This window comes from Podarcis muralis, chromosome 7, assembly GCF_964188315.1.
Source record: "Podarcis muralis chromosome 7, rPodMur119.hap1.1, whole genome shotgun sequence".
Lineage (NCBI taxonomy): Eukaryota > Metazoa > Chordata > Lepidosauria > Squamata > Lacertidae > Podarcis > Podarcis muralis.
Window position 1 is genome coordinate 84,518,262 of NC_135661.1, and position 283,031 is coordinate 84,801,292.

At 49.4% G+C, this 283,031-nt stretch overlaps 8 protein-coding genes across 15 annotated transcripts; 3 read left to right on the forward strand and 5 right to left on the reverse strand.

The window, feature by feature from the left end:
- Positions 1-503: 503 nt before the first annotated feature.
- MEIOSIN (meiosis initiator) lies at positions 504-19,067 on the forward strand. Of its 4 annotated transcripts, none has more exons than XM_028742127.2 (14): positions 504-629; positions 2,513-2,592; positions 3,692-3,782; positions 3,992-4,091; positions 5,174-5,302; positions 5,805-6,029; positions 6,513-6,636; positions 9,820-9,923; positions 10,210-10,356; positions 12,054-12,130; positions 13,284-13,403; positions 14,540-14,796; positions 16,828-16,917; positions 18,114-19,067. In XM_028742127.2, exons 2-14 carry the CDS (start codon positions 2,513-2,515, stop codon positions 18,283-18,285), a joined length of 1,716 nt encoding a protein of 571 aa, XP_028597960.2. In that variant the 5' UTR covers positions 504-629; the 3' UTR covers positions 18,286-19,067. The 4 variants fall into 4 exon arrangements, with proteins under 4 accessions (XP_028597960.2, XP_028597959.2, XP_077788413.1 ...); XM_028742126.2 differs by lacking the exon at positions 504-629 and adding an exon at positions 644-679; XM_077932287.1 differs by lacking the exon at positions 504-629 and adding an exon at positions 644-679 and having other exon boundaries at positions 10,213-10,356.
- Positions 19,068-20,741: 1,674 nt separating this feature from the next.
- On the reverse strand, positions 20,742-29,126 carry LOC114603261 (homeobox protein six1b-like). The gene is made up of 3 exons (XM_028742132.2): positions 27,071-29,126; positions 23,858-24,021; positions 20,742-22,072 (listed from the first exon to the last, which is right to left on the reverse strand). Exons 1-3 carry the CDS (start codon positions 27,452-27,454, stop codon positions 21,802-21,804), a joined length of 819 nt encoding a protein of 272 aa, XP_028597965.2. The 5' UTR covers positions 27,455-29,126; the 3' UTR covers positions 20,742-21,801.
- Positions 29,127-34,333: 5,207 nt separating this feature from the next.
- Positions 34,334-49,015, reverse strand: SIX5 (SIX homeobox 5). The gene is made up of 3 exons (XM_028742123.2): positions 47,947-49,015; positions 39,929-41,217; positions 34,334-38,079 (listed from the first exon to the last, which is right to left on the reverse strand). The coding sequence occupies exons 1-3, from the start codon at positions 48,822-48,824 to the stop codon at positions 37,457-37,459; spliced, it is 2,790 nt and encodes a 929-aa protein (XP_028597956.2). The 5' UTR covers positions 48,825-49,015; the 3' UTR covers positions 34,334-37,456.
- A 13,590-nt stretch (positions 49,016-62,605) lies between these two features.
- Positions 62,606-116,264, forward strand: DMPK (DM1 protein kinase). 5 transcript variants are annotated; one of them, XM_028742114.2, is made up of 15 exons: positions 62,606-63,536; positions 89,814-89,905; positions 91,324-91,407; positions 92,959-93,054; positions 96,656-96,804; positions 100,087-100,180; positions 101,166-101,366; positions 101,484-101,732; positions 105,183-105,271; positions 106,079-106,187; positions 106,303-106,445; positions 107,932-108,029; positions 111,807-111,883; positions 112,458-112,534; positions 114,662-116,264. In XM_028742114.2, the coding sequence occupies exons 1-15, from the start codon at positions 63,377-63,379 to the stop codon at positions 114,996-114,998; spliced, it is 2,055 nt and encodes a 684-aa protein (XP_028597947.2). In that variant the 5' UTR covers positions 62,606-63,376; the 3' UTR covers positions 114,999-116,264. The 5 variants fall into 5 exon arrangements, with proteins under 5 accessions (XP_028597947.2, XP_077788414.1, XP_077788415.1 ...); XM_077932288.1 differs by having other exon boundaries at positions 62,607-63,536; positions 101,484-101,747; XM_077932289.1 differs by having other exon boundaries at positions 62,607-63,536; positions 101,484-101,747; positions 112,454-112,534; positions 114,662-114,899.
- Positions 116,265-116,748: 484 nt separating this feature from the next.
- On the reverse strand, positions 116,749-127,403 carry DMWD (DM1 locus, WD repeat containing). Its single transcript, XM_028739844.2, has 4 exons — positions 126,921-127,403; positions 125,676-125,858; positions 123,825-125,078; positions 116,749-120,435 (listed from the first exon to the last, which is right to left on the reverse strand). Exons 1-4 carry the CDS (start codon positions 127,386-127,388, stop codon positions 120,388-120,390), a joined length of 1,953 nt encoding a protein of 650 aa, XP_028595677.2. The 5' UTR covers positions 127,389-127,403; the 3' UTR covers positions 116,749-120,387.
- A 1,627-nt stretch (positions 127,404-129,030) lies between these two features.
- On the reverse strand, positions 129,031-154,828 carry SYMPK (symplekin scaffold protein). The gene is made up of 27 exons (XM_028742111.2): positions 154,653-154,828; positions 151,685-151,842; positions 151,071-151,136; positions 150,095-150,148; positions 149,806-149,879; positions 148,843-148,969; positions 148,455-148,704; positions 147,022-147,192; positions 145,359-145,598; positions 145,066-145,220; positions 144,329-144,479; positions 143,428-143,638; positions 142,565-142,715; positions 142,241-142,476; positions 141,493-141,574; positions 140,650-140,763; positions 139,048-139,195; positions 138,313-138,473; positions 136,868-136,976; positions 136,579-136,679; positions 135,613-135,703; positions 135,329-135,430; positions 134,208-134,395; positions 132,913-133,089; positions 131,176-131,316; positions 129,738-130,043; positions 129,031-129,423 (listed from the first exon to the last, which is right to left on the reverse strand). The coding sequence occupies exons 2-27, from the start codon at positions 151,796-151,798 to the stop codon at positions 129,142-129,144; spliced, it is 4,002 nt and encodes a 1,333-aa protein (XP_028597944.2). The 5' UTR covers positions 151,799-151,842; positions 154,653-154,828; the 3' UTR covers positions 129,031-129,141.
- A 23,937-nt stretch (positions 154,829-178,765) lies between these two features.
- Positions 178,766-181,973, forward strand: LOC114603097 (homeobox protein MSX-1-like). Its single transcript, XM_077932621.1, has 2 exons — positions 178,766-179,159; positions 181,603-181,973. Exons 1-2 carry the CDS (start codon positions 178,844-178,846, stop codon positions 181,956-181,958), a joined length of 672 nt encoding a protein of 223 aa, XP_077788747.1. The 5' UTR covers positions 178,766-178,843; the 3' UTR covers positions 181,959-181,973.
- Positions 181,974-239,659: 57,686 nt separating this feature from the next.
- FOXA3 (forkhead box A3) lies at positions 239,660-274,916 on the reverse strand. The gene is made up of 2 exons (XM_028742110.2): positions 274,414-274,916; positions 239,660-242,801 (listed from the first exon to the last, which is right to left on the reverse strand). Exons 1-2 carry the CDS (start codon positions 274,483-274,485, stop codon positions 241,614-241,616), a joined length of 1,260 nt encoding a protein of 419 aa, XP_028597943.2. The 5' UTR covers positions 274,486-274,916; the 3' UTR covers positions 239,660-241,613.
- Between the last annotated feature and the right edge of the window lie 8,115 nt (positions 274,917-283,031).

Here is a 283,031-nt window from a genome sequence, read left to right on the forward strand (position 1 = left end):
GGGATTTGTATTTTCTTTCTTTCTTTCTTTCTTTCTTTCTTTCTTTCTTTCTTTCTTTCTTTCTTTCTTTCTTTCTTGGGGTTCGTGTGTGGAGACAAGCATATGAGGCAACATGTGCAGCTTTTCCCTAGCGATAAAAAGGGAGCAACAGGCTTCGGGTGCCACAAGGCACAGCAACAAGACCGGCGTCCTTTCAAAAAAGAAAGAAATAAGTTGGCAGCCTGGCTTGTTCTCACTTGCTCCAGCGAGTGAGGGCAAAGGGAAGAACTTCCGCTGCCTTCAGCGGAGGCAACTGGGCATGCGTCAGAGGGCGGCGCATGCTCTGTGGCGCTCACTGAGGGCGGGGGGGGGATTTTTGAAGGGAAGCTTCCCTCCCTCTCTTCCCTCCTCGATATGTAAAGCTTCCCCACGCGCTCCGCCTCCTCCCGTCGAGCTCGCCAATCAGAACGTCCGGCTTGCCGTTCCGCAGGCCCCGCCCCTTCCCTCTCGATGGCATTCGGGTCTGGTGCTCTTTCTCGCGCGTGCGCCCTCTCGCCTTTCCCTGCGCGGAATTTCACGGGCTGAGGCGAGCGCGCGCTTTCCCCTCCCCCTCCCAGCCCCGCCTTCCCTTTGCTTGGTTGTGAGCGAAGGTATCCCTGAGGGGACAGATTGGAGAGGGGGCTTTTTTTGTGGGATGGGGGTGGGTGGAATATTTTGCCCGCCCTTCACCTCAGTTTACGCCTTTTATCAATCCCACCATCACTGGAGAGATTTAGATTCTCCTCAGTAACTTCTCTTCTCCCTCAAACTCCCACCTTTCCTTCGCAATTCAATATAACCCGCTTTTTTTTTAGTTCCTAACCCCACCCCTCACATTACATTTTTGAAACACGGCCCCCAAGGCACACACCCCATAATTTCCCCCGCTCTGTGCCTCAGAATGGGTCTTGCTAATCCCATATAATTCTTCTTAATTTTTATTCAAAGGTCAAATGCGGATATCAAATACTGAAACGTCATCAACGCGCATGCAACCTCAGTTTCACCTCAGTTAATCCCCAGATCCCCTCTCTCCATTTGACCCAAAATCTTGAGGATTTCCTTGCCGCGTTAAAAACTTACAGGGACATCTCTGCCCCACATGGCACCCAATGGAAGTTGCTGCTACAGATGATATATCGAAGCCCTTCTAGACCTCTAGTCAGCTTTATCCATCTGAGTCTCGATCCATCTTTCACCCAAACGTGCTTTTGGGAACCCACTTCTTGTTTTGCTATACGTTTATATGGTGGTGGTGCTGCTGTCGTGAGCCACCTTAAATCAGGTCTTGATTCAATAAATAATTATAATTATAGACCCGCCAGCGGTTGACCATTGCTACCTCTGGCAGATCCCTTCCTATTGCCACCCAGTAGATGATGCCAACACAAACACTGTCAGAATTTACCTGCCCCCAAATTTCAGTTAAGTGACCCTTGATATCCCATTGTGACCCAGGGAGCCTCTCATCTCCCTCAAAAAAATGTCTCCTCCCTAAACAGGGCTGCCTTCAGATGTCTTCTAAAAATCCGAAGTTCATGAAAGTTCCTCTCTTATTGCTGTTCTTCTACTTTTGTCACCATGGAATTTTCATTTTTCTGTCTTTCCCTTTTATAATTTAGTTCCCCCCAGAATATATTACATTGTCAATTTTTCTTCCCCTGAACCTAAAATGGAAGCAAGGCAATAGCTTCCTTTTTGACCTGATATGAGAGTTTTGATGTAGTCTTCTCTCACTAGGATCTTTGCAAGGAAAACATTTTAGGTCAGGCTTGCCCAATTTATGACCTTCTGGGCCAGTTTTGGCACACCAGCTATATACTGTAACCCGCAAAATGGTCCTCTTATCATAGCCCCCAGGCCCCTAACACATTGCTTCTCAAAGATTTTGAAGTGGACCCCATCTGTAAACGTATTCAGACTTTCAGGACATGCTTGTAAAAGCTAACTCTCCCTTTCCTCCTCAACGACAGTAAATGGCAATACTGTTGCATCAGTAATTAACACTGAGCAAATTTATATTTTGCCTTTAATTATTAACGTTAGATTATAAAGGCTGTATATGTTTTGACAGGAGTTAAGCATTGTGCTTCGGAAAGGAGGGAGCAAGCCTGACTCTTAAGATGGCTGCCTGACAGTGATGTTATGTTGTTGGTCCAGTAAAAGAAATGAAAAACACTTTTTGCCACCCACAGTTCGAGGTTTTATCAGTTTTATCAGTTTTCTGGCTCACTAGTTGGGCAAGCCTGTTTTATATTGAGCAAGTGCTCTTTATAGTATTTGTTTGCCCTGCTGGAAAGGCGGCATTCTGGCTCCGGGGAATATACAGCAAATATAATTTGCTTCCCAGTTCCGTTTTTCCATTCCTTGTACCCCAACCCTTTCCCCTTTCCCTGTAGATTAATTCCCACCGCCCACTCTCTTCGCCTCCTTTTTTCTGCATCAGGAATTAACAGTATTTCTCTCTCACACCCCTCACCTTTCTCTGTTACAGATGTGGGACCAGATTGGATGTGTTTGCTCTGAGGAGTTGCAGCCAAACGGCAAGAATTCCCAACAGAATTCTGGTGACAGGTAAGGGGCGGGAGGAAGAAAACAGCTTGAAGCCCTACATCGGGGATGGGAGACCTGTGGCGCTCCGGGCTCTCAACTCCATCAGTCCCAGTCAGCATGTCCAATGGTCAGGAACAATGGGCATTGTAGTGCAACATCTGGAGGGCCATGGGAGTCAGAATTAAAGTGCTACCTATCAATCTACAGTGGTACCTCGGGTTAAGAACTTAATTCGTTCCGGAGGTCCGCTCTTAACCTGAAACTGTTCTTAATCTGAAGCACCACTTTAGCTAATGGGGCCTCCCGCTGCCACCATGCCGCTGGAGCACGATTTCTGTTCTCATCCTAAAGCAAAGTTCTTAACCCGAGGTACTATTTCTGGGTTAGCGGAGTCTGTAACCTGAAGTGTATGTAACCCGAGGTACCACTGTATTTATTTTCTTGCAGTTACATCCCACTCTTAATTCCATCCTGGAGCCCAAGGTGGCATTTACATGCAGGGGCAGACTTTAGACTTTAGAATTTCAACAAAGCTTTGTGCGAGCCCAAAAGTTGGCAGCCCGCCCACACCTCTCACCAGTGGCATGTGGTCAGGGGGACTAGGCTAGTCCCCTAAATGTTCCCTGTAAATTAGAGTATTAAAGCCTGGTGCCTCCTTCCCAAAGTCTAGGAAGCTTCTGCCTGGCTTAGGGAGGGAGGCACAGTGCTCCTACGGGTTCCAAGAGCCAAGGAGGCAGCTGCCTGGCGCCTCATTCCCAGAGCCCAGGAAGTTTATGCACTGAGCAGACCCACACCTGCTTGGCTTCAACAAAAGGGTGTTCTCGACACACTTCATTGGGAGTACGTCCAACTGAATACGGGGGTGAGAAGGTATTCTATGGAAACATATATCTAGGATAGGATTGCAGAGTTAATAATGTGTATCTGAAGGTTGCTTTGCTCCACAGCACTATATGCAGAACTGCCTATACATGAATAAATGAGATTTTGTTTTCTGCTTTGTTATCATTTTATTCTTAGCTATTAAAAGATAGCAAGCATCAGCATTTTAAAATAATATTAAAAATTACCAACTGACTTTTGAAGGAAGTGTCTGACTCCTTCCTTTAATTCTCAACAGAAGAAAATGCAGTAACTATACCAACACACTTAAAGAACTGGCTCAGATGTTGCCCATCCCTATGCGGACTAGCTGCAAGAGGCTGACAAAGGTACTGTACTGCAGAATTTACCGTGTGCATTCAAAGAAGCTTTCTGATTTGCACAGTTGGAAATTGGCCCTGGCTCTTCAGAGAGTTTAATATGTGTCGCACATGGGGCCTTGTGGCGTTGCTGCTCCCAAATTTTACACTGGTAGGAATTGCAAACATTCCTCTTTTTATTTCCTCTCATTTGCTTTGGATTGTCTGACTTGAAACAGAAAGAAATTCTCCTCCGGGTCCTCCACTACATTGAACATTTGCAGGCGAGCGTTGATACGGCCAGATCGGTTCTCCAGGTCCGTTGCGGAGAACAGAAAGGTAATACAGCACCAAAGGCAGGCAGAGAAGGCAGCAAAACTTAACAAGTTACCGTATTTTTTGCTCTATAAGACGCACCAGACCACAAGACGCACCTAGTTTTTGGAGGAGGAAAACAAGAAAAAAAATATTCTGAATCTCAGAAGCCAGAACAGCAAGAGGGATCGCTGTACAGCGAAAGCAGCGATCCCTCTTGCTGTTCTGGCTTCTGGGATAGCTGCGCAGCCTGCATTCGTTCCATAAGACGCACACATACTTCCCCTTACTTTTTAGGAGAGAAAAAGTGAGTCTTATAAAGCAAAAAATACAGTATGTTGCAAGTGTTGTGAATTAAGAACAAAGAAAGGTATGAGGCCACAAAAGGGTTAATTAATCGGACACAGATAACTGTCTGGGAAGGGTGGGGGAGTAATGTGAGAATGACTGCCCAAAAGGAGCTAAGGAGTGAATTGAGGCAGCCTGTAATGCAAGATTGCAAATAGTCTCTCTCCTGAACTCCTGTGGTGAGAACTGCCTCCTAGTGACCAAGCAGGAAATCTTGACAGAAGTTTGCTCTTTTCTTCTGGGTTACAAATGAGCATGTGTGAGTTTATGCCTTCAGCAGAGTGTGGGTTTTTCTGGTTCTAGAATTAACACAGTCCATTTTTTTATATTAAAGCACCTACATAACCTAGGAACTGTACGTAAATCAAAAAATAAAGAAAACAAGCCTTGCCTTCAGACTTGCAACCTATTCAGTGGTTGAGGACCAAAGAAAGGGGACTGTAATATAGAGATAGGAAGTCAGTTTAGGGAATGATGTGATGAAAAGATGAGGTTTTATTGGGTATTTAATGAGGAGCCAGGAAGTAAAAGATTCCAATGTAAGGGCAAAAGGGGGACACTTGAGGGATGGAAAGTGTGATTTTGGCTTTTTGGACAAAGAGTACCGGTGGAAAGATTAGAATAATGAGGGTGGAATGGGGGGAAAGGTAGAGAAATAAGTGGAAGCAAGGGAGTGAAGGCATGTTGGGGTCAGGTAATGTAGAGGATTGAAAAGTCTGAAAGACCTTAATGGACAATTATCTCATTTATGAAAACAGGAGGGTCTGAGCAGATGGCGGCATCTGCCCTGAAGAGAGGACAAAGAGAAGCCACACCACGAGCGAAGAAAACCAAGCCTCTGGGCGTCTGCAAGAAACCTAGGAAGAGGAGACGCACTCGCAAATCAGGTTGCAGAAAGGATCCTGCAAGTGCTGTGTTCCACAACCTCTTACGTTATGTGCTTCAATCTGTTAGGCCTTTCTTTTCTCCTACCTTCACAGGACCGGCTGCAGCAGACCCCTCCCCACCAACCCATGAGGCTGATGGCAGGGGCCAGAGTGGAGCTCGGATAGGCTGCGGATTGGGTGCAATGTGCCTTTTGCTTTTGGAGTGGGGGTGATGTGGAGAAGGAGTACCTGCACTGCACGGCTAAGAGGGGAAAGCAGGTTACTTGGTCTATGTGTCCAATCTCAGAGCAGGGCAGCATGTATTGGAGGGAGGGGGCTCTTGAACCAATGAAGTTTGAGGCTACAGATGGACCTGCAAGGCTTCTGAGGTTTCCTCATGTTTCTACTCCACATGGGCATAAGAGTCTCACCTTTACTTAGCAAATGTGCCTGATGCCACAGGGCAGGAGACTGCGATAGCTGAGACTCTGCTCAATAACCCTTGTGTCACTTGTTTCTGCAGAGCGGCGAGGGGCGAGCAAAAAAGCGTGCAAGTGCCTTGCTTTGGAGACTGGGAAGGGCTCTTCCCACTCTGACATGCGCAGAGAGGAGAGCATGTCTGCCGTGGAAGAGGTGTCTGCGCTCCTTTCGTCCTCCCAGAAGCAATCCCCTTTCTTTCCCAGCTTCCAAGTTCCAGTGTCAGAATATTACCGGCCTGCAAGCGCTCCCTTTCTGGACATCACCAAAGGTGGAGTCCCGTTCTGTCCTGCAGGGGTGGTTTCCTTGATGTTTTCTGGGCGGTTTTTGTGTAAAGATTTTAACAAAGAGCAAGGGCACAGTGGTAACCAAAGTGAGACTGCTATGTTGTTGTTGTTTAGTCGGGTCTGACTTTTCGTGACCCCATGGACCAGAGCACGCCAGCATTCCTGTCTTCCACAGCCTCCCACTGTGTCCAGTATATTAAAGATTAACCTATGGGGGGGGGATCTGCAGTCCAGTTTATATCAGTTGTTTCTAAAGGAAATTCAGGTTTGGACTTTTATCGGACCTTGAAATGGAGCCCTTAACCTTGGGGAGAGGTCACCAGGAGCTGTTCTCTGCGTGCTGTTCCTAGTCGTACTTGGCTGTAATAAAACTCTCTTTCTGTAGCTCACAGAGGATGGAGTGAATGGGCTCTGCAAAGTTTCTAACAACTCTCCCCTTCCCCTCCCATTGTCACTGTTACTGGCAGACTGGAACTTGGGTCGCAGCCAAGAGGAAAGCAAGGATGGAGATGTGTTTTCTGTGTGTGCAGCACAAGTAGCGTACGAAGAGCTGCGTCAGTATTCTGAAGGACCTGGACATTCACCAATGGGGTAGGAGCAGAGAGTGGATAATTGGCAGCTTGTAAAGTTGAGTTCCCACGAGGGAGTAGCTTGAAGCAGACCTCTGGCCTGGAACTCGTTTTTGACAAAGACCTTATGTTTCGAACTGGGCAGGGGTTGGAGAGCCAAAAGTATAGGCTTTATTGGATTTCTGTATCACCCTTCATCTGAGGATCACAAGGCAATACAAAAGCACAAAAAATGCATAACATAGAAACAAACAAACAACAATACCTGCCACAGATTGTTTAATTAGCCAAAGGCCTGGGAGGAGAAGAGGAATGTTTTGGCCTGTCACTTTGCCTCTGAAATCTCCAACTATCCACCTAAACTGCTCACTCCCATTTGGCTGTGCCTGGCCTCTTTCGCAAGTGTAGAGATGGGCGACTTCTGGTTTTCAAAATCACAATATGTCATCAGCTGAACATTGTGATATACCAATAATATCACTATGTCTGAAATAAGGATGGAACTATGCAGAGGCAAAAAGTAGGGCTGGGCGATATCTGGTTTTCAACATCATGATATATCACCAGCTAAACATTGCAATGGGACTTGGGTGGCGCTGTGGGTTAAACCACAGAGCCTAGGACTTGCCGATCAGGAGCTCGGCGGTTCAAATCCCTGCAATGGGGTGAGCTCCTATTGCTCGGTCCCAGCTCCTGCCAACCTAGCAGTTCGAAAGCACGTCAAAGTGCAAGTAGATAAATAGGTACCCCTCCAGCGGGAAGGTAAACAGCATTTCCGTGCACTGCTCTGGTTCACCAGAAGCGGCTTAGTCATGCTGGCCACATGACCCAGAAGCTGTATGCTGACTCCCTCGGCCAATAAAGCGAGATGAGCGCTGCAACCCCAGAGTCGTCCGTGACTGGACCTAACGGTCAGGGGTCCCTCTTTACCCTTACCTTTAAGCATTGCAATATATTGACATATCACCACGTCTGAAGTATGGAGCTATGTAGAAGCATCGGTTGGCTTCATGGTTTGTCACACATGTGTGATTTTTGCATCACACACATACGATTTGCAATACATTGCCAGGTCAATAATTATGAAACTGATATCACGATAATTGGACTTCAAACCAGTTTTGGATGATATATCAATATATTGCCCAGCCCTACGCAAGAGTCAGCAGGCGAGGTGCATAGAGGGTGGCAGGGGTATTATTTTATTATCATTTAATTATTTAATTCATATCCCACCTTTCCCTCCAAGGAGCTCAAAGTGGTGTTCATGTTCTCCCCCTACTCATTTAATTCTCACAACAAGCAAGGTAGGTTGGACTGAGAGGCAGGGCCTGGCCCACGGTCACCCAGGGAGCTTCATGGCCAAGTGGGGATTTGAACTCTGGTCTCGCAGGCACTAGTCAGACACTCTAACCATTATGCCACACTGGCTCTCACAAAGGGTAAAAGATCCCTTTGCCTATATCCCTCCTTGTGCAAGTCCAATTGCCTACATTACATAATATAATGGTAGAGGGGGCATTTAGGATTTGTTCGGCGGGAATGTTGGAAACGTAGGAAACCCAAGGGCAGGGCTTCAGATTGAGCCCCTGTGCCACCAGTTTCTTGTCCCTAATGTAAACCAGCAACAGGGAAGTTGTGCAGCACTGAAAGGTGCGCTCTGTGTGTTACTAGGACAAAAATGGAAAACAGATAAGGTACCAACGAAAGAAGAACGGCATCTCAAACTGTTAGAATATGCGGAGTTAGCAGGCATGACCACTAGAATAAGAAAATAAAATGATAAAAGATGTAAGGAGGACTGGATATTATTTATTGATTATATGAAAGTTTATTATAACCTGACAATTAGCCTAGCACAGGCGTCAGCAAACTTTTTCATCAGGGGTCGGTCCACTGTCCCTCAGACTTTGTGGAGGGCTGGACTATATTTGGGGGGGGAGGGGGATGAACGAATTCCTATGCTCCACAAATAATCCAGAGATGCATTTTAAATAAAAGCACAATTTCTACTCATGTAAAAACACGCTGATTCCCGGACCATCTGCGGGCCAGATTTAGAAGGCTATTGGGCTGGATCCGGCCCCCGGGCCTTAGGTTGCCTACCCATGGCCTAGCAGGATGGTAATATTTTCAGCAGCGTAAGTTAGAACTAGAGCTTAACAGGAGGAGCAGAGAAAGATGGGGGAAACTAAGAAAACGTGAGAGGAAGTGGAAGATAAAAGGAACCATGGAAGGAGAGGAAGGAAAGTCCATCAATGACTGGTGTAATGTAATATGTAATTTTCTTTTTCCTATTTCCTATTACTTTCAGGGGGGGTTGTCTTGTTTCTTGTGTTGAAATCTATCAGAAATGCAAATTTAAAAAAGGAAAGAAAGAAAGAAAGAAAGAAAGAAAGAAAGAAAGAAAGAAAGATGTTCAAAATATTCAGAACCAGAAACTCCAGCGGGTGTAGAATGCTGCAGCGAGGCTCCTCACAGGGTCTCTGCCATGGGAGCATATTCACCCAGTGCTTTTCAAACTGCACTGGCTCCCGGTGGAGTACAGGGTCAGATTTAAGGTGCTGCTTTTGACCTTTAAAGCCCTTCACGGCCTAGGAACCTCGTACCTATGAGACCGCCTCTCCCGGTATGCCCCACGGAGAGCCCCAAGGTCCATAAATAGCAACACCCTAGTGGTCCCGGGCCCTAAGGAAGTTGGATTAGCCTCAACCAGAGCCAGGGCCTTTTCAACACTGGCTCCGGCCTGGTGGAACTCTCTGCCTCATGAGACCAGGGCCCTGCAGGATCTGATTTCTTTCCGCAGGGCCTGTAAGATAGAGTTGTTCCGCCTGGCCTTTGGCTTGGAGCCAATTTGATTCCCTCACTTTCTTTTTTCCTTTCCTTCTCCTCCTACGATGAGGCTATACTTTAATATTTTAATGTTGTATTTTAATTTTGTTTTTAAGTTGTAATCATTCAACTTGTTTTTATTATTGCTTGTAAGCCGCTCTGAGCCCGGCCTTGGCTGGGGAGGGCGGGGTATAAATAAAAAATTATTATTATTATTATTATTCTGTAGGCCCAACTCAGGACCTTGTATCTCTTGAGTCCCCTCTCCACACACCCCCACATCCCCAATATGCTCTTCTTTTTCACTGCTGGCATCCTTAAATTTTGCTATAGCACCCCTTGACTGCCTTGGCGACCCTCTCTATTCTTTCAGGCAAGAGCTTGTGCATTATTATTCCTCTTGTGAGGAAGAAGAGGAGGAAGCATCCAGAGACAGCCCTTGGCTCTCTACTCAGTCCCCAGTGAACAGTTCCCATGGTAAGCTGCAAGCAAAGCTGTGGAAAGGCCCAGGAAAAGGCATTGCTGGAGGGCAGGGTGCTGGGGCTTTGATGCAGGGAAGCTGCAGGGCTGCAAAATGCCGTGTGCTCCTGAGCGTGTCTGCTTGGAACCAGCCCCACTAAATCCAATGGGATTTACTTCCCCAGTGAGCATGTTTAGGATTGCAACTGAAATGCCACTGACATGCTTTGCACTGTGGTTGCCGTCTTCCAATATTCAGCAGTCTTCCAGAAATGGGGCACAAAATCTCGCTCTCTTTTCTTAGCAGGAAGCATGCAGCTATGTTCCCCTCGGATTGAGGCCCAAAGCAACACTTGCTCGGATTTGGGGCTGAGCCCTTCCCTTTTCACCTCTCCTGCTCGGCTGCTTCCTAGGCATATCCTCCACGGCAGCCAGGATGAGCTTTCCCCAGGTAAAGTTGCAGGAAGGAGTGGCCCAGTTGTGCCTCTTGCTCCAAGTGTCTCCTCTTCCTGTCCCTGCAAGGAGGGGTTAGTAGGCACATCACCTTCCCTGTGAAATCAGTTTTATACACAGTATTTTTCAAATGCAGAAATGCAAGAAAATGCTTCATGTTATTTACAAAAAATAAATGAGGCAGGGGAGAATCCAAAGTATGTGCTAATGTTGTTGTTGTTGTTTAGTCGTTTAGTCGTGTCCGACTCTTCGTGACCCCATGGACCAGAGCACGCCAGGCACTCCTGTCTTCCACTGCCTTCCACAGCTTGGTCAAACTCATGTCTGTGCTAATGAAAAACTATTTAAACAAGCAGAATATATTATTCAAGTACTTTGCTCATATATTTTGCATGACAGTGTTTCTTGAGCAATGGAGAACCCTTAATCCTATCCCACCCCCCACCCCCCGCTCTCTGGAAGTCTTAATCATTCCTCTCCCCCTTTTCTAGTTTCCAATATATATACAGTATTTTTAAACGTACTACTTTTCATTTTATAAGCTTATCTCTGCAGCTATAAGGGCTGAACATTTTACTGGGGGGAAACTGGGATTTTCAGGCCACTAAGGCAGCCATCCACTATCAACTTATTTTAGAAGAGAGTGCACAGTTATAATCCTCCGATGAAACCTATGTGTAACACAAAGCATCTTTCTCTTCTCCATTAAATATTAAATATATGCATGGATAGAAGGCAAATCCCTGACTGCAAATTACAACCATAGCGTACAAAATAAACTATTCCATCTGGTTCCTCCAAATAAATATCTCTGTGTGCTTTAGGATTGGCCCAATCTCTTCCTCTGCCTCTTATACTCTGGAGGAGCAACAGAGAAATCTGTTTTTGTGTAATTAAATGACATGTGGCGTTTGCTACGTTCTCCCCTAGATGTGTTGCTTCACAAATAAGAAGGCATTATGTTGATTGGTGAGAGATGGTTCTGTCTTCTCCTGAAACAATTGTGCTGAGCTACAAGGTTGTTTAAGGGAGGCAGGTGGCACTGTGGGTTAAACCACAGAGACTAGGACTTGCCAATCAGGTGGTTGGCGGTTCGAATCCCCGCGACGGGGTGAGCTCCTGTTGCTCGGTCCCTGCTCCTGCCAACCTAGCAGTTCGAAAGCACGTCAAAGTGCAAGTAGATAAATAGGTACCGCTCAGGCGGGAAGGTAAATGCCGGCTCCCTTGGCCAATAAAGCGAGATGAGCGCCGCAACCCCAGAGTCGGTTGGTCACTACTGGACCTAATGGTCAGGGGTCCCTTTACCTTTACCTTACAAGGTTGTTTTGCATTGGCGGTTAATGAAATGCAGAGCTGCACCTCCACAGAATTATATGGGCATAGTGTATGTAATTCTACTACTGAGCATTTCTCAGAATGCAGCTCATCGGTGTCTTGGATACTTCATAGTCCTCTACAGTAGATTTCATTCCTTCAACAGTCACAATATTACCCTTTGGGGTGGGATTTACATTTGGGTAAATTGTGACACGCTGAGAGACAGGCAGAGGGAAACCTGAGAGCAAATCAAAAAACTGGAACTTGATGGGTTCCGCACCTGCTTTGATTTTGGGATAAAGTTCATCTGAGATGTGGATAACCTTCTTTGAAAGTGCTTGCTTGAGATTTAGTGGAACCTTGTTTGTTATCCTGCAGTGTTATTTGAAGATGTGTATCTGTCCCCTCAGTCTAGCAGTTTTTCTCAAGCCCTTTCAGGAACCCTCTTGAGAAAGGTAAGTGCATTGCCCCTCAGCTTTATGTATATTAATCCATCTCCTCCATTTTTCATTCCAAGTTGAGCCATCAATACACCTTGTGAGAGTGAGTTCCAAAATTTAACCACGCTCTGTGCGAAGAAATACCGTATTTTTTACTGTATAAGACTCACTTTTTCCCTCCTAAAAATAAGGGGAAATGTGTGTGCATCTTATGGAGCGAATGCAGGCTGTGCAGCTATCCCAGAAGCCAGAACAGCAAGAGGGATCGCTGCTTTCACTGCGCAGCGATCCCTCTTGCTGTTCTGGCTTCTGAGATTCAGAATATTTTTTTTCTTGTTTTCCTCCTCCAAAAACTAGGAGCGTCTTGTGGTCTGGTGCGTCTTATAGAGCAAAAAATACGGTACTTCCTTTGGTCTGTTTAGAATCTTGCAACATGCAGCTTCACTGGATGTTCCCAGTTCTAGCCTTATGAGAGAGGGAGAAAAACTCTTCTCTCTCATCCTGTGGTCATTATGGCTTCTTTTCAGGGTGCAGTTCCTGGAAAAGGTGATGATGGGGCCTCTTGTGACATCCCCTGGGGATGGGCACTTAGGTGCCTATCCAAAAACAGTGGCCCAGTTAAGTAATCATTCCCTTTGTCTTCACCTGTCATGGGAGGCTCATTCGCTTATGTCCATGGAGGGGTGGCTTTGGTTGTCTTCTTTATAGCTAAATCTCAGAGTCTCTTCCTCCCAACTTTCTTGGGCATGGGCAATAGATCAGCAACCTGCCTCTTCATGACTTGTTGTGAAAGCTCTCTGCAGACACTTGCAAACTGGCCTGCCTAGAAATGACGTATGTGTAGTAATCTAAATATTTGTTTTATTTCTGTCCGAATACACTCATCTCTCTGATTTATGTGGTTTGTGATACAGTCTCTGTAGTTGTCCAATGTGTTTGCACCCCATGTGCAGTTACATTGCTCTGGGCCAAACTGTGCAGTTTAATTTCAAGGAATTAAGGGCTGGTGGAATCTAGGCTAGGATCATATTGCAGCGATAGAAAACACATCTCTGTTTTCAAAGAAAAACTGTTTTAATTATAATCTGTTTTTCTGTGCACCACCTCCCCTTTTAAGATTCTGTCTGCTAAGGTCCCCACCTCTAATTTCTTCCTTCGCCTCTTGCAGTCGGCATTCACGCTGGATCACTGCTACCTTTCCTACAACGAAACAGGTAAAAGCAATTCCAGCCCCGTGTCACGAATGAATGGGAGAACATCTTTATGGAACAAACAGCATCTTCAAGAGGTGAGAAGAAGGTTGTAGAGATGGGGGTGTTAACTTTGTGTGTGTAGGGGAACCTCCTCTTCCATTACTGGAAGCGTGATTGACTGGTTCAATGATTCTCCTATACATTTGGGGGTCATATAGTTAATCCACACACACACACCCCACCTGCAAGGCATCAACTTCTATTTATTCATCCCAAATAAGGAACTTGGTTGTTCTCTGTTGTTTCGACCTTGTATTCTTCTTTCAATTTGAGGCTCCACTGAAAGGTCATTTGGGTCAGTGAAGTCCTAATTACACGCACTCCTCTTTCCTCCAGGCAAACAAAAAGCTTTATCAAAGTTCAAGGGCACATTCCAACCAGGTAAAAACAGTCAAGGAAGGTACAGAGCAGGGCTTGAGAGGGGCATGACTGTGGGTGAGTTGTAACCTAGGGAAAGTCCCAAGGTCCATAGAGAGAAACCTTGAGTGGTCCCCAGACCTAAGGTTCCCACCTCCTGTTACAGAAATTTAGACTGGGGATTGTTACAAACACCACATATTAGCCCTGTATAATTTTGCACTTCTGTACCATTTCATACTGTTTACAGGAAACTGAAGTCAGTTGTCAAATACAGTTCATTGTGTTTTTAGGGTTTTCTTAAAACTGCGACATAATTGGGTAGGGGAACTCTATTTGTGTTTGATGTCAGATTAGCAAAGTGATTTATTTTTTTTTACAAGAACACTGGGGTTTAATTCATTTAGTACGATTTTTCTTACCCAGAAAAAAGACTCTGTTTTTATTTACAGTCGTACCTCAGCTCCCGAACACCTTGGGAGTCAAACATTTTGACTCCTGAATGATCGAAAACCAGAAGTGAGTGTTCCGGTTTTCGAATGTTCTTTTGGAAAATGAATGTCCGACGGGGCTTCTGATTGGCTGCAGGGGCTTCCTGTAGCCAATCAGAGGCCGCACTTTGGAAGTCAAACGAGCTTCCAGAAAGGATTCTGTTCGACTTCCGAGGTATGACTGTATTTAACAAAATTTACACATTGTTAGATTGTAGTAAAACCTCTCAGCGGTGTGCAGATCATTTGGACCAGATGGCGCAATTCCACACGCCTCTTCCTGCCCTGAGTAGCCTGACTCCCCTTCCGCCTTCTCCTGTCAGGAAACAGCCACCGCCAGGCCTGAATTCCCAGCATCTTCCAGTGATGAGAACAGCGACAGCACCTGGACGCCACCATCCAAGAGGGTGAGGCCATCTCAGGTCAGCTGCCAGAAGAAGATGAAGAAGGTGGTCAGGAGGCAAAGGCGCCGGCCAGCAGCCTGTGAGAAGCGTAGCAACTCATCTCCTCTGCAGCTGAAAAAGAAGTGCGTGAACGGCTTCATCATGTTTTGTCGCCTGAACCGCAAGCACTACATCCGGTGAGAACTGGAGGGCAGCAAACTCTTAAGGAGAGGCTGAAATCTAGGCCGGTCTGGATGGAACCAGGGCATGAATCCCTGTAGCGAAATTCACCATATCCAGTTAGGATTGCATCTGGTTTTTCAGTTTAAGATCGTAAAAGGCACCCCTTGCCACCACCTGTACTTCCACAGATAATGTAGTATCCAGGAGGAAGCCCAGAATGCAAACTTGGTCTATTAGGGGAAGTGCAGTCCCATCCAGTTTCACATGATATCCATCTTGAACTGGTAGCTTTCTCCACACTCCCCCACACCCCGGCTTGTCTGGATTAAGTTTAAGTTGGTTCACCCTCATTCATCTCAAAACTGCCTCCTGCCTTCTGCAGCCACTTGAAAGCCATAGAAGTCCCATCAGACATTCGGCTTCCGAAACGATGTTCGAAAACCGGTACACTCACTTCCGGTTTTCAATCGTTCAGGAGCCAAAACATTCGACTCCCAAGGCATTTGGGAGCCGAGGTACGACTGTATTTAGATAAAATGCCTCCCCCGCCCCGTGTGCTAGATTTGATTATTATTATTTTTTCTGTGTTCCAAAATCTCATTAATTTCCATTACACACAGGTCATAATAATAATCCCTTATACAACAACTGCAATATTAATGACTTCTATTTGTGTTGACTCATTAAATGATTTTTAAAACTACAAGTGAGGAGCTCAAACTACTGGTATATCCTTGTTCTTCCTGTGTGTGGCAATTATTCTGTCCGTGGTTTTTCTTGCTGACCTTGTAAGATGTTGTGTCTTTCTTTCCCCTGGTTGTTGCTGTCATCTGTCATGTCTTGGGAGGAGCTGATATCCCATTGTTGTTCCAGTTTTAGATTTTTTTGCCTGCCCCATTCTGAACACCCAGTGCAGATTCTGTCCTTCCCGACAGAGCAGAATAATATTTAATCAAGTGGTGCTGTGGGTTAAACCACAGAGCCTGGGACATGCCGATCAGAAGGTCGGCGGTTCGAATCCCCAAGACGGGGTAAGCTCCCGTTGCTCGGCCCCTGCTCCTGCCAACCTAGCAGTTCGAAAGCACGTCAAAGTGCAAGTAGATAAATAGGTACCGCTCCGGCGGGAAGGTAAGCGGCATTTCCGTGCGCTGCTCTGGTTCTCCAGAAGCGGCTTAGTCATGCTGGCCACATGACCCGGAAGCTGTACACTGGCTCCCTCGGCCAGTAAAGCGAGATGAGTGCCGCAACTCCAGAGTCGGTCACGACTGGACCTAATGGTCAGGGGTCCCTTTACCTTTACATTTTAATGTCAATTTTCCCAGCCTAACCCTGAACAAATAGGTAAACTGTTCAAAGCTTCCAAAGAGTGTTCTGTGCAGTGGGAGGGATTCCCATAATTGGGTTGGGGCGACTACTGGGAACACTTTTTCCTACCCCAATCACCCTTGCATCTGTCAACTGCACAACTCTCTGTTGCAATTACAAATCTGTCCCCTAGTCAAGAATTTGAGACTTGTATTAAAGGCCCAACTTCTAGGACTCAGCACCTGCACAGGCTGTGCTTGTGTGTTTCTCAGCCACCCTGAATACATTTATTTTTAAATCCCCCCTATATGAAAGTTGAGATGCCAATGATTTTATCAAGACCTGTAACCAGGGAGAAGAACATTGCAACATCACAAGCTGTCTCTGGGAACGGGCCTAGATTGGGTTGCACTTCTGTTGCCTGCTAGCTGATTTAATGATAAAATTCTAGGTACTTCAAGGGAAGAATATCTTCTGCACAAGCTCCTTGCAGCCATGGGCTGGCAAGGTGTGTGTTTGGGCGGGGGTGGGGAGGGAGGGGTTAGGTTTCATTCAGGTGTGTGCGCATGCTAGTTTTTAAACACTGGTCTCTATGGAGAGCAAAAGCCTAGCTTGGCAGGGGGTTGCCAAGGCAACCTGCTTCTCTTGAAACCTCAAGGGAACATGGGGACATTGGCAAAGCCTCACGTGCGCCCGCCTCTTGTGAATCTGGATGACCAAACCGTCTTTTCTCTTGGCAGTGCTTGCCCAGGCATGGCCTCCACAGTTGCTACGAGAGAGCTGGCCCAGCTGTGGCGTATGATGACGAAGCAAGAGCGGAAGCCATATTGGTATGTCTGGCGCTGATCAAAACACGCTGTGGCATGAGGCTGTTCCTTGGGTAGTCACCCAGCAGGCCAGTTTCTAGGTCAGCACTGTGGTTCAAGGACACAGATGTGATAGAGCTCCTGTTTTGCAGGCCAAATGTCCAGGATAAATCTCCAGCACCTGCAGTTTAAAAAGGACCTGTTGTTGTTGTTTCCTTACCAGCCTGTCACCATGAGGTCCCAGGGCAGCTCACAAAGATTTGGAAATAACAGTATTAAAAATAGTTAAAACAGATTGCAGTCAAGAGAATAGGCTGGGTCCTAAAATGTTTATCTCAGGCATCAAATGCCAGGGTGAACAGGCGAGTCTTTAGAAAGTCCTCCTAATGGTGCAGCGATAAAACTGGAATTACATTTGCAGAAGTTAAGCAGGTTCTGGTATGGTTTCAAATTGGATGGGGGACCGTGTGTTGAGATTCCTGCATATTGAGGGGAGGCGGGTTTGGACTGAATGACCCTCCGGCTCCCTTCCAACTCTACAATTTTATGATTCAGCATCCAGTAAAAACTGCACGGGTGAATCCCTGTGGAGAGGGAATCCTCCAGTTTAAGGGGCTGCCACAGAGAATTCTCCCTGAGAATGGGAAAGACCATGGAGAGCTGCTGCCAGTCAGAGTAGACAGTACTGAGCTAGATAGACAAATTGTGAGGGTTGGTCTAAGGCAGCTTCCTATGTATATCTCAGGGTGTTGGATCCTTTTGGTAGGAAGCTTTGCCTTTCTATCTCCCTGTGAACTTAACCATGAAAAGAAAGAGATTCCAATTCCAAGTGCTTCTGTCATTTGGTAACTTGAGCGCATACAACAGTTATATGAGCTGTTATCATGTTATGATCCACTGTGCAGCATCCTCTCCATCACGCAGGGAGGTTAACGAGTGTTTGTTTATATTTGATTTTTCTAAAATCAGGCACTCATTAATCGGCAAGGGGGGGGGGGGTCGTGTTATGATTATCACCCCCTGTCGCTTCATGGCATAAGTGAAGTTCCCTTGCGTTCCAATTCACATCGCCTTGTTTTTGTCACCTCGTAATGGCAGCCATCACATGGTGGCTTCGTTATGTGCCGCGTTCACTGCAATCTGGCGATTACAGATGAATTGTCGGCCGGAAATAAGCACTTGAGTGATAAGCTTATCATTTTATGTTGCATCTCTTCCAGCATGAAAGCTCGGCGGTTCAGCCGCCTGAATAATCGCATCGTGAGGGACGACTTCTCCAGTGGGGAGGAGGACCCAGAGCCGCCCAAACCTTTCCACATGCTGCTCGCTGAAAAATCCCTCCATGGCTCCCAGACCTTTGGTGACCTCTCTTTACTCAAGCTTATCCCCTGACTCTTCGCACTGTAACGGTAATGGCGTATCCATTCATGGGAAAGATGGCCCTTTACTCCGGTCTGTTATCAATGGTTACAGAATTTTCCAGCTGATGGGTTTGCAATGAAGTGTGTGCTCCCTCCCCCTTTTCAGCAACATGCCAGACAACAGGGGCTCCATGGACCCCATTGGCTGGGACAGTAATGTAGGGGGTGTAGAAAAAAAGGGAGGAGACAGGAGTCCCTTTGTTGCCACCTGTAGCACATAAACACTCCCCTATTTTCTGCTCCTTTCTGCTGCTTGCACCCCACATCAGCTGCTGTGCCTCTGGCTTTCCAGAAGGTGGTTCCTGAGAAGGAAAAGCACAGGTGGACTTTTCCCAGTAACCACATGCATTTTATGTTATACTCCACCAGAGACCCACAGTGGCTTCCACTGTGTTTAAGGCTACCAAAGCTGGCCTCTGGTGGTCTGCAACATAATGTTAGCGACATTGGCAAGGGGAAGGGAAATCCCTGGGCCTGGGTGGTAGGACCATGCTTGGCCAACTGAAGTTTTGGCAGTTTACATGGGACTTAACCTTTGTTTTAGGACAGGGGTGGGGAACCGGTGGCCCTCCTCCTGTTGTTGGGTCCTGTAACCCCCATTAGTCCTAGCCAAATGTCTAAATGGTCAGGAATAATGGAAGTTACACTCCAGCAAAATCTGGAGGGCCACAAGTTCCCTGCCCCTAGCCAAGGAGCACTACTCCATTTGAAATGAATGTCTTTGATTTTGAAAAAAGGATCCGCGTGGCTTTTTTTAAAAAGTTTTTTTTAACCCTGACTAGCACCATGTCTAGCACAATGGAAAGTTGGGTGCCTGTTTTTCAAAACCCCAGGTCCATATTTATTGCCAAAGATTTTAACTCGTCATCCCCTTCACCAGAGTTTAGCTCAGGGAGTAAATTTTATCCTGCCCAGTCAGTTTAGTTCCTAGTACCTTAAGTTCATAGGAAAATTTTGCTGCAGCATTAAATGCAATTTCTGAAGTCCACATGGACTCGTTTGCTCCACAGCAGATTTGATGCTTTGTTACATAGTGAGTTGCTTCATGTGCTCTTTTGCTGTTTACCTGGAGCAAATGAATGAGTTTGAAGTTTGTTCTGGGTAGCATTGTGTCCCCACTGACACAATGGGCCTGTACAGCAGAAATCTTGAGGAAGGAACAATTCTATATCTTTGGTCTGTGGTTGAAAGGGAGTCAGAAAGACTCACTTGATACTGAGCTAACAAGGGTGGGTGCTTCACATTGAGAAAGTAGGGCGTCAGGAAGATTGTACTTATGAAGTGAGTGTCTATACAACATTTGTAGTTGGTTTACATCCTGCCTGGGGGAAACCTTCTCAGTCACCCATCCTTTTACCCACCTCTTAAATTATCCCTCCCCCTGTTCACAATCAGTTTGTGTTTGAAATTCTGTTTCAGGCTTGAATGGGCTTTTACCACAGTTGTATTTATGTATTTATATATTTATTGGCAGGTTTTGTCCTCATCTCTATTTATATTTAAAAATAAAAGCTAGCTTTAAACTAAGATAACCATTTTGGTGCCTCTGTGCCTCTTCTACCTGTGGTCCTTTCAGAACTGGTCCCAGAATATTTCTTGTTCGGGCCCAGGAATTAATTGGCCCAATCAATTTTTGTGCAGCAGCAACTGGTGTGCATGAAGCAGCCACCTGTGATTTTCAAACAGTTGCTTTTGGGCAATTGAAAACATGCTGTAGGCTCATGTCACAAGCTGCTTTCCTCTAGCCAAGTCTTTGCTTTACATTTATGGACACTTCCTATAGTTGCTTCCAATGGTATCTCTGTAATCTTCAAGTAGCTTAGGTAGTATTATTATTCCCATCTGAAACAATAGTGGTTTGCCAAGTGAGTTCATGGCAGCAGTGATAATTGTTCTGGGGACTTCCTGATTTTCAGGTCACTCTTATAGGGTCATGTCTATTCAGAAATAAAACCCCATTGAGTTAAATGGACCTTAGTCCCAAGTAAGTGTGTATAGAATGTCAGCATTTTTAACTACCCTCCAAAAACCCACAGTAGAGCATTGCTGTGCATGTACTAAATCACCATTGGGCACAAAACACTCAGGCTAGCAGGATGGTGTCCTTGTAAAGTTGAGTCTTCCCTACTATGGGATGCTGGTAGAGCCTTTGGAGAGGGAAGGAAGTGACACCTGCCACGAGGTTTGTGCAGGAAGGCAAGTCGGCAGTGGATTCTTATTTTGAGTGCCAGACAGTCCCTAGAAAAGCCTTTGTAGAATCATAAAGTTGGAAAGGATCTTAAGGGTCATCTACCCCAAGCCCCTGCAATGCAGGAATATGCAGCTGCCCCATATGGGAATTGAACCTGCAAGCTTGGCGTAATCAGCACCATACTCTAACCAGCTGAGCTAGCCAGCTTTGTGTCAGTATGCAAGAGGACGCCACCCTTTTCGGTTTTTAATTTATTAGAAAATTGGCAATACAGAGTAACATGGCTCAGTGGGGTAGAAAAAGAGGGTCTAGCAGAAGCAAGCAGCCCGCAGCAGGCCTTGATCCCATCCCACCCTCTCCAAGAATCACATTCAAGAATTGTCTCCCAACTCCAGAGATCGATTCTTGCTGAACCTTCTTACAAAAGAGCTTCTGTCTCTTAACATTCCTCTCCCAGAATGGCTGTAAGTATAATGTAGGCTCAGTAGGCCATTATTTCCCATACGGATGCCCACAAAATTATCAAGTGCTTCATTACAGTCCTCTGTCAAAGTCATTAAGCTTGCTGGAACCTCTGCAAGGCGCTTTAATTGCTCTTGCTGTCTCCAGAGGGTAAGTGTTTGCATGTGCTCAGCTGTCTAGGCTAAAGCCCTAATTAACCTTCTTAATTGGGTGCTCCTGCGCTTCCCAGTTTAAGCTGCTGCATGCACTTGTACTCTGCTTCGTACCAATTTTGTTGCTTTGCTAACTGCTTCACCTTTGCTTGGTTCCATGGGGACAGAGCTCCCCTTGCTTTGCCATCAGGTGCATTACATGCCGCTCTTTTATAAGGTAGGAAGGCTGGGCCCTCATGATCAACTAGTGTATGGGGGGAGCAAGATTTGGGAGTTTTTCCAGGGGGTGTGGGATCAGGAAATGTGTTGAGAGCAGAAATCCCATCTGCTCAAAATCCCCCCTTCCCGCAGAAGTGGTTTCTGATTTTAGCAGAAATGTGTTCTTTTCTATAACAACACAAAGTTTTGCTGCTTTTTTTTTTAACAATGCAGAAAGTGGAGATCTGGTGGGATTCTGGAGTGGTTTGTTTGTCAAAATCTGAATTTTGAATTGTGGGGGCAATAGCATGGCCTTGCAGGTGCCCATAGGCCTCCTCCTCTTATGACTGCCCCCTAAAGGTCAGGAGGAGATGAGATGCTTTGTGAGTTCCTGTGCTGGCTGGGCAGGAGAGTGCTTAGAAGTACAGAAGGAGAACAAAGGAATAGTCCATTGGGGATGAAGTGGGTGCTCCACTGTTCAGTTTCAGGAGCCCAGATCTACAAGGGTAGAAGTGAGGGGCCCCAGGAGACTATTGTGGAGCGGCTGGTGCTGCAGAAAATCTACCCTCTGGACGTTGTGAATGGAGTTTCCCGCTGGAGCCGAAAGTGGCAAACCAGAGTAGAGCAGTGAGGGGCTGGATGCATGAGCTGCAGGGCTGTCAATGGGAGAGCTCTCATCATCGGAGCTGGAGAGTAGGTGTCTTTCTCGTGGAAGGCCCCTTCCTTCCTTCAGTGCACCACCGTCGCTGTTCTCCCTGCAAGAAGTAGAAGAGGAAGAGGAGAATATTGTCTCTGGGGGCCAGATTGTTAAGGAATCAGTCCTGCTGGGTGCTTACTAAGATAATAGGCATTGGGGAAGCAGGGATTAGATGGTAACTTTCAGTCTTTGCAGGTATGGCTTTGTATTTCTGACTGTCCACCCCAACCTTCCTGCTGTTTTCTTTATGCCAAATAAGAGGAGATCTGTGCTTTTGGCTGTAGGGCAAAAAAAAGCTTTGGAGATGCCATTTTGATCAGGGAAACAGTACAGGAATAGGCTAGCCCATCTCTCCAGTACTGCTGCTCCAGTAAAATTCAAATGAGCCACCTACACAGTGCCTTTTAGGTAAAAATGTTTTTTGTTTACCCTCACTATCCCCCTCTTCTTTTATTCACTCTTTCTTTCTCTTTCCACTCTTTCCTTCCAGTTAATGATGTATTTAAAATTACTTGAATGGAATCACTTCTGGTGAAACCCGCCTTAGCCTGAGCTGTGGTCATGCCCCAGTTACAGGTTGCATCTCACCAGTGTTCTGTACTTACAAACCAGAACACTTTGAAAAAGCACATTCCCTTTCTGGAGGCTCATGATCTAAGAACATGGGGCATTTCAAAAGTGAAGAGAAAGGAGAGAGCTTGGAAGAAAGAAGCAGCCACTTGCAAAAAATTGCAATGGAACAAGCGTGGCTACTACTGTGGTCCAAGAAAGGGTTTGCAGAAAACTTTAGGAGGAATATGGAGTTGATAGAGAACACAGTTTGTGAAGGCAGGGTGATTAGTGCCCACTTGGAGTGGAGGATGGGAGGCCAAGAGTAGGTGGAGTCAGAACGAACGCCAGGCAGATACCAATGGATTCCAGTTTTGTCGCTATTCTCCTGCTCTCTGAGTTGTACAAGAACAGCACTTGAGGTTCATTCAGACTTCCTTTTGTGCTGTGCTTTCTAGGTACTGGTCTGCACTTAAAATGCTGCATCTGAGTGTCTTTTTGGGGGGACTTTGTCGCAAAACCCACTCTTTACTGCTGAATAAGAGCAAAGAGTAATCCACGGAAAACCCAAATAACTGTTTGTTCCGATTCAGCAGTAAAGATCAGGTTTACATGGGAAAAGAGCTGCGGCAAAACAAAAACCCCGACACAGTGCTTTAAAGTGTGGGCCTGTGTCTCGAAAGGGCAGGGCAAAAGCTAATTATGGGTGAGCTTTCTGACTAAGGAGGAGGAAGGTGACAGCTGGTATCACCCCTGGCTGACTTAGGTCAGACTGAGGTTGGTGGGGAAGTGCCCCTATTTGCTCTGCTGGACCAGCCTCCGATGATGCAAGGAGGTTGTTCTAGACAGAGAGAAGGACATGGCAGAGTTGGATTTGGAAAAAGGAGACCCGAAGGACTGACAGCAGATGGCTGTGTGTCAAACGAGAGGGAGGGAGGCCAAGGCAGGCTGGCAGCACAATTGCCTGGGGTATGTTCTGTACCTTAAATGTAAGGGCAAAGAAACTCAAAAATGGACAGCGAGCAGAGATCAAGTGCAGAGAGGAAACTTTTTGGAAAGTGAGAAAGGAGGCAGAGAAAGTGAGAAAGGAGGCAGAGAAAGTAAGCAAGATATTTCTCAATGGTTTGTGCTCCCGCCCCTCTCGTAGTCCCAAGGGTTCTGGTTCCCCCTGTCCCTTTTTCTGTGATTTCTAGTATCAGGGCTTCCTCCCTCCCTTCATCCCCTGCTGTGTCGGTAGGCAGCAGGCGGCTCTGCACCTTCTTTCGTTGAACCCACAAAACCCACAAAGCCTCACCTCTCCTTGGTCTCAGCCGCACGGTCCCTCTGGCGCCGGTTCTTGAACCAGTTGCTGACCTGGGTGGTGGTCAGCCCTGTGGCTTCTGCCAGCTCCCTCTTCTCACGAGGGGATGGGTAGGGGTTGTGGATGTACCATTCCCGTAACACGCTCCGAGATTTCTCCTGTATGAGAGCAGAGGGTGTTAGTTTTGCTTTGTCCAGGGAACTTGTCATTTTCATTTTTCCCCTCAAGGGGTATATATCCGGAATTTGTTTCACCTGTTGCAGCACTCCCAAGTTGACATTTTCAGTGAGCCCATGAGCTTTCCCCCCTCAATTGCCATGGCCTTCTATGAATCCTTTCTTCTCATCTATGTTTATTTGTTTAGATTATTATTCTTAATCTGAATGTGCATTGTTGTACACTTGCAGCTACTAAAGGTGCTATGGTATAACATGAACGGCAGGGGGCAATAACATCATTCTCTCTTCATAGCTGTGCTCTTGACAGTGAACAGTTCTTTTTTTCGTAATCTTAGATATCATTTTGGGAAGTTTTATGGGTTGGTTGGATTTTTAAACCTCTAGGCAGTGAAACCTTGGGCAAGGGCAGAATTTGTGTTCATTTAAAAACCAGGGAGAAATATATTTGAAGGATGAGGGGGCACAACAAGCACCAAGCTTCTCTGTGAAAGTTAACTTCCTAGAGTTGCCACCTTCTTTCTTCCCACATTTCCTGGCAGGTTTCTGAGGGGCAGAATTTCAGCTGGCCAATTTCCCCTTAGCACACAGATGGGGAAAGCTGCATAAGTTGAACTCCTTCCTCTCACACAACTGTTAAAGCCACAGGAGACCTGTCCAGGGGCAGGAAAATTACGGCATCTCTAAAGTTTGCCTTCCTTTTCTTTCTCTCCCTACCCCAAACCTGTTTCCCCTTTTCGCTCCCTCCCTTATCACCATTACTCAAAGTCCACAAATGCTGTTTTTAATGCCAGTGAATACTATTCTATTATGATGGCAGATTAGGTAGCTCTCAGCAATATGTTGGCACTGTACTCAGTGCATAAGTGGCACCCCTCCCCAGGTGATGGGGTGGGATCCAAAGACAGGGCTTGAGAAGTGAAAAGCAAGGTGGGGGGGGGGAGCAATGGGGGGGATGGCACAGGAGTACTGTACCAGGTGGCAGGAAAGCAAAGAGAAAGTGAAACCTTGGTGCCCCAAGAAAAGCACAGAGGAAGAAGTATTTTTTTATTTATGATGTACATATTGCTTTTCCAATCTTAAAGATCCTTACATTAAAGAAAGAGATTTAAAATAATTTACAATAATGAATAGCAATGAAATTCAACTCCACCTCATCCCCCCCACTCAAAAATAAATCCACAGCTTTACCCACTAAAGCTGTATCCCTTGGCCAATTGTGTTCATCTTAGCTGCAAAAAGGCCACGCCAAATAAACGGCTTTTGCACGACTGTCACCCAAAGGCCCTCACGGCTGCTGCATCTTGCTTGGGAGTTCATTCCAGAACTTTGCGGGGACGAGAGATGCTATTGGCACGGAAGACAAGAGTGGGAGGCTGCTGTGTAGCTTTATCATGTAACATGGCCAATACAGAGAAAGACCGAGCCCTGCCCCAAGGAGTGTACAATTGAAGCTTTGCATACGCTCCAGCGTTCCTCAGAAAATAGGGACAGCACAATGCAGACAACAGGGAGAAGAGGGAGGCAGCAGGATGAATAGGACAGGACATGTGGGACCTTCTCACCTGGGAATGAGGACTAAGGGGAATGGCTGCAGCAGAGGGTTAGAGCATTTGCTTTGCATGCATAGGATCCCAGTTCAACTCCCAGCATCTCCAGGCAGGGCTGGGACAGGCCCTGGAGAGCTGCTGCCAGTCAGTGTAGTTGATGCTGAGCTACATGGACCAATGTTCTGACTTGGTATAAGGTTAATTCCTACAAGAAGGAGGTGACAGCAGCCATGAAATTAAAAGACACCTGCTCCTTGGGAGAAAAGCAATGACAAACCTAGACAGCATCTTAAAAAGTAGAGACATCACCTTGCCAACAAAGGTCCGTATAGTTAAAGCTATGGTTTTCCCAGTAGTGATGTATGGGAGTGAAAGCTGGACCATAAAGAAGGCTGATCGCCGAAGAATTGATGCTTTTGAATTCTGGTGCTGGAGGAGACTCGTGAGAGACCCATGGACTGCAAGAAGATCAAACACATCCATTCTTAAGGAAATCAGACCTGAGTGCTCACTGGAAGGACAGATCCTGAAGCTGAGGCTCCAATACTTTGGCCACCTCATGAGAAGAGAAGACTCCCTGAAAAAGACCCTGATGTTGGGAAAGACTTGAGGGCACAAGGAGAAGGGGATGACGGAGGACGAGATGGTTGGACAGTGTTCTCGAAGCTACCAGCATGAGTTTGACTAAACTGTGGGAGGCAGTGGAAGACAGGAGTGCCTGGCGTGCTCTGGTCCATGTGGTCACGAAGAGTTGGACACGACTAAATGACTGAACAACAACAACAACACAAGAAGGAGGAGGATTTGAGGAGGGATTGGAAAGGGAGGAAGAGGAGAATCCTAGAGTTGGATAGGACCCTGAGGATCATATAGTTCAACCTCCTGCAATGCAGGAATATGCAGCTGTCCTATATGGGGATTGAACCTGCAACCTTGGTGTTATCAGCATGATGCTCTAACCAAGTAAACCACCTAAGTGGTCTTGAATGGGGTTCCAGGGCAAGGAGGTTGCATCAGAGTGGGGGAAAGAGGCAAAGAGATGAGGGAGCACTTGGGGTCATTCACGTAGGGGGAAAGAGCATGCGATGTAATGACCTGCCCAATGCACAGTCCCATCACCAGTGGGGCTGTTCTGAGCTGACTGAAGTGGACAAGTACTATAGTAAGGAGAAGGAAGTTGCCGTAGACTTAGGCAGTGCTTTTCTTCTAGAAAAAAGGTGCTGGTACTGTGTACCCTTGAGTACCCCCCGGGGGAAAAGGCAGATGGCGCTTGCAATAATCCAAAGCAGGGGGAGTTCAGCTGAACGGCTACTTTGCCAAGCCAAGCCCTGAAAGTTTTCAAGGAACAATGTGCAGATTTTGTGCCTGCCGAAAAATGGAGTGTTTGGTGGCAGTTGTTTCTTTGTTTCCTGCATCTCCCTGACTGCCTTTTCAGTGCGATGCCTACCACGGAAAAGGTCTCTTCAGGGAGCCTTCCTTACCTTGAAACAATAACTGGTTTCCTCTCCGTCCCAGATGGTCCGAGGCAGGGGGAATTTGCGCCGCACCCTGTACTTGCCCACGGCTCCCAGCGGCCTCCCGCGCAGCTTCTCTGCCTCGATGTAATGAGCCTTGAGCCATAGTTGCTGCAGCTTGGGGTGGTTGTGCAGAGAGAACTGGTAGCTCTCCAGGATCTTATAGAGCTCCCGGAAGTTTCCCCGATGAAAGGCCACCACTGCTTTGGCCTTCAGGACGCTCTCGTTCTTGTGCAGGTGGTCGCAGGCCGGCAGCGACCAAAGGAAGCGCCCCAGGCGCTCGATGTTTCCCCCTTGCTGCAGGACCTCGCACACGCAGGCCACTTGCTCCTGGGTGAAACCAAAATTCATGGCGGAGGAGGGAGGGCTCCGCGGCTTAGCAGGCTCCACAAACCCAGTACACCTCCAACAAGGAGTCCCGCATGTGGAGGACAATGCTGTCCTTTTGCAAAGCTCTGTGCGGCAGAGAACAGGAAGTGATCCTGCCTCTTTCGAAGAGGGAACCAGATATGTCCCATTAAAGCTGGGGAGGGCAAGCCGAGCGGGAGGCAAGTCTGCCGCCCTCCGAGTTTCTCTCTGGGATGGCCATGTCAGCTTTCTCCTCTTGCCCCCTTCTATGTGCCGTCGGGGCTCCCCTCTCCCTGCCTGCCTTCTGGCTCTAGAGACAGTCGCCCAGGGTAGATGTCTTGGGGGGTATCGGTTACAGGCTCAGCCCACACAGGCTGCAGCTGTGGCCAGCCATTGGCCAACTCCGCAAGGAGAGCGAGAGAAAGGGAGACCACCGTCACCCTTGGATGGGAAGCCTTTCTGCAGAGGGGTTGGCGGGATCTGGTAATGTGAGATGCCCCCTACAGAGGGGGGCATGAGGGGGCAAGCCAGAGAGGAAAGTCCCTGCTTTCTGCCCCTGTCCGCCTCTCCCTTTGTTTCCCCATGTCTGCTCCAGCCGGCCTGCTTGCCCAAACCTTTTAGGATCGCACCTTGTGCAAGGCTTCCTTGGAATGTGATCTGTTGCTCCCATCCTGTTAAGCGAGTGAAAGGGACAAAAGAGCTAAGCAAGACCTGAAGTCAACTGCAACTGCGGGTTGGCAGCTTCTGAGACTTCGCGCTAAAATCATCTGCACACTTCCAAGCTTATTTTATTATAAGCGAAAGGCTACTTATCCTCAATGCAGCAGTTTTTGAACTAAGATTAATCCCTCTTATTTCTCCAGATGTTAAGCTAGCTCCTTTTTTTTTAATATCCCTGCTTGTGAAACAAATTTGTTTTCAACTTCTTTCCACGGGTTGCAGTGAGTCTGCAGGAGAAAATTCTTTGTCTCTCCCTTTGTTCTTGGCTCTGCCAGGTGACAGATCGGGCCCCCAAGCCAGAGCTCCTGCCGTCAGTGTTTCCTTTCCTTGCCCCCTTGCTCTTCCCATGTGGAGATCATGTTTCGCACCAAGCTGGCAGCCCTTTGCAAGACAAATAACCTGTTGCAAGACAAATAACAAGAGGCCTTGTGTCCCTGCTGGGTGAAAGCGTCATCCCCTATAACTAGGGAAGGCTGCTGAGAAAGAGAGAGACGTTCTGCTGCGGAAAGCTCCCTGGAACTAGATGGGCCATTAGCCTGATCCAGCAGCTCATGCGGCACAAAGTTAAACGTTGGAACTCGCTTCCACAAGAAGCAGTGAGGACAGTCAACCTGGATGGCTTTAAAAGACAAATGAATGGATGAGAGGGCTATCGATGGCTACTGGCTACAGCTGGACACAGCAATCCTTCTGGTTGCCTGTTCCTGGAAACCATAGAAGGGGAGAGGGCTCTTGTGTTTCAGTCCTGCCTGCATGCTTTCCCCATCATGGCATCTGGTGAGAGCAGGATGGGTTTTTTTATTTTATTTCTACAGCCAGCTTTAGATCTACCATCCTCTCTAGAGCCATTTTACCATGGAGGCAGGATCAAGCTCCTTCTGGGGCAGACATCCCCAGTTGGCGAGTGGTCTGCACAGCCCAGGGGGTCCGCAAAACCCACCCAGGGGGTCCGTGGTGCCACATGACAAAAACTACCATAGAGGGATCAAAAATCTCAAAATGAGGCGGGTCCGTGGCTTGGCGGGCTTGGGGACTGCAGTACTTTGCTAATTGGGAACCACTGCTCTAGGGGTCTTACAAAGGGTTAACCTTGCCTGAGAGCGGGTCTCCTTTTCCCAACCTCCCCTCCCCTTCCCACCTAATTCAGGAGACAAGAAAAGCCCCCTAAATACTCCCACCCCAGACAGTCTTGCTTACACAGCCATCTGAGTAATACTATCCAACCTGGATCACCTTACTACTACTTCCCAGCAATATGGGGAGGTGGGGGGAAGCTTTGTTTTGGAGCTGAGAAAGCAGCTAGAGCACAAAGCCTGCTCTCTGCAGAAAGCTAGTCAGAGAAGCCAGTGGCTCTGTTCCCACAGCCTCTTTTTTTTGCCCCCAGAGAACCCATCAGCCTCTTGTCTCTCACCACTGGGCACCAACTTGGATGGCTTTGAAAGAGGATTGGGCAAATTCATGGTGGGTATGGGGGTGGCGCTGTGGTGTAAACCACTGAGCCTTGGGCTTGTCGATCGGCGGTTTGAATCCCCGTGACGGGGTGAACTCCCATTGTTCAGTCCCAGTTCCTGCCAACCTAGCAGTTTGAAAGCACCTCAAAGTGCAAGTAGATAAATAGGTACTGCTCCGGCGGGAAGGTAAACGGCGTTTCCGTGCGCTGCTCTGGTTCGCCAGAAGCGGCTTAGTCATGCTGGCCACATGACCCGGAAGCTGTACGCTGGCTCCCTCGGCCAATGGAGCAAGATGAGCGCTGCAACCCCAGAGTCGGCCACAACTGGATATAATGGTCAGGGGTCCCTTTACCTTTACCTTTTTAAGGCTACCAGCCATGATGGTTGTGTAATGTTCTGCCTCCACAGTGACATCTGGTTAGCTGCTGGCCTGGGTGGGTCATTGGCTTGGTCCAGTATTCTTATCTTCTTAGGTTCAGGTCCTTCTTGTGGGCATCTGTTTGGCCACTATGAGAACAGGGTGGAGGCAGCCACAGGGCTCATCTTAGTTATTTCATGCTCCGGAGTCTCTGTTGCTCCAGGCGGCCACCTAAACATTTGTCCCAAATAACCTGTTTCCTCGTGCTCATGTACTGCAAGAAATTACACATTCATGGAGGCTGACATGTATTAGGCCAGCCTTTGCCAACCTGGTGCTCTCCAGATACTTACTAAGTTCAGTTGGTTAGAGTACTTGCTAAGTTTAGTTGGTTAGAGCGTGGTGCTGGTAATACCAAGGTTGTAGGTTTGATCCCCTATGGGACAGTTGCATTGCAGGGAGTTGGACTAGATGATCCTCAGGATCTCTTCCAACTTTACAATTCCATGAAAGGCTGGCTGGTTGGGACTGATGCGAGTTGAGGTCCCAAACATCTGAAGAGTACCAGGTTGCCAAATGCTGTGTAAGGGAGTGGAATGGCATTTCCGCATTGCAACCAGGAAAATAGCTTTTGCCACAGATTTGGCCACGGTGACAGAGTGTTTGGATTACTGCGACACACTCTACGTGGGGCTGCCTTTGGAAAGTGCTTTGAGACTTCAGCTGGCTCAAAGAGCTGCGGCCAGATTGCTGGATAAGGAGCCTTACAACTACTAGAACAGCTTCTCTGGTTGCCAGTCTGTTTCCTGGCGCGATTCAGAATACTGGTGATTACCTATAAAGCCCAGCACAGCTTAGGTCCAAGCTATCCGAAAGACCATATTCCCTCATATGAACCTGCCTGGGTTCTGAGATCTTCAGGGGACACCCTCCTCTGGGTCTCGCCACCCTCACAGGAAGGTTTGGTGGGGGCGTGGAAGATGGCCTCAGTGGCTGCTCCCAGACCTTGGAACTCCCTCCCTAGAGAAGTTTAGACTGGCTCCCTCCTCGTTGTCCTTCTGGCAGCAGGTGAAGACTTTCTCATTCCAACAGAATTTTGGGAACTGGCTGCTTTTAAAGAAAGGGCTGACGCCGTGCTGGTTTTACTGTAATTATTGGTATGGTTTTCATAGATTAGATAATTTAATTCTATTGATGTTTGATTGTTTTTAAATTATTGTCGTCGTCGACGTCCCCTCAAATGCTTTTAAAGGTAAAGGGACCCCTGACCATTAGGTCCAGTCATGACCGACTCTGGGGTTGCGGCGCTCATCTCGCTTTACTGGCCGAGGGAGCCGACGTACAGCTTCCAGGTCATGTGGCCAGCAGGACTAAGCCGCTTCTGGCGAACCAGAGCAGCGCATGGAAACGCAGTTTACCTTCCCGCCGGAGCGGTACCTATTTATCTACTTGCACTTTGACGTGCTTTCGATCTGCTAGGTTGGCAGGAGCAGGGACCAAGCAACGGGAGCTCACCCCGCCGCAGGGATTCGAACCGCCGACCTTCTGATCAGCAAGTCCTAGGCTCTGTGGTTTAACCCACAGCACCGCCCGCTGTGCTTATTTTTACCTGTAAGCTGCCTCAAGTCCCTGTCAAAGCAAGCCAAGCTCTTAAGCTCTTGCAAGTGTGGAACTTAAGCTTTGGCGAAGCAGGAGCTGCAGTGGACAGATCGTAATGGATAGCCACCTCTGTGTGGAGCATATATAGGGGCTGCTGTGGGTATTAGTCGCAGTGTTGTCTTTAAGCTCAGTTGTTGGTTCTGCCATTCAAATGCGGGGGAATCTTCTTCAGCCAGAGGGCCACATCCATCCCTCTAGGCATAGAATCATAGAATTGTAGAGTTGGAAGGGACCCCGAGGGTCATCTAGTCCAACCCCCTGCAATGCAGGAATCTCCACTAAAGCACCCATGACTGATGGCCCTCCAACCTCTGCCTGAAAACCTCCAGGGAAGGAGAGTCCACCGCCTCCCGAGGGAGTCGAACTGCTATTACTGTCAGAAAGTTCTTCCTGACGTTTAGTTGGAATCTCCTTTCTTGTAACGTGCAGCCATTGGTTTGGGTCCTACTCTCCACAGCAAGAGAAAACTCACTTGCTCCCTCTTCTGTGTGAAAGCCCTTGAGATATTTGAAGATGGCTATCACATCTCCTCTCAGTCTCCTCTTTTTCCAGGCTAAACATACCAAACCCCCTCAACTGTTCCTCATAAGGCCTGGCTTCCAGACCCTTAATCATCCTGGGTCACCCTCCTTTGTACACTGGCCTTTGAGAGCCAGTGTGGTGTAGTGGTCAAGAGTGGTAGTCACGTAATCTGGTGAACTGGGTTCACGTCTCTGCTCCTCCACCTGCAGCTGCTGGGTGACCTTGGGCCAGTCACACTTCTCTGAAGTCTCTCAGCCCCACTCACCTCACAGAGTGTTTGTTGTGGGGGAGGAAAGGAAATGAGATTGTTAGCTGCTTTGAGACTCCTTTGGGTAGTGATATCAAATCCAAACTCCTCTTCTTTTACACGTTCCAGCTTGACAAGATCCGTGCCTAGAAATGAACACAGATCAGCTGTTGTCTGACTGTTACGGAAGGGGGGGCATGTCTTCTTCACCTTCTTCTTCGCTATAATATATCCATTCCCAATTGTCAAAGGGACTAAAATCTATAAAATCCATAGAAAATCAACGTGCCAATTTGCTCAATTTCTCTAGGACTCCATCACCCCTCCCCTGTCCTCCATAATCCCTCAAGCAAGGTGTCCAGACCTTACATGGACCATTGTCTTCTCATCAGGATGTGCTTATCTGCGCATATCTCCAGCTCTGCATATTCCCCCCTCCCTCCTCCATATGTTAATCCGGTGTAACCCAACCTCTCCTTAATGTATTCATGATGTAATCTGTGTAACCCAACCTTTCCTTAATGTATTCATGATGTAACTGGGATGTATTTTGCACTGTATTCTGGGACATGGAGGGAAGTTTCAAAAGTTCATGTCACCCCTTTCTCGCTGTTCAATCTGGTCTTGAACCTGTTGCGCAATAAACTTGGATCTTCTGCAGTTTGCTCCTGTCCGGCTGAGCTCATTTTCTTCCGCAGGGACCTGCGGACTTACTTAGTCCGACGAGCTGGGTGGCAGGGTAGCCCTACACCCAGATTAAGCTGTAACACTGACCAAGGCAGAATAGAGTGGTCCTATTCACCTCCTGAAAACCACTTATCTGTGGTGGGTGGGGCACGAAATGGAAGCCACAACAGTGAGAATGTAAATGTTATCTCTGTATAGGTGGCTAGTTGACCCTTCTCTAGCCTTCTCCTGGGCAAGCCAAGAGACATTAGGAGTGTTCAAGGACACATTCCAGCGGGGGGAAAACATTCAAGGAGGATGCAAAGCAGAGCCAGCGAGTGGTGTAGCTGGGGAGAGTTCCGAGGGCCAGATAAGACGCATGGAGAGCCACATATTGCCCCTGAACCTATTGCTCCTCACTGCTACCACCCTATGATTATAGCTAAGCAGCCTGTTCTTACCTATGGCAGTGTCATGGAATAGGTATTTCTTATCGATGCAGCTTTATGGATAGCTCAGTTGGCGGAGCATGAGACTCTTAATTTCAGGGCTGTGGGTTCAAGTTCCATGTTGGGCAATAGATTCCTGCACTGCTGGCGGTTGAACTAGATGATCCTCATGGTCCTGGCCAACTCTACAATTCTATGGAGTAGTTTCTGCAGACAGCACAGACAGCTGCCAGGGATGATGGGAGTTGTAGTCCAATAATATATGGACAGCAGCAGTTTCCCCATCCCTATTATAGAAAACTAGGGACATGGGTGGCGCTGTGGGTTAAACCACAGAGCCTAGGACTTGCCGATCAGAAGGTCAGCAGTTCGGATCCCTGCGACGGGGTGAGCTCCCGTTGCTCGGTCCCTGCTCCTGCCAACCTAGCAGTTCGAAAGCACGTCAAAGTGCAAGTAGATAAATAGGTACCGCTCCGGCGGGAAGGTGAACAGCGTTTCTGTGCGCTGTTCCGGTTTAGTCATGCTGGCCACATGACCTGGAAGCTGTACGCCGGCTCCCTTGGCCAGTAAAGCGAGATGAGCGCCGCAACCCCAGAGTCGGCCACGACTAGATCTAACGGTCAGGGGTCCCTTTACCTTTATTATAGAAAACAAGGCACAATCCTGAAAATGCTCCTTAAATACTGGAACAGTCCTTGAAATGGAAATGTTTTGAGACCCCTGTGGGGGAAAACCCCGCCACCTCTCGCAAGTGGCTTATGATGGGAATTCCCAACAGAGCTCAATGAAGGATGAGTACATGCACAGAGAGAGCTTTAGGATAAAATATATTTATATATATATAAAATATATATAAAAGACACACGTACACGTAAAAAAGGATATAAAAATATCTTGCCGAAATGATTGTTTCTCACAAACTGTGGAAAATAGGTGTGTAGCTGTAGTACCTGTTTGGGAAGTGTTGGGTTAGGAGACATTCAGATGGACAATCGAAACCCTCTGCTCAGATCCCATCGCAGCAGTGGGGGGGGGGGGAAGAGTGAGCCCATCCTTTTGCAGTAGGGAGGGGTATGATCCATGAGGTGCATCCCCCTCCCATTTCTTCGCAGCAAAACATGTTGATTGACACAGGCCGGGCAGCCCCAGCAGACAGCTGTTTTCAAAGAGTGTACCATCCACACTCAGCAAAAAGCTTTGTGGGTACTGAGTGGCCCTGAAGCAGGATCCAGTTAGCATGGCCCCATTAAAAAAAGAGAGAGGGAAAGAAAACAAAAGCCAGAAATTTCTGCCCCAGAATTTATGTCCTGTATAACTCCCTGCAGGGACGCGGGTGGCGCTGTGGGTAAAACCTCAGCGCCTAGGACTTGCCGATCGTATGGTCGGCGGTTCGAATCTCCGCAGCAGGGTGAGCTCCCGTCGTTCGGCCCCAGCTCCTGCCCACCTAGCAGTTCGAAAGCACCCCTAAGTGCAAGTAGATAAATAGGTACCGCTTTATAGCGGGAAGGTAAACAGCGTTCCGTGCGCTGCGCTGGTGCTGGCTCGCCAGAGCAGCTTCGTCACGCTGGCCACGTGACCTGGAAGTGTCTTCGGACAGCGCGGGCTCCCGGCCTCTTAAGCGAGATGAGCACCAACCCCAGAGTCAGTCACGACTGGCCCGTACGGGCAGGGGTACCTTTACCTTTACCTTTATAACTCCCTGCACTGTTATCTAATGCTAAAAAGCCAGGGAGCTGCCTTAGGCTAATTCTGACCAAGAACAGCCTTCCAGGTCTTACTGGACTACAACTGCCCATCATCTCTGACCACTGGCTGTACTGGCAGGGGCTGATGGGAGTTGTAGTCCAAAAGCATTTGTTTGCAAAGGCTGGTCTCCACTGACTGGCTCTCCAGGGCTTCAGACAGAGGTTTCCCCTAGCCTTGCCTGGGAACTGGATGTGGGGCTATTTGCAATGCATTCTGCTACAGACCCCACCCTGACATAGTATGGGTATCTGGAAGGAACACAGTTGTGTCCTGTCCCCCCCACCTCACTCCAAAGCAGCTCTATGGATGGAGGCCTTTTCACTTATGGAAGATTCCCCAATCCCCGCACAAGAGTCTTGGATCTCGTACTTTGCTCACGGTCTTAAAGTTCGCCACCAGCAACCTGGGTGCAGTGTGAGAAAAGGTTTTGGAAAACGTCAGCGAAAAGAAAAAAAATAATTCTTCTCCCCTCAAGATGGCAAGGAAACTGTTAAATATATCGGAAGGAGGGATGCCACCGGCTTATAGAAAAATAAGGGGAAAGAATTGATTTTTAAATGACTTTTCTTCTAAAAAATACATTATTAAATATATTTATATATAATTTCTTCTCTGTCTAAAAATAAAAAAGGGAGACCACTTGCTGATTTTAGCATTCGGAGGAAACAGCCCCAGGGAAAGTTTGGGAGGAAACTCGAGTTTTCAAAGCAAATGGTATTTTAAGGGGGTAATGCTCAGTCTGGCCCCATTGCATGACATTTCTATCTTTCAAAATGGATTGACCCCCAACCTTGAGCATCCCAGATTAATGTGTGGCTTCTGCTCCCAACCCCCCAACACAGGGGATCTCAAGGTGCAGCTAAAGCTAATTTTTACAGTGGCTTAAGAGACTGTATATCCACACCTGACACCTGCTCCCATGTGCCTTTAATGGCAGGACTAACTGCTGCAGGATCCAATCCCACAATTAACAAATGTGCTTCTTACGCTGTTCCCGCCCAGAGCAGCGGAGATCAGCCCAGAGTTAAAACGCCGGAAAGCTATTCCATAGACAAAAGATGGGTCCAGGGGAGACATTCTAGCCAGGCTTCTCTCTGCCCTGGAGGACTGGAACAATGTCTGCATTGTTTTCTAGCGCCAAAGCGTTTGACTTTGGAATAGGACAGTTCACCTCTCTAGGACAGCGCTGCAAGACTAAAAGCCAGCGAGAAGCCAAGCTCAAATGGTGTTTCCTGCTTGGCAGGGGGTTGGACTCGATGGCCCTTGTGGTCTAGTCCAACTCTATGATTCAAATGACAATAGCCTCCCCACCCTGGGAAAGAGTACAAGCCTAACTGGAACAGGAGACCAGCACTGGGACCTTGGATGTCCTTCCTGCCCCTCCGAAATGGGACTTGGGCTCAGACTAGCAGCTGGACCCGTTCCCTAGCACCATAGATGAGGGGAGAGGAAGGCTCTCCTTGTGGTGTAAGTCAGTTGACCTGTTTTGGACTACAACTCCCATCAGCCCCCTCTCAGGGATGCCAGGTGGACAAAGGGCAGTCTGTATCAGGCATCCCCAAACTCGGCCCTCCAGCTGTTTTGGGACTACAACTCCCATCATCCCTAGCTAACAGGACCAGTGGTCAGCGCTGATGGGGATTGTAGTCCCAAAACAGCCGGAGGGCCAAGTTTGGGGGTGCCTGGTCTATATGATGTGCTCCCTGCCCCAGTATCAACGAAAATCTCTAGCTTTCCAAGCAACTTGCTAGATGTAAGGTAGGTTTCTTAAAAAAAGGCAGGAAGGCCATGAAGGTAGAAAACGCCCTCAACTCTGTGCCTGAGTTTTAGGAGGGCTGGGGAAGGAGGAAAGAAACAAAGTGAATGGGCAACACCTCCAAGGGGAAGTTAGTGCTTGCTGTTCGACTGGCGGCCACAAGGTGGCACTGGGGTTGCTGAACAGGCAGTTGTACACACCGGATAACGGGGTCAGCGGTGTCCCAGTGCTGTGTTTTTTCCTTCTGTAGTGTTTGCAAAAAAAAAAGAAAAAAGTGCTGCAGCAGCAGCACAGACTGCAGGGGCTCACCCAGGTTTCCCTTTTCAAGGCACTTGTAGCATCCTGTCTGGACCAGGTGGGGACCAAGGATAGCAGGTTTAAAATATCGTTCCGTGGGCAGGCGAGGACTCTGCGAAACAGCTCGCGGGTGCTTACAAATCCAGAGGCTCCTCCACCGGCACAGACTGCAGCTGGGTTAGCACCTTCTCGTCCGAGTCCAGAGCCTCGGGGCCCATCGGATCTCCCCCAGAAGCGTCCAGCAAGAGGCCCTCTCCCTCTGGGAGACGCAGAAGGCCGCCCTGCACCTCCATAGAGTTCTTGTCCATCTCAAACAGCCCCTCGGCGCCGGTCCCTTGGAGGTCCATGCCCACCGAGCTGGGCCAAACCACCTGCTGCTGAGACATGGCCAGGCCGTCCGGCTGGGAGAAGTTTGAAAGGAGGCCGGCTTGGCCGGAGTCCGTGCCGAAAGCCAAGTCAGCTGGCCCGGTGCTGTCGGCCGCCGAGAGCGGGGAGACTCCAGGAGGGAGCACGGAAGCACCCCCCGAGAGCAACACGCTGCCGCCTTCGCCGCTCCCCAGAGTTGCCGGCGCCATCACGGCCGCCACTTCCTGCTTGATGGGCAGGGCCAGAGTCGGGGCGGCCTGGGCTGAGAGGATGGGCGTCATCAGCATGCCAGCCGGGAAGGTGGCCGTCAGGATCAGTTTGCCCTGTTGCAGAGCCATTCCGGTGACGATGGTGCTGCTCCCTGTTGCTGGGTTGGTCAGGAGGATGTTGCCTAAGTTGGAGAGGAAACGGGGAAATCTTAATAATAATAATTTATTATTTATACCCCGCCCATCTGGCTGAGTTTCCCCAGCCACTCTGGGCAGCTTCCAATCAAGTGTTAAAAACAATACAGCACTAAATATTAAAAACTTCCCTAAACAGGGCTGCCTTCAGATGTCTTTTAAAAAGAAGATAGCTGCTTATTTCCTTCACATCTGAAGGGAGGGCGTTCCACAGGGTGGGCGCCACCACCGAGAAGGCCCTCTGGTTCCCTGTCACCTCACTTCTCGCAATGAGGGAACCGCCAGAAGGCCCTCGGTGCTGGATCTCAGTGTCCGGGCTGAACGATGGGGGTGGAGACGCTCCTTAAGCAAAGGAAGGGACACAGAGCCCCCATTTCCTCTCCCCACCCCGCCCACCCAAATCAGCAAACATCTCCAAGGTGGTCCCTACTCTCCAAGAGAGCCAATGAGGTGGAGTGGTAGGACTAGAGCCTGACAGAGACCAGGGTTCAAATCCCAATGCTGATAGGAAGCTCATTGGGTGACCCTGTCTCTGTCTCTTCGCCTAGCCTACACCAGAGGGTTGTTGTGAGGATAAAAAGAGAGGGAAAACCATGTGCACCACCTTGATCTCCTGGGAGGAAAAGTGGGAAAGAAACAAATACATAAACAAACTAGACAAAAATATTTCTCTGCAACGTTGGAGAAATTGTGGGAATGAAGGAACATTTATACACATGTAGTGGAAATGCCCATTGATTAAAAACTTCTGATTAAAAATATTTCAGGAAATGGAACAAATTACCGTATTTTTCGCAGTATAGGACGCACTTTCCCCCCTCCAAAAATGAAGGGGAAATGTGTGTGCGTCCTATGGGGCGAATGCAGGCTTTCGCTGAAGCCTGGAGAGCGAGAGGGGTCGGTGCGCACCGACCCCTCTCGCTCTCCAGGCTTCGCGCAGCTCTCCGCAAGCCGTGGGAGCCCAGCGCTGGGCTCCTGCGGCTTGTGGAGAGTTTCCTGCATGCTGAAGCCTGGGCCCGCTGAGCTCAGCGTGCCCAGACTTCGCGCAGCTCTCCGCAAGGCGCGGGGCCCGGTGCTGGGCTCCCACGGCTTGCAGAGAGTTGCCTGTTCTGGGGTCGGGGGAAGCTCGGGCTTCCCCAGCCCCGCGCCTGGGGGGGAAATAATATTTTTTTCCTTTATTTCCCCCCCAAAAAACTAGGTGCGCCTTATGGGACGGTGCATCCTATAGGGCGAAAAATACAGTACATCTCAATCGATCAATTTAGATCCCCAAATAGCATTTCTTTCTATTTTTGCAGATGAAGCACAAAATCTTAGAGACAGAGACTTAATTGTGCATCTTATAACTGCAACACATCTTGCTGTTGCTAGACACTGGAGGACATTAAACGTGAACCTATATGAAGTTTGGTTTGCTTATGTCTGGGAATTAATTTTGATGGAAAAGTTAACAGAAAGGGTACATGAAAGAAAACAACGTGAGAAACTACATAACTTTTACATAACGTAGTCCTCCTTTATTACATATGCATCAAAGAAAGAACATGCATATAAGCCACGTACATGCATTTAAACCACATTTAAGCCTACGTACTTCTCTTCCTCTCCCATTTTATCACTCACAACAATTCTGCGAGATAGGTTAGGCTGAGAGATCACCAAGTTTCTTGGCTGAGTGGGGATTCGAACCCTGGCCTCCCAGGTCCTAGTCCAGCACCACTCTAAATGTATGGCGCAAACGGCGCCCCAGAGTCCTTGATTCAGCCCTGCCAGTTTCCTGAATCCCTTGAATTGTTTTTGAAACCTCCCCAGCCACCCTCTGCCCAGAGCACGTACCTGGCGCGGTGCCCGGGATCTGCAGTGTGGTCATGCCCACGTTGGCGTTGATGAGGTGCACGTTGCTCTGGCCAAGGCTTCCTCCCGCCGACACGGCCACCTGTGGTGCCCCTGCCATGGCCCCCACTTTGATGGGCGTGCCGCCGGTGGTCAGGATTTGGATGGGGCTGCCCATGCCCTGCTGCAGGGTGACCACCTGGGAAGTGGGCACAACTTGGGGCAGAGAGATAATCTGGGAGCCCTGGGCCACTTGGGGGAGTGAGACGAGCTGGGGGGCAGATGCCCCCTGCGGGACGGCGTAGATCTGCGTCGGGGACATGGGCACCATTTGGGACGGGGAGAGCACCTGGGTCCCAGAGACGGGCTGGGAGAGTGGCACCACCTGGGAAGGGGGTGAGACTTGAGTGATGGGGACCAGGGATGGGGCAGGGACGTGGAGAACAGCGGCCTGGGGCGGCGAGGGGCCTGGCATGGAAAGCAGCGGCGTGGCTGTGGTAGTCTGGGAAGACTGGGCCACCTGCCCACCGACTGTGGCTGCGGTCACCTGGGGAGCTGGCAGGGCTTGGGCACCGGGGGCCAACTTGGCTAGAGGAACCATCTGAGGACTAGATGTGGCTGATGGCTGAGGCGCTGAGGGCAGCTGCTGCGCAGCCGTGGGGGTCTCATCGTTTGATGGGACCACTTGAGACATGGCAACAGCCGCCAGCAGGGGCCCCTTGTGGTTGGAGAGGAGCGTGGCGGCGTCGGGGACGGGCAACAGGGGTGGGGCGGACACCTGCCCCTCTTCCAGCTTGACCTCGACACCAAACGCCAGGGCCTCTGCCGCTTCCGACTTCACTTCCCCCTGAAGCGTGGCAGCCGGGCTGAGAATGACGGTGGCTGGGGCAAGGTGCTCCTGGAGAGCCTTGGAGGCCTCCTGGCCGCCGGGTGGGCCTGGGGGTTTGCCGCCCAGCAGGGGGCTGGATCCGTTGAGGAGGATGGGTGGGCTGGGCGCTGCCACCGGGCTGAGAGTGATGGTCTGGTTGTCGCCCAGAGCCAAGCCGTTCAGGATGACGCCTCCGCCGGGGGTCTGGATGACGGAGCCGCCATTCAGCAGCATGGTCGGGGAGCTAGCGGTGATAAAGTTGCCGTTGAGGAGAATGGAAGAGGCGCTGGAGCAAGCGGCTGGCAGGAACAGGCTGTTGGGGGTGGGCATCCCTTCGGGGGTCGCGGAAATCCCCATGGACGTTTCGGTTTCTTCGGTGCCGTGGCTGGACTCGTCCTCCGTGCTGGGGTTCCCGTCAGACTCACTGTAAAGGAGAAGAGGTTGAGGATGTAGTAGTAGTAGTAATAATAATAATTAATAATAAATTTTATTTATACCCCGCCCTGCCTGGCCAGAGTCGGGATCAGGGCGGCTAACACCAGTAAAATGACAGTAAAAACATAATTGGGGGGGGGGGGGCAATTTAAAATACTGGTTAAAATGCAATTTAAAATGCAGCCTCATTTTCAAAGTCAAAACCATAAGGGGAGGGAAACATAAGGGTCAGACTGAGTCCAAACCAAAGGCCAGGCGGAACAGCTCCATCTTGCAGGCCCTGCGGAAAGATGTCAAGTCCCGCAGGGCCCTGGTCTCTTGTGACAGAGCGTTCCACCAAGTCGGGGCCAGTACTGAAAAGGCCCTGGCCCTAGTTGAGACCAATCTAACCACCTTGCAACCTCCAAAATGTTGTCATTTGTGGACCTTAAGATCCTCCGCGGGGCATACCAGGAGAGGCGGTCCCGTAGGTACATGGGTCCTTGGCCGTGGTTGCCACAGTGCACTGTCTCTGAATAACAGTTGTTGGGAATCTCAGGGATGTGGGGAGAAGTGCTCTTGCGCTCAAATTCCGCGCATGGTCACCTGATCAGCCACCGTTAGAACAGGATGTTGGCCTAGATGGGCCACTGAGTTTCTCCTCTATAAACTGGTCTAATCCACAACAACTGTTTATTACTTATGCCCTGCCCAACTGACCAGGTTGCCCCAGCCACTCTGTTCAAACAGAATATAAAAAAAACTCACAACAAAACACCACACAATAAAAACTTTCTCTTTTACAGGGCTGCCTTCAGATGTCTTCTAAAATTTGTATGGTTCTTTATCTCTTTGACATCTGATTGGAGGGCATTCCACAGGGCGGGCGCCACCACCGAGAAGGCCCTCTGCCTGATTCCCTGTAATTTCACTTCTCGCAGTGAGGGAACCACCAGAAGGCCCTCGGATCTGGACCTCAGGGTGGAGATGCTCCTTCAGGTATACACGGTCAAAGCCATTTAGGGCTTTAAAGGCCAGCACCAACACTTTGAATTGTACTCGGAAACCTACCGGGAGCAGTCATCGTTATAGCCTGTGGCAGGGAATCCCGCAGGTTATTTAAGCATTGCATGAAATACTTCCTTGTATCTGCCCTGAATCTCTGAAAACCTCCAGTGGTGCAGATTCCCTGCACAAAAATGCTGGTATTGTCTGGAGGCAGTGTTAGAAATTAGCCGGGTGCCGGGTGCATTTTGCACCCGGCTATTGGTCGCTAGTGACCAAGTGAAGATACCTGGGTACCAGGATGGCATCTGGCGTCTCCGCCATCTGGAGGTACATGCCGAAGGATCATTGGATCTGGACTGTTTTCGCACACTAGCAACACATCCTGTAGAATTCTATCAGTTATATTTTTATCTGCACAATCGGAATGAATTTCAGGAACCAAAATGCGTTCTCCGTGCAGCTTGACCAGGAGCAGGGAACAACCTTCTAGTTACTGTATTTTTCGCTCTATAAGACGCACCAGACCACAAGACGCACCTAGTTTTTGGAGGAGGAAAACAAGGGAAAAAAATATTCTGAATCTCAGAAGCCAGAACAGCAAGAGGGATCGCTGCACAGTGAAATCAGCAATCCCTCTTGCTGTTCTGGCTTCTGGGATAGCTGCGCAGCCTGCATTCGCTCCATAAGACGTGCACACATTTCCCCTTTCTTTTTTTTGGGGGGGGGGGAGGAGTGAGTCTTATAGAGTAAAAAATACGGTAATTGTCGTCACCTGTCTTAACTTACCCCACTCCATGGCCCTGCTTATGGTTGTGCAAAATATTCCTGCGTTATGAATGGTCCGTGTCGTCATTAAGAAAAAGAGGTTGGAATAGGCCAGTATATATGTGGACTATCTCTGGATCAAGTGACTTTTCTTATTTAAGTTCTCCCAAGTTCTTAATCTAGCTCAAGGCGGTCATCTGAACTAGTAAAATGCAGTCACATGTTGAACATACAACATAAAAACAAGATTATGAGGAATCTCTTGGACTTCCCTCCTCTCCTTTGTAGGTCCTATTTTTAATCATTTCCTCCTCCATCTTTTTAGAATAATCCAAATCTTTTCTCTCTCCACTGTATCCAAAATTCCCCATTAAACTAAAAGTGATATTCCAATCCTCCTAATGATTTTAACTGTTTACAGTGGTCTTTAAGATAATTTATAAATTTCTCCCATTCCTTATTAAAATTTTGGTCTTCCTGATTTCTGATTCTTCCGGTCATTTTAGCCATTTCGGCATAATCCATCAACTTGACCCTGCCATTCTTCTCTAGCAAAATGTTTAACTGAGAATCAATCACAGTCCATCATTTGAAAAAGAAAACTTTGGAGATGCCCGGCCCCCAAATGGCAGCTAGGCGTTCCGTTTTGAAAACTGGTTTAAAAAGCAATTTGGCGCCTAGCTTATATGTCTGAGTTTCTAACCCTGGCCAGGGGGGAAGCCTCTTTGAATTATTTCCTTTGAACGGATTGTGGGAGCCCCCACCTGCAGCGTAACAAGCCCCAACCCCCGATTTACTGTGGGGAAGGGTTGTAGCTCAGTGCTAGAGCACTTCTCTTGCAAGCAGAAGGTCGCAGGTTCAAATCCAGTTAAAAAGACCAGGAAAGTCCCTGGAGAGCCGGTGGTATTCAGTGTACAGTATATGTTTCAACAACCTCAGATATGCAGATGACACAACCTTGATGGCAGAAAGTGAGGAGGAATTAAAGAACCTTTTAATGAGGGTGAAAGAGGAGAGCACAAAATATGGTCTGAAGCTCAACATCAAAAAAACGAAGATCATGGCCACTGGGCCCATCACCTCCTGGCAAATAGAAGGGGAAGAAATGGAGGCAGTGAGAGATTTTACTTTCTTGGGCTCAATGATCACTGCAGATGGTGACAGCAGCCACGAAATTAAAAGACGCCTGCTTCTTGGGAGAAGGGCAATGACAGGCCTAGACAGCATCTTGAGAAGTAGAGACGTCACCTTGCCAACAAAGGTCCGTATAGTTCAAGCTATGGTTTTCCCAGTAGTGATGTATGGAAGTGAGAGCTGGACCATAAAGAAGGCTGATCGCCGAAGAATTGATGCTTTTGAATTACGGTGCTGGAGGAGACTCTTGAGAGTCCCATGGACTGCAAGAAGATCAAACACATCCATTGTTAAGGAAATTAGCCCTGAGTGCTCACTGGAAGGACAGATCTTGAAGCTGAGGCTCCAGTACTTTGGCCACCTCATGAGAAGAGAAGACTCCCTGGAGAAGACACTGATGCTGGGAAAGATGGAGGGCACAAGGAGAAGGGGTCGACAGAGGACGAGATGGTTGGATAGTGTTTTTGAGGTTGCCAGCATGAGTTTGACCAAACTGCGGGAGGTAGTGGAGGACAGAGGTGCCTGGCGTGCTCTGGTCCAGGGGGTCACGAAGAGTCGGACACGACTAAACAACAACAACAACATATGTTTCTGTGGTAGAAAGGACTGAGAAATAGACCTTTAGTTGGAGAGTGAAGGCAGGAGTCTGGGCTCCTTGGGCAAGGTAATTTCCACCCTCAGCCGCAGGAAATTCAAAGCCAAGGGATTAACATTTCACAACAAAGGGGATGAGCTTGGCGCCTTCCACGTTGCTGCACTTTGCAGCTAACTGGAGGCAAAGTTTTTCTCCCAGGAGGGAAGGGGGGGAGAGGAGAGTGAGCGCCAGCTGCAGGAACATCTGGAGTAGCCAGCTTGGCTGTTCCCCACCCCCTGAACAGTCTGCAGTAGAAGAATGAACTAGAACTTTCTCAAACTCAAGTGGTTTCTCCCTTTTGTTTGCAGAGGGGAAGGCAAAGGCAGACACACAAAAAATCCTCCGTGCCCAGGAACAGCTAGAAGGGAAAAGCCCTCTTCACTCTACTGGGTGCACCCTGCTCTGGAAGCACCCAAAACGTGGTTGCGGGGGGAGGAAGGAGAGAGAAACCAGGGAGGGGAAAAGCTCTGTCTGCAGGGTTCAGGTCTCCCACCTCCTCATTCCTTCCTTACAGCCCCATCCAATGCAAATTTATTCGAAAGTATGGTAGCCAAAGCAGGGAGGGGGATTATCTAGGGGGCAGTAAGAGGCCAGGGGGTGGCAGGGGGGCACTGGAGGTGTAAATGGCTATCAGACTCTTAATGACTGTTTGGAATTTTATTGCATTATTATCTTCCCTTTTCTGGGTCATGCAAATCACTATTCTGAATAATGCTTTTTACAGGGAATGATTATCATCATCATCACCACCACCACCATCACTATTTATTTATTTATTTATTTATTTCCCGTCCATCTAGCTGGGTTTCTCCTAAATATACATTAAAACATCAGTCATAAAAAACTTCGCTAGGGCTTGCCCATCAGAAGGTCAGCGGTTCGAATCCCCGCGATGGGGTGAGCTCCCATTGCTGGGTCCCTGCTCCTGCCAATCCAGCAGTTCAAAAGCATGTCAAAGTGCAAGTAGATAAATAGGTACCGCTCCGGTGGGAAGGTAAACGGTGTTTCTGTGCGCTGCTCTGGTTTGCCAGAAGCGGCTTAGCCATGCTGGCCACATGACCCGGAAGCTGTACGCCGGCTCCCTCAGCCAATAAAGCGAGATGAGCGGCACAACCCCAGAGTCGTCCGCGACTGGACCTAATGGTCAGCGGTCCCTTTACCTTTATGGAAGTGAGAGCTGGACCACAAAGAACGGTCAGGGGTCCCTTTACCTTTTAAGCAGGGGTAGCGGGCAGGATTAAGCCCTCCGTAGCCCACTTTGTGGACTCTGCAAATACAAGGCTGTGCCTGTGTGTCTGAGGCAGCCTGTCTCAGCACTCTCTCACAAAAGAAAAGTGTTGAAATTTAGGGTAGCTTGTGGGTTTTGCAAAGCCTTGGCCATACCTCGCTCTTCTTGGTTTGGCTAGAAATGGAGAGGATGTAACTGATGTTACCCCTCTTTCTTAGTACCCAGAGTTTAGGAATTCTTTACAATATGCCCCAGTACATTTATATCCCAGCCTCTGTAAAAATGGTTGTTCCTTTTGCTGGAAGTTACTTTTGAAAAACTTTTTTTCCAGGCAGTGGGAAAGGAGTTTGTAATGTGTGTGACAGAAATTGGGTGTCTCCCAATCTGCCAATGGTCAGGCATGATGGGTATTGTAGTCCAGTATCTGGAAAGCCCTATGACAATACCCATCATGCTGGCTGAGACGGATTGAAGCCAGAATCCCAAAACATATGGAAGGCACCAGCCTGGCTACCCCTGCCCTAGAAGGACAAGAACTTTGTAAAGGGTCCATTAGAGACCTATAAAACTTAGAGAGGGGTTTCCCCGCAGGCTCATTCTCTCTTCCTAGGAGTGCTTACTATAAACTGAGAAGCACATGTAATTCAGGAATTTCTCCATCACCCTAGACTTTTTCTGAAACTTGGGAGGACCTTGAACTACGAATAGGTGGCATCAATGTCCCCCAAAACCCATCCAGAGGAAATAGGTATTCTATGGTGGGTTGGAGTCAAGTGTCGCTAGGATGCTGGGTTTTCTATGAAGACCCCAAAGTCCCCTTCAGAACTTCAAGATCTCTTTCAGGAGAGTTGGGGGTCTGCCCCCTAATGATCAGTACGAGGTCTTTAAGAATATTAGAAAAGCCCATCTGGTTCTGACCCACATCCAGGTCCAATCCTAAACCCATTTCATCAAGAGTAAGCTCCGCCAACTTTAATGGGACTTACTTGGGGTCTGCTGCAGTCCTAGTTGGGCTGCATCCTGCTTCCCAACAGACTGCGGAGAGAATAACTGAGTGCACTCTTCCCACCTTGGATCAAATCTATGCTTCCAGGTGCCATAAGAAAACTGCAGTTAGTGCAGGATAGCACACACCCCAGAAATGATCTCTTTCAGCTTCTGCCTTCTGGAAGAAGGTACAGGGTTATAAAGACTAGGACTAGCCACCTGAGAAACAGTTTCCATCCAAATGCGATGTTGGTTTTAAACGCAGTGTAAGGTAGTCTCTGAATGGGTAGTGCTGTGGTCTAAACCACTGAGCCTAGAGCTTGCCGATCAGAAGGTCGGCGGTTTGAATCCCCGCGACGGGGTGAGCTCCCGTTGCTCGGTCCCTGCTCCTGCCCACCTAGCAGTTCGAAAGCACGTCAAAGTGCAAGTGGATAAATAGGTACCGCTGTGGCGGGAAGGTAAACGGCATTTCCATGCGCTGCTCTGGTTTGCCAGAAGCGGCTTAGTCCTGCTGGCCACATGACCCGGAAGCTGTACACCGGCTCCCTTGGCCAGTAAAGCGAGATGAGCGCCGCAACCCCAGAGTCGGCCACGACTGGACCTAATGGTCAGGGGTCCCTTTACCTTTACCCTAAGGTAGTCTCTGTGGGAGTATATTGTATTTAATTATGGGGTATCAGAGTTTTTAGGGGGCCAACCAGGCTGGGATAGCAGGCTTGTTGGTTTTTGAATTTCTGATGTAGATTTTTTCAATTTCGTTGTTCTGTGTGGGACAACGACAATAAAGATTATCGTATGGTATCTGGCAAGGCTAAGACTCAGGCCAGAGAGACAGCAGTCACCCCACTCCCTCCCCGCAACCGGTAGGCTGCTCTTGCCCATGCAGGTTCCACTCCGCTCTCTTTCCTGCGCAGCAGTGCGCGCGCGATTGCGCCCCGAGAGAGTGTGGCGCTGCGCTCTGCCCATGCCCCGGGGCCGCTCACCTCTTGCTGGGCGTGCCGGCGCCTCCTCCCCCGGCTCCGCCTCCTCCTCCGCTGCGGTCGCGCTGCCGTCGGTTCTTGAACCAGTTGCTGACCTGGGTGAGCGACAGGCCGGTGTCCTGGGCCAGGCGCCGCTTCTGCTCGGGGCTCGGGTAGCGGCTGCGCCCGTACGAGTCGCGCAGGGCTGCCCGCGAGCGCCGCTTGAAGCAGTACACCGTCTCCTCGCCGTCCCAGATGGTGCTGGGCAGCGGGAACTTCTTGCGCAGCCGGTACTTGTCGACGGCGCCCAGAGCCCGGCCCCGGGCAGCTTCGGCCTCCCGGTAGCGGGCGCGCAGGTACAGGTCCTGCAGGAACGGGTGGTGCGGCGCGCCGAAGGGCCGGCTCTGCACCAGGCGGTACAGCTCGGCGAAGTCGCCGCGCTGGAAGGCCAGCAGCGCGCGCGCCTTGGCCAGGCTCTCGCCCGCCTGCGCCTCCAGGCACGGCGCCTCGGCGTCGGGCGGCAGCGAGCCCAGGAAGCGGCCCAGCCGGCCGGGGTCGCCCGCCTGCAGCAGCGCCTCGCACACGCACGAGACCTGCTCCGCCGAGAAGCGCGGCGAGCGCGGAGGATCGGGCGCGGCGGAGGCCAGCCTCGCGCTTGGAGAGGACGCAGCAGCAGCCGTCTCCAAACCCGATCCTCCTCCTCCTCCTGCTGCTCCGCCGCCGTCCTCTGGCTCTCGGCCGGGAGGAGCCTGCGGCGGCGGCGGGGCGGGCGCCGAAGTTGGCAGAAGTTGGCGCGCCTCCTCGGCGGCGCCCTCCTCCTCCTCCTCCTGCCTCTGCTCTCCTCCGGCGGCGGGGGCGCGTCGGCCGGGGGGCTCGGCGGGGCCCGCGGGGAAGGAGGCCATGTTCGCGGCGCGCGGGATCGCGGCCCCCCTCGCCCGCCTCCGGCCCGCTCCCCTCCCCCTGCGCGCTGCCCTAGCCGTGCGGGTCTCCTCCCCCTGCGCCGCCGTCCCCTTTCCACATCCTAGGAGCCGCGGTCCGCCTCCCGCCCCCGGGCCGCGGCGCGGCTCCCAGCCCGGGCTGGCCTCCGCCTCCTGGGACGCGCGCCCACCCCCCGCGGCCCCCCAAACTTCGGAGCAACTCTCCAGGCGCTTCTCCCCCGCCTCGCTCTCCCTCCTTTCCACTTTTCTTCCCCCCCCTTCCTTCCCTCTTTCTTTCTCTTTCTCTCCCACCCGCCTTTCCCTCTATTAACTTTCCTTTCCCCTCCCTTCGTCCTTCCTACTTTTACTCCTGGGCTCCTCCTCCCTCTGCGCAGCCACAAATCAATCTCTCTCTCTTTTTCCCCCCCTCTCTCTTCCTCGCTCAGACGCAAAATGCGCCGCTTTTTGGAAATCCGGGCTGCCGTCCCCGCAGAAACAAAACTTTGAAAAAGGAAGGAGAACCCACCGGCACTCATTTCTGTTCATAGCAGTAGATCCCGAACTCTTTTGGCCCGCTGCCCCCTTGGTTCCACAAACACACCCCCCAGTGTCCCCTATGCTTACTCTGCAGAAAGCATTACAGGGGTTAACGCGGCTCGCTAAGGAAGATATTAATAGAATTGTGCAGTTGGGAGGGAGCCTAACGGTCATCTAGTCTAACCCCATGCAATGCAGGAATTTCAACTATACAGTGGTACCTCGGGTTAAGAACTTAATTCGTTCCAGAGGTTTGTTCTTAATCTGAAACTGTTCTTAACCCGAAGCACCACTTTAGCTGATGGGGCCTCCCGCTGCTGCCGCGCCACTGGAGCACAATTTCTGTTCTCATCCTGAAGCAAAGTTCTTAACCCGAGGTAATATTTCTGGGTTAGCGGAGTCTGTAACCTGAAGCGTATGTAACCAGAGGTACCACTGTAAAGCATCGGGGACAGTTGCAACAATAAAATTCCAAACTGTAGCGATTAGTTGCACATTCATTCAAAATCCGTGTAAAACTACTCAGTTTAATTCAGGGGTTGGTAAACCATGGTCCGGGGGCCAGATGCGGCCCCCCAGGCTCGTAGATCCGGCCCGCGGACCCTGCCGCCTGCTTGGTCAGTCCCCGCAATCTATGGACACCTCGCTGCGTGGGAACTGACTTCCACGATGCTGGCATGGCTTCTGGGTGGGTGGCGAAGCTGGCGTGGCTTCATATTGGCTGCAGGAATTTCCTGCAGCCAATCCGAAGCCTCACTGCCCACGCACTGAGGTAAACCTGGCGTGGCCATGGATGGAGAGGGTGGGTGGTGGGTCTGGGCCGTGCCACGGGCATCGTGACGGCTGCATTGCGGGGCTTCAGCCAGAGCTTGGCAGGCCTGCTGGCCCCGCGCCTGGTGCCCGACGCAGCGCTGCTACTGGTGGCGCGCTTGGTGGCATAGCTGTCAATGTTTCCCTTTTTAAAAGGGAAATTCCCTTATTCCGAATAGGATTCCTCGCAAGAAAAGGGAAAAGTTGACAGCTATCCGTGGCTACACTGCAGCAGTTGGAGGGCCAGCTGCGCACCGCCAGCACAGTGCTCTGCCTGCGCGGCCTACCCGCCGACCTTGGCACCAAATGACGGGCCATAGCGAGTGGTGCACACTGCCTGGAAGCTCTGCAGGGACAGGCCGGTGGAGTGGCTGCTGCCCATCAACAACGCCGGTGAGCAGGCAGCGCCAAGATGTGCTCCTGAACGCGTGCAGAGTGCGTTCCTCCTGCAGGTCTGGAGGCAGCTGTGGGACTGGCTTGCAGGGTACAGTGGTACCTCGGGTTACAGACGCTTCAGGTTACAGACTCCGCTAACCCAGAAATAGTACCTCGGGTTAAGAACTTTGCTTCAGGATGGGAACAGAAATCGCGCGGCGGCGGTGCAGCGGCACCGTGAGGCCCCATGAGCTAAAGTGGTACCTCAGGTTAAGAACAGTTTCAGGTTAAGAACGGACCTCCAGAACGATTATGTTCTTAACCCGAGGTACCGCTGTATTTATATATTTTTCAAAATATACTCCGGCCCCCCACAAGGTCTGAGGGACAGTGGACCGGCCCCCTGATGAAAAAGTTTGCTGACACCTGGTTTAATTCAACAAAACTAATGAACTTGAGCTTGGGCTGCCCGGGACCTCCATACACACTGCCCAGACTAGAGTCCTGGGGATGTCACTTTGGCCAACAACCAAGAAGATACCAGCTTTTCAAAGTCTGAAAGTCATTTCCATTTTTAGCAGTCCCCTGATGCCCCAAGCATGCTCACCTGAGGTTTGGAATTGCCCAAGAAAGATGTTAAATTATTTTTGTATGCCACTACGGCGGCTCGAAACTTACTAGCTAAGAATTGGAAAACACAAGAAATACCAACAGTGGAAGATTGGCAGATGAAGATGAATGACTTTTCGGACTAGCTGACCTGACTGGAAGAATCCGCGACCAGAAAGAAGAGGAATATCAAAAAGGCTGGAAGAAATTCAAGGACTATTTGAATAAATAGTGCAATATAAAAAATTAGAAACTACTTGAAAGGACCAAATAGGCCTAGGATTAAATTAAGATTTAATAAAATAAATGGGATTTAGAACTGTAAGAAAAGTGAATAAGTTAGATTATAATTGGAAATATTTTTGTCTAATAATGATATTGGAAAGCTGTTACATCCAGATACAAGGAAGCTCAGAAGGGAGGGACTAGATGAAGGTCAACTAATATGTACATAAGTTTGGATATTTAAAGAATTAAGTTTGTTTTATTTTTTTATTGTTTATTGTTTTCTTCTTTGATGTTTCTTTTTTTCGTTTGTTATTCTGTTATGTGATATTTGTTATAATTGTGGAAAACCATATATATATATATATATATATATATATATATATATATATATAGTATGCTCACTTGAGTGGTCCTCCCCACTTTTGGAACCACTGGGAAAGAGATTGCTTGTTTCCAAGTGGATAGCTCAATTGGTGAGAGGGTGGTGCTGGTAACGCCAAGGTTGCAGGTTCAATCCCTGTATGGGGCAGCTGCCTATTCCTGCGTGGCAGGGGGTTGGGCTAGATGACCCTTAGGGTCCCTTCTGACTCTACGATTCTGTGAATCTGGCAGAGAGAATCCACTGCTGCCGTTTATAGACCCTCTTGTGTTGCTGCCTCCTTGTGATGATGTGGATGAAAAATGTGGGGGGTGGGGGGTGGGTGGAAACGGCATACACAAGACACCTCCTCTGCTACTTCGCACTGTTAAACTATGGAACTCACTGCCACTGGAGGCAGCGATGACCACCCACTTGGATAGGGCTCTGAGAGAGGGTTGGACAAGTTCGTGGAAGATAAAGCTAGCAATGGTTACTAGCCAGGATGCCTAAGCTCTGCCTCCATGCTCAGAGGCAGCAATGAATCCCAGTTAGTTGCTGGAAACCCCAGGAGAGCAGATTAGCTCTTGAACTCGGGTCCTGTTTGCAAGTTTCCCACAGGCATCTGGTTGGTCCCTGTGAGGACATGATGCTGGACTAGGTGGGACGCAGGCCTTTAGCACCAAGCTATTGTTTGGTTCTCATCATTTGGATGGATGGCGGATAATGGATTGAGGTTGAATCCTGACAAGACAGAAGTACTCTTTTTGGGGGATGGGGTGGGTGGGTGTGGAGGACTCCCTGATCCTGAATGAAGAAGAAGAAGAAGAGTTTGGATTTGATATCCCGCCTTTCACTCCCCTTCAGGAGTCTCAAAGCGGCGAACATTCTCCTTTCCCTTCCTCCCCCACAACAAACACTCTGTGGGGTGAGTGGGGCTGAGAGACTTCAAAGAAGTGTGACTGGCCCAAGGTCACCCAGCAGCTGCAGGTGGAGGAGCGGGGAAGCGAACCCAGTTCCCCAGATTACGAGACTACCGCTCTTAACCACTACACTACCCTGGGGTAACTGTGCCCCTGAAGGACCAGGTGCGCAGCCTGGGAGTCATTTTGGACTCACAGCTGTCCATGGAGGCACAGGTCAATTCTGTATCCAGGGCAGCTGTTTACCAGCTCCATCTGGTACGCAGTCTAAGACCCTCCCTGCTCGCAGACTGCCTGGCCAGAGTGGTACATGCTCTGGTTATCTCCCACTTGGACTACTGCAATGCGCTCTACGTGGGCCTACCTTTGAAGGTGACCCAGAAACTGCAACCAATCCAGAATACGGCAGCTAGACTGGTGACTGGGGGCTGCCGCCGAGACCTACATTGGCTCCCAGTACATTTCCAAGCACAATTCAAAGTGTTGGTGTTGACCTTTAAAGCCCTAAATGGCCTCGGTCCAGTAGACCTGAAGGAGCATCTCCACCCCCATCGTTCTGCCCGGATGCTGAGGTCCAGCTCTGAGGGCCTTCTGGCGGTTCCCTTATTGCGAGAAGTGAGGTTACAGGGAACCAGACAGAGGGCCTTCTCGGTAGTGGCTCCCGCCCTGTGGAAAGCCCTCCCATCAGATGTCAAAGAGATCAACAACTACCTGACATTCAGAAGACATCTTAAGACAGCCCTGTTCAGGGAAGTTTTTAATGTGTGACATTTTAGTGTGACATTTTGTCGGAAGCCGCCCAGAGTGGCTGGGGAAACCAAGCCAGATGGGCGGGGTACAAATAATAAATTATTATTATTATTATCCACCCTGCCTTTGCCTGACTTTAGGAGTTCCCAAACGCCTCCCCACCCAGGAAAATTGCTGGACCGCTTAATGCTCTCCCCCTTTTTTTTTTTTGCCCACTGTTTCAATGGTAATGCTCTTTACTAATGTTAATATATGTTGAATTTTTATTAACACTGGAAAGAACAAAGATAAGAACAGCATACAGAAATAAACATCAAATATCAAGCATTTTTAAAACAAAAAAATGAAGAGAAAGAGAAGGACCACAGCAATCCACTGAGGCAGGCATCTCTTGAAAGTGCTGCGGTGGAATCGTGGCCCCACTTTGGGAATCCCTGATCCTTGGCCATATTAAGGTAAAGGTAAAGGTACCCCTGCCCGTACGGGCCAGTCCTGACAGACTCTAGGGTTGTGCGCTCATCTCACTCTAGAGGCCGGGAGCCAGCGCTGTCCGCAGACACTTCCGCGTCACGTGGCCAGCGTGACAAGCTGCATCTGGCGAGCCAGAGCCGCACACGGAAACGCCATTTACCTTCCCGCCTGAGCGGTCCCTATTTATCTACTTGCACCCGGGGGTGCTTTCGAACTGCTAGGTTGGCAGGCGCTGGGACCGAGCAGCGGGAGCACACCCCGCTGCGGGGATTTGAACCGCCGACCTGACAAGTCCTAGGCGCTGAGGTTTTACCCACAGCACCACCCGCGTCCCTTTGGCCATATTACAGAGGACTAGAAACCGTGGCCTCCCTGGTTCCTGTCACCCTTCCCTATGTCAGGCATTGTCAACCGTTCTGGGGCCTGCGAGTGCCTTTGCAAAATGGAGAAACTCGTGGGCATCACACAAGCCCTGCAGCCAGCCACATACCAAACCTGGTGCAGGGGTCAGCAAACTTTTTCAGCAGGGGGCTGGTCCACTGTCCCTCAGACCTTGTAGGGGGCCGGAGTATATTTTTTTTGGAGGCGGGGAATGAACGAATTCCTATACCCCACAAATAACCCAGAGATGCATTTTAAATAAAAACCACACATTCTACTCATGTAAAAACACCATGTTGTTCTTGTTTAGTTGTGTCCGCCTCTTCGTGACCCCCCCTGGACCAGAGCATGCCAGGCACTCCTGTCTTCCACTGCCTCCCGCAGTTTGGTCAAACTCATGCTGGTAGCTTCAAGAACACTGTCCCACCATCTCGTCCTCTGTCGTCCCCTTCTCCTTGTGCCCTCCATCTTTCCCAACATCAGGGTCTTTTCCAGGGAGCCTTCTCTTCTCATGAGGTGGCCAAAGTATTGGAGCCTCAGCTTCACGATCTGTCGTTCCAGTGAGCACTCAGAGCTGATTTCCTTAAGAATGGAGAGGTTTGATCTTCTTGCAGTCCATGGGACTCTCCAGAGTCTCCTCCAGCATCATAATTCAAAAGCATCCATTCTTCGGCGATCAGCCTTCTTTATGGTCCAGCTCTCACTTCCATACACTATGTAGGCCCCACAAATAACCCAGAGATGCATTTTAAATAAAAGGACGCAGTCTACTCATGTAAAAACACGCTGATTCCCGGACCATCTGCGGGCCGGATTTAGAAGGCGATTGGGCCGGATCCGGCCCCCGGGCCTTAGTTTGCCTACCCACAACCTAGTCTGTTAGCTACAATAGAACGCTTTTTTTAAGCCTAATTTCAGTGGGGCAGGGCTGCCGAGAGCAGGTTGGGGCCCAGTGAGAAAAAATATTTGAGCCCTTCCCCGCAGTAAGGGCAAACCAGCTAAAGATCTTCGCACGGGAAATAAAATATGTAAATGCATTGTCTCATTTTTATGTTGACGATAAATAGGCGCTCGCTTTGGCAGCACATATACTAAAATTGAAACGATACAGAGAAGATTAGCGATAAATAGGGATAATCTTTGAACCTGTTGCAAGTATTAATCTCCTAATGACTAATATCAATAAGCACCCACACAATCATCCCTGAGCTAAGCGTAGACTGCAAATGTCAAGCTTGCATGTGCATCACGACACAAATGTGTATCAGACAACGGTCTCAAAGTTTTTAATGTTTGATGTTTTATTGTGTTTTTAATATTCTGTTATGGGACGCGGGTGACGTTGTGGGTTAAACCACAGAGCCTAGGACTTGCCGATCATAAGGTCGGCGGTTCGAATCCTGTGATGGGGTGAGCTCCCGTTGCTCGGTCCCTGCTCCTGCCAATGTAGCAGTTCGAAAGCACATCAAAGTGCAAATAGATAAATAGGTACCGCTCCGGTGGGAAGGTAAACGATGTTTCCGTGCGCTGCTCTGGTTCGCCAGAAGCGGCATAGTCATGCTGGCCACATGACCCAGAAGCTGTACGCCGGCTCCCTCAGCCAATAAAGCGAGATGAGCGCCGCAACCCCAGAGTCGGTCACGACTGGACCTAATGGTCAGGGGTCCCTTTACCTTTACCTTTACCTTTAATATTCTGTTGGGATCCACCCAGAGTGGCTGGGGAAACCCAGCCAGATGGGCAGGATATAAAATTATTATTATTATTATTATTATTATTATTATTATTATTATTATTATTATTATCATCCACATCAAACATCAACATCATCACAAAAACAGGGAATGGAGACTGCACAGAATAAGATGTGTTGCCTTGCCTTCAAAGTACAAGAGTGAATGTTCGAATAGAGTAGCACAATGCTTGGTTCACAGCACAAGTCCGCGAGCTGTTTCTTTCAGAATTGTGTGTGCATTGAACACGATACCTATACGGTTAAGAACGGACCTCCGGAACAAATTAAGCTTGCAACTAGAGGTACCACTGTATATTGTTAAGAATTAAATAAAGCATGTGCAAAATAGTCAGGGCCCCTTCTAGACTGCTGGGCGCAGAAATTTGTACCGGCTTCCCTTTCCCCTTTGCCATCTGCCTGGAGGGAGGCAGTTGCGAGTGCCAGCCAAGACCTCTATGGGCATGAGTACACAGGTGCCACGTTGGCGATGGCCTGGCCTACGTCCTTGCGCGCTTTCCAGCTCCTGAATCGGTCTTGCGATGGAGCGCCAGAAAAAGCTAACAGGTCCACTCTGGAGAGAAACGGGGGGTTTAGCTTCCAGGAAAATGTGCGGCGGGTGGGTAGCTTAAGTGATGCAACTCAGTAATTTTAGACTCTGGGCTTTAATGCTCTCGCAGGGAGGGGAGGCGGCCTCTGCAGTTGTGTGTGTTCACTTACAAAATGTGGAGAACTAGTCCTGCTGTTGTCTTTGTCCATGGAGTTTTCTTGGCAGGGATACTGGAGTGGCTTGCCGGTTCCTCCTCCAGGTGGATCACGTTTGGTCAAAACTCTCCACTATGACCTCTTCATCTTGGGTGCCCTGTTCGGTAGTTCATAGCTTCTCTGAGTTATTCAAGCCCCTTCGCCACAGCAAGGCAGTGATTGAATTCTGGTGCTGGAGGAGACTCTTGAGAGTCCCATGGACTGCAAGAAGATCAAACCTCTCCATTCTTAAGGAAATCAGCCCTGAGTGCTCACTGGAAGGACAGATCCTGAAGCTGAGGCTCCAATACTTTGGCCACCTCATGAGAAGAGAAGACTCTCTGATGTTGGGAAAGATGGAGGGCACAAGGAGAAGGGGACGATAGAGGACGAGATGGTTGGATAGTGTTCTCGAAGCTACCAGCATGAGTCTGACCAAACTGCAGAAGCAGTGGAAGACAGGAGTGCCTGGCATGCTCTGGTTCATGGGGTCACAAAGAGTCGGACACGACTAAACGACTTAACAACAAGTCCTGCTGCGTCTGTGAGGAGGGGAACTTGCTCGTTCTGCAGAGTGGGGCTCTGGACGTCTGCCTTAAAGTCCTGGCTAAGCGTTGCTGTTGTTAATTACCCCATTTCTTCCTTGCTACCTGGGCCCACCCTCTACCCGCTTTGCGATCACTCTGTGGACTAATTTGCAGGCTAGGCACAAGAGGTCACTGTTGTACATGGAAACTGGACCGGTTAACCAAGGGCTCAAACCTCTCCTGGCTTACTTACAGAATGAAGTGGGGCTACTCCCCAAGAGTTGTTACCCCAGGGTAACAAACCCATGTTCACTCAAATAAGAGTGTTTTGGTCACCCCCACCAAGCCACTGCTACTGGGATAATTTGCAGAGTGCTGAGTTTCTTTAGGGAGGGAATGACGATCAGCCCCATATGTACACACACTGGAGGTTGGGAAAACCACAACTTTTCTTACAATGAAACGAAAGTGAAATAGAGGCCTCTGATCTTGCCTTGCACATGTCAACTCCATGTGGACCAGTGCCGGATTTACGTATAAGCTAAACAAGCTATAGCTTAGGGCCCCGCTCTGTTGGGGGCCCCCCAAAAAATCTAAAGGGAAAAAACCCCAGGATGTACATTTCCAAAACATAAGATAAAAAACAAATAAAAGAAAACTGACATAAAGGTAAAGGTACCCCTGCCCGTACGGGCCAGTCTTGCCAGACTCTAGGGTTGTGCACCCATCTCACTCTATAGGCCGAGGGCCAGCGCTGTCCGCAGACACTTCCGGGTCACGTGGCCAGCGTGACAAGCTGCATCTGGCGAGCCAGCGCAGCACACGGAACGCCGTTTACCTTCCCGCTAGTAAGCGGTCCCTATTTATCTACTTGCACCCGGGGGTGCTTTCGAACTGCTAGGTTGGCAGGCGCTGGGACCGAGCAACGGGAGCGCACCCCGCCGCGGGGATTCGAACCACCGACCTTTCGATCGGTAAGTCCTAGGCGCTGAGGCTTTAACCCACAGCGCCACCCGCTGTGCATACAGCAACAGTATTTTGTGTTGCAGAGACATCACCTTGCCAACAAAGGTCCATATAGTAAAAGCTATGTTTTTCCCAGTAGTGATGTATGGAAGTGAGAGCTGGACCATAAAGAAGGCTGATCGCCGAAGAATTGATGCTTTTGAATTATGGTGCGGGAGGAGACTCTTGAGAGTCCCATGGACTGCAAGAAGATCAAACGTATCCATTCTGAAGGAAATCAGCCCTGAGGGCTCACTGGAAGGACAGATCCTGAAGCTGAGGCTCCAGGACTTTGTCCACCTCATGAGAAGAGAAGACTCCCTGGAAAAGACCCTGATGTTGGGAAAGATGGAGGGCACAAGGAGAAGGGGACGACAGAGGACGAGATGGTTGGACAGTGTTCTCGAAGCTACCAGCATGAGTTTGACCAAACTGCGGGAGGCAGTGGAAGGCAGGAGGGCCTGGCATGCTCTGGTCCAGGGGGTCACGAAGAGTCGGACACGACTAAACAACAACAACATATATTCAACACAAAAAAGCAGTGCCAATTTGTTGTGGACAAAGGACAGCTGGACATGTAAAGGGCCCCATTACCTTCAGTAGCTGAGGGCCTCATCAAACCTAAATCTGGCCCTGATGTGGACTCTGATGCACACCTCCCCACCTGACACAAAAGTAAGCCAGCTGGAATAGCTCATTTGGTAGAGCATGAGACTTAAATCTTGAGATCGTGGGTTTGAGCCCCACATTGGGAGAAAGGGGGTGCATTGAAGGGGGTTGGACTAGATGACCCTCGTGGTCCCTTCCAATTCTACGATTCTAACCCTGCTCTTCCTCATCCCTACTGCTGCCTCCAGAAAGAAGAAGAAGAAGAAGAGTTTGGATTTGATATCCCGCCTTTCACTCCCTTTAAGGAGTCTCAAAGCGGCCAACATTCTCCTTTCCCTTCCTCCCCCACAACAAACACTCTGTGAGGTGAGTGGGGCTGAGAGACTTCAGAGAAGTGTGACTGGCCCAAGGCCACCCAGCAGCTGCATGTGGAGGAGTGGAGCCGTGAACCCGGTTCCCCAGATTACGAGACTACCGCTCTTAACCACTACACCACACTGGCTCTCAATGGAAAGCCAGGCCACTGCTGGGAAGGGATTGCTGCCTCTTGTCTTTGCTTCTGACAAGAGCACCTTCCATTCTTCTAGAACATGGGTAGGCAAACTAAGACCTGGGGGCCGGATCTGGCCCAATCACCTTCTACGGGACCGCCTCTCCTGGTAGGAGAGGAACTTATGATCTTCAAACAAAAACATCCTGGAGGTCCCAGGCCACAGGGAGGTTAGGCTGGCCTCAACCAGAGGCAGGGCTTTTTCGGCTGTGGCTCCGATCTGGTGGAATGCGCTGTCACAAAAGACTAGGGCCCTGCGGGACTTGATATCTTTCCGCAGGGCCTGCAAGACAGAGCTGTTCCGCCAAGCCTTTGGCCAGGGCACAGCCTGACTCCCTCCTTTGGCAATCTTCACAGAACTCTACCCAATGGTTGCCATCAATTTGATTTGAAGTAATTTTTTAATGAAATGATTTTAAAATGTTGTCTTATTTTATTGTTGTTAGCCGCCCTGAGCCCGGCTTCGGCTGGGGAGGGCGGGATATAAATATAAATTTATTATTATTATTATTATTAAATCCAGTCCAATGATGGTCCGGGAATCAGCATGTTTTTACATGAGTAGAATGTGTCCTTTTATTTAAAATGCATCCCTGGGTTATTTGTGGGGCCTGCCTGGTGTTTTTACATGAGTAGAATGTGTGCTTTTATTTGTGGGGCACAGGAATTTGTTCATTTCCCCACCCCCAATATAGTCCGGCTCCCCACAAGGTCTGAGGAACAGTGGACCGGCCCCCTGCTGAAAAAGTTTGCTGGCCGCTGTTCTAGAACTACAAATCCTCTGTAAGATGGCCTTTAGGGGAAGGGTTGCAGACGGACCCTGGTTTGATTCCCAACATCTCCAGTTAGTCTGCCACTGGTCCTTTGCAGGCTCTCCTCTCCCAACTCCCTCCAAGGCATGCAAAGTTTTTTGGAAAGGGGACCCCTCGGGAGAAAGAGGGTTTGCAAAGGACTGGGTTGGAGCGAGTCTCTGTGGGCCTGGCCCAATATCATCCCGAAAGGGAGGGCGCCAGCTGCCTTCATGCAGCCAAAAGTCCGGCTTGCTCCGTCCCTCGTCCCTCGATTTAGGCTCCAGGAATGTCTCTGTTGTTCTAAACTTAGCTCGGTGGAGACTGGCCAGTGAAACGGGGGGGCGCTTCGGGCAGCAGAGCCTGTGGCCCCGATCCCAGCATACCGCTCCTACTATATACATTTATATTATTTGTTTTTTAACATAATTTTCAACAGTAATTAAACATACTTTTACATATTACTCAATTTTTTTGACTTCCATCTGTCCTGTCTGAAAATTTCCCAATCTAATCTCTTGGTATGCATTTCTTATTTTCCCTATTACATTTCAAACTCGTAACCAATATCTCTATCTTTTCCTACTTTGTAACACTTCGTATATTTCTCCTTACAAAACTGGCAGAGGCTGCCAGGCAGATAAGACCATGGTGCCAATGGCAAGTGCTATATGGCTAAGTTTACTGTATGCAGGCTGAGACCCTATCTAACAGATAGAAGTTGAATCCTGACAAGACAGAAGTACTGTTTTTGGGGGACAGGAGGCGAGCAGGTGTGGAGGATTCCCTGGTCCTGAATGGGATAACTGTGCCCCTGAAGGACCAGGTGCGCAGCCTGGGAGTCATTTTGGACTCACAGCTGCCCATGGAGGCACAGGTCAAATCTGTATCCAGGGCAGCTGTTTACCAGCTCCATCTGGTACGCAGGCTAAGACCCTCCCTGCCCGCAGACTGTCTTGCCAGAGTGGTGCATGCTCTGGTTATCTCCCGCTTGGACTACTGCAATGTGCTCTATATGGGGCTACCTTTGAAGGTGTCCCGGAAACTACAACTAATCCAGAATGCGGCAGCTAGACTGGTGACTGGGAGCGGCCGCCGAGACCACATAACACCGGTCTTGAAAGACCTACATTGGCTCCCAGTACGTTTCCGAGCACAATTCAAAGTGTTGGTGCTGACCTTTAAAGCCCTAAACGGCCTCAAATGCCCAGTATACCTGAAGGAGCGTCTCCACCTCCATCGTTCTGACAGGACACTGAGGTCCAGCGCCGAGGGCCTTCTGGTGGTTCCCTCACTGCAAGAAGCCAAGTTACAGGGAACCAGGCAGAGGGACTTCTCGGTGGTGGCACCCATCCTGTTGAACGCCCTCCCACCAGATGTCAAAGAGAACACCAACTACCAGACTTTTAGAAGACATCTGAAGGCAGCCCTGTTTAGGGAAGCTTTTAATGTTTGATGCATTACTGTATTTTAATATTTTGTTGAAAGCCGCCCAGAGTGGCTGGGGAAGCCCAGCCAGATGGGTGGGGTATAAGTAATAAATTATTATTATTATTATTATTATTATTATTATTATTATTATTATTATTTGCACCTCTAAACCCGCTCAGTGGCTCTATGGGTAGCTGATGTGGGGTCATCTGGAGGACTCCAGTTCCCATCATTCCCAGCCAGCATGCTCAGTGGTGAGAGTGTTGGGTACCCCTGCCCTAGATGTTTAGCACAATTGTAGTGTCGTCAGAACTTGCGGCATTTGGGAGCTATGGGGGCATTTGGGAGCTATGTTTCGTATCTGACATGTTCATTACATTTAAATGCTGTAAACCGCCTGTGGTCTTTTGAAGAAGGGCAGTATCTAAATTTAAGAATAATCTCCCCACAAATTTAGGTGAAACAAATCAGAACAAGTGCTCCAGGCATCGGAAGTCGTTTTAACAGGAATGCCCAGTTCTGAGCCTACTCGGTTTGGAAGAAAGTTCTGTTCCCAGTTTGTGGGGAGGGAACAGTCAAAAGAACTGGGGGTGCCTGTCACAAAAAACGGAGCTTTCCTTGCCCTTTCAGGGTCCAGGGTGGGGAATCAGGTGGAGTAAAGAGGTTATTAAAAGGGCCAAGCTGTGTAATCCTGCTTGCCTGACACCATCAGCTGTCACGTTATAATGGAGCCTGGGTTCTAGGGAGACTGTAGTGGAGCTCTGTGGCTGAGAAAAGGGAGAGAGGGAGAGAGAGCAGGAGAGAGAGAGAGCTGAGAAGGGGTTAAAGAGGAGTCCAGCCTCTTGGCCTCGAACTCCATTCCTGGGGCCTTTAAATGGGCATGGGGTTGTTTGTGCCTGCGGCTGCTGCTGCAAGTCCCTGGCACACAGGCATCCCAGGCTGGGCTGGGCTGGGCAGGAAGGGCAGGGTGTGGTCAGGAGACGGGGGTAGGGGGCTTTTTCTGGGGTAAACTGAGCCAGGGGAGGCGGAGGGAGAGACAGGACTTTGCAAGTTGGCTCAGGAGAGCCACTGCCAAAATTTGCGCAAGGTTTCTTTTTGCAGTGCGCAAAAGCGAAGGGAGAAGGGAGACCCGGGTCTCGCACGTTTGTGGGGCCTGGACGCTAGGGGGGAAAGGTTGGGTGTGCTTGTGTGATTCAAGGGGAGAGCTGCTAGTGAGAGGGAGGGGCGAGGGGTGTTTGTCCATGTGAGAGAGAGAGTGGGGGCAGGGGAGGAGCGTGGGTGTGTTTTCGGACCACAGAAAAGGAGGGACAACCGTGCGCAAGGCAGCATAAAGGACGGGGACAGTGGCGTGCGCGAGGGACGAGAGCGCACAAGTCCGTGTGTGCCCGGCGAGGAAGACTGGCAGTTCGGACAGCCTGAGAGAGGAGAAAGTCTGGGAAAGTTTGTGCGGGGAGAAGGCTGAATGTGAGACAGAGAGAAAGAGTCACGCGCATCTCCAGCAGCTGCCAGAAAGCTGCTCTCTCCATTCTGGACCACCCTGTGGACTTCTAGAAGCCGGGTTGATCGCCCAGGAAGGAGAAGACTGTGCCCCCCATGGGGCAGGGGGGTGCCCGCCTGGCATAGAGGACCCAAGCCAGGGCGGCTCCTGCCAGCCGTCCCTGGATGTGGCTGGAGGCACGGCAGCTGCTGGGGTGCCTCCCGCCCCCGCCATGGCTGCCGAGGTGCGACTGAAGAAACTGGAGGAGCTGGTCCTGGACCGGAGCGCTGTGGGTCTGGAGACCTTGGTGGACCTTCTGCTCTGCGTGCACCACGAGCTGAGCACGTCGCCCCTCGCCCAGGAGAAATACATAATGGAGTTTTTACAGTGGGGTGAGTCTGCCAGATCATTGCTGGAACCCTTCCTAGCCAGGCTTGCAAATAGCCACTGGCCCGGTAGCCAGACAGGGAAGCCTTTTCAAAGTAAAAGAAAAAAAGAGGGAGATATTCTCCTTCTTTTTTCTGTTGTTGTGCCACAGCCAACCTCCTTAGAGCTAGTAAAAATGGGCTTGTGGCTTTTTTGGGGGACATAGTAGCCCAGCTTTCTTTACCTGTGCCCAGATCCCACAAGCTGCCCTTTAATACTGGAATCTGAGGCCCCCTTCTCTCTCCCAGTGACTATTTTACATTGTGCTTCCTGAATGTTCTCCTAAAGTTGCCTTGTCGGTCTTTAGCAATGATCTTATAAGGTAGGCTTTTCCCCTGTTGCTTGTCTCCAGCTAGAGTGATAGACTGCCTCTGTTCCTGGATGTTCCACTTAGCTATTATTATCAATAGCAGTGGCGTAGCGTGGGTTGTCAGCACCCGGGGCAAGGCAAGTAATTTGCGCCCCCTAACCTGTGGATTTGCGCCCCCTAACCCGTGGATTTGCGCCCCCTAACCTGTGGATTTGTCCTAACCCCAGATGTTGCGCCCGGTGCGGCCGGCCCCCCCTGCACCCCCCACGCTACGCCACTGATCAATAGCCATCGATCAATGGGTTTGTTAAACCCCATAAAGTCATTCCACCTTAGTGTTCCGGTTTTGCAAAATGGGGGAAACCGAGGCCCTGGAATCACGCGATTTGCAGATTGGGCTGCAAAACCAGTGTCTCCTATATTCTCGGCAGTGACACACCCACCCATGTCCATCTAAACTTGATTTGTTCTCTTGCCGCCCTGCCCGATTTAGAAACCTGTTTAACTCTTGCACACTCTGTGCTGCTTCCTTTCCCCGCCTCCCCCAAACAGAGCTTTCCTCTGTGCCTTGGTTTCCCTCTTGTCCCTACAGCTTCCCTCCTTCTTTGTAGAATCATAGAATCATAGAGTTGGAATAGACCACAAGGGCCATCGAGTCCAACCCCCTGCCAAGCAGGAAACACCATCAGAGCACTCCTGACATATGGTTGTCAAGCCTCTGCTTAAAGACCTCCAAAGAAGGAGACTCCACCACACTCCTTGCCAGCAAATTCCACTGTTGAACAGCTCTTACTGTCAGGAAGTTCTTCCTAATGTTTAGGTGGAATCTTCTTTCTTGTAGTTTGGATCCATTGCTCCGTGTCCGCTTCTCTGGAGCAGCAGAAAACAACCTTTCTCTCTCCTCTATATGACATCCTTTTATATATTTGAACATGGCTATCATATCACCCCTTAACCTCCTCTTCTCCAGGCTAAACATGCCCAGCTCCCTTAGCCGTTCCTCATAAGGCATCGTTTCCAGGCCTTTGACCATTTTGTGATGATCTCATCTTTGCTCCGCTGGGTTTGCCAGTGATTAGAGCCGCAGCTCATACTTTTAAGAACCTCCTGCAAGGAGTGGCCTCTGTATAGACCTGTTATTGATACTAGTAACCCTTGCCTGGCCCCTCACATCCCACCCTAGGCTGGTGGTCGTCCTGCCGTCCAGGACCTCAAAACCTTGTGAATCAGGTCCAACAGGATAGCTCAGCTGGTTAGAGCGTGGTGCTGATAATCCCAAGGTTGCAGTTTCGATCCCCTGTTGGGACAGCCGCAAATTCCTGTATTGCAGGGGGTTGGACTAGATGACCCCCTGGGTCCCTTCCAACTCTGTTATTCTATGAAAACAGGCTAGCCCCTACCCCTGCTAGCGTAAATTAAAAAGAGTTGGACTAGGATTTGGGAATCAAGGGTTCACATCTCAACTTGGCCCAAGAAGCTTGTTGGGAAATATTGGCTAGTGTCTCTCTCTGGATGGATCTACACACAGGAAGAAAAACCCGCTATAAATAAGTCATAAATTAAATCGTTACAACGAAAGGAAAAAAACCCCTATGTAAAAGCTCATTAAAAAGTTTTGTGCTCTACAGCACCATCTGGTGTAGAATGTTTATAATGCATTTAAAACACTGTTGTTGTAGCTGATGGTTTTTTTTTTACTATTGTAGCTGAGTCCTCTCAGCCTAGCCTACCTCACAAGGTTGTTTTTGAGGATAAATTGAGAGCTATGTAAGCCAGTTTAAATTCCTTGGACGAAAGGCAGGATATAAATTTAAGAATACTGCCCCAGGCTCTTTCGGGAGGAATATCAATTGAATGAGTAATATAAAAGAAATCCTGTAATAAATGAAATAGCATGTTGAAGACTCCAAAAGGAAAGAAATTCTTTTGCGGTTGACAAGCTTTTCCTGGCTGGTTGCTTGCAGTTCCTCTCGTTGGTGGTGTTGGTGGGGTTGAGGAGTGGGGAGCCCCACGTTGATAAAAGAAAGATCAACAAATTGCACCCAGAAAGTTTGGTTCCATTGCTGGGGGTTGGGCTAGTTGACCGTTTGGGTCCCTTCCAGCTGTACAGATTCTGTGATGGGAATCTCCTTTACACCAAACGGGGCATGTTCCCCCTGGGTGCCATCTATGCAGGGGCCTTTTTTAGAAAATAAAAAGAGAAAGAGAGAAAAGGGTTTGGTGTGACTGAGAGGCTGGGGACAGGCGTTTGTGCAAAGTGGTAGCCTCTTTGCCTTCAGTTCACAAGGAGATCTTCTTCTTTGGTGATCGCTTGTAGCCAAGTAAGATTGTCTTCCATAAACACGGTTTTAACAATGAGTCCGTAGGTGACTGTGGAGGCCAATTCTGGATCCATACATCCTTCCACAGTGGGAACATTGGTTTCTGGGCGGGAGTTGATCACGGTGTGGATTTGCCAAGCATGCCTTCCTCTTAGCACGTTTCTCCCTTGCGTCCTGAGTTCGAGTGTCTTCAAAGTCCATGACACCTTTGGTAAAGGCTGTTCTCCTATGGAGCGCTCACAGGCCAGTGTTTCCCAGTTGTCAGTGTTTATACTACATTTTTTAAGATTTGCCTTGAGACTCATCGTGTCCCTTGATTCTCATCAGCCTCGCTGTGGCCAAAGATTAGTCCAGGAGGCAGGATCTCTAAGAATCACAGATTTGGAATTGGAAGGGACCTCCGATGATCATCTAGTCACTTTGAACTTCCCAGGTTTTTCAGGCAGTGGATGCTTGCATCTCATGTTTCTTGGCGCTTGGTTGGCTTGCTAGTTGCATTTTAGAGAACGGGCAAATTCCCTGCTTGTTTCCCACCCCACATTTGGTGTTTCATTTAAGGCGCTTTAACCCCATTGCCAACTGCTTAGAGTTGCGTTTCAGCAGGAGCGGCAGAGAAGCTGCCCGCAGAAATAAATAAATATAGAAATAGAAGCATTCGAGAGGACAGGGAATGCAAGGCGCTGAGCTCGCAGCCGAACACACAAAAAGCCCACACCGTAATCCTGCCTACAGTTCGCCTGCTGGGGAGAAACCAAGATATTCCAGCTCCCTTTGCTCAGATCTGTTTGTTGTTTGAGTGCCGGCCGGCAGCCCTTGAACAGCTGCGAATAACGTACAGTAATGGGATTTTCGCCTTTCTTTCCTTTGAAGTGTACAGAAGCTGGGGATAGGATGCTGTCGTCGTCTTCATCTTCTTTAAATAGAAGCAGGTTTAATACCAGTCTTATTCAGGGTGACGTCCCTTTTTAGAGTTTAGTTCTGGAAATCGGGTCAGTTCTTGGTGGATATCAGCACCCTGCAAACTGTTGCAGCTGGATGTTGTGGGGAACGCATTTGTGCGCCAAGAAGAAACCATGAACTGCCCCCACCCCTTCCTGTGGCCACTTCTGCCATGTGCGAATAAATTTGAAAGCGGTTAGCCAGTGCGGTGTAGCAGTTTGGGTGTCAGACTAGGACCTGGGCCAGTCTTCTCTCAGACCGGCCTACCTCGCAAGGCTGCAGTGGGGGTTACTTGAGGAGGGGGAGATTCGTGTACATCACGCTTTGAGCTCCTGGGAGAAAAAAATGTGGGATATAATGGCAAATAATGAATCTTCAGGGCTCAGTCTAAAAGTTATTGCAGTTCAAGCATGCCTGGAATTTAAGTGTTTTGATCCAGGCACCCCCCCCCCTTTCTGCTGAACTCAGGCAGGTAGAACTTAAGTGCGAAGGAGGTTCTAATTACTGAATAGCGAGAGAGGCACTTTGCACATGTCTAGGAGTCATCTTGCTCCTGTTTGGACAATTCCAGAGCTGAGTCCTGGCACTGAAGCACGTCTGCGTGCGTGGAACAGAGCCCTCAAATTCCTTGCTTTCATTTTACGAACGTATAAAAAGCCCTTTCAATAGCACGTGCCAGCGATCAGGAGTTCCCGGCTACATGTTTGTGTGTGTTTTGTGTTTTAAAATAAGGGACTCTAGCCTTTGGGACTGCAAAGGGAACTTCCTGGAAAACGGCGAGCCGCCTTTGCAAAGAGGACCTCTGGGCACCACGGTGGCCGTATTATTTGTTGTCCCTGTTCCGTTCTCTCGCAGTCTCTCGCAAGCTTTGTGTTAGCTTCAGCAGAAAGGGAGAGAGCGGACAAGGGAGGGTTGTGCAGACTGTTCTGGCAGCTTCCTTTTCAACACCGCCGCCACAGCAAAGCACGCACGCCATCCCACCCCCTTGGCGGTGCACAGACTGCCTTTTGTGGACAAGATGGCATAGCCCTACCCCCTTTACCAGGGAGATCCGGCCGTGCGTGTTCCTGTGACGGCCGGGGCTTGTGTGAGATGTTGCTTGGGCCGCGGAGACTTTGCAAAACGCCATAAAAGGTTGCCTGCTATGGACACGCACTCTCCATGTGCCCGTTTGGCTCCCTCGCGTCGTCTTCCTCGCCCCCTCCTCCTTCTCTCCCCCCCCTCTCCCTGCTCCCCCCTCCAACACCATGCTATTGGTGGGGGGCGCTCAGTTCCAGGCCTAACACATGCTTGCAATCTCTGCTCATTTCTGTGCCATTAATTTCCTATCGTCGAGAGAATGGCACCAAACGGAGAGGGGTAGCTCATGCTGCAGAAGACAGAATCGGGATTCAAAATGACCTTAAGGGATTGGAGAACTGGGCTCACCCGAGCTAATAAAATGAATTTCAGTAGAAACAAATGTAAGGTTCTGCACTTGGGCAGGAAGAACCAGATGCACAAATATAAGACACGGGACATTTGGCTTACTAGCAGTTCATGTGAAAAGGATCTAGGGGTCTTGGTGGATATGAGTCAACAGCATGATGCAGCAGCAAAAAAAGCTAATGCTATTCTAGGCTGTGGCATCAACAGAAGTCTAGTGTCTAGAGATCAAGGGAAGTAATAAAGGTAAAGGTAAAGGACTCCTGACAGTTAAGTCTAGTCGCGAACAACTCTGGGGTTGTGGCGCTCATCTCGCTTTATTGGCCAAGGGAGCCGGCGTACATGTGGCTAGCATGACTAAGCTGCTTCTGGCAAACCAGAGCAGCACACGGAAATGCCGTTACCTTCCCGCCAGAGCGTTACCTATTTATCTACTTGCACTGGTGTGCTTTCGAATTGCTAGGTTGGCAGGAGCATGGACTGAGCAACGAGAGCTCACCCTATAGTGGGGATTCGAACCGCCAATCTTCTGATTGGCAAGCCCTAGGCTCTGTGGTTTAGACCACAGCGCCACCCGCGTCCCACAAGGGAAGTAATAGTGCCACTCTATTCTGCCATGGTCAGACCACACCTGGAATACTGTGTCCAATTCTGGGCACCACAGTTTAAGAAGGATGTTGACAAGCTGGAAGGTGGCCAGAGGAGGGCAACCAAGATGATCAGGAGTCTGGAAACCAAGCCTGATGAGGAATGGTTGAGGGAGTTGGGCATGCTTAGCCTGGAAAAGAGGAGACTGAGAGGAGATATGAGAGCCATCTTCACATACAGTGGTACCTCGAGTTAAGTACTTAATTCGTTCCGGAGGTCCGTTCTTAACCTGAAACTGTTCTTAACCTGAGGTACCACTTTAGCTCATGGGGCCTCCCGCTGCTGCCACCATCGTGCGATTTCTGTTCTCATCCTGAAGCAAAGTTCTCAACCCGAGGTACTATTTCTGGGTTAGTGGAGTCTGTAACCTGAAGCGTCTGTAACCTGAAGCGCCTGTAAGCCGAGGTACCACTGTATAGCGAGTGCTTTTAAAGCCCAGCGGGGCCTCCCGCTGCCGCCGCCATGCGATTTCTGTTCTCATCCTGAAGCAAAGTTCTCAACCCGAGGTACTATTTCTGGGTTAACAGAGTCTGTAACCTGAAGCGTCTGTAGCCCGAGGTACTACTGTATCTCAAGGACTGTCATATGGAAGAGGGAACAAGTTTGTTTTCTCCGGGTCTGGAGGGTAGGACTTGAACAAGATTCTGGCTAAACATCAGGAAGAACTTTCTGACAGTAAGAGCTGTTTGATAGTAGGTCTCTGTCGAGAGGCGGTGGACCTTCCTTGGTGGTTTTTAAGCAGAGGTTAGATAGATTAGGCAGGACAGTCTCTTACGCAGAGTTATCAGCCCTCTGGAACACAGGGAGCTTCCCTATACAGTGGTACCTCGGGTTACAGACGCTTCAGGTTACAGACGCTTCAGGTTACAGACTCCGCTAACCAAGAAATAGTGCTTCAGGTTAAGAACTTTGCTTCAGGATGAGAACAGAAATCGTGGTGTGGCGGCAGCAGGAGGCCCCATTAGCTAAAGTGATGCTTCAGGTTAAGAACAGTTTCAGGTTAAGAATGAACCTCCAGAATGAATTAAGTACTTAACCCGAGGTACCACTGTAGCATGGGACGCGGGTGGCGCTGTGGGTAAAAGCCTCAGCGCCTAGGGCTTGCTGATTGAAAGGTTGGCGGTTCGAATCCCCGTGGCGGGGTGAGCTCCCGTTGCTCGGTCCCAGCGCCTGCCAACCTAGCAGTTCGAAAGCACCCCCGGGTGCAAGTAGATAAATAGGGACCGCTTACAAGCGGGAAGGTAAACGGTGTTTCCGTGTGCGGCTCTGGCTCGCCAGATGCAGCTTTGTCACGCTGGCTACGTGACCCGGAAGTGTCTTCAGACAGCGCTGGCCCCCGGCCTCTTGAGTGAGATGGGCGCACAACCCTAGAGTTGGACACGACTGGCCCATACGGGCAGGGGTACCTTTACCTTTACCACTGTAGCATAATCCCAGTGCTTTTTTTCTTAAAAAAATGTTTAGGGGTACTCTCATTTTAAAAAAATGTTTAGGGGTACTTTTTTTTTCTTTAAACGGTTTCTGAGTGCAAGCCCCACCTTTGGGCTTCGGCAGGCTTGCGTCCTGGAAAAGTTTCCATGCACAGGAATTCCACACACACACACACACACACACACCCTCTGTTCTCCCGCGCTAGTATGCAAGAGAGTCTCCGAGGGCCCTGCTTGGAATCTGAGAATTGCTGCAAGCCCAGATTCCCAACCCATCATCTCCTGCCCGAAATAGGAAGCCACCGAAAGGGGGGCAAGGCAGCTGGTTTTGGACAGAATCTGACAAATGCCCCAGGGCAGCTTGGAAGGAAGCCCCTCTCTCTTTCTCACCCCCCCCCCCACCGCCCTCCTAAATGGAGGATTGGGGTTTGTTTTGGAGGGGGGCTCTTTTTTTAAGTACCCAAAAATATCAAGCCATCGGATCTGTTGTGTGTGCAGCTTTCCACTGTAGGAGACTGAGCGAGGCCTTTGTAGGTCGCAGCTAACAGATTCACTGACACTGCATCCACCCATCCAATACTCTGGGGGCTGCTCAGCTGTTTGTGTGAAACCATTCTTCCAGTTTCCAGTTGGAACTCCTTGCCTCTTGATTTCAGGTCGGGCTCTTTCGCCGTTCTCTTTTTGGGGCACCTGCGAGAAACACTTTGGTTTGGACTTCCCAGATGTTTAGAAAGTCAATGCGAGTTTTCATCTTTTTTTGTTGTTGTTTAGTCATTTAGTCGTGTCCGACTCTTCGTGACCCCCTGGACCAGAGCACGCCAGGCACTCCTGTCTTCCACTGCCTCCCGCAGTTTGGTCAAACTCATGTTCGTAGCTTCGAGAACACTGTCCCACCATCTCGTCCTCTGTCGCCCCCTTCTCCTTGTGCCCTCCATCTTTCCCAGCATCAGGGTCTTTTCCAGGGAGTCTTCTCTTCTCATGAGGTGGCCCAAGTCTTGGAGCCTCAGCTTCACGATCTGTCCTTCCAGTGAGCACTCAGGGCTGATTTCCTTCAGAATGGATACGTTTGATCTTCTTGCAGTCCGTGGGACTCTCAAGAGTCTCCTCCAGCACCAACTGTTTTTAGTCCCTTGTTATTTTGGCTTTTCGAACATCTCATGCTATTGCTGCTAGTTCTTCCGAATGATAAATTTTATCGTTTTTGTAAACCTGCCTTGAGGTTTTTTTGGTTTTCTTTTGGTTTTACAGCCAAGCAGCGTATAATAATAATAATAATAATAATAATAATAATAATAATAATTTATACCCCGCCCATCTGGCTGAGTTTCCCCAGCCACTCTGGGCAGCTCCCAATCAAGTGTTAAAAACAGTACAGCGTTAAATATTAAAAACTTCCCTGAACAGGGCTGCCTTCAGATGTCTTTTAAAGAGAAGATAGCTGCTTATTTCTTTCACATCTGGTGGGAGGGCGTTCCACAAGGCGGGCGCCACTACCGAGAAGGCCCTCTGTCTGGATCCCTGTAACCTCACTTCTCGCAATGAGGGAACCGCCAGAAGGCCCTCGGCGGTATACATTTTATGGAAGAAAATACAAATAAACATAGCACCCCAGGCTCAGTCTGGGCCTGAGATAAGAATCCCTGTCTGGAAACTTGGAGAGCAGCTGCCAATCAGTGCTGGCAATGCTGAACCAAATGGACCAATGGTCTGATTTCTCTCCCCCCCCCCCACGAGCCATTGCCAACCTGGTGCCCTCCAGGTTCTCAAAGCTGGTCATGGCTCAGTTCCAGGGTGCGATTCCTGGCACCCATAGCCATAAAGGATCTCAGGTAACAGGCAACACGAAAGACCTGTACAAGGGACTGCGTGGAAAGCTGCCGGCCAGAGTCCGTAATCCTGGCTAGATGAATAATAGACTCATAGAACTGCAATGTTGGAAGAGACCACTAGGGTCATTTGGCCAAACACACAGCAGTGCAGGAATCACAGGTAATTGTTGTCATTTAGTCGTGTCCGACTTTTCGTGACCCCCTGGGCCAGAGCACGCCAGGCACTCCTGTCTTCCACTGCCTCCCGCAGTTTGGTCAAACTCATGCTGGTAGCTTCGAGAACACTGTCAACCATCTCGTCCTCTGTCGTCCCCTTCTCCTTGTGCCCTCCATCTTTCCCAACATCAGGGTCTTCTCCAGGGAGTCTTCTCTTCTCATGAGGTGGCCAAAGTACTGGAGCCTCAGCTTCACGATCTGTCCTTCCAATTGAGCACTCAGGGCTGATTTCCTTCAGAATGGAGAGGTTTGATCTTCTTGCAGTCCATGGGACTCTCAAGAGTCTCCTCCAGCACCAGAATTCAAAAGCATCAATTCTGAGGACTGCAAACTTTCATTTGTTGATCAGTACAATAAAGCTGATTGGCTTTTTTAAACTGCCTAGAAAGACCTGGTTCCTCGGGTCATTAATTTCAACATCAACAGAAGTATAGTGTCCAGATCAAGGGAAGTAATAGTGCCACTGTATTCTGTCTTGGTCAGACCACACATGGAAGACTGTGTCCAGTTTGGGGCGCCACAATCTAAGAAGGATATTGACAAGCTGAAAGGTGTGCAGAGGAGGGCGACCAAGATGAACAAGGGTCTGGAAACCAAACCTTATGAAAAACAGTTGAGGAACTTGGGTCCTTTTAGCCTGGGAAAAAGGAGACCGGGAGGAAATATGACAGCCGTCTCCAAATATCTTGAGGGCTGTCACATGGGAAATGGAACAAGTTTGCTTGTATGTGGTGTATAGCCAGTGTGGTGTAGTGGTTAAGAGCGGTAGTCTCGTAATCTGGGGGACCGGGTTCGCTTCCCCGCTCCTCCACATGCAGCTGCTGGGTGACCTTGGGCCAGTCACACATCTTTGAAGTCTCTCAGCCCCACTCACCTCACAGAGTGTTTGTTGTGGGGGAGGAAGGGAAAGGAGAATGTTAGCCGCTTTGGGGCTCCTTAGGGTAGTGATAAAGCAGGATATCAAATCCAAACTCCCTCCTCCTCCTCCTCCTCCTCCTCCTCCTCTTCTTCTTCTTCTTCTTCTTCTTCTTCTTCTTCTTCTTTCTCCTGCTTGGGAGGGTAGGACTTGAACCAAAGGTTTCAGGCTACAAGAAAGGAGATTCTGACTAAACATCAGGCATAACTTTCTGAAAACAAGAGCCGTTAGACAGGGAAACGGACTCCCTTGGGAGGTCCCCTTCCTTGGTGGTTACGTGTGTGTGTGTGTGTGTGTAATTAGTTTTTTAGCATACCATTTTCAACAATTATTAAACATACTTTTATATCTTATACAATTTTTTTTGACTTCCATCAATCACATCTGAAAATTTTCCAAACTTATCACTTAATTGACATTTCTTACTTTCACTATAGGGACGCGGGTGGCACTGTGGGTTAAACCACAGAGCTTGCCGATCAGAAGGTCAGTGGTTCGAATCCCTGCCACGGGGTGAGCTCCCGTTGCTCGGTCCCTGCTCCTGCCAACCTAGCAGTTCGAAAGCACCTCAAAGTGCAAGTAGATAAATAGGTACCACTCCGGCGGGAAGGTAAACGGCGTTTCCGTGCGCTGCTCTGGTTTGGCAGAAGCGGCTTAGTCATGCTGGCCACGACCTGGAAGCTGTACGCCGGCTCCCTCGGCCAATAAAGCGAGATGAGCGCCGCAACCCCAGAGTCGGTCACGACTGGACCTAATGGTCAGGGGTCCCTTTACCTTTTTACTTTCACTATTACATATATCATAACTAATATCTCTCTTCTTTCTCTTCTTTGCAATATTTCATATATTTCTCCTTACAAAACTTCTAGCGTAATTTGTTCATTACAGTTGCTCTTCAAGTAATTTGTATATTTCTTCCAATCTTCTGTAAATCTCTGGTCCAGCAGGTTTCGAATCCTTCCTGTCGTTTTATCCAATTCTGCGTAGCCCATTAATTTTGTCTGCCATTCTTCTTTCGTCGGTATTCCTTGGAGGTTTCTAAGCAGAGTTTGGACAGCCATCTGTCATGGATGCTTTAGCTGAGATTCCCGCATTGCAGGGGGTTGGACTAGATGACCCTCGGGGTCCCTTCCATGAATCTATGATTTTTTGAAGTAGATTAATCCTGGGCCATTTGTTCTCAAAGGGGGTTGTCCATCCCACCCCCAACGTCACTGGGCAAGGTTGGCTTGGCAGGAGGATATGCCAGTTGGGCCCTTGGCCTGGTGCCACGAGGCAGTTGGCCATGCCTGGAATTTGACAGTGCTTCTCCTCACAGAGCATGGAAAGGAAAAAGTGGCGGTCGATGCTTCAGCATGACAGGGATGTAAAACATCCTAACAAATTTTAGAAGCCTGAATTTGTTTTCAAGCTGACAGCATCCAAGAGAACCTTACAGTAAAACGAATCAAGCCGTTAATAATAGATTGAAAGTTGACATCGTTCGTTGTAAAGAATGAATGGAAACAGTCGTCTAAAAAGCCCTTTACATTCAGAATGCTATTTTGTTCATTCCGTCTACTTTCTAACGTTATCTCAGGGCTCACTTCTGTTGGGTCCAGGATTTGTTCTGTTTGCCCCACGTTTGCTAGGCATGGGTCTGAGAGGTTTTTCTTCCATCCTGCCTCTCCCCCCAGGAAAACCTGCTCTTTACCGCTGAATCAGAACAAACATCAATCCCTGATTGACATGTCTTCCATCATCAGTGGGTTTTCCCATTGAAAGTGGCAGGATGAAAGAAAAAACCTCTACAACCCGCGCCTAGGACAAATGGAAATGTGGATGATCCCTAAGTCAAGTTTTGTTTTTGTTTTTTTAAAGAAGAAGATACAACTAAAAAACTTCAAAACTATTTTGAGATTGCAAGAGGTAGTAATTCTCTGGACAACATTGTATAGGGACCCTAGTGTTCACAGAAAGTGTTCCTATAATAAGTTGGTGCTTTTGCTCTGAAATAAGACGTTATTTTTGCCATTTCAGTGGTACCTCGGTTTAATCTATTCCGGAAGCCCGTTCTTAAACCGAAACCGTTCTTAAACTGAGGCACGTTTTTCCTAATGAGGCCTCCTGCCACCGGTAAAGTTCGCAAACTTCCGGTTTTGCAGAGTTCGTAAACCGAATAGTTCATAAACAGGGCTGTACTTAAACCGAGGTACCACTATATAGCAAAAAAAACAACAACCTTTTATTTTTCACTTGTTGGATTTCCCCCTGAAAGGGACAAGGCCAGATGAAATTGAGCTGGGATGTAGAAACCGGCATTTTTACATCAGGTCTGCAAAACAAAACTGTGCTGGGCCCGGGGCTAACCCGAGTAGCGTGGTCCAGGTCCAGTCCCACATCCAGAGGCGAGGAGTCAGTCTGACAGGGCCAAGACAGGACACGAGGCAGAAAACCAGGCAAGGTCAGGCTGGATCACAAGCAGGTTCTGGCAAACAGAAATGTTGCTCCCGCAACCTGGGGCGGGGTCCGACAGCCTTTTCTCTTTGTCGGGGTAATGGCCAGTCTTGATCCCCTGACGACTCACCTCCCTGTTTCGCCCGAAGGCGAGCACTCCTCCTGCGAGTACTCGGGTCTCTCCTTCTCTCAGACCTCAGTCTTTGCAGCTCGGGAGACGTCGGTGGGTTACTAGACCCAGAGGCCGCCTCAGCCTCCCCTGACCCAACCGGTAGTGGAGCAGCTGTAAGTAATGGCCCAGCTGAAGGCAATGAGGTAATCCCCGCATCTGGAGCCAGGGCAGGCTCAGGCCCCTGACTCGGCCCAGCTGGTGCTTGTTGCAGGGGAACCTGTGCAGACTGGGGCTCTTCAGAATCAGGCGCCAGACTTGGTTCAGATAGAATCATAGAATCATAGAGTTGGAATAGACCACAAGGGCCATCGAGTCCAACCCCCTGCCAAGCAGGAAACACCATCAGAGCACTCCTGACATATGGTTGTCAAGCCTCTGCTTAAAGACCTCCAAAGAAGGAGACTCCACCACACTCCTTGGCAGCAAATTCCACTGTCAAACAGCTCTCACTGTCAGGAAGTTCTTCCTAATGTTTAGGTGGAATCTTCTTTCTTGTAGTTTGGATCCATTGCTCCGTGTCCGCTTCTCTGGAGCAGCAAAAAACAACCTTTCTCCCTCCTCTATGTGATATCCTTTTATATATTTGAACATGGCTATCATATCACCCCTTAACCTCCTCTTCTCCAGGCTAAACATGCCCAGCTCCCTTAGCCGTTCCTCATAAGGCATCGTTTCCAGGCCTTTGACCATTTTGGTTGCCCTCCTCTGGACACGTTCCAGTTTGTCAGTGTCCTTCTTGAACTGTGGTGCCCAGAACTGGACACAGTACTCCAGGTGAGGTCTGACCAGAGCAGAATACAGTGGCACCTGAGGCAAAGGATCCGCTGTGGACTGAGACTCCTCTGGTTCCGAGTCTGAGCCCGAGTCCCAGGCCATCACACAAAACAGAAAACCTTGCATGCTTGAGAAGTCCCCCTCTCGCAATAAGCACCTGCCTGGGCGATGCTTCCTAACAGGCTGCCAGGCAGGTAAGACTGGGGTGAAGGGAGAGTTTGCTTCTTTTCTGGGGAACTCTTGAAATATCCTGGTCCAAGAAAGGCCCCTTCCGGCATATGGGGCACTGGGGGCAGAAGTGAGGGCAGAGTCAGTGACGGAAGCGACGAAGGTGGATTCACAAAAGGGGGTTTCTCAGAATAGCTGTCAACTTACAGATTTGAAAATAAGGGACCGGCAGCCTCGAAAATAAGGGATCAACAGCCAAAATAAGGGATTTTGCTTAGCTTATGCATAAATCCGGCACTGATGGAGCCATGCTGCTTTTACTGCGACTGACCGTGTTTTGCAGGGGGTTGGACTAGATGATCCTAAGGGTCTACAACTCCCACCAAAGAAGAGGGGCAGACAAAACCGATGAACGACGTCAAGATGGCAAAGCTTACAGGCAGAATTAGAAACCAGGAAGAGGACCTCTTTAATAAAGAAGGGGGAAAGTTTATAATTTAGTTGAAAAGCTATTGTCAAGAGTTACATACATTGGTAGGATTGACAGAAAACTTGTAGTAAAAATTTGAACTATGGATGGACAAATGATTTATAAAAATAGAGTTATGAAAGGGATGCAGAAGGAGAAATCATTACATTAAGATGCTGCACTGGTTCGAAGGGATGCTAAGCAGCACGTCGGCGCTGCCGTCGTCCTGGCGCGAGGAGTTCCATCGGCCCTTCCCCGCCCAAGGGCGGGGGGAGAGAGAGATTCACCTACGCCGCCCCGAGCCCGGCATGAGGCGGCTGCGGCGCCGCTGAAGCGCCGCCCTTCTGCGTCCCTCCCCATCCCCTCCTCTTCCTCTCTTCCTCCTCCCTCAGGCCACCTCCTCAGCCGCCACCGCTGCTGCCGCCTCCGGCTTCCCCTGGCAGCGCGACAGAAGTCTCGCAAGAGAGGGGCTGCCTGCCGACCCGCTGCCACCTGTCTCCTCACAATGCGCCCCTGGGGGGGGGGGGAAGGGAGAGACGGAGACGCGGCAGCTCATGCGCGCTCTCTCTCGAGGTAGAGGACCCCGAGCCGCTGCTTCCCTCCCGAGCCGGGCGAGCATGAAACCCGGGAAATTTAAGGGACATCATCAATAAGGGACAGCAGCGGGACACGGCGCTGGGATAAGGGAGTTTCCCGCCAAATAAGGGACGGTTGACAGTTATGGTTTCTCAGACACCCCAGACTGTAGGGTTTGCACCGCCCAGATGCAAAGGACGCTGAACAACAGCTGAGAGGGGGCTGCTGGTTCTTTCTTGGCAGACCCCCGAACAGGGCCAGGTGTCCCAGCCATCGCTCTGCTCTGCCAACTTCTGGTACCAGACACAAAAGTCAAAAGCAGGTTGCTGAAAGACAGCCGAAGCGCGTTGGAAGTGGGGTAAGACCGGGACTTTTGTGGTGGCAGTTCCTGGGGTCTGTCTCTCTCTCTCGGCTCCTGAAAGGCAGAGAGGATAAACAGGTGGTGCTTGTTCACCAGCATATAAATCTGCGCCCTTTTTTAAAAGCTTGCCCGCAAACTCTAACAAATGCAACCAGCCTCGCCATCTTGCTGCTGCCGTTTGCAGGCTTGAAAAGAAGTCAAGCTTTTGCAAGAGCTGGCAAATGTGCTGCAGCAACTCAGCTGACAGGTTGTCCTCAGGAGACACGGCTGGCTCTGGTGGATTTTTCCATGAGGCTTTTAAGAAAAAAAACCACCCAAAAAACAACATTGTTGCTTTCTTGCGCTGTGTGCAGGAGGGAACTCGGGAAATGTACTAATATTAAGCCTTGGCCTCGCTGGCTTGCCTTGTGTGGCGTGTTCTCTTGAAGAAGAAAGCCTGCCCTGTTCTCCATCAGCAGCGTCTGAAAGCAGACGGGATTGCGAGGAAGCACAGAAAGATGGAGAAAGATACCCCGCCACACACACACAGTGCAGGCTCTTATTTTCATAGTAGAATCATATAATGATAGAGATGGACGGGACCCCCAAGGGCCATCTAGCCTGACCCCCTGAAATCAGAGGCGTAGGAAGGGGGGCAGGGGGGCGGACCGCCCCGGGTGTCATCACTAAGGGGGTGACATTTGATGTGCCACCTGCCCGCGACTCCCAAGCCTATCCTGAGCCGTCAATGGGGGGGGGGGAGGTTGACAAAATAAATTCGCACCCGGTACCACCTGACCTTGCTACGCCTCTGCCTGCAATGCAGGAATCTCAGCTGAAGCCTCCCTGACAGATGGCCACCCAACCTCTGCAAGGAAGGAGAGTCCACAACCTCCAGTGGGGGACAGTTCCACCGTCAAGCAGCTCTTACTGTCTGAAAATTCCACCTTTTTATTCGGAATCTCCTTTCTTGAATCTCTTGGTCCGATTCTCCCCTTTGGAGCAGCTTGTTCCACTTCCATGTGGCAGCAATTGGAAGATGGCTCTGAGCCTCCTCTTCTCCAGGCTAAACATGCCCAGCTCCTTCAACCGTTCCTCATCAGGCTTTGTTTCCAGACTCTTGGTTGTTGTCCTCTGCACAGCTTCCGGCTTGTTAATAATAATAATAGAAGAAGAAGAAGAAGAAGAGTTTGGATTTGATATCCCGCTTTATCACTACCCGAAGGAGTCTCAAAGTGGCAAACATTCTCCTTTCCCTTCCTCCCCCACAACAAACACTCTGTGAGGTGAGTGGGGCTGAGAGACTTCAAAGAAGTGTGACTGGCCCAAGGTCGCCCAGCAGCTGCATGTGGAGGAGCGGGGAAGCGAACCCGGTTCACCAGATTACGAGACTACCGCTCTTAACCACTACACCACACTGGCGCTAATTATAATAATTTATTATTTGTACCCCGCCCATCTGGCTGGGTTTCCCCAGCCACTCTGGGCGGCGTCCAACAAAGATTAAAAATACATCAAAATGTCACACATTAAAAACTTCCCTAAACAGGGCTGCTTTCAGATGTCTTCTAAAAGTTTGGTATTTGTTTTTGACATCTGGTGGGAGGGCATTCCACAGGGCGGGTGCCACTACTGAGAAGGCCCTCTGCCTGGTTCCCTGTAGCTTTGCTTCTCGCAATGAGGGAACCGCCAGAAGGCCCTCGGCGCTGGACCTCAGTGTCCGGGCAGAATGATGGGAGTGGAGATGCTCCTTCAGGTATCCTGGGCCAAGGCCGTTTAGGGCTTTAAAGGTCAGCACCAACACTTTGAATTGTGCTCAGAAACGTACTGGGAGCCAATGTAGGTTTTTCAAGACTGGTGTTATGTGGTCTCATCGGCCACTCCCAGTCACCAGTCTAGCTGCTGCATTCTGGATTAATTGCAGTTTCCGGGTTACCTTCAAAGGTAGCCCTACGTAGAGCGCATTGCAGTAGTCCAAGCGGGAGATAACTAGAGCATGCGCCACTCTGAAGTGCTCAGAACTGGACACAGGACTTCCAACCAACCCACCCCTCCCGCTTTTTATTTTAACCTTCTCATATCTTACTTCTTTTGTTGTTGTGGAGGTCGGATGATCGGCAGCTGTCAGCTATTTCTTGTCCGAGCAAAGCATTTTGCAAGAGATCCGCTGTTTAAGATGCCAGTTAAAGCCTCTTCAAATGCCCTTTTATTGTGCGTTCGCAGTTATTTGTACTATCAGGGCAATCATACTATGACTCCTTTTTCAATGTCGTGTGCACCCTGCAGAAATTTTGGGGTGCCCCCACTACTTCATTTCCGACCAGTGTGTAACTTCCTGCTGAAATATTTCTCATTCCACAAATGTGGGTTTTTTTGCAGGGGAACGGTGTGGGGTTTGACCCACTTTTGTTGGGCTATTAGTAATTTGTAGACCTCTTATCCTTTGTGAATTCCCCTGCTCTGTGTGTTTTTCTTTAAAGCCTTCTAAGCCCTTGCCTATGAATACATCTTGTGGCAGGGAGTTCCAGAAGGTAACTGTGCATTGTGCAAAGTAGTCCTTTCTTTTTTCTGGCTTGAACCTATTGCCCGCCTAATATGATGCGAGAGGGAGAAAAACTATGCTCTCTACTTTCTCCTCACCAGATATCATCTTATAAGCTTCTTCTTCTTCTGTTCTTTCTTTTTTCGATATTCTATTCTATTTATTTATTTATTTATACTTTTCAAGTTTATGCATTTCACTAATTTTATACATTTCACTAATTGTACATTCATTTTATAATAATAATTTATTATTTATACCCCGCCCATCTGGCTGGGCCTCCCCAGCCACTCTGGGCAGCTTCCAACAAAGTATTAAAATACAATCGTCTGTTAAACATTAAAAGCTTCCCTCAACAGGGCTGCCTTCAGATGTCTTCTAAAAGTCTGGTAGTTGTTCTTCTCTTTCACATCTGGTGGGAGGGCGTTCCACAGGGCGGGTGCCACTACCGAGAAGGCCCTCAGCCTTTGACATTTCCAAACTTGACTTCCACCCCTCTCTTTCTGCGGTTCCTTAAATTTGTTTTTTAATATCTTCTGCATATCCACATTAACTTAATTTGCTCATTTATTTCATCTTCTTTAAGTATATACTCTTCTGAAACTGCAGGTTGTTACAAAAATCCTGAAAATGTTTTTACCTGTTTGTAATTTACCTGTAAATATTCAATAAACCATTTCCATTCATTCATATATATATATATAATTCATCTTATAAGCTTCTATCATGTCCCACCCCACCTTGCACACTGAAACATCGTGGGCACACGAACCTCTTTCCTGGTTCAATATCTTGCAAGTCTAGCAGCTGCCAGAGAGCAAATTAACCTCTCCACCCCACGCCACCTGCAACCTGGCTCCAGTCCTGCTCCTTAAACAATGCCTCAAAGGCAAATAAATATATTTACCCAAGCAAATATATTTAACTCCCTCTCGAAAATCCGCTGGAACAGGGCCAGTCTCGGACGGAGAGGGCCGAGGCGTTAAAAGGCAGCCGCTCTCCCCCCCCATTGCAACCAAGGTCAAGGCCCCCTGCGCCTTTCGAGAGTCCATCTCGTGCAATATTTCGGCAGGTCCAGAGGGAAGAGAGGAGGAACAGCTGCTCAGGGTGTGAGCCTGACCTTCTTCTCTGCCTCGGCGGCGCAGGGACTGCGAAATCCCCTCTGCTGCTGAATGGCTAAAGATCCACAAATCCCTTTGAGCTGGAAGCAGCCCACCAGGCAGGCAGCAGAACACCGCAAACCACAAGGCTCAATGCGCCTCTGATGGGCCACCATGCGCGGCTGGGGGAGGTCCATGCGCCACAACATCTGCAGGTTCAAGAGATGGTGACAGGTTGAGCTAGCTCGGGTGGGCTTTAAAAGCGCTCGCTATACAGTGGTACCTCGGCTTACAGGCGCTTCAGGTTACAGACGCTTCAGGTTACAGACTCCGCTAACCCAGAAATTAGAACTTTGCTTCAGGATGAGAACAGAAATCGCGCGACGGTGGCAGCAGGAGGCCCCATTAGCTAAAGTGGTACCTCAGGTTAAGAACGGACAGTTTCAGGTTAAGAACGGACCTCTGGAATGAATTAAGTTCTTAACCCGAGGTACCACTGTACAGGGCCTGCAAGGCAGAGCTGTTCCACCTGGCCTTTGGTTTGGCCTCAGTTCCTCCCTTTATGGTTTTGATCTATGGGCTACTTTTAAAATGAGGCTGCATTTTAAACTGCATCTTAACCTGTATTTTAAATTGTTTTTTTGTTTTTTTCCTATTATGTTTTTACTGTAATTTTACTGGTGTTAGCCGCCCTGAGCCCAGCACCACCCGCGTCCCTATCCATCAATAGCTACGAGTCACGAAAACTCCAAAGTGGAACCTTCAGCTTTTGAATCCTGGATTCTGGGGAGCGAGGAACACATTCAGGTGGTTCTTGCCTTCCTGCTCTGGTTCTGCGCCTACCCCAGAGGTATTTTATGGAGGGCAGGATCTTAGATTAGATGGGACTCTCTGGTCTGATCCACTAAGGCTCCTTTGCCCCCGATTCCTGCCCTTCTGGCTGCCTTGGTAGAGTTGCCAATGTCACACACACACACTCTCTCCTTTTCTGCCCTGGCAGTAGTAGGAGGTACACAGAAAATCTGCTGGTGATTATGCCTTCCCCATCATTCCTCCCAGCTGAAAACAAACAGCCCCGGCTTGTCTGCATGTTGGGTCATTGTCAAAGCCGATGGAGCATTAATTCATTTTTTTTTTTAATGTGGCAAACACAGGGATCAAAGATGCCCTTTGTGCTTGCATGAGAGTGGCGGAAAATCTTCCCTGTGTGACAGAGAGCCTCTCCACAGTGGTTTTTTTTTTTTTTTTTTAATTGTGGGTGTAATTCTGAAGCATGTTTTTAATGCAGTTACTGCTGCAATCATGGTAGACATTATGGATTGTTGTTATTATTATTTACAGTGGTACCTCGGGTTACATACGCTTCAGGTTGCAGACTCTGTTAACCCAGAAATAGTGCTTCAGGTTAAGCACTTTGCTTCAGGATGAGAACAGAAATCGTGCTCCGGTGGCGTGTCAGCAGCGGGAGGCCCCATTAGCTAAAGTGGTGCTTCAGGTTAAGAACAGTTTCAGGTTAAGTACAAATCTCCGGAATGAATTAAGTACTTAACCTGAGGTACCACTGTATTGCATTTATATGCTGCCCTATACCCCGTGGTCTCAGCATATGTTGTTCTGCTGTTCTACCCCAGTGCTGCCACACATTTAGCAGAAGACCCCTAAGGTAAAGGACCCCTGGACGGTTAAGTCCACTCAAAGGCGACTATGGGGTTGCGGCGCTCATCTCGCATTCAGGCCGACGGAGCCGGCGTTTGTCCGCAGACATCTTTCCAGGTCATGTGTTCAACATGACTAAACCGCTTCTGGCCCAATGGGACACAGTGATGGAAACCAGAGCGCACGGAAACACAGTTTACCTTCCCGCCAGAGTGGTACCTATTTATCTACTTGCACTGGTGTGCTTTCGAGCTGCTAGGTTGGCAGGAGCTGGGACAGAGCAACGGGAGCTCGTCCTGTTGCCGGGATTCGAACCGCCAACCTTCCAATCGGAAAGCCCAAGAGCAGGGGTCAGCAACCCGGAGCCGCATGTGGCTCTTTTACACATTTGCCACTGTTACCGGAAAAATCCGAGGGCTCCCTTGGACAAAACAAAGACACCAACCAGAGCAAATTGGAAGCAAATCAGCAGCCTGTAGGCCTGGTCTTTATTGAAGAAAAGACAGTCGCGACAGGGTGCTCCCCTCACTAGCAGGTGAGAGGAAGGACCCAGAAAAATAGTGTGCCAGGTCTTATAAAAACTTTTGAAATTCCCCTCCTCTAGGTCAAGCCCACCCCCAGAAACATCATGCATACATTACAGAAAGGAGGGGTTGAGGGAGGAGTTGGTGGTAACCTGAGTGTCTTGTCACCTGGCTGGTTCCTCCTTTCCCCCCTACCCCTTGAGTCACTTCCAGGAGACAAAGGGGAGTTTGCAGTTTCCTGCCCCCTGAGGGAAGATCTGATTATTGTCCTTTGTTTCAGTCCATGCTGAATCCACTCCCATATGCAAGTTCTTTGTGATCTTGATTGTCTTCTGTCTGGGATCATCAGGGTCGGCACAGCCACTGGGCAGAGCTCCTGCAGATGTGCTGAGACAGTGAAGGGATTATGGCTGACCAGGGCCAAGCCACCCCCCTTTGTTAGTTCTTGTCATATGGAGTAAAATAAAATGGAACAGTGCAAATCCAATGTATGGTTGATTTTCTATGAATTTATAACAGAAATGTGGCGTATGTAGTGTGTGAGTGTGTGTGTGTGAAGTTTGTACAAACAGAATGATTGGGGTGGGGGGTTCCTGCTACACCACGGCTCCGGGGCGGATACTAGCGAGGGGAGGAGGCGCATTGTACACCCCGACACTCCCCACTGTGGCAGGTGCTGTACTGGCTGTGACGTCGCATGTTAAGTCACGCACCGTCCCGACATCACCTTCCCGCCCGCTGTCAGATCGCGGCTCCGGAGATATATTTTTTTTAAATGTCGCAATGGTTTTGCGGCTCCCAGTTGTTGTTTTCTTCGGAAACAGGTCCAAGTGGCTCTTTTTGTCTTAAAGGTTGCAGACCCCTGCCCAAGAGGCTCGGTGGTTAAGACCACAGCGCCACCCGCGTCTCTGTGGAGGACTGCTATTCTTCCAGAGCTACGATTCCCAAAGCCCCTGGGAAGAGGAATGGTTTGTTAAACCGCTCTTCGAATAGGGGTGTCTCTCAGCACCCTTAACACACTACAGCTCCCAGTATATTTTTGGGGGGGAATCCATCGCTGTTTAAAGTGGCATCGCAGCACCCTAAGAAGGATGAAAAGGCGCCATTTTGGCTGGATCCTTTACCTTTAGGAACACGGGTGGTGCTGTGGGTTAAACCACAGAGCCTAGGACTTGCCGATCAGAAGGTTGGCGGTTCGAATCCCCGTGACGAGGTGAGCTCCCATTGCTCGGTCCCTACTCCTGCCAACCTAGCAGTTCGAAAGCACACCAGTGCAAGTAGATAAATAGATACTGCTCTGGCGGGAAGGTAAACGGCGTTTCCGTGCGCTGCTCTGGTTCGCCAGAAGCGGCTTAGTCATGCTGGCCACATGACCCGGAAGCTGTACACCGGCTCTCTTGGCCAATAAAGCAAGATGAGCGCTGCAACCCCAGAGTCGGCCACGACTGGACCTAACGGTCAGGGGGCCCTTTACCTTTAGGAAGGCTCTTTTTAGCGCGTGTGACAATCGGGAGAGCCAAGCAAGCCATGCTTTCCCTCCTGCCTCTCCCCCTAAGTCTTTTGCAATCTCCTCCCCAAACAAACCCCATTCCATCCTCCTGGGTCACATCCTTGAGCTATTTATAAGCTCCTTCTCTCTCTCTCTCTCTCCCTGCCTCGAGACTTCCAGCTGTCGCTCTGCCAAGGCGGCGGCGATTGCATCTCTCCCTGAGCATCTCTTTGCTTCATCTTTCCGCCGCCATGTGAGGAAATCGCTTTCGAGATCCTCGGAGGCTATCTGTTTCCCCAAACACCAAATCTCTGAGACGTCGCCGTTGCCGCCGGTTGAGTCACCCGGTTGACGCCAAGTGCTGAGGTCACCTGACCCCCCTCGCTGGGTCACGTGACCTCCACACCCCACCAGTTGGCTGCACAGTTTATTTTAAGCCATGCGCTCAGGCCTCTGGTGGTGCACAGGGCCTTCTCTGAGAAACCTCTGAGTCATGCTACCCCTGCCCAGAGTTGGCGTTGCTGTATAAGGGAAGCTCTGGCCCGCTATTAATATGACCGAGGCCAACGCCTAGGCGGTCCAGAGGCCATAGCAGGTGGGCTCGAAAATGCCACATTATTTCCCCGCTTCTTGCTCATCCGAAGGACCATCTGCCAGAGGGTAGCTAAGGCATGGAAATAAACGTGAGCGCATCTGCCTGCGTTATGTGGGGTTGATGAGCCTCTGCCAACCTGGTGCCCTCCATATTTTAGTTTATTTTTGGACGGCAATGCCCACAGAACCAGACTTTCCTAAAGGAACGGAAGACGTTTTCGACTGGAAAACAGTTGCAAACCATTGACATCGCTCGTAAGGTTAAAATAAGTTTCGTGAGGAGTAATTTATAAATTATCGCGAGGAGAATTAAGAATAGATGTGTCGGAAATGAGAGTTTATAGCCGTAACTATAGTAACAAAACGCATAATTAGAAAGGCTTTAGAAAACCGTCAGTCGAGGTTTAAGGAAGTCTCAGGCGGTGAGAGCGAAAAAATTCGAAATGATGCTTAAAAGGATGTTATTTTGGAAAATATGTGTAAAAATGAATAAAAATTATTTATTAGATAATGCCCATCTGACCTCGGCCAGGGCACTGGGTTTATTTTATTTTTGTTTATTGTGTTTATATCTCACCTTTTTCTCCAAGGACCTCAAGGTGGTGGTGGGGGGCGTGTTTCTCCCCCTCCTCATTTTCTCCCCACAACAACCCTGTGACGTAGGTTAGGCGAAGAGATGCAAGGTCCAAAGTCTCCCCCAGTGAGCTTCACGACCAAGTGGGGGGATTCGAACCCTGGTCTCCCAGGTTGTAGTGTGACGCTCCAGCCACTACACCCCATGGGCTCTCTTTCCCCCCAATTATTATTATTATTATTATTTTGCATTTTCAAATAGCTGTTGATCTAGATTCTCTGGCTTTTCAGCAGCTGTGCCACACAGAGCCGGCCCTATCGTTAGGCAAAGTGAGGCAGGGGAGAGGCAGAAGGAAGGAGAGGGGTGGCAAAGTGCGGATGTGAGCCTTTATTTATTGTATTTATTTATTTATTTAGTACAAATTAGAAAACATACATATTTACAACAAAAGAAAATACAAAAGAAAAAGAAAACACATATAACCAAGGGAAAAAAATAGAGAATACTTTGTCTCTTTTCCTATTTACAGTTATTTATACCTCTATAAAATGCTATTCACAATAAAGGAGTGAAATGAAAGGTACGATATCAGAAAAAAGAACAAAGAAAAAATAAAGAAGTAGAAGAAAAAGATCATAGGTGAAATTTTTTTAAAGTAGATAAGTATTCACTATACATAGCCGTTTCCCATCTATATTTATATTCAATTGTATAATTTCATCTTGTCCTTATCTACCTTAAATAAAGTGTTGTTGTTTTTTTAAAGACTTCCACCATTTACCTCACGCGTTTTTAATAATCCGTTCGTCAGGTCCTCTGTTCTTCATATTTTCCCTTTGGCTTTCCTTAATGTCTCCACTTTGTGTTTTTTATATTACGCACAAGATTATTCTAAACACAACTATTATTATTATTAATTAGATTTATATGCTGCCCTTCATCAAAAGATCTCAGGGTGTTTCACAAGATAAAAACACAAGATAAAAGCACACATAAATAGTTAAAACAGAAACGATGAAACAATAACCTCCCTCGCCCCCCAAAAAAACAAATTTTAAAGGCTGTAGAATATTAATCAGCCAAAGGTCTTGTTGGAGAGGAATGTTTTTGCCTGGCGCCTAAAGAAATGTAATGAAGATTTGAAATTTTGAAATGTAGATTTGAAATGTACAGACTGTTCTCTTTTGAAAGAAAACACTATGAAAATGATGTACAGATGGTAAAAATGTATAAAACCGGGTCAAACAAATGTTGGAAATGTAAAGAAAAAGAAGGGACTTTTTATCATATGTGGTGGGAATGCAGAGAAGTTTAAAAAAAATGGGAAATGATATACAATGAATTGAAAAAAATGTTTAAAATGACATTTGTTAAAAAGACAGAAGCAGTTTTGTTAGGGATTGTAGGACAAGACCTGCTAAGAAAAACAAATAATCTACTTATTTATGCTACAAAAGTGGCAAGAGTCTTGATAGCACAAGGATGGAAGAATGAGGAAATCCCAACGAAAGAAGAGGCGCAAGAAAAATTGATGAGCCACGCAGAGTTGGCTAAAAACTATGTGATAAGGACAACTGTGACTTTAAGGAAGATTGGGAACTTTTTCAAATTATCTAAAAACAACAACAACAAAATGAACTGGACTCCTTGGCAGGTTTTGAACAAACATCCACAAATTTATTGGTTGATTATATGATAGATAAGGCAAGGATATGTATAATTTTATAACATGCAGAGAATAATATGTGCAGAGAAATCAGAGAGAGGAGCTGAGGGAAGTCCCTTTTTTTGGGAGAAGGGAGGTATGGAAGGGGGGGAAAGGGGAAAAAATAATGTGTGTGATTATATGGTCTGATAATTTGTAGTAGTAGTAATAATAATAATAATAATAATAATAATAATAATAATAATAATTTATTATTTGTACCCCGCCCATCTGGCTGCGTTTCCCCAGCCACTCTGGGCGGCTTCCATAGAAACAAAAAATACACTAAAATATCACACATTAAAAACCAGGGACGCGGACTTATAAAAAATATTGGGGGGGCCCGGGAAAGCTCATGAATAATAAATAAGCTCATGAATATGCAAATAAAGTGGCGCCGCCTCCTCGTGAGCGAATAGGGGAGAGCGTGCTGCGCCTATTAATCAGCTCCAAAGGAAATTGGGTGGAGCTTTTGCTCGGGAGGGAGGGCAGGAGGCATGCAGCCCGCCCCTCCCTGTGCATTTTGGGCTGGGGGAGGGGCGGCGATGGCGCTCTGCTGGAGGGGCGCCGGAGATTATTGGGGGGGCGGAGCCCCCCCAAACGAATTTTTGAGGGGGCTCGGGCCCCCTCAAGCCCCATGGAGTCGGCGCCTATGTTAAAAACTTCCCTGAACAGGGCTGCCTTAAGAAGTCTTCTGAATGTCAGGTAGTTGTTTATTGTTATGTTGAAATTGCTTAATAAAAATATATTTTTTTAAAAAATTAAATGTAATGAAGGCACCAGGCGAGACTCCTTGGGGAGAGCATTCCACAGACAGGGAGCCACTGCAGAAAAGGCCCTGTTCTTGTTTTGCCACCCTGTGGACCTCACACAGAGGAGGCACACAGAGACGGGCCTCAGATCATAGAATTGTAGACTTGGCAGGTATCCCAAAGTCATCTAGTCCAACCCGCTGCAATGCAGGTGTCTTGGCTAAAGCAGGTGGCCACCCAGTCTCTCCTTTAAAACCCTCCAAGCTGCCCTTCTGGACGTCACTTCTTTCCCCTCCCTGCCCCCCCCCCCCAAATAATTTGCTTTTCTGTCCCACCAGCGGAGCCAGTCACCTCCAGGCTGAAAGCGCTGCGGCTGCAACGGGACGATTTCGAGATCCTCAAAGTGATTGGACGGGGAGCCTTCAGCGAGGTGAGAAGGGCTGGGGGTTTTTTGGGGGGGGGGCTCTCTCTGCTACCAGGTGCCCTCGGTACCAGATGGCCAGTGGGGCAAACTTTGCAATAGTCCAGGCGAAAACAACGCTGAAATATCGGGGCCTTCCTGGTGACCCTAGGGCAGCCTCGGCCAACCTGGTGCCCTCAGATATAATAACAATATAATAATAATTTATTATTTATACCCCGCCCATCTGGCTGAGTTTCCCCAGCCACTCTGGGCAGCTCCCAATCAAGTGTTAAAAACAGTGCGGCATTAAATATTAAAAACTTCCCTGAACCTTCAGGGTTCTTTTAAAGATAGGATAGCTGCTTATTTCCTTCACATCTGAAGGGAGGGTGTTCCACAGGGCGGGCGCCACTACCGAGAAGGCCCTCTGCCTGGTTCCCTGTAACCTCACTTCTCGCAATGAGGGAACCGCCAGAAGGCCCTCAGCGCTGGATCTCAGTGTCTGGGCAGAACGATGGAGGTGGAGATGCTCCTTCAAGTATACAGGACCGATGCCGTTTAGGGCTTTAAAGGTCAGCACCAACACTTTGAATTGTGCTCAGAAACGTACTGGGAGCCAATGCAGATCTCTCAGGACCAGTGTTATGTGGTCCTGGCGGCCACTCCCAGTCACCAGTCTAGCTGCCGCATTCTGGATTAGTTGCAGTTTCTGGGTCACCTTCAAAGGTAGCCCCACATAGAGCGCATTGCAGTAGTCCAAGCGGGAGATAACTAGAGCATGCACCACTCTGGCGAGACAGTCTGCGGGCAGGGAGGGTCTTAGCCTGAGTACTATAACTCCCATCAGCCAGCCTGGGTAAGGCTGGCTTGGGGCAAAGTTCTGGCAGAGACGGCTCCTCACAGCGCTACAATTCCCAGAGCGGTTTAACAATCCGTCCCTCTTCATGGGTCGCCCTGGGAACTATAGCTCTGCAAAGGGAATAGAGGCCCCTTGACAGCGCTCTGCACCCTCAGCAAACTAAAGCTCCCATAATTCTTTGGGGGAAGCCATGACTGTTTTTGAGTGGCTCCCCCAGATGGGCTGCCTATAAATAAAATAATATTACAGTGGTACCTCAGGTTACATACGCTTCAGGTTACAGACTCCGCTAACCCAGAAATAGTGCTTCAGGTTAAGAACTTTGCTTCAGGATGAGAACATAAATCGTGCTGCGGCGGGGCGGCAGCAGCAGGAGGCCCCATTAGCTAAAGTGGTGCTTCAGGTTAAGAACAGTTTCAGGTTAAGAACGGACCTCCGAAACGAATTAAGTACTTAACCCGAGGTACCACTGTAATAATGATGATGATGATGATGATGATGATGTATGGTGCAACTGTGGCCCAGGTATGTCAGTCCAGCCCCTTCTTTAACACACAGACTCCCACCTCCTATTTTACCTGCACAGGTAGCAGTCGTGAAGCTGAAGAGGACATCCCAGGTGTACGCCATGAAGATAATGAATAAATGGGACATGCTGAAGCGGGTTGAGGTGGGTATGGCAAGGTGCACCCTTCAGGCCCTGTGGGTGGTTTGGCTTTTATAGGTCAACACCAGCTCTTTGGATGGTACCCGAAAAGAGTGGGATTCTCAGGTGACTTGTCATGGACTGGTTGGACACAAAGGAATGGTGAGACAAACCAGTTGAGGAACCCCCAAGGGAAGAAGGCTCAGAGCCAGGGGATTGGTGGTGGGGCGACAATGAGCAGTCAGAGAGAGAAGAGGGAGCAGACTGGGAGGAGAAGGTGTCGGAAGCTGAAGAGAGGACAGGGCTTAGTGAGCAGGGAGAGTCTGGGGCAGAGAGCAGTTCAGCATCAGAGGCAGAAGCAGAGGCCAAGAGGCAGAGATGAGTCTGGCTGGGGAAAAGTCATGGGTGTCTCCCTCTCTTGCTGCAACCAGCTCCCCCCCTTTACTCACAGAACCAGAAGAGAGATGAAAAGGGTGGAGGGGAGGTTGGCTGCATGCAGACACAGTCTCCCATTGCTTGGGAAAACCCTGGAGAGGAGGCGATTTACGCTGGTAGCCAAAATTGTGGAAGCCTTTTAGGGAAAGTATTTCCAAGGTTTGATGAGCCATCAAACACCTGGTTGCCTCTCTAAACACTCACTCTCATTGGCTACATTCAGATGAAAGGAAGTACTGCACATCAACCTAATCAAGTTGTGCTTCCTTTTTGTTGTTATTTGGCTAAAACTTTTGATTGAATACAGTGGTGCCTCGCAAGACAAAATTAATCCGTTCCGCGTCTTGCGGTTTTTTCGTCTTGCGAAGCACGGCTATTAGCGGCTTAGCGGCTATTAACGGCTTAGCGGCTATTAGCGGCTTAGCGGCTATTAGTGGCTTAGCGGCTATTAACGGCTTAGCGGCTTTAAGAAAAAGGAAACAAACTTGCAAGAACTCGCAAGACGTTTTGTCTTGCGAAGCAAGCCCATAGGGAAATTTGTCCTGCGGAACGACTAAAAAAACGGAAAACCCTTTCGTCTAGCGAGTTTTTCGTCTTGCGAGGCATTCGTCTTGCGGGGCACCACTGTACAGATAATTGAACAGACTTTGTTGCATCACATTCTTCATTAAATCATCCTTCTATTGATGTATAATTTTATGGTATTACTCCAATAAAAAAATGGTGTTATGAGCCATCAAACCGCAGAAAGACACTTTTCCCCAAAGGTTTCCACTATTTTGGCCGCTGTGGGGAGGCAGGACTTTCAGTGTTGGACACTGATCCATAGGGCGAGACCTACCGTGAATGAACCACTATGTTCTGTAGGCCTGACCCCCCGAACAAGTCAGTGCAGATCATGTTCTTGCCAATAAGGAGTTAACTCCGCCTGGCACAGTGTGATTTAAAGCTGGTTCGCTCCTGGCCTGACCCACAGATGTGCAGCACTTTCACAGCAGGGATTATTTCATTTCACATTGGGGTGTCATTTTATACTGCTCTATGCTTAGCTACCCAGAGAAGATCTGAAATTAGATGGTATAACAAATAATTGTGAACTGAATTGAGAAAATAAATTGATTTCGATGCTACACCCATCAGGTTTCCTGCTTCCGAGAGGAGCGGGACGTGTTGGTCAACGGAGACAAGCGCTGGATTACGCAGCTGCACTTTGCTTTCCAAGACGAGAATTACCTGGTGAGTGATCATCATCGTTTATCTGTAGGCCGCCTTTCCATGGATAAAGCCACACTCAGGGCTGCTTACAACACGAAAAGACTTACAAAAATACATCATAAGCAGTATGTAAAAATGATTTGAAACATGCACGAACAAAACTAAGTGCCGCATTTTTCGCTCTATAAGACATACCCGACCATAAAGCGCACCTAGTTTTAGAGGAGCAGAACAAGAGAGAAAAAATCTCTCCCTCTCTGCTCAGCGCCTCTCCAGCAAAGCAGGAGGAGAAACGGAAGGGACTGGACTCCGTTTCTCCTCCCGCTTCGCTGAAGGGGCGCTGCGCAGAGAGGGAAAGCTGTGCAGTGCCTCTCCAGCGAAGCGACGCCAGGAGAGCAAGAGGGATCGGTGTGCACCGACCCCTCTCGCTCTCCAGGCTTCAGCAAAAGGAACGCGAAGCCTCCTGGAACTAATGGTCAGGGGTCCCTCTACCTTTACATTGATTATTGCCTTCATTTTATGGATCAATGGTCTCGTTAGACAGTAAAATCTGTGTTAAATTGCTGTTTTAGGGGGTGTTTTTCACCGTCTGGAACGGATCAATCCATTTTGCATTACTTTCAATGGGAAAGTCCGCTTCAGGTTAAGAACGCTTCAGGTTAAGAACGGACTTCCGGAACCAATTAAGTACTTAACCTGAGGTACCATTGTATTGGCGAAACAAATAACCCAAAGCAATACCCAACCCCAATAACCTGTAGGCATCCTGAGCCCCAAACTGGCAAACGATTCTTCCATTGCAGAGTTGGTCTAGATGATCCCTTTTGTCCCCTCCAAGTCTACGTTTCTGTGACACAACCAAAACAGTCCCTTGCGCAGCCTCAGCTTTTGTAGCTGGAGTCAGTCCGCTGGTCTGCCAGTCAGCCAGTGAGGGCTCCGCCCTCTCCAGTCAGGTGGGAAGAGGCTAGCAAATCAGGGAGCGGGTCTTGCACGACTCACAGCCAATATGGGGCTGCTGAGTATGACCTATTCATAAGAACTGAAGGAGATCCATTTGGCCCAGTGCTCTGTCTCTGACAGTGGGCAGCCGGGACTCCGGCGGAAGATCACTGGCAGGACACGGGAGCCCGGGCTCAGTTCCGGAATCCAGTTTCTCAACGAGAAAGTCAGAACAGAAGCAACAAAAGGAAAGGGAGATCTGGACATGGGTGCCTTTCCTTCCTCGCTGGATTATGTCCAGCCCACACAGGTCTGGAATTAAGAGCCTCTACATCAAAAGGCAAGCCGTCCTCCGGTTTCGAAACAAAGCGCTGACGTTTGCCATCCCTTCTAGTTTGCCAGCTGACCACCGGTATTCTGCCCCCAAATGACCACCACCGACAAATTTGTTCTCTCTGGAGTTTAGCCTTTTAGGGTGTTGGTGGGCATGCAAGTTAGCAGGGAGTCGTCGCTTTGTGGTTTAGGGATGACCTGGATTTTGGAGTGAGTCAAGACATTTTGTTTTTTAATTCGGAGGGGAAAGGGAGGAGTGGTGATAGACGGCCCCTGTGGCGGCTACATCGCTTTCGCCGAGAGCTGTGAGGCAAAGAAGCTTTTCGCAGACCGAAGGCTTATCAAATGCCTCACCTTATCCTCATGATGGCTAACCTGATACCCCATATAGGAAACCCACAAGGAATAATAATAATAATAATTTATTATTTATACCCGCCCACCTGGCTGGGCTTCCCCAGCCACTCTGGGCAGCTTTCAACAAAATATTAAAATGCAGTAATGCATCAAACATTAAAAGCTTCCCTAAACAGGGCTGCCTTCAGATGTCTTCTAAAAGTAAGATAGTTGTTTATATCCTTGACATCTGAAGGGAGGGCGTTCCACAGGGCGGGTGCCACTACCGAGAAGGCCCTCTGCCTGCTTCCCTGTAACTTGGCTTCTCGCAGTGAGGGAACCGCCAGAAGGAAAACCTGAGCACAACAGCCCTCTCCTCGGAAAATTGTATTCAGAGGCATATTTTGCCCCCCTCGGTGGAGGCAGTACATAGTTTCAGTTTAGTAAAACTGTAGCCTGCCCTGAGCTTTCAGGTAACAAAGGCTAAACAGAGAACGGCGTATTCTACAAATGAAGAACGGAGCCCTTCAAATTCGCACGCCAGCCTTCACTAAGTCGGTATAGTTAGCATTTACCTCAGCTTCTCCATCTGCAGTATGGGGATAATAATAATAATAATACTATCTTGCCTCGTAGGGTTGTTTAAAGACAGCTGGGGAAAATAGTAGTATATAAAATAAAATAAAAATAATAACTAGGGTCGGACAGAACTTCTTTACTGACTCCAGGTGTGGGCATCAGTCTGACACAGAGTGTAAGCACCAGCCCACTCGCCAGAGTTTTTTCGGGCTTCATAGAATTATATAGCTGGAAGGGACCTTAAGGCTCATCTAGCCCACCCCCTGCAATGCAGGAATATGCAGGGGCCCCATACTGGGGGATCGAACCTGCAACCTTGGTGTTATCAGCACCACGCTCTAACCAACTGAGCTATCCTGAGATTCAAAACCCTGGACTCAGCTACATTAATAATAATAATAATAATAATAATAATAATAATAATAATAATAATTTTATTTATATCCCGCCCTCCACAGCCGAAGACAGGTTCAGGGCGGCTAACAACAATAAAATAATTTTGTTGTTGTTTAGTCGTGTCCGACTCTTCATGACCCCATGGACCAGAGCACGCCAGGCACCTCTGTCCTCCACTACCTCCCGCAGTTTGGTCAAATTCATGCTGGTAACCTCGAAAACAATAAAACAAAATAATACAACATTCTAAAATCATTTCATTATAAAATTATTAAAATCAAATTGATGGCAACCATTGGGCTAGAGTTCTGTGAAGATTGCCAAAGGAGGGAGTCAGGCTGTGCCCTGGCCAAAGGCCAGGCGGAACAGCTCTGTCTTGCAGGCCCTGCGGAAAGATGTCAAGTCCCGCAGGGCCCTAATCTCTTGTGACAGAGCGTTCCACCAGATCGGGGCCATGGCCGAAAAAGCCCTGGCTCTGGTTGAGGCCAGCCTAACCTCCCTGGGGCCCGGGATCTCCGAGATGTTTTTGTTTGAAGACCGTAAGTTCCTTTGTGGGACATACCAGGAGAGGCGGTCCCGTAGGTACGAGGGTCCTAGGCCGTATAGTAAAAAATAAAACGTTATAAATGCGTTATAATACCGTGACACCAGATGGCGCTATAGAGCTAAAATCGGAACTCTATGAAATTTTCCATTGTGGGCTTAAAAATGTGTTTTTCCCCCCAGAGCATTTTTTTTAATAACTTTGTAGATGCAGCCCCTGTCTCTGGTTGTGGCAGCCTGTGAGGGGAAATGTTGTGGGTTGAAGGACGCAAGGAGGCAGAACACTTTGAGTTTTCGGGGTTCCAAACAGCAGTTGGCGTTGCGACAAATGATACCCCAGTCTTTGCCAAACTGGTGCCCTCTGGCTGTTTTGGACTACAATTCCCATCAGCCAGAGGTTGTCTGGTTGGAAAACACTGGCCTATGAGAACACGGTTGCCTAAAAAGGAGGATTTGGTGCTGTTTCTTAACCTTTCTCAACTCCATCCATCTGTAGTATCTGGTGATGGACTACTATGTTGGGGGAGACCTCTTGACGCTGCTGAGCAAATTTGGGGACCGCATCCCGATGGAGATGGCTCGCTTCTACCTGGCCGAGATGGTGATGGCCATAGACTCAATACACCGGATAGGTTATGTACACAGGTAGGTGGAGCAGGCGGGCGGGGGTCTCGTGGGGGGAAGGGCCAAGAAAGAGCACTCTAGGCTAGGCCCGGGGAAACTCTGGCCCGGGGTCTGATTGTGGCCCTCTAGCCCTCTTTATGTGGCCCTCAGGACTCTCCCTAGGCCTCACCGTAACCAGCTCAGCTTTGCACCCAGAAAGCTTTTGACTGTCTAGACTGGTGTTTGCCAAAATGGGTGATACCGTCCCCTGGGGGGCGCTGGAACGACCCAGGGGGCAGTCGTCGTCTCAGGTGCAATTGGGGGAGGGGCATTAAACAAAAATAAGTGGAAACACAAAGGAAGAAAAGGAGAGAGGAAAAAATTGAAAACCCATTTAATCTATTGTGTAATGACACTTCTTCTTTTCCTTTGGCGATCATTCGTAGCCTATTAATATTGTCTTCCAAAAACACGGTTTTAACAGTGAGTCCGTAAGTGACTGTGGAGGCCTATTCTGGATCCACACGTCCTTCCACAGTGGGGACATTGGTTTCCGGGCTGGAGTTGATCACAGTGTGGATTTGCCAAGCGTGCCTTCCTCCTAGCACGTTTCTCCCTTGCGTCCTGAGTTCGAGTGTCTTCAAAGTCCATGACACCTTTGGTAAAGGCTGTTCTCCAACTGGAGCTCTCTCAGGCCAGTGTTTCCCAGTTGTCAGTGTTTATACTACATTTTTTTAGCTTTGCCTTGAGAGAGTCTTTAAACCTCTTTTGTTGAGGTTTTTTCCTGGGCTCGGGGAAACCCTTTTTGGCTTCAGCCTGGCCTGGGAAATGGATCACAGCTTGCCTGCCTCTTTGGCCAATGGCAGGCGGACTATGGCGACCACCCAGGCCCTGGGGCAGACCGGACTATGCGTAGGATTAAGCTACTTGTCAACTTATTTTTCAAGACGTCGTAGGTAGAAATATAGATAAGTAAAAGAAGGTAGATTTGTCATGGCTCAAAGAAGGTAGATTTCCAAGAGATTTTGGGGAACCTCTGGGCTAGAATATGCCCTCGATCTCTGCTCATGCATCTTACTTGCCTAGATAGAGGATAGAGCAGGGGTCTCCAAACTAAGGCCCGCGGGCAGGATAAGGCCCAAGGGACTCGTTTATCGGGCCTGCGATGACCTCCGCTGCCCGCTCTTACCGGTGCTATGCGGCTGCCCACTTCTGGGTCGGAGAAGCACCGGAAATAGCTTGTGCGCATGTGTTATTTCCGGTGCACATCCGGGTCAGAGGAGGCCCGTGCACATGCGCACAAGCTATTTCCGGTGCTCCTCCGACCCGGAAGTGCACCAGAAATAGCGTTTGCACACACGTATGGCCACGCGCTCCCATGCCCTTCAGCCCGACGCGCGATCGGTGCTGGAGACACCGGTCCGAGGCGCGGTAAGTTTGCTGACCCCTGGGATAGAGGGTTCGAGTCTACATCCTATTGCCCGCTCCCTGCACCCATCCACTCACCTCCCCCCCCCCGCCCAATCAGTCACCCTAAATCCCAGCTCTGCGTTCCAGAATGGGCAGAACTCGAACCCGGCACTGGGGCTTTCTCCTTGGAGTTCCACGCCGATTTGCCGCCAGCTCCTCAAACCCCCAAATCCCTTCTCCTTTGCCCATCGCAGTGTTCGAAGAAGCAGAATATTGGAGGCAGAGTGTGTGGGGTGTGTGTTGGGGGGAGAGATCAACCCCCTCCCACTTTCTTGCTTTTCCCTCTGGAATCTCTGGGCTATAATCCCCTTGCAAAGCAAACTCTCCCCCCCCCCTTCCTGACTCTGCAGCCTGCTCCAGAGGGGGCAGAGGAACGTCTATGGGGTCAGGAGGGGTTGTGGGGGGTGGGGAGGACCAGGCGAGAATTCCAGAGTCTTTGTGACTCGCCCGCCTCCCCGCCCCCAGCTGCTGGGTCCATGAGGCCGGCCGGCGCCCCCCTCGCACACAGAGCTCCTCCACGAGCCAAAACAGCCATAAATGTTGTCCTAGATTCATAATCGCCTAATTCATCTCAGGCTGTGCAAGACAAGCTGGGCTTCTCTCCAAACCACATGAGCGGCCGAGGCTTGGGAATGCAGAGGGGCCTGCCAGTGGGGTGGGGGCAGAGCAAGGGAGGGGCGCTGGGGGGGTGTTGAAAGCGGAGTGGCTTTCAAAGGAGGAATCCCCCAAGCAACGGAAACCCCGACAGAGGCTTCTAAGGACCCAGTTAGATCCTGGGACCCCAACGGAGAATGCCCCACATTGTAGACAGGGTCTTTCCAGTGGTGACCTCCGGAACTCCCTCCCCAGGAAGTTCCTGTGCCTCCACTTTGTCCGTTTTGGGGAGAAATCTTGAGATGCTTTTCTTCTTTGGAATCCCAATCTTTGTTTTATTCATTGCGACAGGGAACTGACTGCCACTGCTCATGTTTTTGGGGAGAGGAGGTGGTCAGGAAAGACCCCCAAAGAACCACCTCCTGTGTGCCTTTCCTCTCACCTAAATAGCCCCAAATGCTGCTGATGAAACAAAGCAGGAGGTCTTAATTTGGGCCCCATAAATGCCCTGTGGTGCGTCGGATGGCACTGCCTCTGAGCATGTGCAGAGCTTGCTTCCTTTGCTGTTCAGTAACCATGAGCAGTTCCGTATAGTTAAACCCATAGCTGTCAACTTTTCCCTTTTCTTGCGAGGAATCCTATTCAGAATAAGAGAATTTCCCTTTAAAAAAGGGAAATGTTGACAGCTATGGTTAAAGCTATGGCTTTCCCAGTAGTGATGTATGGAAGTGAGAGCTGGACCATAAAGAAGGCTGGTCGCCGAAGAACTGATGCTTTTGAATTATGGTGCTGGAGGAGACTCTTGAGAGTCCCATGGACTGCAAGAAGATCAAACCTCTCCATTCCGAAGGAAATCAGCCCTGAGTGCTCACTGGAAGGACAGATCCTGAAGCTGAGGCTCCAAGACTTTGGCCACCTCATGAGAAGAGAAGACTCCCTGGAGAAGACCCTGATGTTGGGAAAGATGGAGGGCACAAGGAGAAGGGGACGACAGAGGACGAGATGGTTGGACAGTGTTCTCGAAGCTACCAGCATGAGTTTGACCAAAATGCGGGAGGCAGTGGAGGACAGGAGTGCCTGGCGTGCTCTGGTCCAGGGGGTCACGAAGAGTCAGACACGACTAAACAACAACAGCAAACCATGAGCAGCTATCTTGCTGCCTTGCCAGAGGGGTCAGCCCCTCTCTACTTCCCCAGGACTGCTTGTTTCAGTTTCCCAGTCTCCAGACTTTCTCACTTATCTCTTTCCACTCCCCAACAGAGACATCAAACCAGACAACATCCTCCTGGACCGATGTGGACATATCCGGCTGGGGGACTTTGGCTCCTGCCTCAAGCTCCGCAAAGACGGGACGGTAAGACTTGAATTGGGGGTAGGGGTGATTAGGGACAGGAAACCAGGCACAGGGCCTTTTTGGTAGTGGCACCCGCCCTGTGGAACACCCACCTGTCAGATGTCAAACAGATGAATAGCTACACAACTTTTTGAAGACATCTGAAGGCAGCCCTGTATAAGGAAGTTGTTTGATGTGTTTTCATTATATTGAAAGCTGCTCAGTGTGGCTGAGGCAACCCGACCAGATGGGCGGTGTGTTGTTGCTGTTGCTGTTGCTGTTGTTGTTGTTGTTGTTGTTGTTGTTGTTGTTGTTGTTGTTGTTGTTGTTGTTGTCTTCTGCTTCTTCTTCTTCAGCCTGCCTTTAGAGGCAAACTGACATAATTAATTTGCCCTTTCTGAAACAATACGAACACTGAAACACGGACATCCTCCGAAATTCGCACTTCGAATTTTTCACAGCAGTTCTCCAGCCAATAATAATAATAATAATAATAATAATAATAATAATAATTTATTATTCATACCCCACCCATCTGGCTGGGTTTCCCCAGCCACTCTGGGCGGCTTCCAACAAAATATTATAAACACAATAAAACATCAAACATTAAAACTTTCCGAAACAGGGCTGCCTTCAGATGTAGTTGTTTATTTCCTTGACATCTGATGGGATGGCGTTCCACAGGGCGGGTGCCACAACCGAGAAGGCCCTCTGTCTGGTTCCCTGTAAGCTCACTTCTCGCAGTGAGGGAACCGCCAGAAGGCCCTTGGCGCTGGACCTCAGTGTCTGGGCTGAATGATGGGGGGTGGAGACACTCCTTCAGGTATACTGGGCCTTTGAGGCCGTTTAGGGCTTTAACAAGTCAGCACCAACACTTTGAATTGTGCTTGGAAACATGTGCCAAAATGTACATAGCTAGGGCAAAGTGTGTATGGGAAAACATCTACTCCAGCAAAAAAAAACCCACACAAATCCAGCAAACAAATACGTGTTCTGTGTGTGGCAGGTCTGCTCAACGATAGCCGTCGGCACCCCAGATTACCTCTCCCCCGAGATTTTGCAAGCGGTGGAAGACGGCGCTCACTCCTACGGCACAGAGTGCGACTGGTGGTCCCTCGGCGTCTTCGCCTACGAGATGTTCTTTGGCCACACTCCTTTCTTTGCCGACTCCGTGGTGGAGACGTACGGAAAGATAATCCATTTCAAAGTAAGCGAGGGGCGGAGGTCTGCGGGTCTGTGTGGGTTTGCCTCTCCCGATGGAGAATCGGGGTCCAGATCTCTCCCTGGGCGCCCTTTCCGATTGTCAAAACTCTCCCTTCCGAAGGAGCACTTCCGGTTCCCTCCGTCGGTTCCCGACGTCCCTCCCGAAGCTCTGGCCTTGATCGAAGGGCTCATCTGCCCCCGGGAGATGCGACTGGGGCGCAACGGAGTCCGGGACTTCCAGGAGCACCCCTTCTTTGTGGGCGTGGACTGGGACTCGCTGCGGGACTGCGTGCCGTCCTTCGTGCCCGAATTTGCTAACGCCACGGACACCTGCAACTTCGACGTGGTGGATGACTGTCTCACTGACATGGTGAGCGGGGGAGGGGTACGTGACTTTTTATTTGTCCCCCTCCACTCCCAATTCCTCTCCCCCCAGTGCCAGTTCATCTGAGAAACACCGTTTGGGTAACTGTGGACTCCATGGGTGAGATAGTTTTACAGAGGTGTCCCTTCCTTGTCCTGCTCTTTGGACAATAATTCCTATTGCTTCGCTCGTTTCAAAATGTGGCGAGCCAGCCCTACTGGCTATGGGGCAGTGGGGGGTGGGTTCATGTTCATTCTCCTAGGTGGGGCCCCAGGGAACCACCTCAGAGTCCTGCCCTGAACTTGGCAGTTTACGACAGCTAAAACACAATCTTCACACACTTGGCTGAGTTTCAGACCTAATGACTACAGCAGCTCATCCCCAGTAGGTCTTAGAAAAGTTTGGATTTTTTTCTTACCCCTTGAATCAGTTGCCGAAACTAAAATTAGGGTTGCCATATGTCTGGAAAAATCTGTACGTAGGGCAACCCATGTTGGCAGTGTCGTTTTTGCCGTTTTCCCTGAAAAATCGCTCAAAAACGTCATTTTTTTGTGTGATTTCCGCCAGAAAAGTTCAACAACTTTGTCCCCCTGCCACAAAGCTTTTGTGTCCAGATATTTTTGAAATATGGCAACCCTACTCAAAGTTCCTATCTCACCACTGCTATCTAAATCACCTCCTCTCCAGAGCTTTCCCCAAGCAATCAGAGACTGTGCCTCCGCGAAGCCAACCTCTCCTCTGCTCTTTTCGTGCCTCTCCTGGTTCTGGGAGACAAGTGGGGAGAGGAGCTTGACGCCGGAGGGGCGGGAAACACCTGCGATACTTCGCCAGCCGGTCTCATCTCTGCCTCTTGACCCCCTTCCTCTCCTGCCTCCGATTCTGGACTGCTCTCTGCCACAGACTCACCCCGCTCACTGAGCCCTGTTCCCTCTTCCACTTTCAACACCTCCTCTTCCCCATCTTCTCCCTCTGACTACTCTTTTTATTATTATTATTATTATTATTGGTTTTCACATATTACATTACAATATAGATGTACCAAAGCCGTGAACACCATTTCCTCCCCATACATTTACATTTCTATTTCCCCAATCAATCATATTATTCTTTTCTCCTTCCTCTCACTTCCCTCCGCCCCCACTCGATTTCCTCCGCATTATACCATTTACAATAATCTTTGCATTCCACAATCTTCTCAGATCATCTATATATTCTTAATATCTTTCCTTACTAATTTTTCTTCCATCCAGTACATCATATTAGCACATATATATATCTACGGGGTGAGCATCAAAAGTGCAAGTAGATAAATAGGTACCACTCCGGCGGGAAGGTAAACAGCGTTTCCGTGCGCTGCTCTGGTTCTCCGGAAGCGGCTTAGTCCTGCTGGCCACATGACCCGGAAGCTGTACGCCGGCTCCCTCGGCCAATAAAGCGAGATGAGCGCCGCAACCCCAGACTTGTCCACAACTGGACCTAATGGTCAGGGGTCCCCTTTACCTTTACCTTTAATAGGTATCTAAAACTATTTGCACATAACAAAATATGTATTTTATCAAAGTAATGGTTGAACTGAAATACAATTTTAGGTAGCAGGCTAGCAGACGGGGCCCATGACTTATATCATAGGAGCCTACACAACACAAAACACTGTTGCTGTATGTAGGTTTTATTTTATTTGTTTTTTATCTTATATTTTGGAAATATACATCCAGTTTTTTCCCCTTTAAATTTATTGGGGGGCCCCAAGAGAGGGATGAAAATGTCAAATCTTCACGAAGGCCAGAAGGTCCTACATGGGCCAGAAAAAAAGCCAAGGAAGTCTCCAAATAGGAGATCCATCACAGAAGGAGAAAGGAAAAAGGAAGAGGGAGAGGGAGAGGGGATGAAGTTGATTCCAAGCCAAAGGCCAGGCGGAACAACTCTGTCTTACAGGCCCTGCGGAAAGAAATCAGATCCTGCAGGGCCCTGGTCTCATGAGGCAGAGCGTTCCACCAGGCCGGGGCCAGTGTTGAAAAGGCCCTGGCTCTGGTTGAAGCTACCGTATTTTTCGCTCTATAACATGCACCTGACCATAACACGCACATCGTTTTTAGAGGAGGAAAACAAGGGAAAAAACATTCTGAATGAAACAGTGGATGTATCATTTTTGTGCTTCATGCTGTGGCCACAGACATGTGATCTGATGGTGAATTTGGGGTGACCCAATGCAAAAATCCTGAGGATCCATGTGGATCCATGCTTTTTAACCACGTGTTTGCACCATTGCAGCCCCAGGCAACAGTGGGTGCGTGATTTTTTGGGTGCAGGCTGTAGCCATGGACATGCTATGTGATCTGATGGTGAATTTGGGGTGACCCAATGCAAAGATCCTGAGGATACATGTGGATCCATGCTTTTTAACCACATTTTTGCACCATTGCAGCCCCAGGCAACAGTGGGTGCGTGATTTTTTTTGGTGCAGGCTGTAGCCATGGACATGCTATGTGATCTGATGGTGAATTTGGGGTGACCCAATGCAAAGATCCTGAGGATCCATGTTGATCTATGCTTTGTAACCACATTTTAAGTGGGGAGCGAAGGAAAAACAAAGAAGGGACATGAGAGGGGTGTGCAGAGAAGCAGCTGGCTAAGAATGCAGGAGAGGGATTTAACGGGTGGGAGGCAAAAGTTCCCCCCCAAGCCAGCCATCTCTCTCTCTCTCTCTCTCTCTCTCTCTCTCTCTCCCTCCCCCCCCTCTCCCTCTCCCTCCCCCACTCTCTCTTCCTCTCCCCCAGCAGTACCGGAGCACAGAGACGACACTTTCCCCTCTGCTTGCCTGGAGGGGAGGGGCTTTCCCTGCTCTTTGTTCCGTTTCAGCAATCACAGCAACGAAACAGAGGAGGGTGGGCAGTAAGACCCTGAGGCAGAATACAGGAAAGCTGCCACTTCCTCTTTTCAGGTTTCCCTTCTCCGTGAAGAGCGATTTGACTTTTGCTTGATTTTTTGGCTCCAGGGACCACACATTCGCTCCATAACACGCACAGACATTTCCCCTTCCTTTTTAGGAGAAAAAATCTGCGTGTTATAGAGGGAAAAATACGGTAATCTGACTTCCTTAGGGCCTGGGACCACTAGGGTGTTATTATTTATGGACCTTAAGGTCCTCCGTGGGGCATACCGGGAGAGGCGGTCTGTAGGTACGAGGGTCCTAGGCCGTGAAGGGCTTTAAAGGTAAAAACCAGCACCTTAAATCTGACCCCGTACTCCACTGGGAGCCAGTGCAGCTGGAAAAGAACTGGGTGAATATGCCAGGTCGGGGCGGGAAAGGTAACCACTGTATGTAAATCTGGCACTGCCAGTAGGGGGCGCTATGCCCAGCCTGCTGCTGCTGCTGCTGCTGCTGCTCTGGTTAGAACTGACCCCCCCCCCAAACACCCACCCACCCTCTGTGTGCTTGTGTCTCCCTTTTCCTAGGAAACCTTGTCGGATGTGATGGAGAGCTCTCCGCTCGGGGTGCACCTGCCCTTCGTGGGGTATTCGTACACCTACACGGCAGCAGCAAAGTAAGACGCCTTTGGGGGTGTGGGGGGCGCTTGGGTTGGGAACCCCAAGGCTGGTGTCAGAAGCCAGTTGCAGGCCCTGGAATTGTGCAGGTTAAACCACAGAGCCAGTTGCAGGCCCCGGACTCCAGGAAAGGAGAGGGGTCCTGTTACCTGTGCAGAAGGTAGTAGGTGTACACATAGGCTGAATCTAGACCTGTATAGAAAAAAATGCTTTTAAAAAAAAACCACCGTTTTAAAATATATATTGAATTTTGCATTAGCTCACCATCGCCATCTGGTGTCATGTTTGTGTAATGCGCTTAAAACACACTTAAGACGTTACATTTGCACCTGCGTAGCTGAGTCCCTGAGGGACACAGGTGGCGCTGTGGGTTAAACCACAGAGCCTAGGACTTGCTGATCAGAAGGTCGGCGGTTCGAATCCCTGCAATGACGGGGTGAGCTCCCGTTGCTCGGTCCCTGCTCCTGCCCACCTAGCAGTTCAAAAGCATACAGTGCAAGTAGATAAATAGGTACCGCTTCAGCGGGAAGGTAAATGGCGTTTCTGTGCGCTGCTCTGGTTTGCCAGAAGCGGCTTAGTCATGCTGGCCACATGACCCGAAAGCTGTACGCCGGCTCCCTCAGCCAATAAAGTGAGATGAGTGCCGCAACCCCAGATTCGGTCACGACTGGACCTAATGGTCAGGGGTCCCTTTACCTTTACCTAGCTGAGTCCCTGGTCCCAAGTTGACCCCTGGGCAAAACCGTCTTGTGGCAACGCAGAGACCCTGCCAGGATCGGGTCCGTGAGGCTCTCCCTTTCTCTCAGACAGAATGAGGCGGAGGAAAGAGGCCGCGGGGACGTCAGCATGGAGGTCGATGGCAGCCAGAGGACTTTGCCCCCAGAGCAGACCCCCAAGCAAACCCCGGAGGAGCTGGTAGGTTGGGGGACCAATTGGAGCCAAGATGGGGCGGTGGAGAGCCTGACCTGGTACCCGAGAGGCACCTCAGTGTCCGAGGTTTCACAGACACCTCCGTCTTGCTCCCTACCAGGCATGCAAACTCCCAGATGGACAGAAACTCGACGTGGCCACTTTCCTAGAGTTGCAGTCGGCGCTCGAGGAGGAGCTGAGGAGCCGGGAGATGCTGTGTCAAGAGCTCAGCATGGTCAAGGTGGCCAACCAGACGTTTGCCAGGTGAAGGTTATGGATGTTAGGATATTGATGTTCCGTTTCACCTTAAGAATGGGCATGTGTAGCATAGTTGTCAACCGTCCCTTATTTGGTGGGAAAGTTCCTTATCCCAGCGCCGTGTCAAGCTGCTGCCCCTTATTGATGATGTCCTTTAAATTTCCCGGGTTTCAAGGAAGCAGCTCCTCTCCCTCCCTCCCTGCTGGCCAGGGAAGAGGGAGGCTCCAACTGTGTTGCTTGGCTGCGTTGCTCACCCAATAAGGAGTCTAAGAACGACTGGGGGGTGGAGCTTGCATGCCTTGTGCCGATCAAATCGGCCGCCTTGCCTGGGGACTCGCCTTTGCTCAGCGCTTCCCAGCGGAGAGGTGACGGTGGTTTTCCTTGCTGCATCCCCTTTGCTGGGTTTCTGCGCTGTGGGAACCACCGCTTGAGGCTTCGTTTGGCTGCTGGCTGGGCTTTCTGCCTTTGGCTCGGAGGGCTCAGAAGTTGAATATAGCTGTGCTCTGAAAATCCCTTATTTTGGCTGCTCATCCCTTATTTTTGAGGCTGCTGGTCCCTTATTTTCAAATCTGTAAGTTGACAGCTATGATGTGGAGTTGTTGCGTGAACGATGGGGGTGGGAAGGCAGGAATTTGGAGGAGAACCTCCTATGATCAACGAAGAATGAATGGAGTTCGAGGAAGCTGGACTTTCCACGTTAGATGGCAGACAGGGTGAATGGGCCCAATCCCCTCAGGCACTTGAAGGCTGAAAGTCATTGAAATGATTAGCTACAAGGCCATGAAAAACAAACCTAGTTTAGTTGTTATTAACCGTTTTTCAGTGGGATTTCTTTCTTTTTAATTGTACTGTTTTACTGCTTTGTGTTTGCCGCTCCTGGGCTCTGTTGGCAGGAAGAACGGCTTGGAGCTTTAATAAAGTTAAATAACACGAGTCGCTTCAGGGTAAGAACAGCAGCTAAACTTAGATCTGAAAACAGTGTGGAGAAGATCAGGTACGGAATAACTAGAATATGCAGCATTCATTGGGAAACTGGGGAAAGCAAGGAGGGGTGGGATCCCAAAGTTACTGGATTATTTGATAGGAATTTCGAACGTGTTGTAAATTCTGTGGAAAATATATACCGTATACAGTGGTACCTCTGGTTGCGAATGGGATCCGTTCTGGAGGCCCGTTCGCGACATGAAAAGAGCGCAACCCACAGCGGCATGTCTGCGCACACGCAGGTTGCAATTCGCTGCTTCTGCGCATGCGCGTGACGTCATTTTGCGCTTCTGCGCATGCGCGAGCGGCGAAACCCGGAAGTAACCCTTTCCGGTACTTCCGGGTCGCCGCAGGACGTAACCTGAAAGAACGTAACATGAAGCGGACGTAACATGAGGTATGACTGTATATAAAATAATAATATTAAATAACGAGTAGATCAGTCCTTCTCCCTGGCTTCCCACTTTCCTCGCATCAAACACTGATTGTCTCGCCTTTTCCTGCCCAGCCAACTCAAGGAAGCCGAGAGCCGCAATTTGGAACTGGAAGCTCAGATCAAACGCCTAGAGGAGCAGATCGAAGGGATGAGGCCGATGGCCGAGGAAGGCAAGTTTCACCGGAGGCCCTTCCCTCCTGCTGCCTGCAGCCCCTCGCCCAGCTTGCGTTCCTGGCAGACTCCGCCCTGCGCTGCGACCCCTTCAGCTTGCTGACCACTCCCTTCGGTTCCAGCTCTTTCACCCCCTTCCCTTCCACGGTTTGGAAGAAGCACGTGCCTCAATGCCAGCGCTGCGCCCAGAAGCAAGCCAGGGAGCTCGGCCCCAGCCGCACGCACGGACTGAGTGCTTTGGACTACAACTCCCATCATCCGCAGCCAGCATGGCCAACAGTCGGGATGGTGGGAGTCGCAGTTTGAAACGTCTGGAGGGAACCGGATTGGTAAAGGCTGGCAGTTGAAAGGAAGTGTGTGCGCGAAGAATTACTTTTTTCACACCACACGTCCAAAGCACTGTGGTACCACTTTAAAACGTCATGGCTTCCCCCAGAGGATTCTGGGAGCTGTGGCTTGTTCAGGCTGCTGCTAGACCTGTCGTCGTTTTTATTTTGATTACGTATTTTGTGGTTTTTATATTTTTATTTTGTTATGTGAACTGCCTTGAGACCTCTGGGCTATAGGGCGGTAAATAATTTCAAATAATAATAATAATAATAATAGACCTACATTGAATGCTCGGGTTGCGAACATGATCCATGCGGGATGCATGTTCGCAACCCGCAGCGTTTGCAACCCACAGTGGCACGTCTGTGCATGCATGGGTTGCGATTCAGCGCTTCTGCGCATGCACAAAGCGTTTCTGCGCATGCGTGACCTCCAAAACCCAGAGGTAACCCATTCCGTTACTTCCGGGTTTCGGCATGTCTGTAACCTGAGAAAACGCAACCTGAAGCCTCTGTAACCCGAGGTATAACTGTATTTTCCTCCAAGAGCTACGATTTCCAGAGTAGTTTATCCATCTATCCCTCTTCACAGGGAACCCTGAGAACTGTAGTTTAGGGGGGGGGGGATAGTGAGGTTTCCGAACAACACTCTGCAACCTGAACCATCTACAGGATTCCTTTGGAGGAAGCCGTGACTTTATAAAGTGGTCTCTTGGCTCTTTGGGTTTATGGTGCGTACTCAGAGCAGACAGACTCCTTGGCCAACTTGAGTCCACTGATTCTGAGGCTATGTGCACATGAGTTGCTTAAAACTCAGTGGGGCCACCCCCCGCCTCCTGCCTTTCCAGGGAGGAGCCGCATTTCCAGAGAGACGACTGGGCTGTCTTTGCCCGATGTTCATCGCCAGATTCACCAGCAGGCTGAATGCTTGAATCTATAGGCCCAGCACCCCGCTGACTGGGTTTGCGGTGAGGAGGGAGCCTCCACCTGCCCTCCGGCCCCGTCTAGCAGTAGCCTAGAATGGAAGGGCATAACCTGGAAAGCTGTAGGAGAACCATTGCCTTCCCTGAAGGTTCTCTATCGTTGACGCACTGAGCCCTGTTCCTTTCGCTTCCCCTTCTGGGTGCTGGGCAGGTGCTTTAACTCTTGAAAATTCTCCTTCACGGACTCCCGCTCCACCCTGCCTCTTGCCCATCAGAAGGGCGGGTGCACGACTGGTCAGTTTGAGCTCTGTCAATGGCTACCAGCATAATAATAATAATAATTTATTATTTATCCCCCGCCCATCTGGCTGGGTTTACCCAGCCACTCTGGGCAGCTTCCAACAGAATATTAAAATACAATAACTTATTAAACATTAAAAGCTTCCCTAAACAGGGCTGCCTTCAGATGTCTTCTAAAAGTCTGGTAGTTGTTTATCTCTTTGACATCTGGTGGGAGGGCGTTTCACACGGTAGGCGCTAACACCGAGAAGGCCCTCTGTTTGGTTCCCTGTAACTTGGCTCCTCGCAGTGAGGGAACCGTCAGAAGGCCCTGGACCTCAGTGTCCAGGCAGAACAAAGGGGGTGGAGACGCTCCTTCAGGTATCCAGGCATGCCCTCCGAGTCTCAAAACCAGGACACACACCTTTCCGTCTGTGTTGCCTGCACAAGTGACATGCAAGATCACGGAGCCCCAAATACACTATTTTTCTCAGAGCTGTGCTCTTGCACAATGGCACGGCACCCCAAAATATGTTTGGGGGGCGCACCATGCGAGATTGCGGCCCTGAGAAAAGCACAAGGGCTGGGCGCAAATTCACGTGAGGTCACGGCACCAGAAATGGCCCCTGTGCTCTTGCTGGGGCAGGGAATGAAATGTGCCGGTTTTTCTGGGGCACTTGCAGGGTCTGTTCTATGCTCTGCCTCGGCTGTTGTGTCTCAAGTGGGGAAGAGTTGTTCATGCACTCAAGTCCTGCTTGGGGCAACTGGTTGGCCAATTTAAGAACAGGGTGTTGAACCAAATGGAGACTTCGTTGTCCTGGTGCATCATGCCTCTTCCTAGGTTCTTAGATGTGCTTCAGGTCCGTACACAGAGCTGTCTTAGGCATATCCGGCGCCGTGGTGCAAAGATCCCTCCAGCGCTCCACCCCGTTTCCCAGAGTTGTCAACCTTTCCCCAAGCCTCTGCAAGGATTGCTCTCCTACCGCAGAGGCTTGGGAGGCAAGCTGCATGCCCGTCAGCCATATAGTTGACGGGGCGCAGCTGGCGGGCATGCAAGAATCATAGAATCATAGAATCATAGAGTTGGAAGGGCCACCGAGTCCAACCCCCTGCCAAGCAGGAAACACCATCAGAGCACTCCTGACATATGGTTGTCAAGCCTCTGCTTAAAGACCTCCAAAGAAGGAGACTCCACCACACCACAGAGGCAAAGGGGAGGCCGCCGGCAAAGCCGCGCAGCTCCCCCACTTGCTGGGGTGCCCCAAGAGGCCTGGGCCCTGACGCAACACACCACTAAGCCCTATGGGAAAGACGGCTCTGTCGGTACGTGAGTGTGCTGGTCCCGTGGGTTACCCGAGAGGCGAGGTCCAAGTCCGGTCCGTGGTCAAAGGTGCAATGTGGAGGCAGTCCGTAGTAGCTGAAGCTGGGTGCAGGGCAGGGAGCCGGGTGAAGTCAGGGACAGGCTTGCAAGCAGGGAGCCAGGGCAGGTCAGGCAGAAAAGCAGAACAGGGTTCAGGCAGGAACTAGCAACCAACAATGTTGCTCCCGCAACCTGGGACTGGGCTGGCTGGCTTTTATCTGCCCCGAGGAATAGGGCAGCCCTGATCCTCTGGTGCCTCGCCTCTCCTGGCCTGGAGGCAAGCACTCCTCCTGCGGGAACTTAGTTCCCTCCGCCTCTCTGCCCTGAGCCTCTGCAGCTCAGGAGAGGCTGGAGGGTTACCAGACCCAGAGGCAACCTCAGCTTCCCCTGACGGGGCTGAGAGTGGAGCACCTGCAGGCAATGGGTCCTCCATCACCTCAGGAGCCAGAGCAGACTCAGCTGGTGCCTGCACCTGAGGATCCAGCACAGGTGAGGACCCTTCAGGCTCAAGCCCCAGCCCTGGCTCAGCTGGTTCTGGAGGCGGGGAATCCTGTGCAGGCTGGGATCCCTCCGGTTCAGCATCCGAGTCCGAATCCCAGGCCATCACAGTGAGCCACAACAGCACATGAGAGCTGTCAGTCGCCAAGGGTCGAGTGAGAAGCCTGCTGGCCTTTGTGCACCAAGGGAAGCATAGCATGCGATGTGCGGCGCATGGCAACGGGCCGCTTCTTTTGCCCAGCACGCCTGCCGGCTTGTTCCCGCATGCCTTGTAGGCTAGTCTCTTTCTCTCTACATTGCCCTCCCCTTCCCCACCCGTTCACCATCAACACCCCGCCCCCCCCCCCACAAAGGAAACTCGCCCCCACGTTTCTCTTTTCCTTCCAGCTGCTCTGGGCTGGAGCCCCCGCTGGCCCCCCAACCACACCCACCCTTTCTTGTGTCGCGTGGAGCGCCTGGCAAATGTAAGCCTGACTCTGCAGGTTGCCGTACCTCATGGAGGAGGTGGGGGAGGGAAAGGGATGTGTGTGTCCCCCCCTCGCCCCACAAGCTTAGGCTACCTTCTGGGTTAGGAGGGGAGATGACGCTTTCTAGTCTGCCCAGTATTGGGGTCCTCTGACTCTGGGGCGCTGTGGGTCCTGCATCAACCTTCCACGCACCCCAAGTTCTGCATGCAGAATGTATTTTGCATTTTATTTTCGGAAGGCGGGTGGGTGCAGCTTATTCACATTCTCTTATGCAACTTTTGTGCTTCAAATATTAGACTTCCTGGTTCGTTGCGTTTTTTCTTGAAAAGGCGAAAGATGGGAAAGGTTTCATTCCAAGAGGACTAGGAACTTGGTTCCATAAAGACAAGGGGCAGTGGCTGTCACAACCCACAGCCCAAATGGCAGCCGGGGGGTGTGGGGGTTTCTGGCTGGGTGTGCAAGCAGCTGTGCTTTGATCTGGTCTCTCCCCCCCAACCCACCCACTCGCCGCCGCCCCTCCCAATTGCCTGGCACTCTGCCTCGCTGACTTCTGCTTTCTCTTTCCAGCAAGGCGGCACCATGGCATCTCGGCTTTGTGAATACCCGCTTGTGGTACCCCTGTACCGGCACTTGCTGCTCTTTTCTAGGGTACGTCGGCTGCCATCATCGCGCATGTGCGAACACACCGACCTCTCTCTCTCTCTCTCCCCCTCTTCTCTGCTTACCTGAAGCCAGTGCTTGCTTGGCCTGAGAGCGGCCTTCCGCTCCCAGCTCTTCTGGTATCGTGTTCTTTTACACACACACCCCGACTGACGGAAAGCCATCGAGGGCAAAAAACAGGCCCTGTGTAGAGACGGGGCAACACAGCCCGATTGGAAGGTGGTTGGGGCAGAGCACTGATTGCAGAAGAGGGATTAAAATACCCCCAAAACTACCTCCTTCCCTACAGGTCTTCTTGGGCTCTGCGCTTGGTTGTCCCTATGCCCTCAGAGGCTTGGGGGTGGGGTGGGCCTTCTCTGTGGTGGCCCCTAAAGTGTGGAACTCCCCCCTCCATTATGCAGCTTAGGGATGATGCTCTTGCACCTTGGCCTTTGACAGCTGAAGTGTATATTTTTAGGGCCTACTTAATTTTGGGGACTGGAAGTCGTTTTGAACTGTTTTTAATGCAGCGTTTTAATCGGGTAACCCCCCCCCCCCTGCCCGGGACCTCGGGGTGAAATAAATAAATAAATAAATAAATATAACGGCAATAAAAACTGCCATTTATTTAATAGCCTTTCTTGTGGCACACGGTTTTGGAATAATATGGCGCCAACGGGCCTGTCCGCTTAGGCTGAAGAGTTTCCCTGTTTTCTTACGCCTAAAAGTCAGGCCGAAGGCCCAGCTTGCCAAGAACCAGAGCACACCGTCTCGTTTTGCCGCCCCCAACAAACCCTCCCTTCCTGGAGTCACACAGCCTTGGCTTCTGGCGGTATCGTGCAAGAGGTGCCAGAAGTCTCCGTACAATTTCGCGGGGCTCTCGCAAGATCTTGCCAGAAGCCAGGAGCCGCTGCAACCACTTCTCTGGCGGTAGGAGACACGCCTGGAGAGTGCTCCTTGGATTCTGTCGCCTGTGGCAGCTGCCTCGGCCTGCCTCACGGACGGGCCGGCCCAGAACTGTCTGCTCCAGTTCTCTCCAGCCATTTTGTCCTCTTGAGCCCATTGTAGGCAACCTCGTGGGAGCCTGGCTGCTCCGTCTCTCCGTGAGTGCCAGTTCTTCACAGTTTGTTCTCCGCCAGCCTCTGCTGAGCACCACCAAGGACCAATCCATTCCTGAAGAAATCTAGTGTGCCAGGGAGAAAGGCAGTAGCCTACTTCAACATGCTAGCTTCTCATGGCCAGGAACCTTTTAATTTTATGGCAGAATACTCAGTTGTGAGGACACCCGGCTTTCAGTGGTATACCCAGGCATGGCTTGTGTGAGAGTAGGAGTGATTGAGCACAGAGAAAGCAGGATCCCTCGTACCTACGGGACCACCTCTCCCGGTATGCCCCGCAGAGGACCTTAAGGTCCATAAATAGCAACACCCTAGTGGTCCCGGGCCCTAAGGAGGTTAGATTAGCTTCAACCAGAGCCAGGGCCTTTTCAACACTGGCCCCGGCCTGGTGGAACGCTCTGCCTCAAGAGACCAGGGTCCTGTGGGATCTGATTTCTTTCCGCAGGGCCTGTAAGACAGAGTTGTTCCGCCTGGCCTTTGGCTTGGAGCCAATTTGATTCCCTCCCCTCCCCCTTTCTTTTTTCTTTTCCTTCTCCTGCTGCGATGAGGCTACATTTTAATATTTTAATGTTTCAATATTTTAATGTTGTTTTTAAGTTGTATTCATTCAACTTGTTTTTGTTATTGCTTGTAAGCTGCCCTGAGCCCGGCCTTGGCTGGGGAGGGTGGGGTATAAATAAAAATTATTACTACTATTATTATACCTGAAAGCAAACCTTCCCAGGGGTTTAGGGCACCTCCCAAGTTTTATTTCAAACAAGTGTCCTTCGGCTGAGGTTTCTGGGAAGGCAGGGCCTTTTTGGAGTGGCCCCGTCTGCCCAGAAGCTCAGCCCATTATTACTGTTACTTGCACGGGACGCGGCAAGCCAGGGACTCTCGCAACAAGCGGGATGACTTATGGTCCCTTGTGGTTTCAGCAGCAGGGATCCGCTGGGTCTCAAACCCACTGGCTCCCCCTCCTCCCCCAAACCCAAGGGCTTCCTTCTTCTGTCTTGACCAGCCTGTTTTCCCTTCCCAGGTACATAGGCCCTGCATCGTCAAGGTGGGATACCTGCTCTTATGCACTGGCAGATTTGCCCTGGACGCCTCTCCTCGGAGCCTGGTGGAGGTGGCATGAAGGCCATCGGCGAGGGGGGAGACCCTTGTGCCCAACAGCTGCTGCTCAGCCCTTGCCAGGTGCCTGGGAAAACCTCCTTTATCACTTGCCAGCTGCCCCCAGAAGGGAGATTAGGGCCCAGAGGGCTGAAAGCCCCCTTCTCCTTCTGCCCTGGCAAGGAAGAGGACCCTTTGCGATCCAGATGCTGCCTGAACCAACTGCCGAGCCCACGCCACTCCCTGGGGCCTCGCTTCCCTAAACTCTTGAGCCCTGCCTCTGAACTTGCCTCGCTTTGCGAAGACAGCACTGGTCTCCCCAGCTCACATCACTGTTAGCAGCCGGGGAGGAATTTCCTAAAGGGCCACAAGCGGCCGAAGAGAACCCTGCAGAGATCCCCAAGACCTCTCGACTCCCAGCTCCTTCCCACTTTTTATGCTCCGGCTGCTCCGCCTCGAACGCGAGGGGCAAAATTTGGGAGCTGCTGTAGGATCCAGCAACCCCAGCATCCTCAGTTGAACCCCTTAAATTCCTATAGGGGAAGGAGCCCAGGAGTCCTGTCTCCCAGCCCTTCTAGTCAGCCCCCCATCTCTGACTCCCCGGTCACTGATTCCGACATGGCTGTTTCCAAGAGGTGAAGGCTGGGGGGGAATTCCTTTGTGGCAAGTGTCTTCCTGGGGACGCAGCTTCCGCTTACCCCTTGCCGACGCTCCCCCCTCGGATCACGACTGCCGCCCCAATGACCCATGGCTGCTTTGCACCAGCTCCCACCCACCCCCTTGGGAGTTTGGCGCAAGGGAAGTCGGCGGAGGGGCGGCTGATGGAAGAGGACTGGACTTGGATTCCGGTTTTGCTTGGAGAACGCTCTGTTATCGGCGGAATCTGCGCAAGCAGATGTTGTACACGGTGCTTCCGAGTCACGCTTTGCACTTGGGATTTGCTGGGCTAAGACTAGGACGGTCCTCTGGGTAGCTGCCCCAAGGCCCAGGCGGGACCTTGGAGAAGACTGCAGAGCTAGGCATGTCTCAAGTTCGCTTGATGGGAAGCGGCAACAGAAAAATGACTTATACCTGCACTTCTACACTTCTGGCACCTGGGGGCAGCACCAAGCCTTTCTTGCTCCACAATGCCGCACATACACAAGGTTGTTGGTAATTCATTTGGGATTGTGGTGTTTAGCTGTAAATCTTATTTCCCCCTCCAGCAGGTGGCGGACCTCTGCTCCCTGCCTCTTCCAAAAGGTGTGCGCGCACTCGTCTCTAACGAAGGGAAGCGCACAGGAGAACGTTTAGCTTGAAGTGGGGGGGGGGGGAACTGTGCTAGTTTTAAGGTTTTGCACTATGCTCTCCTCTTGGTCGCTGGTCACCTTCCTTTCTCCCCATATTTATTATTCCGTCTCCCCTCCTTTGTGTAATAATATGGCACACGGGGGGCTGGATGCATGAGAACACTGTACATTTGTGACAATGTGTGTTAAGGATGTTGCTGCTCCCTCTTCAGAGATGAAATAAAATTGGATTCTTCCGTAGCCTTTTGCTGCACTGCAATGTAGGGATTTTGCAACTAAGGGCCAAGACAAAACAGGGGAGGGGAAGGAACTGGGGCAGGTGGCAAGACACACTCACGGAACTACCACAAGCAACTCCACGCTTTCACACGTGACAAGGAAAACGACTGTCTCACGCACTGATTTTTGCAGAACAGAGCTCTCTCTGTTTCCTTAGAGCAGTGTTTCCCAACCTTGGGCCTCCAGCTGTTTTTGGACTACAACTCCCATCATCCCTAGCTAGCAAGACCAGTGGTCAGGGATGATGGGAATTGTAGTTCAAAAACAGCTGGAGGCCCAAGGTTGGGAAACACTGCCTTAGAGCACCCGCCGTGGTGGGTTTTTTTTACTGGCACCAGAATTTATGCTCCACAAGCTTCCGTTCCTCCTCCTCCTCCTCCTCCTCCCCCCTCGAGCCCCCCACCCCACCCCCAAAACCACCAACATTTAGCAGGGGAGGCTGTGGTGTGAAAACTGTCTCTTTAGTATAAATAGGAGTTCACGATTCTATAATTTAAACACTCTTCAGACACAACAGTAACAAACGTTTAGAGAGCAGGTAGTAAAGTGACGAAGGCACAGGGGGGGCGTCATCGTCGCAGCTTCCGGGCGTGTTCTTCTGCGGACTTTGGGGGGGGGGAGTTTGGGGGTCTCAGCTGCCAGACACCAGCTGGCAGGCAAAGGCCGCAGGACCGGGAGGGGAGGGAGGCAGACAAGAGTGCGAGGGCAACATGCATTTGGGAGGCCGGGGGGGAGGGGGGGGGAGAGCAAAAGTAATACTGTCCGCCAAGGTCTCTGCGAAGGATCCAAGCAGACCCCCGGGGGGGGGGGGCAAGGCAGAGTCCCTCCTCTGCTCCCCACGTTCCTCTGACCAGGCTGGGATGAAGCGGGTGTGAAGATTGTGTGAAGTGGCTCGGCACCCAGTATGGCTTTTTTTCCTGGGGGAGGGGAGCCAGTCCCGTGGTGGTCAGTCCTCTGAGAGAGGGGGTTTTTTCACCCACCCACCCGTCCCAGTTGGTTTCTCTGGCAGCTGGGCCGCGTTTTGCAAAGATGCAGAGCTGACGATGGGTTCACAGTGAGCATAGCGTGACGTACAAGACGGGTCCTCTTGCCAGGCTGGCGTCCATCCGCCCACCTTTGAGCCTTTGCCGGGCAGCTGATAGGCGGTCCCCAAGGTGAAGACTTGTGGCGAACGCGGGTGGTTGGGCTCGAGGCGGGCAGAGTCTCCTGGATGCGTCTCGAATGCTAAGGGCCCAACCCCAGGATGTGTGCAGGTATTACCAACAAGAGCGTGGGTGCCTCTGGGCATGCGCAGGTGGCCACCGTAAAATGACAGCCGGCTCCCCTGGGAAGTTCCTAATGCCCTCTTGTGTTAGAAACCAGGCATGGCAGGCAGGCAGCCCTGCCCTTAGAGCAACTCAGCCAAGCCCTGCTCCTGCCCAGGTTTGGCTCCGCTGGAAACGCTATGAAACAAGAGCTGCTTTTGAATCCACTGGGCAGCGCCAGTCCTCAATCAATTCTACTGGTGAGTTTGGAGACTGTTACAGGCACAAATCCTGGCCCCCACGATACACTCGGGGAAACAGGCAAACTGGTAGGACATGGGATGCTTCTGCAGAAACCAGCATCCTTTATCCTGACTCTTGCTGGAAGCTCAGATGTGCAGGGCGAGGAGCTGCAAACGGAATACTACTCCCCACAGAGAAAACTGCTCCTAGTGCATGAAGCCCAGGGGTTCCCTCTAAGCCTGTCGGTGCTAAAGCAAAAGCAGCGAGAGGGAGAAGTCCAGGGATCCTCTTGGAAGTTTGCGGGAAGTTTTTAAGCCCAGGTTAATGGGGATTTTTTGCCCAGCACCCCCTCCCCAAACTGCACCCTCCCAGGTGCTTTGGGCTTCAACTCCCCACGGCTGCGCAGGCTGGGCCTCGTGGGAGTTGTAGTCCCAAACGCCCGGAGGGCACCGGGTTGGCGAAGGCTGCTCTGCCCGTACTCCAGGGTGTAAGATGAACCGCACAAGCGTGGCACTGTGTACATAAATGCAGGTGTGGTAACGAGAGGCTCAAAGCTGCCCCAAATTATACTTTTAACGCTTATGAAGCAATAAATAAAATAGAACACACTTACAGAAAACTCTGCGTGTGTCTCTTAAGACTGCCCTCAATCGCCAAAGGATGTTAGGAATATTTTAAATGGCCACATACTGCATGAAACACGTGTATCTCTTTGAATCCGTTTTGGAGCAGCTGTTTTCCGCGACAGGAGGGGTTGTAGCTGGCGCTAAGCCCTACTTCGAGTAGACCCACTTAAATTACCCAGCCTAACTTAGGCCCACTTATTCCAATGGGTCTACTCTGCGTAGGGTCTAGCATCAGGTGCAACCCAGAATCCTCAAGCAGATCAAAGCCTGGCCCAGAATAGACACATATTCCTGTAATTTTTTCTGTGGACAGAATACAGATAGGCAGTTGAAATGTCTAGAGATCAGCTCTACTGGGATCCAGGCCATGCCCCAACAAAGACCTACTATGGCATCCCCAAGGCTCTCTTAAGGCTCTGCGCAAGGTTATGCACCAGAACGGCTGCCCAGCCTGAATTTCTGCCCATGCTGCTCTTTACTCCAGCCCTCGACTCTTGTCTCTGGCCAAGGGGCTTGGGGAGAAAGGAAAGCAGACGGTTTTCTCTGCCGCCGGCAGCAGCCGACGACATCACAAGAATTGGCTCCACCTAAAATATTTGCCCTCTCCTCCTAAGCCACATCCACAGTAGGAAAACCGCCGAGCCCAAGCAACCATCTACGGAGACAGATGAACTTCCAGTTACTGCACGGATAATCCCGCTTCAGTATCCTGTTCTCTTAAACATCTTCCACTAGTGCCCAGATTTATTCTTTTGAAAACAAGATGGCAGCTGCTCTTCCTGTAAATGCAACCCTTCAAAGTCGAGGGTTTGAGACTCTGGGCTTCCGAGCGGCTGAAACATCCCATCGATTTCCTTGCACCTGCCTGAGGTTGGCAGCCCGTGCTCGACATTAGGAGGGCTGGCTATTTAAAATGTGCATTGACAGACTGGGCGCACATATGGCGATCAAACTAGGGTGGGGAAAGCCATGTGGTACAAACAGGCCCGAGCAGTTGAGGGCAGAGAGCATTTCGCTGGCCCAGAGACGAGATCGAATCCAGAGGAAGATCCGTGGAGAAGAGAAAGAGCTGAGAAACCGAGCCACCTGTCAGCTCAGTTCAGAGGAAAAGGTCCGTTTTGCTTCTGAAAGGACCACAGAGAAGGTCGTGAGGATGGGCAGCTGTCTAGGCCCCAAGGCTGGGAGACGGGACGTTGGCAAGAGGACCCGGGCAGTATCTCGCTGGATCTCAAACACCTGGCAACGTGTGTCTGTGGACCAGTTGGTTACACTGGGAGGAGGAGAAGGAGGGAGAGTTGGGGAGATAGACCTGCTGTTAAAGACTGAAAAGACCCTGATGGCGGAGGGGAGGGTCGTGGGTCCCGCAAGAAACCGGGACGCATTGTGCAAAACACACGTAAATTTAAAACAAAGAGATGAAGAGGAGGGGAGGTGTTCTTCCTTCGGGGCTGGGTCGTCCTCCCCCTGTGCAAAAGGGATTCCTTCCGCTTTCTCCGAGGAGCTGGGTTAGGGCGGGTGAAGATCGCAGACGGGTCCTATCCAGTCCAGAGCAGCAGGGCAGCTGGAAGGCAGTGAGGAATCCCCGCCTGGGAGACGAGGGGCAAGGAAGCAAGGTGGGGTGGAGGCAGCTCAGTTCACCCTTGTGCAAAATCTGCCCCGGCAGCAGCCTGTGCTAAGATCTTAGCTTTAAATATGGTTCATATTAATACTTTTTTTTTCTTTAAATAGCTGAGAAGGAGTGCAAAGGGTCCTGTGCTACATAGGTCTCAATATATTAACTCTGTTAGTCTCTCTCTTTTTCCATACAGTTAAGTGTCACAGGCGAAGGAGGAAGGGAATAACCTGTACATACTCAGAAGCTGCTGGAGAGGCGGAGAGCTTCGCCATCTTGGCCAAGGGGCCTCGGCAGGGCAAAGAGTCACAGACACCTGTGAGGAGGAGGTCAGCCAAAGGAGGGGGGGCGCCGCCCGGTTATACCACCGTGCCACTGGGAGAGCCGCCGTTCTGGGAGTTCAGGGTCTGAAAAGGAAACAGGGTGGGGGAGAGAAGAGTTTTAAGCGCCGAGAAGAAAAATAGCAGGTCAGGAAGGGCTGCTGGGCTCCTTCTCCCTGAGATGCTACTTTTCTAAGTACAGGGCGGTTTGGAACTTTTATCTATACAGTTTATATACTGCTTAGTAAAAATAAAAATAAATCTCCAAGAGGTTTATTTAAAATAACATGGGATTAAAACTAAAGCCATCTAATACATGCCTTCTGAAAGGTAAGTAAGGTAAAGGTAAAGGGACTCCTGACCACTAGGTCCAGTCGTGGCCGACTCTGAGGTTGCGGCGCTCATCTCGCTTTATTGGCTGAGGGAGCCAGCGTACACCTTCCAGGTCACGTGGCCAGCAGGACTAAGCCGCTTCTGGCGAACCAGAGCAGCGCATTGAAACGCCGTTTACCTTCCTGCCAGAGCGGTGCCTATTTATCTACTTGCACTTTGATGTGCTTTTGAACTGCTAGGTCGGCAGGAGCTGGGACTGAACAATGGGAGCTCACCCCGTCGCGGGGATTCGAACCGCCAACCTTCCGATCGGCAAGTCCTAGGCTCTGGGGTTAATATATATATTTTATATATTATATGTATATAACATAATATATTATATATATAAAGGTGAATAAATATATATATTTAATTATTATAGAAAAAAATGAGCAAAGAAAAGGAAAAGAAGGTTTAAGATTTAAGTATCAGGCTCCTGAAAGCTTGGGTAAGAATGCATGTCTTTAAGACAGGGGCCATCCAAATACTCCCAACATGCAGCATGGCCAGGGATCAGGGATGATGGGAGTTGTAGTCCAACAACGTCTGCAGAGCTGCAGGTTCCCCACACCTGCTTCCAGTGGAATTTAAATCAGGTTGCAGAGGCTTGACAACCATATGTCAGGAGTGCTCTGATGGTGTTTCCTGCTTGGCAGGGGGTTGGACTCGGCGGCCCTTGTGGTCTCTTCCAACTCTATGATTCTATGAGTCTATGTTACTGTCCCTGCCTCTCGGGCCACCTGGGGAGGGTGTTTCAAAGGGCCACCACTGACAGAGCCCCCATGAAGCAAGCCAGGTCTCCTCAGAAACTGTTAAGCTTTGCTGGTGGCTTATGCCCTGACTGGTACTTTGCTTTCCCAGCTGGAGAAACCAGGCATCTGCCTGTCTGCCCACTCAGAATTAAAGTCAGGAGGGAAAGAAGGAGAGGCAGGCAAGCAGGCAGGTATCAGCCGCTGCCCTGAAGGCCCAGCGCTGGGTTTTCTCCAACTAGACTGGAGCAAACAGTACTGGGAAATGGTAGCATCTGTTGGGAGGGTGGCGGTGAGGAGTTGTGCGGTAGGCCGGAAACACTGAGAGAATTGCTACAGGAAGCTGTTTAATGGCCGGCTGGGATTGGCTCCCCAGTGAAATCGGGGGAGAAGAGACCCTCTCACTTGCCCTCCCGGATCTTGCCCTCTTAACTCCACCCAAAGCCATTTCACAGCAGTGCCGCTCCTCTTTTTGTGTGTAGCAGTGCTTAAAAGAGTGTCTGGCCAGGACCCAAATCCCAACTCAGGCAGGGACTTCACACTGGGCAACCCCAGGGGCCGGCCACTATTTCTTAAGCCCAGCCCACCTCACAGGGTTGTTGTGAGGACGAGAAGAGGCAGGGTGGGGAAGAGAGCCACGTACGCCGCCTTCTGCTCCTTGGAGGAAAAGGTGGAATATAAAAGTAATAGACAAAAAAAGGAGACCACCTCGTCTCTCTCGATGGCGTTCTGAGAGCATGCAATGCAGCTCCCGCCTTGCTTGTTCTCCTGGGCCTCCGCTAAGCTGATCTTCCGTATTTGTGCCTGGGCTTCAACAAGGAATGAAGCATTCAGCCGGTTTGGTGGATAGATTTTGCTTCATCACTGATGGAAGCATTTCACCACTGCAGTGTTTGGGGCCAGGGCTGGGCAGGGCTCCCCCAACCCACTCTCTTTCCTCCTAGCCTGTGGTTTCGCTTAATGGCCTGCGCCATCGGAGGCGCCACGCCGCACGAGCAGCAACGCCCTGCTCCCGTTCTGGACTTGCAGCTCTGGGGGATAAACCAGGGCGGATTCGCGGGATACCGCCTGGGTTGCTGGACTCAGGGACTTCCTTTGCAACTGAAGTGAAAGGAAGGATGAAGGAACCAAGAGGAAACTGGCACAGGGAAGAACAACACTGGGATGAAGAGTCCTGCGAGCTTGCGAGATCCCCGCTGATCAAGCTAATGGAAGCCAAGCCGACATTCTGCTGGGAACAGTTCATTATTCCAGGGCGGTTTCACATGCAGCCTTCCGGAATCCGAGTAACTGAAGCTCTGGGCTTTGGGAAGGCGGCATGAGGGCTCTGACAGGGTCCTAGAGCCCTCCATCCTGCTTCCCAAAGCCTAGTTCAGCGGTTCTCAACCTGTGGGTCCCCAGATGAGTCTACAACTCCCATCATCCCTGAGCTCTGGCCTTGCTAGCTAGGGGTGATGGGAGTTGTAGTTCAACATCATCTGGGGACCCACAGGTTGAGAAAGGATGGCCTAGATGGTGCTTTTCCAGCTTTGGGAAGGAAGTGGGAGGGCTCTAGGACCCTGCCACAGCCTCGTCCCTCTTTCCCAAAGCCCAGGGCCATGCTTAGCAGGCGCTGGGAAGGCAGCACGAAGGCTGTGGGTCCCCGTCTCTACCCACCCCCAAATTTTGGCCTCTCCTCCACATGCGACAAAGCAGTGAGCAGCCCACAGGTTCCATGTTGAAGTACTCTTGTGGCCCACTTGGTGTGAAAAGTTGGCCTGCCCTGCTCTAGATCTGTCCCACTCACTGTTACCTCCTCCTGGTTGGTGACCAGCAGTTCTCCAGGGTCCCAGGCCAGAGCCTTTCCCAGCAGATGCTGCCAGGACTGAACCAACGCTAAATAAGTTGGAGTTCTTGTTATTAAATATATCAAGAAAAAAGCACACCAAGAACTCTGGGTCAATATAAATTTCAATATTGGGAGTGGTCAATCTGACTATGGACTAACATGAACTAATCTCGACTCATAAACTTTTATCTTTAACACTGTAACGGATTATTGTGTTACACATATCCTTATGAGTTTGAGTTTGTAATCCTTGTCAGAATACATACTTTTGAATGGATTAGTTTTTGTTATAATTGACTATTGATTTGCAAAGAGGGACCACTCCCACTACTGAAATTTATACTGGCCAGAGTTCTTGGTGTGCTTTTTTTCTTTGCCAGGACTGAACCAGCCTGCTGGTCGCATGCCCTACCGTGAGCCACGCCCCTTTCCCAGGACTGCTTCCCCCTAGATCAGAAGCGGCCACTTCCTAGGGCAACCCAAGCTCTGAAGCCCCCCTGCCAGCGACAAGGGGCTGCCCCACTCACCGCCTTCCCCGGCCTGGCCCACGTGCAGATGAGGCCCTCCTGGCAGGCGGTGATGATGCAGTCCTCCAGGAAGAGCAGCACCGTCAGCCGCTCGTGGGCAATCTTCTTGCAGACGAGGGGCTCCAGGAGGGGCACTTCGTTGATGCGGGGGCACAGCGCCGTGCCCAGGACCTTGGCCGTGTCCAGCTTGCTCCGGGGCACCACGTTGAGCTTGTCATTGCTTTTGCTGATGTTGCCTAGGCTGTGGTAGCGCTTGTGCTCCTTTTCGGCGTTCTTGTCCTTCCGCTCCTGCAGGGTGAGCGTGGCGAACTTCCCGATGCTGAAGGGCACTGCGCCGTCCGCCACGTGGCTCTTGGCGGCGCTGGTGACGGCTGGGTGCGGCAGGCTGTTGGAGCGGGACAGCGAGCGCGGCAGGGCCCCCCCGCCGGCCTCGGCCGCCAGGTTGCTCCCGCCGCTTCCCGAGGGGGGGATGCCGGCGCTGAAGGTGTTGGTGAGCGTTCTGGCCCGGGAGAGCGGGTGGTGGGGGTACAGGACGTCCTCCGTCAGGTCCCAAAGGCAGAACTGGGTGTCCTGGCCGGCAGACCCAAACCGGTAAGTCACCGTCGGGGTGCTTTTGGTGCTGTGCTTAGAGAGGTGGGACAGCGTGCTGCTGGTCCGCACCCTGCAGAAATTGGCAGAGTCCTGGATGTCCTCGTCGCTGCCGCTGAACTCGCCGCTCTCGTCGTCCTCCGTGCTGGTGGTGAAGGGGTCAAAGGCCACCGCGTTGACCCACGACTTGTGGCCGTGGCCCCTGGCGATGACCCGGCCCTCGGCGAAGGACCAGACCGTCACCAGGTCGTCCTCGCCGCCCGTCACGATGTACCGCCCGTCAGGGCTCCAGCACACGCACAGCAGCCCCCCAAAATAGCTCTTCATCATCCCCTGCAGGAGCATGGAGTCGAAGTGGAAGACGCGGAGGCAGCCGTCTTGGCTGACGCAGGCCAGGTAGCGGCCGTCGGGCGAGAAGGCAAACTCGTTCAGCGCTCCTTCGCCCACCGCCCACTTCAGCAGCGGGTTGCGGGCGCTCTTGCTCTTGCAGGCGTAGACCGTGAAGCCCTCGCCCTGCTTGAGGAGGGTGTACTGGGGCGAGGCGGAGCCGCAGGGGTGCTCCACGTTGTACAGGTACAGGTGGCCGCTGGCGTGGGAAGCCAGGAAGAGGCTCTCCGTCTCGGGGATCCACTTCACAAAGGTGACCTTTGTCTTGTCAATCAGCCTCTGTCGGGTGGGAGGCAAGGAGAAAGGTGAGGAGGGCCCATGGAGTTCCACCAGCCATTCAGTGCAGCCCTCCCTGCTTGAACTTGATGGGAACAGGCCCACAAATGTGCACCACACTCTCACTATAAAATATTTAACAGGAACGAGTCTCTTAACTGCCCTTACTGATCTCTAGGCAGAGATCATCAGCGCAGGCCAGGGAGAGTCAACGAGAGGTTATGCAGAACTAGCCTTGGGCCAAACTCCTGTGCCAACTTTGGCTTGAAGTACTTCTTCTTCCAAGGCATCGTTTCTGGGGCACAGCTCTGTGGCTACGAACTGGCAACATTTCCCAGCTGCCGTTCTGAAAAATCTCTCAGGGCGACTTAAGAATACAATCGACAAGCAGTCACATTAAACCACCCTTTGATTGTTTAAGCCAACTGAAACTTGTAGCCCTACACGTTATAAGCAATTAACAGCAGCAATTAAGGGAAGAGCGACATTTAAACAGAGGCTCTAACCCAAGCCCATTGACCTGGGAGGAATGAAATAAGAGCCTCCAATTGATCTGTATCGACTCTGAGTCACTGCTTCTGCAGAACACTTTGGACTCACCTCCTCGTTGAAGAGCTTACTAGTATCCTTCTTGATGAGATCCAGGTACTGCACTTGCCCAGCCGAGAAGCCAACCAGCAGCGAGATGCTCTCGGAAGCAGCTGTGAACTGGTTGAAGTCGTGGCAAGTGGGCTGCGTCCCCTTATAGATCCGCTTATCAATGGGCTTCTTCAGGTCGATAGACTGGAAAGCCAACAAGAACAGAGCGGGTGGGAAGTTAGACTGCAGGAATTAAGCACTGGAACGGAATCTGACATGGAAGGAAGAGACGGCAAAGCCACCTGCCGACACTTCCCTCACTTTGCATAAGAGAAACACAGGGAGTGCCTACAGCTGTGTGTGGAGCACAGAAATGGCCTCGGAGCACACAGAGCCCTCTCTGGAGACACATTTCTTGGCCTTTCAGCAACTGCTGTTCTCCACCCATTTCGTATCGGCTACCTGCATCAGCATTGCAAGCAAGGCTATGAAAGTCACTCGCTTCACACCGACCTAAAAGCTGCTGGTGGGAAAGAGCCTTTATTAAGCTCTCCTGCCTGGTTACGCTGAAGCGATTCTCAGTTGCCACAGGAGACCACAGCTCCAAGTTAAGCAACAGCATCCTTTTGTCATTTTGCATTCCTGCTTTCCTTGGCCATCAGGACCGGCAATTGCCTCTGCAAGCAACCGATTCTCCCTCTTGCGAAGAAGTGAATCCACACTCCTCCGGCTTCTGGGATTAGCCACCGACCAGCCCGTTTCCTTACCAACCCCTGGCCATTTCGGAGCCCTGTTCTCCTGCCACCGTAGCCTCCTCTTCCACATCACCCCAACGCCTTTCCACCTGCTTCTGCCCATCTCCCGGCAACGTGACTGCTCCTTCCCTCCCCGCACCCTCAGTTGCCCTTTCAGCATCCTCCTCCTTGCACGCCCTTCCTCGGCTTGGCTACAAAACACACGCACAGAACACCCCGATACTGGGACAGCTCTGCCGGTAGAGGCTCTCAATCCCAGGGCTGTGGGTTCGAGTCCCGAAAGATCCTTGGTCGGACTAAAAGACCCTCCTGGTAGCTACAACAACTCTCAAACTGTCTCCTTATTTTCTGGTCCTACCCCCCCCCCACCAACCACACCCTAAACCTCCCTCTTCTGCATACCTGCGCACCCCCACTCCCTCCCGCTCCTCACCTGGGCCAGCCCCACCCCACCCATCGCCCCCTCCCTCTGACCTCCCCCCACCCCACCCCAAGCTCGGCGGGCGCTCACCCTGCGTCCCCGCCCCGGCGCGCCCCCGGAGCCCGAGTAGAAGTACAGCTCTCGGCCCAGGTTGAAGCAGACGCGGCTGCGCTCGGCGGCCAGGCCCCCCGGGTCCCCCTCCCCGCACGGGTCTCCTCCTCCGCCGCCTCCTCCTCCCCCTGCGCCCCCCGAGGCCGGGCTGAGGCGCACCAGCGAGAGGCGCACGGGGGGCAGCGAGGGGGCGGGCGGCGCGGGGGCTCCGACGGGGACCCCGGAGGGCGGCGGGGGTTGCGGCGGGGCGGCGTTGGCCGAGGCGGAGGCGGCGGCGGGCGGGGCGGGCCTGGCGCGGGGCTCGGGGGCCCCCAGCAGCCGGTAGGAGCCCTCTCGGGTGCGGAACTGGCTCTTGATCTCGTGCGGCGGCTGCGGCGGGGACGGGCCTCCGTCGGGGACCGGCGCCGCCGCCGCGGCTGGGGCCGGGGGAGCCAGCGCCGCCGCCATCTTCCCGCCGGGCCGCGGCCGCCGCCTCCTCCTCCTGCCTGCCTGCCTGCCGGAAGTCGCGACCCGCGGCTCACCTCGCCGCGCCCGGAAGCTGCGCCGCGGCGCCTTGGCAACGCCGGAGGGGGGGCGGCCGGAAGGGAGGTTGCTGGGCGACGGGGGAGCCCCGCCTCGCTGGAACGGCGGCCGCCTGGAGCGGGGGCGGGGCTTGGGGGAGAGGGCGAGGCCCTTAGCAACCGAGGGAGGATGCGGGCCTTGGCAACGGGGCCTGCGCTTAACAGGCCTGCCTGGGGAGCGGAGAGGATGGAGGGCCTTTGGAAGCGGGGAGCCTCAGGGTGGCAACACAAGGGCCTTCTCTGCAGTGGCTCCCTGTCTGTGCAATGCTCTCCCCAGGGAGGTTCACCTGGCGCCTTCCAATACAGGGGTACCTCGGGTTACAGACGCTTCAGGTTACAGACGCTTCAGGTTACAGACTCCGCTAACCCAGGAATAGTACCTCGGGTTAAGAACTTTGCTTCAGGATGAGAACAGAAATCATGCTGCGGCGGTGCAGTGGCAGCAGGAGGCCCCATTAGCTAAAGTGGTGCTTCAGGTTAAGAACAGTTTCAGGTTAAGAACGGACCTCCGGAATGAATTAAGTACTTACCCCGAAGTACCACTGTATACAGTTTTAGGCGCCAGGCAAAAACATTCCTTTTTAACCAGGCGTTTGATCTGATTTACATACAATGCCCTTTTAAAATGTGGGTTTTTTAGGGTGGGGTGGGGTTATTGGGATGTTTCTTTTATTTTGATTATATAATTTGTGGTTTTGTGTTTTGTGAACCACCCTGAGACCTCCGGGTATAGGGCAGTATATAAATTCAATTTTTAAAAGTCCTTCCAGTAGCACCTTAAAAAGGTAAAGGTACCCCTGCCCGTACGGGCCAGTCTTGACAGACTCTAGGGTTGTGCGCCCATCTCACTTAAGAGGCCGGGGCCAGCGCTGTCCGGAGACACTTCCGGGTCACGTGGCCAGAGTGACATCGCTGCTCTGGCGAGCCAGAGCCGCACACGGAAACGCCGTTTACCTTCCCGCTTGTAAGCGGTCCCTATTTATCTACTTGCACCCGGGGGTGCTTTGGAACTGCTAGGTTGGCAGGCGCTGGGACCGAACGACGGGAGTGCACCCCGCCGCGGGGATTCGAACCGCCGACCTTTCGATCGGCAAGCCCTAGGCGCTGAGGCTTTTACCCACAGCGCCACCCGTGTCCCAGTAGCACCTTAGAGACCAACTAAGTTTGTTACTGGTATGAGACAAATTCAGTTGGTCTCTAAGGTGCTACTGGAAGGAATTTTTTTATTTTGTTTCGACTACGGCAGACCAACACGGCTACCTACCTGTCAATAAAAAAATGTTTGACAGCACCAGGCTTTTCTAAGCCATCTCCTTCCTCCTCCTCCTCCTCCTCCTCCTCCTCTCAGCCCCACCCAAAAAACCAACCATATTAACTACCTCCAAGGCACATGAAGTTCAAGGCAATTTACATATAGCATCAGCTGTATTTACCCAACTAACAGATTATCTCTTTTTTATAATTAAGAACTACGGCACCCCACTTTACGCCAGCAGGATAAAAAACAACAACTCCAGTACAGACAGAAAAGCAGTTGAGACCCGAGATTCTTTATTTAGAAATCTAATCCACTTTATTCTTATTTTCCTGGTTCCTTTCCCAGTTAACCCCTTTCCCCCCAATCTTCTTTTCCTGAATCATCAGCTGTCCGCTTTCTCATCTTGCTCCACAACGGGGTCCGGCAGCTCCTCTGCTGGGCTGGGAGAGTTTGCAGCCAGAGCAGCGGAAGGGGCAGGAGGTGGTGCCCCACCGTCTGCGGCCGGCTCCTCTTCCTCGAGGGAGAGGGTGGCTTGCTTGGCTGTGGGTGGCTTGCTTGAGGATCCCTCATCCGAGCTGCCGCTGCTGCTGCTACTACTGCTGCTACTGCTGCTGCTGCTGCTACTACTGCTGCTGCTGGCTGCTCCTTCCTTGCTCTGCAGCTCCTGGAGAAGAGACCAAGAAACCACCATCAGTGTGCAGAAGAGCCAAGCTCTGCCTGGCTCATCTCAGAACTCGAAAGGCAGAGAAGCTCAACATCACTTGTGTCAAAGGCTGCTGTCTTCGGAAATTAATCCGGCTTTCAAGTGGATGCCTGCCTGAACCAGATACGGTTTCGGCGGCTTGCGCCGCGTCTATAATCCTCTCGGCAGGGAATGTCAGAAATCCAAGACACAGCCGAGGTGCTTTCATAGGTGGAACTACAGGAGGTTTGATGGCCACTTCACTGACAAGCAAGCAAAAAAGAAAGTTGCGGTACCTTGGGTGGCCAGGGGCCCTCTAAACTGGAATCCAGCTGGGAGCTGTCTCCTCCAAAGCTCTCGTCTTCCTCCTGCATGCTGATGAAGATGGTGGGAGTCTCCGCTTCAGGCACCTCCTCCTGCAAGTCCGCAGATTCCTCGGAAGGGAGTGGGGTCTGGGGGGCTGCCGGGCGGGGAGGCTGCTGCTGCTGCTTCAGTTTCTGCTCCTCTTCCAGCTGGCGCTTGAGGGCCTTCTCCTGCGCCAAGCGCAGGGCAATCATATCCTGGGACACGCGAGGCAGGAGGGGCTGAGGCTCCATTTCTTCCTAGGATTGGCAATGAGCTGTGTTAGGCCCTGCAAAGTGTCCACTCCTTTTTCAAACCCTTTTCTAGTTGGGGGGGGGGGGGGAATGAGCGCACCACGCTCCTGGCACTGGGTCCAAATTCCCAACACTGTTCTGTGGTGAATCCCTCCCTCCCCACGCTGGGCCTCTATTTCTATGTCTAATACAGGGAAGCAAGGTAGCCTGGCTTCCCTTCTGTGAAAGTGTTCCCAAACATGCAGAAATAAAAGAACACTACGCAAAACTTAGGGACGCAGGTGGCGCTGTGGGTTGAACCACAAAGCCTAGGACTTGCCAATCAGAAGGTCGGCGGTTCGAATCCCCGCCACGGGGTGAGCTCCTGTTGCTGGGTCCCTGCTCCTGCCAACCTAGCAGTTTGAAAGCAGGTAGAGCAAGTAGATAAATAGGTACCGCTCCGGCGGGAAGGTAAACTGCGTTTCCGTGCGCTGCTCTGGTTCGCCAGAAGCGGCTTAGTCCTGCTGGCCACATGACCCGAAAGCTGGATGCCGGCTCCCTCGGCCAGTAAAGCGAGATGAGCGCCGCAACCCCAGAGTTGGTCATGACTGGACCTAATGGTCAGGGGCCCCTTTACCTTTACGCAAAACTTGTTTGCATCAAGGTCTCCAAGTTCGGGCTAAGCTGCGCTGTCTCCAAACATTGCGATCACGTATCTGCAGTGCTGCAGGCTTGCAAAAATAAAAACCATTGCACTTCTGCTCCCATTTGCAAACTCTGACTTGCTCCCATTTGCAAACTCTGACTGGACATCACTGAAATGGTTCTCTCTACCCTCCAAGGCCCTTTTGAGTCTCTCCACAGTGCTTTGCTCCTTCTACCATCAACCACTCAAGCTGCGCTCCTATGTATGCTCACACAGGAGCATAAGCTCCACTGAACACAGTGGGACCAACTGCCAAGGTTCACTGTGAAGGTCACAGAAACAGAAATCCAAAGACAGATGAATTGTCCTTCACAGTTCCCTTCTCCCCACCCTCCGTTTCTGGCAATCCCAACACACTGAATGCTCACTATGCATGTTACTGTAACCTGGCAAAACCCGCATTTGTTCAACGCTATGAACGCCGCCCCCTCCCTGCCCACCGTGTGCTCTGACCTCTTTCTCTCTTCTCAGCTCCTTGGTCCTGGGCGGGGCTGAGCCCCTCGCCTCCTCCAGAGGCTGCAACTCCTTCCCTTCAATGTCTTGCTTGTTGCTGGCTTCTAGGATGGCCATGGTGGAATTGGGAACATGAGCTTGCTGGTGGAGAAAAAACAGAAGGGGTTGCCTCATCCAGATGTGTGCCAATCATTGCATTTGAAAGTATTCTCTCAAACAGTATTCTCTCCGATACTTTCACACATACCCTGTCTTGGTTAAAATCCTACTGGGCTGGTTGAACAGAAGTTCATTAGTACGCTTTGCAAGAAAACCTGTTTTAGACTTTGTGGTCTTATTTAAAATGACTGTTCTGGACTGGAGATGCGTGCATGTGAGTATTACTGATGTAGTACTGGGTTTTCTTGTGTCTTCTGACCTATCCCAACCTGTAAGGACTGAGTTTCAAGTAGGACTTCTAGGTCTGCCATGCCCCACTCTTTAGACCAGGGCTGGGGAGCCCCTCCCTTTCTGACGCCAGCTCCCTTCATCTCCAGCCAGGGTGCCCAATGGTCTGGGGTGATGGGAGTTGTAGTCCAACAACATCTGGAGGGCCACAGGCTCCCCAGCCCTGATTTAGATAGGAAAGGTCTGCATGTGTGGGATCTTTGTCTTCAGCAGTGCCTGTCCAGGGGAGAGCCCAGCACAGACAAGGAGCAGGAACCAAAAGACTGTAATAAATGTCTGTGTATCTTAATATATCATGGCTTTCAGTGGGTTTTTAATCGTGGGCTGCTTTGGGAGCCAATCCTAGCTAAAAATGGGATATGAATATAATACAGTAAAATGAACCAACAAGTTACCTCTTAGGATTCTTTAAATCAGAGCTTTCCAAACTGTGTGTCGTGACACATTAATGCGTTGGCTGCAGTGTGTCATGCGAACGCTCCCCATGCTCCTCCTGGGGCTGGAAAGGGGTTAGTTTAACCTCCGATTTGCTACCAGCAGCACCTTAGAGATCAACTAAGTTTGTTATTGGTACAGTGGTGCCCCGGAAGACGAAATTAATTTGTTCCGCGAGTTTTGTCGTCTTGCGATTTTTTTCGTCTTGCGAAGCACGGTGTCGGGAAAGTTTTGGAAAAGCTTCAAAAATCACCAAAGTCTTTAAAAACCTCAAAAAAGGCTACCACACCGCGTTCTATGAGTTGCTCCTCGAAGTCAAGTCGCAACTGTATTAACGGTGTTAAGAAAAAGGAAACAAACTTGCAAGACGTTTCCGTCTTGCAAAGCAAGCCCATAGGGAAAATCGTCTTGCGAAGCAGCTCAAAAAACAAAAAACCCTTTCATCTAGCGAGTTTTTTGTCTTGCGAGGCATTCGTCTTGCGAGGTACCACTGTATGAACTTTTGCGTGCATGCACACGAAAGCTCATACCAATAACCAACTTAGTTGTTCTCTAAGGTGCTACTGGGGGGGGGGGGATTTAATTTTGTTTTGACTACAGCAGACCAACATGGCTACCTACCTGTAACTCCGATTTGCTAGTAAAACTGAATTAATATGTCACAAAATGAGGCGAGTCTAAAAAGTGTGTCAGCAACTTGATAAGTTTGGAAAGCTGCACTTTAAACAATGCCCTTCAAACTTCGAACCTTGATTTAAAAAGGCACCCTGGATTTTGTTTTGACTCGAATAACCTCTCCCCCAGCTCACTGCAGGACCATCTGCTCTGCAGCTGCAGCTTTGTTTGGGGCAGTACCTGATGCGGGGTGAAGGAGCGGACATGGGCCAGCAGAGGCTCCCGCAGCTCTGGGCACTTCTCGAAGACAGCGGTGAGCTGCTGAGGAGGCAACTGGAGGATGACTTGGAAGGACTGGGGCTTGGTCCGCTGGCAGCACTTGATGAAGCCCTCCCAGACCTTGGGGTACTTCCACACCTGGGGGAGGAAGGGGAAGAGTTAAAATGCGGCACCAGCAGCCAGAGCCTGCTCTGTGTCTCACCCCAGTGGCCTACGGTTCATCAGGCTGAATGGCCTGTTTCCAGCAGTGGCCGCCAGCCAGATGCCTCTGGACAGGTCACAAGCCAGGCATGAAAGCACTGGATTTCCCCTATAGGCCAACCAGTATGCAGAGGTATAGGAGGCACCTGTACACAGAGGTTGCATTTCTCTATCGTGCCATCATCGTGGGCACCCACAGGCCTACGCTGCATGAGTCTGTCCAATCTTTTTAAAAAGCCATCTATAGCAGTGTCCTTTGCTACTCAAGTTTTTCTCCCTCTTATAACACTAGAACTCATGGACATGCTATGAAGCTGAACGGTGGAAGATTCAGGACTGACAAAAGAAAGCTCTTAGTTTAGGGAAGTTTTTAATGTTTATTGCTGTATTGTGTGTGTATTGTTTGGTTGGAAGCCACCCAGATGGGTGGAGTATAAATAATAAATTATTACTACTACTACTACTATTACTATTATTATTCATAAAAAGGTAAAGGGACCCCTGACCGTTAGGTCCAGTCGTGGCCGACTCTGGGGTTGTGGCGCTCATCTCGCTTTACTGGCCGAGGGAGCCGGCGTACAGCTTCCGGGTCATGTGGCCAGCATGACTAAGCCGCTTCTGGCAAACCAGAGCAGCACACGGAATCGCTGTTTACCTTCCCGCCGGAGCGGTACCTATTTATCTACTTGCACTTTGACGTGCTTTGGAACTGCTAGGCTGGCAGGAGCAGGGACCGAGCAACGGGAGCTCACCCCATCGCGGGGATTCGAACCGCCGACCTTCTGATCGGCAAGTCCTAGGCTCTGTGGTTTAACTATTATGTAAATAGATTAGCCAAAATGCTGAGTTGCTGAGGTCTGTTAAGCGAGATGCGCAAACTCTGCAGATCCCCAAGTGTGCCAGTGTCGGTTGGCATCGGTCGCTGTGATGTTTGGGCAGAAGAAAGCTTTTGAAGCTCCCGAACGATCGACCAGGAGGGAGGGAACATGCCAGTCGGGCATGTGTCTCTGCCAGGGTCCTACTCGAGTGTAGACTGAGCTCCTGACACTTCTCACCTGCTTCAAGATGAGTCGGGAGAGGATGTTCATGACGAAGCCGCCCAGGCGTGGGTACATCGTCAGTGACTGGATCACGGTCCGCATAAGGAGCATGGGCAGCGGGTTTTGCTCCATGAGCTGCTGCATCACCACGGCCAGCACCTCGGACGTGTACACGTTGCGCTCAGCAAAGCACATGTTGGTGGCTGCAAGCAGGGAAGTGGAAAAGATCAGCTGCTGCTGCTGCAAACTCAGAGCAGCTGCCACAAGGTAACAGGGCAGGGGAACACCAGAGGTCAGAAGCTGCCCGTTCTTTTACGGCTGGAGTGGGGAAGCCTTTGGCTCTGCAGGTGTTGCTGAACTACAGTTCCCATGAGCCCCAGCAAGCAAGAAATGGGAGTTATAGTTCAGCAACATCTAGAGGGCCAAAGGTTCGCCACATCTGCTTAAGGGGAGAAGCAGGGCTCCATACTTCCAAATAGATGTACAGTGGTACCTCTAGATACGCACACGTCTGGTTGCATATCTTTCAGGGTGTGAATGCGGCAAACCAGGAAGTATTTTTCCGGGTTTCGCCACATGCGCAGAAGCAGCACCTCCGGTTGTGAATTCCTCGGGATGTGGCCGGACTTCTGAAACGGATCCCATTCGCAACCGGAGATACCACTGTACAGGATTGGGATACTAAATAAACTCCAGCACTCGCAGCCAGTTCAAGTGTATGAATTTCCTCTATGGATGCACAGTCATACTTCATGTTACAATTGCTTTAGGTTGTGCATTTTCAGGTTGTGTCCCGCGGCGACCCAGAAGTACGGAAAGGGTTACTTCCGGGGTTTCGCTGCTCGCGCAGATGCGCAAAATGATGTCACGCACATGCGCAGAAGCAGCGACCCGCGCGTGCGCAGATGCGGGTTACGTTCTTTTCAGGTTGCGAACGGGCCTCCGGAACGGATCCCGTTCGCAACCAGAGGTACCACTGTAATTTCACGAATGGAAAAATGTAATGGGGAAATTTAACCTATGTGTCTTGAAAGGGTGGGGTGTTTTTTTGCAGCTATGGCAGCCCAAAATAGTGAACACAGAGAACGGGAGAAATACTAGGAGGATTCTAAACAAGCAACTGAATTCTCCCTTACCTTTGATGATGGACTTCATGTCGCACTTGGTGGAGTCGATGTTGTGGAGGGCAATCAACAACTCCCCAGGATTCAGAGGAGAAACTGCCGAGTTGCCTTCACCTGTCGGAATCGATGCCAATGAAGAGATCAGCCACTGACGGAGCAGACAGTAAAGCCAGCCAGTCCACTGATCCCTTCCAAACCAAGCAAACCTCTCTCCCCACAGCCTCGGGAGACCCTTTTGAGCAGACCCGCCGGAAGCCACAGAAAACTCAAGGTTCCCATGTGGCCAAGATCCTTACCGTGTTGCGTTCCCAACAGGCGGTTGAAAACCTCCTTCACAACAATGGGATTCAGCTTGATGAGCTTCGGCAGGGCCTGGATCACCTCTTTCTGGAAAGGAAATGCAAGAATGCACATCATACTTGACCACACCCCCAGAGGAGAGAGCCCCCCCCAAAAAAAATGGGTATGAGGCACCACAAACAGAAGGGGCATACTCAGGGATACTTAATGGAAGCGGCGGGGACATGGAATCCTTCCTGCAAATCGCTAGAGAGCACACAGAATCTGTCTCCTCCATTGCTAATCTCCGGGGTCCTCTTCCCTCACTCCCATCCTTGTGCCATCTTCCCCACTGCTCCCCTCATCTCTGTCACTCAAGCAGGGCTCCCTCTCGTCCTTTAAGCCTCTTCTCAATCCCCACGTCTTATGAAGTTTCCCCCTGGATTAACTCCTCCACATCAGCACCCAAGGGAGAGGAGACTTAACCGTAAACCTCTAAGCTCTCTCATTTGCACAATCCTTGCTTCCCCAACTTCTGTTCCACCAACTTTTAAGTCTGCACTGGATTCACCTAAAGTGCACACATCGGTAAGAAGGAAGAGCGGTTTTAAATCCCGACATGTGTTGGCTGTCCCTCCTTCATCTACCGTACTTTTAGGGAAGTTGTTTGCTATGTGCTTGGACACCTCTTGAGATATAGTGCCCCATTTCCCATGGCGGCTCCCAAAATCAAGAAGCAGATTTTCTTCTGTGTCTGGATACAATGGCAGGCCATTTTGAATCCAGACGGCAGGCTAGGCTTTTCAAAACTGCTTTTAATTGGGAGGTTTCTTTGAATTCCTGAGCCAAGTTCCAAATAACCTGCTTATTGAAAATGTCAACTAAAAAGGCTCAAGACCAAGATAATATTGGCAGGGAAAGGGGGCAGGGGGGAGGAGTATTGCAGATCATCAGCAAGCCCCCAAGTGAGCCTCAGAAAATACCTTCTCCAAACCGTTGAGGACAGGGATAAGGAACCGGACATCCGGGAGCCTCTTGTTGTACAGATCTCGAACTCGCTTCACAAGCTCTGGAGAGGGGGGAACTAAGAGGAGAAAATCACATTAGATTGTGTGACTGAACAGCAGCTCTCAAGCTTGGACTGCTTTGCATAGCCCATATCCCAGTTCCACAGCATTTATCAGAAGCAACTACTTGTGTGACGTTGCCATGAGCCACCGTGAGGCCTTTGTATCGGACAGCACCTAAATATAAACGCTGAAGTAACTGTACCTTTGTCCGTCAGGCTGTGCAGGCAGCGGGTCACCAGGGTCTCTGCACCTTTGGGGCAGTTTTTAACCAGCTTGAGCAGCTCCCGGGAATTCATCCCCATCCCACGGATCTGGAAGCGATAGGAAAAGATCAACAAAAGGATGGTTTTTAGGGAGGGGTGGGGGATGAGAAGGTGAGGAAAGGAGAGCCATCTACTGTATTGGCCCGAATATAAGCCACACTTTCTTTTTCCAAATTCCATTCGTGAAAAGTTAAATTGCGGTTTATATTCGTGACCTTATGCCGCCAGCAAAGCGGTGCGGCTCCCCCCTCCCAGGAAGCAGCCCAGGAGCGTGGGGAGGGAAGGAGCATGGGGCAATGGCACCCAGCCTGCCTGCCGCTCCCAAGCCTCCCCTGAGCTGTCGGAATGAAGGGGGGAAGGCCGCCGGCACAGTGGCGCGGCTCCCCCTCCCCTGAGAGCAGCCCGGAGTGTGGGACAACGGCACCCGTCCTGTGCGCAGTTCCCAAGCTGCCAAATTTTAAACGTACAGCATATTTGTGGGTGTGGCTCATATTCAGGCCAATACAGTACAGTGGTGCCTCGCAAGACGAAATTAATTCGTTCCGCAAGTTTTTTCTTCTTGCGAGTTTTTCGTCTTGCGAAGCACGATTTCCCATAGGAATGCATTGAAAATCAATTAATGCGTTCCTATAGAAACCGCTTGCCAGGCTGGCGGTGCGGAGAAGGGCTTTTCTCCCCACCGCAAGCCTTCAGGACAGGTACGGGAACAGAGGGGAAGGCGCGCAGCGCTTCTCTGTTCCCGGGCTTGCGGTGGGAGGAGGGTTTTTCCTCCCCACTGCCAACATTCAGAACAGCCTTCCGAAGCCTGGCGGCGGGGCGGAGAGACCTCCTCCCCGCCGCAGGCTTCGGAGCCCCGCTGCCAGCCTTCGGAGGAGGTCCGAGGACAGTGGGGAAGACGTGCTGCACTTCCCCGCTGTCCCGGAGATTTCCCTATGGGCTTTTGTCTTGCGAAGGAAGCCCATAGAGAAATTCGTTTTGCGAAGCGCCTCCAAAACGGAAAACCCTTTCGTCTAGCGGGTTTTCCGTCTTGCGAGGCACCACTGTATAAAGAACGATGGTGGACCAGTGGCGTCGCAACGGGGGGGGGGCAGGTGCCATGTCTGGGGGGTGACAAGAAAGCACCCTGTGGCGGCTCGCAGTGGCGTGAGCAGCCATTGTGCAGTTGCACGTGGAGCATCCTCTGTTCGTGGCTGCAGCCGCGAGCAGAGGACCCCGGCGCCGGTGACAAACCGCTATGTACAGCGCATGTGTGGCATCACATTCATGCGCTGTACGTAATAACGACACACATGTGCCGTACATAGCGGTTTGCCGCCCCAGGTGTCACGACGCCTTCGTTCGCCCCTGTGGTGGACCACCCAGTACCCCTCTCTAGCCGACTCACAGGCTGCTCAATAACCCTGAGGACAGTGCGCTTGATGTCGGCAATGGCCTCCGTGTATACAGACGCCAGTTCATGGATCAGTTTGTGGTTCTGGGGAAGGAGGGCCAAGTAGAGATAGAGGCATTGCTTGATGGTCTCTTCTGTCCAGGGAGCAGCCACCTCTGCAAGGCAAAAAGAGGGTTGGGAAGAAAGAGACCGGGTGCCAAGGATTATGCAGAGTGCCAGATGCCACAGGAACAGGCTCCTTGCCATTCACAACTAGGGAAACAGAGCTGTGAAACGGGAAAGATCTCCTTGTGGAGATCTTGTTGTATAGGTTTAACTTAAAAGGGGGAAAGCCATAAACCTAGAAAAGCTTCTTTTACATGGGACGCCATTTGAGCACGGGGGAAAGCGAACGCCATCACCCGTCACGTATATAACCAGAGAACTGTAGAGTTGGAAGGAAACACCAGGGTCATCTAGTCCAAACACCTACAACCAGGAATCTTTGCCCAACGCGGGACTCGAACCCACAACCCTGAGATCAAGGGTCTCGTGCTCTGCGGACTGAACTATCCCAGAGGTTCACAACACATGCACTGTTTTGCCTCACAGTGAAGGCTCCATGCAGGAAGCAGTTTAACACGAGTGAGCAGTTTCTAAGTGGTGATGGGGATTTTTTCACCTCTACCATTATTTTTTGGCCAAGCCACCTGCTCACGGACACAACTGGACATGGTGCGGTCCAGTTACCTGTATCTTTGTCTGCGCCAAAGAGAACAGAGGGTGGATTGGGGTGGACCAGGAGCTGCAAGTAATTCAGTGCAAACTTCTCCACATATTCCCGCAGCTGGTCCTTCTCGTACATCCGCTTGATGAATAGCAGCGCTTGCTGGCGAACCTGAGATGGGTGGCAAAAGATGGGTCGTTTGCCAGCGCATTAGAAAGCTTCAGGAATCCCGAGGATTTTTTAAAAACCATCTCCAAATTTGAGATTATTTTTAAGGGCTCTTCCACACCTACTTTCTGCCCCGCCTCCAGGGACTTTCCCTGCAAAAAGCTACTCTTTCGTGCTGAACAGGAACAAAGAGCAACTTGGGTTTTCTGCAGATTGCCTTTTGCTCTGATTCAATGGTAAAGAGCAGGTTTTTGCAGAGAAAGGGTGCGGCGGAGAGCACTCTGACATGATGCTTTAAAGTATGGACTGGTGCCTAGAAATGCAGCAAAAAAAGGAAGCCTGGATGAGCCCTAGTGTTCTTTGGTTCTTGTTCCCACTGTGAGGAAGTTCCAGAGCAGACATTTCCCCAAAAGGAGAGCAAAGGCAAGAATTTGAAGAGGGTTGGAGACAGAAAATGTACAGGCATCACCAAGGCTCTCAGTCTCCTTGATCAGCTAGGGATGTAGCCTTTTTCTAAGGGCACGATGCCCCCAAAGCGGTTCAAAGTACCACCAAGTCCACTCTCTGTTGCCCAGCACTGGTCCACTCCCAGATGACCATAACACCATTGTAAAATCCATTCAGCAAATCACAGCAAGCAGTTACAAAAAGCGTGCAACAAAATTTAAAAGGCCTGTTGCACTGGTGTCCTGCCTGCATGCTTCCCAGGTGCATCTCAGTGGTCACTGAGGACTGTCGACATGCAGAGGCCTGGGAGGCCAGCTGGCTAGCCCTGGCTGGGTCGTCTCCTTCCAGCCGCCCAGCTGCGAAGGCCCATCGGCCTCTGCTCCGATGTAAATCAGCGACCCAGGCTTGAGAGCCAAGGCACACTATCAGCAGATCGAACTGCACACACAGAATAGGTGTGAGGCTTGTGGAAGCATACTACAACTACAGATTTATTAATCATAAATCAGGACAAAAACATGTCGTCTCTCTCTCATGTTGTCTCAGAGACAGCAGCTAAAAGCAAAAGCTATACACAACGGAAGTTCCCAGCATACTGTGCTGGAATGTAAACAGACATGTGACACGTAACAATCCCATGTCTGTTCCTTAAGGTGGAATGGAAATGTCAACAAGGACGTGATGCTGGGCTAGATTAACCTCTTACCCCACCCCACCCCAGTCTCTTCTTTCGGCAGGAACCCAAGTGAATAAAGATGGCACCAGGCCATCTCTTCAAGAGGTTCCAAAGTCAAGGTGCCACAGCTGAAAAGGCCCTCCAGTCACCACCCAGCTTACTTCGTATAAGCAGGAGGACACAGAGCCATGCCTCTGAGGGTGGTCTTAGTAGCTAGGCAGGTTCGTGTAAGAGCAGGCAGTCCTGCAGGCACCCTGGTCAGTTAGGAGCGACTTGCAAGCTTATTTCAGCTGCATTGCTCGGACCACACCAGAGAGACAGGCTCCAGGCTCACCTTGTCCTTCTCGTGGGAGCTGAGATCCAAGAGAACATGCAGATACTGGAACTGCCTCGACGGGCGCTTGAAGATCAGGTCCCGAAGCGTCGACATGCCCAGGTACGTCCGGCTCTGTAAGAGAGTTGCAAAAGAAGCTCAGAGCATGTGCAGTTAATGTTTTGGGCGGTGTCTGTGTGTGTGTGTGTGTGTGTGTGTGTACAGTGGTACCTTGGTTGTCGAATGGCTTGGCTCCCAAACAAATCGGCTCCCGGACGCCGCAAACCCGGAAGTGTTCCGGTTTGTGAATGTTTTTTGGAAGTCTAACGTACAACACAGCTCCCGCAGCTTCTGATTGAGTGCAGGAAGCTCCTGCAGCCAGTAGGAAGCCGTGCCTTGGTTTTCAAACAGTTCTGGGAGTCAAACAAACACCCAGAACACATTCCCAGGGAGGCTGTCAGTTTGGGGGAAGAGTAACAGTGTAAAATGTTTAAACTTTTAAACTGTGCCCGGGGGGTGGGGAACCCACACGCTGTTTCCAACAAGCCATAACTATGCACCAACCTTCAGACAACTTTGCAGGGATGCTTTTGTGAAACAGGAGCGAGTTGGAAGGAGGAGGCAAGGTCAGAATAGCCAATCCAGCAGCCTATTTTTGTAGGTCCCAGAAGATTTCATTGCATTTCTTCTAGTTTGGGGTAGGATTACTGATAGGAATGCCTTTTATAATTGCCCTAAAACGTGTCAAGCATACTTTGCTGGCCAGACCCCGGTGTATAAGCAGAGTTTCCTTCCCTGCAATCTTGTAAGGCTATGGAGGGAGCTCTAAGATGAACCCCAGCTGGTATCTGATTAGGGACGCACCTCATCTTCGCAGTACTTCCGAATCACTTCCAGGGCACTCTCGGTGATCAGTGGGGCCTCAAGTACCACCTTGGTAAAGATCCTGTGTAAGGAAAACAACAACAGAAAAAGCTTTGGTCACAGCCAGGAGCTTAGAAAAAAATAATCAGAAATAACTTTATTATTTTATAACCAGGGATGCAACATTTTAAGTTGGTGGCCTTTACAGTCCTGTGCCATGCCAACGTGCTCCATCTCAGAACAAAGTATGCATGCTTTTCTCCCTTCTTTAGCCTTAATCTTATTCCTCTGCATATTAGAAATTGATTAAAACTTGTACGGGAGAATTCGTTCTTTGAACAAACCCCGATTTAAAAGAGCAGATTTTGATGTTTCAGATTCTTCTGTGTTTCACTGGCTCCACCAGAATAATCCGCAACCGTAAGGAATTTCTGTCCACAGGCCTGTCTTGTAGGAGCTGTGGGGCAAGGACTGAGCCAATGAGGAAAGGAGGGGTGGGAAGTTAAGAAGAAAATTTGTATGTTTAAAAAATGTTTATGATGATAAATGCTTGAAATATTCTTGTGGGGGGGGACTTTACCTTGGGTCACCATAGCTTATATTGGGGTGCGTTTAGTAGCTTACCCCTCTTGCTCTCAAAATGTCTGGCAGACGTGGGGTTAAAGGGGAGACCAAATAATCAAAGGGGAGGTTTTGTGTCCCTGAACCTCACCCCGCCACACACCTCTACAAGGCCCCAAGTACCCACCCATCTTTTTGGTCCGGCTTCTCCTGCAGACCGGAGAGCAGGCCGATGAGACACTCGTCGTAGTTGTCGAGCGAGCCAGAGGGGTATTGGCTCAGGTAGGCATTGTACTCCTGGTACAACCAGGCGAAGGCGAGGTCCAGGCGGTTGCGGATGTCGTCCAGGATGAAGGTCAGGACTTCGCTCTTGAGAGGGACCTCGAACTGGGTCACCAGAGAAGAGAGGATCTTCACCCGGGCCTGCGAAAGAAGGAAGCTGGCGAAGGTGAGGTGGAGTTGCTGGACCCAACCAGGATCCCACCACGACAAGGCTGTGGGAGACACTTACGTGGGCGGCCCCGCTGCAGGCCACGGCCTTCTCGGAGCGCAGGATCCGCTTCACGGCCGCCAGCTTCAGCTTGTCCATCTGCACGTCCGTGAGTGGCTTGATCACGTCGCTCAGGCGGAAAATTTTCTTGCGGCCGGTGGCACCAGCCAACCTGGGAGAAAGGAAAACACATCAGCCTCTGAAGGGCAGGCAGAGAAGAAGCTCAAGCGAAGAGGGTGCTTTATCCAACCAATGCCCCATGTCTTCTTTGCAAGGATTTGGGGAAACCCTTTGCAATTATGCAGGGGAATTGGAAATAGGGTAAGGACACAAGTTCACGAAAGCGGGGGATCTTCCAGCAGCTGAGCGGCCACTCGGGAAGGGATTTGCAAAAAAGGAGACTGTTCCTGCAAGAGCTGGTTGCTCCAAGCACATGCCTTCTTGCGTACAACCAGCCCAGGAGAGCAGCAGGGAGACCACAGTGGCCACCAGTCAGAGAGGTTACGTTAGTTTTCTATGTAGCTCCATCCACATACAGGGTGCTTTTAAATAGAGACAAAGCGAGAGGCCAGTTCCTGGTCCCCACAGGGCTTACAATCTAGATAGACGAGGAAGGATATGACAGCCGAGGTGAATGGGAAGAAATCATCCCAACTTTTTCTGACAGGTCTCCCGTTTTCGTAGACTTATCTATAACTAGATAGTCTCATAACTTTAGGACCATGCTGCAGCCTTGATAAACTCATATACATTTATTTTATGTTCTGTGTTTGGCCCTTTTCCAAATGGTGTTTATCATTTGTCTCACGAGCTGCCTGTTAATTGTTCTTTAACTGAACTCCCTCCCCCCCCAACCTTAAAGGACAAAGAGGTGTTGCTCTCACCTGGGCTGAGTGGAAGGGATGATTGGTTCTGGGCGCCGCTTGGTCTGCGGCACCCCAGGCTCAGTAGAGGGGACAGAGCCCTGGGATCCCAACACAGAAATGGCCTGGCCTGTACTGAGAGCAGAGAAGCGCCGCTTGATCAGCACGCTTTCCGGTTTGAGCATTTTCTCTTCTTTCAGCGACTCCTTGACCTGCTTGGTTTGCTCCACACCTGCAGGAGAGAGGGAGAGGGAATTAATCATCTGGCAAAACCCACTTCATCCTCTGCCCCTAACTTGTGACTTTTTAAACTTCTCTTCTGTCTTATAGGTAGAGAGAGACCGCTCCCAGACCCCTTAAATAAATAAATAGCAAGAACTGAAATACAGTGCTGCAAATGTGTATACCCGATACCTCAGTATGTGGCTCAGCTTTACTGTTTGGGCTTGGTAATCATGTATGACAGTTAGCCTCAATAACAAGCATTCTGAGGATCGGAATCAGGGATCAGGAACCTCAGTCCCATGGTCAAAAGCAGCCCTCTTTGGGATGTCTGAAAACTGCCGTTTGTGTGGATGGAGTGAAGCCTGCTATAGAACAGTCACACCCATTATTCTGCCTGCTTTGGGCTCTGGTCCCACTCACTGACTGGCATGCGACCCCTGAAAGGGTGCCTACGAGGGAAAGGAAGACTCCCCTACCCCTAAATTAAACCCATTCAGCTGTGTCTATGAAACAGTTGGCAAAATCACACCCACAAAACATCGCATCGCAGTTAGTTTTTCTTTATGGGCCCGTGCAAAAACAAAGCAAAACCTTTGCAAATACAAAGACCACTGTATTGCTCAAACACCCAGAGGTTGGGACAATCTGTGCTAGAGGTTCATAGCAACTCCCCCCAAAGTTCCTCTTAGGGGCATACCTGGCCCTAGCCCAGCTGCCGTCATCTGGGTGGCCATGAGGCGGGCAAGGTGCTTGATCTGGACCTCAGTGCCGGCAGATTCCACCGGGGTATAGGTGGCTTGGAAGGAAGCAGGCATGTTTTCAGGCAGGTACACCATGCTGATGAGCACCTGGGGGGCAGAAAGATGGTGAGAGGGCCTGGTGTGCCACAGACAAGCAGGAAAACACTTCTGTTCCTAAGAAAAAGCCCGTCTTGCCCTACAAGATTGTAGGGCAGAGAGCCAGTGTGGTGTAGTGGTTAAGAGCGGTAGTCTTGTAATCTGGTGAACCGGGTTCGCTTCCCCGCTCCTCCACATGCAGCTGCTGGGTGACCTTGGGCCAGTCACACTTCTCTGAAGTCTCTCAGCCCCACTCACCTCACAGAGTGTTTGTTGTGGGGGAGGAAGGGAAAGGACAATGTTAGCTGCTTTGAGACTCCTTAAAGGGAGTGAAAGGCGGGCTATCAAGTCCAAACTCTTCTTCTTCTTCTTCTACACCTCCACTCATCCAGCTTTCACAATGACGAGGCGCGCCAGGCTAACTTTATGCAAAGGGACATGTGCCTCTCCGGCTTTTCCAGAAAGATCACCCTTCGGTCAAGCTGAGGTTGTGTCTCCTGCCATCCCGTCTGCTTTCTAGACCCCTTGGCAAAAGGTTCTCCCCTCCCGGCACTCAAGCGAGGAGCAGCCAAGGGCCACTTTCATCAGCTAAACCTACCAGGTTGGCCACGTTATCTGGAGTCAGAAGGGGCTGTAGAAACTCAGCGGTGATGTCCGTGTCCGACTGCGTGCTGACTTGGATGGAGGGCTTGGGGACTGGGGCTGCCACCTGCTCCAGGTCTTTATCCTCATCATCCTCCCCAAGATTTGGCTCTGCAGCAGAGAAAGAGAAAGTCTTTGTGTGTTTTATGTGGTGGGGCAGGTGCTGCACGGTTGGTGGATCATCACAGCGTTTGGAGAAGAGCCTGTCCCTCCCCACGGACCACTCCTGCCCCTCCTTTGCCCGCTCACCCATCTTCATCTTCTTCATGGCAGGGTCGCTATCATCCCGCGGGCGCTTGCGGAGCTCCTTCAGGTTAGGCATGTTGCGGGTGATCTCGGCCTGCTGCGTGCCCAGGTCCATCAGCAGGGTGGTGATCTGGGCCTGGAACTCCACGGAGGCCGGGTGCTTGAGGACGCTCAACAGGTGCAGCTTGAGGTTCTTCCGCACGCTGCTCACCTGGGACTTGGCCAGCGTCGGGGGGAGGTTGGCTGTCGGCAGGAGGGCAGAGGAAACGAATCAAGCAAGCGACAACATTAGAGTGGAACCCAGATCCCGGGCCCAAGGAGGAACATCCTGTGGAACACCCTCCCTTCAGATGTCAAGGAAATAAGCAGCTATCCTATTTTTAAAAGACATCTGAAGGCAGCCCTGTTCAGGGAAGTTTTTAATATTTAACGCTGTATTGTTTTTAACACTTGATTGGGAGCTGCCCAGAGTGGCTGGGGAAACTCAGCCAGATGGGCGGGGTATAAATAATAAATTTATGATGATGATGATGAAATTGAGTGGAAATATGAAATATGCAGCCTCCCTCTGTTCTCACTTCCACAGCACCTCACCATTGGGCCCGCTTAATTTAGCTGATTAAGCCTATATAGTGGTACCTCGGATTAAGAACTTAATTAGTTCTGGAGGTCTGTTCTTAACCTGAAACTGTTCTTAACCTGAAGCACCACTTTTGCTCATGGGGCCTCCTGCTGCCGCTGCACCGCTGGAGCACAATTTCTGTTCTCATCCTGAAGCAAAGTTCTTAACCCGAGGTAATATTTCTGGGTTAGCGGAGTCTGTAACCTGAAGTGTCTGTAACCTGAGGTTCCACTGTATGTCCAAACAGCTCAGGACCTCAATACCTTAAGGATCACCTGTTGTGGTTCTGGACAGCCAAGAGTTAACACTCCAGGAAGCGTTCTGATTCACTGGGTGCATCGCCCGCATGACTCGGGCATTTTCCTTTGATCTGTGCTCTGTGGGGGCTGAGCTCTCTCTGGAGAGCAGTCTGTTTGAGAACGTGAGCAAGGTAGTTTCGTTTTTGTTAGAGACAGAAAGCTGCAAGCATGCAGCTAGATTCTGTAGGTTTTTCTTTTCTGTTGTGAATGCTTCTAAATAAAGAGGGTTAGAATAGAAGCACTGGTGTCGAGCTGAGTTATTGAAGACACCACATTGACACAGACAAGCCATTTTACGCTGCGTGTGAACTCTGCTATTATCCGGCAACTGAGAAGCGTGGCAGGGCGTGAGTGGAAGCGTGTGGGCGCCACTGGAGTTTGTCGGAGTGGCAATAAATCAAATTTACTGCAGGGCTGTTGCAGCAGACTCACATGGGTCAAAGGATTTACGACCCACAAACCTGTAACATCACCTCTCCCCGTATGAACTGACCCAGACCCGGCGCTTGTCACCTGAGGCCCTTCTCTATGTCCCGCACTCCAGAGAGGTGGCTCCCTGTTTGTGGAATGTTCTCCCCAGAGAGGCACACCTGGCGCCATCACTACATGTCTTTAGGGAACACCTCAAGGTGATAGGAAGATTTCTGATTTTTTAAAAAGACTGGGGCAGCCCCAATAATGAAGGCCAGATCGATCTTAATAGGTATACGCGGGGTCCCAGATACTGTGAGCTTGGCAGGCTTACCATGCAGTGTCTCATAGGCCTGGATCACCTCTGACATGAACATGGGCCGCTGGCGGGCGATGGAGGCCAAGGAGCCCAGCGCGGCGGTCAGGTTGATGCTGGAGATGGCTGGGTGGACCATGAACTTCAACAGCTGGTCCAGCGCTGTCTTCCCTTCTTCCCACAGAACGTCTGAGAGGGAGAGGCAAAAAGCAGCTGTGAGGAAAGGCTGGTGGAGATCTCTATGCATTCTGCAGCCGCCGCCACCTTTGCAAGCACCTTGCCATGTTGCACCTGCAGCAGGTGACCCAGGCGAGACAGGAGGGGGCTCGGAGCAGACATTTGTGATCAAAGGGTTGGAGCAGGCAATGTTTGGTCCCTTCCCAGGATGACCAAGACACCTGATACCCCTTCCTGGGCTCTGCACTTATCCATCCTTATCCAGACCAGGACTGTTTTCAAAGGAGCCCTGCCGCCTCCCTTGGCTTCACCAGCTTACTGTATATATATATTTTTTTAATTAAAGATTTTCTTGACTTACAAAAGTGTGTGCAATGTCTCTCTCTCATATTATTTTTCCCCGTGTAACATTTTTACAAATCAGTTTCATTTGTTGAGATATTAGGAAGAAAAGGGGGAAAGAGGTGGGGGGTGGGAAAGATGGGTGGGGTCAGGTGGCGATGTTTCTATTATACTTAACATACGTGGGGGTTTTTGTCAGCATCACTTGTGCAGGTTCTCTGCTATTCACTTGTGTTCCTTTGGTGGTGAGAGAGGTTGGGGTTGACCTAGGGTGTGGCTGTTCATTTGTGGTGGTCTATGTTTTCATGTTTTAAAAAGTAGAGACATCACCTTGCCAACAAAGGTCCGTATAGTAAAAGCTATGGTTTTCCCAGCAGTGATGTATGGAAGTGAGAGCTGAGGCTGATCGCCGAAGAATTGATGCTTTTGAATTCTGGTGCTGGAGGAGACTCTTGAGAGTCCCATGGACTGCAAGAAGATCAAACCTCTCCATTCTGAAGGAAATCAGCCCTGAGTGCTCACTGGAAGGACAGATCCTGAAGCTGAGGCTCCAAGACTTTGGCCACCTCATGAGAAGAGAAGACTCCCTGGAAAAGACCCTGATGTTGGGAAAGATGGAGGGCACAAGGAGAAGGGGACGACAGAGGATGAGATGGTTGGACAGTGTTCTCGAAGTTACGAACATGAGTTTGACCAAACTGCGGGAGGCAGTGGAAGACAGGAGTGCCTGGCGTGCTCTGGTCCATGGGGTCACGAAGAGTCGGACACGACTAAACGGCTAAACAACAACAACAAAAAGTTTCCATGTGTGAGTGGGGTGGGTGAATGTTTTGGATCAGGTTAGCCATACTGATTCGTATGCTGTTGGTGGATTTTTGTGGTTGTCTTGTTGGGCTGTGTGTGTGATAAAGGGGAGCCATATACCCGCTTACTGTATTTGATGTAGGGGTGGTCCTCAGGGACCCGGTCGAGGCTGATGTCGTTCTCGTGGCGCTTGGGCACCTCCGACTCCGGCATCCGGGGAGAGAGGGTGATGATCAGCGCCTCCACGAACTTGATGGCGTGGGTGCGTATGCCGTCGTTGTCCGAGTCCAGCAGCTGGATGATTTCACTGGCCATGGCAGACACCATCTCCCAGCAGGCCTCCTGCATGTCGTTGATCACTCTGGATTTCACCATCCACTGTTGGCGGGGAGCATTATTAGCAGCCTCAGGTTTGAGAGAGAGAGGCAGAAAACAAGAGGCAGGGACCAGGCAGGCAAAGCGGCCCCAAAGAGGAAGCTCAGCTGCCCCCAAACCCACCCTGGGGGAGCAGCTCACCTGCAGCGCCACCTTATACAACTGAGTCATGGCAAGGATGGCTTTCTTCACCACATTGACGTTCTCATCCCTCAACAGCATGTTGAGGTTGGCAATAAGCTTGAGCAGCAGCTCGGTGTCCCGTTTGCTGGAGGCGAGAGGCAGCAGTTTGGGAGAAAAAGGAAGCAATGAAAGAAATGGGACCACGCAGGGGTCTATTAGTCAGCCGTGGTACAAACCCTCTCTCTCTAGATATATACGCTGCCCATCTGACTGGGTTGCCCCAGCCATTCTGGGCAGCTCCCAACAAAAAATAGGAAAAGCACAATACCACATCATTGTGGCGTTTGCCCTCCTAGCTGTGTGACATCATACTGGGTTCATAAGGAAAGGGTTAACTAATTGTAAAATGACTAACCAATGGGAACCCAAGGGGCAGAGTTAACGGTGTATAAGGTTTAAGCACAGAGGGTTTTTTAGAGGAGTTAGGATGGTTGAGAAGACAGTCTGGAGTTAGAAGAGACAGAGAAGATAAGTCTGTGGTTTGGGCTAGTCTGGTGTGAGAGAGTGAGAGACTTTGTTAAGAGGAGTCAGTCAAACAGTTGAGATAATCAGTCAAAAGGTATTAGGAAGGTATAGGCCGGTAAAGAAACGAAAGTTAAGATACTGACAGGAATATTATCTGAGAAACCATAAACTTGTTAATGTTTGTAAAATAACTTGGGGTTTTTTTGGTTCACTTTTAACAACTGTCTGGACTCAGTGTTTTACCAGAGAGTAACGGGTTGGTGGCAGCGGGGAAGCGAGCACAGTGGTGGCACAGGGATCAATAGACCATTAAATGTCCGGGGACCCTGTGTGATCACCACAATCACACACTAAAAACTTCCCTGGGATGGGCAGTATACACACATACCCCAAAGACCCACAGAAACAGCTAAGGGGATGCCGATTGCTAGGATGGCATAACAACATCTGACTTACCAGGCTTCCTCTATGAACCCGATGACAAACTTCCGAACCTCAACAGATTTGTCTGCCTGGAAAGCAATGATCTCCTGTGGTGCAAGGATAAGGAGAAGGTCAGAGGCGGCCACCTGTCTCTCAGGCCTGCCAACAACAGGCCAAAAAGCCCCACCCACTTTTGAGCTGGGCCAAGCCAGAACAGAACACACATGGAACAGAACCAAGCAAGACCAGCAGTGGCTGTTCCAAGTCCATGGACAGCAGAGGTGGTGGAGGGAAGGTTGTTTCTAGCACAAGCAATACTCACATCCAGGAAATTATCCAACAGCGTGGGATCTTTGTTTATTATCAATTCCTGGACCTAGGAAACAAAAAGAATAGGTAACATAGCCAAGTAGAGAAGGTAAACCAGAAGAAAGCTTATGGTGTATCATCAGGCGATCAGACGACTCCCTACTTGCCGGTCACTAAATCAGGTATTGGCAAACCCCACCCTCCAGATGTTTTGAGACTACAATTCCCATCATCCCTGACCACTGGTCCTGTTAGCTAGGGATGATGGGAGTTGTAGTCCCAAAACATCTGGAGGGCCGAGTTTGTCTACGCCTGCACTAAATCTTACCAGCCAGACCCACACAACTCCTCTTCCCAACAGTCATCTTGGAAGAGAGGTGGGGAACGTTACATGATACAGAGCCCCTAATGAGGCAGAGGCAGATTAACTCATCAGATCCTGAATTCAGAAACACTTCCTTCCCACGCCCAGCACAAACCCTGTTCCAAAGTGTTCAGTATGCAACTGCACATAAAACACATATACTTGAGGATAACATCCGTTTAAGGCCGCCTTGCACACAACATCGTCATTTTTACAAGATGGTGAGTTTAATGGAAAGTAACGTCAGTTGTGGGGCTCCTGATCTTAAGATGTTTCAAGGGAGGAGGAGCTGACTCACTTGGCTACAACTGTAGAAGGACATGAGCGGATCACACAGAAATTTCGTCCCACCTAACTCCACCCCCAGCCCCCACTGGACAGGATAGGGACTATTTTCTGAGAATCATTACTGCCAGTCATTCCCAGACCAAGGTTAGGTCATGCAGGTCCTGGAACTGGGAAGTATATTTCAATACTCTTTCTAATTCGTTAGCCTCACGTGAACCTACAGGTCTTAAGGCAGCCCAGGTACACGTGGCCCTGTGGAAACAAGACCGTTTAACCACAAAGCGTTCCCAGTTTACACCTAAGATCTTATCAATGCAAAGGCAGCGATGCCACTCACCTGTTTGAGGATTGTGATTTTGGAATCGTTGCTGATTAAGGCGGCTTGATTTAGCAAATCCACCACCTGTTTTTTGAAAAGGAAGGGAAAGAAGGCTTTTCAGAAAATGTTCTCGGAAACTGCTTATCACAACCTATCCACATTTACCGTATTTTTCGCTCTATAGGACACACTTTTCCCCCTCCAAAAATGAAGGGGAAATGTTGGTGCGTCCTATGGAGCGAATGCAGGCTCCTTGGCTTCAGCGAAAGCAATGCGAAGCCTCCAAAGCGCAGAGGGAGCGCTCCCTCCACGCTCCGGAGGCTAGGAGTTGCTTTCGCTGGAGCCTGGAGAGCGAGAGGGGTCGGTGCGCACCCCGCTGCCCTGCGGAGGCTTGAAAGGCTGTCCCCGAAGCCAGAACAGTGAGACGGAGCGCTGCGCAGCGTCTCGCTGTTCTAGCTTGGGGATGCCGGGGCTTTATGGGCAAACCCCAGGCTTCCCCCTTCAGCCCCGACACTGATTTGATTCAGAATATTTTTTACTTGTTTTCCTCCTCTAAAAACTAGGTGCGTCCTTTGCTCGGGTGCGTCCTATAGAGCGAAAAATATGGTAGACCCAGATCCTGGGAATCTTACCCTCTCCGAGGTAGTCATGGTGTCTATGCCAGACGTCTCCTCCCCGGCAAAGAACTGGGAGGCGATGCTCATGCGGGACAGGCCAGAGTCGCCCATGTTGCTTACGCCAGCCATGGCTGTCCACGCTGTTCAGTGGGCAAAATCAGTCAGGGTGAGGTCTAGAAAGGAAGCATGCAGGGAGACATTAGGAACCTCAGGATGGAGAGCAAAATGTGGTCCTCTCTAGCCGGCCCTCAAGATTCTCCAGAGGCTGTTCGTTCTATTCATTTTTGATAATCTATCTGGAGCCAAATACCATCTGTGGCGGATCTTCACGTAGTTCATGTAGAACAAACAGTAACAAATGTTGGAGATGCAATAGGATGAAGGGTACCCTATACCCTTTTTGGGATATGATTCATGAAGAGTTTAAAAAATTGATAAAGGTTTCACACAGCAAAAGGGCAGAAGCATACTTATTAGGAATCTTAAGTAAAGATATCCCTAAAGACAAAATCAATATATTTTTATATGCAACAATAGCAGTGAGAATATTGATAGCCAGCCATTGGAAAGGAAATAATATTCCAACAAAAGAGACTATGTGAGTACCTGGAGTTAGCTAAATTGGCGGACTTAATAAGGCAAAAACCCAAAACTATGGTACAGAAACAGTGGAATTGTTTAAATGAATATTTACATAAACAGGGCTCAAATACGAACATTTGTGTTTAGATCAACCTTGTGAAGAATATAAAGAATACAAAGATTTAATGGATTAGGAAAGAACTTAAGGGAAGGAAGTGAAGAACAGAGGTAAAGGCGAACTAGATAATAAAAGACATGTGGTGAAGGCGGTGGAAGTCTTTTAAAATATTTTAACTAAGATTTTTATTCTGTAATGTGTGTAAGTATAAATTTGGTATTATGGTTTATGGAAAGTATTTTATGTGGACATGTTTGAAATTTGTTTTGATATTCTTGTATTATTCAATAAAATTTAATAATAATAATAATAAAGATTCTCCAGAGGCCATTCCCTCTCCCCAGCCCTGCTTTGCATCCTCAAGTGTTTTTTGCCCGGCTGGAATGTGTCATTGAACAAGGCTTCCTGTTTTCCTACTCTACAAAGGTACACCAAGAAAAAATTTCCCTCCTATTTTTGTCCAGTTTCTGAAAATACTTACCGCAAACCATCTCTATACACCCCCAAAGACCTTGAATCTAATGAACCCAAAGACCACCTTGAATCTGTGTGCGAGAGGCTTTACTCAATATACTGGAAATGGCAATGTAGTCTCCCCACTACCGGTTACCAGTGTTGCTTTCAACATGTAGTTTTAACACAGGAGGCTAAGCTCCCAGCCAGGAAATCCGTGGAACAGATCACTTTGGCTGGGGAAAGCAAGGGTCATCCACTCTTTGAAAACAGGTCTAAATGGACCATTGGCTTGAACCAGCCGGAGGGCTCTCTTGCCAGGTCCACCTTGCCGTTCTGCCCCCACACCAGCAGTTCCACCCTTGCCATAGCAGAAAGCGGTGGGCTCTCTCCTTTGTTGGGGTTATTTTACACAAGAGGTTGAGTGGCCACCCTTCCTGCAGTATTATAATTATTATTTTATTTGCACCGCACTCATCTGACTGGGTCGCCCCAGTCACTCTGGGTGGCTTCCAGCGTAGTACCTCGGGTTAAGTACTTAATTCGTTCTGGAGGTCCGTATTTAACCTGAAGCACCACTTTAGCTAATGGGGCCTCCTGCTGCCGCCACGCCGCCGGAACACGATTTCTGTTCTCATCCTGAAGCAAAGTTCTTAACCTGAAGCACAATTTCTGGGTTAGCAGAGTCTGTAACCTGAAGCGTATTTAACCTGAAGCGTATGTAACCTGAGGTACCACTGTATCCTCATCATCCATCTTTCAGTTGTAAGTTCTGCAGGGCAGGAGCCTGTGCTTTCTGGTTGCTATGGGCTCTTCGTTTCAGTACAGCTGAGATACCTCAGTAATAGTGCGCTTTTATGCCACAGATTCATGATGACAGCCCTATAGAAATTGCAGGTTGCGCCCAACCAAATTCTTCTCTAGACCCCCTGAAATTAATCAGTGGGTCAACCTGGAATACAACTAGCATTGGAAACAGCCCTATATAGAAAATTTAACAGGAAGTATATAAAGGGCAGAGCTTGAACGACCGTTTAATATATATATATGGCATGATTTTATTTCTTATACAAATATTGAGGCACATGGTCATTCCATGTCACTGGTATATGCAAATGTCTGGCTCATTGAAGAACCTTTCCTCTCAAGAAGGATGAACTCACAGGTGGAGAATGCTTGTATTTGAATCAATTTTTATTACAGTGGTACCTCAGGTTAAGTACTTAATTCGTTCTGGAGGTCCGTTCTTAACCTGAAACGGTTCTTGACCTGAAGCACCACTTTAGCTAATGGGGCCTCCTGCTGCTGCCGCTGCGCCACCGGAGCACGATTTCTGTTCTCATCCTGAAGCAAAGTTCTTAACCTGAAGCACAATTTCTGGGTTAGCGGAGTCTGTAACCTGAAGCGTATGTAACCCGAGGTACCACTGTATATAAAAACATACTGCCGCAGGGGGTTGGGCTAGATGACCCCTGGGGGTCCCTCCCAACCCCATCAGCTCCCCCAGCGGCCAGGCTTCAACCCCCCCCCCCCCCGCTGCACAATTCACTTGGGCGCCCTGGGCGGGGGGAGTGGCCAGCCTCCCTCCCTCTCAGCCCGGCCTACCTCGCAGGGCTGCTGCGAGGATAAAACGGGGAGGGGGGGGGGGGATAACTGCGCCTTCTGGAACTCCCCGGAGAAAACCGTGGCGCATAAATATAACTCAATTAATAAAAACGACTAAATCCCCATCTTTGCGCGGGGGGGGGGGCCTTCCGCACTCCAACGGCCCTTTCCGTTGTCATGACAACGCCTAGGCCCCAAAGCCTGCCTCTCCGTTTCAAACCGTACCGGCCTCCGAGCCGCACCGAGCGAAGGGAACCAGGCGGCTTTCCTTTTCTTTTTTTTAGCCGGCCCTCTTCAAAGCCTCCATGTTCGCGGAACCAGATTTCTCTCGAGAGATAAATAGGTATTAAATTATTAACTAGTGCGCTTGCGCGTGGAGCAAAGCCTCTTGGGTAGCGTAGTCTGCTTCCTTCAAAAAGGCGCTCTCTGCTCGGTCCCCACCCCGCCCCTTTTAATAGGAGGACGCGGACGCGGACCGTGCTGCATTCTGGGTACGTGGCTCCCGGGGGAGGGCACATCCCGCTTTCAACCTATCAAAGAAGAAGAGGGGCTGTTTGCAGGGGTTTATGGGTAATGTAGTTTTCTCTCGCTCAAAGTGAGGGTGTTTTATTGTTAGTCACTGCGGAATTGTGCTACTCCAGAGGTCCGCGAGGAATTCTGGGAAATAGAGTCCAATAGGCCCCTCCCATCCAATGGGGGTTCCTAAAATGTGGGTGGGGTCACCCGCATTTGTTCAACCCACACTTGATAATTAGGATGAGAATTGAATATACTGGGTCTCACATTCTGAGAAGACCTGCCTGTGTGCTCCATATTCATAGGTGTAGAAGAGGCCTCACAGCCACATGGCATTTTGCTTCCTTCGAAAAAAGGCTTCGTCTTTTTGTAATCAGCCCTTTTTTATTTAAAGTGTCTTAACCTTCTCGATAGTTGACCATTGTGAGAACAGGATGCTGTACTAGAAGGGCCACTGGCTAAATCCAGCAGCAAGGTTCCTCCATGTCCTTATGACCTTACAAAAAAAAATATGGAATTTACATTTACGTTTAAGGTCCGTATAGTTCATGCTCTGGTTTTCCCAGTAGTGATGTATGGAAGTGAGAGCTGGACCATAAAGAAGGCTGATCGCCAAAGAATTGATGCTTTTGAATTCTGGTGCTGGAGGAGACTCTTGAGAGTCCCATGGACTGCAAGAAGATCAAACCGATCCATTCTGAAGGAAATCAGCCCTGAGTGCTCACTGGAAGGAGAGATCCTGAAGCTGAGGCCCCAAGACTTTGGCCACCTCATGAGAAGAAAAGACTCCCTGGAAAAGATGGAGGGCACAAGAAGAAGGGACGACAGAGGACAAGATGGTTGGACAGTGTTCTCGAAGCTACCAGCATGAGTTTGACCAAACTGCGGGAGGCAGTGGAAGACAGGAGTGCCTGGCGTGCTCTGGTCCGTGGGGTCACGAAGAATCGGACATGACTAGACAACAACAACATATGAGGAAGGAAAAGGGATGTGGGTGGCACTGTGGGTTAAACCACAGAGCCTATGTCTTGCCTATCAGAAGGTCGGCGGTTCAAGTCCCCGTGACGTTGTGAGCTCCCATTGCTCAGTCCCTGCTCCTGCCAACCTAGCAGTTCGAAAGCACGTCAAATTGCAAGTAGAAAAATAGGTACCGCTCTGGCGGGAAGGTAAACGGCGTTTCCGTGCGCTGCTCTGGTTTTGCCAGAAGCGGTTAATCATGCTGGCCACATGACCCGGAAAAACTGTCTGCGGTGTCATAAGAGAATCAGGGTCAGAGAGGGGAATAAAGGAAAAATGATCCTAATGATATCATCCTACCCAAAAGTCCCACAACAATAATAAACTGTGCCTTAAATAACGCATTGTTGGGAATATGCCATCTTACTGTGTCTTTTCACATATCATTGAATTTAATATAATGTGTGCCTTTTAATGCATCATCTTAATGTAACGTGCCTGTTGCCATTCCTGTGTACCTCTTTCTCCATGAAGATATCCTTTTAAAATGTATTCGTGGATGTATCTTTAATGAAATGCCGTAATATGCTGTAGTTTTGTGGGCTATTGGATAGCTGTTGGACTGGAGCCTGGCACACTTCCGCTGCGCCGCTCTGCTCTCCGTCAGCTACTTGTAGCAGAGTAAACGCAGCAGTAGAAACTGAAGCCCACCTGAGCACAACTTTTCTGAATGTATCCAAAATGTAGTTTTAAAGAATGTAACAATCTAAATATTTCAAAATGTATATACTTGACTCAATACTGTATCCAAAAGGCTGTCAAAACTCAATCCACCACACTGCCTCCTACTGGGTCTGCAAACCATACCATGAATACACACAGATATGAGCTCAGAATAAAGCAGTCTTATTTTCCAAAAAGTATGCAAACATCAGGCTATCACACCCGAATTGATGGCAGTGCAGAATAGGATTTCACATTAACATTTAAGTCATTTCCTGAACATCTTCTCAAACATCCAGCCTCACATCTGCATGCTGATCGACACATATCACCTGAGCCCTTCAGGTGTCACCGGAAATCACCCCCCCCCCCTTGTACACTCGTGTCGCATAAGCACCACACTCACACCTACACGCACCCCCCCTTTACTCAACCAGGGATGACCCTTTAGAGGGCTGTCTCCTAAAAGCCTTCCGTAGATAAGGAAGCGCTAACCTGTCATTTTCCCTTCGACTCTCCGTGCCGCCCTATCTTTATTATGGGTAGACCGGACGACTGAACTCCACGTCAACCAGCAACCGCGTTAACCAATCAGCGTTACCGAACAGCGCCCCTTGCGGCGGCTACGCTGGTACTGCAGGCTGCAAGCGTCTGCTCCCTCACCTTTTGACAGCTCTCAATCGATTGTTTCCGAGTTCACTGAACCGTGACTGACCTGATCAAAATGTTACAAGTTGTTTCCGAAAAGGAAAAGGGCTTTGAACTTCAGTGACTGTGTTCTTTATAAATTCACCAAAAATCAGCCGTACTATGGATTCTCACCGGACCACTTTTATTACGCTCCATATGACAAGGACTATCAAAGGGGGGTGGACTGGGGTTGGCCGGCCATAATCCCTGAACCGTGCAGTCACGTACCAAGCTGCCCTTCTCCGGATGGCGGGGCAGCCTTGATGGCCCTCGGGAGGGCCCAGACGGTATGCCATCAGAAACACAATAAACTGCTTATGGGAGTGTATTCCACCCGACTCCTAATAAAGGACCCTGGCCGGATCCCCCCTCAGGGGGTAGGAAGACTTCGCCCTTTCCTTTGTTTCTGTAAATGACTTGTGAGGAGGGGGCAGAGGAGGTCACTGCCAGGTGACCGGCTGCTCAGATTACCTAGGAAACTCCTCCTCGACTCCTCCTGTTCATTAATAAAATTATGATGTAGATATGATGTAATTCTGTGGGTGTGGTCAAGGGGATTAGTGGTTAATAAAAGTTAGGGTCTTCCATTGTTCGGGGCTTCCATCTTGCTTCACTTCGTGGACGGTGGGAGCCCTGTCGCGACAGTTTTTCCTTAATAAAGACCAAGCCTACTGGCTGCTGTTTTGCTCTAACTTGCTCTGGTCGGTGTCTTCGTTTGTCCAAGAGAGCCCTCGGATTGTCCGGTAACAGTTTTTGGCGACCACGAAGGGACGCTTGGTTCTCCTACAGAGGTGAGGGGGGAGATAGAGGGGATCGGGCGCCACCGGGTAACCTTAGCCCGGGGATCCCTTTCTTCCTCTCCCTGCCTCCTCTTTGTGGGCGGTAATCAACTGTCACCAAAAGCCCAACCAGAGAGAGCAAAGGCGAGGTAAAGCCGGCTAAAGAAAGGATCCCGGGATCTACGAGGGACATCTTCGAGCGTGAGTATGGTTTGAAGACAAATACATTGGGAGGGGGGTGGGAAAGTAACGTCCTCACGACAGCCAGACTTTCCTTCTGTCTTTTCCGACGTTCCCCGCGGGGTCGTCCAGGAACGTCCTTCTACTATCCTTTTCTCCCAATCCTCCCCTTTCGGAAAGTGGCCAGGGAGATTGCAGAACTATACTGTCTGACGTTCCCCCTCGGGGTCGTCCAGGAACGTCGAAACCTTTCCCTTTCTCTTCCCCAAGTTCTTACGCGGTCTGTGACCGGGGAAATTGTGGTGCTTTACTGTTTTCCGACGTTCCCCCTCGGGGTCGTCCAGGAACGTCTTAATCTCTCTATCCCTTTTCTCCCCCGTTTTCCGTCTTGGAAATAGGTCCGGGAAAGCGTGACTCTTTACTGTCTTTCTCTGACGCCCATCCCTCGGAGTCGTCTGGAGGCGTCCCTCAAAGCTCTCTCTCTTCTTCCCTGTCCTTCTATCCGCTAATTATGCAAACGAAGCCGCCCCTCCTGCCCGGCGACCTTTGTTAGGGATGACCCGGGTACGTGAGAAAGCAAGGTCGTTTGTTTCCTTTCCATACTTGACTTTTCTCGGATCCCGATCTGGCATTGCACTGCGCAAGCGTCCAGTAGGAGATTTCGAACTTAGTCCCAAAGGCTAGGCAGGAGGCTGTCGTGAAGGGAGAAGGGGCGGAACCCGGGTTGGGGCCCCACACTAGGGACAGTTGTGTAAACTGTGGTGTAAGGATCCGCTGTTGTGTGACGGGTGGAGTGAGAGACCCGTGGAATAAGGTTTGGTGTCTAAGGTTGCAAAGGTCTAAGTTGAGAAATCCAGCCAAAGGATAGGCAGGTCTAAGTTCAAGTAGAGATAATAGAGATACCTCATTTACTGAAAGAATATTATTTTCTCCTTTTTTTTCCCCCCTTGTGTATGTGTGTGTGTGTATTGTAGTCTTGTCCTCGCCCTTCCCCTGTTTGTGCTCTTTCCCTAACTATAGTAAGCAGTAGAGCGATGGGTGCCCACGCATCCCAGCACTCTGACTGGGCTCCTCCCGGTGACCAGGCATCTATGAAGCCTTGCCGCCCTGGAGAGGACTCCGATACCCCTCTACAATTTGTTCTCCTTAGTTGGAAGGAATTAAGAGGGAGAAAGGGACTCTCAAAGTCGAAACTGAGGGATCTCTGTAACATCTCGTGGGTCGCATTCACCCACCATTTAGAACCGACCTCAAGGTGGCCCCCCCACGGGTCCTTTAACATCGAGAGGATACGAGCACTTAAGACGTACTTGGCTGATGAAAAACCCCGCCAACTCTATTACCTAAATGCTTTCGTCGAAGCCCGGGATTTGTTTCAACAAAAGCAGGCTCAAGTCGTCCGACAAATGGCCGTCCTTAAGACGACCAGACCCCCCCCTTATGATGAGATTAGAGCCCAGGAGGAGCAATTGGACAGAAGTCTCATCCCCTTCTACTACTCTGGGCCACGTGCTCCCCAACCATCGGGATCAGGGACAGGAGCAGGCGGAGGAAGTGGAAGGCAAAGGGAAAGCGCAGCCAATAATACCACTGCCCCGTCCCAAGCCTTGCCAAATGCACAACCACCTAACCCCAACAACAGCCCGCCAAGCTCCAGGGGAGACGAACCGGACCTAGATCTAGGGCCCTTACTCAATGGCCAATTACTGAACGAAGGTAGAGAGGGTCCCGTCTCCAGCAGGACCCGAAACCGAGACGTTCCGTTAAACGGAGAGGTGGAAGGTGCCTACCCCTTGCGAGCTCTGCCCATACCGCCAGTCAGAGCTGGAGACCCACCCCGCATGGTCTTCACCCATCAACCTTTCCTCACTTCGGATTTGATGAATTGGTCGGACAAAATGCCCTCCTTAAGAGACGACCCCGATAAATGTCACCGCCAGATAGCCACCATTTTCTCGACTCATAATCCTACGTGGGCGGATGTGCACATGCTACTTGGGGCCCTCTTTAACGAGGCAGAAAAAAGGGAGATACTGGCAAAGGCGGGGGAAGCCCTGACCCGGGAAGGTTACCAACCAAATCGTCCCGCCACCATGACCCCACTGACTGCTCAAACTATACTTAATGACCCGGACTGGGACTATAACACAGATAATGGAATATGGGGTCTAAAGATCTTCAAAAAGGCCATCCTAGATGGAATCAAAGCTGCTGGTCAGCGAACTGTAAACTGGACTAAAGTCCAGACCGTCCTTCAAGGACCAGAGGAACACCCGTCTGACTATTACACCCGACTAGTTTCGGCAATCAAAACCTGGGGTGGGATAGACCCAGAAAATACCCAACATGAAGTTATAGTCAAGGGCTTTTTCAAGGATCAGGCTACAGCGGATATACGGAAAGCCTTGAATTCCCACCTGGGGTACGATGGGAAAACTATAACTGAAATACTCTCCATCGCCAAATCAGTGTTCAATTCTAGGGACGAACGAAGGAAAAGGGATCAAAAACCTGACTCACCACGAGTACTGGCTTATGCGGGAGGGGTTCCCCCTTACAAGGATAAACAATGGGGACCCGACCCAAGGGAAACTCGTATTTGCTACAAATGCGAACGAAAGGGACATATCAGGAAGTTTTGCCCCTACCTTACTGGCGCGGCAGAACCAGAGTTCGGCGATAGAAAACTATCCAGAACAGACCCACCTTATGGACATAATTCAACAGTGACCCAACCACAACACCGCACCGGTCCTCCCCCTCCTCAACCTAGACCCAGGAACCACCCTCAAGACCCGACAAACCCCTTTAAACCAGCCAATCGCACTACAAATCCGGCTCACGAAATGGTAATGGACGAGTATCAATCGTACTGACAACTAAAAGCAGGTCCCGACCCTTTCCCATATCTCTGCCCCGTCTTGCAACTCTCGTCCTCTGACCCAATATGTACCCTGCAAATCGATGGACAAACCTACAATTGCCTTTTGGACACTGGGGCCACCTACTCCACCCTTACTGGTAGCCACCTAACCCCAGGGGAAGATACCCGAACCGTAATGGGACTGGACGGAATTCCCCGAAACTGCCCTCTTTCTAAACCTGCGAACGTTTCGGTTGGACCCCTATCTGTAAACCATACTTTCCTACTAACCTCTAGCCCGGTAAACCTCTTGGGAAGGGACCTGCTCTGCAAACTGAATGCCACTATACAGTGTGGCCAGGAAGGCATTTACTTACACATGCCGGATGAATCGATCTTTAATTTCCAGGGAGTCCTGCAAGAAGCCCAGACTCAAATTATTGACCTCCCGCCTGAACTTCTGAATAATGTCTCTCCAACCCTATGGGGAACAGAGTCAACCTCCGTAGGGCTCCTAAAATCTGCAACTCCAGTGATAGTCAACTACAGGCAAGATCTACCCTTTCCTTGCACTAAACAATACCCTCTCCCTCCCGAAGCGATACAGGGATTAACTCCGATGATTGAAGAATTTTTAAAAATGGGAGTTCTGGTCCCATGTGCATCCCCTTGCAATACCCCTCTCCTCCCCGTCAAAAAGCCCAATACAAGCCCGGTCAAATGGCGTTTAGTACAAGACCTTAGGCTCGTGAACTCTTTCGTCATTCCCCGACATGCCGTAGTCGCTAATCCACACCATCTCTTAAGCACCATACCGGAGGGAACTGTAGTTTACTCGGTCATAGATCTATGCTCTGCCTTTTTCAGTATCCCAGTAGATCCTAAGAGCCAATTTCTTTTTGCCTTCACGTGGCAGACCGGGCAACTAACTTGGACTCGGCTGCCCCAAGGGTATGTGGAATCCCCAGCAATTTTTTCATCAATCCTGCACCAAGATTTAGCAGATGTGACCCTACCGGGAGGCTCTGCTCTGAGGCTTTACGTCGACGACATCTTGCTCTGCGGGCGGGACTTAGACTCGTGCAAAAATGATACCATTGCCCTCCTGAACATATTAGCAGATAAGGGGCATAAGGTGTCCCCGAAAAAGATACAGTATTGTAAAGAGGAAGTCAAGTATCTAGGTCACATCTTGGGGAAAGGCACCCGCGCCCTGACCGCAGATCGGATCGAAACAATCACAAAACTCCCGTTACCAAAGACAAAGAGACAACTTAGAGGGTTTATTGGGATGAGTGGATTCTGCCGAGCCTGGATTCCCCGCTACGGAGAATTCACCCGTCCCCTTACAGCAATGACACATGAAGACGCCCCAGACCAATTGCAATGGTCTGCAGAGGCACTTGAAGCGTTTGAATCTATAAAGAGGGAGCTGAGATCGGCACCCGCCCTTGGACTCCCAGACTACAGATTACCCTTTACTTTATACGTGCATGAGAACAGGGGAGTAGCTTCTGGAGTTCTTACACAACCATTCCAAGGGAAAAACAGACCCGTTGCTTACTATAGCCTCCAACTTGACACTACAGTCCTAGGGAATGTGGGATGCCTCAGAGCCGTAGCAGCGGCAGCCCTGCTCCTTGAAAAGGCACAAGAAACAGTTTTAGGACACGACCTCACCGTAAACGTTCCCCATGCGGTCGCTACCCTACTCAGCCTGCAAGGATGCCAGCGATTCACTATCCAACGCCTAAACAAATACGAAGCTATTCTCCTCAGCCCATCCAACGTTACTATAAAACGAGTAAACTCCCTAAACCCTGCTACCCTCCTTCCCCTCCCCGACGACGGGACCCCACATCATGACTGCTCCCAAATAGTCCGGCACCTAGAGAAACCCAGAGAGGACCTTGATTACCTCCCCCTTACCGACCCTGACCTCGTTCTGTACACAGACGGGAGCTCCAAAGTTGTGGGAGGGGAACGCAAAAGCGGATATGCCGTGGTCACTGACGAAGGAACCCTTGAGGCACGGCCCGTTAACGCGCGATACAGCGCACAGGCTGCTGAACTCATTGCACTAATTAGAGCCTGTGAGTTAGGAGCAGGACAGAAGATCACCATATACACAGACTCAAAATATTGCTTTGGACTGGTACATGCAACTGGCCAGATCTGGTTACAGAGGGGTTTCTTGACTTCAGCAGGCACCCAAATTGCACATGCCCCCTTAGTACAACGCCTCATGGACTCTATCCATCTCCCCGAAGCTATCGCAGTAGTCCATTGTAAAGCGCATACCAAAGGGAAGGACCCCATCTCGATAGGAAATAGATGTGCTGACCGCGCGGCACAAGAAGCCGCCCTTCAACCTCTCTCCACCGACAATGAATTCCAGGGACCCCAAATTCCATCAGATGTAAACTTCAATGAGATGTATCAAACCGCCACCAAAGAGGAGATTAAGGGGTGGGAAGAACAAGGCGCTCATTTTGACAAAGGGATCTGGTATTTCCCAGATAAAAGACTTATTATGCCAAGACTGTGGGTACCTAAACATTTAAGAGTTCTCCACCAACTCACCCACTGGGGAAGAGAGAAACTTATAGACACTATGCAACGCTGCTGGTATGCCCCGGGCTTGGCTCTTGCTGCCAAAACTGTTGTGAAAAACTGTCACACATGTCAGAGCTTTAATCCGAAGCATACCGCCAGGTGTCCCTCAGGAGCAAGACCATGGGCTTTCGTCCCATTCGAAAGCCTCCAGATAGATTTCATAGACCTACCCCCGTGTCAAGGCTATAGGCATGCTCTGGTAATCATTGATCAATTGACCGGGTGGATAGAATGCTTCCCTACCCGCAGGGCCACGGCACACGCCGTCGCAAAAAACCTCATCCAAGAAATCATACCCCGATTCGGAGTGCCTAGGCACATAGACAGCGACAGGGGTTCACATTTTACTTCAGACATAATCCGACAAGTTGCCGGTGCCTTAGGGATCAAATGGAAATTACATACCCCATACCACCCTCCCTCCTCGGGGCAAGTCGAACGGATGAACCAGCAGCTTAAAATGCAGCTAGGAAAACTTTGCAAGGACTCTGGCATGAAATGGGTTAATGCCCTTCCATTAGTTTTGCATAATCTAAGAGCCTGCCCACGCGAGAACCTAAAACTATCTCCCTATGAATTGCTATTCGGCCGACCCTCCCCTGTGTATAATACCCAATTTCCAACCTCAGAACTAGAGGTGGGCGAGTCAGAATTAACCAAATACGTAATACAACTCCAAAAACAACTCGTAACCCTCCACAAATACGCAGCCTCAGGCCAAAACATTCCCCTAGATGAAAACATCCACCCATACAAACCAGGCGACTGGATACTAGCAAAAACTTACCATAAGGTACCCCTACAGCCCACGTGGGAAGGCCCTTATCAAGTACTTTTAACCACTCCAACTTCCGTTAAGGTAGCAGAAAAAACAGCCTGGTTGCACCACACCCGCTGCAAACCTGCTCTACCACCTGAACCAGACACAGAGGAAACACCATACTGCACCCCGCCTCGCCCGCCACACCTCGACCACGTTGCAGAGGACGCCCAACAGACCGGACCAGATCGGGGCACGAATCGAGCCCAACAGACCGGACCAGATCGGGGCACGAATCGAGCCCAACAGACCGGACCAGATCGGGGCACGAATCGAGCCCAACAGACCGGACCAGATCGGGGCACGAATCGGGCCCAACAGACCGGACCAGCTCAACCACTTGCACCAACCCACTGGACCTCCGAACTTGTTCCGCCAACCGACCAGACCGACCAACCCCCGATTCGTCTAAGACTCCGTAAAACAACTCCGCTTTTGACAGCTCGGCAGTTTGACAGCTCCGCTTTTGACAGCTCGGCAGTTTGACAGCTCCGCTTTTGACAGCCCGGCAGTTTGACAGCTCCGCTTTTGACAGCCCGGCAGTTTGACAGCTCCGCTTTTGACAGCCTCACAGTTTGACAGCACCGCTTTAGACTACGTTGAAACCTCATCACGATGACAACCGCCATACTCATTTTCTCCATCCTGACCACAACCTCAGCCCTTTCTCGACACGCCATAACCACTCATGCCTCCTGCCCAGGATTACAAATGGAATACAAATACCTTGACTATGGGATTGTGGATATGGTAAAAAAGGGTACTCCAGACCGCATCGGAGATTTCGACTTCTGCTTACCCGAGACCCGCGTTCTCCTTCGCCATTGCATACTACCAACCCTTACCAATCACCAAACCTGGGAACTTTTTATCCGCTCACCCTCTTACACACCACTAGGCAAATTCGTCCTCACCAAAGATGACGCGTGGAACCGTGCCCATTGCTTCAATGGTTCATATGTGCTCTTCTCTGATGGCACCCCTCAAAGGACCCTAAACTGGACATTCCTAGACAATGGTGGCGCTGAGTCCGTTTACACGGACAAGAATCACGCCACAAACCAAATAATACACGGATTCTACTGCCAACGAGTGGACTCTGCTCCTCGTCAGACCATCCTGCAAGGAATTTGCCTCCGAAGGTACTGCTGCGTCTGGGACATCGGACTCGCTTCCGATTGGGACGGGAAAGCGTACCTTGAAGGCTGGCACCACTCAGTTCCTCCACCGACAGAATGGGACACTACCGGACCCCAAAGGTGCGGAGGACTCACCACAAACCTCACCTATCTGATGCGACAAGATCCGCTTCACCCCGCTGGCACGGCACCACGGCAAAGGGGGGAACTGTCAGTATCCGAAAACCCCCAGAATAATGACCTTTTATCTACCTGGCACTCAAACACCTACGTTAAATTAATTTCTCAAATCGCACAACAAACAACAACCAACGAATGCTGGATCTGCGCCAATGCTCCCGCACATCTTCACAGTGGCATACCATTTCTGGGAGTGCCCCTCACCCTACAACAACATCTCTCTGCGGACGTGCGATCCTGGAACCTCACCGCCGTGAACCTGACCCACCAGTACATCTACCTGACTGGACCCACTACAGGTGATCTCTGCCGAAGGTTCAGCGGAAGCGACAAAGTCATTGGCGAAAGCACCTGTAAGTACACCATTGACATTGCTTTAAATGGCAGGATCACCCTGTGGCACCAAGGCAACCCCTCCATCCACCCCAGTTTGGTAGCTGCTTGGAGGCGCGTTATGACTTTACCCACCTCCTGGACCCCCTCCCCGGTCTCCCAATGCTTTTTCCGCACCTTCCTTACCGGTCGCATTGACTCATGTTTACAAGGGTTGTTCTGGGTTTGTGGCCACCGTGGCTACGTCTGGGCTAGCCCCCACTCCCGTGGCGCTTGTTACCTCGGCCTCATCCTCCCAGGAATCCGGGTCACCCAAGAACTGCCCCTCGGGAGAAGGCGAAATAAGAGGGCAAAGGACTTGTCACAGCTCTCCGATGTAGCTGCCAATAGCGAAACATACGGCCGGGCTCTTTTTCCCGCATACGGAGCCGGCTCTAACCATGTCGATATACTCAAATTAACGGACATCTTGTTAAATTTCATGGAGGAGTCTAACGCAGCTACTCAGTCTATCCTGACGGAACTTACGGAGGTCCGTCAGACTGCGATACAGAACCGCCTTGCTTTGGACTATGTTCTCGCCTCGACTGGAGGCGTATGTGCCCTCGTCGGAACCGAGTGTTGCACACACGTATCCGACCAAACCCTTAACATCACCGGACACTTAAACAATATCCATAAACTGGCCGACGGACTCAAGGACATTCAGCACGAAGGGCTTTCAGACATACAGCTGTGGAACTGGCTGCCTGGGTCAGGCTGGATAAAACAACTCCTAGGGAACGGACTCCTGATCCTCATCACTGTAACCATCTGCATCGCTGTTTTCTGCTGCGCAATCCACTGCTTCCCAGTGTGCTGTCAGACCTGCGGACCTTGCCTTCCCACCCCTCGTCAGCGGTCGGCTACCACTTATGGATTACCAACACCAGGAACTCGGCCACCCCTCGTTGAACTGACACCCCTGGAAAACCACTGCAATCTGGACACTAGGTATGACATGTCGAACTTTTATTGACTTATGCGGAGAGAAGGATTGCGCGGTCTGCCTACCTTCGCAATCTTATCTCCGAAGGGGGGAACTGTCACCGGAAATCACCCCCCCCCCCTTGTACACTCGTGTCGCATAAGCACCACACTCACACCTACACGCACCCCCCCTTTACTCAACCAGGGATGACCCTTTAGAGGGCTGTCTCCTAAAAGCCTTCCGTAGATAAGGAAGCGCTAACCTGTCATTTTCCCTTCGACTCTCCGTGCCGCCCTATCTTTATTATGGGTAGACCGGACGACTGAACTCCACGTCAACCAGCAACCGCGTTAACCAATCAGCGTTACCGAACAGCGCCCCTTGCGGCGGCTACGCTGGTACTGCAGGCTGCAAGCGTCTGCTCCCTCACCTTTTGACAGCTCTCAATCGATTGTTTCCGAGTTCACTGAACCGTGACTGACCTGATCAAAATGTTACAAGTTGTTTCCGAAAAGGAAAAGGGCTTTGAACTTCAGTGACTGTGTTCTTTATAAATTCACCAAAAATCAGCCGTACTATGGATTCTCACCGGACCACTTTTATTACGCTCCATATGACAAGGACTATCAAAGGGGGGTGGACTGGGGTTGGCCGGCCATAATCCCTGAACCGTGCAGTCACGTACCAAGCTGCCCTTCTCCGGATGGCGGGGCAGCCTTGATGGCCCTCGGGAGGGCCCAGACGGTATGCCATCAGAAACACAATAAACTGCTTATGGGAGTGTATTCCACCCGACTCCTAATAAAGGACCCTGGCCGGATCCCCCCTCAGGGGGTAGGAAGACTTCGCCCTTTCCTTTGTTTCTGTAAATGACTTGTGAGGAGGGGGCAGAGGAGGTCACTGCCAGGTGACCGGCTGCTCAGATTACCTAGGAAACTCCTCCTCGACTCCTCCTGTTCATTAATAAAATTATGATGTAGATATGATGTAATTCTGTGGGTGTGGTCAAGGGGATTAGTGGTTAATAAAAGTTAGGGTCTTCCATTGTTCGGGGCTTCCATCTTGCTTCACTTCGTGGACGGTGGGAGCCCTGTCGCGACAGTTTTTCCTTAATAAAGACCAAGCCTACTGGCTGCTGTTTTGCTCTAACTTGCTCTGGTCGGTGTCTTCGTTTGTCCAAGAGAGCCCTCGGATTGTCCGGTAACACAGGAAATTGACACCTCCAGAAAGTCTTTCAACATCCTGCTCACCTTATGCTAATCCACTCTTCACACCCCTCATATTGCTTCCCCCCATCTCCTGCTATTGATCTGAATGAAAATCAAAAGGTATAAGAATCAAGGCGCTCCTTTTGTTCGGGGTCTCTGACTCTGTTTCATTGCGCGAGCAGGGACCCTGTTGCAACAGTTTTTTTGTGTTGTTTTTTTCTGTTCTTTCAATAAAGATCAGGCTTTGCTTTTTCCAAATCCTGGTGTGGTCTCTGTCTTTTCCCGACCGGTACAGAGCCTTCATTTGCGCTCCTTCCAAGGTCCTGGTCCTCCTTCTGAGGCAGGGGCCCCTTGGGGAGGCAATTAAATATTTATTTCAGCGGACAAACGTCAGCTCCCTTGGCCAATAAAGTGAGATGAGCACCGCAACCCCAGAGTCATCTACGACTGGACTTAACTGTCAGGGGTCCTTTACCTTTACTGTATATGAGGAGGGAGGGACCTTTGGCACTTCAACAGCTGTTGGGGTACAAGCCCTGCCAGCCTTGTCTGTCTCGAGGGAGAATGGAGTGTGCCTGGGGTGGGGGGTGAAGTCAAACCGCAAGCCTGGGCAGTGTGTCTGGAGGTCCTGGGCTTTCCAGACGACAAAAAAACCCACAACCCTCTTGGCCTTGCTGGTCCAAGGGAAAGCAGAGCAATGTGTTTGGCACCAGCTTGGCTGCAGGAGTTGCCGGAAGGAGGCGTACAAGGCGCCGTCCAACCGTGTTAGGGACTCTACTCTGGATTTGTGTAGGGTCTCCCAAAGATATCTTACAAGGAGGTTTTGCTCCTCTTAGAGGGGCTCCCTTCTCAGCAAATCTTAAAAAATGTAATATAAACACCGACCACTGAGAAACACTGGCCTGTGAGTGCTCCAGTTGGAGAACCTTTACCAAAGGTGTCATGGGCTTTGAAGACGCTAGAACTCAGGACGCAAGGGAGAAACGCGCTAAGAGGAAGTCACACTTGGCAAACCCCTCACCGTGATCAACTCCCGCCCAGAAACCAATGTCCCCACTGTGGAAGGACGTGTGGATCCAGAATTGGCCTCCACAGTCATGGACTCACTGTTAAGGCTGTGTTCATGAAAGACAATCTTACTTGGCTACAAGTGATCGCCAATGAAGACTCCTCAACCTTCTCCCCCCCCCCCCCAATATATCTCACAATGAGGTTTAGCTTCCTAGAGCAGGGGTCAGCAAACTTTTTCAGCAGGGGGGCCAGTCCACTGTCCCTCAGACCTTGTGGGGGCCGGACTATATTTTTTTTTGGGGGGGGGGAATGAACGAATTCCTGTGCCCCACAAATAACCCAGAGATGCATCTTAAATAAAAGCACACATTCTACTCATGTAAAAACATGCTGATTCCCGGACCGTCCGCGGACCAGATTGAGAAGGTGATTGGGCCGGATCTGACCCCCAGGCCTTAGTTTGCCTACCCATGTCCAGAGGGTCTCGCTTCCCAGATGGGTGAGTCCCATCTGCCCCTCACTTCAACAGCACGTGCAGAAGCTGCCTTCTTGATCGCTGGACCCACTCTCGATCTCGACTCTTTGCAACGTGGCTCTCCCTCTAAAACGTAGTATGGAAATGCACATGCTGTTTTTCAGTCTGCGGTTTTTACTGTTTTGCATAAATTAATCTTCTATTAGTCACACAGTGCGAGGTGAGGTCAGAGCTACGAAGGATATGAAACCCATCATTTTAAAAACTGCCGATCTCATTCAGCCTTTCTTTATGTCTTCTAGGACTCGGTTGGCCTGCTTCCAATAATATCTGCAACTACAAGGCCTAGAAACACCCTCTGTGTTTTTTTAAGTGAAAGCTAAGATACTCAGGGAAGCTCAATTATGTAGCCAATGTTGCGTTCTGCAGCTTTCCCCCCATAATTCCATGATGTGATGAGTTCAGACCGAGAGAGGAAAAACTTGCAGAAGAAAGGGGATTTTCTTCAGAAAAGAAAATGTCTTCCACGTGGTCGAATTGGGGGTTAATTCAATCACTTAAATTCAAGTCTGCCTTCTCCCTCTGCTTCTTATTCTCAAATTTCTGAAATTTCCATTTTGTTGTGTGCCAGCGTTCAGCTGGGGTTTCCCCCCTTCTGCCAGTCTTTTTCTGCCCATTTTTCTGCCAGTCAGATGGACTTCTAACACAGATGTTTACCTGGTTTTAGCTGGTTTCCCGGGAGCTTAATTGTGTAACCAGGGTGCAACTAAGATTGGGTTACCCGCCGCTCCTTAACTAGGGATTAGGAGGAGGGGAGGTAATTAGTTAATTGTGCTCTTTTCCTGGTTTCCTTTTGTTTCCCTTCTGGATCCTTAATCCTAGAACCGGAGGCTGGATCAGGCTTTCTCCTGACAACGCCTTGGGAACCAGGGAACCGGCGGAGGTAACGGGAGCCTCTTTGGAAATATGATTCAGGGTGACAAGGACACTATGGGTAAGGGAGGAGGGAAGCACTGAGAAGAGGGAGTAAGAGATACGGGGTCAAAGAAGAACAGCTATAACCCCCTGGGCTCTTACAAAGGCGACATTTTTTCATCTCCGCCAAGCTAAGCAGTTGGCTCCTTACCCCTCTCGCCCTGACCTAGCCACTGTGATCCACGCGACGGTCACCTCCAGGCTTGATTATTGTAACTCGCTCTACGTGGGGCTGCCCTTGAAGCTGACCCAGAAACTCCAGCAGGTGCAGAATGCCACGGCGAGGCTCTTTACGGAGTCTTTGCCACGGGATCACATTCATCCAGTGCTATACCAGCTGCAGGGACGCGGGTGGCGCTGTGGGTAAAAGCCTCAGTGCCTAGGGCTTGCCGATCGAAAGGTCGGCGGTTCGAATCCCCGCGGCGGGGTGCGCTCCCGTTGCTCGGTCCCAGCGCCTGCCAACCTAGCAGTTCGAAAGCACCCCCGGGTGCAAGTAGATAAATAAAGACCGCTTACCAGCGGGAAGGTAAACGGCGTTTCCGTGTGCTGCGCTGGCTCGCCAGATGCAGCTTTGTCACGCTGGCCATGTGACCCGGAAGTGTCTCCGGACAGCGCTGGCCCCCGGCCTCTTGAGTGAGATGGACGCACAACCCCAGAGTCTGTCAAGACTGGCCCGTACGGGCAGGGGTACCTTTACCTTTTTATACCAGCTGCACTGGCTCCTGGTGGAGTACAGGATCAGGTTTAAGGTGCTGGTTTTAACCTTTAAAGCCCTATACGGCCTAGGACCCTCGTACCTACAGGACCGCCTCTCCTTGTATGTCCCACAGAGAACCTTACAGTCTTCAAATAAAAACATCTTGGAGGTCCTGGGCCACAGGGAGGTTAGGCTGGCCTCGACCAGAGCCAGGACTTTTTCGGCCGTGGCCCCGATCTGGTGGAACGCTCTGTCACAAGAGACTAGGGCCCTGCAGGACTTGACATCTTTCCGCAGGGCCTGCGAGACAGAGCTGTTCCACCAGGCCTTTGGCCAAGGCACAGCCTGACCCCCTCCTTCGGCAATCCTCACAGAACTCTAGCCCAATGGTTGCCATCAATTTGATTTTGAATTGATTTTAGAATGAATTGATTTTAGAATGTATTTCAATTCATTGATGGTGATTTTATGTAAACAGTGTTATTTTTACTGTTGTTAGCCGCTCTGAGCCTGGCTTCGGCTGGGGTGGACGGGATATAAATAAATCATCATCATCATCATCATCATCATCATTATTATTATTATTATTATTATTATTACCTGCTTCTGTTTGGTAAGGAAACATCCGTGAAATAAACCAGGTGGAAACGGGGTGCTCTTTGCAACTTCTGCAAGTGGCTTGAGTAGGGCTGTAGCTGGGTGGTAGAGCAGCTGTTTTGTCCAGGGTTCAATCCCCGGCTTCCCCTGGTAGGACTCGGAGAGAGCTCTGTCAGAAACCCTCAATAGCTGCTGCCAGTCAGTGTAGACAGCACTGGACTAGATGGACCAATAGGTCTGACTTAGGAGAAGGCACCTTTCTGTGCACAGAGGAGAGTGTGTGCGCACATGGAGATTCCTTGCCGTGGTTGCTCTGTGGTGGTGCCACTGCGCACAAGCGGATCTTGCTTCTGTTACGACATCCAGACCATAGCTGTCAACCGTCCCTTATTTGGTGGGACAGTCCCTTATCCCAGCGCTGTGTCCCGCTGCTGTCCCTTATTGATGATGTCCCTTAAATTTCCCGGGTTTCAAAGGAAGCAGCTCCTCTCCCTCCCTCCCTGCCGGCCAGGGAGGAGGGAGGCTCCAACTGTGTTGCTTGGCTGCATTGCTCAACCAATAAGGAGTCTAAGAACGACTGGGGGGTGGAGCTTGCATGCCTTGTGCCGATCAAATCGGCCGCGTTGCCTGGGGACTCGCCTTTGCTCAGCGCTTCCCAGCGGAGAGGTGACGGTGGTTTTCCTTGCTGCATCCCCTTTGCCGGGTTGCTGCGCTGTGGGAACCACCGCTTGAGGCTTCGTTTGGCTGCTGGCTGGGCTTTCTGCCTTTGGCTTGGAGGGGCTCAGAAGTTGAACATACCTGTGCTTGGAAAATCCCTTATTTTGGCTGCTGATCCCTTATTTTCGAGGCTGCTGGTCCCTTATTTTCAAATCTGTAAGTTGACAGCTTTGATCCAGACTGGGGCTGGAATCGTCACCCTACTCACCTGGAAGGAAGCCCCTCTGAACTCGATAGGACTCGCTCAGAAGTGAGTGGAATGGACCACGTTCGCACCATGCATTTAAAGCACTTTGCCCCAAAGAATTCTGGGAGCTCTGGTTTCCGAAGGTGCTGAGAGTTGTTGGGAGACACCCCCCCCCCCGTTCCCCTCCCAGAGCTACAATCCCCACAGTTTCCCATGAAGAGGGCTTGATTGTTAAACCACTCTGCAAACTGTAGCTCTGGGAGGAGAATTGGGGCCTCCTACCGACTCTCAGGGGACGCAGGTGGCACTGTGGGTTAAACCACAGAGCCTAGGACTTGCTGATCAGAAGTTCGGCGGTTCGAATCCCCGCGACGGGGTGAGCTCCCGTTGCTCGGTCCCTGCTCCTGCCAACCTAGCAGTTCGAAAGCACGTCGAAGTGCAAGTAGATAAATAGGTACCGCTCTGGCGGGAAGGTAAATGGCATTTCCGTGTGCTGCTCTGGTTCGCCAGAAGCGGCTTAGTCATGCTGGCCACATGACCCGGAAGCTGTACGCTGGCTCCTTTGGTCAATAAAGCGAGATGAGCGCTGCAACCCCAGAGTCAGTCAGGACTGGACCTAATGGTCAGGGGTCCCTTTACCTTTACCTTACCAACTCTCAGTACCCTCCACGAACTACAGCTCCCAGAATTCTTTGCGGGGAAACCACAGGTGGCGCTGTGGGTTAACCCCCAGAGCCTAGGACTTGCCGATCGGAAGGTCGGCGGTTCGAATCCCCACGACGGGGTGAGCTCCCGTTGATCGGTCCCTGCTCCTGCCCACCTAGCAGTTTGAAAGCACATCAAAGTGCAAGTAGATAAATAGGTACCGCTCCGGCGGGAAGGTAAATGGTGTTTCCATGCGCAGCTCTGGTTCGCCAGAAGCGGCTTAGTCAGGCTGGCCACATGACCCAGAAAACTGTTTGCAAAAGTTGGCTCCCTCAGCCAGTAAAGCGAGATGAGCGCCGCAACCCCAGAGTCGTTCGCGACTGGACTTAACTGTCAGGGGTCCTTTACCTTTTTTAAACAACTCTTAGCACCCTCCACAAACTACAGCTCCCAGAATTCTTTGGGGGAAAGCCATGACTGTTTGAAGTCAGATGAGCAGAGCTTGGGTGGCCATCTGTCATGGATGCTTTAGCTGAGATTCCTGCATTGATTGATTGATTGATTGATTGATTGATTGATTCTGTTAGCTGAGATTCCGGCATTGATTGATTGATTGATTGATTGATTCCGTTAGCAGAGATTCCTGCATTGCAGGGGGTTGGACTAGATGACCCCTGGGTCCCTTTCCAATTCTAAGATTCTGTGATTCATATTCCTTTAAGTGTAGGTGTGGCCATGGTTAGGGTTACTCTGTAAGATATTACAGCTCGCTCCACATTGGAAACTTTCAGCTGGCCCAGAGAGGGCTGCTGTGCTGGGGTCAGGCATTCTGAAGGAAGGTGAGGACAGGTGACCCCACCTGGGCCTGAAGTAAACCCCCCCCCTCAATAATCACCCCAGGCCTCAAAACTGTCCAAAATTCCTTTTGCCTTCTAAAAATCCAAGACAGCTTTTCTCTGCTCTTCTCTGCTTTTCTCACAAGATGCTGTGCTAGGCAAAATGTTACTTCAAAAAGCTAATGAATAGACTCTGTCAGAGCAGGCCTGGGAACTGAATCTTATCTCATTCGGTTGCAACATTTTGGACATGCTGAACCACCAGGGCTCCGCGACCCCTTGGCTCTCACCCCCCTTTCCTGGGAAGGGCGCCAAGAGTCCAAAAGAGTCCCAAGACAGGGGAGCTTTCTGTTCATGCTCAGAGGAACTCATGGCAGTGGCGTAGCGTGGGTTGTCAGCACCCGGGGCAAGGCAAGTAATTTGTGCCCCCTAACCCGTGGATTTGCACCCCCAACCCGTGGATTTGCGCCCCCTAGCCCTAACCCCCAGATGTTGCGCCCGGTGCGGCCGGCCCCCCTGCACCCCCCACGCTACGCCACTGACTCATGGGCAGGACTCCTGAGGGAGGAGAAAGGGGAGGGAACTAGAAGGGGAATATATACTCTGTGCACATGACTGTGAACCTGTGCACGTTTTTGTGAACTATCACACTTGCTCCTTCTACCAGTTCACGGATGGTAGAAATAAAGCTTTTTCTCCGAAACTATTCCTTGAGTGTCTGTGAATGCCCGTTTTCCCTTTCCCGGGCGCAATATTTTTCCCACCCGAGGGCAAAGCCTCATAAGGCTACATTCGAAACTCCCGCATTGTTGCTCTGGTTGCCAATTAATTACTGGACCCAGTTCAAAATATTGTCCCCTGATGGAAAGATCACGAGGCTCCGAACATAACAGACTGGCAAATCTAATTACAGGAGATTGGCAAATCTAATTACAGGAGATGGCTCAATTGACTAGCAAACTCGGAGGAAACTCAAAGCAAAAATTTGCGGGGAAATGGGATGGTTATAGAAGATATGTTCAAAAATACAATAATAGTTTTGACTCCGTGCTAGCATTCGAATGATAAAGCGAGTAAAAGGAGGTGGATAACAATTAAGGATTGATTATGTTTTCAGGATGTATTGGAAAATTTATATAGAAAGGTTTATTGTTTTGGGTACATTCGATTGTAAGATAAAAACATATGCGAAGGGACTTGACAGGAAGTCAAAACTGAAGAAAATTTTTTGTAAGATAAAAGGGGGGGAAATATTTACTTTCATTATTATCGTTTATTTTGTGTGTGTGTGTCTGTACATATGTGTGTTTTTGTATGGAATGTTTGGGAGGAAATAAGACGGTAAATAACAAATAACAAACTAAATATTGACGTATGTAATTTTTATTTCTCAATTATATTTAGTGGTAGTATGGTTGTAATGTTCTTTGTAACATAAAATCATTCAGTAAAAAATTATTTTAAAAACAAAATATTGTCCCCTGTATATATTGGCTGCCAGTTTTATCCAAAGGATTCACAGTCTCCATTACACCTCTCCTGAAATACACCTCAGAAATAGACTGGAAAGAGAAGCTGCTGAATTGCAACTCATTACCAAACTTAAAACCATGGAGAGACCTGGTCTGAACAAAGACATTGGATTCTTATCTCATTATACATGACAAAGCCATTTTTCACCTTCTCACCCCTTGCTTTTTCCTGTAAGACCTATTGCAGTCGTTAAGAGTCGTCAACAGGCTCATCACAGCTATCTGCCAATCACCCGTTCCCACCACCCTTCTGAGTAATACCCCTCCCCACCTTCTCACTATATAGAAGGATCTGGCAACTTCTGTTTCAGTGTATCTGAAGAAGTGTGCATGCACACGAAAGCTCATACCAAGAACTAACTTAGTTGGTCTTTAAGGTGCTACTGGAAGGAATTTTTTTTGTTTTGACCTCTCCTGAAGGCTTTGTCTCAGTGCTTTTAAAACTCCATTGAGGCATCCCTGAGCGATCCATGTCAGGGCCAGATTCATATTCCTGCATTGCAGGGGGTTGGACAAGATGGTGTCTGTGGGTCCCTTCTGTGATTCTTCCTCAGCTTCACAGGCCACATGAGGAAAACCTGTCTTGAACACAAGCCCTGGGTTCTGGGCTCCAGAACCTTTCCTGGGTGCCAAGACTTGGCTGTGGTCCCCCAGAGGCAATCGAAGTGCCTATCTTGTTGCACCACAAAGAACACATAACCCACCTACTTTCAGCAGCTATAAACATCATAACCAGACACTGGAGAGACCTGTCAGGAGTAAGCATGGACCAAGGGTACCAAATAGTATGAGAAACAGCCCTACTAGAAAAATTAACCAATAAACTGAAACTGACATGGGGACAAACAGAAGAAGACGCCTTCGCTCCCCTTTATCACATACACAGCCCAACAAGACAACGACAAAAATCCACCAACAGCATACAGATCAGTATGGCTAACCTGATCCAAAACACCCACCCACCCCACTCACACACGAAAACAAAGACCACCACAGCCAACCACAAATGAACAACCACACCCTAGTCCAACCCCAACCTCTCTCACCACCAAAGGAACACATGCGAACAGCAGAGAACCTGCACAAGTGATGCTGACACAAAACCCCACATATATTAAATATAATAGAAACATCGCCACCCCCACCCATCTCCCCCCCCAACCTCTTTCCCCCTCTTCTTCCTAATGTCTCGACAAATGAAACTGATCCATGTTACTTGGAGAAAAAGAGAGAGAGAGAGATATTGCACATACTTTTGTAAACCAAGGAAATCTTTAATAAAAATACATTTTAAAAAAAGAAGTGGCTATCTTGGAGCATGTGGAGAGTGCTGTTTGCTGCACTACTGAAAGAGCACAAGAAAAGCCAACTGGATCAGGCCAAGGGCCCAAGGGCCCAGCATCCTGTTCTCACAGTGGTCAACCATATGCGTGCAGAATTCGAACACAAGACCAACTCTCCCTTCCTGTGGTTTCCAGCAACTGGTGTTCAGAAGCACAACTGTTTCTCCCGATAGCCTTTGAAATAAAAAATAGAAAGATAAATGTTCATAACGGCATATATAAACCACCTGTCTGAAACCCCACAGAAAAGTCCTGAAACCATTTTGTCCCTCCTAAATTGACCTCAAATATTTCTCTGCAGGGTCGAAGGAAAATGGAAAAGCCTTCCCATTGTCTTTTCGTTCACAAATCCTGTCTTAAGGGTATGTCTGTGTATGAATAGGGTGAGCCTGTGACCTGGCTCAGGAACTAAGTATTTATCACTACAAAAGACTGTCCTGGTAATCCAATCAAGTGAACATTAACAGGTAACCTGCCAGACAGAAGATAAACAATGCACTCAGATTTCTGTTGTAGACAGCTCTTTCTGTGATGTAGGTATGATGTATCTGGGGTGGTGGTCTTGAGCTACATCCCTTCTGTGGTGTATGTATGATGTTTCTGGGGGTGGTCTTGGACTGCAGGGCGGTCAATTTAAAATGTCTATATAAGGGGGGGGGGGCACACCTTTGTTCGGGGTCCTCCTTTCCTGCATGTGAAGGGGAGCACATCTCAATAAAGATCAGGCTTACGAGCTGCTTTGCTTCTCAGTATTCTCTGGTTGGCCTCTTGTTATTTTCTCTGACCAATGGAGAACCTACAAAGGACTCTATAAGGGCTCTTGTGTCCCCCCATAAGGGAATAAGGGCAGATTTTCATTTATTACACCTTCATGAATTTGTCCAATCCCCTTTTTAAGCCAGGTGGCCGTCTCCTGCAGCAGCGAGTTCCATAGATCAACCGTGTCGAATAATTATTTTCTTTTTATTTAATTTTTTGTTCCTGAATCTTTCGACGGCAGCAGATTCAGGAGAAGGGCTTCCAGGTCCAGATCTCTCCCCCCCACCCCCGCTCCTAAATGAATGGCAAAAGAAAGCTGAGGGCGGTGAGGATTTGTCACTGATTGCAACAAACTTCTTTTTGACCTAGAAGATCAGGTGTCCCATTCAACGCCTCCGCCTGTAACAGGAGACTTTGGCAACTGGTTCGGTGCCTTCCATCCCCGACAGATTGGGCTCCCGTCAGGTGATCTTATCCCTCCGGAGCAGGCCTCTGGATTGGTCCCAGGTAAATCCCTCGCAAATCTCCCTCTGTCTCTCTGCACCAGCCCCTGGCTCTTAAATAGAGGGGGGTCCAGGCAGTGGCAGCTCTTTCCACGCCTCGCCTCTCCCCCAGAAGCCGCCGGCTTTGAGCGCACCCAGGAAGGCGCCATCGGAGCTTTGAGACGAATGGCCAACACCAGCTTGGACGGTCCCGAGAGGCGTCCCCTGTCCCTCTTGGTCAGCAGAGAGGGGGCTGCCACTTTGGCCCCTCAGACCCAGCCTCTGTGGCATCATCCGAGCCGCTGGGACCTCCTTGTTCCGCAGAGGACCAAGCCTACCCAGCGAGTGGCGGATTTCTCCATCCGTTCCATTCTGGCCCAGGATGGCTCCGAAGGGGAAGGGGAGACACAACAGGAGCCGGCAGAAGGAGCAAGATGGGGCAGCCCCTCTCAAGGCTACACCTGGATGCACTGCAACCACTTCAAGCCCACTTCCGTTCCAAGTAAGGCCTCAGCACCAAAAAGGTGCCTCCTTCGCCTCCCAGGGCTGCACTGAAGGAGCCAGGATAAAACATGGGTGTTGTTTTGAGCTCCTCCGGGTGAACCGTTTAGTCAATATTTATCCTGATTCGCTTATGCAAAGCTTACGCGGTGGTTAGACTGTGGCCTGTCATGACTAAGCATTTGTTAGGGTTTGTTGGCATGGATAACTACCATATTTTTTGCTCTATAAGACTCACTTTTTCCCTCCTAAAAAGTAAGGGGAAATGTGTGTGCGTCTTACGGAGCGAATGCAGGCTGCGCAGCTATCCCAGAAGCCAGAACAGCAAGAGGGATCGCTGCTTTCACTGCGCAGCGATCCCTCTTGCTGTTCTGGCTTCTGAGATTCAGAATATTTTTTTTTCTTCTTTTCCTCCTCCAAAAACTAGGTGCGTCTTGTGGTCTGGTGCGTCTTATAGAGCGAAAAATACGTAATATTTGTGCCCGCTTACTGTATGCATGAAAGGGACGCGGGTGGTGCTGTGGGTTAAACCACAGAGCCTAGGACTTGCCGATCAGAAGGTTGGCGGTTCGAATCCCCGTGACGGGGTGAGCTCCCGTTGCTCGGTCCCTGCTCCTGGCAACCTAGCAGTTCAAAAGCACATCAAAGTGCAATTAGATAAATAGGTACCACTCCAGTGGGAAGGTAAACGGCGTTTCCGTGCGCTGCTCTGGTTCACCAGAAGCGGCTTGGTCATGCTGGCCACATGACCTGGAAGCTGTACGCCGGCTCCCTCGGCCAGTAAAGCAAGATGAGCGCCGCAACCCCAGAGTCAGTCACGACTGGACCTAATGGTCAGGGGTCCCTTTACCTTTACTGCATGCATATAGCTGCCTGCATTATCTGTCTGCAGAGGTATTGTTAACCAAGAGGTCTAGAAACTTAAGTTGGCAGATAGTTTTGCCAGGAATGGGCCAAAGGCAGGCATGGGGAACTACTGGCCCTTCAGGCATTGTTGTTGTTTAGTCGTTTAGTTGTGTCCGACTCTTTGTGACCCCCTGGACCAGAGCACGCCAGGCCCTCCTGTCTTCCACTGCCTCCCGCAGTTTGGTCAGGCTCATGTTGGTAGCTTCGAGAACACTGTCCCACCATCTCGTCCTCTGTCGTCCCCTTCTCCTTGTGCCCTCCATCTTTCCCAACATCAGAGTCTTTTCCAGGGAGTCTTCTCTTCTCATGAGGTGGCCAAAGTCTTGGAGCCTCAGCTTCAGGATCTGTCCTTCCAGGGAGCACTCAGGGCTGATTTCCTTCAGAATGGAGAGGTTTGATCTTCTTGCAGTCCGTGGGACTCTCAAGAGTCTCCTCCAGCACCATAATTCAAAAGCATCCATTCTTCGGCGATCAGCTTTCTTTATGGTCCAGCTCTCACTTCCATACATTACTATATGGAATTCAGGCATTACTGAACTACAACTCGCATCTTCCCTGGCTATTGGCTGTGCTTTCTCAGGCTAATGGGAGTTGTAGCTTGGCAGGGCTCAATGAGCTTCTTAATCTCAGGGACCTGGGTTCGAGTGCCGCATTGGGCGAAAGGTTCTTCCATTGCAGGGGGATTGGGGTCTCTTCCGACTCTACAATTCTGTGAACATCTGGAGGGCCTTTAAAGGTACAGGTATCCATAATTAGAGAGTGGGATGGAGTGAAGGAATACATGAAAAAATTGAAATATTAATAGAGAATGTGTAAAACGTGCAGGGGTAAGCAAGGAAATAATAAAAGAATCAATTGAATAATTATTAAATTATAACAACGCAACAAGATGGAAGAAGCAAAATATTGAGATCACACCTGGGAGTGGGGGGTTTACGGGAACCTATAATATCATTTATAATATAATTTGTTACATCCTTGTTATAATTTGTTATATAAGTTAAGTGATGAATTAATATATGTAATTTCAAAATGAAAAGATTTAAGGATGTTAATCTTCAAGTTAAATTTTATAAGAACTGTGATTTGGAAAACCGTTAAAATGATATACACTGAAATTCAGCGAGGAAGTCACTTAACAATGTTAATAACTGTAATTTTTAATAAGGTTATGCTTTATGTTTGTGTTTGTTTATAATTATGTGAAAATCAATTTTAAAAAATTGAATTTTTTTAAACAAAAATATATATACTATAATTTGTTAATTGCGTTGTATTTACATATAGCAAAGGGAAGCCTAGAGCAATTAGATATATTTTAATTTAGGTAATCTATGTCATAGGCTTCTGTTAAAAAATGAATGTGGATTTTGAATTTGAGATTTGTAATTTTTGGGGGGGGGGTTTGAAATAAAAATTAGAAAATAAATAAAAATAAAATAAAGGTACAGGTATCCCAGGAAATTGGCACAGGTGCTTCCTGTGCCAATTCTCCCAGCGCTCGAGGTCCTGACCTGGGTTTTCTCCCTTCCCTGCAGAGATGAAGCAGACGGGCTGCGGCCCCCGGCCCCCCTACCGAAGCCCCCGGGTCCCCTTCTCTGCCTCTCAGCTGGGGGCCCTGGAGAGCAGCTTCCAACAAACGCATTATCTGAGCACCGAGCAGATGAAGGAGGTGGCACTGCTGCTGGGCCTCACGGAGAACAGGGTAAGAAAGAACCCCAGTCCTCCAACCCCGTGGGCACCTCTGCATTCTGTAGCTCTGCCACCTCCTGCACGGCAGCGGTTTGGGCTGGATGACCCTCGGGATCCCTTCCAGCCCAACAGTGCTATGAACTCTATGATTCCTGGGCCACCGAGCTGCTCCTGGAGTGGCCCTTGCCCCTCAGCTTTGTGACAGTGCCTCCTGGTGGAGCAAAGCGAAGTTGCTCTTGGGACTGGGAATTTGCATGCCCTCTTGACGTCCTTGGACTCCGACTCCCATTAGGCAGCGCGGCAACGGCAAGGCATCATGGGAGTTGTAGTCCAACAAGCTCTGGAGGGCTGCCAGTTTCCAATAATAATAATTTATTATTTATGCCCCGCCCATCTGTCTGGGTTTCCCCAGCCACTCTGGGCACCTTCCAACAAAACACCAAAATACAACAACCTATTAAACAGTAAAAGCTTCCCTAAACAGGGCTGTTTTCAGATGTCTTCTAAAAGTAGCTATTTTTCTCTTTGACATCTGGTGGGAGGGCGTTCCACAGGGCGGGTGCCACTACCGAGAAGGCCCTCTGCCTGGTTCCCTGTAACTTGGCTTCTCGCAGCGAGGGAACCGCCAGAAGGCCCTCGGCGCTGGATCTCAGTGTCTGGGCAGAATGATGGAGGTGGAGACGCTCCTTCAGGTATACTGGGCCAAGGGCGTTTAGGGCTTTAAAGGTCAGCACCAACACTTTGAATTGGGCTCGGAAATGTACTGGGAGCCAGTGTAGGTCTTTCAAGACGGGTGTTATGTGGTCTCGGCGGCCGCTCCAAGTCAGCAGTCTAGCTGCCGCATTCTGGATTAGTTGTAGTTTCCTTCAAAGGCAGCGGCCAATAAAGCGAGATGAGCGCAGCAACCCCAGAGTCGGTCACAACTGGACCTAATGGTCAGGGGTCCCTTTGCCTTTGCCTATATATAAAGAGAGGCAGACGGGGGCTGGCCCAAGCATTTGGGCCCAAGTGGGGATTTGAACCCTGGTCCCCAGGGTCCTAGTAGTCTAGTCCACCACACTAGCTTGTGGGAGAAGGCACCGACCCATTTCCAGTTTTCGAACCCATTTCTCTCTACTGTATTTTCGTAGAAACTGACCAGGGGCTGAGCATTCCAAGTGGGTCAAATCTGGGCGACGGGTGACTGACCTCCTCTTTTTCTCTTTCTTCCTCCCTCCAAGGTGAAGATTTGGTTCCAGAATCGGAGAGCCCGAGAAAGGCGGGACTTCCTGAAGCACCATGGCTGTGCAGCTGCCACCCCCAGCGCCAAGGAGACCCCTCTGCAAGGCCACCCCCCCTTAGGTTGGCACTAACACCAGGGGGGAGTCAGGGTGGATGGGGAGGAGGGGAATTGGGGTCAGGCAGTTTCTAAACCCACCCCAAAAACCCTGCTGCCTGATCCAGAAGGTTTGGACTACAACTCCCATCAGCCCTTGCCCGCACTGATGGGAACGGTAGTCAAAAACACCCGAGGGCACCAGATTGGGGCATAGCTGTCAACCGTCCCTTATTTGGCGGGAAAGTCCCTTATCCCAGCGCTGTGTCCCGCTGCTGTCCCTTATTGATGATGTCCCTTAAATTTCCCGGGTTTCAAGGAAGCAGCTCCTCTCCCTCCCTCCCTGCCGGCCAGGGAGGAGGGAGGCTCCAGCTGTGTTGCTTGGATGCGTTGCTCACCCAATAAGGAGTCTGAGAACGACTGGGAGGTGGAGCTTGCATGCCTTGTGCCAATCAAATCGGCCGCGTTGCCTGGGGACTTGCCTTTGCTCAGCACTTCCCAGCGGAGAGGTGACGGTGGTTTTCCTTGCTGCATCCCCTTTGCCGGGTTGCTGCGCTGTGGGAACCACTGCTTGAGACTTTGTTTGGCTGCCGGCTGGGCTTTCTGCCTTTGGCTTAGAGGGGCTCAGAAGTTGAACATACCTGTGTTTGGAAAATCCCTTATTTTGGCTGCTGAGCCCTTATTTTCGAGGCTGCTGGTCCCTTATTTTCAAATCTGTAAGTTGACAGCTATGTTCCAAACCCACCCCAAAAACCCTGCTGCCTGATCCAAAAGGTTTGGACTACAACTCCCATCAGTCCTTGCCCACACTGATGGGAGCGGTAGTCACAAACACCCGAGGGCACCAGATTGGGGAAGGCTGGTGCAAACCTTTCAAGGCCTGCATCCCTGAATTCTGCGGCTGTCAGGGAGCCAGCAAACTGGTCCATTTATTTTCGGTCAGGCTTCGCCTGTAGCCCATCAGATTTCGCCCTGTGTGACCAGTGGTCTGGCGTCGTGCCATTGATGCAATATTTCTGCCGCTGGAGCGTCCCTGCCTCCAGCGTCTCAGAGCCGCTCAATCAGCAAAAAAGGGAGAGCGTTTTAGCCACCGCATGCTCCAAAACCGGGCCTTTAGGGACGCTGGAGGTTTTGAGGGAATCGTGTGCAAGTTCTGTGATGTAAAATGGAAAACACAGCTTGGGTCACAGAACGTACTGTGTTTTTAGCTCCATAAGACGCACCAGACCATAAGGCGCACCTAAGTTTTTGGAGGAGGAAAACAAGGAAAAAAATATTCTGAATCCCAGAAGCCAGAACAGCAAGAGGGATCTGGCTTCTGGGATAGCCTCTGGCTGTTCTGGCTTCTGGGATAGTCACGCAAAGCCTCTTCAGGGCAGCGGGATGAAGGCTCCCCCTGTCCGAAGAGGCTGCGCAGAAGCCAGGAGAGGCCCTTTGCTGAAGGGGCGCTGCACAGCTCTCCCTCTCTGCGCAGCGCCATTCGCCCCATAAGACGCACTCACATTCCCCCTTACTTTTTAGGAGGAAAAAAGTGTGTCTTATGGAGCGAAAAACACGGTAGTAGATCTAGCTGAAATGCAGCACATACGGAACATTGATTGTGGCAATGCACCCCTGCTATTGTATAATTGCAAGATTGCATCGTTGTAAGATTCAGAATTGTGCGAGGCGCTACTAACTGGCCGTCACCTAGTGTCAAATTGCACCTTGCCAAAATCTGCTCCAACTTTGCCGGTCTTACTGTACCCTTGGCCCAATTCAGATACCTGCATTTTTTTGCAATTTAAAAATTGGCAACTATGCTCCCCAAAGAGTTCGCTCTGTTTATTCCTTATCCGCTTTTTCTTTTCTTTTTTTTTAAAGTACCGGACGGCTCAGAATAGTGGCTGTGCCAACTGAGCTCCTTTTGAGACAAAAGCGGGCTATAAATGCGATGAACGAAAGATTGGGTAATTAAAGAAAGGGCCACAGTTAATCACGGTCAATCATTTAAACGTGTCTACACTGCGAACGACTGATGTTGGGCACAGAAACCCCGATATATTTGTTTAAGACATTCCTAGACCGCCCTTCGTAATATCTACCGCAGAGCAGTTTATAACGCACCGCTCCATAAAAGGGGTAATGATAAGTAATAAAAAACCAAAACACAAATAGATTATTCCTCTTTTGAATAAAGCCCTGTAGACTCTTCCCCTGTGACTGCCTCTCTGACCTTCTTCAGCTCCCAACGCTTTTTCTTAACTGGAATATTTATTTATTTTATTATTAACATATTAACTGAATTTATATAGCCGCCCTGTAACAAGAAGTTCTATTCGCATCAACTTTTAATTGAATTTACAGGAAGGTCTGAGTCAGGGACTCCACTTCTGTCACTGTAGCTCCCCCTTGTGGCCAATGGCAATATAACTGGTAAAGGGACCCCTGACCGTTAAGTCCAGTTGCAAACGACTCTGGGGTTGCGCGCTCATCTCGCTCTGTAGGCCGAGGCAGCAGCTCTCCAGGCAGGGGGCATTCCCAGCCTCACCTTCTATCCTTCCCTTAAGCAGGGCATCTCTACAGCCAGGCAGGGGAATTGTGCCAAAAGTTGACCGCAGTCAGCCAATTAATGCTCCCATTTTACAGGTGTGGAACACTGACAGCTCATCCAGACTTCCTTTTCTGCCACATTTCTGGACACAGGTCCAGGCTGTAAAAGTTCATGTCCGAGTAGTTTTGTTTTGTTTTTGTCTTGGCGCTGGGAAAAACGTGTTGTCGTTGTTATCCCATACGCATAGCTGTCAACGTTTCCTGTTTTTTTAAGGGGAATTCCCTTATTCCCAATAGGATTCCTCGCAAGAAAGTGGAAAAGTTGACAGCTACCGTATTTTTCGCTCTATAGGACACACCGGACCATAGGATGCACCGGACCATAGGAGGGGGAGAACGGGGGGGGGGGGGAGGAATTCTCCCCCTCTCTGCTCAGCGCCCCTTCAGCGAAGCGGCAGGAGAAACGGAGCCCTTTCCATTTCTCCTCCCACTTCACTGAAGGGGTGCTGCGCAGAGATGGAAAGCTGCGCAGCGCCTCTCCAGCGAAGCGAAGCCAGGAGAGCAAGAGGGATCGGTGTGCACCGACCCCTCTCACTCTCCAGGCTTCAGGCGGCTATCCGCAAGCCTTCGGAGTGCAGCGGGAACTCCTGCTGTACTCCGAAGGCTTGCGGATAACTGCCTGAAGCCCCCGGAGCGCAGCAGGAACTCCCGCTGCGCTCCGGGGGCTTCAGGCGGCTTCAGCGAAAGCAACGCGAAGCCTCCGGAGCGCGGGGGGAGCTCTCCCTCTGCGCTTTGGAGGCTTTGGGTTGCTATCGCTGAAGCCAAGGAGCCTGCATTCGCTCCATAAGACGCACACACATTTCCCCTTAATTTTTGAAGGGGAAAAAGTGCGTCTTATAAAGCGAAAAATACGGTGTGTCCATACGGTGAATCAAACTTGTAGCCTTGGCATTATCAGCACTGCACTCTAACCGGCTGAGCTATCCAGGCATGCTAAAATTCAAGTTTTCCCAGGGAAAGCACCAGGACAAAACAAACAAACCCCAATGCTTGGGCACAGAGCTTTAAAATGCCTGGAAACACAGCGCAAAACGAAGTCTGGATGAGCCCTGAGGCTGAGAGAGAGAAGCAACTGTTGCACCAAGCTGACCACAACCCACAGCAGAGAATAATTTTCAGCAACCCTCTCCCGGACATCTACTCCCATCCGTAGATTCCCCAATTACCCTCTTCCTGCCCCTGTGTTAAGGGTTAACCTGCTCCGAGTATTCAGTTACCTGGAGGTGTGCAATGCAAACAGCTCCCACCCCCTGCTGCAGGGAGACCCCTTCTGTCCAGGGGGCTGCCTCTCCCCACTGAGTCTTTTACCCTGACCCCCCAAGAGCCCCCCTTCAGCCTCCAGAGCTAGGGTAAACACTGAGCAGGCCAAAAGCCCTACAGTTGTGGGTCCAAAGTCTATGCTCGCCTGATCAGCTTCCAGCTGGTTGTGCAGAATCGGCCTTTCTCGCTGCCCGAACCTTTCCCCCCACTGCTAAATCTTTTTTTCCCGTTTCGGCGCTTTGTTCTGCATCCCGCATCCGTTTTGTCTGGAACAGCTTGCCCCGCCGCACTGATTAAAGAAGCAAAGAGGGAGTTTGTTCTGTCAGTTAAAAATATCCTTGAAAGAAGCGTAACTGCCTTGGAAAGAGACAATTGCCAGCTACAAGGGGATGTCGCCGGCTGCTGCAGCGAATTAAATGCATTGCAGCCCATCTTAATGCTGTTGCCAGTTAAACACATGCCCCCTAAAGCTAAGATGGCGATCTCCCAGACCCTGCACTCGCCATCTGAGACCCTTCTTTCCGGGCCTCCTCCACGAGAGGTCTGCATGGTGTCAACATGAGAGCGGGGACTTTTTTGCAGTGGCTCCCCGTTTGTGGAATGCTCTCCCCAGGGAGGCTCACCTGGCGCCTTCATTACATATCTTTGGGTACCAGGCAAAAACGTTCTTCATCAACCCAGCCTTTGGCTTACTAACATTCGATGTCCTTTTAAGTGTGTTTGTGGGACAGGAGTTATGGGTTTGTTTGTTTGTTCTTTGTTCTTTGTTATGTGTTTTTATTTTTGTATTTTTATGCTGTGAACTGACCCGAGATCTTCAGGTGGAAGGCGGTATATTTAATAAAATAAATAAATGGTCTTCAAAACGACAGAGAGTCTTTGTGATACCTTAAAGACTGAGGGTTGGCGCCAGCGAAGGGTCAATTTCAAGCCATTTATTTAAAGCGCTGTGATGTCGCTTTAAACAGGCATACACACGCCAATAATTCTGGGAGTTGTAGTTCGTTCAGGGTGCTGGGAGTTGATAGAAGACACCCCCCATTCCCCTCCCAGAACTACAATTCCCAATGAAGAGGGGCTGAGAGCTAAACCACTCTGAGAATTATAGCTCTGTGAGGAGACCAGGGTTCCTCCTAACAACTGTCACCGCCCATCACAAACTACAACTCCCAGGATTCTCTGAGGGAAGCCATGATTGTTTAAAGTGGTAACACAGCTCTTTAAATGTATGGTGCAAATGTGGCCTACATCATACTGAACTTCGCTGCGAGAAGCCAAGTTACAGGGAACCAGGCAGAGGGCCTTCTCGGTAGTGGCACCCGCCCTGTGGAACGCCCTCCCACCAGATTTCAAAGGGAAAAACAACTACCAGACTTTTAGAAGACATCTGAAGGCAGCCCTGTTTAGGGAAGCTTTTAATGTTTAATAGGTTATTGCATTTTAGTGTTTTTTTGGATGCCACCCAGAGTGGCTGGGGAAACACAGCCGGACGGGCAGGGTATAAATAATAAATTATTATTATTATTATTATTATTATTATTATTATTATTATTATTTGCATTTCTGCTTACTGGGCACACCCGAGAGAGGACTGAGATGTCTTCACCTGACGCTCATTTCCTGCAAGCACACCAAAACTCCTCTCCAAAAAGAATGTATATTATGTGAATAAAATAATAATATATATATATATTTTAAAAACTCTGATCCAATGAAGCCATCATCTCTGCAGGTGTTGTCATCTGAGCATGTGCAATGGCTGTCTGAACTGTACACACCTCGGATAAACCAGGGCTTGTATACTGAAATCGGAGGGAAGCTGGTTTGAGGGGAAACGCGTCAAACAGAAGAATTTTTCACGAAACCCCAAAAGAGAGATGGATTGTGGCTAACGCCTCTCTGCAATGGGAATGTGGTGGAGATGGAATAAAACATACACAGCCTGGGTTGGACACATAAAACAACCCTGACACATAATATTATGTTATAAGCTTTCATAGACCACAGTCACTGTATTCCACAAATGCCCCGGTACGTTTGGAAATCTTTAAGGTACGGTGATACCTAGGAATTCGAATGTAATCCATTCCAGAAGACGGTTTGACTTCTGAAATGTCCGAGTACTGAGGTGCGGCTTCCGATTGGCCGACAGCTAGGTTTTTGCACAGCGGAAGCTGCGTTGGACGTTTGTGTTCCAAGGAACGTCCGCAAACCGGAGCGCTTCCTTCCGGGTTTTCGGCATTTGGCAGCCTAAACATTCGAGAACGGAGCCGTTCAAGTTCTGAGGTACAGTGGTACCTCAGGTTACATACGCTTCAGGTTACATACGCTTCAGCTTAAAGACTCCGCTAACCCAGAAATAGTGCTTCAGGTTAAGAACTTTGCTTCAGGATGAGAACAGAAATCGTGCTCCGGCGGCGCGGCAGCAGCGGGAGGCCCCATTAGCTAAAGTGGTGCTTCAGGTTAAGAACAGTTTCAGGTTAAGAACGGACCTCTGGAATGAATTAAGTACTTAACCTGAGGTACCACTGTACAACTGTACCACAATTCTCTTTGCTGCTTTTGCAATGGCAGGCTGTTCCTGAAAGGCTGTTTTGCTTTTTTATAAAACACGTTATGTCCTGCATGTACGTTCCAAAATCCACAGTTGGGTAATACCTTTAGGTGGACCAAGCAAAATGTCACAAAACCATGGCCCGTTTTCAAGTTCCCCAGAACCCGACCATCTGATAAGGAGTCGCACAAAGTTGTTTTCCTTCTCGGAAGGAACTGGCAATGCCCATCGCTCGATGCAAATGAACCGATGGACTGATTAACTGAGAAGGCACCTCTAGGAGGTACAGAGATACACACACACACACACAAACACACAACTTTGTGATTTTTGCCAGGAACAGAGAGCGGAAACCGGGATTGTTCCCGAAACAGAGGAACAGTTAGACCGTCCGTCGTTGGGTAATCGCCACTGAACTGGCAACCTCTGCGATTGTGAACAGAACGTCCAGGTCAGGAAATGTGACTTTTCTGAGCACCGTTCTTCCTCGCAGCGTAAGCTCTGAACTGCTTGTGTTCTAGCCAGTATTCATAGAATCGCAGAGTTGGGACCCCTGTGGTCATCTAGTCCAACCCCCCCAAATGCAGGAATCTCAGCGAAAGCATCCATGATAGATACCATCCAACCTCTGCTTAAAAACCTCCAAATAATAATAATAATAATAATAATAATAATAATAATAATAATTTATTTATACCCCGCCCTTCCCGGTTCAGAAAACTGGGCTCAGGGCGGCTAACAACAAATTTAAAACAATTGATGCAACAAAAAACAGCATAAAATACAGTATAAAACGTTAATAATAAATTCAGAATTCAAAAATCAATTTAGGGGGGAAATCCATCCAATAAACATTAGATGATCACCAGGGCTAGCTGGCTAAATATTTGGGCCAGCGAGGAGACCAGGGGAGAATTAGCTGTGGGATCCCAGAGCGGGTAATCTTCATAAAAGGGGGGGGGGGAGAAGGGGAATAAAAGATCAGGCTAAGTTCAAAGATCAGGCTAAGTTTGTCTGCAGGTAGCGTATGGTAAATAAATCAGAAAAGGTTATTTTGTGGGGCTTCCCGGTGTTCGTTTATTTGTTTCTTTTAAATGGCAAAGCCCATGGGAGAAAATGACCCACTGAGCCCACTAGAGGGCAATAGACCTCCACTGGGCTGGGTGATTATCCCAGGGATATCAAAAGAGGTTGAGGATGTTCCTATTTGGGTACCAGCCCCGAAGGATTGGTTGGTTGGTTGGTTGGCCTGCACGCAGACAAGATCGTAAAGGAGATTAAGGATCCAACCTCCCCTTTTAAAAACCTCCCCGAGCTCTGCCCTTTCTTCAGTCAGGTCTCAAGGTTTCCCAAAGTGGGAACTTAAATTCACGAGAGATAATCCTGCGAAAGTTTAACTGGGCCATGAGGCATGTGCAGAGTGCACGTCCCTTGCTAATGAGGAACAGCTGCATTTAACCATTCCACAAGGCCAACGCATTCTCAGGCCGTGCTGCCTTGCCACTAAAACATCATATACAGTGGTACCTCGGGTTACATACGCTTCAGGTTACAGACTCCACTAACCCAGAAATAGTACCTCGGGTTAAGAACTTTGCTTCAGGATGAGAACAGAAATCGTGCTCCGGCGGCACGGCAGCAGCAGGAGGCCCCATTAGCTAAAGTGGTGCTTCAGGTTAAGAACAGTTTCAGGTTAAGAACGGACCTCCGGAAAAAATTAAGTACTTAACCCGAGGTACCACTGTACTGGCACGGAGCTTTGCTTTTCGAAACAATTGTTTTTACAGCATCAGAAGAACCATTCTAACGTCTTTATTTCCCTCCCCAAAAAGGTACGACACAACTTAACTGCCTTTTGCCAAACCACAAGGGGCTTTTGGAAAGGCGTTGGAGCGAGGCTTTGGAGCTGCAACCTCCCTCCCCGCCCTCTTTAATGCTCCAATTTAAGACGTCCACGACTCCAGAATTTGGGTCAGGGTTGACGGCAGCTTTATAGTGAACAGGTGAGTTTTAGGAGTCCTGGTCTGCTAAGGCAGTGTTTCCCAACCTTTTTTGGGCAAAGGCACACTTGTTTCATGAAAAAAATCTCGAGGCACACCACCATTACAGCCCCGTGACGTCAGCGCGCAGCGTCACGCCGGGAGGGACGCACGAAAGTGTAAGTTTCAATTTTTTCCCCTCCCCCTTGCCTTCCTTCTGTGCCAACCGCCAAAAAGCCAAGAAAAAAGCCAAGACTTTAGGGCAGCAGGTCGACACGGAAGAAGCTCCTACCTAAGGACAGGTGCGACGGCCGTGTCCTCTTCTGCCACACTTGGCAGCCCTGCCTCACGGTCGTGACTCCCACCCTGATTTCTCCCCGCAGGTCGAGCGGCACAGGCAGCCCAATGTGTCCAGCCCAGACACAAGCCCCGCTTCCCCACTCTAGATCCTGAATGCGACCAAGTGCTCTGGACTCCCGAGCAGGGTGGGAAAGAGGACTCGCATCTGGTAGCCTCCGGGCTCCTCGCCTGCTCTAGGGATGGCATTGCAGGCAAGCTGCCGGCCGTCGCCATCGCCGCCCCCTCATGCGAGTGGACCTGCCCGGAGTGGTGGGCCGGGGGAGGCTCGCTCTCTGTGGGGATGTGGCCCGCACGCGCGGCCCCGCTTCCTCCTGCCCAGGGCTGAGCTCCTTACCCGCAATCTCGGTCTCGTGCACGCGGATCCCACTTATTCTGAAGCTCGCGCCACTAGCCAGGGCTCTCACACCATGCCAGGGCGAGGCGGCGCGGCCCACTGACGTCATCGCGGCTCGCCGCCGCCCTCGACTTCCCTGTTCCCTCCCCTCCCTCGGGTCGCCGTGGTTACCGAGGACTGCAAGCTGCTCGGGCGAGCGTGGGGCATTAAGTGGGAGAAGGAAAATTAAAATTAAAACTCGCCTGAAGGCCGCCTCTCCGGATACAGTGGTGCCTCGCAAGACGAAATTAATTCGTTCCGCAAGTCTCTTCGTCTTGCGAGTTTTTCGTCTTGCGATGCACGGTTTCCCATAGGAATGCATTGAAAATCAATTAATGCGTTCCTAGGGAAACCGCCTTCAGACCAGGTCCGGGGACAGTCTGTCCCCCGACCTCTTCTGAAGGCTGGGGGGGGGGGGGGACAAGGGCTTTTCTTCCCACCCCCAGCATTTTAAAAAACCCCGGGACAGCGGAGGACTTCTCCGCTGTCCGGGGCGATTTAAAAGCCCCTGGGAAGGCAGGCAGGGGGGACAAAGATTTTCGCCCCCCCGCCCGCCTTCAGAAGAGGTCCTGGACCTCTTCTGAAGGCCGGCGGGGGTCAAAAGTCTTTGCTCCCCCCTGCCTGCCTTCCTGGGAGAGCGGAGAAAGGCAGTGCGTTTCTCCGCTCTCCCGGGAAGGCAGGCAGGGGTGAAAGTCTTTGCTCCCCCCCGCCTGCCTTCAAAAGCCGTCGGGGACAGCGGAGAAACGCGCTGCCTTTCTCCGCTCTCCCGGGAAGGCAGGCAGGGGGGAGCAAAGACTTTTGCCCCCCGCCGGCCTTCAGAAGAGGTCCAGGACCTCTTCTGAAGGCGGGCGGGGGGGCGAAAATCTTTGCTCCCCCCTGCCTGCCTTCCCGGGAGAGCGGAGAAAGGCAGCGCGTTTCTCCGCTGTCCCCGACGGCTTTTGAAGGCAGGCTTTTGAAAGCCGTCCGGGACAGCGGAGAAACCCAGCGCGCCCTTCCCGCTGCCCCCCGACTTGGCTGGAAGGCTGGCGGGGGGAGAAGCCTGCTCCTCCCCATCGCCAGCCCTGCAAACTCGGGGGACAGCGGGAGAGGCGCAGCGCGCCATCCCGCTGTCTCCCGACATGGTTTGGAGGCTGGCGGAGGGCTTCCTCCTCCCCCAGCCCCGCAAGCTCCCAGAGCGATGCCAAAGCTGCGCGCAGCTTCGGCATGGCTCTGGGTCCCGTTCTGGGGGAGGGGGAAGCTCGGGCTTCCCCCGCCCCAGCCCCACGCCTGGCGGTGGGGGAATAATTTTTTCCCCCTTTATTCCCCCCCCCCCAATTTTTCCCGCGGCACACCAGGCAACGTATCGCGGCACACTAGTGTGCCGCGGAACACCGGTTGGGAAACACTGTGCTAAGGTTCCAGTTTTGAGAGTTCTTGAGTCTGGCTTCTAGCTCTTAGCGGATGCTTAGCCAGGATGCCAGCAAGGCTGGACGACCCGGGCCGCCTCTCGTTCCTCTTTTCCATTTCTTCGTTCCCTCGCCCTTCTCTAACTACCTGGTCCCTTCTGCCATGCTACAGCCACAAACAGGAAGTCCTGGTTAATGATCAACCGGACCGCATCACCGGTGACAGGTGTGGGCCAAGGCCGCAAGAGATAAGGGAACAGACGGTAGGGGTAGCGATGGAAGGGACCCACCCCACAGATAACACGTAGCCGCCGCGGCTTAACCGTTTCCATCCCGCAGCACGCTCCACATGCACCGCCACCAAAAACCAGCGTTCATAAGGAATCAGCAGGGTTATCTGTGGCACAGCCTGATAGCACAAAATTGGTTTCCCCTGACAATCAATCCCAGTGAGTTTCATGGGGTTTTATTCCTGCGTTCGATGCAGTCAGCTCCAGTTCTCCAGGGGAAGCAGGGCAGTACAATCTATGACATGCTGCTGTTGGAGTGTCTGGAGGCGGTTGGAGGATGGATGGCGGCTAACGGATTGAGGTTGAATCCTGACAAGACACAAGTACTGTTTTGGGGGGACAGAAGGCGGGCAGGTGTGGAGGATTCCCTGGCCCTGAATGGGGTAACTGTGCCCCTGAAGGACAAGGGGCGCAGCCTGGGAGTCATTTTGGACTCACAGCTGTCCATGGAGGCACAGGTCAAATCTGTGTCCAGGGCAGCTGTTTACCAGCTCCATCTGGTACGTAGGCTGAGACCCTATCTGCCCGCAGACTGTCTCGCCTGAGTGGTGCATGCTCTAGTTATCTCCCGCTTGGACTACTGCAATGCGCTCTACGTGGGGCTACCTTTGAAGGTGACCCAGAAACTACAACTAATCCAGAATGCGGCAGCTAGACTGGTGACTGGGAGCGGCCACCGAGACCATATAACACTGGTCTTGAAATTCAAAGTGTTGGTGCTGACCTTTAAAGCCCTAAACGGCCTCGGTCCAGTATACCTGAAGGAGTGTCTCCACCCCCATCGTTCTACCCGGACACTGAGGTCCAGCACCGAGGGCCTTCTGGCGGTTCCCTCACTGCAAGAAGCCAAGTTACAGGGAACCAGGCAGAGGGCCTTCTCGGTAGTGGCACCTGCCCTGTGGAACGCCCTCCCACCAGATGTCAGAGAGAAGAACAACTACTAGACTTTTAGAAGACCTGTTTAGGGAAGCTTTTAATGTTTGATGTATTACAGTATTTTAATATTTTTTGGGGAAGCCACCCAGAGTGGCTGGGGAAGCCCAGCCAGATGGGCGGGGTATAAATAAATTATTATTATTATTATTAGACTGCATTTGATGCACCGGAAGATGAAATATTGAGATATCTGTGTTCAGAAGCAGATGGGAGAAACCACGACTAGGAAGCTGGAACTGGGGTTGGGGGCCTTTTTGGGGACACTCTCTGCCAAGCTAAGGCCACCTTACAGGATTGTTCTGAGATGAATGAGATAGACAGAGACAGGATTTATGTTAGAGAGAAGCAAGGAGGCCCACCTGTCATCTTCCTCTGTCTGGCTCTGTCTAGCAGATTCGGAATGAAATGTCTCAACAACAGTTGTTTTAAATTACTTTTCTTTTGACCCGAGTGTTCTGAAAAATCTGCCACAATCTTTCCACAATTTCTACTTTTAGTTAAGTATTTTTATTTATTGACGTGATTGGGGGCAGCAGCTGCCCCCCTGCCTATGCCCAGGGATAGGCAGCGTGGCATAGTGGTTAGAGGGTCAGACGAGGACCTGGAAGACCGGGGTTTCAAATTCCCCAATCAGATGTCATGTTCACAAGGGGGACCTTGAGCCAGACGCTGCTTCCCTGCCTAACCTACCTCACAAAGTTGTCGTGGGGATTAAATGAGGAGGGGGAGAGCCCTGTACACCACGTGGAGCTCCTGGGAGGAAAAAGTGAGCTATAAATGCAGTTAATTCAGTTCATCCAATATGCTGGGATGTTGGCCTCGTCGTCCATAACATCTGGAACATCTTAGGTTAGGGATAGCTGGGTTTGGCAGAGATTTGGCCCCCAGTTCCCCAACGCTATAGCTGAGCAAAGGTTCAAACCTACATCTCCATGATCCAATAAAACAGATCCACTACACTAGAGGGTAGGGACACGGGTGGCGCTGTGCGTTAAACCACAGAGCCTAGGGCTTGCCGATCAGAAGGTCGGCAGTTCGAATCCCCGCGACGGGGTGAGCTCCCGTTGCTCGGTCCCAGCTCCTGCCAACCTAGCAGTTCGAAAGAACATCAAGGTGCAAGTAGATAAATAGGTACCACTCCGGCGGGAAGGTAAACGGCGTTTCCGTTCGCTGCTCTGGTTCGCCAGAAGCAGCTTGGTCATGCTGGCCACATGACCCGGAAGCTGTACGCCGGCTCCCTCGGCCAATAAAGCGAGATGAGCGCCGTAACCCCAGAGTCGGTCACAACTGGGCCTAATGGTTAGGGGTCCCTTTACCTTTACTTACACTAGAGGGTAGCCAACATGGGGTATTCTGGATGTTGTCGGACTACAACTCCCATCAGCCCCAGCCAGTATGATGGGAGTTGTAGTCCTGCAAAATCTGGAGGGCGCCATGTTCGTTCCCCCTCAACTCTACATCACTGTGGTTCGCTCTTGGGTTTAGCAATCACCAACGTGGCTTCCTTATCACCCTGTCCAACACCCCTGCCCTCCATAAAGGCGACCGAGAACAATGCTCAATCTTTTCTTCTCTACTCCTGCCAGAGATTCGCCTTTGGCCCATTTGCTGCTGTGAGGAGTGGCTTTTGAAGCTGCCTCCAAGCAGAACTTTCCCATTCTGTCCTGTATATTTGCAGACGGCTGAAATGAGCAGAAAAAACAACAACACAACACCCTGATGCGCAACACATTTTTTGTGTGTGTACACAAATAATCAGGGGTTTTCTTTCCTTTTGGTTTTGCTCCGTCACAAATATGACTTGCCGCCGGATGGGCTGAAAAGCTTCTCTTTTCCCCCTGTGACACAGGGAGTCCCTCCATCGCCCGCCCCCTCCCAAACCTGGGTTCTCCCAACACATCAGATTTTGGCCCTGCACCAGTTTTGCTGAGAGGCAGCTTAGTCATCAGTGTTGATTCACGACAGTTTTTATCATGAAAGCCTTTTCCTTATCGTGAGGAGGGAGCTACACAGGCTCGGCTGAGAAAGAAACCGAGGCTAGAAGTTGCGGACACCAGGCTCTTAAGACCCGAAACTGATTGTGAAAAAAGACAAGGGGTTTATGGGCTGGACCAATAAAAATGAGAGCTTTTGCTGGCCGGCTACCAAAAGCTACATAACGTTGGGTGCCAACTGGGAGAGCCCTCCAGACTGGATTTTTTTTTGTAGGTGCACTCGGAAACTTTGCATGTTTACTTATTTATTTATTGCCCGCCCTTCACCCGAAGGTGCCTGGAAAACAAAATGGCGGCCGGCTGCGCCATGAGATTGCCGTGCAGCCGATTGCTTAAAAAAACACACTGGCTCCCTCCCAGGGGTTGTCTGGGATACCAAAGTAGGGATTAAAAAAAAGTAGGCCTTTAAAACTAAAGTGTGTGTTTCTTTAGACAGCATCTTAAAAAGCAGAGACATCACCTGACCAACAAAGGTCCGTATAGTTAAAGCCATGGTTTTCCCAGTAGTGATGTATGGAAGCGAGAGCTGGACCATAAAGAAGGCTGATCGCCGAAGAATGGATGCTTTTGAATTCTGGTGCTGGAGGAGACTCTTGAGAGTCCCATGGACTGCAAGAAGATCAAACCTCTCCATTCTGAAGGAAATCAGCCCTGAGTGCTCACTGGAAGGACAGATCCTGAAGCTGAGGCTCCAATACTTTGGCCACCTCATGAGAAGAGAAGACTCCCTGGAAAAGACCCTGATGCTGGGAAAGGAGAAGGGGACGACAGAGGACGAGATGGTTGGACAGTGTTCTCGAAGCTACCAGCATGAGTGTGACCAAACTGCGGGAGGCAGTGGAAGACAGGAATGCCTGGCGTGCTCTGGTCCAGGGGGTCACAAAGAGTCGGACACGACTAAACGACTAAACAACAACAACAAAATCTTTGCTGGAAGACTGATACTCTAAGGATGGATGGATGAAGCCAGGGGTCGCCAAGGTTTAATCCAGTGGAGATTCCCCCGTGGGCCGGATCGTGCGCTTGCTTGCGATTTCCAGTGTCTGCGTCTGCGCAGATGCGAACTCCAGCGCCGTGGAAGCGAGTCTCTGCGCCACACTGCACCGGTTTAGCGCAGCACGCGGGGACTTGCTGAGCGGGCGGCTCGGTTTGGGGGCGGCTCGTGGGCCGGTTAAATGACCCCCCCCATGGACCGCTTGTGGCCCATAGGCCTTAGGTTGCTGACCCCTGGATGAAGCCCTCACTAACAACCGGATATCTCAGATCCTGAGGGGACACTTAATCGTTTGAGGCGGGATATAGATTTCACAGAATCTTAGCGCTGGAAGGGACCCCGAGGACGCTCTAGTGCAACCCCCTGCGACACAGGAATCTTTCGCCCAACATGGGTCTCGAACCCACGACCTTCGGATCAAGAGTCTCCTGCTCTTCCGACAGAGCTATTCACTAAACATTACAAATAATGAAATTGTCAAAAAAATGGATGTACCGTGCTATATTCGAAGCAAAAAAGCTTGTTTTGATGAATTGGAAGAGACGCAAAAAGATTCCATTGAGCAACCGGATTGATAATATGGACAGATGAGCTACATACGAACGAATTGCATGTCGACGCAAATTAGGAATGGATAAATATGAAGAAATCTGGGAGGAATATTTAAGCAATAAGGCGGATAGTGGGGGGAAGTAGGAGGAGGAGAGAGAGGTGGGAAAATATTGTTAAAAGGGTGCAGCCACAGATATATCAGTGTATTTAAATCTGAATGGTCAAATTGTGTTATTGTTTTTATGGTTTTTGTTGTAGTGTCTTTTGCGGTTGTCGTTTGTATAAAAAAATGATTAAATAAATTTTAAAATTAAAAATTAAAAAAACAAATAATGAAATCATTGTTGTTGTTATTATTATTATTATTATTATTATTATTATTAGAGCCTGAGGCGACGGCGGACTCCAGGCTCATCATTGGCAATGGTGCCCCTGGCATCTTCTCCGGAAGGTTCCGTGTCCACACTCGTCCATTGAAGGGCTGGTGTGCGAAACCTGACCTGGCGGGGGACTAGCCCTGAGGTAATCCCTCATGGCAAACACAGAATGTGTGCTCAAGATACAGCCCTCATGATAGACTCTTAACCCTCCTGCCTGAAGCAGCAGGGCCTCTCCCACCGCGCCGCCACCCAAGGGCAGAGCTAATCCATCAAACTGGGGCAGGCAACCCATTAAACATTAACCCGGGCGCTGTTCTCGCCGCTGCCCTCCGGTCGGTGCCAGGGAGGCGGTGCCAGATGGGTGGGGCCTGGAGGCTTGCTCCCGCCCCGCACCTTCTCTTGCCGCCTTGAGGGTGCCCCGCATGGGCACGATTCCTCTGCCGTCCGGGAAGTCCTTGGGGGGCAGCCGCCCGGGAGCCCCACTGGGCAGAAGGAACCGCTTGCACCCCCAAAATAGAGTGAAACCCCAAACACTCCACCCTGCAGCAGGCCTGGTTTAGGCTTGCCACATTTTCGAACAAGTGAAGTACAGTCATACCTCATGTTACATTTGCTTCAGGTTGAGCGTTTTCAGCTTGCGTTCCGCGGTGACTCAGAAGTACTGGAAAGGGTTACTTCCGGGTTTCGACGCTCGCGCATGCGCAGACGCGCAAAATGACGTCACACGCATGCGCAGAAGCGGCGAATCACGACCCGCACACGCGCAGACGCGGGTTGCATTCTGCTCATAATAATAATAATAATTTATTATTTATACCCCGCCCATCTGGCTGGGTTTCCCCAGCCACTCTGGGCGGCTTCCAACAAAACACTGATATATAATAACCTATTAAACATTAAAAGCTTCCCTAAACAGGGCTGCCTTCAGATGTCTTCTAAATAATAATAATCCCGTTCACAACCAGAGGTACCACTGTAATGCAAGGGGCCCTTGAGACCATTCAGTCCAGAGTCTAACTGAGCACATTGCCCAAGTCTATGTTATAAGAAAGTAGGGACGCGGGTGGTGCTGTGGGTAAAAGCCTCAGCGCCTAGGGCTTGCCGATCGAAAGGTCGGCGGTTCGAATCCCCACGGCGGGGTGCGCTCCCGTTGCTCGGTCCCAGCACCTGCCAACCTAGCAGTTCGAAAGCACGTCAAAGTGCAAGTAGATAAATAGGGACCGCTTACTAGCGGGAAGGTAAACGGCGTTTCTGTGTGCGGCTTTGGCTCGCCAGAGCAGCGATGTCACGCTGGCCACGTGACCCGGAAGTGTCTCCGGACAGTGCTGGCCCCTGGCCTCTTAAGTGAGATGGGCGCACAACCCTAGAGTCTGGCAAGACTGGCCCGTATGGGCAGGGGTACCTTTACCTTTACCTTTATGTTATAAGAAAAGTACTGCTCCTTTTCCCTTATGGGGTATCCAAGAGCCCCTATAGAGTCCTTAAGTAGGTCCCCTATCAGAAGGAGAAAATAACAGAGGCCAGCCCAGAGAATATTGAGAAGCAAGGCAGCTAGTAAGCCTGATCTATTAAACTGTTGTAACAGGGTTCTCACTCACCGCACGCAGGAGGGAGGAGGAACCCAGAACATTGGTGTGCAAGCCCTTATATAAAGGTAAAGGGGACCCCTGACCATTAGGTCCAGTTGCGGCCGACTCTGGGGTTGCGGCGCTCATCTCGCTTTATTGGCCGAGGGAGCCGGCGTACAGCTTCCGGGTCATGTGGCCAGCATGACTAAGCCGCTTCTGGTGAACCAGAGCAGCGCACGGAAACGCCGTTTAGCTTCCCGCCACAGCGGTACCTATTTATCTACTTGCACTTTGACATGCTTTCGAACTGCTAGGTTGGCAGGAGCAGGGACCGAGCAACGGGAGCTCACCCCGTCGCGGGGATTCGAACCGCCGACCTTCTGATCGGCAAGCCGTAGGCTCTGTGATGTGTGTGCGCACCTGCTGAACCTGTTTAATGCAGGATGCAGGGCAGAGAGTAGGAAAAACCAACGAACAGGTCATCTTCTTCTTTGGCGATCACTCGTAGCCAAGTAAGATTGTCTCTCAGGCCAGTGTTTCCCAGTTGTCAGTGTTTATACTACATTTTTAAAGATTTCCCTTGGCAGAGTCTTTAAACCTCTTTTGTTGCATTACGCTTTCCATTTTTAAGTTTGGAATAGAGTAATTGCTTTGGAAGACGATCACCAGGCATCCGCACAACATGACCAGTCCACCGAAGCTGATGTTGAAGAATCATTGCTTCAACACTGGTGATTTTTGCTTCTTCCAGATATTGACAATATGAGGAATCCAGCTGCTCTCAAAACACTTTAGATTCTCCTGAAACCAGACTGCCAACCTGCTTCTGGGTTGCTGTAATCAGGTTGTTTAAATAACAGGTTGTAGGCAACAGGTTTTTCCTTTTAATTTACCAGATCCCCCCCTGGAAATCAAAGAATCATAGAATCCTAGAGTTGGAAGAGACCACAAGGGCCATCGAGTCCAACCCCCTGCCAAGCAGGAAACACCATCAGAGCACTCCTGACATATGGTTGTCAAGCCTCTGCTTAAAGACCTCCAAAGAAGGAGACTCCACCACACTCCTTGGCAGCAAATTCCACTGTCGAACAGCTCTTACTGTCAGGAAGTTCTTCCTAAGGTTTAGGTGGAATCTTCTTTCTTGTAGTTTGGATCCATTGATCCGTGTCCGCTTCTCTGGAGCAGCAGAAAACAACCTTTCTCCCTCCTCTATATGACATCCTTTTATATATTTGAACATGGCTATCATATCACCCCTTAACCTCCTCTTCTCCAGGCTAAACATGCCCAGCTCCCTTAGCCGTTCCTCATAAGGCATCGTTTCCAGGCCTTTGACCATTTTGGTTGCCCTCCTCTGGACACGTTCCAGTTTGTCAGTGTCCTTCTTGAACTGTGGTGCCCAGAACTGGACACAGTACTCCAGGTGAGGTCTGACCAGAGCAGAATACAGTGACACTATTACTTCCCTTGATCTAGATGCTATACTCCTATTGATGCAGCCCAGAATTGCATTGGCTTTTTTAGCTGCCGTGTCACACTGTTGGCTCATGTCAAGTTTGTGGTCAACCAAGACTCCTAGATCCTTTTCACATGTACTGCTCTCAAGCCAGGTGTCACCCATCTTGTATTTGTGCCTCTCATATTTTTTCCCCCAAGTGCAATACTTTACATTTCTCCCTTTTAAAGTTCATCTTGTTATGCTAAATCTGGATTAAGCAGGGAGGGGGGCATACAGACTGGCACTTTGATGCCAATTATGCCATGTACCCATCTCACAATAAAAGCCTTTCATGATGCCCCCTCAGCCACTAGTCTACCAGGTGCCATATTTTTCGCTCTATAAGACGCACCAGGCCATAAGACACACCTAGTTTTTGGAGGAGGAAAACAAGAAAAAAATCTCAGAAGCCAGAACAATAAGAGGGATCGCTGCACAGCGAAAGCAGTGATCCCTCTTGCTGTTCTGGCTTCTGTGATTAGCTGCACAGCCTGCATTCGCTCCATTAGACGCACACACATTTCCCCTTACTTTTTAGGAGGGAAAAAGTGAGTCTTATAGAGCAAAAAATACGGTATTTGTTTTCAGTTGGCCCACCTCTGATAGGCTAGTCTGATCCAGAATCACTATATATTCCTCCCCATTCCTGAGCACACAACCCCAGGAAACTGAATTTCATTTGTTTTTCAATAGCACTAGTATTTCAGTTTCTTACTCGCCCTTCGCCGTAAGGTCCCGAGGCATAAAATGCAACATTAAAAGCAGTTTCCCAACAATTGCAGTCACTGGAACAAGGTGGATCCTAAAAAATATACAGCAAGCCCTCGATTTACATTTTGGGCATATAGTCAAAACGCAATGGGTTCAATGGTGGGTGGGATTGCCAAAGTCTTCCCACCCCCAGATACCCACCCCCTTTTATTTATTTATTTTCCTGGCAAAGCCCCGGATTTACAAAAGCCGTCCCAGTTTCTGATTTGATCCCGGAATCTCCCGCTTTTCCTTAGGATGTCCCCATTTTCATCGGATAAATTTAGGACGGTATGGAGTTATGCAACCCCCAAGACAAGGAGGTAAATAACTATACAGCCTTTAGAAGACACCTGAAGGCAGCCCTGCGTAGGGAAGTTATCTAATGTTCATATTTTTATTATGTTTTTATATATCCTGTAAGCCATTGAGAGGGGCTGGGGCAACCCAGTTAGATGGACGGGGTATTAATAATAATAATAATAATAATAATAATAATAATAATAATATCATTATGACCCTGAAGTGAAAATATGTTGGCTATTATCTGACTGTGACCCGCTTGTCACATGTGAAACAGCCTTATTTGCAAAAGTATTTGTGCTAGACACCTAAAAGACAACGTTGTAGATTGTGCAGGGGGTTCATTAATTTTATTTATTATTTCTGGCATGTATAAAAACATAATGAAACATTCAACATTTAAAAAGCCCTTCCTTATACAGGATTGACTTCAGACTGCTTGGGGGCCGGATAACTCCATACCCGCTGTCAGAGATTTAACAAACCTGGTTCCTTAAGGCTTAAAAGTCTCAGGATCCTTTAAATAAAATGATCTGGGCAAAACTGGTGAAACGGTAAAATGTTATTTAAAGAAAAACATCATTGTGCAAGGATGGGTGACCAATGCAGGAAAAACACAGTTAAAGGATCCTGGGACTTAAGAGTCTTAAGGAACCAGGTTTTTTGTTATGTTATGTTTTGTTTTTTTAAATCTCTAACACCCTCCAACATTTCTCCAGTGAAAATTGGGACGTCCTAAGGAAAAGCGGGACATTCAGGGATCAAATCAAAAACTGGGACGGCTTCTCTAAATCAGGGACGTCCCTGGAAAATAGGGACACCTGGAGGGTCTGGTCCCGTTGGTGTAATTCAGTGGAAATGCTCTGTGGGGCCGGAGGAGGAAAAATGGGGGGTCGAGGAGGGTCAGTAGGCGGGGAGCTTGAAATGTCCCTATCTTCATCGGAGAAATGTTGGAGGGTATGTCCACAGTCAGGACCAGATTTAGGTTTGATGAGGCCCTAAGCTACTGAAGGTAATGGGGCCCTTTATATGTCCAGCTGTCCTTTGTCAACAAATTGTCGCTGTTTTTTGTGTTGAATATATGCTATATGGTAATTTATGGACCTAATAGGTAAATAAAGCCTTTTGCACATGTTGCCATGCAACCAGTCCATGCAGAAAGTAGGCACCCTATATATAGAAAGGAGCAAACCCGTGATATTTTAGGGAGCAGGCTAGCAGGCGAGGCCCATGACTTACTGTATTTTTCGCTCTATAAGACTCAAAAGACCATAAGACGCACCTAGTTTATGGAGGAGGAAAACAAGGAAAAAAATATTCTGAATCCCAGAAGCCAGAACAGCAAGAGGGATCGCTGCGCAGTGAAAGCAGCAATCCCTCTTGCTGTTCTGGCTTCTGGGATAGCTGATCAGCCTCCATTCGCTCCATAAGACGCACACACATTTCCCCTTACTTTTTAGGAAGGAAAAGGTGCGTCTTATAGAGCGAAAAATACGGTACATCATAGGAGCCGACACAACACAAAACACCATTGCCGTATGTAGGTTTCATTTTATTTGTTTTTGTACATTTTAGAAATGTACATCCAGGGTTTTTTTTCCCCCTTAATTTTTTTGGGGGCCCCCAAGAGCCTAGGTCCCTAAGCATAACTGTCAACTTTCAGATTTGAAAATAAGGGATCAGCAGCCTCGAAAATAAGGGACCAGCAGCCTCACCTGTCCTGGGGACAGTCTACGGGATATCTAACAATCTGGGATAGCAGTGGGAAACGGTGCTGGAATAAGGGAATTTCCCGCAAAAAAAAAAGGGAAGGTTGACAGCTATGTCCCTAAGTTATAGCTTGTTCAGCTTATATAGTGGTGCCCCGCAAGACGAATGCCTCGCAAGACGAAAAACTCGCTCTTTCCGTTTTTTGAGTCGTTCCGCAAGACAAATTTCCCTATGGGCTTGCTTCGCAAGACGAAACGTCTTGCGAGTTCTTGCGAGTTTGTTTCCTTTTTCTTAAAGCCGCTAAGCCGTTAATAGCCGCTAAGCCGCTAAGCCGTTAATAGCCGCTAAGCCGTTAATAGCCGCTAAGCCGCTAATAGCCGTGTGCTTTGCAAGACGAAAAAACCGCAAGACGAAGAGACTCGCGGAACGGATTAATTTCGTCTTGCGAGGCACCACTGTACGTAAATCCTGCAGTGCCCGGTCATCCTGGAGCAGACGGCAGGTTTTCCACCTGGTTCCGAGGGCATCGGAAAAACTCTCCCGCAACCATCGCTCCAATAACTTGAGAGAGAGATGGCTGGTCCCTTCACGAGCGAAGGGGGGGGAACGGACGTGAGTTTAACTTTCCCTCGTGCCTGTTTTTGGGAACGGACCTTCTTCCACATCAACTGCGACCTTCTTCTCCCGAGAAGCCCCCTCCTTCGCGGCCGCCCTCCGCCCGATGTCCATTTCCACCCCGGCTCTGTCCGTCTGAGTTGTCCTCGTGTCTTGCACCTTGGAAGGAAACTGGCAGCCCGGACAGGATCATCTTTATGCTCTTAGCCTGGAAGCCGAGGTCTCTGCACCCAGCCCACCCAGCCGGATACAAAGGCCCGAGTGTTTGGTGTCTCCCCCCCTGTCCAGTTCTCCGAGGCCCAACGGCCTGGAAGAGACACAGGCCTCGGTGTTGATTTAATAATGTATGGATATATATAAAGCCGCTCCAAGCAACCCGGGCCAGGAGGCGGATGTTTTCAGGGAAACCGAGCGAGGATGTGAGGAAGACTGGGCAGCCAAGGGACCAGCAACGCCGACGGGGTACACCGTCTGCTTTGCAAAAAATAAAAATATTTCTCGCCATGTGGTTTCCCCCCCACTCCAGACGCCCGAGACGGTCTGCCTCCTAGGTTGCGGCGTTCCCAGGAACGAATCACAGACGGAGCTGAATTCCAACACTCAAAGGGGGCGCAGAAAAAAAATCGCCCGCCGTTCCCACCTGCCAAACTCCAATTGCCACCTTGGCAATCCCTTGCTGCCCGCCACCTGTCTGTAGTCCATCTTGCCCGCTCTCCTCCTGTTCCCACAATCGCTGTCTCAGGGTCGGGTATTCAGTGTGAATCTTATATTTAAACGCAAGCCGTTGGCGCAGTTGCGTATTCTTACACAAGCAGCTATGGGTGTCGCGTAAGCTGCTGGGTGCTGGGTTCAAATGTCGCCTCAGCCACAAGCTTAGGGCAACCTCTGCTGTTTTGCTGCTGCTGCTTACACACCATACATTTACAGCACATTGAAAGCACAGTGTTTTCACCGCCTCTTTCCATATGAACCTACCCGGACCCTGAGATCATCTTCCGAGGCCCTCCTTCATGTGCCTCCACCTCAAGAGGTCCGGAGGGTGACAACACGAGAACGGGGCCTTCTCTGCAGTGGCTCCCCATCTGTGGAATGCTCTCCCCAGGGAAGTTTGCCTGGCACCTTCATTATACACCTTTAGGCACCAGGCAAAAACGTTCCTTTTTAAGCAGGCCTTTGGTTGATCTGATTTACATCCTTTTAAAATGTGCTTTGTTGGGGGGGGGGTTATTGGGTTGTCATTTATATTTTTATTAGGTATTTTATGGTTTTATATCTAGATTTATTTCGTGAACTGCTCTGAGACCCCCGGGTATAGGAAGGTATAAAAGGTAAAGGGGACCCCTGACCATTAGGTCCAGTCGTGACCGACTCTGGGGTTGCGGCGCTCATCTCGCTTTGTGGGCCGAGGGAGCCGGCATACAGCTTCCGGGTCATGTGGCCAGCATGACTAAGCCGCTTCTGGCGAACCAGAGCAGTGCGCGGAAACGCCATTTACCTTCCCGCCGGAGCGGTACCTATTTATCTACTTGCACTTTGATGTGCTTTCGAACTGCTAGGTGGGCAGGAGCAGGGACCGAGCAACGGGAGCTCACCCTGTCGCGGGGATTCGAACCGCCGACCTTCTGATCGGCAAGTCCTAGGCTCTGTGGTTTAACCCACAGCGCCACCCACGTCCCATATAGGAAGGTATATAAATACAATACAATACAATACAATACAATACAATACAATACAATACAATACAATACTTTGTCCCTCACAGAGCTACAACCCCTGGCATGCTGGACAAACTACAGTTTCCAGGGTTACGCAGCAGAAATTGTTGGCATCCATCTGTCTCTGGAAACAATAGAGTGCGCCTTTGGGGATCTGGTTTATCACACAGGTGGATAAACAAATATGTGCTCTCCCAAGCCCAAATTCCCAGTACGGAGGAGAAATAATGTGCATTAAATGCATGATTTGTACACAACCCCTGGGTTCCTTCAGACCACCTGTTCATCCAGCATCTATCCTGATGTACTTACTCAACACTAACATGGTTATTAGACCACGGGCTCCTCTGACAAAATTTCCCGCATACAGATAATCTTACTTTTTCTTATACACAATTGTGTTTGTTTATTCAAACCCTGCCAGTGAGTCCAATTCTTTATGTTGCTTCTTCATATATGCTATAAACGGTTCCCATTCTCTTTTAAAGTCTTTGTTATCCTTTTCATGCAATTTATCTGTTCATTTTGCCAGTTTTGCATATTCCATACGATTCCCTTGCCATTGTTCTTTCGTTTTGTATTTCCTCTCTCTTCCAAGTTTGTGCTAGTATAATTCTTGCCACTGTTGTTGCATACATAATTTCCAATTTTCTTTTTTTTTAAATCTAAAATTCCTGATTTGCTTGCACATAATTTACGCCGTGGTTAGATTATATCCCACCCTTATAGAGCTTTCATTCTGATTTGTTTGTGGGGCGTCTATACGTCAATGAGCATTCATACTGATCTATTTGCATGGTAGTGTTTCCCAAGCTGGAATTAAGATTGCCGGAAGAAATATCAACAACCTCAGATATGCAGATGATACAACCTTGATAGCAGAAAGTGGGGAGGAATTAAAGAACCTTTTAATAAGGGTGAAAGAGGAGAGTACAAAATATGGTCTGAAGCTCAACATCAAAAAAACGAAGATCATGGCCACTGGTCCCATCACCTCCTGGCAAATAGAAGGGGAAGAAATGGAGGCAGTGAGAGATTTTACTTTCTTGGGCTCCATGATCACTGCAGATGGTGACAGCAGCCACGAAATTAAAAGACACCTGCTTCTTGGGAGGAAAGCAATGGCAAAGCTAGACAGCATCTTAAAAAGCAGTGACATCACCTTGCCAACAAAGGTCCGTATAGTTGAAGCTCTGGTTTTCCCAGTAGTGATGTATGGAAGTGAGAGCTGGACCATAAAGAAGGCTGATCGCCGAAGAATTGATGCTTTTGAATTCTGGTGCTGGAGGAGACTCTTGAGAGTCCCATGGACTGCAAGAAGATCAAACCTCTCCATTCTGAAGGAAATCAGCCCTGAGTGCTCACCAGAAGGACAGATCCTGAAGCTGAGGCTCCAATACTTTGGCCACCTCATGAGAAGAGAAGACTCCCTGGAAAAGACCCTGATGCTGGGAAAGATGGAGTCACCCTTAGTTTCTCCTTGTCAAGTCCGAAATGTCGAGATAATAATAATGTCCTACCTTATTGGGCTGTTGTAAGGAATTCCAAGAGAATGTATAATGTAGGGCTGCCACACGTCCGGATTTTCCCGGACATTGCTGGGATTTCAAAGGCGGAATTGATGTCCAGGGAGGATTTCCATAAGAAGGCTGGATCTTAGGCATTCAATCAGAAAATCATGTTTTTCTGGTGTTTTTGTAATATATGGCAACCCTAGCATAACATGAAGCGCTCACTCTTGAATATTTTAGCAGTGGAATCCTGAGCTGGCTTACTCTGAAGTAAGAGTGTACAATGGTGTACAATGGGACTTGCTCCCTATAAATGGGCTTAGCATTTCAGCTTGGTAAAGTACTATATGGGGACGTGGGTGGCGCTGTGGGTTAAACCACAGAGCCCAGGACTTGCCAGTCAGAAGGTCGGCAGTTCGAATCCCCGTGACGGGGTGAGCTCCCGTTGCTTGGTCCCTGCTCCTGCCAACCTAGCAGTTCGAAAGCACGTCAAAGTGCAAGTAGATAAATAGGTACCGCTCCGGCGGGAAGGTAAACGGCGTTTCCGTGCGCTGCTCTGGTTCGCCAGAAGCGGCTTAGTCATGCTGGCCACATGACCCGGAAGCTGTACACCGGCTCCCTTGGCCAATAAAGCGAGATGAGCCCTGCAACCACAGAATCGGCCACGACTGGACCTAATGGTCAGGGGTCCCTTTACCTTTAAAGGTAAAGGTAAAGGTACCCCTGCCCGTATGGGCCAGTCTTGACAGACTCTGGGGTTGTGCGCCCATCTCACTCAAGAGGCCGGGGGCCAGCGTGGTCCGGAGACACTTCCAGGTCAAATGGCCAGCGTGACAAAGCTGCATCTGGTGAGCCAGCGCAGCACATGGAACGCCGTTTACCTTCCCGCTGGTAAGCGGTCCCTATTTATCTACTTGCACCCGGGGGTGCTTTCGAACTGCTAGGTTGGCAGGCGCTGGGACCGAACAACGGGAGCGCACCCCGCCGCGGGGATTCGAACCGCCGACCTTTCGATCGGCAAGTCCTAGGCGCTGAGGCTTTTACCCACAGCGCCACCCGCGTCCCTTATATAAAAGTACTATATAAAAAAGTACTATATAAAATCTAACTACAGTATTTTGTTGCTATATGCAGATATTAGGTGCAAGAAGGTTTTGCCTCAAGCTGCAAAATGTCCTGGCCCTGTTCCCAGGGTACTCTGAGGTTTGTACCTCTATGAGGGGAAGAGGGCGGGGGTCTTCGAACCCTTAACAAACCACAGTTCTCAGCCATACTGTGACCTGTCTCCCTTCTCACAGATACAGCACTCGTCTCTCCCTCCTGCCTCTTTTAGCATTTTCCTTCCTTCATGACCTCCTCTCCGCCCCCCTTCCCCAAACCCTTTTAGGGATTCTCCCAAACGGATTTGACTCCAAATTTCCCGCCGTCAGAATTTCGTCTGCATGCATTCATTTTTTCACATAAAAAGCAATATTTTCATCTCGTCGACTTGACCCGAAACAAAGACGAAGAAAGAAGTAAAAAAAAAAAAGTTCCAGCCGTTGTTGACGCAGCTTTATTTGGCTTCGGGCTTCATCTGCGGGCCTCGGTTCCGCTGTTTGGAGTTGCCCCACGCTCTCTGGGCGCAAATTTTAATGACACAGGTTTTTTAATGTAGCCTGCCTTGAGTTTTTGCTCGGAGAAAGGCGGGGTGTGGAAAAGGAAGGGAAGGGAAGGAAGCTGGCATGCCTCCGATTCCCTCAGCTCGGTGGGCAAGTGGGGCAGGCCTATGCCAACATTGGGGTGGGCGTGTGGAACTGCCTGAACAACAGACCCAGCTGTGCTGGATGTGACGGGGGCAGCCCCAGGGCTGGTCTCTGGCTGGTGCGATGGCGGTGGCAGAAGCAGCAGCAGCAGTAGCAGCCCATGTGTGGGAGCATGAAAGGAGCCTTTGTAGTCTCTGGCTACAGGAGCCAGGAGAAAGGGCAGGGTGCCGCTGTGCCCTCATACCTTCCCTCCCTCCGTCCCGCCTGCCAGTTATTTATAACTGCGAGCCAGCAGCAGGTATTCCACGTCCCCACCCAGGCCACGGCCAGACCCAAGGCAAACTCACCTGATCCTCCCAGAGCCTCTGGATCGCCGGGTGCCCAAAATGAGGTTGGCACATCAGCTACCACCTCCTACTGGGGTCAGGTGTGCATGGAAGAAAGGTGGCCGCACACCAGAGCATGATCCTGGCTCGCACAGTGCTATTCTCGGTGTCAGGAATTGGGACACACACACACCGCCGGGGAAGAGCTGTGGTGTATGTGCATCGATGGCGGCTAAAAGATTGAGGTTGAATCTTGACAAGATAGAAGTACTGTTTTTGGGGGACAAGAGGCGGGCAGGTGTGGAGGATTCCCTGGTCCTGAATGGGGTAACTGTGCCCCCGAAGGACCAGGTGCGCAGCCTGGGAGTCATTCTGGACTCACAGCTGTCCATGGAGGCGCAGGTCAATTCTGTGTCCAGGGCGGCTGTCTCCCAGCTCCATCTGGTACGCAGGCTGAGACCCTACCTGCCTGCGAACTGTCTTGCCAGAGTGGTGCATGCTCTGGTTATCTCTCGCTTGGACTACTGCAATGCGCTCTATGTGGGGCTACCTTTGAAGGTGACCCGGAAACTACAACTAATCCAGAACGCGGCAGCTAGACTGGTGACTGGGAGCAGCCGCCGAGACCATATAACACCGGTCTTGAAAGACTTACACTGGCTCCCAGTACGTTTCTGAGCACAATTCAAAGTGTTGGTGCTGACCTTTAAAGCCCTAAATGGCCTCAAAGGCCCAGCATACCTGAAGGAGCGTCTCCAGCCCCATCGTTCTGCCCGGACACTGAGGTCCAGCTCCGAGGGCCTTCTGGTGGTTCCCTTGCTGCAAGAAGCCAAGTTACAGGGAACCAGGCAGAGGGCCTTCTCGGTAGTGGCACCCGCACTTTGACGTGCTTTCGAACTGCTAGGTTGGCAGGAGCAGGGACCGAGCAACAGGAGCTTACCCCATAGCGTGGATTCGAACCACCAGACTTCTGTTTAGACCACAGCGCCACCCGTGTCCCTTCCTTGGAGGTTTTTGAGCAGACGTTGGGTGGCCATCTGTCATGGATGCTTTAACTGAGATTCCTGCACTGCAGGGGGTTAGTTTGGATGACCCCAAGGGTCCCTTCCAGCTCTATGGTTCTGTTATTCTTTGGACCATAGCTTAAGCCTTCCCAATCTTTTCATGTTTGGTGACACACTTTGTAGACATACATCATTTCGCGACACAGTAATTCAGTTTTACTAGCAAACCCGAAGGTTAAACTAACCCCTTTCTCGCCCTGGGAGAAGTGCAGGGAGCATTTTTTTGTGACACACCTACTTTTATTTATTTCTTTGGCGATCCCTCGTAGCTGAGTAAGATTGTCTTCCATAAACACGGTTTTAACAGTGAGCCTGTAAGTGACTGTGGAGGCCGATTCTGGACCCACACGTCCTTCCACAGTGGGGATGGAAGTTTCCAGGCGGGAGTTGATCACGGTGTGGATTTGCCAAGCGTGCCTTCCTCCTAGCACGTTTCTCCCTTTTGTCCCGAGTTCGAGTGTCTTCAAAGCCCACGACACCTTTGGCAAAGGCTGTTCTCTGCAGTTGACACACAAACGTGTCGTGATGTACAGTTTGGAAAGCTCTGAAGGAAGGTTTTGCAGAAGGGGCCCTTGGAATCCAAAAAACCTTGTATAATAATAATAATAATAATAATAATAATAATAATAATAATAATACATAATGTTTTTCTTCCCAAGAAAATGGACTCCTGGCATGAACCCCTGTGTAAACGATGCCTCGCTGCAGACAAGGATCAAGGAAGGCACATTCGTCATCGCTTGCTCTGGTTGAAGGTTTTGAAAAGGGGCCCTTGGAATCCAAAAAACTTTGTATAATAATAATAATAATAAGAAGAAGAAGAAGAAGAAGAAGAAGAAGCAGAAGAAGACATGCTTTTCCTCCCAAGAAAATGGACTCCTGGCATGAACCTCCATGTACAGTGGTGCCCCGCAAGACGCATGCCTCGCTAGACGAAAGGGTTTTCCGTTTTTTGAGTCGTTCCGCAAGACGAATTTCCCTATGGGCTTGCTTCGCAAGACGAAACGTCTTGCGAGTTCTTGCGAGTTTGTTTCCTTTTTCTTAAAGCCGCTAAGCCGTTAATAGCCGCTAAGCCGCTAATAGCCGTGCTTCACAAGACGAAAAAACTGCAAGACGAAGAGACTCGCGGAATGGATTAATTTCGTCTTGCGAGGCACCACCGCATACGATGACTAGCTTCAGCTCTGGCTGAAGGTTTTGCAAAAGGAGCCCTTGGAATCCGAAAAACCTCGTATTATAATAATAATACAGTGGTACCTCGGGTTACCAGCGGGAAGGTAAACGGCGTTCCGTGTGCTGCGCTGGCTCGCCAGATGCAGCTTCGTCACGCTGGCCACGTGACCCGGAAGTGTCTGCGGACAGCGCTGGCTCCCGGCCTATAGAGTGAGATGAGCGCACAACCCTAGAGTCTGGCAAGACTGGCCCGTACGGGCAGGCGTACCTTTACTTTTACCTTTACCTCGGGTTACATACGCTTCAGGTTACATAAGCTTTAGGTTACGGATTCCACAAACCCAGAAACAGTACTTCAGGTTAAGAACTTTGCTTCAGGATAAGAACAGAAATCGTGCTCCAGCAGCGTGGCGGCAGCGGGAGGCCCCATTAGCTAAAGTGGTGCTTCAGGTTAAGAACAGTTTCAGGTTAAGAACAAACCTCCAGAACGAATTAAGTACATAACCCGAGGTACCACTGTAATAATAATAAGAAGAAGACATAATGTTTTTCCTCCCAAGAAAACGGACTCCGGGCATGAACCCCCATGTAAATGATGACTAGCTGCAGACAAGGATCAAGGAAGGCTCATTCGTCATCGCTCCATTCATGAGCTGGGCGGTTCCCCACTTTTCCCACAGCCCAGAGCAAGAGGGCCATATCCGGCTAGCCAAGGCGTCGCACCTGCCGTGTTTGGGCTCTGTTTGCCCTTGTAACGCATGGATGGGAAGGAAGAAGGAATCACCATCGTGGCAAAGCAAACAGATTAAATTACACGGATGAAGGAGGCCACAGCCATGGGGGAGAGTGTGTCACTCATCGCCTCCGAGGCTCAACAAAAGGCCCAGGGGGCGTGGATCAGGATCTGGTGGATCCTGGTGGGAGTGGGTGGGTGCCTGGGATTTCCACCCAGTCACTTGAAAGCTTTCCAGCCCGTAAGCCTCACAAATACTTTTGTGGGAGGCGTGTGTGAACTGCCTCCCTGGGTTACCCTGAGGGCAAAAGGAGAGGGAGGGAAGGTTTGTCGAAATCTAGCTCAGGGGAACGCTTGTTGAATTGTGCGGTTGTGGCTCCTGATGTTATTCAAGGGGGGAATGGTGGGGAATTCTCACTCTGGAGGATTGCAATTTGTTCATTCATTCATTTATATGATTGTTGTTGTTGTTGTTTAGTCGTTTAGTCGTGTCCGACTCTTTGTGACCCCGTGGACCAGAGCATGCCAGGCACTCTTGTCTTCCACTGCCTCCCGCAGTTTGGTCAAACTCATGCTGGTAGCTTCGAGAACACTGTCCAACCATCTCATCCTCTGTCGTCCCCTTCTCCTTGTGCCCTCCATCTTTCCCAACATCAGGGTCTTTTCCAGGGAGTCTTCTCTTCTCATGAGGTGGCCAAAGTCTTGGAGCCTCAGCTTCACGATCTGTCCTTCCAGTGAGCACTCAGGGCTGATTTCCTTCAGAATGGAGAGGTTTGATCTTCTTGCAGTCCATGGGACTCTCAAGAGTCTTCTCCAGCACCAGAATTCAAAAGCATCACTTCTTCGGCGATCAGCCTTCTTTATGGTCCAGCTCTCACTTCCATACATCACTACTGGGAAATCCATAGCTTTAACTATACGGAACTTTGTTGGCAAGGTGATGTCTCTGCTTTTTAATTTATATGATGCTTTGCCACAAAAATGCACAAAACAGTAATGTTGTCTAATTAAGTTGTAGACCATACTGACTTTGAATAAGTGTGACTTCCTGCTTCACAAACCCATGTTTTAAATTCTCATGTGTGAGCAAAACTCACCTATTTTACATCTTCATTTTAAAAACAGACAATGCTGTATGCACAAACATAGTTGTGTTTTTTGAACCCCATTTATAATTTCACAATTGTGTTCATTCACTCCCAAGTTTTGTTTTTCCTTCTCACTTTGTTGCCAAAAGCTCCCTTGTGCTGAATTTCTGTTCTTTGGTTGTTAACGTTTGTTTTTCTCTTTGTGTATATTGCATTTTTGTTCGGTAAAATATAAAAACTCATCTACTTGTTTCTTCTTCTTCTTCTTCTTCTTCAGATGCACACTTCTTCAGATGAACTGAAACAGAAGTTCTGTTTCAGTGTATGTGCAGAAGTGTGCACCCACATGAAATTTGCTACTGGACAGTTTTTAATTTCTTTTATTTATTTCGACTGCGTCGAACCTGAACCTGACATTTAGGTTACATTGGGGACTATACTTAAATGTAGCGTCCCCCAACTCCCAGCCACTGTCACAATTTTGAAGGAACATTTTATGAGTCCCTTAATTGTGTATAGCTGGCTGGGGCTCGCGACTCACGGGTCGTAAAGAATTCTTCTTGTCCCAAGCTTCCTGGGAGAAGACCGCTGTTGACCACTGAATCATAACAAACATCGAGTCGGGTTTTCTGAGGACTGATGTTTGGTCTGATTTAGCTGTAAACAGCAGGTTTTCCTGGGGAAAGTGGCAGGAGTAAAATCAAAACCTCTCAGACCCATGCCTAAAAAGCGCGGGAGAAACAGTGGTACCTCAGGTTACAGACGCTTCAGGTTACATACGCTTCAGGTTACAGACTCTGCTAACCCAGAAATATTACCTCGGGTTAAGAACTTTGCTTCAGGATAAGAACAGAAATCGTGCGGCGGTGGCACAGTGGCAGCGGGAGGCCCCATTAGCTAAAGTGGTACCTCAGGTTAAGAACAGTTTCAGGTTAAGAACGGACCTCCGGAATGAATTAAGTACTTAACCCGAGGTACCACTGTATGGCTGAGTCCTAACTCTCTTCCCAATTAAGGAAATTAATAAAGTCACTCCAAGTTGTTGAGAGTGAGTCTGTTGCCTTTGAGCTTCTTAGTGAATTTAGGTTGTATCTTAGTTAATCCTTGGTTGGCAAGTCCCCCAAAATTGGGTGCACAAATTCTGGATATTCCTCCCCGAACCATTTCCCCATTGCTACGTGATAATCAAATCCATAGATAACCCTAATCTCTAGAAGGTGCTTCCACATTACACCAGAACATATGGATAACAAGCCATTTAATATGGATAACAAGTCTTTAATCACGGAGGAGCAGATAACGAGACTTATCTCGCTAATAACATCAGTCCAAAACACATCTGCCAGAGGACATGACGACCCCAGATGAAAAGAGGAGTCTCTAAACCAGGTATGGGGAACATCTGAGCCTCCAGGGGTTGATGAACTACAATTCCCATCCGCCCCAGCGACCATGACCAGTGGCCAGGGATAATGGGAGTTGTAGCACAATGATGTACGGAGGGCGACAGGTTCCCCATTCCTGCTCTAAAGCCACATTTTCTCCAGCAGTCTGCTGACGCCTACTCCCTGAAACTCACCCAATTTTTGAATTTGTAATATGCCGACAAACACTGCTGCATTAAAACACTGTTTGCTGTGACATAGTGTTATGTATTAAGTGGCCCAAGACCCAGTGTACGCAAAGAATTTTGGGGCAGGCCCAGCATGGGTACCCGCCACAGTCACCAGGGTCACTGGCCCCGTGTCGTACGAGGTGCTAACGGATGGGGGGCAATGCTGGCGCCGCCACTGCGATCAGATACGGCGACGATTCCCGGAAGAAAACCAGGAGGAGGACAAGTCAGAGGAGTCCCAAGGGAACAGTGGGGCAGTGAGGCCCGTAGGGCAGGAGGGGCCAGCAGGAGAGGCAGAATCAGTAAATACAGAGAGGACCTGCGAGGCCGAAAGGACACCGGAACCAGAGCCACGACTGAGCGAGCCGGTTGCGCCAGACCAAATGACCCCATCGCAGCCAGCATCCTTGGAACATGAGCCAGAACCCAAACCCCTGACCACACGTAGGCAGCCGGCGTACCTTGAGGACCATGAATGCAACCTCTCAGGCAGGACTGGAACTTAGAGGGGAGCACAATTCAAAGTGTTGGTGCTGACCTTTAAAGCCCTAAACGGCCTCTGCCCAGTATACCTGAAGGAGCGTCTCCACCCCCATCGCTCAGCCTGGACACTGAGGTCCAGCGCCGAGGGCCTTTTGGCGGTTCGCTCACTGCAAGGAGCAAATCTACAGGGAACCAGGCAGAGGGCCTTCTCGGTGGTGGCGCCCGCCCTGTGGAACGCCCTCCCATCAGATGTCAAATAGATAAACAACTACCTGACATTTAGAAGACATCTGAAGGCAGCCCTGTTTAGAGAAGCTTTCAATGTGTGACATTTTAATGTACTTTTAAACTTTGTTGGAAGCCGCCCAGAGTGGCTGGGGAAACCTAGCCAGATAGGCAGGGCAATAATAATAATAATAATAATAATAATAATAATAATAATAATTGTCGTTGTTGTTGTTGTTGTCAAGGCCTCGCATGGTCTACTCTGAGGGGCCCCAGCTCTCCCCAAAAAAAAACCAGGCAGAAGTATTTTCTAATGTCTTCCGCGTCCCAAGATCTTTTAAAACCGGAGACCTCAAGCTCTGCTTTTGAACTACGGTCCCTAAGAAAGTGTGTGGGTTGGGTTTTGTTGTTGCTCATTCCCTTCAGGTTTAATGCTCTTATCTATGCACAAATGTGCGTCTTTCAAACTGTCTGATTGGTTCCTGGATTAAAACTGACTCAACTCCTCAGCTACGATTGTTTTAAGTGCTGCTGGCTCCTAGGGTGACGTTATCTATTCTGGCCAAAGAGTCCGTCTGCTGGCTTGTCTGTCTGTCTACCTTCCTGTCTGTCTTGAAGCAAAGGGGTCCCGGCCTTCGAAGGTGCTGTGTTCCTAAAACATCGGCCGATTTAGTTATTTATGGCAATGCTAACTCGGTGGGGCAAATCTGCGAGTCAAGCAGAAAGGCAGGTGCTTCTGATAACACGCCGTAGTGTTGCAGAGTGCAGATAAAAGGGGGTGCGCCCCCCGCTTTAAAGGTCCAATGCTACCATCTCCCAGCAAATCTCTCCAGTTTGTGTTTCTGCCTCAGACCTGAATGACAGGTGTGTTGGTGATGAATGTACATGCTAAAAACACCTCTGCTCAGAAACTAGGGCAGCCTTATTTGGTTTAACTAATTCAGCCAGGAGGAAGCGTCTTGCCAAAATTAATAACTTAAAAAAAAGTCTTGTTGATTTCAGTCATCGTAGGGCATACGCCTAACCCTTTCCCGCAGACTTGAACCTTCTGCTCTTCCTTGGGCTGGATCATGACCTTTATATGTTGCTTGTTGTTGTTGTTTAGTCGTTTAGTCGTGTCTGACTCTTCGTGCCCCCCTGGACCAGAGCACGCCAGGCCCTCCTGTCTTCCACTGCCTCCCGCAGTTTGGTCAAACTCATGCTGGTAGCTTCGAGAACACTGTCCAACCATCTCGTCCTCTGTCATCCCCTTCTCCTTGTGCCCTCCATCTTTCCCAACATCAGGGTCTTTTCCAGGGAGTCTTCTCTTCTCATGAGGTTGCCAAAGGATTGGAGCCTCAGCTTCACGATCTGTCCTTCCAGAGAGCACTCAGGGCTGATTTCCTTAAGAATGGAGAGGTTTGATCTTCTTGCAGTCCATGGGACTCTCAAAAGTCTCCTCCAGCACCAGAATTCAAAAGCATCAATTCTTCGGCGATGAGCCTTCTATATGTTGCTAGCAAGATGTCAATTCTTTTGAATCCGTCTGTGTGCGTGAAAGGGAGGGAGGGAGCTTGTAGAAATGGCTTTAGGTTCAAGTTCATGGAGGGGGGGTCAATCTATCCGTGATTAGAAGCCATTATGGACTATATCAGGGCGGGGTTATGTCCAAGGGCTGAATGTGGCCCTCTTGACCTCGCTATGTGGCCCTTGGAACTCTCTCTAGGCCCCACCCCTTATCCCAGGCCCCACCCCTTATCCTCAAGACACGCCCCTCAGTGGCCCTTTGCACCGTGTTTCTGCATGGCAGGAATGTGTCTATGGACTCTTGCAGAAACTGGCCTACTGTACAAAGGCTAAAATTTAAATGTGTGTCTCTGCAACAATGAACGTGCAGGGCTCTCAGGGCCCTTCATGTATTGTGTATTCATGATTTGGGCTTTTGATGCTATGGGGGTGTGTGTATGTGTGTGTGTGTCACACGTGTATCCGCTTTCAAAACCGTGCCTGCAAACGTTTCGGGGCAGTCATGCTACTCAGTGCCGGATTTATGTGTAGGCTAAGTAGGCTGAAAGGGACACGGATGGTGCTGTGGGTTAAACCACAGAGCCTAGGACTTGCCGATAAGAAGGTCGGCGGTTCGAATCCCCGCGACAGGGTGAGCTCCCATTGCTCAGTCCCTGCTCCTGCCAACCTAGCCGTTCGAAAACACAAAGTGCAAGTAGATAAATAGGTACCACTCCGGCGGGAAGGTAAACAGCGTTTCCGTGCGCTGCTCTGGTTCGCCAGAAGTGGCTTAGTCATGCTGGCCACATGACCCGGAAGCTGTACGCCGGCTCCCTTGGCCAGTAGAGCGAGATGAGCGCCGCAACCCCAGAGTCGGTCAGGACCCATAGCGTCACCCGCATCCCTTACTTTTCCTTAGGATGTCCCTATTTTCATTGAGGAAATGTTGGAGGGTATGGAGTTATCCAACCCCCGAGCCATCTGAAGGCAATCCTGTAAAGGGAAGCTTTTTTAAAAAAAATGTTTAATGCTTTATTATTATTTTTATATATGTTGAAAGCTGCCCAGAGTGGCTGGGGCAACCCCATGAGATGCGTGGGGTATAAGCAGTCAAATTATCATTATGGAATGGAACATCCCTATTTTCATCGGAGAATTATTGGAGGTTATGGATGACCCTGGCTTCCCTACAATTCTATGATTCTTCTTCTTCAATATTAATACATTCCTATGTAGCGATGGGTCAGAATTTACATCAGAATGAGCTGCGAGAATATTGCTAGCGGAGAATTGGAAGAAACAAGATTTACCAACTATCGAAGAACGGCAGATGAAGATGATGGACTATATGGAACTTGCCGAACTGACCGGGAGACTCCGAGACCAGAGAGAAGAGATGGTGGAAGAAGACTGGAAGAAGCTTAAGGAATATTTGAAAAAAATATGTTAATATTTCAATCTTAGAAGAGCTTTGGAAGTGGATATCGGCTGTAGGGTTAGAAGTTGAAGACAGTGTATTTTAAAATAATATTATTTGTAAGCGATAAAATGTGAAGTTATTTTAAATGTGATAAAAAAAAGATGGTTAGAAACTATGATATATGTAACTATGAAACTATGATATATGAAAATCAGATAGGTGGGACTTGGGGAAGCCCATTTAACAATGTTTAGGAAAATAAGGATATGACAAGAATTTGCTTGTATTGTTTGTTTTTCTGTTTGTGTTCTTTATTTGTGTTATAAAATGAATAATTTTTTTTTTGGGGGGGGGGAGAATTTACCTTTGAAGGGGCTACCTTTGTAGGTGACCCGGAAACTACAACTAATCCAGAACGCGGCAGCTAGACTGGTGACTGGGAGCGGCCGCAGAGACCACATAACACCGGTCTTGAAAGACCTACACTGGCTCCCAGGACGTTTCCGAGCACAATTCAAAGTGTTGGTGCTGACCTTTAAAGCCCTAAACGGCCTCAAAGGCCCAGTAGACCTGAAGGAGCGTCTCCACCCCCATCATTCTGCCCGGACACTGAGGTCCAGCACCGAGGGCCTTCCGGCGGTTCCCTCCCTGCAAGAAGCCAAGTTACAGGGAACCAGGCAGAGGGCCTTCTTGGTAGTGGCACCTGCCCTGTGGAACACCCTCCCACCAGATGTCAAAGAGAAAAACAACTACCAGACTTTTAGAAGACATCTGAAGGCAGCCCTCTTTAGGGAAGCTTTTAATGTTTGATGTATTTTAATATTCTTTTGGAAGCCGCCCAGAGTAGCTGGGGAAGCCCAGCCAGATGGGCAGGGTATAAATAATAAATTATTATTATTATTATATTAGAATGGAATCAGATCGAAAACCATCAGCAAGAAACATAAAATACGAAAACAATCAGATGGTTGGGGAAGAGGACAATCTGAAACATGTCTAACGCCAGGCAGAAGGAGAATCCATCAAGACTGGTGACTGGGAGCAGCCACCAGGACCACATAACACCGGTCTTGAAAGACCTACATTGGCTCCCAGTACATTTCTGAGCACACCACGTCCCCACCCAGGCCACAGCCAGACCCAAAGCAAACTCACCTGATCCTCCCAGAGCTTCTGGATCGCCGGGTGCCCAAAATGAGGTTGGCACATCACCTACAATTCAAAGTGTTGGTGCTGACCTTTAAAGCCCTAAATGGCCTCGGTCCAGTATACCTGAAGGAGCGTCTCCACCCACATCGTTCAGCCTGGACACTGAGGTCCAGCGCCGAGGGCCTTCTGGCGGTTCCCTCACTGCGAGAAGTGAGGTTGCAGGGAACCAGGCAGAGGGCCTTCTCGGTAGTGGCACCCGCCCTGTGGAACGCCCTCCCACCAGATGTCAAAGAGAAAAATAACTACCAGGCTTTTAGAAGACATCTGAAGGCAGCCCTGTTTAGGGAAGCTTTAATAGAAGCTTTAATGTTTAATAGGTTATTGTATTTTAGTGTTCTGTTGGAAGCCCCTCAGAGTGGCTGGGGAAACCCAGCCAGATGGGTGGTGGGGTATAAATAATAAATTATTATTATTATTATTATTATTATTATTATTATTATTATTATTATTATTATCATCATCCATAGTGCGGCTCAAGCCCTTGGAAGTTTCCATGATGCACTATTGTCAGTAATAAAAGTTACGAATGGAAAGCAGACGATGTCGAAAGGAACTCCCTTAGCCAAAGCTTGGACGACTCTGCGATGGTAAGTCAGATGTTCTGACAATGCGATTTCCCATAATTATTTGGGGCAAGACATGCGTTTTCAAATGTCTGGTGCGAGCAGAACACACAACCGAGAGTATTATGGAGTAGAGAAGATATTGCAGAACGCACTCGCAATATAAGACCAGTCTGGAGGGGCTCCCAGCGTTTCTGAAGCGTTCAGCCAGCCTCTCCCTTCCAAACCCTGAATATTTCTCTGCCTGCTCTTTCTCAGACGCTTTCGTCTTGCCACCTGAAATCCTCTGCCTACCTGATTCTGTTCTCTGTACTTTTCCACCCGCGCTCCTACGCTGTTTTCCCCCTCTCCAGCCTCCTTCTCTCTCCCATTCCTCTCTCCACACAGTGCCCACTTATGCCTGAGCATCGGTGCCAGGCTGTGCCCAGTGGCTCACTTTGAGATTTTATTTGCAGGTTCCACACGGGCGCTGTGGTCAACCCCGGCGGGTACGGTGGGCCTCAGAATAAACGGTGCTTTGCTCAGAAGGGGCACATTGGAGAGAAAAAAAACAGACAGGAGTGTTTCTCGGTTTTGGATGGCGATGGAGGGTGAAGCCAGGTCGTGGGCTCTGGCAGATAAATTTAGATCCTATTGGAATCCACGTGGCTGGGGTTTTTTTTCCGGCCCAGCCAAAAATCCCCTTGAAAAAGGGCATTGAAAAAGCTTTTCACCTGGGCCTTGTGCCTCCTGCTGCCCTTGCGTTCGGATGAAAGCGCTTGCAAACCCGGACAGGATGTTTATTAAACCTGTGGATAGCTCCAAGGCTGCTGGGTGCAAGCTTTTGAGTGCCACAGGTCTCTTCTCCAAGCAGAGAGGTTGGGAGCAAAAAGAGTGATGTTTTTTTTTTTTTTTTAAATTAAATTTTTATTAGAATTTTAACAAACATCATAACAAAAAAACAGAAAAAAGAAAAACAAAAACAAGAAAAAAGAACATAACATAGAAATACAAAAAATAAAACACATATAAGCTCAATTGTAACTTTCTTTAAGCTTACTTTCGCGACTTCCTCATACCTTCCCTTTCTGTATTCTAATTTCATACTCAATTTTCAGCAAATCTTTTCCCTATTCTTAAAGTAATTTCAATATCAGTTGTTTTCTTCTAATTATCCCTTGCTGCTTTTAACCCCTTAATATCCAATCCAACATTTTTCTAAACTTCAATTATCTTACAATATTTTTTAAGATACTCTTTAAACTTTTTCCAATCTTCCTGCGCCGTATCTTTTCCCTGGTCACGGATTCTGCTCGTCATTTCCGCCAGTCCCATATAATCAATCACCTTCAGTTGCCATTCTTCCACGGTGGGTAGTTCTTGCGTCTTCCAGTGCTTTGCGATGAGTATTCTTGCTGCTGTTGTAGCGTACATAAAAAATGTTCTATCTTTCTTTAACACCAATTGGCCGACAATGCCCAGGAGGAAGGCCTCTGGTTTCTTAGAGAAGGTGTACCTAAGTACTTTCTTCATTTCATTATAGATCATTTCCCAGAAGGCCTTGATCTTTGGGCACGTCCACCAAAGGTGAAAGAATGTTCCTTCAATTTCTTTACATTTCCAGCATTTGTTGTCGGGCAAATGGTAAATTTTTACAAGCTTGACTGGGGTCATGTACCATCTATATATCATTTTCATAATATTCTCTCTTAAGGCATTACACGCCGTAAATTTCATACCTGTGGTCCACAACCTTTCCCAGTCAGCAAACAAAATATTATGACCAATGTCCTGTGCCCACTTAATCATTGCAGACTTAACCATTTCATCTTGTGTGTTCCATTCCAACAGCAAACTATACATTCTTGACAAATTCTTAGTACTGGGTTCTAACAATTCAGTTTCTAGCTTTGATTTCCCCACCTGGAAGCCAATTTTTCTATCTGTTTTAAACACTTCCATTATTTGATGATAATGAAGCCAATCTCTCACTTTCCCTTCTAATTTTTCAAAACTTTGCAGTTTCCATCTGTCCCCTTCTTGTTCCAAAATTTCTCCATATCTTGGCCATTTAGCCTCCATATTAGATTTTTTGATGGCCTTGGCCTCCATTGGTGACAGCCACCTTGGAGTTTTACTTTCCAACAGATCTTTATATCTAATCCAGACATTATATAATGCTTTCCTAACAATATGGTTTTTGAACCCTTTATGCGCTTTAACCTTGTCGTACCAAAGATATGCATGCCACCCAAACATATTGTTATACCCTTCCAAATCCAAAATGTCAGTGTTCTCAAGAAGCAGCCATTCTTTCAACCAGCAGAAAGCTGCTGATTCATAGTAAAGTTTTAAATCCGGCAGGGCAAACCCCCCTCTATCTTTTGCATCAGTTAAAATCTTAAATTTTATTCTGGGCTTTTTGCCCTGCCAGATAAATTTAGATATGTCTTTCTGCCACTTCTTGAAACAGTCCATCTTGTCCAATATTTGCAAAGTTTGAAACAAAAACAACATTCTAGGCAACACATTCATCTTAATAACTGCTATTCGGCCCAACAAGGAAAGCTTCATGTTTGACCAAATTTCTAGATCTCTTTTGACTTCACTCCAACATTTCTCATAATTATCTTTAAATAAATTCAAATTTTTTGAAGTCATATTAACACCCAGGTATTTCACTTTCTTAACCACCGTTAACCCCGTCTCATTCTGAAACCTTTCTTTTTCCACTGATGTTAGGTTTTTCCCCAATACTTTCGTTTTTAATTTGTTCAGCTTAAATCCTGCAACCTGACCAAAATCTTGAATTAATTCTAAAACTTTCTTTGTACTAGATTCAGGCTCTTGCAAAGTAAGTACCAGGTCATCTGCAAATGCTTTCAGTTTATAATGTTTCGCTCCGACCTGTACACCTTTAACCAACTGGTCCTTCCTAATCATATTTAACAGCACCTCCAGGACCGATATAAAAAGCAATGGAGAGATTGGGCACCCCTGACGTGTCCCTTTTTCTATCTTTAGTTCATCTGTAACCACGTTATTTACAATAAGTTTTGCTTTTTGTTCTGAATATATCGCACCTATACCATTTTCAAACCCTTTGCCTACCCCCATTCCCCGAAGGTTCTTCATCATAAAATTCCAAGAAATGTTGTCGAAGGCTTTCTCGGCATCCACAAATATCAAGACTGCTTTAGTGTTAATGTTCACTTCTAGCATTTCCAAAATGTCTATTATATTCCTTACATTGTCTGATAAATGTCTTTTCGGTAGAAAGCCTGCCTGCTTTTTTAAAAAAGAGTGATGTTTTTGTTAACGTTGGGATGCTTCCGGATGGAAACCTCCCAGCGCTATCTGGTTATTGTTTATTCACTTCCTAACCCCATGCAGGGGACGCGGGTGGCACTGTGGGTTAAACCACAGAGCCTAGGACTTGACCGATCAGAAGGTCGGCGGTTCGAATCCCCGCAACAGGGTGAGCTCCCATTGCTCAGTCCCTGCTCCTGCCAACCTAGCAGTTCGAAAGCACGTCAAAGTGCAAGTAGATAAATAGGTACCGCTCTGGCGGGAAGGTAAACGGTGTTTCTGTGCGCTGCTTTGGTTCGCCAGAAGCGGCTTAGTCATGCTGGCCACATGACCTGGAAGCTGTACGCCGGCTCCCTCGGCCAATAAAGCGAGATGAGTGCTGCAACCCCAGAGTCGGCCACGACTGGACCTAATGGTCAGGGGTCCCTTTACCTTTAACCCCATGCAGAATTTCAGTGGCAAGTATAGCAGCTTCGTGGATTTACAACCTGCTCTGTCCCATCCACACTGATCTCAAGAACTCTTTACAGCCTTGTGTTCATACACTGAAAATCAACAAATCTTCTTATTACAAAAGAGAGAGAGAACTCTTTATGGCCTGATCAACACATGCAGTGGAATAGAGTGGTAAGGTCCTGAGATGGAAGAAAGGCCTGTCAGAATGTTCCCTTGAATTTTTTTTCTTTTAAAAAAGCAACACCTTGCAAGCAGAAAACTAGCAGAGCAAGGAATGTGCTGAACTGCATTATTTCTCTCTGATGTGTTAGTGAAAGCTTTCAGGGAGGTGGGTTTCTGTTGTTTGTAAACGCAGGTGAGCCTTGCAAAATGGCTTTCACACGACCACGTCATTGTCCTGCATGTCTCAAACAGCCCAAGGCATAAGGTTTCAGGATGGAATCCGGTGGCCCTATTCACACAAAACATTTGTTCCACTGAGAAAACACTTCATGTTACTGAACTCCTCTAGGAAGTACAGTGGTACCTCGGGTTAAGTACTTAATTCGTTCCAGAGGTCCGTTCTTAACCTGAAACTGTTCTTAACCTGAAGCACCACTTTAGCTAATGGGGCCTCCTGCTGCTGCCGCACTGCCGGAGCACGATTTCTGTTCTCACCCTGAAGCAAAGTTCTTAACCTGAAGCACTATTTCTGGGTTAGCGGAGTCTGTAACCTGAAGCGTATGTAACCTGAAGCGTGTGTAACCTGAAGCGTATGTAACCCGAGGTACCATTGTAAAAATAAAAGAGAGAGGGCTAAAGGGAAGAGGCTGCAGGTGAGCAGATAAGCTTTCGAGGTGCCGCTCCCACTGCCTCCATTTCTTCCATTGTTTCTCCCCAGTGTTGACATTTAGACTGGAGGCTCCTTGGGGCAGGGAACTAACTTTTTTTTGGCTTACATTAAATCGTCCCCTGTGTTGATGATTAATAACAAGAAGCAGAAGTGAGCCTTCCCAGAGTAGGGTCGCCTTTTTCGGTGTCAGAGCTCCTGTCATTTTAACAGCCGCCCAGGTGGCAGAAATTCAACAGGGGAAGCTTTCCCCATGACCGCATCGCCAAGAAGCATGCCCCTTGCTGTGTCACGGAGACGCATCTCTCCATTTTAATTTCCTAACCACGAGGAGACGCACTTTTGCGTGAGCTCTGCTTAGCCACAGCTCCTTTATAAACAAAACAACTTTATCCCGCTTGGAGAAGCGGGCGCTCTGTATACACCTAGAGACAGACAGACCACTGCTAGATTTTATCATTTAGAAAAAACACACAAGACAGAGAGTCTGTGTCATGCTTTGCCCTAAACAAGTGTTTGTGTGCTTGCCTCCTTGCAGGGCAGTCTTTAGCAGATGCGGCGCTGGAGTGCAAATATCCGCTCAGCGCCCCCAAATTACAACGGATGGTGGGGGGCGAAGCTGCGAACTGCCAGCCTTGGTGTGTGTGTGTGTGTGTGTGTGTGTGTGCGCGCAACTCTCCCCCATGTCACTGCGGGAGAGCATTCCCCACAGAGGCTTGGAAGGGAAGCTGCGAGCCTGCCAGCCATATAATAATAATAATAATAATAATAATAATAATAATAATAATAATAAAATTTATTTATACCCTGCCCTCCCCGGCCAGAGCTGGGCTCAGGGCAGCTAACACCAATAAAATCATAGTAAAAACATAATAGGGGAAAGAGAGAAAGAAAGAAAAAAACCCAATTTAAAATATAGGTTAAAATGCAATTCAAAATGCAGCCTCATTTTAAAAGTCAAAACCATAAGGGGAGGGAAACTTAAGGGTCAGACTGAGTCCAAACCAAAGGCCAGGTGGAACAGCAGGCCCTGCGGAAAGATGTCAAGTCCCGCAGGGCCCTAGTCTCTTGTGACAGAGCGTTCCACCAAGTCGGGGCCAGTACTGAAAAGGCCCTGGCCCTAGTTGAGACCATCTAACCACCTTGCGACCTGGGACCTCCAAAATGTTGTCATTTGTGGACCTTAAGGTCCTCCGCGGGGCATACCAGGAGAGGCGGTCCCATGGGTACATGGGTCCTGGGCCGTTGACGGGTGCAGCTGGTGGGTGTGCAGGGAAAGGGGAGGCCGTTGGCAATGCACCACTAAGCCCTATGGGAAAGACGGCTTTGCCTCCTTGGCTGGGCCTTGCGGGGCTTAGCACTAGTGAGAGGCTTGTGTCATGCGTCACCTGTTTGGGGTATCCAGGTGGGCCTGCCCCACACGAGAGCCAGTGTGGTGTAGTGGTTAAGAGCGGTGGACTCGTAATCTGGTGAACCGGGTTCGCTTCCCCGCTCCTCCACATGCAGCTGCTGGGTGACCTTGGGCCAGTCACACTTCTCTGAAGTCTCTCAGCCCCACTCACCTCACAGAGTGTTTGTTGTGGGGGAGGAAGGGAAAGGAGAATGTTAGCCGCTTTGAGACTATTTAGGGTAGTGATAAAGCAGGATATCAAATCCAAACTCTTCTCTTCTTCTTCAGAAAGTATGCCCTCCAGCCTCCTTAGGGCTAAGGTGGAGTTGGCCTGCTGGCATCTTTCCATGCTTCTGTATAAGACAAGCATCTCCCTTTGGTGCTGAGAACTGTAAATCCCTAACCAGGAAACTGTATCCTGTTGAGCAGGGCTTTTCGCGGCCACACCTGCTTTATCACCACTGGAGGGGAAGGAGGAACCAGGAAGTCGCGATGCACACATGCGTTCTCCTCTCTGCGGTGTCATTGCTGGGGCAATACAGAGCCCTGTCAGCTCCCACAAGCCAGTTCAGTGGCAGGACCCTGGCTCGACGTATCTGGGACATAGGCCCAATCCGTGCACGACGCAGGGAGATCCAAAAGCAATTTTCCCATTGGAATAAAAGAAATTTGTGCCAACAGAAACGGAATGGCAGGATAAATTACTAAATTATATCGAATCGGCTAGATTCACAGAGGCAATCAGGGGACTTTCCCAGACAAGAATTTCAAAAAGAATGGGGGAAATGTAAAGAATACTTTACGAAACTGTGCCCTAAAATACACACCTGGACGTGTTTCGATTAATGTCCGCAGGAAACTTTGTGGTTTTTGTTTTAGTCATAATTTGAAAAAAATCGTAATAAGAATTCGTAAAGGAAACAGTTTATAAGAAGTAAATAAGGAGGCCATGTACAGGATAAAGGAAGTCTTTTATTTTGTCGTTTGTTTTATTTTATGTTATGTTTATTTTATGTTATGTTATGTTCATGTCTAATGGTGGTGGATTCGTTTATTTGAGTTGTGGTGGATTTATGTTGTAAATAAAATTAATATTTTTTTATTAAAAAAAGCAATTTCCCAATGTTTGTGGTTTACTCATTTTACTGCAATGCAGCTTCACGGCACTACGTATGAACTTGAGATACACCCTGTAGGATCAGGCTGTAGGTTCTTACAGGTTCTTACAGATGCCTCTAGGAATCCTGCAAACAGGATTTATGTGCAGCACAGGGCACCGTCCCTGCTTGCAGTTCCCTGAAACTGGTATTGAGGGAGGCACACTTTCCAACAGAGGAGGTAGAAGGCAGTCACTGGGACTGTCAGTTTGGTGGCACTAGTGGCGCTGCTGGCGAGGGGAAGATTAAACAATACGGACTCTTTGCCAAGCAACTCTCTTACCTAAGCCACCGGGGTGATTGTGAAAGCACCTTTTGTTGTTGTTGTTTAGTCGTTTAGTCGTGTCTGACTCTTTGTGACCCCATAGAGCAGAGCACGCCAGGCACTCCTGTCTTCCACTGCCTCCCGCAGTTTGGTCAAACTCATGTTAGTAGCTTCGAGAACACTGTCCCACCATCTCGCCCTCTGTCGTCCCCTTCTCCTTGTGCCCTCCATCTTTCCCAACATCAGGGTCTTTCCCAGGGAGTCTTCTCTTCTCATGAGGTGGCCAAAGTCTTGGAGCCTCAGCTTCAGGATCTGTCCTTCCAGTGAGCACTCAGGGCTGATTTCCTTCAGAATGGAGAGGTTTGGTCTTCTTGCGGTCCATGGGACTCTCAAGAGTCTCCTCCAGCACCATAATTCAAAAGCATTGATTCTTCAGCGATCAGCCGTCTTTATGGTCCAGCTCTCACTTCCATACATCACTACTGGGAAAACCATAGCTTTAACTATACGGACCTTTGTCGGCAAGGTGATGTCTCTGCTTTTTAAGATGCTGTCTAGGTTTGCCATTGCTTTTCTCCCAAGAAGCAGGCGTCTTTTAATTTCGTGACTGCTTAGGAGATCACAATGGGGCAGGAGGAAAGAGGCTTTGGCTGATAAGGGATTTGGGATATAGGTCAAAATCTGCACCCTGAATTGTGCAGGCAGAGCAGCGGGGCGAGGTGCCTGGCCTTTGCCTCCGACAGAAGCTAGTCTGAATCACATCCTCAACAGGGAAGCGAATCAGCTGGAGCTCCTGGTCAGCCATCAAGGGCAGGCCAAGGCAGATTGCGACAGTAGTCAAGCCCCAAGACATAAATGTGCTTTATCCTCGGGTTGAGAGGTCGTCTCGTACCCTGGGGGTTGCATCTGTCTTCGGAGATCTTCAGCTGCAGAGCAAACACAGATCTGCGGATCTGTAAGGAGCAAATAGAAAACACTTGGGCTGGCAGACCACAGTGGTGGTGAAAACAGGAGAAACCTCGGCTGCCTCTCGCTTTGCAGCTGCTGCCGACACCTGTTCCCTGCAAGTTGGAAGTATTATAGGGAAAGCTAAATATTGATGGGACCAATGAGGCATATCAAATATATCATGCCTTCAGTCCTCTTCCTTCTTGCTGGGCTGCAAAATTCACCCATTTGGAAAAGCGACGCTTTACAGTATTGACTAGCAATGCAGCCCTCGCTTTCCAGCTCAATAGGTAGACTTGGAAACTCTACTCACGCCCTCCCTACCCCTCCTTATCTCTTTTTCCATGGGGAAGGCGGCCTTGAGAGGCTGCGGGTCCCTGACCTTCTACCAGCAGCCTGCGGTGTTTTCATTAAGAAGGTGTTGGTGGAATGACGTTTTGACTGCCCGGCTCCATTGAATAAAGAGCCCTTTCTGGTCAAGGTTCGGCACTGGCCTGCCTTGGAAACTGTTAAAAACAGCTCAAGGAAGGAAGGGGGAGAAAGATTGGTCTGTTGGGAAGGGATGAGGCAGGAGGCAAAGGAAGACTCAGCCCATCTCCGAGCTGAGGGAAGCCTCCTTTTATTGGCTAGCAGTGGTTGCTGATTGTGACTCTGTTTTTCTCAGCTCACTGTGTACAGGTGGCCCCACTGGGCTGGGTCTGCACTGATTTGACTGTTTGTCTCCTGCCCATCCTCTTTGTGACATCTTCACTGTATGTGGGTTTGTTTGTTTTTAATTCACAACAACCTGGTTAGGCTGAAAGACAGAACTTATTCCAGGCTATTCCACGGCCGCACGGGGATTGGAGAAACCCAAGGCTTTCTCTAGTGATTCCCAACTTAGATTTCTAATTTTTATTTTTACGGGCAGAGGTGTTTTGTGTGTGTGTGTGTATGTGTTGAGCTAGTTTATCATAGTAGCCGGCAGGTGCTTGTCTGAGCTATGGACCAGGAAGGCTTGGACACACTACGTAGTTTTGGAAAGGCAGCCATTCTCTTGCCATTCCGTCTCCAGTGTTGTGGGCATTAACTTTATAACACCGGACTAGAGCCTAGGGCTTGCCGATCAGAAGGTTGGCGGTTCGAATCCCCGCAATGGGGTGAGCTCCCGTTGCTCGGTCCCTGCTCCTGCCAACCTATCAGTTTGAAAGCACACCAGTGCAAGTAGATAAATAGGTACCACTCCGACGGGAAGGTAAACGGCGTTTCCGTGCGCTGCTGTGGTTCGCCAGGAGCGGCTTAGTCATGCTGACCACATGACCCAGAAGCTGTACGCCGGCTCCCTTGGCCAATAAAGCGAGATGAGCGCCGCAACCCCAGAGTTGGCCACGACTGGACCTAATGGTCAGGGGTCCCTTTATCTTTAACCCTTGCAGGGTTGGTGTTAGGTAATGAGTGTGAAGCACTCTGGACACTTGGAAGGCCCTCTGTCAACGCTCCTTTCCGTGATTATCATTGCCTTTTTATAGCTGTGCACACGGGGGCGGGGGGAGGCAGCTGCCCGCCCTCCCATCAAGTAAATAAATAAAAATACTTAACTAAAAGTAAAAAAGATTTTGACAGGTTTTTCTGAGTGCTTGGGGTCAAAAGATAGTAATTTAAAACAACTGTTGTCGAGACATTTCATTCCAAATCTGCCAGACAGAGAATGATGACAGGTTGGGTGTCCTGCCCCTGCCCCCAAACATATACAGTGATATATCGGGTTACATATGCTTCAGGTTACATACGCTTCAGGTTACAGACTCCGCTAACCCAGAAATAGTGCTTCAGGTTAAGAACAGAAATCGTGCTCCGGCATTGCGGCGGCAGCGAGAGGCCCCATTAGCTAAAGTGGTGCTTCAGGTTAAGAACAGTTTCAGGTTAAGAACGGACCTCCAGAATGAATTTAGTTCTTAACCCGAGGTACCACGGTATCCTGGCTACGCCCATAGCTGTGCAACAGGCAGAAATCCAGATATCCTGACATGCAGATGACAGTGTTAGGAAAAGCTTCAGGGGATGAATGCTAACCCTCCCACCCCAAACAAAGCATTGGCAGTCTCCCCACCAAATCCTGGTCTCTGATAGGGAACACCATAGCACTGAGTTAAGTGGACCAAAGCGCTTGACTCACAGCATCTGGGGTTCCCCTAATCTGAACAAGAGGAAGCGTAGCAAGAACGCACCATGCAGGGTTTCCCAAACTCCCCAGCTGCTGTTGGACTACAACTCCCATCATCCCTGACCGCTGGTCCGGTTTGTTAGGGATGATGGGAGTTGTATTCCCACAACAGCTGGAGACCCACGTTTTTAGAAAGCCTGCATCTTCTTCTTTGGTGATCACTGGTAGCCGTGTAAGATTGTCTTCCATAAACATGGTTTTAACAATGAGTCCGTAAGTGACTGTGGAGGCCAGTTCTGGATCCACACGTCCTTCCACACTGGGGGCATTGGTTTCCGGGCAGGAGTTGATCACGGTGTGGATTTGCCAAGCGTGCCTTCCTCCTAGCACGTTTCTCCCTTGCGTCCTGAGTTTGAGTGTCTTCAAAGTCCATGACACCTTTGGTAAAGGCTGTTCTCCAACTGGAGCGCTGGCAGGCCAGTGTTTCCCAGTTGTCAGTGTTTATACTACATTTTTTTTACATTTGCCTTGAGACAGTCTTTAAACCTCTTTTGCTGACCAGGATAACGCTTTCCATTTGTAAGTTCGGAATAGGGTACCCCTGGCACGTGTTCCCCGCTCCCTCCCTCCCTCCAGCCAGCCAGCTAGCCCCCCCCCCGGCTCATGCGCCCCTCTAAGAGGCACCCGGCATGCAGGCAGAAATCCGTCCGGTGCTGCCGACTCTCCCGGCCGCTCCGGTTGCCAAGCTCTGCCCGTCGCAGCCCTGCAGAACCTCCCACGGCGGTGCCAACCCGGACAGAGGGAGCAGGGCGCGCGTGGTTGCGCGTTTCCATCCTCCTCCTCCTGCCAGCCGGGGGTGACTTTTAGGGGATCCTTTTTCCAGCCCGGCTGGAAGGAGGCGGGTGGCCTGGGACGACGCCCCGCAGCTCCCTGCCTCCTCTAGCCGGGCAGGGCCGGATCAGCCGGCACAGAAGGTCCCTTTTTTCTCCTCCTCCTGCAGCCCCGGCGGTGTTGTTTTTTCCAGGAATGTGCGGAATCGCACTGCGTCCGGCCCAGCCGGCGGACGCACGCACCCGCGCGCACACTGGCTCCATTCAAGCCGCCAGCCGGGAAAGGGAGCAGCCCCACCGCGGGCCTGGCTGGCACCCCTGGGCCAGCCCATCCCCGCCCCTGGAAGTGGCACTGGAAGGCAGAAGGAGAGAGAAAGGGATTTGGGGTGGGTGGCTAAGCAGGTCGGAGGAGGGAAGTGCGCGCGCGAGGTTTTGCGCTTTGGGGAGCGTTCACACGTGCACCTACTATTCTTACAACAGCCCCGAAAGGTAGGCAGGCGTGGTTAACTCCTGTTAGGGGAAGAAACCCCCTGCAAGTAGAAAGCTAGCATTAAAAAGAGAGCAGGCAGCGGTCAGGCCCTCTCTTCCTGGCATGCTAGTCCCCCTCCTGGTGTTTTGGGGCCTGGGGAAGCACTAAAAATGGTGTTCCCCTACCCACAGGGTGCAGTTTGCTCTGCCGCCACCTGGACGTTTGACTGCCTGTGTAGATCAGGGCTGAGGCCTGGGATGGTTGCAGAAGTAAGAGTGTTGCTGAGCATGGGGAAAAATAATTTCCCCTCCCGTCTCCACTGAGCAGCAGCACAGGCCGGCCGTGTGTATCTGAGGTTATGGGGAGATTAAAGGGTCTGGCCGGTGAGGAAATATTGAATCCCGATGCTTCCCTCTTTAGAAACTCTGTGTGCACTGATGTGTTAAAATAGGGCCGGCTAAGCCATTCTTTTCCTCAATTCGGATTGAAACCGGTTTGGAGAAACGCAGTATTTTGTAAGAAATGACAGGATGGATACAGGATACATACGGACTACCGATAAAGTTTCGCAGACACCGTTTCCCAAACTGGCGGAGGGAAACAGGAGTGTGTGTACACAAGCCGAAAACTTGGATAAGTAATAGATTTGAATGCGCATGGCTGGAGGCTGTTTTCCAGTGTCAAAACCTATTCCTTGGGTATGGATAGGACATGGACACCAGCCTTTGACAACCTGATAGCAGCTGTTTTGTACTACAACTCCCATCAGTCCTGGCAACCAGTATGGCTATGCTGACTAGGACTGAGGAGTACTGAAGTTATAGAATCATAGAACATTAGAGTTCATAAGGTCATCCAATCCATTCCTGCAATGCAGGAATCTTTATTTGCCCAGCATGGGCCTCGAATCCACAGCCCTGAGATTAAGAGGCTCACGCTGTACCGACGGAGCTATCCAAAACATCTGGAGGGCACCAGGTTGCCGAAGTCTGATGTGCAGAGTGATGCCTTTCCTTTACCTCAACCAATCCTCGCATTTGGCATTTGGGGAAAAGATCTTTTGGCCCATGTGGGGGAAATTCTCATTTTGGGATTTAAGCAGACTGGATGAAGAGAGCGAATTAGAAAGCGGGGAACAGAAGAGAAAAGCATCGCACAAATCTGTTATTGGATTTACGTTAGGTGGAAAGTATTTGCGAAACGAGGGCAGGGAGAAAGAAAATAAGAGGCGTAAAGAGAATTATGTGCCCAGGTAGAACTTTAGGGCAGAAGTCAAGGGCCCCTATCTGCAGTCCAGAATGTGCAGGAGTAGCCCCAAATGCTGCAAAGTTTTGAAGTGGGTGAGGTAATCCACATTATCATCTAAAGAGTAGGGAAGTCATAAGACCATTGGGTCCAAAGGGCGAAATTACCTAACTGCTGCCGCTGACCCTCTCGCCAGCCAACCCAGTGGTTTTACAAACTTTGTTGCTTCGAGACAATCCTTTCCACGTTGACTTATCTGCCGGGGAACCTTGAGTTAGGGGATGGGATGGAGCTGGGTGTGGGGGTGTAGGCCAGCTGCTTTGAATGCAGAAGGCGCCAGGTACGCTGCTCTGCATTTCCAGGCAGGGCTCGGGCAGAACCCTGGCAGAAATCCTGGACGGCTGAGTTGCTGCCAGTCCGTGTAGATAATAATAATAATAATAATAATAATAATAATAATAATAATAATTTATATCCCTGTCTATCTGGCAGGGTTTCCCCAGCCACTCAGGGTGGCTCCAAACAGAAAATTAAAAGCACAATAAAACGTCAAACTTCCCTAAACAGGGCTGCCTTCAGATGTCTTCTAAAAGTCAGATAGTTGCTTATCTCTTTGACATCTGATGGGAGGGCGTTCCACAGGGCGGGCGCCACCACCGAGAAGGCCCTCTGTCTGGTTCCCTGTAACCTCACTTCTCGCAATGAGGTAACCGCCAGAAGGCCCTCGGCGCTGGACCTCAGTGTCCAGGCTGAACGATGGGGGTGGAGACGCTCCTTCAGGTATACTGGGCCTTTGAGGCTGTTTAGGGCTTTAAAGGTCAGCACCAACACTTCGAATTGTGCTCGAAAATGTACTGGGAGCCAATGTAGGTCTTTCAGGACCAGAGTTATATGGTCTCGGCGGCTGCTCTCAGTCACCAGTCTAGCTGCCACATTCTGGATTGGTTGCAGTTTCCGGGTCACCTTCAAAAGTAGCCCCACTGTGCTAGATAGACCAGTGCTTACTGGAGTAAGGGCTCGTTCACTTCTACTTGTCCTGTGCCTAGAAAGCGGGGGATCAAGTAGTTTTCTGTTTTCTCCTGCTGCTTTCCCTGGGAAAAACCTGCTCTTCAGCGCTGAATGGGAGCAAACGTCAATCCATGGGATAGCGGTAAAGATCAGATTTCTCCAGGTTAAAGTGGTGGATCAAGCAGAAGTCCGTATGAGCCCTTCTTATATTATTATATTCCTGAGAGTGCCAAGTTGAGGTACACCTGCATTTGGGATCAATGTCTTCTGGGGCACAGCCTCAACAAATGAACGCTTAACTCCGGCCCCACAAGAATGTGCAGTTTGCTGCTTCTCTGCCTCCCCAGATTACAGGGGAAGCTTTTTTCTCAAGAACTCTCATCTGCTTTGGTGAGAGACCCCCCCTGCAAGCTTCTGAGGACCTCTGGTGTCTTTTAGGCTAGATTTGTAAACCGCTGATTAATGGAGAGGGATTTGATAGTATGCATTGCTGTGCAGAATGCCCCAAACAGATGTTGTGGGTGGCGAGTGCGTTCCAAAAGATGTGGAGAATTTGGGTGGGACCCTGAATTTCTGGACTGCAGCGTTCCAGAGAAAAGGGTTAGTTTTCCATCCCCTCTTTCGGTGGGGCCTTCCTAGCTGGCCGGATTGATGAGAGGGGATGAGACGACCATGTAGCCCTCCTGCAAAAAAACCCCTTTTAGCAGTGATCTTTGTCATGTCCCAGGGGAATTTGGAATTTTAGTGACCGGGGTCCCGCTGGGAGAGAAGCGGACTGGGGTTTGCAAGACGTGCATGCTTAGGACATGTCCCCTTGTGGTGTGCGCTTGGCCACGTGGCTCTTGTGTGACCCTGGTGCCTGGGTGTTGGGGCTTTGGCCGGTTAATGATTAATCTGCACTGCAAGGGCAGCAGGAGGTGGGATTTGAAGGCCTGGATTCTTCCACCCCCACGCCAGAGGATAAGTGTGGGCACTGTATTTGAGGAGTAAACAAACCCAGGGGTCATGGACCACTGTGGGTGGGTGGCAGTGGTGGAGGATAAAGGTTGGGGCAGTGGCCTGCAGGGAGCTGTATTCACTTCTCCCCGAAATCCTGCTCCTCCTCATCAGAATTTGTGAGGAATCTCAGGTACTCTTAAACGTCTCACACTTCTAGGTTTTAAGACTGAATCACCATTCAACTCTTGAATTCTAAAGTTAGGCCTCTTTTGCTGAGCTCGCCTGCAGATTTCAGGACATTAGATCTCAGCTATCCACAGATTCATGACCGGCAAAGTTTAACTTGCCCTTTCACAAGAACTGGAGTTGCAAAGGAGCTCTGATCCCACCTGGCAAAACCGAGGGCTTATGTAAATGTGTGCGCAAAGGAGCAGACCTGTGTTGCAAAGAGCTTTCCTTTTGTCTAGCAAATTCGGATCTCCTTTATTGCGGATGGCATTGCTTAAAGGGTAAAAGTAAAGGGACCCCTAACCATTAGGTCCAGTCGCAAACGACTCTGGGGTTGCGGCGCTCATCTCGCTTTACTGGCCGAGGGAGCCGGCGTACAGCTTCCGGGTCATGTGGCCAGCAGGACTAAGCCGCTTCTGGCGAACCAGAGCAGCGCACGGAAACGCCGTTTACCTTCCCGCCAGAGTGGTACCTATTTATCTACTTGCACTTTGACGTGCTTTGAACTGCTAGGTTGGCAGGAGCAGGGACTGAGCAATAGGAGCACACCCCATTGCGGGGATTCGAACCGCCCACCTTCTGATCAGCAAGTCCTAGGCTCTGTGGGTTAACCCACAGCACCACCCGCGTCCCTATGCCATTGCTTAGCGCACATCAAAGAAGGGGACACTTTCCAGAAATATAGGGAAGCCTGGGGACAGGGGTGTGATTTCAGATCCAAGGACTGGCAGTGGAGGCAGCAAAGTTTAATGGCCTACTCTCTTGCAAAAGGCTTGCATTTTATGGTCGCTTATTGTGGGTTTTGTATGCCTCAAAATATCTGTAGTAATATCAACAATCACTCTTATTTTAAGCAAAGGGTTTGTCCCTTCAGCATCCCTACGCAGTACACAGGCCCACTGGAATTATTTATCTTAAAAAAGGCACCGTCTAGCAACCTTCCTCAGTCTAATGCCCTCCAGATGTTTTGGACTACAACTCCCATCGGCTCCAGTGGAAAAATAAAACGGAAGGAACAAGGCACCATTGTGACTCCATCTTAGGTCCCTTGGTTCCTTCCGGTTTCTCTGGAAAGTCAAATAAGAAGCCTAAGGGGAGCCGTGAGAGATAGGATGTTCGACCAAGGAAGGACCTTCATGTCCCACTTTCTGCTCTTCCCTTTCCCCATCTTGGCTTGAAGGCTCCTTAATTTGGGGCCTTAACATTTCTGGGACGGTGTTTTTGCTCTTGTGGAGAGAGGCAAGGCCTCTGCGGTTGCTAACAGCCGCTACAGGCGATCTCCCCGCCATTTTGAATCTTGTGGAGCACTTCGTGAAAGAAGGGCCGAATCCAGCCCCCTGTGGTGGGAAAACAGGAATGGCAGGGAGATTAAAAAAACCACACACCAAAAGTGTACCATAACATTTTATTGACCCAGTGTGTTTCAGATTTAAATTCTACAGAGGCGCTTAAAAGAGCACAATGCTCTAGAGCACTCGGCTTTCTAAGCGCCCCTGAAGAAGAATGTATTTCAGCACATGTTGGACCAAAAAAAAACCCCACTTTTATTCTCGTACACCCTTGGGATTTCATCTCCTGACATTTCTTCCTCTCAAACTGCCAAAATAGGCTTGTGTACGAACAGCCAGGGTGGCAATGGGGCCTGGCAAGCTGTGTTGTTGGCCGGCCGTTTCAAAATGGCTTCCCTTTTGCTATGGGCAGGGGCTGCTAGGCCGAAGCAAAGGTCCGGCTTCCTTTGAGTTAATGACATGGTTGGCTTGTGCTGGCTGAGGCAAATATTCCCCAGACAGATGTCAATCTTGCCCATTAGTTGGTTCTTTTAAGGAAAGCGACCCATCTCTATGGCACTCCCTCCCATTAGAAACCAGGTGGGCACCATCTCTGCCAGGGTTCAGGTGCCAGGCTAAAAACAGCTGGATTTCAGGAGCCCTTTGTAACCGTAAATGAGTGTTTCAGTCCGTTTAAAGTTTTGTATATTGCATTTTTTTTTGTAAGCTGCTTTGAGACCCAGATGTGCTGAAAAGTGGGGTAGAACTTTTGATAAATACCGTATTTTTCGCTCCATAAGACACACTTTTTTCCTCCTAAAAATGTGAGTGCGTCTTATGGAGCGAATGGCGCTGTGCAGAGAGGGAGAGCTGCGCAGCGCCCCTTCAGCGACGTGCCTGTCCTGGCTTCTCCCTTAGCCGCGTGCAGCCTCTTCGGACGGGGGAGCCTTCATCCCGCTGCCCGGGAGAGGCTGCTTGCGGCTATCCCAGAAGCCAGAACAGCCAGATGCTATCCCAGAAGCCAGATCCCTCTTGCTGTTCTGGCTTCTGAGATTCAGAATATTTATTTTCTTGCTTTCCTCCTCCAAAAACGAGGTGCGCCTTATGGGCTGGTGCGTCTTATAGAACGAAAAATACGGTAAATACCTAAGGTCCTGTTGATGGGCCAGAATTAGGGTTGACCATATGTCCTCTTTTTTCCCAGGACATGCGTACTGTTTGATGGTTGGGTTTCAGTAGTTGCCCTGCGAATCTAGGAAGCTGAACGGGCTTAGAGAGGAGAAGTATAAAAACGATGGTGCAGATTTCGCCTTGCATTAAACTCAGGAGGCGGAAGCTGTTGTGCCATTCGGCCGACCTATTTAATCAGACTCTATACTGTTAACATCTAAGAACAGTAAGAGCCGTTCGACCCTGGAATGGTCTCCCTTCGGAGGTTGTGGTCACTCCTTCCTCGGAGGTTTTTAAGCAGAGGCTGGAAGGCCATCTGTCATGGATGCTTTAGCTGAGATTCCTGCATTGCAGGGGGGTTGGACTAGATGACCCCCGGGTGTCCCTTGCAATTCTATGATCTAGCCCTGTTCGCACAAGCGTGTGGTTTCCTTGGCACTTTGAAGTAAGCTGTGTCTCTTTGCAGGCGTTCGAAGGATGAAAAAGGACTACAAAGGGAGATAACGATACGGAGATACAAGCCAAGGTTTATTGGTAGTGATACCGATTCAATCCAAAATAAAATAGGTAAGTTCCATTTTCTGCAATGTAACTTCACTGTGCCTATTTCCCCCCCCCCCCCATTTTCTTCTGGGTTACGCTCTTATTTTTGTTTTGTTAATTGTACACTGTGATTGGGCTGCCTTTTCCGATTCGTCTTTGGAAGGGTGGCAGAGATCTGATTGACATAGCTGTCAAGCGTCCCTTATTTGGCGGGACAGTCCCTTATCCCAGCGCCGTGTCCCGCTGCTGTCCCTTATTGATGATGTCCCTTAAATAAGCTACTGAAAGTAATGGGGCCCTTTCTATGTCCAGCTGTGCTTTGTCAACAACAAATTGTTGCTGTTTTTTTTGTGTTGAATATATGCTATATGGTAATTTATGGACCTAATAGGTATCTAAAGCCATTTGCATGCAACAAAATATGTATTTTATCAAAGTAATTGTTGATCCCTTATTTTGGCTGCTGGTCCCTTATTTTCGAGGCTGCTGGTCCTTATTTTCAAATTTGTAAGTTGACAGCTATGCTGATTGAGTATCTGGGCACGATAGTGGCAGGTTTTATTTTTTAAGTTTACGCCCGCTATTTCTGCTCTGCAGAGGTTGTCGTTCTGCAGAAGGGTTTGTAGCAAAATGGTACAGCATTGGCATTGCATGCAAAAAAGGGGCCGGATTCAACCCCTGGGATGTCCCTGTGGGGCTCTGGGAGAAGCCTGTCCCAAATCTTGAAGAAGTGCTGTCAGTCTGTGGTGTTAGGCGAACAGTGAGCTGGGCCTGACGTAGGCAGCTTCACTCATTCCCACCCTCAGCCCTGGAAGATCGGGAGAAGTGTGTGTTAAAAATAAATAAATATTTTCGAGGTCTTAAGTACTGGGAGCCAGGAGTCTTTTGTTGGCTTGTGCCACCAGATCAGAGTTATAAATTCCTTGCTAGCGGTGGGATGGCGTTTGGGGGAGGGGAAACCCTGAATGCCGTTTTGTTTTAATTATCATTAATACCGAAAAGAAAAGGACACTTGAAACAAACACCCCCTTGAATTGTCTCTAAAGTATGATATATTAAATCAGCTCTTACCCTTTTTCCCAACAGAAAGCACAAATATTTAAATATATAAAGCCACTTTTTCTTTTCTTTTAAAAAAAGAAGATAGATGTGAACTATATTTTCCCTGCTCCTCTTCAGGCTGAGGCCTATATTGTCTTTGGGGTAACCAAACCCGTGTGTGTGTGTGTGTGTGTGTGTGTGTAACAATGGAGTCCTGCCACGTATCATTCTGACCTAAACGGGTGGGTTTGAGAATCTCAGGACAAGAGTTCAACCGTTGATTGTAACATCTGCGTTGAGACAGGAAAGTCCAATGTTCTGGGCCAAGGGGTGGTTCCCCAGCTTGCAAATTTCCATTTCTCTGCCCCTTTTCATGCATTCCTCCTGGACACCCATCCAAGCTCCACTCCTGGAGATATATCAAGCACCTTTAGTCACCGTAAAATTCAGAGTGGGATCCACCATTTTGAGGTGGTGGGGATCTGCCATGGGTGCGAACCCATGCTGAAGTTTAGATGACTCCATCCATGGCCTTTATCACCCAACTGGCCATTGGTTGGTGGCCCAAAGGTGCGTGAGCTTGTTCTTCCTTGCTTTTCCCTGGTCATGATGGGCAAGTGAGTCCATTGACACGGAAGGCCGCCAACGGAGCTCTGGACCGCTATGAGGCAATTTCGGTTTTGAGGTCTGGAAAGCGTAATGATTCGTCAGAGAGTCTAGTAGGCCAAGTCTCTGGTTGCTTTCTCTGTCCCACGGGCCACGATGCGATTGGATGGCGGTGGGAGAGAACGTCTCGTGGATGGTCTTGCTGGTGGTGGTGGCACGAGTCAGAGCTTCTCTTGTTCCTTTGGCCCCCTCCTATCTCGCAATGACAACCTTACGAGGCGTTGAGCAAGGAGCGGCTGTACAAGCTCTGATAATAGGAGCCGGTCTCGCTGAGCGAAGTGGACGCCTCATAGGGATGTTTGCTTTCCACCGCGTGCGGGGAGCTGTAGCCGCTGTAGGCCATGGCTTGCTCGTAGGACTTCAGGTCAATCTTGTGGTTCTGCTCCGTGGACATCAAGTTGGTGATGGAAAAGGGATGGTTGAAGTTGAACTGAGGGTCCATTTTGAGGTCGCTCGGGAGATCCAGGTTGGTAATCGAGGTGGCAAAGTAGTGGCTATTCATGGACTGGGAGATGGGGGCTGGCGAGGCCTCAGAAACTGGGGATGAGCCCTGACCCCCAGAACAATCGAGTTGCACCAAACCCCTTTGCTCCTCGGAGCCATGGGAGGTGTCTGAGTGGCCCGACTCTGCTCCTTCTGACCCCGTGTTGGGACTTTGGCCTTCCTGAAGACCCTCAGGCATCTTGGAGGCCTGCTCTTGGGCGTTGGAGCCTTTGGAGTTCGGCTTCTTGGCCTTGTCCTCGATTTTGAAACGCTTCTGCCTCCTCAGGTAACAGCCGTTCTCAAACATGTTGCCCGAATTCGGGTGGAGGGCCCAGTAGGAGCCTTTGCCGGGCTTGTCCGGGGAACGGGCCACCTTGACGAAGCAATCATTGAAGGAGAGGGAGTGGCGGATGGAGTTCTGCCAGCGCTGCTGGTTTTCGCGGTAGTATGGGAAGAGGTCCATGATCCACTGGTAGATCTCGTTGAGGGTCAGCATCTTGCTCGGGGCCTGCTGAATCGCCATGGTGATGAGGGAGATGTAGGAATAAGGAGGCTTAGCGTGGGTCAGCGTGCGCCGGTACGACTTGTTGATCTCCTTGGGCCTGTTCATGCCTGACGGCGAGTAGCTTAGCGGGGCCATGGACTGGCCGACATTTTGGTAAGGTGACAGAGAGTTGAGTGTGGGGGCCTGAGCTCCCAGCTGAGTCAATACTGGGCTGACAGGAGACGCCACCGACGGGAGGCCCATCGAACTGGTGGCGTTGGTCAGTCCAGTGAGAGAAGGGCTACTCAATCCGCTGTTTGGATAAGGCATGTTCATGGAGCTGGGGGAAGTGAGGGGGTTCAGCGTCACGTAGGAATTAATCGAGTTCATAGGCCCCAAGCTGGATGTCATCGTGCTCACCGAAGGAAACACCTGTGGGAGACAAAAGGAGATGGTTACAGAAGAGTCGGAGCATTCCCCAGGGAGACAAATGGCAAAGAAATGGTCCAACATTTGACGCTTTCGATGGTTACACAGCAGGCAGAAATCAAGAGGTGGAGCTTTTCCTGCCACTGAAGTACAGTAGTGCCTCGCAAGACGAAAATAATCCGTTCCGCGAGTCTCTTCGTCTAGCCGTTTTTTCGTCTTGCGAAGCAACCCTATTAGCGGCTTAGCGGATTAGTGCTATTAGCGGCTTAGCGGCTAAAAGGCTATTAGCGGCTTAGCGGCTTAGAAAAAGGGGGGGAAGCGAAAAAAATCGCAAGACATTTTCGTCTTGCGAAGCAAGCCCATAGGGAAATTCGTCTTGCGAAGCGCATCGAAAAACGGAAAACCCTTTCGTCTAGCGGGTTTTTCGTCTTGCGAGGCATTCGTCTTGCGGGGCACCACTGTACAGTAAAAGCAGACAGCTGCACCTGTTGAATTTGTCTCGTGCCACAGATGAAAAGGTGTTGATGATGGAACAACCGCTTGCCCAAAGAATGGAGGGGAAAGACCATTTTATGCTAGGAAGTATGCTAGGAAGAGGGTCCACTTGCACCACTGACACAAGTTATAAGAGAAAGGGGGACATTTCCTCACAGCGAAGCACAAGAAGGGAGGGATTGCGACCTCTCCCTTACCTTGTTCTACTAGGGAAAAAAATATACAGATGGGCCACAAATAGAAGGAAGGTCCGCCATCAGGCTTGCCACTGAAATTTTGCGGAAAGGAAAATATGAGATGCACTTGAGAGTTCCCAGGTGAAACATCCCTGGTTAGTACCATCTCACAGGGAACAGAGAGTAGAAAATGCCCTCTCAGAAAGTTTGGGCTGCCATTGCTGAAGCTTTCCTCCATTTCAGACGAGGTGGGCTGGTGGTCCATGAGCCCTGTCAATTCCCCTTGGGGGCGCCATCTTTGTTTACCAGTTCCTTTATTTGCTCAAAGCCACTGAACCAGATGCTTCAAGGCAGCGAAGCAGCGCCTGCTATTTACATAAGATAGGGACTTAATTGGCAAAACTATTGATCCTCGAGGATAAGTGAGGATCTGCTGCCAAGGGATGGGCGATACCAAGCAATACAGTTTGGTGCCAAACTGTCCTCACTGGCCATATGCCTGTCGTCTGTTGCTGTGGGTGACGGGGGCCATAAATTTTGTTCACGGAGCCTGTTCTGAAGGCCTCGAAAGGCAGCAGGAAGACATCAGTGGACCTGAACGGGGTTTTGTTTAAGAAAGGAGGCCCGCCTGAAGAAGCTAGAGTGTTGGGTTTGGCTGGTAGGAAACCCAGATTTAAATCCCAGTTGAACCAAGAATTTCACTGAGACGAGAAGGGAAGGACCACTGCTCATTTGTTATCTAAGAATCCAAAGGGGACTCTTGGTCTATCAGTGCCAACCTTTGAGAAGCAGCAGAGAAGAGAATCCTTCTTAAAAACAAAAACAAAAAAAATCCAGTCTCCTTTATAGCGATGGCGACAGGGCGCTAAGCATTTAAAAAGTGCTTTTCGGGTGCTTAAAGAGCATCACATACATGACCACAGCAATCCTTACACCAGGCCTGTAAGGCAGTTCTTTATTACTACAGATGGCCAAGGGAGGGGTGGGGCTGAGAGACAATGGGTCCCCCACACACATTTGAGCATTATTTAGCCCATGGGTAGGCAAACTAAGGCCCGGGGGCTGGATCCGGCCCAATCGCCTTCTAAATCCGGTCCGCAGACGTTCCGAAAATCAGCGTGTTTTTACATGAGTAGAATGTGCCCTTTTATTTAAAATGCATCTGTGGGTTATTTGTGGGGCATAGGGATTTGTACATTATTATTTTTTCAAAATATAGTCCGGCCCCCCACAAGGTCTGAAGGACAGTGGACCGGCCCCCTGCTGAAAAAGTTTGCTGACCCCTGATTTAGCCATTTGTCTCCTTCCCCACCCCATTCAAATTAGATTGGAATAGCCTCCACCCACATGTACAGTGGTGCCCCGCAAGACGAATGCCTCGCAAGACGAAAAACTCGCAAGACGAAATAGTTTTCCATTTTTTGAGGTGCTTCGCAAGACGAATTTCCCTATGGGCTTGCTTCGCAAGACGAAACGTCTTGTGAGTTCTTGCGAGTTTGTTTCCTTTTTCTTAAAGCCGCTAAGCCGTTAATATCCGCTAAGCCGCTAAGCCGCTAATAGCCGTGCTTTGCAAGACGAAAAAACCGCAAGCGGAACGGATTAATTTCGTCTCGCGAGGCACCACTGTATCTGAATTTATATATGAGTAACAACTTTGGTCTTTCCCATCCATACCAGCAAGCATTCCCTTTTGTTTTTGCGCCTGCTTTCTCATTGGTTGATTCAGTTATGCCAATTAAGAACTGACGAGCCACGCACGCTGCGTCGTGTGCAAAAGCACCCCGGTTGCGCAGTTATAAATTTGCTTGTGTTGCTTTCTGGTTTTGTGCAAACCTGAGGGATAAATAAACAAACAACCACCCCCCCGCCTTTTCAGGACTCAGAGCGCACCATAAATAGTTATGAGTACGACTGGAAAAGAAATGAACGCATTGAGGAAGTAGCAGGCATGGAAAAGAGAGTGGCAGAAAGCGAGGGTTGTTCTCGTGTCACCCCAAAACACGGACCCAAATCGGCTGCGACCCTGAACGGAGCAGTTTGCAGCCCGGCTTTGCTCAGCTTATCGGATCATTCCCCCTAATCGGGGAACCTGAATTTATGGAAGGAAAACATTGACGTTGGTGCTGCTTGGGGGGTGGGTAACATCATGTGGACTATGCAAATCCAATGAGAAACAGACATTAAACTCTGTTATGGGCAAGCCTGGTATGGTCCACCTAGTTAGCCGAGGTGAGATTTCAGCTGGGGATTTTCCTGGCGTGACACTGTTTGGCGCTACACTATTCAGACTTGTTCCGCCTTCCATTTCTTGGAATAAAGCAGTCCACCCAAATGTTTGCCTAACAGCCTTCTGCAACCTGTTTTATTGCTCCACCCTCCCAGTTATGGGTGGTGGAGCAGGCGGGCTGTTCTATTGGTTCACCGCCCTTAGAAAATTCCTGGTTATGCAGGGTGTGTGTTGCAGAATGTGGGGGCAGGACCACCACCACTTGAGGGGCGTTCTAGGAGAGGCAGGTGGAAGAGCCTTTTGTGGGGCTGGTGGTTTCTCCACGCTGCCCCATCATTCCCAGTCTGATTTGGGGGAAGAGGAAGTAGAGGAAGAGCCACTGTTTCGTTCTCATGAAAGCTCCTTGTGTGTGACTTGAGGACCAGGGAGGGTCAGAAATGTCCTCTTCTGCTACTCTTCTGTTGCCAACATTATGCTCCCAGTCTACAGATTCTCACATGCAACTGCATGCAACCTTACATTGAAATCTGCACATTATGTACACATAAGCCCTCCTTTTCTGTTTTGAAGCTAACTGTGGCTCAACGCTTCCGCCAGCTAGTTTCCGCTAACCATTGTTTCCACTGAGCTGTTGTTCAAAGTGGGTCGGGAAACTGTGGTTTGGGCTAACAGAAATGGCAGTGTAGATATAGCAATAATCATAATTTGTTCTGGGAGGCATGATTGACTGTGCAAGAGGGGAGGAGGATTCTAGGAGCCCATTCCTCGATCTCCTGAGCATGGTTTGAAGATGGGACAGAAAAAATGCAAGGAAATTCCCCCCCCCCCAAAAGCAATGCTACTTAAGTTTCCCAAGCAACAGCTAACCGTTTTGCAGAAAATGTAGTCTTGAAATGTTCCTAATATGTACAACACCATGCTTAGAAATGGTCAAGAGACACAACACACTGCCAATCGGGTCAAGGTATATGTAAAGTAAGAGACCTTGGAAGAACTTCTGGCCAGAGGAGCAAAAACCGCGACTGATTTTAGAACGGGGCAATTGATTCCTGAATTTCGGAGTAGCTGATTTCAGAACAGAGCTGGATGTATGCACGAATATAGGCATTTAATGGTAGGATACATTTTAATTTGGAATTTGGGGCTGTGTGGCCTTGTGCCTATAATTCATCTTCCTTCTGAAACGTCAGGAATGCCATTATTATTATTATTATTATTATTATTATTATTATTATTATTATTAGTGTCTTGGGGTTCTTGTGAACTTGCACAGGAAGTCTAAGGGCTCTTCAGTGTGGCAGTTTGAAAATGTAATCCTGTATTCTCACCGTGGCCAACCAGATAGATGCCCATGAGGGAAACCTCTGGCAGGATCAGTGCACAATAACAACTCTCTCCTCCTTTGCCTTCCAGCAACTGGGATTCAGAATCATACCGCCCCATTGAACAAGGCTGATAGCCATTGATAGCCTTTTATCCTCAACGAATTTGACTAATCCTCTTTAAAATCCATCTGAACTTGTCTGCAAGTTCCATTGTTTAACTGCATGAAAAAGCACTTTCTTTTATCTGCCCTGATCCTTCCGACATTCGGCCTTCAGAATTATGAGAGAGGGAGAAAAAGTTTCTCTACAAAAAGTGGTTCTCATTTAGCTAATTACTGAGGACCCCCTCCCTATTTTTCAAAAGCCCAGCCACAGGACCCTCTAACTTTGAAAAAAATAATAATTCTACGGTACTAGATTCAGGTAGGCTGTGTTGGTCTGACACAGTCAAAATATATACATAAAAATAAAAAAAATTGTCCAGTAGCACCTTAAAGGTAAAGGGACCCCTGACCATTAGGTCCAGTCGTGACCAACTCTGGGGTTGCGGCGCTCATCTCGCTTTATTGGCCAAGGGAGCCGGTGTACAGCTTCTGGGTCATGTGGCCAGGATGACTAAGCCACTTCTGGCGAACCAGAGCAGTGCGTGGAAATGCCGTTTAACTTCCCGCCGGAGCGGTACCTATTTATCCACTTGTACTTTGACGTGCTTTTGAACTGCTAGGTTGGCAGGAGCTGGGACAGAGCAACAGGAGCTCACCCCGTCGCGGGGATTCGAACCGCCGACCTTCTGATCGGCTCTGTGGTTTAACCCACAACGCCACCCGTGTCCCAGTAGCACCTTAGAGACCAACTAAGTTTGTTCTTGGTATCAGGTTTTGTGTGCATTACCTCTGCATATATATTTTTTTGAACAAAATATGGGGTAGCCCCTAATAAGCAAAGTATTCTAGGTATACTAAAAGAAAAAGGGAAAAAAGACTAGGGCTAAGAGATATCTGTTTTTCAACATCATGGTGTATCAGCAGCTAAACATCTTGATGTTCTGAAATTGGAGATCAGGCATGGGGATGAAGGAAGGAGCAGTCATGAAGTTTTGGCGGGTGGGAAGAGGAGAGGAAACTGAGTCACTTCCACAGCATGGTTTGAGTGGGAGGGGATGGGGATGGGGGAGTAGGCCTGGGCGATATATCAATACAGTGGTACCTTAAGTACTTAATTCATTCCAGAGGTCCGTTCTTAACCTGAAACTGTTCTTAACCCGAAGCACCACTTTAGCTAATGGGGCCTCCTGCTGCTGCCGCGCCACCGGAGCACGATTTCTGTTTCATCCTGAAGCAAAGTTCTTAACCCGAGGTAATATTTCTGGGTTAGCGGAGTCTGTAACCTGAAGCGTATGTAACCTGAGGTACCACTGTACCTTGGTTGTCGAACGGCTTGGCTCCCGAACGCCGCAAACCCAGAAGTAAGTGTTCCAGTTTGTGAATGTTTTTTGGAAGCCGAGCATGTGACGCAGCTTCCGATTGAGTGCAGGAAGCTCCTACAGCCAATCGGAAGCCGCACCTTGGTTTTCGAATGGTTCCAGGAGTCGAACGGATTAAGTTCGACAACCAAGGTACCACTGTGTATTGCCCAGGGCCGGTATGAGGGGCAGACCGCGGTGGCGGCTTCACTCGGTGGTGTATTGCTGGTGAAAATGAGGGGAGAACAAGTTGCGGCGAGGACAGTGGTGGTTCGACACCAGCTCCTTTCTGACATTGTGATATACCGCCACACCGCAGTGTTTAGCTGGCGGCCTCCTCTGCTAAAGAGAGGGGAAGGCAGCGCCTCACATTCAGCTGCCCTGGTCTCCCTCGGCGTGAGGGGAGGCAGATCAGATCAGCAGCGTTATTGGCGGAGATCATCATGCGATATCGGCGGTGCCTCAAAATCGGCTGCTCTGCCCTCCTTCGCGCGAGGAGCGATATAGGGTTAAAATTGTTATCGTGGTGTGATTTCGAAACCGATTTTGGGCCAGCACACAGTAGTATCTCGGGTTAAGTACTTAATTCGTTCCGGAGGTCCGTACTTAACCTGAAACTGTTCTTAACCTGAAGCACCACTTTAGCTAATGGGGCCTCCCGCTGCCACTGCGCCACCGGAGCCCGAGTTCTGTTCTCATCCTGAAGCAAAGTTCTAAACCTGAAGCACTATTTCTGGGTTAGCGGAGCCTGTAACCTGAAGCGTATGTAACTTAAAGCGTATGTAACCTGAGGTACCACTGTATTGAAAAATCGCACAACGCTAAAGCAGACCATAAAATTTGCGATATTACTATGCAAAAATGACAAAATTAGAGTTGGGGGCTGCAGACAAGAGATGGGGACACGGACCCCCAGGGGTCCCCAGACCCCTAATTTGAATCCACTGCTCATGCTTGCAGATTTTTCTCAGTGCCCACATTGTGTTGTCCTCGTCAAATTGCTGCCCTGTATATTTTTTTAACCCATTTAATCCAGATTTGCCTACTGTTTCCACCTTTCAATTACGAGGTTATCCAAAGAAACGGGAAATCAGGATTAAATGGGGAAGTAGGACAGCGTTTTGATGGTGACGTTGCCATGCAGACGCTGTGCAGAACTTGCGTGTGTGAGCAATCCCAGGCGTATATCCATAGGGGTGTGCCTGCAGGCGCCAGTGTGTTTGCCAGTACTTCCTATCATGCCCACAAAAGATCTCAATAAATATCCCCTCAAATATCCACAGTGCGCAAGAGACGTGTCTGCCCTTCCTGCTCAGTTGAAATTTGCCTTGGCTCATCCTCTCCTACCTTGAACAGGCCCTCTTAAACATGCCCACATTTCATACTGGGGGACAGGTTGGTGGCCCCTGCGTTCTGGGTTGCCACCCAGTGGCTTGGTTCCCCCGGTGGCACAAGCAGCAAAACTGTGTGGAGGATTCCCAGACCGTCTTCTCCCTGAACATGTAGCCACCGACTCTCTTAATAGATCATATGACCCTATTCAAAAGAAAATCAGTGCGTACATTTGGGGAAATTGGGGCATCTTATGGAGCAGGTGGCGGGTGGGACGCGGGTGGCGCTGTGGGTAAAAGCCTCAGCGCCTAGGGCTTGCCGATCGAAAGGTCGGCGGTTCGAATCCCCGCGGCGGGGTGCGCTCCCATTGTTCGGTCCCAGCGCCTGCCAACCTAGCAGTTCGAAAGCACCCCCAGGTGCAAGTAGATAAATAGGGACCGCTTACTGGCGGGAAGGTAAACGGCGTTTCCGTGTGCTGCGCTGGCTCGCCAGTTGCAGCTTTGTCACGCTGGCCACGTGACCCGGAAGTGTCTGGGGACAGCGCTGGCCCCCGGCCTCTTAAGTGAGATGGGCGCACAACCCTAGAGTCTGTCAAGACTGGCCCGTACGGGCAGGGGTACCTTTACCTTTTACCTTTATGGAGCAAATAGGATGCGGGTGGCGCTGTCGGTTAAACCACAGAGTCTAGGGCTTGCCGATCAGAAGGTCGGTGGTTCGAATCCCCGCGACGGGGTGAGCTCCCGTTGCTCGGTCCCTGCTCCTGCCAACCTAGCAGTTCGAAAGCACATCAAAGTGCAAGTAGATAACTAGGTACCACTCTGGCGGGAAGGTAAACGGCGTTTCCGTGCACTGCTCTGGTTCGACAGAAGCAGCTTACTCATGCTGGCCACATCACCTGGAAGCTGTACGCCGGCTCCCTCAGCCTATAGAGCGAGATGAGTGCCGCAACCCCAGAGTTGGTCACGACTGGACCTAACGGTCAGGGGTCCCTTTACCTTTACGGAGCAAATATTCATCTGCTGCTGTTGTTCTAATGTTATTTTCTGGTGTCTTGTGCTCTTTTATTGTTACAGTCATACCTCAGGTTACAAACACTTTGGGTTACAGACTCCGCTAACCCAGAAGTAGTACCTCGGGTTAAGAACAGAAATTAAGAACAGAAATTCTGTTCTCGGGATGAGAACAGAAATTGCGCGGTGGCGGCAGCAGTGGGAGGCCCCATTAGCTAAAGTGGTACCTCAGGTTAAGAACGGTTTCAGGTTAAGAACGGACCTCCGGAACGAATTAAGTTCGTAACCAGAGGTACCACTGTGTTTGAATTTTTTTGTCATTGAGTTTTGCTGTTGCGTCCCTCGCCAATGGCAACTCCACGTGAAGTTATGGGGTGGAGAGAGAGCTTGCTTCTGTCCTTTAAAGGTAAAGGTACCCCTGCCCGTACGGGCCAGTCTTGACAGACTCTAATAATAATAATAATAATTTATTATTTATACCCCGCCCATCTGGCTGAGTTTCCCCAGCCACTCTGGGCGGCTTTTTCGACAATATTCTAGTTCAGAAAAATACCAGAAAATGATACAAATTACAGGTACATAAAGTGCAGAATTTCCGATACAGCTTTAAAAAATGTACATGAACAGTGACAAAGATAGTCATTTTTAGGAATTAATCAGGTTTACAGCTCAAATGAAATAAAGCTCTTCAATGTATATAAAGTCTCTATGCCTAAACTGCACTTGGAAACATATCATTGAAAAAACTATACATTTCCCTACTTCTTCTTATTCAGGTTTTTACAGGTTCCTTACTAAGTCCTAACAATCATGCAGAAAGACATTACAACAGAGTAACTAATGGAAGTGTTCTACTCAGTCAGACTCTAGGGTTGTGCGCCCATCTCACTCAAGAGGCCGGGGGCCAGCGCTGTCCGGAGACACTTCCAGGTCACGTGGCCAGCGTGACATTGCTGCTCTGGCGAGCCAGAGCTGCACACGGAAACGCCGTTTACCTTCCCGCCAGTAAGCGGTCCCTATTTATCCACTTGCACCCGGGGGTGCTTTCGAACTGCTAGGTTGGCAGGCGCTGGGACCGAGTAGCGGGAGCGCACCCCGCCGCAGGGATTTGAACCGCCGACCTTTCGATCGACAAGCCCTAGGCGCTGAGGCTTTTACCCACAGCGCCACCCGCGTCCCTCTGTCCTTTAGCGTGCAGTAAAACAGCACTTCCCGAGCTTCCCGATTGGCATGCAAACGTTTGCAATGTCCACACAAACGTCATAGTCCCATATTCCCTCCACCATTAAATCCGGATCAACCCTTCCTGGGCGGAAATCCAATAATAAAAGAAAGAAGGAAATCGGATGTCAGCAGCTGATCCGCACTATGTGACCAACCCATTTACGATATGAAGTCCCCACCTGGAAGCTCCGTTTGCCCTGCTGAGCTAGTTCTGAGCTAGACACCAAAGGTATGATTCAGTAGAAGCCAAACCACGCATGAGTTTGTTTTTCCATCGCTGGAACTCCTAGCACAATTTTGCTCTTCAAAAAGCAACCACGGCGGGGAGGGGCGATTTGGGAGAGGAGGTTCCAAAGCTTTTTCCGATCACAGGAGACCAGTATATCATGTCGTTTGACTCTAAGGCACTTGCGACAACAGCCGACACAAGTTTGGCTCAGCCTTCACCACCCTGGGGCAATCCAGATGTTTTAGACTACAACTCCCAGCTGTGCTGGCTGGGGCTGGTGGGAGTTGTAGTCCTAAACATCTGCAGGTTGCCAGGCCGGCTAAGGCTGCTTTTAGATGGTTTCCTACCTGATATTTCCTCCTGCGTCTCCTTTAGACCTTCCTTGGGTGTGTCTGCCTGTAACTTATTTTCCCCCCTGAGCCAAACATTGTAAACCCTTTTCAGAAAGAGCGAAGGAGATTAGGCTGCTCCCAACCAAGGTTGCCTTCCTATTGTTTCTGAGAAGGCGAATGGCTTTTGAACCTTCTTTCATTATCTCGGATTAGAAGGAGCTATTTCAGGGCCGTCCAGCAACTCGCCTCTTCACGTGGCTGGGATTTTATTAGCCAGATGTTCCTGCGGTCCAGTAGGAAATTTCCTCCTCCTCGCTTGCCCTGGCTCCCCAGAATGGCTGCAACCCATGACTGGGCAAGATTCATTGGAAAGCATAGAATATAGGCCATAACGAAATTGCACACAAGTGGCGTTTTGACACAGCGTGTTCACACGGCGCTTGCGGATGCAAAGCGCGCCGGACAAATGAGCGTTTGTAAATAAGCGGGAAGGACACATGGTTTCACGGTATGTTTACAAATACACGACACTTTCATTGTGTTTACCATTATAGATACCATTATGTATGCAGCAAACACAACATGCCCCATAAATTGTGAGTTGGCTGGGACCCATCAGTTTGCATAGGCGGCACCAGCTGGCTCCCTTCCCCCTAACACGCCACTTGCACTTTGAGAAAAATGATTTTGGAACTTAATATATGGACGTCATGGTTTAGGTTTGAGCCCTGCACAACATCACACGCATGCTCTGTAACTGAACACATTTCCCTGCGCTGCGAATAAGTTTGACAACTCTTGCTATTAAATAGTGGGCGAGAACTTCAATACATAACACTTGCTTTTCGTTTCAGTAAGGTTTCAAGCTCGCGGGATTATAAAGAAATGTTTAGATGGTGACTTTGGGGCCTTCACGCTCTTTTCTTCCGCAACCGGGATTGAACAGAAGTTTAAATTTTATTTTTCTTCCCCCCCTGGAAAAGCTGTCCAATTGTGGGCGTGCAATTTTCTTTAGAACCCTGTTCGCTTTTTCCATCCTTTGCAACTTTCCCCGCTGCAGGTTTTGCCGGTTTTTGCTGCTCAGGAGGAGAGCGTGGGGTTTAGATTTTCCATGGCCTCTCTCATCTCCCTGATAGCCCCAAATCCTTTCTAAACAGCACAGCAGACGCTGGCGTTGTGCAAGCTGGACCGGGGCCATCACCCCCTCCTCACCCCCAGCCCCGGACAGGCAGCCTTGGACATTAGAATCTGTTGTTTGCATGCGGGGGCGGGGGGGGGCAGGTCTGGCAACCAGCCCTGGCTTGGTCTCCCCTTTCCCCAAAGGTATCTCACATCCCTCTGCACTGTGTACAAGAAGACCTTTGAAACATGGCGACAGCCACATCAAAGCCCACCCCTTTGTTGGGAAACCAGGAGTCCAATCTGCTCAGTCCCTGAAACTGAGGAGATAGGGCCGGTTTGCAAAATCTTGCTCGTTGAAGCATTAAACTGGGGTAACCAACATGCCCCCTGGTTTAGCAGCCGCACGGTGCAATCCTGACTCAGGGTTTGTCCACCCTTCCTGTTGCTGTCCCCCAGTGAAAACCCACTCTCTAGCGCTTAATCGGAGCAAACAGCAATTCGGGTTTCCCCTGGATTGACGTTTGTTCCGATTTGTCGCTAAAGAGTGGGTTTGAAAAGAGTGGAGCAAGGGGGAAAGCGCTCAGAGCTGTGCTTTCTAGAGATGGCACAAGTAGAAGTGTGGATGCCCCACTGTGTTCTGGGAGGCTCCCCTCCTAGTATATGTGGGTGGGACTGCAGCCCCAGGCACTGGGTACCCTCAAAGTGCGCCAGCGACATGGTCCTGCCTCCCACTTTGTAAAAGTGTGCCATCGCTTACCTGAAACATCAGGCCTGTGAGTAGGGACTCCTCGTTTTTGCGAGGCACCCGGCCTCCTTGTAGGCCAAGAGTGGCCCTCCAGATGTTGCTATCATCATCGCTAGCTATTGGCTATGCCAGTTTGGGCTGATGGGAGCTGGAATCCAACAATATCTGGAGGGCCAGAGATTTAGGCACTTGAAATATTTGACTTAGGGCTGCAACACTGAGTTGATTAACCGGTTAGGCGAAACAATTAAAAGCCACGTTGATCAGCTAAAAGGCGGGTCCCAATTCATGGGACTATAGGTTTATAACTTTTGAATTCAAGGAATTCAGCTTTTTAGTACAAGTTGCTTTTGTAATTGCAGGTGTCAAATGTCGTGTTAGGTGTCTTCAACACCCAAAAGCAATATCTGTCTGCAATATCCCCAAAGGAAGTACGTGTTTGTTTGTTCTTTTGCTTTAGACCTATGTGATTTTTACATGTGCAAATTTATTCCAGTGTAGTGGATCCACTTAACTGGTATCTCCCCAAGCTGTGATCCAAAATACACTTACTTGGGTGAGAACGCACCACTGAAAATAGTTAATTCTAAATAAACATGGCCTGGGTAGAGATGCATGAGATTGTGCTGCTTTCATTAGTCAAGTGAAAGCCCTAACATTACACCAGCAGTAATATATAGTTTATCTTGGTGGCATTGGAAACACGGAGCTTTGCAGGATAACAAAATTCTAAATCAACCTTCCCTAAACTGGTGCCCTTCAGATGTTTTGGACTACAACAACTCCCATCGAACATCTTTGTTTCTCAAACTTTTTGAACTGGAGCATCTTTTCTTGACTTTATTTTATGAAACACACATGCTCCCCAGGAGGAGGAAAGAAGATTTTACTTGCTAAGGTCCTTTCCTTCCTTGGAATTTTGCCCCCACGTTTTTGAGGACCAGTGTTTTGGGCGCAGATGCACTCAGCAGGGCCCCCAAAGCCAACTTTTAAAAAAAGAAAAGTCGGATCATAGATTGGTAGAGTTGGAAGAGACTCTGTGGGTCTCATCCCACAGACTGCAGAGAGAATAATTGGGTGCACTCTTCCCACCTTGGATCAAATCTATGCTTCCAGGTGCCATAAGAAAGCTGCAGAGATAGCGCAGGATCGTGCGCACCCCGGAAATGATCTCTTTCAGCTTCTGCCTTCTGGAAGAAGGTACAGGGTTATAAAGACTAGGACTAGCCGCCTGAGAAACAGTTTCTACCCAAATGGTCAGACCTCACCTGGAGTACTGTGTCCAGTTCTGGGCACCACAGTTCAAGAAGGACACTGACAAACTGGAACGTGTCCAGAGGAGGGCAACCAAAATGGTCAAAGGCCTGGAAACGATGCCTTATGAGGAACGGCTAAGGGAGCTGGGCATGTTTACCCTGGAGAAGAGGAGGTTACGGGGCGATATGATAACCATGTACAAATATATAAAAGGATGTCACATAGAGGAGGGAGAAAGGCTGTTTTCTGCTGCTCCAGAGAAGCGGACACGGAGCAATGGATCCAAACTACAAGAAAGAAGATTCCACCTAAACATTAGGAAGAACTTCCTGACAGTAAGAGCTGTTCGACAGTGGAATTTGCTGCCAAGGAGTGTGGTGGAGTCTCCTTCTTTGGAGGTCTTTAAGCAGAGGCTTGACAACCATATGTCAGGAGTGCTCTGATGGTGTTTCCTGCTTGGCAGGGGGTTGGACTCGATGGCCCTTGTGGTCTCTTCCAACTCTATGATTCTATGATTCTATGATTCTATGATTCTATTCTATGATTCTATGATCAAATGCGATTTTGGTTTTAAACTCAGTGTAAGGAGTGTCTGTGGGAGTATATTGTATTTAAAAATGGGGTATCAGAGTTTTTATGGGGCTAACCAGGCTGGGATAGCTGGGATAGCAGGCTTGTTGGGTTTTGAATGTTTCATGTAGATTTTTCAATTTTGTTGTTCTGTATGGGACAATGACAATAAAGATTATCGTCTCGTACCGTATCCAGTCCAACTTTCTGGAATGCAGGAATCCTGCCCACAGACAGGGCCATCTTACCCATAGGTGCTAGGGGTGTGGGGCACCCGGGTGCCAAGCTCTCAGGGGCGCCAGGCCGAGAGTTGAGTCCGGGGAAGAGCCCATCCATCGGTCAGAGCGCTGTGGCAGGCTCTTTTGCTGCTGGTGGCTCTGCGCCGTGAGTTTGGGAGCGACCGAGCCAGCGAGACGCTGAGGCGGCCAGCCGGCTCCACCGAGCAACCTGGGGGGGGGGAGCACCGGGCGGATCTTTGCACCCTGGCACCACATATGCTTAAGACAGCCCTGCCCACAGCCGTCCTTGGATGGGCTCGAACCACCAATGTTCTGGGTTAACTAGTCAGCCCCCTAAGCAACAGGTTGGGAAGGCAACAGGGGGAAGTGAGGGGCAGGAATAGGAAGTGATGGGTGAGATCCAAAGGCATGTATTCACATATTTGTTTTAACTGGAGATTCTATTTGGAGATTCAGAAGGATGCCACTGATGTTGACTGGCCCTGCTCCTGTGCTTGGGGGTGGGGAAAACGTCGCCTGCTAAATGTCTGCATGTAAGACTTCTGTTTAGAGCGTAGGAGCAGGGGCTGTAGAAATGCTGGAAACTCTTTTAGACCAGTTGCAGGGTAGGAAAACAGTGGGTTTTCCCATCTGTCCATACATTATACAGTGGTACCTTGGGTTACATATGCTTCAAGTTACAGACGCTTCAGGTTACAGACTCCTCTAACCCAGAAATAGTACCTTGGGTTAAGAACTTTACCTCAGGATGAGAACAGAAATTGTGTGGCAGCAGCGGGAGGCCCCATTAGCTAAAGTGGTGCTTCAGGTTAAGAACAGTTTCAGGTTAAGAACGGACCTCCAGAACGAATTAAGTACTTGACCCGAGGTACCACTGTACACTGGAGCGGGGGTTCTAATTCACATCAGCATCATATAAAGCATAATTCCATGTAGAATCACCCTTGCTCCTATCCATAAATCTACTTCTAAGTGGGGGAAACCCAGACGTTAATGCTCCCCTGACTGTGAACATGCCTGGGCGGTTTCAGCGTGTTAAGGACTGAGAAGTCAGGTCTGCATAATGCCACTAATATCCAGGAGTCACGTGTCGGGAATAACAAACCCACCCTCTTCCTAGGTCAGCTCTCCTGTGCTGGCTGGGACTGATGGGAGTTGTAGTCCAAAATATCTGGAGGGTGGGCTAGAAACGATGTCAGGTGAAAGGGTTCACCCCCCTCAAGTGCTGCAGACCTCCTCCTCCTGCTTTTGTTTTTTAAAATCATTTTTATTGATTTTCCAATAAAAACAGCCAATCAACATATCCACATCACAATCCAATTAAAAACAATAAACTAAAAAACCCACCAAATCTAAATATAAAATTTTAAAATTCTAAATTTTAAAATTTAAATTTTAAAAAACCACCAAATTGCAGTCCAAATTGTTAATTATTAATTTTTCCGTGCTCCCCATAGTCCTCTGAAGAATATCTCCAATACAGTGGTACCTCGGGTTAAGTACTTAATTAGTTCTGGAGGTCCGTTCTTAACCTGAAATAGTTCTTAACCTGAAGCACCACTTTAGCTAATGGGGCCTGCTGCTGCCGCCGCGCGATTTCTGTTCTCATCCTGAAGCAAAGTTCTTAACCCAAGGTAATATTTCTGGGTTAGCGGAGTCTGTAACCTGAAGCGTCTGTAACCTGAAGCGTATGTAGCCCGAGGTACCACTGTATCTTCGTTCCTGCCCCTTCTTTGTTTTCATATTTTCCACATTCTGATCTTAACGCTTTTAACCCACAAAAAAATGTCATAGGATCCCATCACAGAGCTCCTGTGCCACGTCCAGGTTTGTCATTATAAGGGCCTTAACTCAGTGGTAGAAAGTCTGATTTGCGTGCAGAAAGTCCCACATTCAATCCCTGACAACTCCGGCTAGGACTTGCCCACACCAGAGCGAGCAAAATGCGAATGTGTGTTAACCTGCCTCTCCGTTTCTATAGGGGTTTGTGTGTGCCCACATGACGTTGTCTCCATTTCAGGGTTGTCCCAGATCTTTCCCCCACTAACTGGGGGGTTTTCCAGTCCTTGGAAAGTGCAGAACAGCCTGGATTGAAAAACCATCCATTTAAAGGGGGCGGACGGGGAGAGAGGGACGAGTGTGGCGCTGTGGGTTAAACCACAGAGCCTAGGACTTGCCGATCAGAAGGTCGGTGGTTCGAATCCCCGCGACGGGGTGAGCTCCCGTTGCTCGGTCCCTGCTCCTGCCCACCTAGCAGTTCAAAAGCACGTCAAAGTGCAAGTAGATAAATAGGTACCGCTCCGGCGGGAAGGTAAACGGCGTTTCCTTGCGCTGCTCTGGTTTGCCAGAAGCGGCTTAGTCATGCTGGCCACATGACCCGGAAGCTGTACGCCGGCTCCCTCGGCCAATAAAGCGAGATGAGCGCTGCAACCCCAGAGTTGGCCACGACTGGACCTAATGGTCAGGGGTCCCTTTACCTTTACCTTACGGGGAGAGAAGATGTGAAACAACCCTGGGGTGCTTTGGACATTGTCCTCTGGTGTGGGCAGGCCCAGACTCAGGAGAGCCTCTGCCAGTCAGGGTAGATCATTGGTTCTTAAAGGCAGCTTCTTGGGTCTCTTGCGTAGGACTAGGAAAGACCCTTCGCGTCCCAGTCTCTCTGGCAGAGCCGCCAGTCCCTGGTCCCCAATACAGAAAAGCTCCCCATGTTTCCCAATGGACTGAAGGGAAGGCATGTGTAGCTTGCCAGTCCTTCACCCTCCTCTCTCTGACCTCCTCCCTTTGTTCTCTGCACTGTTGAAATTTAGACTGCAAGCTCCTTGGGGGCAAGGACTGTCTTATTTAGCTTAGGCCATAAAGGCTCTTTATCAGCAGCAGGACCTTGGCAATTCTCCCAAGACCGAATTTTGCCTCTTGAAAAGAGGTTCTGGAGCTCACCGTCTTGGAAACCTGGCTCAGATTAAACTCTGCTGCTGAATAGAGAACCCTGCCTTGCTCCGACGGAACGGGTCGAGCCAAAAATCACCCCCTTCCAACCATATCCTGTTGCCACCTTCCCTCTGAACGACACCCATTGGTTCTCGGGCAAAGTTTGCATCCTGCTCAGCAGGTCTCTGTTTGCTCCATTCCACGAAGACCACAGAAGGTGCTAAAATTAAGTCGGTTTTTCCTGCATGGGAAAGTTTGGACCAATTCTGAACATCTGGGGGCTGGGAGGGACGGTGGACTGGACCACTGGAGATGGGGAGGGAGGGAGAGAGGAAAAAAGAGCCGTTGTCTTAAAAATGGCTGGAAGTGCCAACTCCGTCTCGGCTTGCAGAACGTTTGGCTTTTCAACCAGATCCCAGAAGGACTTGCATGCGCAATTGCCAAAGTTGTCACTGGCCCTACTCCTGTGCAGTTAACAGCAGCCTGATGCAGAGAGATTTTTTTTTGCAAATGAAGCTTTCCCCCATCATGTTAGCTCCATGCCAGGAAAATATTCACCTGCTAAATTTGTACCAATCAACTAACTGCTTAAGGCACAGGGGCAGGACTAATTTTTAAAAGTTGGTGACCCTCTTCTCGGTTCAGACTTCTACCAAACATTTCAGATTATTTTTTGGGGGAAGGAGAGATTATAGAATACCTTTAGACCAAGGGCATAGCTGTCAAGCGTCCCTTATTTGGCGGGACAGTCCCTTATCCCAGGGCCATGTCCCGCTGCTGTCCCTTATTGATGATGTCCCTTAAATAAGCTACTGAAGGTAATGGGGCCCTTTCTATGTCCAGCTGTGCTTTGTCAACAACAAATTGTTGCTGTTTTTTTGTGTTGAATATATGCTATATGGTAATTTATAGGACCTAATAGGTATCTAAAGCCATTTGCACACAACAAAGTATGTATTTTATCAAAGTAATTGTTGATCCCTTATTTTGGCTGCTGATCCCTTATTTTCGAGGCTGCTGGTCCCTTATTTTCAAATCTGTAAGTTGACAGCTATGACCAAGGGGAGTCAACTTAGTGCCCTAGTCTAGCTGTTAACTACAAATCCCACCATGTCTGACCATGGGCCATTCTGGCTTGAATGGATGGGAGTCGGAATCCAGCAATATCTGAAGAGTACCATTAGAGCTGCCCCTGTTTTAGGTGATTTGGATATCCAGCAATAATGGTAGCAATCAGTTTTAGGTATAATCAAGGCTAAAAAGAATCCCGCTAATAATTGTCAAAGAGATTCTGATTTAAACCGTCATGAATGGGATAGGGAGATATTGTTACGACTCCCTGCTCCTATTTTGTGTCTTCGGAAGAACGGAGACTGCAGCCCTAAACGCACGTGTAGTGGCCCACTGTGAAACACATTGACTCAGAAGTAGGCCCCACGAGACTCTCCACGACTTACTCCAAAGTAAATATGTACGGGACGGCAGCCTGTTATTGTACCTTTCACCCTACAGAGGTTTAAAACACCTGGGGGCATTTCTGTAAGAGATGCCTTAGAGAACACACGCCACAGCTCTGATCCGGGTCCCTGTCCTTCTGCTATATTTACACAAACAAAACGACTTTCAGAGACCCTCTCACACATCTGCCGATGACTATAAATGAAGTTTTCTTAACCCGTTTGTTTATTTCCCGCGGTCACAGATTTGACTGCAAAGCAAAAGTTTGCTGGGATTAAAAAATGGCAGAAATTAGAATCCAACCTAAGGATGTTGAGAGGGGTAACAAAAAAAACAACCCAGACTCCTGTGGTGCGTTAAAGACTAACAGTTTTATCACGGCGTAAGCTTTTGTGGAGTCCATGAAAGGTTACGCCATGATAAATCTGTGAGTCTTTAACATGACACAGGAGTCTTGGCTGTTTTTAACCCAGTCTGCCTATCTGAAGGCAGCCCTGTATCGGGAAGATTTTAATATCTGATGTTTTGTAGTGTTTCATATTCTTTTGGAACCTGCCCTGGGTGGCTGGGGCAATCCAGTTCGAAGGGAAGGGTACAAGTAATAAATTATCATCATCATCATTGAATCAGTCCGGATGAGTTATAGCACTCAACGCTAGGTTCTTTCTTACAAAGGCTGTGTACACACTCCCGTCGACTCGGCATTCGGTGTGCGTCAACCACTGGTTTGGGAGACACACATAGGACCTTAGTCACAATTTGTATCTATCCTATTGTTTCTTAATACAGCATTTTGATGTGCTTGCCGACCCTGGAGCAGCTTCAATAGAAATTGAGAAAAAAGAACAGCGTTTCAACACAGTACTGTGTACACAACCAAAGACCCAAACTACCCAGGGCCTGTGAGATTTGTGAGCAGGTTTCCAAGAGGCATATTTAGTGATCAGTATCATTTGATTACATGTACAGTGGTACCTCGGGTTACATACGCTTCAGGTTACATACGCTTGATGCTACCGACTCCGCTTACCCAGAAATATTACCTCAGGTTAAGAACTTTGCTTCAGGATAAGAACAGAAATCGTGCTCCGGTGGCGCGGCAGCAGCAGGAGGCCCCATTCGCTAAAGTGGTGCTTCAGGTTAAGAACAGTTTCAGGTTAAGAACGGACCTCCGGAACGAATTAAGTACTTAACCCGAGGTACCACTGTATAGCAAATGTCAGCTTTCTGTTCATTGTTCAAGTACTTCCTCAATATGCATGTTAATATTGGTCATATTAGTGAGGGGACGAGTCAGTCGGTGAATTCCAAAAACCGTTATCTTCAAAATAAGTGAATACATAAGCAACATTTACAAATAAGGGATGCTTCGCTCTGAACACCTTTTAAACCTTGCTTCCTGCGTTCTGACCAGGTGTCTTTCCACATATGTCAAAGAACTTCTGCAGAATAATGAACCCTCTCACTGGTTCTATGCTTTTGTTCCTTGCGCCACCACTGTTGTGCATAACCCTGCTCCCATCTTTGATAGATTGTGACGTGGGTTGTTGTTTTTTTAAAAGCTTCCACAGCTGTGAGTAGTGCGAAATGAGACCCTTTGTCGTTTTCCAGATCCACCCTTTAAATAGTTTCATATCTAAGGTTCTGAGCAGTTCATGTACACAGAGATTCGTCATATTAGGTGTGGACGGAGCAACTTTCGCTAACACTGGTGTTTCACGTCAGCGCTGCCGAGCCTTCACAGAAATCTGGAACCTGAAGGAGGTGATAATCATGTGTTGTTCCCCTGCAGGGGCACTGAGAGCTAAAACAATCTCCCTTTTGAAAAATATATGGTTCTCGTGTAGGTCCCGCTCCCAGTATCTGGGAAGCTGAAGAATTTTTTATTTTTATTTTTATTTCTTTTTAGTGGGGGGCTTGGGTGAGGCAACATCTGGAACCACCTAGGGGGTGTGCAAACAGGAAATTCCCTCTTTGGGGTTGCACTCAAACTCCTTAGGTACTTTGTGCAAAGTGAAAATGTGCAGTTGGTAGTACCTAAAAACTGATTCAGATTAATAAAACTGGAACAGCTTTGTCTAGGGCAGACCACCTGTACCTATGAAAATAACGATTGCAATGTGGTATCTTGTTGATTAGATTGGTTTGTGTCGTTGGAATTTGCAGGCGCTGAGAACCAAAAAAACCAGCTAAGGCAGTCTGATAAATTGAGAGTCGTTCAGCTGATATCTCATTTTAACAGATTAATCGATTACTGAAACAGTGTGCTAACTTTTGTCTTATGCAAAAGTCCCGGCCAGCCTGAATGAAAGCACGTTTTTTGTCATTCCGAGGCGCACTAACAGCAAAGTTACTTATTAATCCAAGTCTTTTAAGTGACTCAGTAGAAAGTGGCCCAATTGTAACGTTTTCAGCAATAAGATAAACCTACATTAACCTGCAAGAGGGGTGACTCTAAACTGTTGCTGTGACCCACAGCCTAATTCAAACCCTTGTTTGTAGAACGGCAAATTTAAAACCATTTTAATCAATAAATGGGTAAGTCTTGCCCGAAATCCTTCTCCCATAGTGGAAAGATTCCCATCAGTCTTAATGGAGCAGAATATACCTTTTTTTTTTTTTTTAACCTTACTTGTCTGATTTTGCTGGTGGTGACTTTTATTTGTGGCGTGTCAAGTGTCACAGAGAATGAAGAAATAATGGTGGTGTTAAGGTTGCCCGTTTGCTCTGATTCTCTCATGCTTCTTTCAGCAGTTTCAAAATGTGCCTGTATTGAGGTTCTGGTTTTAGGTCCACCTATTTAAAATTGAGTTTTTGATCAACCCACTAAACGTTTAGAATGGAGTTAAGCCTAAACATCAGCAAGCAGCCCCAGTTGTTCCCAGTGGTGAGATTTTTATGGTTTTCATAATACAATAAAATAGCAAACAGAATAAGTAGAATACAGAGTCCTATCTTAAAAGTACGGTAATTCTTATCCAAGAGACCAACATTTCCCTATCCCTCACCCAGGGTCCTCCATCAACCATCTCCCACCCCCATGAGAATATAGTCTCTGGACCTTAATAAAGGTCAGAAAGCAGCCCTAGCTATTTTATTGCATTTTTTAAAATAAATGCAAATGGTTTATTGTATCCTCTGACTCAGCTATACAGCTGCAAATAAAACATGTGTTGTAAAATGCATTACACAAATATGACACTAGATGGCGACGGTGAGCTATGGCAAAGTCGATATATTTTTCAAAACTTTTTTTAAAAAAAGTTTTCACAACTTTTTTTTAATATGCGTCTAGATTCCACCCTAGTCAAGTTTTCTCTGTCCTGGCGGTTCTGAATTTCTTTAACCAAACCAAGGATGATTGCTATTGTGTAATGTGTCGGTTGCCTGTTGTGTTGAAATCTGGATTATTTTATCTCTGCTGCAGAATGAGAAGAAATCGTGAAGCAACTGCTCACACGAAGGCTCCCCCTTCCCCCTTCTTTTTGATACTGAATTGGTTCATTTGGGTATAAAACCCCTTCACACCCCTTAATAATTTGAACTAAATTTACTACATAAGACAAAGGCACAACTCAGCAGATGAGAACTACCTTGGGGGGGGGGGTTCTAGATTTTGGAAGTCGTGAAAGCAATCCCATTTTGTCTGTGCTAAAATTCCTGGTTTACCCTTATCGACCAGCTGCTAGCTTTTCAGTTTTGGTCCACTTTTATCTTGTGTGTACTAATGTTTCCGCTGACTTTTTTTTCTTTCAATTGCCTGTTTCGATCTCGTTATATAGTTGGGTTTTCCCCCCTTTAAAAATATTGAAAATGTTGGCATATATAAATCTTTAAAAATATAAATAACCAGGGGGATCTGCAGCAAAATGTCATGGAACGGAGTGATCCTGTTTAGGGTGCCAGCCAGGCTGGCGTGCCCATCTCCAGGATATTCCGTTCCGTTTCCCCTCCCCACTAGTATTCAGACAGCTTTGTGTACCAACTGAGCATGCTCAACTCTAATTGGGCTGATTGTTTATCTATCATCTATCTATCTCTATCTATCATCTATCTATCTATCTATCATCTATCTATCTATCTATCTATCTATCATCTATCTATCTATCATCTATCTATATCTATCTATCTATCATCTATCTATCTATCTATCTATCTATCTATCTATCTATCTATCATCTATCTATCATCTATCTATCTATCTATCTATCTATCTATCTATCTATCTATCATCTATCTATCTATCATCTATCTATCTATCTATCTATCTATCTATCTATCATCTATCTATCTATCTATCTATCTATCTATCTATCTATCTATCATCTATCTATATCTATCTATATCTATCTATCTATCATCTATCTATAATCTATATCTATCTATCTATCCATCTATCTATCTATCTATCTATCATCTATCATCTATCTATCTATCTATATCTACCATCTATCTATCTATCATCTATCGCCCGCCCTTCACTGTAAGATCCCAGGGCAGGTTACAGCATTAAAAACAAAATTAAAAACAATTGTGGGTGTCCCCTGCCTTTTGTTCCTCTCTCCCTAGTTCTGCAGACATTGGGGTCCCCCCAAATCTGTTGCCACCTCTCTTTGGTATCTGGATGGTGTCATTTTGGGTACATAAAAGATCCCGCTATTTACAGACTCTTCAAACGGGACAGAGGAAAAATAAAAGTGTAAGAAACTGACTATGCTGGGGCAGATCAAAAGTCACCAACCGCAGCTCCGCTGTATGTGTTCCTAGGAAGCTGGCTGTGGCAGAGATGTAACCATTCCCTGCAGTTCGTCCCCAGAAACTAGTCATCAGACAGACTCTGACGACAGAGGCTCCCTTTCTAGCTAGGTAAAGGTAAAGGGACCCCTGACCATTAGGTCCAGTCGCGGCCGACTCTGGGGTTGCGGCGCTCAACTCGCTTTATTGGCCGAGGGAGCCGGCGTATAGCTTCCGGGTCATGTGGCCAGCATGACTAAGCCGCTTCTGGCGAACCAGAGCAGCGCACGGAAACGCCGTTTACCTTCCCACCGGAGCGGTACCTATTTATCTACTTGCACTTTGACGTGCTTTCGAACTGCTAGGTTGGCAGGAGCAGGGGCGGGGCAATGGGAGCTCACCCCGTCGCGGGGATTCGAACTGCCGACCTTCTGATCTGCAAGTCCTAGGCTCTGGTTTAACCCACATCGCCACCCGGATCCCTCCTTTCTACAGCTACAACCGTTGATAAGCCTTAATCCTTCATGAAATCAGGATGCCTAAAGTTAACCGATCAGCGTCCTTTCTTCTGACAGGCATTTAAAGCACATAAATACACAAAGCTGGCAATTTTAAAATACTGTACAGAAGGAAGTGTTCTTAATGTGCTGATGCTGATTTCACCTGGTGAAACCAAATCTTCCTAGAAAGGGAAAAGATTCTGACCCTGTTTGGAGGCGTGTTGTATTTGTCCTTTTGCACATTCGTCTTATATAGAGGAGCTTTATCAGGGAGAACAAACTAATGTGTTAGAGGGGGACTAGGAGAGAGGATTGGAATCATGCGCCGTTACTCTGCCCTACTGTTCTCCATTCACAGGGCTTTAAGTTTCGCCTCCTTGCTATACAAAACAGCCACCAGCCTGGACGGCTTCAGAAAGGGCTACGAACACAGCAAATGTTTTGGGGACGGGGTTGCCTGGCATGTTTTGCAACGACGTCCCCCCTCCATTTGCATGGAAAAGTCCTTTTTGAAGCTCATAGGTGGGTTCCAGAGCAGTTTGCAACAGAGGTGTGCCTCTTCCAGCTCTCCTTGCATCTTAGAGGTGCAATTCTGACACCTAGCCAGGCCTGGATTTAGGTTTGACGAGGCCCTAAGCTACTGAAGGTCCTTTGTCCAGCTGTCCTTTGTCAACAACAAATTGTTGCTGTTTTTTGTGTTGAATATATGCTATATGGTAATTTATGGACCTCACAGGTATCTAAAGCCATTTGCACATGTTGTGTTGCAACCGGTCCATGCAGAATGTAGGCACCCTATACCGTAGAACCTCGGCTTTTGCAACTTCGGGTTGCAAAAGCAGCAAACCTGGAAGTATTTTCCCAGGTTTCGCTGCTCGTGCATGCGCAGAAGCGCTCTATGCGCCACACGCATGTGCAGAAGCACTCTATCGCGCTGCGTGCATGCGCAGAACAGGCACCTCCTGTTGCAGAAACCTCGGGATCTGGACCAGAGCTCCGGAACGGATCCCGTCTGCAACTGGAGGTACTACGGTATGTAGAAATGAGCAAACCCGTGATATTTTAGGGAACAGGCTAGCAGGTGGGGCCCATTACTTACATCATAGGAGCCTACACAACACAAAACACTGTTGCTGTATGTAGGTTTTATTTTATTTGTTTTTTATCTTATATTTTGGAAATGTACATCCAGGTTTTTTTCCCTTTAATTTTTTGGGGGGTCCCCAAGAGAGTGGGGCCCTAAGCTATAGCTTGTTTAGCTTATACGTAAATCTGGCACTGCACCCAGTTAGTAACTTCTGCCAGGTGCTTGGACCCAGTACAAGAAGTGGTGCTAATGGCAAAGTGACCCAGACTTGGTCACTCCAAATCCCACACCATAAGTGTGGTCTCTCTTGGCAGGGACTCAAATGATCCCGACACCGTCAAGTCTCGCTTGGCCCCCAAGACTAACTTGGGCTGTTCTTAGTTTTCACTGGCTGTTGCTCAGTGAGTTCCATCGTCACCCCAAACAGAACTTTTGAGGCGTCAATTTTTCACGCGTTCAGTTTTTTAAAAAAAGGATTCGTGTTTTAGTTGTTTATTACGATTATATACAGCAGGCTTCCTCAACCTCGGCCCTCCACATGTTTTTGGCCTACAACTCCCATGATCCCTAGCTAGCAGGACCAGCGGTCAGGGATGATGGGAATTGTAGTCTCAAAACATCTGGAGGGCTGAGGTTGAGGAAGCCTTTCTGCCAAGACACCCAAGGTGGTTTACAAATTATAAAAAACCAAAACAAATAAATCACATGAAATATTGTATATATGTAGATCTGTATCAATTAGCTGCTACTTAAGGTAAAGGAAAGGGAAAGGGACCCCTGACCATTAGGTCCAGTCGTGGCCGACTCTGGGGTTGCGGCGCTCATCTCGCTTTATTGGCCGAGGGAGCCGGCGTACAGCTTCCGGGTCATGTGGCCAGCATGACTAAGCCGCTTCTGGCGAACCAGAGCAGCGCATGGAAACGCCGTTTACCTTCCCGCCGGAGTGGTACCTATTTATCTACTTGCACTTTGACGTGCTTTCGAACTGCTAGGCTGGCAGGAGCAGGGACCTAGCAACAGGAGCTCACCCCGTTGTGGGGATTCGAACCACCAACCTTCTGATCGGCAAGTCCTAGGCTCTGTGGTTTAACCCAATCCATCCTTTGCTAATCATCCTGCCTTTCTTTAACTGTAAATCTAGGGGCAGACTTTAAACATCATTATTACTGTGCAATGCGTGGTCCTTAAGGCACAGTCTGGGGAAAGGGCCAAGGCTCAGGGGCAGAACATGTGCTTTGCATGCAGAAGGTCCCAAATTCAATTCCTGGCATCCCAGGAATGGTATAGTGCTGCTTCTTAAGTTCTTCTGTTCCATGTCATCTGGCTACTTTTAATTGACTTCCTTCCTTCCCTGCTTCGGTTTTCTTGAGATATATCCCCTCCTGTAGATTCTTATTCCCCTTCTATGCACATCACAGGAATTATGTTAACCCTGCCATAGTTTTTAAGCTTCTACAGTTTGTTCTTATATATGCCATAAATTTACCCCATTCTTCATCAAACTTTGTCCCTTTTTGGTCTCTTATTCTATATGTCATTTTAGCTAATTCTGTATATTCAAAAAATTTATTCTATATTTTGTAGATTGCTTAGTGATCTACGATTGCAGACAATTCGTAAATATTGCAAATTATATCTGGAAATGGCCACAAGCTCACTGGCAGAGCATCGGCTTTGCAAAAAGTGCTCAGCCACACCTGCAGGTAGACATCCCTGCCTGAAACCCATGAAGAGCTGCTGCCAGTCCGTGCAGGTAATACTGAACTAGATGGGCCTATCCTCTGCCTCGGGATCAGCCAGGTTTGTTTTTCCTTTTTGTTCTGACTGGCCCTATGCTGGAATAAGTGGACCTCGGATCTGATCTTTGGGAAGCCTGCAAACAGGACTTGGGCACTACAAGTTCTTCTCTGTCGTAAAAAAATCATAAGATTTTTATATATTATTATTATTATTATTATTATTAGTAGTAGTAGTAGTAGTAAATTTATATACTACCCTTTGTGTGTGTGTGTGTGTCTATAGGATGTGTGGATCCAGAATTGGCCTCCACAGTCACTTACGGACTCACAGTTAAAACCGTGTTCACAGAAGACAATCTTACTCGTCTACGATTGATCGCCAAAGACAGACATAGGCAAACTCGGCCCTCCAGGTGTTTTGGGACTACAACTCCCATCATCCCTAGCTAACAAGACCAGTGGTCAGGGATGATGGGCGTTGTAGTCCCAAAACAGCTGGAGGGCCAAGTTTGACTATGCCTGGCCAAAGAAGATCGATTTCTCTCTCTCTCTCTCTCTCTCTCTCTCTCTCTCTCCACACACACATACAGTTTGAGCTATCGTTACGCTACCGACGTTGCGATGGAAATCTTATCAAATAAATAAAGAGGCGTCATCAAGCGACAAGGGCGTGAGCAACCACCCGTTGCCGCCCAGGTTTGCCAAGGGCACACCGTAAGCCTGCCCTAATTTGCAGTGTTGGGTAGAAAGACTTGCTATCATCAGACGTCAAAGAAATAAACAACTATCGGACTTTTAGAAGACATCCAAAGGCAGCCCTGTTTAGGGAAGCTTTTAATATTTGAAGAATCATTGTATTTTAATATTCTTCTGGAAGCTGCCCAGAGTGGCTGGGGAAACCCAGCCAGATGGGTGGGGTATAAATAAATTATTATTATTATTATTATTATTATTATTATTATTATTATTATGCTGGCTGGGGCTGATGGGGCTGATGTTCTGATAAGAACATAAGAAGTGCTGGATCCGGCCAATGGCCCATTTAGTCCAGCATTCTGTTCTCACAGTGGCCAGCCAGATTCCTGTAGGAAACTCCAAGCAGGCTCCGATCACAAGAGCCCCTCTCCCCTCTCGTGGTTTCCAGAAGCTGGTACAGTGGTACCTCAGGTTAAGTACTTAATTCGTTCTGGAGGACCGTTCTTAACCTGAAATTGTTCTTAACCTGAAGCACCACTTTAGCTTATGGGGCCTCCTTCTGACGCCGCGCCGCTGGAGCACGATTTCTGTTCTCATCCTGAAGCAAAGTTCTTAACCCGAGGTACTATTTCTGGCTTAGTGGAGTCTGTAACCTGAAGCGTATGTAACCCGAGGTACCACTGTATTCAGAAGCTTGGCTGCCTCCAGCCGTTCCGTCGAGCATAGCCGTCACTGTAGTCCAAAACACCTTGGGGGCACCAGGTTGGGGTAGGCTGCTATAGAGGCACACCTGCTGCCTGCCTTGATGTAATTTAAAGAATCTATTTATTTTTCCACAGGCTTTTAAAAGACAATGATTTCCCAGCCTGTGTTATGCTTAACGTTGGGGCTGTTTTATTCTGACATTTCCCCAGAGTCACATGAACTGCTGCTTGTGAAACATTATTATGTACCTCAGGTTAAGTACTTAATTCGTTCCGGAGGTCCGTTCTTAACCTGAAACTGTTCTTAACCTGAAGCACCACTTTAGCTAATGGGACCTCCTGCCGCCGCTGCGCTGCCGGAGCACGATTTCTGTTCTCATCCTGAAGCAAAGTTCTTAATATTTCTGGGTTACCGGAGTCTGTAACCTGAAGTGTATGTAACCTGAAGCGTATGTAACCCGGGGTACCACTGTATTATTATTATTAAGCTTTTGTTGGTTATACCTTGATTGTTTCAGTGATGGTTTATAACACGGTGCTGTTGCTGATGTTAAAATATCGGGTAACGTCGCGCAGAGAATTGCACTGGTCGGGAGGCTGGTAGATAGGGGGAATAAAATAAATAATGACCCTTGGCAACCCGTGCGTAAGAGGCAGAGCTTAGCACCCGGCGGAAGCGACGTGGCAATATTAATATATTTTCCATTGCTTAGGTTACTGTGTGCGCTGATTGTATTGCCGGCTTGGATTCAAGCCAAAGGTCCGTGTAGCCTGCCATTTTGGAGACTCGGTGCCTCTGAGTGACCCAGCAGACGTCATCACAGAGATGCTCACCCACCCTTGTCGCTAGTCCTCAATGATTGGCTTTTAGCGGTACGGCAGGGCTTCCATTTTAGATCTCATCATGGTGACCGCAGTTTATCTGCCCCTGAGGAAATTTATCTAATCTTTCTGCAGAACTATTGATAGGAGCTCCTATGACTGCATCCTCTTTTGGGTAGTTCCACAAGTTAAGTACGAGTCACGTGAAGTGTTTCATTTTGTTAGCCAATCTTCGTGCGGCCCTCAGTTCTAGAGAGACACACAGATTTATTTTCTTATCTCAAGTTAATTTCCACTGTGTTCCGTGAGAGTTACTCCTAAGCAAGTGTCCATTGAATTGGGACCTTAGATTTTTAAAAAAGAGACTTCTGTTTGAGTACATTATGTGCAGAATGGTATAATAATAATAATAATAATAATAATAATAATAATAATAATAATAATATATTATATATACCCCCGTCCATCTGGCTGGGTTTCCCCAGCCACTCTAGGTGGTGGCTCCCAACCGAATATTAAAAACACGATACAGCATTAAACATTAAAAACTTCCCTAAACAGGGCTGCCTTCAGATGTCTTCTAAAAGTCAGATAGTTGTTTATTTCCTTGACATCTGAAGGGAGGGTGTTCCACAAGGCGGGTGCCACTACCAAGAAGGCCCTCTGCCTGGTTCCCTGTCACCTCACTTCTCACAGGGAGGGAACCTCTAGAAGGCCCTCGGACCTCAGTGTCTGAGCTGAACAATTGGGTGGAGACGCTCCTTCAGGTATACAGGACTGAGGCCATTTAGGGCTTTAAAGGTCAGCACCAACACTTTGAATTGTGCTCGGAAACGTACTGGGAGCCAATGCAGGTCTTTCAGGACCGGTGTTATATGGTCTCGGCGGCCGCTCCCAGTCCCCACCCAGTCTAGCTGCCAGAATGAGTGTTTTTTGGAGCAATCCTGGCCACCCGTGCATTGTTGAGAGAGCGCAAGGAACTACAGTGGTACCTCGGGTTACATACGCTTCAGGTTACAGACTCCACTAACCCATAAATAGTACCTTGGGTTAAGAACTTTGCTTCAGGATGAGAACAGAAATCGTGCTGCGGCGGCAGCGGGAGGCCCCATTAGCTAAAGTGGTGCTTCAGGTTAAGAACAGTTTCAGGTTAAGTACGGACCTCCGGAACGAATTAAGTACTTAACCCGAGGTACCACTGTAAGTGGACCACGTAGCAGTAGTGGACAGGGGAGAAAGCAAAAAAGGCGCGTTCGGGCGACAGAGGGCTATGCACTGCACTGCTTTTACTCCCCAACACAGGGTGTTATATATATATTTTAGGGGTGGGGGACGGACACAGGTATTGTCCCTGTCTAGAATTACAACAGGAAGCAGCAATCTCTCAAAAGGCATGAGCAACAGAGCTCAGGATCTGAAGTGCTGGCAAGTTCCTGCTAAACCCAAACCGTAGTACCTGTGTTGGCATTGAAGAAACCCAGCCAGTCCCCTCCATAAGGGCCACCTTGTGCCCTCTTTGGAGGCAGAGGGGGAATTAAACCTCAGCAGTATAGATCGCATCTGGGAAAAACTCCTCCTGAGACCCTGGGAAGCTGATGTCAGTCAGCGTAGAGTAGGCAACATGCAGCCATTTTAGAAACTGGCGCCGCGACCTAGCCGACACCTGGGGCTGAGGGGGCTGAGGAGCAACGTGTTGGGATTATAAGCTTCTTTGCTCAGTAATTAAATTTAATTAAAAACCAAAGAAATATGACACCGGGTTTTCTTTTTCTCCCACCTCCAAGACCCTGCAACCGCAGTTTTAATTTATATTGCTGCAACGGCAGGGAGGCGAGGGAGGAAGCACGGAATATGGAATCGATGGCAAAGTTTTCCAACCGCAAGAAAGGTGGCTTTGAGATTAGAAAGAGCTTGCAGGAGAAAATGGCTCTTTTTGGGATACGGGACCAAGACGATATTGGTATAATGCTGCGTCGGCTTAAGAGAAAGCTGGTTTTTTGAAAGACCCAGCTCCCGTTTTTGGAATGTAAAGTACTAAGGTGGCCTAGGCCCTTAGGTGCTGCGATCAACCTGGTTGGAGGCTTCCTTTAGAAAACTTTACAGACTGTAACCATAAAACGACGGCCATAAAAACGGCGAGGTAAACAGACATGGGGGGTTGGAGACGTCATTTGGCCCATAATCAGAGGTTGTAAATAAACGGTTGGATGCCAGGTGGTAAGAACAGAGCTGGGTGACCCATGGCTTTCATGCCCTTCCACTGGCACCTGGGATAGAGCCATGGTGACGCCGTGGCAGATCGCATGCCTTGCATGCAGAAGGTTCAATCCCCAATCTCTGGGAAGGATTCGCTATCCGAAACCTTGGAGAGGCACAACCAGTCCTCTGAGCTGGACAGGCCCATGGATTGACCAGATACAACGCAGCAAGCTTTTGTTTCATTTTGACTGGCTAGGCCAGAACTCTGGAATAATTGGGTCCGATCTAGGAAGGCAATTCTTAACATCCCTAGGAACACAAGAAGAACCTCCTGGGTCAAGCTGGTGGTGGCCCAGCAGACTGTTTTCACAGTGACCCGCCATATCCCACAAGCAGGACCTTGGTGCGAAACCTACTCTCCCCACTTGGGATTTCCCAAAAACTGGTATTATTTGGAAGTTTTACTGCCCCCAACAGTGGAAATAGAACGTAGCTACTAGTAGCTCCATGGATAGTCTTGGATCCACTCCATGGATTTGCCTAATCCTGTTTTAGAGCCATGCAATCTGGGGTCCACCACTGCCTCTTCTGAGAGCGAATTCTACATGTTACTGAATTCCACAAGGTTGAACTGCTGAACTAAATTATACCGCCTGCTATTTTTCCTTCCTTTTAAGTTGTCGACAGGTAGAATACGCCGTCTCTGTCTGCCTAGTAGAGATGCCTGGGACGGTTCCTTATAACAACAGGAGTTTTGAGCGGCATATTCTGATAAAGGAAGTATATAGCCCAACACTCTGGAAGCACACAAGAGAGTTCCCAAGATTGCAGTACAGCCAGGTCTCACAATTAACGTTATATCTCATGCGTGTCCTAAATAGAGCAGTCACAGTTGCTTCTTTTAAACCCTACTCCTTAAAAAAAGAGAAAGGCATCCATTCCCAAGTTATTCCCAAATTATTCCCAAGTTGTTGGGGGTTTTTTTGCGCTATTTGGCACTTACCTCCGTGGGTTCGTTGTAGTATGAAGTCCATTCGGAAATGTCGTGCGATTCCATCTTGACAGAGCCCAGCATTCCAAAATCCCAGTAAGAAAGGGGGGAAAGGGAATCTTGCGAGCGCACACTAATTTTAATTTTTTTTTAATCCTGGAATTGCTTTCTTTGCAAGGTTTAGTTATTACTATTCTTTGTCTTCTCAAAAAAATAAATGTGTTCTTTCTGAAATCCACCCGGCGACTGAGTCTGGTGCCGAATTAACTGTCCGCCTCCTCCTTTCGCCTCCCCTGAAAATGCACAAGGGCACTTTGGGAGCAGAGTTAAAGGAATCAACAGGCTTCCATGGTGTAGGGCAAAGTGAGACGATCCCTCCAATATTGGGGCATCGAGCCCGTTGCTTCCTCCCGCGGGGTGTTTCCGTGACACGCTTGCTGACCGCTGCCGTGTAGACCTGAACTGCTGCGTGTCCTCAGCTTGTCTCCAAGTAGATGAAGGGCTGTCCCTCTGGACAGAACCAAGTCTTTATAAAGCCAGGCATTTGCTCCCAATACTCCACCCGCTGGATGGCAATCAGAGTGTTCTTACCTGAGGTTTATCCCAGCCGGCCAGGCCAGGTTACCTCTGCCACCTTGTGGAAGAGAGGAGTTCGGCAAGAAAGCTGGCCACCAAGTGGGTATCACACAACAGAGGCTCCTGTGGGTTAAATTACACTCAGGCTGGATGGACAGGGATGGCTGAGGTTGGCGACTGAGCCTGGGCAGTAAGACAGGCAAAGGGCACAGTTCGCACCCACAGCCATCAGAAGCAGAGGGAGAACATTTGCAGTTTGTATGCTCTGCTGTTGGCAAGTTAAGAGAGCTCGCTGGGTCTCTGGTCAATTCCTTTCCCCAGTCCTGGAGCTGGTGTGTTCAAGGGAAACGTTGCGTTTTCGTTTTGAGTGGTGAGAGTATTCAGGTTGCCAACTTTAAACTAGGCGTTACAGCTGTTCCTTAAGTGTACAGAGAAAATATTTGCCTCTGTAGCGTGAAGAGCTTCAGTTGTTGTTTAGTTGTTTAGTTGTGTCCGACTCTTCGTGACCCCCTGGACCAGAGCACGCCAGGCACTCCTGTCTTCCACTGCCTCCCGCAGTTTGGTCAAACTCATGCTGGTAGCTTCGAGAACACTGTCCAACCATCTTGTCCTCTGTCGTCCCCTTCTCCTTGTGTCCTCCATCTTTCCCAACATCAGGGCCTTTTCCAGGGAGTCTTCTCTTCTCATGAGGTGGCCAAAGTATCGGAGTCTCAGCTTCAGGATTTGTCCTTCCAGGGAGCACTCAGGGCTGATTTCCTTCAGAATGGATAGGTTTGATCTTCTTGCAGTCCATGGGACTCTCAAAAGTCTCCTCCAGCACCAGAATTCAAAAGCATCAATTCTTCAGCAATCAGCCTTCTTTATGGTCCAGCTCTCACTTCCATATATCACTACTGAGAAAACTTTGTTGGCAAGGTGATGTCTCTGCTTTTTAAGATGCTGTCTAGGTTTGTCATTGCTTTTCTCCCAAGAAGCAGGCGTCTTTTAATTTCGTGGCTGCTGTCACCATCTGCAGTGATCATGGAGCCCAAGAAAGTAAAATCTCTCACTGCCTCCATTTCTTCCCCTTCTATTTGCCAGGAGGTGATGGGACCAGTGGCCATGATCTTCGTTTTTTTGATGTTGAGCTTCAGACCATATTTTGCGCTCTCCTCTTTCAGCCTCATTAAAAGGTTCTTTAATTCCTCCTCACTTTCTGCCATCAAGGTTGTGTCATCTGCATATCTGAGGTTGTTGATATTTCTTCCGGCAATCTTAATTCCGGCTAGGGATTCATCCAGCCCAGCCTTTCTGATGTTAAAAACACAAGGTTTCCTGCGATCGGTCGGCAATCCCATAAAAGAGTTTCTCCCTTGTTTATTTTTGGGGGGAACCACATGCAATTATTTCTCATGGGCAGCTACAGGCCCATTCCAACAAGAAAGAAAAGTGGGAGGCATTTAAAAAAAGCCAGGGTGGCTGCATAAGGAACTTACAGGTGAGCTGGTACTTAAGAAGGGCATGTATAAGAAATGGAAGAAAGGGGAAATCGCAAAGGAAGAGTATACATGCGTAGCCGACAGTTGCAGGGAGAAGGTCAGACAGGCCAAAGCTCAGAATGAGCTCAGGCTTGTTAGAGAGGTTGGAAATAAGGTTTATTTGGTTCTGTTCGAAGCAAGTGGGAGAACATGCGAGTAGTAGGTCCTCTGCGGAGAAGAAGGAGAATTGCTGTTAGGTGATGTTAGGCGGATATTATGTACTGAAGTTCTCACCCTGGGCCAGCAGGGGGATACTGTAGATAGTTTTCACTCAGGTCCACATATGCAAATAAGGGATTGAAAGTGACGTTCAGTGATTGGATAGTTACAGAAAGCTGTTACAGTTGCGTTGTACTGGAGCTCTATATAAGCAGGCTGGCTGAACACTTCAGTTCAGTTCTGTTCTGGCCTGTGAATAAGCAAGAGCTGTTTGAAGAATCGCTGTGTCGTCTGATATGTTCACCCGCAACTTAACAGCGGAACTGCTCAACACCTACTTTGCCTCTCCCTCCACTCAGAAGGAAAGCATTGCCCCGCCTGGTGATTACAGAATAAATGATGCAAGGAGGGAGCTGCAGGCCAAGACTGGTTGGGACTGAACCTGGGAGCTTCCGCATACAGAGTGATTGCTTTGCCACTGAGCTACAGTCCTGCCCCACTCCCAGCTCACTCGGGTACCCTTTACCATGAGGGGACACAGGTGGCGCTGTGGGTTAAACCACAGAGCCTAGGACTTGCCGATCAGAAGGTCGGCGGTTCGAATCCCCGCGACGGGGTCCTGTTGCTTGGTCTCTGCTCCTGCCAACCTAGCAGTTCGAAAGCACCTCAAAGTGCAAGTAGATAAATAGGTACCACTCCGGCGGGAAGGTAAACGGCGTTTCCGTGCGCTGCTCTTGTTTGCCAGAAGCGGCTTAGTCATGCTGGCCACATGACCCGGAAGCTGTATGCCGGCTCCCTCGGCCAATAAAGCAAGATGAGCACCGCAACCCCAGAGTCAGCCACGACTGGACCTAATGGTCAGGGGACCCTTTACCTTTACCTATAAGTAGGATAGCTGCACAGAGTTCAGGAGACAAGCAGGCTGTGTGTCTGGTCGAGGTGTTACTGGGCAGGGGCCGGACTGACCTGTCAGGCAATGGATGTGTTTGTGTGAAGGGAGGAGTCGGTCATGTAATGACTCCCATATCCAGCAGCGATCTGGACACAGAGGCTGCAGGGACACCCAATTGATTGAGTGTTGTTTTTTAGAGTACAATTTTTATTAATTTAAAAAGACTACTGGCTTTTGGTACAGTTCCATGCAGTAGCTTCAATACAGGTGTACAGCAACAGACAATGTCATAAAGAACAAAGTTTAGTCAGTTAAAGGGAAAGATTGCAGGGGAGGGTTGTGTTGTTGTTGTTTTTTTGCAAGAGTAAGAAGAAAGGAAGATGAACTAGGGAGTTGTTTAAATCACAGTTCTCCAGAGCTTTTGCTTCAGTTTAAACAAAATTTAGGCAACCATACATTGTGACATTGTTACAGAAAATAGGGAAAAACATTTGCTGAGAATTCTGACTGGAACCGATTGATTGAGTTGATGGACCTGTTGCATTTATCTCTCAGCTGTCTTCCACGGAGCGTAAGAAGCTGTCCATAGTTCCTGTCTTCCCCCATGTTATCCTTGCTACAATCTTGTGAGGGAGGTTAGGCTGAGAGTGAGCGTGGTGTCGTGGTTAGAGCAGAGGTTTCCAAATGGTGTGTCGTGACACATTAGTGTGTCGCGGCTCTGTTGCGTGAACGCTCTCCATACTCCTCCCAGGGCTGGAAAGGGGTTAGTTTAACCTCCGATTTGCTGGTAAAACCAAGTTAGTGTGTTGTGAAATGATGCGTGTCTAAAAAGTGTGCCATCAGCCTGAAAAAGTTGGAAAGCTCTGGATTAGAGTGTCAGACTAGGACCTGGGAGATGATGTCTAAATGATCAAGGACCATATGCAGCTACAAGTCCCCATGTGTGGAGGAGCCCAGTTTCCCCACTAAAAACACCCCAGAAGTATCGATAGCCTTATGTCCATCGACAACAAGAACTGATCTTGTAAATGCAACACCAAGCATTTGGGGAAATTTTGGCTCATCAAATTCCGGCCTGCATTGACACCCCAGGCTGCTTCTCTCTCACCCCTTAATAGCGAGCTCAAAATCCATATCTCAGCCTTCACCCGAACTAGACATCTATTCAACGACCATACAAAGTCATCCCATACAGAGGTGAGCCATTGGCCAAACAGGCTGGTATTGTCTACTCTGTGGCTGCTGGTAGCTCCAAGAGGCCACAACTGGAGGTCTTTTCCTGATCTGATAACTGAAATCCTTTAACTGGGGTGGTGTTGGGGTTCTTCTGGATGTGAAGACTTTGGCTCCCTCTCAAGATTCCATAGAGCCTGAATTGCATGCAAATCTGCATTTGCTTGCATTAATCCCTTCCTTCCATTTTCCTTTTCTACTGACCCCCTGTTCTCTTTCTCCCACCCCTGTCTAAATTTAGATTGTAAGTTCCTTGTGGCAGGGACTTGACTTTTGCCTTTGGTACCCTGTAAGGCTCCATATCAGATGGTGACAGCAGCCGTGAAATTAAAAGACGCCTGCTTCTTGGGAGAAAAGCAATGACAAACCTAGACAGCATCCTAAAAAACAGAGACATCACCTTGCCGACAAAGGTCCATATAGTTCAAGCTATGGTTCTCCCAGTAGTGATGTACGGAAGTGAGAGCTGGACCATAAAGAAGGCTGATCGCCAAAGAATGGATGCTGAGGCTCCAAGACTTTGGCCACCTCATGAGAAGAGAAGACTCCCTGGAAAAGACCCTGATGTTGGGAAAGATGGAGGGCACAAGGAGAAGGGGACGACAGAGGACGAGATGGTGGGACAGTGTTCTCGAAGCTACCAGCATGAGTTTGACCAAACTGCGGGAGGCAGTGGAAGACAGGAGTGCCTGGCGTGCTCTGGTCCAGGGGGTCACGAAGAGTTGGACACAACTAAACGACTAAACAAGGCTGCATATGCACCCATGAAACTGGCTGGTTAGTTCACAGTATGTGAAATTCTGCTTTCAGTAGGTGGAATTCTGCTTCAATCCCTTTGTTCATTCAACTTTTTATTTATTTGTTATTGTTTTTATTAAAGATTTTATTGGGTTGCAAAAGCACATACATCGTCTCGATTTTCAGATCGTGAAATCCTTCCAGCAGATCAGCCTGTAATTGATGTGAGACTTTAACGTCTCGCATTACAGCCATTGTTATCTGTGATTGTTGCTGTCATATTATCATGGAGGAGCCGAATGATGTTCAAAGAAGAAGAACAGTCACAGCGTAAGGTTGGGGGAGAAGAGAGGATTCACCTTCCTTTTCCTTCTTAAAGTGGATGAGCTCTTTAATCTACTTTAAATATTCAAATCACTTCGGGTATGCATGTGTTAATTGGCTTATCCATGCCACAATGTCTGTGTTATCATCAACTGCTTTTTTGTGTGAATGGCAGTGCTCAGGGACGGGATTATCACCACCCGACTTTTCTGCATTTTGCTTCCTCCTGATTTCCTCATAAAGAATTGTTTTGCTGGATCAGGCCTGTGACCAATCTAATCCAGCATCCTGTTTTCACAGTGGCCAACCAAATTCCTGTAGGAACCCATCAAACAGGATTTGAACACAGGACCAACTCTCCCTTCCTGTGGTTTCCAGGAACTGGGATTCTAAAACATTGGGGCCTCCATTTGCAGAGACTGAGCGCCATCATTGGGGTTCGAAGCTACCCATAGTCCTCTCCTCCATGAATTTGTCCGGTCCTGTTTTAAAACAAGGGCACTCAGGTCTGGTTTTCCTGTGTGCTTGATTGAGAAAAGAAAAAGAAAAAAAAGCCAATGCAATTCTGGGCTGCATCAATAGGAGTATAGCATCTAGATCAAGGGAAGTAATAGTGCCACTGTATTCTGCTCTGGTCAGACCTCACCTGGAGTACTGTGTCCAGTTCTGGGCACCACAGTTCAAGAAGGACACTGACAAACTGGAACGTGTCCAGAGGAGGGCAACCAAAATGGTCAAAGGCCTGGAAACGATGCCTTATGAGGAACAGCTAAGGGAGCTGGGCATGTTTAGCCTGGAGAAGAGGAGGTTAAGGGGTGATATGATAGCCATGTTCAAATATATAAAAGGATGTCACATAGAGGAGGGAGAAAGGTTGTTTTCTGCTGCTCCAGAGAAGCGTACACGGAGCAATGGATCTAAACTACAAGAAAGAAGATTCCACCTAAACATTCGGAAGAACTTCCTGACAGTAAGAGCTGTTTGACAGTGGAATTTGCTGCCAAGGAGTGTGGTGGAGTCTCCTTCTTTGGAGGTCTTTAAGCAGAGGCTTGACAACCATATGTCAGGAGTGCTCTGATGGTGTTTCCTGCTTGGCAGGGGGTTGGACTCGATGGCCCTTGTGGTCTATTCCAACTCTATGATTCTATTCTATGATTCTAGGTGGCCTCAGTAGCCTGGAGTGCCTTCCATCAGCTTCGGCTGGTGGCCCAGCTACGCCCCTATCTGGACAGAGATAGCCTCACTGCTCTGGTAACCTCGAGGTTAGATTCCTGCAACGCGTTATACGTAGGGCTGCCTCCGAAGATGGTTCAGAAACTTCAGCTGGTGCAGAATTCAGCGGCCAGGTCGCTCACCGGAGCAAGACGGTTTGAACATGACACCGATCCTGGTCCGACGGCACTGGCTGCCAATTAGTTTCCGGGCCCAATTCAAAGTGCTGGCTTTGACCTGTAAAGCCTTAAACGGCTCAGGGCCGCAATACCTCAAGGACCGCCTCTTTCCATATGAACCTCCCCTGACCCTGAGATCATCTTCTGAGGCCCTCCTTCATGTGCCTCCTCCTCGAGAGGTCCAGAGGGTGGCAACACGAGGACGGGGCCTTCTCTGCAGTGGCTCCCCGTCTGTGGAATGCTCTCCCCAGGGAAGTTCGCCTGGCGCCTTCATTATACAGTGGTACCTCAGTTTACATACACTTCAGGTTACAGACTCTGCTAACCCAGAAATAATGCTTCAGGTTAAGAACTTTGCTTCAGGATAAGAACAGAAATTGTGCTCTGGCAGCGCAGCGGCAGCAGGAGGCCCCATTAGCTAAAGTGGTACCTCAGGTTAAGAACAGTTTCAGGTTAAGAACAGACCTCCGGAACGAATTAAGTTCTTAACCAGAGGTACCACTGTACACCTTTAGGCGCCAGGCAGAAACGTTCCTTTTTAACCAGGCCTTTGGTTGATCTGATTTCCACCTATGCCCTTTTAAAATGTGTTCTTTGGGGGGGCTATTGGGTTGTTGTTTTAATTTTTATAAGGTATTTTGTGGTTTTATATCTTGATTTTATTCTGCGAACTGCCCTGAAACCTCCGGGTATAGGGCGGTATATAAACTCAATAAATAATAAACAAACAACAACAACAACAGATGCTCCCATCCACAGCAGCTGGCAGCCCTGGGTGGACTGTTTCCTTGTCGTGCTGTCCGTCTCCTCCCCATAATCCCTTGGGCATGTGCACAGGTATTTCTGTACCTGTGCCCCCCCCCCCCCCGAAGTGTCCAAGAGCAAATGCCACCAGATTGTCATTGTTTAGTTTCTGTTAAGCCGATGGTGACAGCAGCCACGAAATTAAAAGATGCCTGCTTCTTGGGAGAAAAGCAAAGACAAACCTAGACTGCATCTTAAAAAGCAGAGACATCACCTTGCCAACAAAGGTCCGTATAGTTAAAGCTATGGTTTTCCCAGTAGTGATGTACAGAAGTGAGAGCTGGACCATAAAGAAGGCTGATCGCCAAAGAATGGATGCTTTTGAATTCTGGTGCTGGAAAAGACTTTTGAGAGTCCCATGGACTGCAAGAAGATCAAACCTATCCATTCTGAAGGAAATCAGCCCTGAGTGCTCACTGGAAGGACAGATCCTGAAGCTGAGACTCCAATACTTTGGCCACCTCATGAGAAGAGAAGACTCCCTGGAAAAGACCCTGATGTTGGGAAAGATGGAGGGCACAAGGAAAAGGGGATGGCAGAGGATGAGATGGTTGGACAGGGTTCTCAAAGCTACCAGCATGAGTTTGACCAAACTGCGGGAGGCAGTGGAAGACAGGAGTGCCTGGCGTGCTCTGGTCCAGGGGTCATGAAGAGTCAGACACAGCTAAACGACTAAACAACAACAATGTATGTACAGCCTCGAAGGTAAAACCCACTCACCCCGATGCTTGCAGATCTTGAGAGAATAGCTCCTCCAAACTGGGCTGCTAAAATCCCAGGTTGCCTTGATGTGAAAGTTGGTGGAAACAGACGTTTCCTTGGTGTGGAGGCCAGCAGAGACGAAATGGCAAGGCTTGTGCTCAGGTGAGGAGCAAACCGGAGGAGGCGTGTAGAGGCCACCAACCCAAGCACCACCACACATGACAAACTGCTTCTTCCCCCCCACCCCCAAGAAGCTACTGTGCTTCCACACCAATTATGATCGTGGGTAATAGT

Excerpts from the sequence above, each read along its gene's own strand:
- MEIOSIN (XM_028742126.2), top strand. Across the intron at positions 10,357-12,053 it reads CCAGGATGAGCTTTCCCCAG|TGTTATTTGAAGATGTGTAT; the intron begins GTAAAGTTGCAG and ends GTTATCCTGCAG. Across the intron at positions 12,131-13,283 it reads CAGGAACCCTCTTGAGAAAG|TCGGCATTCACGCTGGATCA; the intron begins GTAAGTGCATTG and ends CGCCTCTTGCAG.
- LOC114603261 (XM_028742132.2), bottom strand. The coding sequence starts at position 27,454 with ATGAATTTTGGTTTCACCCAGGAGCAAGTGGCCTGCGTGTGCGAGGTC. Across the intron at positions 24,022-27,070 it reads AAACCAGTTATTGTTTCAAG|GAGAAATCTCGGAGCGTGTT; the intron begins GTAAGGAAGGCT and ends GCTCTCATACAG. Across the intron at positions 22,073-23,857 it reads GCGGCTGAGACCAAGGAGAG|GGAGAACAGCGACGGTGGTG; the intron begins GTGAGGCTTTGT and ends TACTTCTTGCAG.
- SIX5 (XM_028742123.2), bottom strand. The coding sequence starts at position 48,824 with ATGGCCTCCTTCCCCGCGGGCCCCGCCGAGCCCCCCGGCCGACGCGCC. Across the intron at positions 41,218-47,946 it reads GCCGGCACGCCCAGCAAGAG|TGAGTCTGACGGGAACCCCA; the intron begins GTGAGCGGCCCC and ends TCTCCTTTACAG. Across the intron at positions 38,080-39,928 it reads GATCCCGGGCACCGCGCCAG|GCAACATCCTCCTGACCAAC; the intron begins GTACGTGCTCTG and ends TCTCCAACTTAG.
- DMPK (XM_077932288.1), top strand. The coding sequence starts at position 63,377 with ATGGCTGCCGAGGTGCGACTGAAGAAACTGGAGGAGCTGGTCCTGGAC. Across the intron at positions 89,906-91,323 it reads GACGGGGAGCCTTCAGCGAG|GTAGCAGTCGTGAAGCTGAA; the intron begins GTGAGAAGGGCT and ends TTACCTGCACAG. Across the intron at positions 106,446-107,931 it reads GCCAACCAGACGTTTGCCAG|CCAACTCAAGGAAGCCGAGA; the intron begins GTGAAGGTTATG and ends TTTCCTGCCCAG.
- DMWD (XM_028739844.2), bottom strand. The coding sequence starts at position 127,388 with ATGGCGGCGGCGCTGGCTCCCCCGGCCCCAGCCGCGGCGGCGGCGCCG. Across the intron at positions 125,859-126,920 it reads CGCCGGGGCGGGGACGCAGG|TCTATCGACCTGAAGAAGCC; the intron begins GTGAGCGCCCGC and ends TTGGCTTTCCAG. Across the intron at positions 120,436-123,824 it reads GGGCCAGGCCGGGGAAGGCG|ACCCTGAACTCCCAGAACGG; the intron begins GTGAGTGGGGCA and ends TTTCCTTTTCAG.
- SYMPK (XM_028742111.2), bottom strand. The coding sequence starts at position 151,798 with ATGGCTGGCGTAAGCAACATGGGCGACTCTGGCCTGTCCCGCATGAGC. Across the intron at positions 145,599-147,021 it reads GGCCTATGAGACACTGCATG|CCAACCTCCCCCCGACGCTG; the intron begins GTAAGCCTGCCA and ends TCCTGCCGACAG. Across the intron at positions 136,977-138,312 it reads TCAGGGTTATTGAGCAGCCT|ATCCGTGGGATGGGGATGAA; the intron begins GTGAGTCGGCTA and ends TATCGCTTCCAG.
- LOC114603097 (XM_077932621.1), top strand. The coding sequence starts at position 178,844 with ATGGCCAACACCAGCTTGGACGGTCCCGAGAGGCGTCCCCTGTCCCTC. Across the intron at positions 179,160-181,602 it reads CAAGCCCACTTCCGTTCCAA|AGATGAAGCAGACGGGCTGC; the intron begins GTAAGGCCTCAG and ends CCTTCCCTGCAG.
- FOXA3 (XM_028742110.2), bottom strand. The coding sequence starts at position 274,485 with ATGCTGGGCTCTGTCAAGATGGAATCGCACGACATTTCCGAATGGACT. Across the intron at positions 242,802-274,413 it reads ACTACAACGAACCCACGGAG|GTGTTTCCTTCGGTGAGCAC; the intron begins GTAAGTGCCAAA and ends TGTCTCCCACAG.